This window comes from Tenrec ecaudatus, chromosome 3, assembly GCF_050624435.1.
Source record: "Tenrec ecaudatus isolate mTenEca1 chromosome 3, mTenEca1.hap1, whole genome shotgun sequence".
Lineage (NCBI taxonomy): Eukaryota > Metazoa > Chordata > Mammalia > Afrosoricida > Tenrecidae > Tenrec > Tenrec ecaudatus.
Window position 1 is genome coordinate 110,563,244 of NC_134532.1, and position 288,358 is coordinate 110,851,601.

Below are 288,358 nucleotides of genomic sequence, written 5' to 3' on the forward strand. Positions count from 1 at the left end.
ACTGGGATCCTTTCACTGACGAGCTGGACTGTGAAACTGGGTTTTGTCTCTTTTGCCTTGTGTGAGTTAAACTCTACAAATGAAAAGAGACGGCGAGGAAGCTCACAGTCTTGAAAACCCTCTAGCTTCCTTCCCCGTGAGATCTAAACACTGATCTGAGTGGTAACCACAGGAGGAAAAGTAACATTGAAACAGACTTCAATACTTTGTAGCACATGGGCTAGTTTCAAACCAATAATAAAATGGGAGTTGTTACATTAAAAAATAAAGCAAAAAGAATCTCAGGAGGCTAAGTCTAAATGTTTTGCTACTAAGGGTGCAATTCATACAGGCTCAGGTTGACTTGACAAATGTTAATGAAGGACCTTGTCTAGAATTAAACCTAGCTATCCTGCATGGAGTGCAAGAATCCTACCATTACACCACTATTGCCCCTACTAATTAATTATAATTCATCATTAATAAGGATAGCATCATTGTGAGGGCAGCCTCATTGTATAGCCAGTACAGTGTATGGTTTGTAGGATGCAAGTAGAGTCTCAATATTTTTTAAATAAATGAAGGAATTATATAAGGAAATGAAGTGAAAAAAGTACGGATCTTAGCCAGAAAATTCTTGCTAATGATTCCAGGTTGGCTTGATTGAGATCTACCTACCCACCATTCCCCAAACCCACAACTTCCCGTTTCTCTTTGTTTTCCTCCGTATTTGGCATTCCGCCATGCAGGTCAGAGGGAGCGGCAGTAGTGCACGCACACCACAGAAAAGTTCCTTCCACTTCCCTTCGCCGCACACAGGAGCAGGCAGTTGAAGTCCTTAGTGATTAACCCCTTTGACACTTTTTAAGCATCTTCCTTTCATCATTCAATAATATGCAAAACCCTTTGTACCTAAACCTTCTCATTATCTGTAATTACTCTGTGAGGCACATGAGCTGCTAACAAGAAGTGCAATTATCCCGCTTTGTAATAAGAAGCCATATTTATTGATACTGTGATTAGGAAGTCACTAAATATAGATGTGGTAATCTTAGGCTTAGTTCAAGTGCAACCGGATGACTGAAAGGCGCTTTTTCCAGGTGGCCATACCACTGGAAACAAGATGATTACATCAGGGTCACAGGAGTCTTGGTCGATAGATACAGGGCAGGGTAACTACTAGTTTGCTTTAAAAAGCAAATAAAACAAGCTTTATTTGATGGAAGACAGAAGATATTGACAGTAGTTTTTTGCTTAAATAATTCAAAGGGAGAACTACCTTCTCCTCCATGCCTGTCTCACAACCAAATACAACGGTCCTCCCCACTCACAGTCATCCTATTTCACACCAAGCGGAAAACCAATCAGAATGCAGCAGCATGGTCTCCTCCACTCTTTGAACAGTCACAGGTTTGGATGATCATTAGGGGGTCTTTCAAAGAGTGTTGTGAGCAACATGGAGGCCGAGGTTCTGAAACTCTCAGTAGCAATGACTGCGAGGGGTAGATTGAGAGAAAGAGGAGGAAAGTACGGCAGCGTGTCTCTTATCTTCCCCACCCACTGTCCCAGAGCAAGACCTCTAAGGATATAGATTTGCTCCAAATCCCACCCCATTCCTTACCATAGAGAAAACAGAATCCAGATGACTCGGAAGGTTAATGATGATCTGCGTTGTCCCCAGGCCTGCTCCCCAGTAAACTGGTTGACCTCTTGCTCTCTGCACCTGCCTCTAGGTTTTCTAGGGGAGTTCATGAACCTGGCTTGGTCAGTGTTTCCACACAAGCTATGCAAACACCTGCACTAATTACAATGGAGAAAAGCCATTTGCATTAACACAACAAAGGACCCTGAATCCAAGGGTGTGATTTTGCAAAAATGTGCGTGCCCTTGAGTATACAAACTATATACATCCATTTTCTGTTATAAATTATAAAAACCATACTCTAGCAGTCAAGGCAAAAGCGAGAATATCTCCGTGGGGCAGTCTCAGCCAGTGTGTTAGTCTGGGTTGACAAGATAAACTAATCCAAAGACACTCATGTGTGTGAGAGAGCTTTATATCAAAGAGTAATTGTATATCGAGAAAACATCGCAGTGTAGTCCCAAGCAAGTCCATAAGTCCAGTATTAGCCCCATATGTATGGTACTCCATAAATTCCTCTTCAGACTCACGCAGTACATACAATGATGCCGAATGCAGGAAGATCACAGACTGGTGGGTGAAAAAGTCTTGTGGATCCAGTGGCAGTGGCAGCATCTCAGCACTGGCGCAAGTCTCCGTGTGGTTCCTCCAGTTCTCCAGGTATCTCAGCAGCAGGAAACTGAAGCAGAGAGAGTGTGGCCTGTCTCCATGGAGAAAAAAGGACGTTCCCAGAATTCTCATGATGGAAGGAAGCACCATCAGGCTGATGATTCCTGATTGACAGGCTGGACTCCACCCCTTTGCTCTTAATATCTTCAAGTTGACATGCACTTATGACACTACCAAACTAGGCTTTCCCCAAGAGGTGGCAAAATGGCCCTCACTATACCTTAGCACTTAGCAACTGGAGTAGGAGCAGTTACTCTTTCTCAATTCGAAGAGAAGTCCAGAATTGAGTATCATCGTTTTAGTTTGAAGCAAGGATCCATTTCTGGACCCGTCCATGTGAACAGAGTCATGGGAAATGTTGATTAGCCATCGCTGGATCACAAGCCCAGGAAATGGAATCAGCGAACTACACTGTCAATTTGGGAAGGTGTTGCTTAAAGGACAGCCTGGGTGGTATAGTGGGTTATCGCTTGGGCTGTTAACCTCAAGGTCAGAGGTTAGTATCCACCAGGTCTTCCTGGGGGAAAGATGAGGTTATCTGATCCTGTAAATATACAATACAAAAGACACCACAGTACTACAAATGGCTCTCTTGCTTGGTTCCATTGTGTATAGGGTCCTATGAGTCAGAGTCAACTCGCTAACACTCCCCCCACACACACACACACCGCCACCACTAACAGAAGCAAACCCAGCAGCCTGGCTCCAGAGTGTGTACTATCTTCATCTTCTCTGTGTGCATTCTGCAGTTTCCTTTTGCCTCGGTTATACACGATGAGAATGTTTGAAGCATCATCTCAACATTGCAAAAGCAGGAGTGGTTGATATCTTTTCTCCCCAGGCATATTCAGAAATCCATTCTCAGGGTCCAACAACAGTACACTGGACCCACTGCCATCAAGCCAATTCTGATTCATAGAAACCCTATTCTTCAAGCTCTTTGTGTATTAATTAAAAATTTTTTAGGTATACTTAGAAAAAATAGTTTTATTGACCCATATGTCATACAATAATATCATTCAGTCATAGTAGGAAGAATTGTACAATCATCACCACCATCAATTTCAAAATATTTTCTTCTCAAACATAACAGCAGCTGTGCACAGCTCTGGGAAGTGTTTATCGGTCAGACACGGGATTGCAATGAGTCGGAATCAACTTGGTGGCACTTAACAACAACTTTCTCAAGATTGAGAAGGCTAATTGTTATTAGCTCTCCATTTCCCTTCAACCTCCCTGCCATGCCCCTAAGTAATTATTAATCCAGTTAGTGTTTCTCTAGATTTACCTATCCTGGCTTTAAGATAGAGAACATCATACAAACATAGTCGATGCTCAAGGAAGCAGCAGTCAAGAAATCAAATGATATTGGGCAAACCTACTGCTAAAGAGTTCTTTAAAGTCTTTAAGAGGAAAAAGGGGCACTTTACTCAAGCCATGGTATTTCCATTCCCCTCATATGCACGTGGCAGTTCAATAATGCGTAAGGAAATCTGCAGAAGCATTGATGCACCTGAATATGCTGTGGGTGAAGAATATTAGAAGTACCGTGAGCTGCCAAAGAACAAACAAATGCTCCTTAGAAGTAAGAGTGCTGAGACTTCCTCTCAGACTTGGCACATGTGACCAGAAACGACCAATCCCTGGGAAAAGACATTATGCTTAGCAAAGTAGAAGCACAGCAAAAAAGAACCTCTCAACGTGATGGCCTGACTCAGCAGATGTAACCACGGCCTCAAACATAACCACTGGGAGGAGGGCACAGCACCGGGCAGTGTTCCATTCGATCATACACCAGATCACTATGAGTTGGAATCAACTTGCTGGCACTTAACAACAACAACTTTCTCAAGCATTAAGGCCATTAAAAGAAAAAAAAAAAAGGGCAACCCAAACACTCTCATTTGGGTCAATTCTCACTCAAAGTAACCCTACAGGACAGGGTAGAACTGCTCCTTTGGGTTTCCAAGTATATAAAATGTTATAGAACTAGACAGCCTTATTTTTCTCCCTGAGAAGTAGTAGGTGGTTTTGAACTGCTGACCTTTCAGTTAGCAGCCTAAGGTATAACCCACTATCCACGAGAGCTTGAATCGAATAAGTCTCAATCATCCAAGGGACATCTTTGCTCTTTTTTTTTTTAGGGATGGAAACCATTTTTTTGTTTGTTTGTTTGTTTTAATCATTATTAGTTAAGTACATCAGCTAAGTTAATAATTCACCTATTTGGCCCCAACATACAATGGATGAGGTATTTTACAAGAGCGATTTAGCTTCGGTACATTGTGTTTATAGCTGGGAAGTGACCTTAAACTTGTTCAAGAGCAGAAATATATGAAAGGGCTACAAGTGATAACACAGGGTAATGTCCTGACACCAGAGCCAAAGGACAGATATTTGGGAAGAATATTTTCTCTATGAAGAATATTTTTGAGAATAGATGCTTTTCCTTTGGCTGAAATATTCAATAATTTGAAGTCACTAAGGTTACCATTAAAGAGGAACCACTCCTAAGTCAGCCGGTGTCCTGAGCAAGGAGAATTCGGCGCAGAAGGAAACTTAGTGATCTTGGCTACAGTGGTGTAGGCATTTCTGGCACAAAACTCAGCAAAGAAGTCACCACTTAAGCTCGGCTTGAGCCATTTGTACTTCAGAGGGGTAAGAAAATGTTGGTATTGGTGGAATTTTTCACTTTTGTTTCATCAGCTGGGATGAATGGTAATTTGTGGAGTGGTACTAATTCACAGCATCAGCACCTTCTGAATCTCAACCCAGGAAGCAGCAAGCAAAATTGGGGCAGAGGGAGTTGACTTCACCAGTCCAGGTTGCACAGGGTGACGCCTGCACCTGCCAGTCTGTGCACCCTGCAGGCAGGACCATGGAGGGCGTGGACTGAAACCCAGTGGGATAATCTTTCAATTATTAACTGCAATCTTGGAAGTGTCCTTTGTGCAGCTGTTCTGGCTACATTGGAGACTTCCCATTAACACTTTTTCCCCCCCCTCTGGACACACATGAGGCACAACATAATGTCTTCCAGAAGTGGAGGTGAGAAATGGCAGGCTAGAAGAACCTAGAAGAGCCCCAGGCTCATGCAACTGGAACTGCCATGGAACCTAACCACGTGTGTTTGCAGGGAGACTTCTCCCGTGTACCGCACACCATCTGACTCCGTTAGTCACCTGTGGCGATGCTTGCACCTCCACCGACACCTTCCCAGCTCGGCCTGAAATCCTTGACCAGGAGGCCAGCACAGCCTCATGGGCGCAGCTTGTCCCCATACGTCCTGCTGGAGAGCAGAATCAGACAAGTGCCGCTTCTGCAGGGAAAGGAGCCACTTCAGGAGGGTCTGTCCCCTCAGCACACATCGTCGGTTTCTGAGAACCGTCTAGAGATGTTTTCCCCTTACCCACCTTTGATTTTTTTTTAAAGCCATGTCTGGATCTTGGTTTCCTTTGCTGTGGCAGGAAAATTCTTTGGCTTTTCTGTGGAGTTCTGCATTAAGGGGGTTCATTAGGGAAGTTAACAAGTTACCACTAGTCGGATCAGCAAATGGTAACAATATGGCCATTGGTCTCCTCAGTCAGCAGTCAAGTCTCTCTCTGGTCTCAGCCTTTCAATCGTGTGTTCCCTTGAATTTTAGTTCCAACGACCAGAAAGCTAGACCCGCCTCCCCCGCCTCCCCCAGTCACTGTGTCTTCTCACACTTCCATAGTCTCAGGTCAGTGGAGAAGGTAACCCCTAGCCTCAGGGCCGCTCCTCCAAGTCTTGATTCCAGTCCCTGATGTCTTATTGGCCTCCACACTTCAGACAAGATCTTGAACATGCTCCACCAAGGTCTTTGGCCTTTCTCCACCCTCCGTCTTTGCTTCTTATGGCTTTTTCTTGTCATTGCTTAATTTCTTAACTCTTTCTTCTTTTTGATGTTAATTGCTGATTCAAGTAGAATGAAGTAATTTTAAAACTTCAATTTCTTCTCTGTTTACCATGATATTCTTTATCATATGATTCATTTGTGAATAATATTTTCCTCCTATTGGGGTGTAAGTTAAAGTGGCAACTTGAGTCTTTGACCTTCGTCAGAAAGTACTTCAACTCGGCTTCATCCTCGGCAAACAAAGTTGAGGCATCTGTACATTGCAGGCTGTTAAGGGGACTCTTTCCGATCCTGATGCCAAGCTTTCTTTATATGCCCTGGTGGTTTGTTCAGCCTACAGACGGGATATATATATATATATATATATACCATCAAAGGGTACTGTTTACACCACCCCTTTCCCATTTTAGAATCATATTTTTTTAATATATAGGAATACCACGTGGTTTAAAATCAGGAACATGTGCGCCGGGGCTGTACCGCTCCCAACACTTGTTCAATGTGTGTGCTGAGCACATCATCCGAGAAGCTGGGCTGTATGACAGTGAGGGCAGCATCGGGAGGGAAAGAGAGTTTCTTAACAATCTTCAATATGCAGATGACCCACCTTTGCTTGCTGAAAGCGAGGAGACACTGAAGCACTCGCTGATGAAGATCAAGGATTGGAGTCTTCAGTGTGGGGTACAAGTCGATGTAAGGAAGACCCAAGCCCTCACAACGGGGCCAGTAGGTGACATCATGATCAATGGAGAAAAGGCTGAAGTTGTCCAGGATTGTGCCCTACTTGGGTCCATCGCCAATGCTCAAAAAGCAAGGCTTGTGAGGATGGCACAGGAGCACACAGTGTCTTGTTCTGTTGCCCATAGAGTCGCTATGAGTGGGAGCTAACTGGCTGGCCCCTAACAACAACAACAAATGTGGTGGTCTGCGTGTTGTTGTGGCTTTGGAAGCGATGGCGCTGGTGTGCTAAATATCAGTCCGTTGCTCATTACAGCAGAACTTGTAGTCTCGGGAAGACTAGAATGAGAAGCCTAGGAATCTGTGCTTTTGAAAATCAGCAATGAAAACTTTTGGGGGACTAGGCCTCACTTGCTTTGGGAACATCATAAAGAGAATTCAGCCCCTGCAGGAGGACTTCATGTTCTGAGAAGCAGAGGGCCAGGGATGAGCCCAAGCTTATCTTCAACAATAAGAATGCAGCATCACCAGGAAACAATTTCGTTCTGCGGTGACATAAGATCACCATGGGGCAAAGTCAAGTTGATGGCAGCTGTCAATCAGGTTTTATTTTATCCTAAATTGACCCCCTCTTGGCCTTGGATTAAATGATAATATATCTAAAATCATGGACGACCTGATCTCATTGTGTTTTTCTAAACATATTAAAAATAAATGTCTAGTAAATCCAAATTAAAGCCATAAAATACCACTCACACAACCAGAATGGTACTTGTGACTATGGGACAACTGAATCTCTCATGCATTATAGATAGAAATGCAAAATGATGCAACCACCGTTAGGGCAGTGATTCCACTTACGTGTAGATTTTTTAAAGCTGTTTGATGCTAATCATACCCATGTGAGCAGTTCATATCTTCCATAAATTATGCATCACATCAGAAAGTGATCTCCCTCGGGTTCCCATGCATTTTCATTGTGTTTAAACCTGAGTCACACAATGAGATCCGTACAAATTTCCTTTAGAGAAGATAGGCTCCCAAGAAGCAGAGAGATGCCATGACATTAAAAGAAAAAGTCCAAGTGTGGAACTCTGGTTGTGTTCTACTTAAGTAATGCTGAAAAATGCAGTCCCATAGCTGGTAAATAATAAACAAGTCAGTGATCAACATTGGGCCTTACCTAGGTCATGGTGGTCTTTTAAACAATTCTTTTTTCTTGTAATCCAGGTGAGTTTTTATGAAGGGCAGGACAAGTCCAGATGTTACAGCCTCAAGAGGGTACAGGGTATTTCTGGAGAGCATGCCAAGCCACGTGGAAGCCGCTCTGGGTGGGGTTCACAACTGAGCACAAGCAACCACGTGGAAAAGAGCACCCACACCTGTGGGACTGGGGGCACCCTGGGAGGCCAGGAGCCCAAGAACCCTAGAGACTAAGGGCATGTGTGCCCAGAAATTGGCATGTGCTAATTTGGCATGTGGACCATGAGGCTGGGGGCCCCGAGTGGGTCCAGAGTGGGTCCGAGTGGGTCCCCTTGGGGGGGGAGAGACCCTCACCCTCCACCTGCCACTGACCAGGAGCTTGGTAAGAGAGAGAACTGGCCTTCCAGCAGCCAGCCTCTTTTCAAAGACTTTAAAACTACATGGTCAGGGGAATGGACCCTTCCTCTATCACTGAGCTGACTAACTGGTTAATAAATAAGGAGATTAAATGCTTAAAAAGAGAAAGAAAGAAAAAGTTGAGTTACTTGAAGGTAGATTGAGGTTTGCACCTGGAAAAGACCCCACAAAAAACAACTTACTGCCATCAAGTTGATTCTGAATCATAACAACCGTGGAGGACTAGATCGAACTGGCCCTGTGGGGTTTGTACTCTGTAAATCCTTATGTAAGAGGAAAGTCTCATCTTTCTCTCATGGAGCGGCTGGTGGTTTCAAACTGCTGACCTTGCAGTTGGCAGTGCAGCACTATCCTGCTATGCCATAGCTGCCTGCAGATGACTCTAGTGTACAGACCATTGTGAAAAAGGAAATAAAATTCATGAAGTCGTAGGAGCAACATAACATAATTATGTTCCTGGAAAGAAAACTTTGCATTTTTTGTGAAAAAGTTTTTAATCTTGAATCAAAATTGCAGTCTTAATGGGGTGTAGCATATTATACATGCAACATACAAAATGAGTGTTAATCAACTGTTTATGTAATCAGCAATGCTTTCAGTCAATGATAGGCTATTGGTAGCTAGCTATTTTCAGGGGAGTCAAATTTATATGTGGATTTTCAAGTGCATTTCCTAGCCCCTGTATTGTTGAAAGATCAGACAGCTGTACACCTATCAGATGGCCCTTTAGTTTCAACCTTAAATATTCTCCCTCTAGAAATGGATACATTCACACAAAAAGACCCAGGGACTCAACTTTCACTTAAGTAATAGACAGGCCTGTAAGGTGAACAAGGAGTCCTGGTGGCATAGTGGGTTACATCATCAGCCCGCTAACCACACGTTCAGCAGTGTGAAATCACCAGCTCTGCAGGAGAAAGATGAGGCTTTCTACTCCCATAAAGATTTACAGTCTCCAAACCCCCCAGGGCCAGTTCTACCCTGTCCTCAAGAGCTGCTGTGAGTTGGCATCAACTTGATGGCAGTGATTTTGGATCTGCTTACCAGGTAACAGTAGCATTCGGGAGCTCTGGGCTCCCCGCACAGTCACCCACACCCGACCAGAAGAGCCACATTCTCCAGCTCTTTAGCGCAGAAAGCAGGAACCCAGGGGAGAGGCGAAATATGAAGCTGGTGATGTCACGAAAACAAAATATGTATGAATTGTTGAATGGAAACACAATTCATTCTGTAAACTTTCACTCAAATCACCCAAAAAAGTTTAAAAATTAAAGATGTGAAAGAACAAAAGTTTCCCAAATTCACTGCCATCGAATCGATCCTGACTCATATGGACACTATTCATAACAACTAAAAAAAAATTGAGAACATGCCAGACAGAGATCTGGTCGATAAATTATGATATATTCACATTTTGGAATATTACTCAGTGTGGTAGTTACATAATTTCATGTCAACTTGAAGATATATAGAGGTGTAGAGCTGGAGGCTAGCTTGTCAATCAGACCACAGATTGAGGAAGAACAGGCGGAGAGAAAGATATTACACACCAGGAGCATATATGCGTGCTCTATGGCTTCAATTATTGTAAGTTATAGAAGAAGGAAACCATCTTTGTCAGAATAAAATCAGAACAGTGGTTGCCTAGGGATAGGAGGAGTAGCTGTGGGAATTACGGAGGAGCAGGCATGAGCTGTCTGGGATGATAATAACGTTCTGTATTTTTGTGGAAGTTTGAGTCATACCAACGTATGTGTGCATTTGTCAAACTCAGTAAATGTTACTCCCAATGAAAAATAAACTAAACAATACTGAACACTCAAATATTTGCATGCTGAAGGTCTTGGAGCTGGAGTAGGTGCAGGGTGGGTGTGGCAGAGCAGAGGTAGGAGAATTTACTAATATGTTCAACTTCTTGTGAAAAGTCTTTAAAAACTAGGGTGGATGGATGGATGGATGGCTCAAGTAAGGATGGATAGGAGATTATACATGTGATAAAGTGCCTCAAGGATCCCTGGTGGGATAGTGGTTACCGGGTGGGCTGTATCTGCAAGGTCCACTGTTAGAAATCCCCAGCCGCTCTAGGGGTGAAAGATGGGGTTTCCACTCCTGCAGGGGGTGACCATCTCAGAAACTCACAGGGACAGTTCTGCCCTGCCCTATTGTGTCATTGTATGGTGGCAGCAACTCGATGGCAGTGAGTTTTCAAAGTGTCTCAGGCTAGGTTCTCTAGAAAGACAAAATCAATGAACTTGTTTATATATTTATGTGGAGAGGTTTGTCTCAGGAAGTGACTTACATAGTTGTAAAGATGGACAATTCCCCAGGCTATGAATCTGTTGTCAAGCTGGGGGCTTCTCCTGACTCACATAGCTGCAGGGGCTGACAACCCCACGATATGCAGATCAGACCTCAGACTGACTGCTGGCTCACAGGCTACCAAAGCTGAGGAATCCCAAGATCAGCAGCAATGTGGGGCACTGACTCAAGTCCAAAAACATGGAGGTCAAATGATGAGCCAGGATGCAGGCACCAGACTGAGCAAAAACTTATAGACTATTGTCATGATGTCTATCCAGGTTGCACACCCCAAGAAAACTCCTTGTCAACTGATTGGCTGCTCATAGCAGATCTGATCATACAAATGATCACATTATATCAACTCTGCTCCAAGAAAGATGATTGTGTCATAATCACCAATCTGATGGCCCAGTCAATACCCAACCTTAACCATTAGGTAGAGAAAGAACAATAGAACATTAATCACCAAATCTACATGGTGGACTTAGGAATGTTCACTGTAAAATAGTTTTCATTTGGTTGTATTTAGAAAATTTTCACCATAAAATGTTGGATAAAAATCACATCTAAGCATTAAAATTCAAATTTCTTTAGATACGTACCACTTAAAACATTCTGCCTGTATCCAGTAAGGCAAGCTCACCCTCTGAAAACACTGTTAAAACGTAAACTTCTCTAGGCATCTAGAGTTGTGAGAGAACACTGGTCCAGCTCTGTGTAAGTCTTTACAGCTAAATGAAAAATTACGGTTTAGGATTGTATCCATATCTCCATTTTTCATGTCAAAACTTTCACATTTCTTCCAATTTGTCTCAATTCCAAAGTTTTCTGAATCAATGGAACAACTGACTAAAATTTTTTTAAAATGAGCTCTCTTCTCCTTAAGTAAAGTCATTCTTCAAGATGAAGGGCTTGGCGTCTGCAAGAGTTGGCCACTGCCCAAATACATCTCCAGCTTAAGAGCATGATGAAAAACTTCAAAGCTGACAATTGTGGAGCTTTATGAGTTAAATTTACAAATTATGAAAACTTTGAGAGCCACTCAAAGCATTGCCCAAGATACTTGTGAAAGTTCTGGAGAGGAGGGCCCCTGCCTCTGATACACTGATGTCCCTGCCTATGCACCGATCAACTATTTAACCCAGTGACAACTCACTCATGGAATCTGGAGAGAATTTTCTCCCGACCAGCTAACGACTGCCTTACACAAGAAGAAGTCACTAGTTCTTAACAGGAGAAATCGAGAAATCTAGGAACAGTAGTGCAGGCGATGCAAACACATTAGAATAGGGGGTTTGGAGCCTAGGCAAAAGAAACCATCTTTTTATGGCAAATTACTGCCTTGGCCAAGAAAAAAACACTAAAGACAAATATTCAGCAGTCAGATGAGTTTGAATAGCTATTATCATAGAAAAAATCTGTAGAAGGCAAGAAAATGGCAAATGGATTTCTATTTTTGGTAGCCCCAAATCCAATGCCTATAAAGCACAGAGATTGTTTTCATTGGATAAATATAATGTTTATTGGAGCTGTAGCTCAAATACAAATTTCTACATCAGTAAAATGAATAGATTAATTGCTTTTAGGGAAAAAAATCCTCCTACAATATTGTTTGTTTTATCTTTGTGTTTGTGTATAGAAGATTCTTGGGTGTCACAAATGACTTGCTCTCAACTACTTACCTTATGTTTGATCATTTAAATTCACCTTTTTGCCTGCATGCTTTTTATAGACTATGCAAAGGCATTCAACTGTATGGATCATAACCCACTCTGGATAACATTGAGAAGAACAGGAATTCCAGAACACTTCATTACACTCATTCTGTACCAGTTCATGGATCAAGAGGCAGTCGTAGGAACAGAAGAGGATGCTACTGCGTGGTTTAAAATCAGGAAAAGAGTGTGTCAGGGTTGTATCCTTTCATCATCATACTATTCAATCTGTATGCTGAGTAAATAATATGAGATGCTAGACCCTATGAAGAATATGGTATAAGGGTCAGAGGAAAGCTTATTACAAACTCGTGATATATAGATGGCACAACCCTGCTTGCTGAAATAGAGGAGAACTTGAAGCACTTGCTGATGAAGATCAAAGACTGCACCCTTCAGTTTGGATTATAAATCAATGAAATGAAAAGAAAAATCCTTATAGCTGGTTACCTTATAGAAGGTAACATCACGATAAATGGAAAAGATGACTGAAGTTGTCAAGGATTGAATTTTGTTTGGATCCAGTCAGTGCTCTTGTAAAGAGCAGTTAAGAAATCAAAGAACATATTGCATTGGGCCAATCTGCTGCACAAAACCTCTTTAAAGTGTTGAAGAGCAAGGATATACTTTGAAGACTGAAGTGTACCTGACCCAAGTTGGTATTTTCAGCTACCTCATATGCATGCGGAAGTTGGCCATTGAATAAGAAAGACGGAAGTTGATGCATTTGGACTATGGTGCTGAAAAAGAATATTGAAAATACCGTGAACTACCAGAAGAACAAACAAATCTGTCTTGGAAAAATTCTGCCAGAATGCTCTTGGAAGCAAAGATGGTGAGACTTCATCTCATGTATTTTAGACATGTTATCAGGAGCAACCAGTCCCTGGAAAAGGACATCATGCTTGGTGTGGTAGTTACACACAATTTCATGTCAACTTGATAAATAGAGCAATGGGGTGGAATTTAGCCTGTCAATCAGGTCACAGCCTGATTGTGCCTCCTGGTGGGCGGGACTTCTCAGTGGATTATGGAAACTTCATTCTTCCTCCCTGGAGGTGAGACACACTCTTTCTCTGCTTCACATTCCTATTGACAAGCCACATGGAGCCACATGAAAGGCAGTCAGAACCCTGGATATGCCTCCACCACTATTGAATCCACAAGACTTTGCACCTATCGGCCTGTGATCTTCCTTCTTTTGGCATCGCTGTGAGTGGCAATGAGAGTCTGAAGAGGAATTTATGAAGTAGTATCGAACATATGGGCCAATACTGGGCTTGACCTGTTCTGGACTGGGCTGGGATGTTTTATTGATGCATAATTACTTCCTGATATAAAGTTGTCTCTGACACATATATGAGTGTCAATGAACTCGTTTCTCTAGTTAATCCGGCCTAACACACTTGGTAAAGTGGAAAGTTGGGGGGAAAGAAGAAGACCATCAAGGAGATGGAGTGATGCAGTGATTACAACAATAGGCTCAAATATATATATCGTGTGGATGGTACAGGATAATGCAGTGTTTTGTTCTGTTGTAAAGAGGATCTATAATGAGTTGGAATTGACTTGATAGCACCCAATAACAAGAATAACAGCAGTGGCTGCAATCTGCTCCTATCAAAACTATAGCCAAGAAAACCCTATGAGCCATTTCTACTCTGTAACATATGGGGTTCCCATGAGCTGGATGGAGCCAGCTCCATAGCAACCGGTTTGGTTTTTCAGTTGTATTCATGTGCAAGTACTTGGGTCCTGTGAATGACTAATATACTTCCCCTGCTAAACCAAAGGTTGGAAGTTCAAGTTCGCCCAGAGGCACCTCTGAAGGAAGGCCTACAATCATCAGCCATTGAAAATCCTATGGAATTCTACACCCGGGGCTGTCCGGAGCCGCAGAGCTTGGTTTTAGTTTCATTTCGATTTTGCTTTGTTTTGCTTTTTTGTGTCAGCGATTAGAGCACAGCAACCTGACCTGTGCTTTTTGTTGTTGTTGTTCTAAGCCACCTGCCTGGGAGTCATATGCATTAACCACCCAAAGAGGAGCTTCTTCTAGACAGACTACCAATAGCAAGTATATTTGAACATTTTTGAAATGGTGATACACAGGTAGAAAATTATCAAGCCAATATTGAGATGAGGGAGATGTTGATAAACCTTGAAAACTGTCCCCTAAGGAGAGAGGCCAGACCACCAGGACTAAACCAAAGATAAATTACAGATCACTGAAGGAAAAGCACAGGAGAGGTTCCTGCCAAGAAAAGCAAAGTGAGGAAACTCTGCATTTGTCTTGATATCTACCATTTGGCAAACACGGAGAAGGCTTGTTGACGCGGTGTGATGAATAGTCGCTCCAGGAGCATGGGCAGCATCGTCATAATGCAGCGATACCGATGCTAACAGATGCACACAAGGACACGGCCATTTATTTTTCATGGACTTTGAAAATTGATCTCTAAAGTGGTCCCAGGTGAGTGTCTCCTTGGCCCAACAAATCTCGGCAAGTACTTTGATTTCCTCTGTATGCAGGATGAATCTATCCATTGTGGCTCTGCCTCTTAATTGACAAAATAAAGAGGTGGAAAAGATGCCAAGTTTCTGATGAAATTAATGTGCCAGTTCTCTGAATGATGGAAGACCTCTTGCAAACTCCAAATGGAGCATATGATTTTTCGAGGACTAGTTTTTTGTTTTTTTTTTAAAGGGGGTGCTGGTGGAACAATAGGACCGATTCTGACATTCCAGGACTGAAAGGAATTGCTATCAGATTTCTTTCTAAACTCTCTCAAGATAGCACTATCGTGCCCTCCCCACTCTCACCTCAGAGGTGTTTCTCATTATCCTGTCTCATCCATCCCTGTCATCCTTTCTCCTTGAAGTTCCTCAGTCCCTAGAAACTAGCTTTATATGACATTCAGAAAACAGTGAGCCGACTGGACCTGAGTGTGCGAACGCCGAAGCACCACCACACAAGAGCTAGCATGTAGATGAAATACAAAAGAGAAAAACAAAAAATTCACTGCCACCACATTGATGCCGACTCGTGGCGACCCTATGGGACAGGGTAGAACTGCCCTTGTGAGTTTCTGAGACACCGTTTGCAGGAATAGAAAGCCCTGTCTTCTTCCAAGGAGCAGCTGGTGATTTCAAACTGCTGACCTTGCAGTTCACAGGTCAAGATAGTCAAGGTACAATCCACTGTCGTCAGTGAAGTGGGGAATTCAGTATGTTGTATGGTGTGTGGGCTGTGAGCAAGAGGGTCGAGGTCTTTGTTCTGAATGTGTCCCTGTTTCCCCCAAGAAGTCACTGTCACAGTGCGTATGGAGGGGCCATAGGTATAGGCCCAACTGGAGAAGCTGTGGAAAAAGAACACTGATCATTAAAATGAAAAGTCGCACCTATGTGGAGGCAGGCTTGCCCTGAGTTCAGGGCTCTGTCAAGGACAGAGAATGCAGTAGGAAGGGCTGCTTCTAGGTGACAAACAGAGAGCGTGCATCGCTCCTTCCCCTCAGACGCTACTGGATGTCTCACAAGAATAGAAGCCGAAGTATAAAAATTATTTTAAGAGAATAATTCCTATTCTTTTCTGGAATATTTTCATTTGAGGGACGAAGACTCACATGTACACTGGAATCAAGTGCAGTTTAATTTGCGGGCAGTGTTTAAAGGAAATTGGAGCCAGCCCAGTTATCTTGGGAAATGGTAGTCTTCTCCAGGCGAGGAGCTGGACAAGTACAAAATAGATACACCTAGTTTATGAGTATATTACGGGGAATCCTCCAGAGTCTCCATAAACCTCCGTTGTAGACGCAGTGTAGCCTTTGGGCTGCTAGCCACAGTTGGTTGGTGGTTCAAAACAGGAGGCTCCTGTGAAGATTGACAAAGTCGTGGCAGCCTCAGCTAGGGCTGATCTGAGTAAGAATTGACTGGATGGCAGTGGACTTTGGGTATGGCTTCAGGATATATCAGAGTATGTCGTTGTTGCTGCCAGGTGCTACTGAGACCCTTACAACCCTCAGGGACCCCATGCACAGCAGGGCGATACACTCCTCGGTCCTTCGCCATCCTCACAATGGTTCCCATACCCAAGGTCATTGTTGCGGCCACTGTGTCAAGCCATCTTGTCTAGGGCATTTCTCTTTTTGACTGCCCCTCCACTTTACCAAGTATGATGTCCTTCTCCAGGGACTAGTCTCTCCTGACAATATGCCCAAAGTATGTAAGACAAAGTCTTTCCCTCCTTGCCTCTAAGGAACACTCTGGCCATAATTCTTCCAAGACAGATTAGTTTGTCCTGTCAGCAGTCCAAAGTACTTGCAACATTCTTCTCCAGCACCACAATTCAACGAAATCAATTCTTCTTTGGGTTTCCTTATTAATGTCCAATTTTCATAAGCATATAAGGCAGTGGTTCTCAACCTTCCTAATGCTGTGACCCTTTAATACAGTTCCTCATGTTATGGTGATCCCCCAACAATACAATTATTTTCGTTGCTACTTCATAACTGTCATTTTGCTACTATCATGAATCAGGCAACCCCTGTGAAAGGGTCATTCAATCCCCAAATGGGTCATGACCCACAAGTTGAGAACCGCTCATAGAAGGCATTAGCAAATATCATGGCTTGGGTCAGGCACACCTTAGATCTCAATACCTTAAAGAGGTCTTGTGCAGCAGATTTACCTAATGCAACATGTCTTTTGATCTCTTGATTGCTGCTTCCAATGAGCATTTATTATGGATCCAAGCAAGAAAAAGTCCACGATAACTTCAACCTTTCCCCCATTTATCATGTTGTTACCTGTTGGTCCAATTGTGAGGATTCTGGTCTTCTGTAGACTGAATCACAATCCATAATGAAGGCTGTAATCCTTGATCTTCATGAGCAAATGCCTCAAGTCCTCCTCATTTTCAGAAAGCAATGCTGTATCATCTGCATATCATATGTTATTAATAAGCCTTTCTCCGATCTTAATGCCACTTTCTTCTTCATGTAGGCCAACTTCTGTGGGGATTTGCTCAGCACACAGACTGCACAGCATGCTGAAAGGATCATCCCTGATGCACGCCTTTCCTGATTGTGAACCATGAAGACTCACTTGTTGTGTCTGCATAACTCCTCTTACTTTGTGGACAAGTTCTTCATGAACCTATCAACTGCTCTGGAATTCCCATTCCGCTGCAGGCTATCCAGAGTTTATTATCACTCACATAGTCAAATGCTTTGGCTATGTTTATAAGCAATAAAACACAAGTAAACATCTTTCTGGCATTCTTTGCTTGTAGCCAAGCTCCCTTTGGCATGAGCAATGCGATTCCTTGTTCCAAATCAGAGCAAAGGCATGCCAAAGTTACAAGGAGAAGAGGCTCGAGAGGGCCACTTTGCCAAGAGAAGGACAGCAGAGCAGACAGACCTACAGAGAGAAGCAGAGACATGGCGCCCCAGAGAAGGAGGAGCCTGGTTGCTCTTGTTGCTGCCCACTTGCCCTGTGCCAGGGGATATTTCACTTCTAGGTCGTGGATGGCTGCCCTAGAGACCCATGACAGCCTCACACTGAACTCTTCATTGCTGCAGCCAGCTCTAGTCTGTTCCTGGGCTAATCCCTGCCTATTTCTAGCTGAACTTCTCGTGGGATGTAGTTCCTAACAAAACTAACAAAGCCTTAGACGGATTTGTGAAGGTTAGCACCCACGTGGGGGGAAATTGCTTTATTCTCCATAGGATTTTGGTTGCATCTGGTGTGGCATGCTCAATTGCACACCTTACTTTGACTAAGACACTCCTGTGCCAAAGGCAGGCCTCCACAGAAGAGGGACCAGCATAGAGTGGGCCGTCACTCGAGGAATGGACAAGGAAAGGAGGGATGTTTGGCTTCAGGTGGAGAAGACATGCACGAGAAATGTCCTGATACAAGGAGATACTATTTTCCAATATGTCAAAGGTTGAAAGAAGAATTGGTCTTTTTGAATCTTACCATAGTGAATGAAGGGGGAAGTGCAGAGTGGAGAGCCAAAGCCCATTTGTAGGCCACAGGAGATCCCCTTGCAGAGGGGTCTAGGGGAGGAGACGAGTCAGTCAGTGTGCGATGTAGCACCGATGAAGAATACAGCTTTCCTCCAGTTCCTAAATGCTTCCTCCCCCTCCCACTACCACGATCCGAATTCTACCTTGCAAGTCTGGATAGAGCAGAGGATGTACACTGGTGCAGATAGGAGCTGGAGGCACAGGGAATCCAGGGTGGATGATACCTTCAGGACCAGGGGTGTGAGGGGCAATATTGGGAGAGTAGAAGGGGAGTGGGTTGGAAAGGGGGAACCGATTACAAAGATCTACATGTGACCTCCTCCCTGGGGGATGTACAACAGAGAAGGGGGTGAAGGGAGACACCGGATAGGGCAATATATGACAAAATAATAATTTATAAATTATCAAGGGCTCATGAGGGAGGGGGTAGCGGGGAGGGAGGGGGAAAAAGAGGACCTGATACAAAGGGCTTAAGTGGAGAGCAAATGCTTCGAAAATGATTTGGGCAAAGAATGTACAGATGTGCTTTATACAATTGATGTATATATATGGATTGTGATAAGAGTTGTATGCGCCCCTAATGAAATGTTTTTTAAAAAAATTGACAGCCTCAGAAATCCACAAGCAGCAGTTGTACTTCTAAGGTTGCTATGAGTTGCAATTGACCCAGGGGCAGTGGGTTGGGTTTGGGTTTTATCACATACCATGAAATGCTCCCTGGCCTATTGGTTATTCAATGGATTGTGATCCAAAAGGTCAGCTGATTGAAACTGCCAGCAGTTCCTCCAGAGAAAGACAGGGCTTTCTACTTTCATAAGGAGTGACAGTCTTGGGAGGCAGCAGATGGTGTAAAACATGAAAATTAAAATAATGTATAAATTATCAATGGTTCATGAGGGTGGGAGGGTGGGGAAAAAAGAGGAACTGCTACCAAGGGCTCAAGTAGAAAGAAAATGTTTTGGAAATGATGATGTCAATATACGTACAAATGTGCTTAATACAATTGACGTATGGATTGTTATAAGAACTGTAAGAACCCTCAATAAAATGATTTATAAGAATTAAAAAAAAGAATTGGTCTTTTTGAAGGCATAGTCCAGGGCCTAGTCCCCTGAGTGGATGACCGTTCTAGCCCAATGTAGGGAAAAGTTTGTTTACAATCCCAACTACAGAAAAGGTGTCTTTTGATGTGCCAAGCTCCCTGTGGTTGCTGGTGTTAAGACAACTGAGGATCCTGTTCAGTGACACTGGGAAGAAATTCTACATTGAACCTTGCAGTGGTGACATTTAGGATAAAAAACCCAAAACTCCAAACGCAGCATCATGCAGTCCATGCAGACTCCCAGCCAGCCTATCAGGCAGAGCAGAACTGCCCCTGTGGGTTGGAGAGACTATAACTCTTTATGGGAGTAGACAGCCTTGTCTTCCTCCCACAGAGTGGCTGGTGATTTCGAATCGTTGATCTCGTGGTTAGCAACCCAATATGTAACCACTATACCACCAGGACTAGGATAGACTACGTGTGTTAGATTTCGGAAATGTTCTTTCCTTCCTTGTAATCATAAAGGGAAAGGGCCTTAGTGTTGCCATGGGGTTAGCTTCAAACCACCGGCCACTCAGCAAGATAGATCGACAGTCATGGAGACCCTACAGAGCATCCTTACCAGTGGGAACCCACTCAATGGCAGTGGGTTTGGTTTAGACTTTTAATCTTAAACAAATAGAATGACCTGAGCAATCATTGAAACGCAAACTTTCTGTTTGCCTCATACCCTGCGCACTTTGCTGAGTCTAATGACGGTTTTGAATAAGTTGTCCCTGATAGGTACCATGGAGTCGCTCCAATATATAGGGACCCTATAGTGTCCCTACAGTAACAACAGAACAAAGCACGGTCCGATCCTGCAACATCCTCCCAGTTATTGTTCTGTTTGAGCCCCTTGTTGCAGCTACCATGTCAATCCATCTCGTGGAAGGTCTTCCTCTTTTTCACTGTCCTTCTACTTTACCAACCGTGAAGGGATACAAAATCGCTAGGAATCTTAAGAGACAGAGAGGAGGAAAGCTGTGGTTTGGGAATGAGACGTGACAAAGATGAGCCATTTAATGTGGAGAAGAGTTAAACACAACAAGGCGTTAAGTTGCTTGTGAAAGGCTTTCTTCCCTTTGTGATCTTGGTCTCTTCCATTGAATTATTTAAAAAGTGATCCCTACTTATTATCTTACGAATGCACGAAATGCAGACACTTTCATTGCAGCTTACGGCTCAGGAGAGACACAGACATTGCTGTAAGAATCTGCTTAATAATTTAGCACAGGCAGAGAAGCTTATACGAAGCAGCAGTTAAAATGGAAAGTTGGGGGGACAACTCAGCAATGGATTGCTGAAGTTCAGGCTAAGAACTAGATTAAGATCACAGCAAGAGAAAGCCTGAGGATTTAGATAACTTTTTGTAAGCATGAACCATTCCATTCTACCATTTCCAACCAAATAATTTCATATGAGATTCCACATGCTTCCTCCGCTTCCTCTCTTCCACTCTCCTACAACTGGAGGGGCATGGGTTTAGTTTGGTGTCCAGAGAAACACTGGTGGGGCTGGAAGAATTGGGCTGCTAACCTAAAGGTAGGCAGTCACACACATACACACACACCCCCCCCCCCGCCTACCACCCACCAGTCACTCCCAGGGCTTCTGTAAATCCTTATGCCTTGGAATCCCTAGGGCATCGTTCTGTGCTGTTCTATGATGGCGCTATTAATTGAAATGGACTCAATGGCTTTGGATAAATTGCATTTTTGTATCATCTCCTAAATTCGACGGTTATTTTTTCTCAGAACCTCCATTATGATCTCATTTCTCTTTTTAATCCCTCAGTCCAGAGGGAACAGTTCAGAGTGTACAAGGTGTGTGGTAAACAATCTATTCTGCCAAGCTTTGGGCAAAGGAAAAGCCCCAGCTCAGAAACGTGTTCATCCCGCATTCCAGGTCTTCCGGAATCCAAAGGTCAGCGTAACCCAGTCCGGATAAATGCATGGAATGTGACTAATTCTGCTTTGGAGTCTATAAAGTTCTCATTAGAATTTAGGGCCAATTTCTTTTGTAATCTTATCTTCCCTTTCTTTTTCAATTGTAAAGCACAACCTCAAAAAAAGGTGAAAAAAATGTATGGGCAGTGTGGTAGGTCCATAATTTCATGTCAACTTGATCAACAGGTGGAGTCTAGTTGTCAATCAGGGAACAGCTTGATGGTGCCTCCTTGTGGGTGTGACTTTCTCACAAGGAGAGTACTGGGAATCCCGCCCCCCTCCACCCCCCACTCTCTCTGCCTTCACTTTCCTGCTGATGGGCCCTGGTTGCTGCTCGTCCTGTGATGCAGCCACCACCACTGGATCCACATGACTTTGCACCCACTGGCCTGTGATCTTCCTGTATTCTGCATCACTGCATGTGCTGCTTGACTCTGAAGGATTTATGGACTAGTATCGGACTTATGGACTTGATCTGCACTGTACTGGCTTTTTTCCCTGATATACAATTACTTCTTGATAGAAAACTTTTACACATGAATGAATGTCACTGGATTTGTTTCTCTAGTCAACCTGACCTAACACAGGCAGTTTCAACTACACAAAACACTAATATATCAGCCACTGAGACATACAGAACACACATTGGCAGGACCCGAGTCCTTATGCCTGTTACTGAAGAGACCCCCTCCTAGTACCCAAGACAAATGGTCTTTAAAGTTTTCTGGTGTCCTTCATGTTTTTTATACTCCTACCACTTTATTCTAAATCCATAAACAATATATTGCTTAGTGATACTTACTTATGTCCTTTATGTCAGTGGATTAATGCATTTTTGACTAGCTGTAATTCACTTATTTTAATATCTATACAATATTCAATTACATAGATGAAAGACACAACTTTCCTCTAGTTATTTAATACTTCCTCCCCACCCCATCCCACCCCACCACTATCATGACCTCAGTTCTACCTTACAAATCTGACTAGGCCAGAGTACATTCACTGCTACAGATAAGAGCTCACAACACATGGAATTCAGGACAGATAAACCCCTCAGGACCAATAATGAGAAAAGAGATACCAGGAGGGTAACAGGAAAGTGGGAGGAGAAAAGGGAAATGGATGACTATGATCTATATATAACCCCTTCCTAGGGGGATAGACAACAGAAAAATGGGTGACGGGAGATAGTAGTCAGTGTAAGACATGGGGGTGGGTGGGAATTCTACACTTATAAATTACCAAGTGTTCATGAGGGAAGGAGGGTGGGGGAGGGGAAACGAGTAGCTGATATTAAGGGCTCACGTAGAAAGAAAATGCTTTGGAAATGACGATGGGAACATATGTACAAATGTGCTTGACATAATGGATGTATGTATGGACTGTGACAAGAGCTGTAAACTCCCCCAATAAAGTGATTTTTAAAAATTCAATTATATAACTATACCATATTTTTAAATCATGCTACTGTTGATGATAATTTATGTGGGGTATTTTTAGCATAATGAACTCTCATATATACCTTCAGATACATAAATATAAGAGCTTCTCTAGGATACATGCCTCAGATTAAATGCTAGATTATTGTGTTGGACCAGGTTGACTAGAGAAACATATTCATTGACGCTAATATATGTGTAAGAGAGAAGTTTATATCCAGAAGTAATTATTCACCATTTCGATAAGTTCAATATTATTCCATAAGTATGATACTAGCCAATGAATTCCTCTTCAGGCTCACACAGCACATGCAATGATGCGGAATGCAGGACGATCACAGGCCGGTGGGTGGAAAGTCCTGTGGATCTAATGGTAGGTGGTGGATGCATCTCCAGGACTTTGGCTGCCATCAGTGTGGCTCCATGTGGCTTGTCAACAAGAAGTTGTAGCAGAGAAAGAGTGTGTGTGATCCAGCTCTTCTGATAGCAGAATCAAGAGAGCGAGTTCCCAGCAGCCTCATGAGAAGACGTCACCCACAAGGAAGGATCATCAGGCTGTGACCTGATTGACAGGCTAGACTCCACCCCTTCACACTTTTATCAAGTTGACATGAAATTGCGTAACTACCACAGTTATAGAATCTGAAGTTCTTTAATTTTATTAGGTAACTTTAAAGGATTTTTACGAATGAACAAACCCACAGATAATGCACGAGTTTTTAAAAAATAATTTTATTGATACAGAATTCACATATCATGTCCTTCCATTGTTAAGCTGCTTTTCAACTGCATTGTATACACATCGTCACAATCAGTTCTAGTGCCCCATCCCACATTCATTATTTGCTCCCCAATTTAAGGTACTGTTGAGTTTGTGCGAGATTAGCCCAGTGGTGAACAGTACTATCTCTGAGTTGTTGTTTCCCACAGATTGAATTCCTATATGACTGAACTCTGTTTCCATGGAGTATGGGGGATGGTCTAGGGGGAAATTCTTATAACATTCCTTATGTGGGCAGATCCTTGCTTATCAGATTAATACACATACATATTAATGCAAGGGGAACATTGAAATGGTAAACATATGGTGGCCTGAGTCCTCGTTCATGGATGCCCACTAAACCAGGGGTCCTACGCAAGGTCCAATGGCTGTCACTCCCATAGTCTTCAGTGTCCACCATTGAATTCCCTCCCACCAGGGAATTTCAATCCTGAAATTAAGTCCAAGGGCTACAGGTAGTTTTGAGGTAGGACCCTGTTCACTCAGTCGGGCTTCCTTCTGGCATGGCCCACGGAGCCGGGGGGGCGGGAAGGGGGTGTCATGTTCCCTGTAAAGCCAGCGTTTAATGTCATCGTAATGTTTAGTCCGCAGTATGGTTCACAGAGGGTTGGGTGGTAGCTTATTCAAAGCGTCCACCCAGGAACATAGAAGGGGTTTGTTTTCCCCCTTGGGTTCCCTACAATTATTGTTAAGCATTCCTTCCTGATGTGAGATTGCTCCTCCCCATTTACCCACCAGACCCACCCTCCTCTGTGATCTAGTTAGGACTGTCCCCTGGTCTGAACTTGATTTCCCAGTGAGGTTCTCCTCTCTGTTCTGTGGAGGGCCTGTGGAATTGTCGCAGTCTTGTCTAATGTTGTATAGCAACAAGTAGATGGTCATCTCCCTGTCCCCTTTCTTAAGGGGTCTCCGCTTTCTAGGAATTTCTTATGAAGCGCATATAAAGGAGGTGATGCATGATTCAAGGCTGGTAGGCAGACTTTCTATGCCTTTGTTTGGGAATTAGCCTTTAAGACTCCTTTAATCGGTGTTTCTCCTTATAGTAGTGGGCTCACACAATGTTTGTCTTTTATGATTGACTAACTTCACTCAGTATAAAGGTTTCCAGGTCCTTCCAAGTCATACTTCCAAGTCACTGTTTTTTAGGGATGCTCAGTATTCCACTGTGTGTTTGTACCCTAGTGCGTTGATCCATTCTTTCACTGTTGAGCATTTGGAGTGCTTCCAGTTTCTTGTTATTGTGGATTGTGCTGCTAGGAACATGGGAGAGGACACATCCACTCGTATTTTGTCTCATTTCTTTTGGACATATGCCTAATAGTGGTATTGCTGATTTGTATGGGATTTCCATTCCTATCATCATATCATTTAAAAAAATAATTTTATTGGGGGCTCATACAACTCTTATCACAATCCATACATCCATCCATTGTATGTCAAGCACATTTTATTTGTACATGTGTTACCCTCATCATTCTCAAAACATTTGCTTTATACTTGAGCCCTTGGGGTCAGCTCCTCATTTTCCCCCTCCTTCCCCACTCCCTCATAAATCCATGACATTTTATAAATTATTATTATTTTGTCATGTCTTACACTTGCTGACGTCTCCCTCCCTACACCCATATTTCTGTTGTCCATCCTCTACGGAGGAGGTTATATGTAGATTCTTATAATCGGTTCTCCCTTTCTACCTCACCTTCGATCCACACTCCCGGTATTGCCACTCTCACCACTGATTCCCTGAGTTTCTTGTTCCTATCTGTACCAGTGTACATCCTCTGGTCTAGCCGGATTTGTAAGGTAGAATTGGGATCATGATAGTTGGGGGGAGGAAACATTTAAGAATCAGAAGAAAGTTTTGTTTCATTGTTGCTAAGCTGCACCCTGACTGGCTCGTCATCTCCCCGCGGCCCTTTAGTAAGGGTATGTCCAGTTGCCTACAGATGGGCTTTGGGTCCCCAATCTGCATTCCCCCTCGTTCACAATGATATGGTTTTTTGTTCTTGCCTGATGCCTGATTCCTTCAACACCTCATGATCACACAGGCTGGTGTGCTTCTTCCATGTGGGCTTTGTTGCTTCTGAGCTAGATGGCTGCTTGTTTACCTTCAGGCCTTTAAGACCCCAGGCGCTATATCTTTTGATAGCTGGGCACCACATTTGGTTATGCACACTTTTGTCTTCAGTGATTGTATTGGGAAGGTGAGCACACAGTGATATGATTTTTTTGTCCTTTGATGCCTGACACCTGGTCTCTTTGACACCTCGTGGTCACACAGGCTGGTGTGTTTCTTCCATGTGGGCTTTGTTGCTTCTCATATCATTTTCTATAGTTTTTGTGTATGCATGAGAGTTTTGATTGTTCCATATTCTCCCCCATACGTAGAATTACCTGTCTTTAATTTTTTTGCCAATGGTGAGTACAAACTTGAATCACAAAGTTGCAAATGTCATATTTCCCTTCATGTGGCTCGTGGGTTACCTTTGTGTTCTTTCTTCTGCCTATTTTTCTGTCATGGTGTTCCTTTCTTTTTCATTTCTTTTTATTGTCAGGTGGGTTTATTTCAACTCATAGCAACCCTATGTGCGACAGAAAAAAAAAAAAAACTCCACCCCTTGTTGGAGCCACCGCCACCACTTAGCTCAGCCATGGTCTTCCTCTTTCACGGACCCTCTGCTTTAGCAAGATGTCCTTCTACAGAGTCTGCTCCTTCCTGATATTTTGTCCAAAGTATGTGAGACACAGTCTCCCCCTCATCACTTCCAAGGAGCATGCTAGCTGTGCTTCTTTCAGGATGTAGTCGTTTGTTCTTTGCAAAGCCCATGGTACGTTCAATTTTCTTCACTAGCACCATGATTCCGATGCATGAGTTTTCCTCCTCATTCACTGTCCGACTTTCACATGGCATGTGCGGTGTTTGAAAATGGCGTGGCTTGGGTTAGTCTCTCTTTAGTACTGAAAGGAGCATCCCTCTTCTTCAATCCCTGTTCTTCAAATTTTGTGCAGCAGAGTTGTCCAATATAATATACATATTTGATTTCTTTCTTTAAAAATCATTTTTGAGGGCTCTTATACCTCTTATAATAATCCAGACATCAATTGTATCAAGCATATTTGTTATATGTTGCCATCATTATTTTATAGACACTTACTTTCTATTGAGTCCTTGGTGTCAACTACTTTTGCCCCCACCCTCGTGGCCCTTTGATAAATTATAAATTATTATTTTCATATCTGACACAAACCGCTGTCTCCCTTCCCCCATGGTTTTGTCCCGGGGAGGGATGGACTGTTATGTGTCAATCATCATGATGGATTCCCCCTTCCTTCCCTCCTTTACCTATCTTCCCCCTACCCTCTTGGTGTCACTACTCCCATTCCTGTTCCTGGATTCTGTGTGTTGTGAGTTCTTATGTCTTATCTGTACCTGTGTACATGCTTCAGTCTAGCCCACAGTGAAAGGGGTACTGAGGTCATTATGAGGGGTGAGGAAGTCTCAAGGAACCAGAGGAGTATTATATGTTTCATCAGTGCTTTACTGCACCTTGATTGACTAATCCCTTCCCTGCGACCCCCCTGTGAGTGATGTCCTATTGTCTACAGATGGGCTTTGGGTCTCTGCTCTGAGCCCCCCTCATCCTGAATATGGTTCTTTGTTTGTGGTCTGATTCTTTTGATTTTTGACTGTTGCTTCCATGAACATTAGTTGTGGATGTAAAGGAAATTCTTGACAACTTGGATCATTTCTCCATTTATCTTGAAGTTACTTATTACCTATTGGTCTAGTTGTGGGGGTTTGGGTTTGCTTGAGATTCGGTTGTAATATATTCTGAAAGCTGCAGTTCTTGTTCTTGTACATTTGTACAAGTTCTGCATGAGCACAATGAAGTGTTCTGGGATTTCCATTCTTCCCAAGTAGGAATCAACTTAGTAGCAAAGGATTTGGTTTGGTTTTATCTACTTAAGGACATCTGTTAGAGATCATTTTATTCATGATTATGAGTATACTGATACTCATTTTATACTCAATCATGATTATGAGTATACTGATACTCAATTATGATTGAACTTGATACTTGGTCAGTTGACCTCCCTCTTGACCCAACCTGACATTGTCCTAGGTACAAGTATTTCTTGCTTGTTCCATGAGAAAAATTTCCCTCCTGGCCTTTTAAATATTCATGGTGGCCTTTTCTTTCTTACTCATTATTTATATTTTCATATCTATAATGTTATTTAATCCTTATCACTGCATTTTGTTTTTGTTTTTTATTGTTTCTGTTGGATGTTCCAGTTTGGGAAGCACAGGAGTAGATACATAGAAATAAGAACTGTCTCAAAGGTTTATAGGGGTGGTAGGTGGGGGTAGGAGATAAAGAGGGTGATGGGGTATGGGGAGCAAACAATGTATGTGGGGGGAGAAGGGAGCACTAGACCTGAAGGTGATTACACAATCCATTTTTAAAATGATTTAACCTTTGGGGATGGGGGAGAGAAAATGTTCTAAAATTGATTGTGGTGATGATTGTACAGCTCTTCTTGATATGACTGAACTATTGAATTGTGTGATACGAGGATTAAGTGCCAATAAAAGAAAGACAACCGTTTCAATTCCTTTCTCCTTGTAGTGTAACCAACATTCAAGAAGTACAAGAGAAAAAGATAAGCACACACAAGTTATTGCATAAACTGCAACTCCCCCCACAGTCAGCTATTGCATCAAGTGATATTATTGGTAATATCAATTCTTTGGTTGTAAGATAAATATATTCTGAGAACACTATGTGAAATGTTACCTTATCACATCTGATAAATTTCAAATAATACTAAGCTTGATAATTAATGTTATTTCAACTGTAACACCCTCTTAAATTATAATGAACTTTTATACCAGATGTATAATAAAATGTTTATTTGTGGTGATTTTGTTTAAGAATTAGAAGAAAATTATTACTGTCTATAATGAAAATGATTCAGGGAAATTACTTACACTCCAAAATTTAAAAATAAGATACTTCACAGTGCCAACACACAAAGGGGTGAGTTACAATTTCCACTGGAAAAAAAATCTGTGGGAGAAGGAATAATAACCATTGATAAACATTGCAATTTCAGGGATAGGGTTTTAAAATGAAATATTTTAATTCTACAAATTATAAATTAAAAATATGCCATATAATTATCAAGAAGCAAGGTTATAAATTAATGGTGAATTACAATTTCCATTGGAAAAAAATCTGTGGGGGAAGGAAGAATAACCATTGATAAACAATGCAATTTCAGGGACAGGGGTTTAAAATGAAATCTTTTAATTCTACAAATTATAAATTAAAAATATGCCATATAATTATCAAAAAACAATGTTATAAATTATTATATTTTACACCCATTGATCACAATGTATTCTGCAAAAATACTGACAGGGAAAACATTGATGATGATAATCAAAATACCAGCAACTCATAACAACAGTTTAATTTATCATTTCTGTTTAATCTCTCTGTTGATTAAAAACATCCTACTTTTTATGATAAACTGGGTGAAGATTTACAGAAAAGGTCATCCATTTTCCATGAAAAAATTCATACACCTTCTATTTCATCTCCTGCATTGCTTCAATTTACTATCCCCCCTCCCACCTCTTCCCTGGGTCTACTCTATTCTTTCCTAACCTTCCTGAAGGTTGTCCTTGGGTAAATGGTGGCCCTGGCGCCCCAAATGCTGGATTGTTCCAAGGAGTGCCCCATCAATGGTGTGATGATTCTCATCACTCAGCTACTGTTTAACTGAAAATTGAGCTGCGAGGGCAAGTTCTGTTCCAGACATAAAGAGTAACCAGGGGGCATAGCGTTGGGGGACGTGACCACTCTCTCTCAAACCAGTCAGCCGGTCTTTTTTATAATTTTGAATTTTTTCCCATATCTTTCTCCCTATCTAGGACCTTCTGATGTGATCCCCTTCCAGGGAAGTTTGTACGGATAGCCGGGCATCATCAAGTTCTTTTGGTCTCAGGGTGGAGGAGATTGATGTTTGTACAATCTGTTGGACGAATTGTTCCCATGTGTCTTCCACTTTCAACATTCTGCTTTTCGGCAGCCAGGGAGAGATCACTCACAACTCTGTTTGGTTTTCACTCACAAGCTTTAAAGACCCTAGTCACTGCTCACTTACCAACGTAGATGTAGACTGTGTGGACTAGTTATGTCCAGTTTCTTGGGCCACTGAGACTGACTATGAACTTGATCCCCCAAGCCTAGAGACGCATTTCCCAAAGATGTCTGGTTATGTCCCAGAAGTTCTCATAATTTTTCCCTGTATGCTTCACCAGATCAATGAGTATAGTTGCAGCAAGGTGTATACCCATGCACACACACACACACACACTCTCCTTCTTATGCCCATTGAACCCCCAAGTCTCTCCACGAGTCTACTCAGAAATAAATCCACGTCTCTGTCCTTTCCTTTGAAACTCAGGGTTCCAGGACTATCCTCTGGATAAGTTTCATTGGTCTCTGTGTCTTTGTTGTAGAGTGTCTCTTACAGTAATTTTATATTCTAATCATTCCATAAGATTAAGCTGAATGTTCTGCTGAGGTGAAGGAAAATATTACCTTGTCACTGACCAAACCTGTGTGGCTGCCTGTTTTTACCGGATTTCTTCTGTGACTGCAGACTGTTGGGCAGAGGGGGGAATCTATTTATAGATTTGTTGATTGAAGACAGCACAATTTACAAACCACTACTGTCTCCATTTTGGTTACTAATGAGTTACCTAGTGAGTCTCCTGATTATTCTCCTTTGAAAATATGCACTAGACCCTCCTGAAGGAAGAAACAAAAGGCACAGTAATATATTTATGTACTGGGTTGATTGTACAGACATCTAAGGAACCACAATCTGTATTTTTCCCCTCTACTTTTGAAAAGAAAATACACTCTTCATCGATACAATTTGTTCACCTTGACCTTCCCTTAAATTCCGATTTTTCAGTGTTGGCTCCATTGATCTTATTGGATGCAGCACAGCGGATCAGGACACACAGCTGAGCTGTGGACATACAGCTTAGCTGATGGAAGATGACTGAGCCTTCTCGATAGCAACGGCAAAGGGCTGTGTGACAGAGGAGGGTAGATGAAGGTTTTGTGCGATTCCCTGGGGACTGGAGCTGTTATTGCTCAATAGTGGGCTCCAGTAGCTTTACTCTGTGCCCATTCCGTGTGGTTGGGGCTCCTTTCCATATGAACTTGGTTGCGCTGATCCTAAATGAAAGAAAGAAAAAAGAAGATTCAGTATTCAGATGATTCACAGTGCTCAGCTAGAAAAGACAGGGAACCCAGGCAGTGGTTGGAGAACAGACCGGAACTGTGAGACACAAAATTAGTGCCTCCTTAAAATTTAGAATGTCTTTGTCACACTTGAGATGAATATGCTTCCTGATGTTGTTCTCTCGCTTTTGCTGTGTGTTGTGTTTCCTTACACCTGGATAATAAATTATTTCAGCATTGACCTTCCATTTTAAACACACTGCTACTCACATGGAATGCTGCGCCTAACCTACAGATCACTAGTACAGCCTGCGCTTCTAATGGCTTTTCAAGGGCACAGAAGGACGTAGCTAGGGGACAGACACACTTGCATCTCTTTAACATGATCTTTTACTGTAAATCATGGATCTTATTCTCATATCTCATTCAAATCTCCTTCTAACACCCCCATATCCACCTCAAGCTCTACTTTCACTGTCGGCATTTATGAAACAGCAAGACATAATTGACCATATGTTCTCTCATAGTAGGAGGCAGTATATGAGGAAACCTGATGATGTCGGATATTCATGGGGCTGCTAACTGCAAGGTCAGTAGTTCAAACCCACAAGCCACTTTTCAGAATCATCTTGATGGCAGTGAACTTATATGAGTCAAATGGGTCAAACTCTTTACAACAGAAAGCCCAAAAGAAACATTCTAGCCTATTCTTGAGTAGTCAACAAACTTTCGTGAGTTTCTTAGTTATTTTCTGAGCCTAACTATAGGCTTACTATTGAGTAACTTGAAATGTTACATCAAAAATACAAATATACTATACGAACATATATATTTATAAATATAAATACATGAATATGTATATAAAGCAAATTACCTTGACAAGAATTAATTATAGTTATTCCCTCAAGGAAAAGTAGTATATAACTACAAGAAACTCTAACATTTTTACATTGCTTTCTAATAATATTACCAGGAAAAGCAAATATCCATGCAATATTTTGGAAATGCAGAGTTTTAATTATCCAGATAACAGAGGGACCACTGTATTTATATTTTCAAAAGCCACCATCATTTACTATAGCTTTAATATTCTAAGGTATAACTTACATGGAATTTAATATTTTGGGTTATTTGGGAACATGTGTGTGAGGTGGGAATTTAGAGTGATCCTTTTAAACAAGAAGCCTATGTTTTCTCTACCAAGAAATCTGAGGAGGGCAAGGTCATAAGCTTGCATCCTGAAGGACAAATATCAGAAAATATCAGTGGAGCTGGAGCTCGCTCCATTAGCAGAGGAACTGTTTTTAATTGGCTCAGTGTTTCTCTGAACCCCGCCAAAGGCTTAGGATACAAAACCATGTTCAACACTATCCTCTGGGACCTAAGTAGAAATATGATATCTGAGACCCAAGTCTAGGAGGTTTATCACAATCAAACTCCTGGCAAAGGTAGTATGTCAGAGAGTATCGAATTCCATCAGAAACAGATGGAGTTTCAGAACTGCCTGAGAACCTGAGCTGACTTTATGGGCCTGCTGCCCATTGGCTTGGCTTGACTTCACAGATAGCCAGGCATTTCATTGAAGTGTAGCCTCGGGTAAGACTCAACAATTCCCAAATCCTCAGGACAGCCTTCAGGTCAACTTGACCTCACAGCAGCCCTCCTCGCCAGAACATGCAACATGTTCGTTTGTTTGTTTGCTTGTTTCCTCCAGTCATTTCCAGCTTCTCTGGTGTGATATGTACAACTACCAGTGTGGCACTTAAATCCCAGGAATGATTTTTAGGAACCACCCTAATTCACAACAAGGAATCATGTGCCGGCTCTAGCAGATTGCCATGCGGACTGCTCAGTGACCCATGTTTGAAGGAGCTGTGGTGACCTCACATCAAATAAGCAGCTGGTCCCAATTCAGTTCTGTGAATGCTCCATGTCTTTCCAATACAGCTTAGCTGCTCACAGGGATCATACAATTCAACTACTTGTTTCTGTGGTTAGAAATTCCTGGTCAGTGCCCACAGTTATCAGGGTAGGTTGGCCGCTAACCAGACGGTTGGAGGTTTGAGTCTACCAGGAGGTGCCACAAAAGCAAGCCCTGGTCATCTGCTTCCAAAACTCGCGTATCAACTGACACACATGGGGCCACGGTATATCTGATTGGCTAAATGGCAACTGGTTTGTTTTCAACGTGGTTAGCTAAGTGTGTTAACTGAAAACATTCAGGATACACGAAACCGTAATCATTCACCAGGTTCCAGAGAAGGAAGCTGACCAACATCTGTTGCCTGAATGTCCGTCGGGCCCGCAGGTTGACTGTCACACTTGAGCTCTTGGTGTTCCTTTAAAACCACAAACTGCAAAGGACAAGAGAGAGGAAAGAGATGTCATCATACTTCACAAATCATCTCAAAATCAAAGTGCACGGCTTTAGTATGTTCGCTCTAGAGAAGATAAAAGTGGGAGATAACGTTCCACCACATCTATCACCCTGCCAAATGGAGGGTTCGGGTTCCAGGTAGAGTCCTTAGGTTCCTCTCCATCAAAGCAGCTGTGGTTAGGTGTCACTGGGTCAGTCCTGACTCAGAGTGACCCTATGCCAGAGCGACACTCATTTCCATGTGCATCATGATGCTGTCAATATAAAGAAAACAAAAATTCTTATAACTGCTTTATGAGGACAATAGACAACATCATGATAAACAGAGAAAATCGAGAAAGATCGAAGTTCTCAAAAATTTCATCTAGCAAAAAAAAAATTTCATCTAGCTTGGAATCATAATCAGTGCTCATGGAAGCAGCAGTCAAGACATCAAATGATGTTTTGGGTTTTTACAAAGGGGCTTTAGTAGACCTTTTCATGGGTTGAAGAGCAAGGATGCCACTTTGAGGCTCAAGGTGCTCCTGACCCAAGCCATCGCATTCTCAATGACCTAATCTGCTTGTGAAAGTTGGCCAATGAATAAGGAAAAATGCAGAAGACCCAATACCTTTGAATTATGGTGCTAACAAAGAATATTGAAAGTACTGTGGACTGCCAAAGAGCAAACAAAATCTCTCTTGCAAGTGTAGCCGGAGTGCTATTTAGAAGTGAGGATGAAAAGACTTCATCTCATGCACTATGGCCACATTGTCAGGAGAGGCCTGTCCTGGGGAAGAGACACCATGCTTTGTGAAGGAGAAGGCCCATGGGACAGAGGGAGACCATCAAGGATGCACGCAAAGTGGCTGCAGCAACAGACTCAGGTGTAACAAACATTGTGCAGGTGTGGCATAGGGTCACTCTGAGTCAGAACCGACCCGTCGACACCAAGCTACAGCTGTTTTAATGGACAGGAGCATAAGGATCCTAACTGAAACCGATTCTTCCGTTTGTCAGAGCGATAAATATGACAGGACTTTCACTTCTGGCTCTTGACCTTCCCACAGACGCAATCAATTTGGACCCACAGGAAAAGATGGCGCCGTCTCCTCCTGGAACTATTGAAAGTCTCCAAAATGAAAGGGCTAGCTCTACTCTATGCTGTTGGGTTGCTGAGTGGGAATCAATCCAGTGGCAGTAAGCTTGGTTTGTTTGTGTTTATGTTCTGTCTATACAGTTGCCACTTATGTTGTTGAAAAAAGGTATGTGCAGTGATGAAGTCCTGCATTGTACAAAATTCTATCATGCAATCTCTAGCTTCAGTTCTATCACCAAGGACATATTTCCCAACTACTGTTTCTTCCTATTTGTTTATGACTTTTGCATTCAAATTGCCAACAATTAGCATTTTGATTGCTTGCCTGACCAATTTCAGACTGAAGAAGTGATAGAACAATTTCTTTGATCACTAGTTTTAGTGATCGGTGCATAAATTTGAATAGTAGTCGCATTAACTGAATTTCCCCATAGGTGTGTAGTAATTATCCCATCACAGACAATGTTGTGCTTTGAGATAGATCATGAAATGCTCTTTCTGAAGAGGAATACTATACCATTCCTATTGAGTGTGTTATTCCCAGAATAATAAACCATATGATTTTCTAAATCAAAATGGTGGATAACAATCCATTTCAGCTCACTAATGCCTAGTGGACCAATCTTCATGTGTTCTTTATGACCTTAGATGACTCCCAGTTTTCCAAGATTCATACATCGTACGTTCCACATTGCGATTACTAATAAATGTTTGCAGCTGTTTTCCTTCGCATTTTACATCGCACCACATCAGCAAATGCAGGTCTTAGAAGTTTTGCTCTATCCGTGACTCCACTTTGAGGAGGCAGCTCTTCCTCTGTTGTATCTTCAGTGATTTTGAATCTATAGGGCTCATCTATGGCACTATTACTGGACCACGTTCCTCTACTCTATTCATGAGGTTGTCAGCGGCTAATCCCTCAGAAGTGGACAGCCTCCTCCTTTCATAGTCTCTTCTTAGTCTTGGAATTCCACCGGAACCAGCTTGCCTTCGGTGAGCTGGTATTTGAAATTCCAGTGGAATTTGAAATTCCTGCAGGTATTTGAAATTTCAGTGGAAGTTTCAGCATCACAGCCACACACAAACCACCACAGTGCAACAGAATGATGGAAGACAAGTATGGATTAAAACAGCTAGGTACTACCTATAACTTTACTGAAGAATCTATTCTAATTCTGAAACCCAAGATTTGAGGTCATAGGTGCCTGGGGATATTATTTTACTAGGGAAAAATTATAAAGGTCCCATAGTTATTTTAGATCAGTAGGCCTGACAAGCAACATAACTCACATACATATGCACTGCAACTTTTCATATGAGGGTGATAGTTCATATAAACATGGATCTATTACAAAGTGTGTTTGACATGTCTCTGTGATTGGTGAATGGCTGAAGACAAATTCTCTGAATAACATACTTATCTAAGTCTCATTAGGTTACCTTAAAAAAAGGTCCAATAAAACAGTAGCTTCTGAATTCAAAACCACCAGATATTCTATTGGAGAAATATAAGGTTTTCAACTCCCACGAAGGTTTATAGCTTTGAAAACCCAAAAGGGTAGGTCTACTCTGTCCTATAGGAATTCCATGGGTTGGAGTCAACGCGGTGACAGAGGTTGAATCAATCTTCACTCCCTCCCGATGAATGTTCTCCCTATAATGACATCTTGAAAAGGGAATTCTTTAAGGGAACGTTCCCATAATTTCTGGCTCAAGTCAGGAACCAGCCCTCTGCAGTGCAGAATGTCCAGCTCTGTACCTCTCCACCAGAACAATGGAGGTGCCAGAATTTTAGGCTGAGTTGGGGTAGTGATGTCACCATCCTAGTTAGTTTCCTGTGTGGTAACTCACATGGACCTCCCAGACCAGACCACATAAAACAGCAACCAAAAATACCCTCACTGCTGGGGCCCGCCCCATTACCATCTAAGTGGAAAGCACCACCCTCCCCCCCAAGAAGAATTCACTTCAGAGGACAGCACTGACACTACAGCATAAGAGAGGGACTTGTCTGATCAGAGCACACAGGAGCCAACAACGGCTGGGGGGGGGAGGGGGGAGGGGGGAAAAAGTGAAGCCCATGCTGGCCCACTAAGCCCTGAGGACAATGTTTCTGCTCAGAGCAGCAATGCACAGAGACAACCACAGGGCCGCCCCCACCATGGCACACAGCATTCCTCACTGACCCATAGCACCATGGAGGAACAACACTAGAGACACACTGAGGGAATTGTGTCTGCCCTAAGCCCACTACTCTTAAACCAGCCACTGGGGATGTGCAGCAGAGTAGTGGGGGGAGCAGAGCAATGAAGTTCCCAGGGAATTCCAGGGATAAATGTGGAGCCAGGACATGACACCCCATCAGACTCAACTGGAAAGCACTCATAAAGGACAATAATACACCTTGAACTATTTATAGGGTTTTGTTGTTGTTGCTGCCTTTATTGTTATTGTTGTTGTAGCTATTGTTTTATTTTCTATTGTTGCTTCAATGTACTCCGTCTTTTGTTGGTGCATATTGTTGCCGCTGCATGTCTACCTGGAAGAGATAGGCAGGATAAAAAAGCCGGAAGAGAGAACAATGGGATGACAGTTCTGAGGGGACATGGGATATGGGGAGGTGGGGAAAAGAAGTGGATGTTTATAAACCCAGGACAAGAGAATAAGAAATGATCCAAAATCAGTGGCAAGGAGGGTGTAGGAGGTCTGGCAGGGCTGGTTCAAGGACAATATAACTGAGAGGAATTCCTGAAAGTCAAATCAAGACTGAACATGATACTAAGACAAGAGGAAAGTACAAAGATATAGAGGAAAGAACTAGGAGACAAAGAGCATTTATAGAGATCTAAATGCAGGCATATACAGATGTAAATATATTTATATATGACAAGAGGGAAATAGATCTATGTACATATGTTTATAGGTTAAGTGTTAAGGGAAAAGATGAACAGTGGGCCCCTAATCAAGAACTCCCTCAACACAAGAACACTTTGTTCTAACAATTCGTCAGTCTGAGATGCTCACCTTCCTGGAATGATCACTGAAGACAATGGATGCACAAGCAAATGTGGTGAAGAAAGATGATGGTGTCCAGCTATCAAAAGTTATAGAGTTTGGAGTCCTATAGGCTTGAAGATTAAAAAGGGGCCATCTAACCGAGAAACAACAAAGGCCACATGGAAGAAGCACATCAGCCTCTGAGATCACTAGGTATCGAAGGGATCAGGTATCAGGCATCAAAGACCAAAAAAATCATAGCATTGTGAATGAGGGAGAGTGTAGAGTGGGGACCCAGAGCCCATCTGTGGGAAATTGGACATCCCCTTGCAGAAGGGTCGCTGGGAGGAGAGGAGCCAGTCTGGGTGCAGTATAGCAATAATGAAACATACAATTTTCCTCTAGTTCTTTAATTCTTCCTCCCCCCCAATATCATGATCCCAATTCTACCTTACAAATTTGGCTGGACCAGAGGATGTACACTGGTACAAATAAAAAATGGAAACACAGGGACTCCAGGACAAAGGAAACCCTCAGGACCAGTGGTGAGAGTGGCGATACTGGGAGGGTGGAAGGAGGGTGAGGGAGAAAGGGGGAATAGATTATAAGGATCTACATATAACCTCCTCCCTGGGGAGGGGGGGACAGTAGAGAAGTGGGTGAAGGGAGATATCAGATGGTGTGAGATATGACAAAATAATTATAATTTATAAATTATCAAGGGTTCATGAGGGAAGGGGCAGGGAGGGAGGGAAAAATGAGGAGCTGACTCCAAGGGCTCAAGTAGAAAGCAAATGTTTTGAGAATGATGATGGCAATAAATGTACAAATGTGCTTGACACAATGGATGTTTGTGTGGATTGTGATAAGAGTTGTACAAGCGCCCAATGAAATGATTTAATTATTTAAAAAAGAAAAAACCCTCACTGCCAGAGTCAGTTCAAAATCATACCAGACCACATACTAATGTCTACTATCTATTAAAATCATAGAACATGTGATAAACACAATTGCTTATTGCTTCAGTATAATATTTCTTAGATATGAATAATTTTGGTATATGAATATATTTATAGATATTGCACATTCTTTCTACATTGAATTATATCAGTGGTTCTCAACTTTCCTAATGCTGTGACCCTTTAATAGTTTCTCATGTTGTGGTAACCCCCCAACCATAAAATTATTTTTTTGCTATTTCATAACTGTAATTTTGCTACTGTTGTGAATGAGGTGGCCCCTGTAAAAGGGTAGTACAACCCCCAAAGGGATTGCTACCCGCAGGTTGAGAACTGCTGATTTACGTGATTGGCTTAAGCATTGTTATTAGTAACCCTCAGACGACTATTTTTGATTTTTCTCTTCCTTTTCCTTTAAATTTTGCTTCAGTTTTGAATGGTTATCAATATTAGTTGACAAGTCCAATGTATCACAGTATTGTAGCTAAAACACAAGAAGATTTGATAATCACTATAATCACCAACTCTAAACACACTGGAAGCAAAATGACACTGCAAAACACAGTGACAAGCAAACCCCTCTGGAACAAAAATGACAGTGGTACTTACAGAGCGAGCAGCAGATGAAACCATGCAATTTCAAGCATCCTTGTAATTCAGTAATCATGGCAGCTCTGACCAGAATACAAGGTTCAACAACTGTATGAGCCTCAGTTTTAGCCTTGTAGGTACAGTGATGCATGTGAGTGGACTTACAAAAATGCTAGTGTTATTTTAACTAGCTACAGGGATCTTTTTATAAAACTCAATACATTTCTGCTAAAAATGGAACAGAAATTTTACAGACATTTTGGGGTCACCTCCCCTGACATTGCCACATGGTATAGTCTCTGCCCCCCATCCCATGCTACAGGCATCCCAGAGATGGGAAAGGCAGCTGATGGAATCAGATTTGTTTCTGCTGCCTCTCTGCCCAGTTTGGGTTCTGACTTTCGCCTGCTCTCAGGAGGATCTGCAGCAGCAGTTGCTGTGGACAACAGCTCTGATGACTGGAAAGGGCCGTGCTCAGCAGCCTCAGGCCTCCAAACATAGCTCTGCACCAACAAGCTGCTCATGACAGCGGCCAATGTCTTTGGTTTTTCAAAACACTAAAACACACAGATTGTGTTTCTCCTGCTCTCTTTGGATTTACATAAGATGAATTAAATGTGCTGCCCCAAACGTGAAGGGAGTGCTGTAGACACTGGTGTTATTCATTGCCTGCAAGTCAATTCCAACTCCTGGCTATTCCAACTGTGGGAAGTTGAGTGTTGACAGTGTTCAAGGCCATGGCCTTTCAGAAGCACATTCCCTGTCTACCTTCCTGAGTACTTCTAAGTGGGTTCAAACAGGCAGTCTTTCGGTTGGTAGTTGATAGCCTTTGACCTCTGGCACCGCCAAGGTGAGGAAGACAATTTGGGTAATTTGAAACCCACAAGGCCTCAAAGAACTGAGGTCATTTTACAGCTAAATCCATCCAGCAACACAGACTGAAGGAATCTGTAGTCACACAGAGATCCTGGAGACCATTTAATTCAAACTCACTGCACTGAAGAAAAAACAGGGTTCTGCAGAAGTTAAGAAAATTGGTGAAAATCAGACAATTAGTGGGAAGCTAACTGAGGTAGTGAGTTTATTCTGCCAACCTGGCCAATAAACGCATGTGGGGTTAATTGAAGGGTGGAGGGACAAAAGGCTCGGTGAGCCTCGCCTTTCTAGTTCTCAGGTCTCTTGCTTTCTGATGGTCAGACCAGAGTGCAGATGCCTTAGCCAGTTCCCTGCTTCAGCTGGCAAGGCTCACTTCCTGCAAGACATCCCTGAGGAAAAGCCACATGGACTTACCCCGATGTAGCCCTGGGTGCTGGAGCAGCCATGTGGAGACCCCTGCCAGCATTGAGATGCTTACACATTCACTGACTGGGCTTTCCTCCTGCAGTCGGTGTCAGAGTGTGTGTTTTGTGAGATGGAGGAGGACTTTGTGGATTGGTGTTGGACATATGGGTTAATGGGTTAATGTTGGACTTGTGGGCTTGGGCAACACTCGGTTGGGATGTTTTCTTGACATGCATTTACTCTTTATATAAAACTCTCTCATACATGTGAGTTTCTGTGGATTTGTTTCTCTAAAGTACCCAGGCTAATACACTAACACTACCATTTTTCTGTCTTATTTTAGTTTAGCATTCAGTTTCAACACACACACACACACACACACACTAAAAGCATACTTGAAATGTCTGTCACAGGCAAGGCGAGATGATTACTTGTTAGTGAGAACTCAGACACAGGATAGCGAGGGGGTGGATGGGAGAAATGATGCTGAAAGATGCCACACAGTGCCGTTCCTTCTCTCCTAGCTCATTCCTATTTACCAACAGGTTTGAACCTTCCATGGGCCTCGAGTCACAAAGAACACTAATCGCAAACACTAAACCAGACAAGAAGTTCTTTCTGACACCCTTCTAGAAATGGAAAGTCCCTCAATCATTCCAAGAGCGCTCATTGTAAGTTGTTGTCAAGTCCTCCTCTGTGTGTCAGAATGCAAGGCGTTGAGTTCGTCGCCAAACTCACAATCTTGGGTACGTCAGTTTCTCCTCATTTTCACAGACTCGCAACTTCACCAATACGGTGTCATTTTTCTAGCCATCGGTCATTTCTGAAGATGTGCCTAAAGTGAGCAACATCTTTGCTTCTGAAAAAGCATGCCTCAACACAGATCCTTCTGGCGGTCCGTGGGATAGTCAATATTTCTCATCAGCATCATAATTCAAATGCGGTAAATCTTCTCTCTTCCTTATTCGTAGTCCAGCTTTCCTGCGTCTCTGCCCAGACTGCCTTTGAGTGTTTCAAATCACCTAGGTGATTTAGAGAAGTCTCTTGAATTGCCCATTCCATTATGCCCTTCCGCATGCTTTTAAAAAAATGTTTCCTAGGCACTTAATCCACATATCACACAATTCAATAGTTCAATCATATCAAGAAGAATTGTACAATCATTAACACAATCAATTTCAGAGCATTTTCTTTCCCCCCGTGATTAAATACCCTTTAAAATGAGATGTGTAATCACCTTCAGTTCTAGTGCTTTTTCCCCCTCCCACCTTCACTGTTTACTCCAGAAATACAATCAACCTCCTTATTCCCCCCCCCCACACACACCCTCCCCTACATCTCCTACTAACTCTTGTATCAGTTAGTATCTCTATACATACACTCCTATGCTTCACAAACTGGTAAATCCAACAGAAACAATAAAGAACAAAAACAAAATGAAGCGATAAGGATAAAACAATAGTAATATAAATGTACAAACAATGAGTAAGAAAAAAAAAGAACCACCATCAATATTTGAAAAACCAGGGAAGACATTTTTGTCATGGAACAAGCAACAGATCCTTGCACCTAGATGGAACAAATCCTACTATGCTTTTCGAGGAAAAATAGAATAGGGTTACTCATAGCTCAGGCCAAGAAGATGTGGTTTGGGCTGATGTTAATGGCAGCCAGGAGTTCTGATAGATTCTGGATTCTCTGAACTCAACGAAGAATAAAGAAACCCAAACTAGGATTAATAGTAATCCAGGTCTGTGCTCCATCTGCTTTGGTTGCATTACCCAAGGCTGGGGCCAAGAAGACACCCCGTCCTCGCCATGTGGGGGCATGCTGCCGCTCCCATCTCCGCCAGACTCTGCATAGGGATTCTTCGGGGCTGTTGACAGTAGCTTCTGCTTCCTGCAATGAAGACAAAACTGTGAGACGGTTTCAAAAGCCAAACTAAAATCCTTCAGTTCTCACAATGATGGTCAGGAGCAAGGGTTTTTTGCTATTGAAATTTAGGGAAGTGTATGAAAGGGGGCGGGAGTTAGTAAAATAGTATATCACTGGTATTTGAAGGTATTATTTTCTGCAGTCTCGAACACTAGTTTCCAGACAACCTTTCACTCTTTCTGAGGTTCTGAGCGGTTGGGAGGCACCTTTGCATTCACCCATTCCAGCTGTCTATTGAGCTATCTAGGTACAGAGGATACAGCAATAGAAAAACAGTAACAAGGAAAACTATAGATTAATAGATGCATTTGGATTGTGGTCCTGGAGAAGAATATTGAAAGTATCATGGACTGCTAAAAGGACAAACTGCTCTGTCTTGGAAGAAGTAAGGTCAGAGTGCTCCTTAGAGGCAAGAGTGGGAAAGACATCACTTTACATACTTTGGACATGTTGTTAGGAGAGACCAGTCCCTGGAGAAGGATGTCGTGCTTGGTAAAGTGGAGTGGCAGTGGACAAGAGGAAAGCCCTCAATGAGATGGACGGACACAATGGTTTCCTCAATGGGCTCAGGCATGGTTTCCTCAATGGGCTCAGGCATAGGAACAGTTGTGTGGATGATGCAGGACCATCCAGTGTTTCGTTCTCTTGTGCATAGGGTTGCTATGGGTTGGAGCCGACTCAGCACCTAACAACAGTGACATGGGGGTATGGGGGCCAGCATTGTTAATTGGATCTCACCAGAGTCCATAATATCTTTGGTATAAAAATGTTGTTGTGAAGTTTATAGACTGTAGGCAGCTTTCAGCTGAACTGGTCTATAGATTCCATGTCATGAAAGAACAATAATTTGTCGTCTAGCTTTAAATGACACTAAATCTAGAGCACTAAAAATATCCATAGAAATCATATCGATGTGAATGAGGGGGAGAGCAGAGTAGAGACCCAGAGCCCATGTGTAGACAAGTGGACATCACCTCATAGAAGGGTCACAAGGAAGAGACGAGCTAGTAAGGGTACAGTATAGCAACAATGAAACATACAACTTTCCTCTAGTTCTTTAATGCACCTTCCCCCACACTATCATGACTCCAATTCTACCTTACACATCCGGCTAGACCAGAGCATGTACACTGCTGCAGATAAGAGCTCACAACACAGGGACTCCAGGACAGAGAAACCATTCAGCATCAATAATGCACGTAGTAATGCCAGGAGCGTAAGGGTAAGGTGGGGGGAGAAAGGGGGAGCCGGTCAAAATGATTGACATATAACCACCCCAGGGAGATGAACAACAGAAAAGTAGGTGAAGGGAGACAGTAGTTAGTGTAAGACACCAAATTTTTTTATAAATTATCAAGGGTTTATGAGGGAGGGTGGGAAATAAGGGGGGGGGATGAGGATCTGATACCAAGGGCTCAAGTAGAAAGAAAATATTTTTAAAATGATGATGGAAACATATGTACAAGTGTGCTTGATACAATAGACGGGTGTATGAATTGTGATAAGAACTGTAAGAGCTCCCAATAAAATGATTTTTTAAATGTCTACGGAAGAACCAACATACTTACTGTAACATTCATCACCCATCAAATAAGAAAAATACTTAATACTTATGGCACTCAGAGCACAAGTGTCTGGCTTCATTTTTGTATACACTTTTACCATGCATCTATTTTCTCTGGGCATGCTGGATCTGGAACAGGAGCCCTGGTGGCATCATGGGTTAGGCATCGGGCTGCTAATGACAAGCTCAGCAGTTTAAAACAGCCAGCCCCCTCACAGAAGAATGATGACGCTTTCTGCCCCTAGACGGGCAGTTCTGCTCTGTCCTATTGATTCACTATGAATTGGAATAGACTGTATGGCGGTGAGTCATGAATGGGGTATATGTATTGGTGGACCATTCAATATTCTTTCTAAAATGCCAATGGCATACCCAGCTAAAAATATAAGCATCACTGATGAACCACAGAGTGCACATTTCAAGTTTTGTGGCTTAAAGTGGGTACAATGTCTCTTAGTCTGAAGTAGAAAAAGGTTTGAAAACAAAATGTCTCTTGTGTAGGAGGCCTGGTAGGGCTTGACCAAGGCTAATGCAACCGAGGGGAATTATTGAGACACAAATGGAGGGTGAGCATGATAGTGGGACAAAACAAAGTCAAAGGAAATAGAGGAAAGAACTAGGAGGCAAAGGGCATTTATAGCGGTCTAAATACAGGCAGATGTATAAATATATTGAAAAGAGGATAGGGAAATAGATCTATGAGCATATATTTATAGGTTTAGTATAGGGCCTCCACTCAAGTTCTCCATCAATGCAAGAGCACTTTGTTCTATTAAACTGCCATTCCTGACATGCTCACCTTCCTGACATGATCACTGAAGGCAAATGGGTGCATAAGCAAATGCGAAGAAAGTTAATGGAGCCCAGCTGTCAAAAGATATAGCATTTGGGGTTTTAAAGGCTTGAAGGTAGCCAAGCAGCCATCTAGCTCAGAAGCAATAAAGCCCACATGGAAGAAGCACACCAGCCTGTGTAATCACGAGGTGTTGAAGGGATCAGGTATCAGGCATCAAAGAACATAAAATTAAATAATTGTGAATGATGAAGAGTGCAGATTGTGGACCCAAGACCCATCTGTAGGCAACAGGATATCCCCTTTCAGAAGGGTCGCGGGGAGAAGACGAGTCAGTCAGGGTGCAGGGTAGCAACGATGAAACGTACAACTTTCCTGTAGTTCCAAAATGCTTTCCCTATCTAGTCCACTATCATGGTCCTTTCTACCTTAAAAATCTGGCTAGACCAGAGGATGTACACTGGTACAGATAGGAACTGGAAACATAGGGAATCCAGGACCAGTGGTGACAGTAACAATACCGGGAGGGTGGAAGTAGGGTGGGGTGGAAAGGGGGAACCTTTAGGATCTACATATAACCTCCTCTCTGGGGGATGGACAACAGAAAAGTGGACCTCCTCCCTGGGGGATGGACAATAGAAAAGGGGTAAAGGGAGACATCAGTCAGTGTAAGGCATGAAAAAATACTAATTTATAAATCATCAAGGGTTCATGAGGGAAGGGGGAACAGGGAGGGTGGGAAAAAATGAGGAACTGATACCAAAGGCTCAAGTGGAAAGCAAATCTTTTGAGAATGATGATGGCAACAAATGTACAAATGTGCTTGACACAATGGATTTATGTATGGATTGTGATGAGAGTTATATGAGCCCCAATAAAATGATTTTTTAAACGTCTCTTTGGGGGAAGATTATAGCTCATGGAAACTCCCAACAGCAAAAGCGAGCACTTGTTCCATCGTAGGATTTTCATAGGTCAGAATTCACTTGACAGCAATGAGTTTGCTTGGTGGTTTTACACACCAGGTTTATGCTCAACTCTTTACTTTTTGTTGTTAGTTGTCATGTAGTCCAATACGACTCATGGCAACTCCACATAAACCAGAATGAAGTATCGCCTGGTCCTACAGCATCTTTACAAGGCTCTGCTGCGCGGGCCATTGCTGCAGCCACTCCATACGCTGAAGCCGTACAGCCTAGGAAGCTCATCGCCTAGCACCAGAGCGGACACCAGTCTGCTGTGATCCATAGGATTTAGCTGACTGACTTTCAGAAACAGATCACTACCAGGCCTGCCTTCCTATTCTATCTTTCTCTGGAAGGGCCTCTGAAACCTGCTATCACGAGTCAATCTGGCAATATCTGAAATATTCATGGTACACCTTCCAACATCAGAGCAGTGGTTCTCAACCTTCCTAATGCCGCGACCCTTTAACACAGTTCTTCATGTTGTGGTGACCCCCAACCACAAAATGATTTTTGTTGCTACTTCATAACTGTAATTTTTCTATTGTTATGACTCGGGTGATCTCTGTGAAAGAGTTGTTCAACCCTGAAAGGGGTCGTGACCCACAGGTTGAGAACTGCTACATCAGACCAACATGAACGTCACCATAGCAGGCAAATTGACAGACAGTGATGGCTCTTAAAAACAACAACAACAAAAAAAAAAACCAAACCTTGAGATAAGTACTACTCTTGTCCTATTTTATAGCAACCCCCGCCCCACAAAGGTTAAATAACAAACCAAAAGTTACTTAGCAATGAACCAGGATCTAAACCTGTGCACTCTTGGTCTAGAGTCCTATTGGTGCTGTGTGATAAGCAATGGGTTGCTTACTGTGAGGTCGGCAGTTCAAAGCCCCCGACTGCTCTGTGAGAGAAAGATGAGGCTGGCTGCTCTCATAAAGATTTACAGTTCTAGAAACCCCCAAAACAGTCTTATTCTATTCTTATCAGTTTTCTATGAGTCAGAATTTACAGAATGGCAGTGAGTTTGGGGTTGTTTTGGGGGGGGGGCTTTCAGTCACTCGTGTCATATAGACACAATGGTGACATGAATACAAGAGTGAGTAGTCTAGGGTCCATGCTCTTAACCATTTGTGGTAGTTACACAATTTCATGTCAACTTGAGAAAAGAATGAAGGGGGTGGAGTCTGGCTTGTCAATCAGGTCACAGCCTGATAATCCTTCCTGTTCGCGTGGCCCTCTAATGAGGATTATGGGAACTTCCTCTCTCTTGATTCTATCATCAGAAGAAGCGGGTCTCTCTCTCTCTCTCTCTCTCTCTCTCTCTCTCTCTCTCTCTCTCTCTCTCTCTCTCTCTCTCCTTCATATTCCTGTTGACAAGCCACATGGAGCTATGCTAATGGCAGCCAGAGCCCTGGAGGTGCATCCACTGCCATCAGATCCACAAGAATTTTCACCCACCGGCCTGTAATCTGCTGTATTCTGCATCACTGTTTGAGTCTGAAAATGAATTCATGGGCTAATATCAGACATATGGGGTAATATTGAATTTATGGGCTTGATCTGGGCTGTGCTGAGCTGGCCTGGGATATTTTATTGATGCATACTTACTTCTTGATATAAAATTCTCTCTTACACATATATGAGTGTCAGTGAATTTGTTTCTCTAGTCAATCCGGTCTAACACACCACTACACTAGAATACAGCAAGTCTTAAACAAGTGCCTCCTCACTGATAAATAGAATTCTCCTGACTGCAGCCCAGTTGCTCCCTGAGCAGTTGCATAGTGCTAGGAAACGTGGTTGGATTTTTATCTGCGAATGTCTATCCAATTCTGTACATTTCCAGAGAATTTGGGCTGGTTCTCCACCTGTAAGATGATGAAGCTGAACCAGATCATTCAAGTCCCCTTTAAGTCCAAATGTTTCATGACTCAGTGATTTTGGTGGCACAAACTGCACACTCTAGCACGGCGCTCCGCTGGTGCTGAGAGTAGAGAAAGCTGTGCTGCTTTTCAACCAAATGAAAAGCAAATGAGAAAACACGGTGAAGCTTTTTCCTTCACCCTCATGTAGCTGTTAGCTGTATCTGAAAAAAAAATCACCAAACTGTCTTCCAAGTTAGGGAAGTCCTAATTTTTGTTAATAATGTCTAGGACATCACAAGGAGGCCAGGTGGTGAGGCGCTGGGCTGCTAACAGTAAGGTCAGTGGTTCAAACCCACTAGGCCACTCCACAGGAGAGAGGTGTGGCAGCCTGGGAAACCCCACGGGGCACTATGAAAACAAAATAGCGACCACACAAAGCAACGCTCCTGTCTTCATCCAGGTGACGGCAGCTCCGTGTTTCAGAGTATATCTGCACACCATAGGTTTCCAGAGTCTGTCATCTCAAAAGAGTTACACTCTCAACTGTGGTTGGTTCAATTCCACCCAGAGATACTTCTGAAGAATGGCCTCTCGAAACGCAACCTCACTGTCTTCGAGTCCATGCTGACTCCCAGCCACCTTCGGTGGGTTTCCAAGACTCACCGTTTACAGGAGTAGAAAGCCCAGCCTTTCTCTCTCGGAGCCGATGGTGGTTTTGTACTGCCAACCATGAGATTCTCAGTCCAACAAGTAAACACTATCCCACCAGGGCTCCTACTAAACAGAATTATTCCTGCTCGGAAAGCCATATAAAATACTTGTGTAGTTCTATTCTGCACACATGGAGTCGCCTTGAATCAGAACCAGCTTGACAGCAATTAGGGCATCTGTTTTGGCTTTCTAATCTTATGAAATTAGATCACCAGGCTTGTCTTCTGTGGCATCGCCATGCGGATTCTAGCCACCAACCTTGCAGTGACTAACAGCACCAGCTGTCAGCACCGTGCAGCCCTCAAACTGTCATAGAAAGTGTAATTGTGCAGGTTATGAGTGAAGGTTATGAGTACCACTGAAAGGGGAAAAAATAAAAACATGATACGCCAAACTGTATCTATCTCAAATTACAAATAACCACATAAACTACGTGGCTCGTGGACAAGGGCCAGAAACAAACACACTGCCCTGGAGTTGATGCCAACTCTACAGAACAGGGTAGAACGGCCCCTGTGGGTTTCTGAGACTCTGACTGTGTGCAGGAGTAGAACGCTTTGTCTTTCTCTGGAGGGGTGGCTGGTGGTTTTGAACTGCTGACCTTGAGGTTAGCACACAATGCTTAACTATTACATTACCGGGTCACCAAAAGAGAATGTAGGAAAGGGAAACCACTTGTATTTTGGTGCAATGGACTTCTTCCTTCCTTCCTTTCTTTTTTCCTTTTTTGAATTTTAAGCAATTTTGTTTCTTTAATGCAGTAAATGTGTAAAGGAAGTCCATGTCCCAGAGGCAGGCAAGTCATCGGTTGGGGTAAAGAGAAGACATTTAGGTACCAGTGGAAAGCAAGGATCACCTGCAATAGCGAAACCCCCACAGTGCCAAGGGGAGCAGTAGGACCAGCCCAACCACACCGACAGTCAGCATGGTGATGTTCTGCGGCTGCCAGTGGCCGGTGTGCCGCAGCTCCCATCGTAGTTCTTGGTGCTGACATCGCTCCCCAGTGAAGCCAACGACACACCTGTGACAACACACAAGCACAGGTTGTCAGCATCCCTCAGCCCCGAACACTGACGCATTCCAGACTCCTTTCCTGGCCATCCCGCCATCTTTACTTTGCCAGACTCAGCTCTTGGGAGGCAGGTGGACAATCCATCCCGGGGTCATATGGGAACACTGGGGATCACTGGTTCAAGCAGCCTGGACCTTCCTTCCCCTTTTGGCCTGCCGGCCCTGGGATTGATGCAGGATTCTTTGCATATCACTGCTTTGAGGTAATCTAGAACATTGCTTCTAGTTTAAGTTAGTCTCAAGTTCTGAGAAGTCAGCCACCTTTTAAGACGAACACTAAGCAACGCTGCCCTAGACGCTGTGAGGGGGGCTTGAAATCAATGCCCAGATTTCAGTGAGCATCGGCTAAAAGGGAGGACCAGCCCCAGAGGAGGAAGAAGTCTATAAAAGCATATGCCTAGTCTCTGGCCAGGAGGCGCACTCTTTCCCCCCTTGAAGAAAATCATTGCTAGTTCAAAAGGAAAGGTCTTTGGTGCTGAAGTACAAGCTTTTACTATTTTCTTCAAGAAGAAGAAAATGACCTCAACTATCTGGAGGAGTGGGGGACACTGTATTTATTTATAAACGTTGTCACCTGGTTGATTTCAACTCTCAGAGACCTCTAGGACAGGAGAGTACCCTTCCCGTGGGTGTCCGAGACCGTAGACCTTTCCTGGAGTTGAGAGCCCCATCCTTCTCCCAGTTGCTTCAACAGGGAAATTATTCCTACAATCACCATCAGCCTTTAAAGTATATGAAACAATGCTGCCATCTACTGGGAACGAATTCTCTCAGAACTTACTGGGGAATCTCAGGGAGCAATAAATGCCAGCGATTGAACATTGAACTCTATTAGTCTTTGCGAGAGGCCAAACGAAACAACACAACCACCAAGCCTGCCAAGATCACATCAAGTCTAACCCCTAGCGCTCCAAGGACAGAGTAGAACTGCCTCCCAGGGTTCCCAAGGCCATCACCTTTACTACAGAAAGGAGCCCAGGTGGCCCTGCCTGGTAAGCTTCAGACCACTCACTGGCAGCCCATCAATTCCTCCTCCTGAGCAAGACATCATCTACTTCCATAAAGAGTTACAGCTTCAGGACGCCTACAGAAGGTTCCGATGAGTTGGAAGAGACTTGAGGATGGTGGGGGGTTGTTGGTGTCTTTGTTTCATGTAGACAGATGCAGATGGCTACATTTTTTTTCTCATGGGCAGCGGGGGTGTCCCAATGACGAACATTGTAGTTCCCAGTGGAGCGTTGAATGATCGCTCCTGTTGGATGCTCCCTCATGGTGAGTTCCTTCGCCGCCGCCAGGGCACGTGGAACTCTCTGTCCACGCCCCCACCCATCCCTAGAAAGACGTGACAGCATGCCCAGAGAACTGAGAGTGGCCCCATGTTGGGAAGCAGTCCCATGATAAAGAGCTGGGAGCAAGCTCAGAGGGATGGAGCCTCTCCATCTGGTTCTACCTTGGCTGGTCACAGGGGCTTGCAAGCCACTGTCAGAGGGGGAAGAGGAGACGAGCTAGCATTTAAAGCACATTATAGCAAAGTCTCGTTTTTACAGGGGCTGCACGTTTGCTATAAGATCACACAGCTAGTGGGTCTTCTCAAACCTAAGCCAAACCCATGGCCTATGAGTCCCTTAAGACTCACCGGTGACCTATGCGTTAGAGTGGAGCCGTTCCAAAGGGGGTTCCTTGGGTTTTGAATCCATCCACCCCTGGAAGGAGACCTGGCCATCTGCTCTCGCAACCATCCCAACCTCCCGAAGCTCATTTCTACTCTGGAAGGCATCGAGCCGCCACGAGGTGGAATCGCCATGATGGCAGCAGGTGTTACTGCGTTCTCTTTTCTTCCCTGGTTCAGGGAGCCTGGTCTGCATCAACCAGGAGACACAAGAAACCCCTCTGAGAGCACCAGGTTTGGAGCTTCAGAAACCGTGCAGATTCCTCCAGACCAGGAACATTTTGAGGAGCATCTTGGACACAGAGACTTCTTGTTCTCATTTCTTCTGCATCTTCCTTGGAAAACTTAGGGTTCCAGGTGTCTGTGGGGGACTCCCATTGCCTCTCGAAGCAAGACAGGAAGATCCGGCCCTCCTGAAATCTGCTCACAGCAATAGGCATGCTTGGCCTAGAATGACGTCACGAAGCATTGCTAATAACAGCTGGACTAGTGAACACTCTCTCCAACTCCACCTTACGGCCATGGAGTTGATGCCAACTCATCGTGACCCTATAGTACAGGGTAGAACTGCCCCTGTGGGTTTCAGAGAGAACAATTATTTAAGGGAATAGAAAGCTTCGCCTTTCTCCCAAGAGCTGGCTAGTGGTTTTGAACTGCTGACCTTGTGGTTAGCAACTCAGCGCATAATCCACTCCGCCACCAGGACTCCGTTTAACACTGCCTAGATATATGCTATTATGGAATGAATGATCCCAAAGGGATGTTCATCAGGGCAGGAGGAGGGAAGGGTTCAAGTCTTGATTTTAACTATATTTTTATCAAGTATGGGCTTCAAAAACAAAGTTATGATCCTGATACTCTACGGATATTTTAAAGACTGCTTTTGATGATTAAAGGCCCTTCATTTGAATTTTATCTCTATTCTAACTGTCATTCTGCAGCAGCTCATGTCTAAAACATTATCAAGGAAATCAGATATTTTCCTCAGGATTTAATGACAAAGAGAAAAGCAGTGCTCTAAAGGGTTCATCTATCATTTAATGAGTGGATGATATCAGGTCCCAATGGAAACACTATCCTAACACAGGGCATAGCTCTTCAACCCTCTTTATATTATTTAATGTCTTTTATCATCCAACCAGTAAACAAATATTTTTAATAATTAATTATAATTAATTTAATAATCATTTGATTATTTGGGATATTAAGAAACAATGAACAGGTTAAAATGATTTGTTCTTGAATACTGAAATCCTTGACAACTATTTTTTAAGGGCTTGCTTCACTTTAAACAATTAAAACCTATTCACGGGAACTCAATAGTAGGATTTGGGGACATGTTGGCTGATTTGCATGAGCTTTGCTCATCATTTCTGCCGGGCCAGCATGACGCATCATGTAAGGCCACACACCTTGCCACAGAATATAACTTTTTCCTTCAGTAATTTAGACGATGCCTCAGTTTTCTGAATTGGTAAACTATTAAGAGTCTTTAAGTGTACAGCATCTACTTGTGAAGATCAGAATCTTTGATCACATCTTCCGCAGGCACAGAGAACATCATCAATGAATTAGGAGGCTGGCATGGGAAGCTCACATAATCGTGGGTGTAGGGTCTTGAAAACAGGAAAGTCATGCAAAGTAAATCGTGATATGGAACCAGGCATAAGCTGAGAGCAGTTCTTATTAAAGGCTCCACGAAAAGATTGCCAGTACGCTCTGAAGAATTAGCTCCATCGCTTCAGGCTTCTCTCCAATCCAAGTGTCAGGTTGACCTTGGGCCTACTGTGTTGCCATCAAGCAGTGGTTACTAAACAAAGAAGACATCAAAATCTAATATTTGGAAATGAGGGCAAAAGTTCTTATTTAGTTTTGAATGTCAAAGGCACGAAGTCCAGGTGTGCCCATGGATGAGTAACCACTGACCAATTTCCCTCAAGTTGACATGAGCTCATAGAGACCCCATAGGTCAGAGTAGAATTGTGCTCCACAGGGTGTCTATGGCTGTGACCTCTTGGAACTGGATCACCTGGCCTTTCTTTTGAGGTGCCACTGGGTAGATTCAAACCACCAGCCTTTGGATGGTATCCCAGCACTATGTGTGCCACCTCGGCCCTCTGTGAAGACACCCAATGCTTTTGTAAACCCCAAATCACCTCATGGATCTCTTCATAGACAAGGAGTCCCAAAGGCTATGGCAAAGGGGATTTCGAGACCATGGCATTTGGTCATGAACTTTTCGAAGACTTCTTGGATTTGGCAGAAAATAAATCAAGGTTTAATAAGAAGTAACATCCATGGGCTACACTTATAACAGAGGAGGAGTGGTGTTCAGTGGTAGAATTCTTGCCATTACCATTTCCCCACAAACTTTTGGGAGTTCCCTTGTTCCCATTTGTTTTCAGAAGTGAAATCTAATTGTAGCGATCTCCTTAATAGAAACTTTACATATTAGCTAAAAGTGATGAACTTCAATATCATATCCAAAAGATCATGTTAACTTACCTGCATGCATACTGGTCTACTTGTTCAATATAGAAGCACAGACCACCATTTAGGCAATACCCGTCGTGTGATGGGGGGCATGTATGGTACATCTGTCTGACAGGATACAGGTCATCTTCCTCCCCATCAGAGTGTGGAATGGCTTCTAGAAGAATCAGACATTACTTTCATTTTCTGAAGTGACCGGGGCTTTCCAAGTATGGCTATGGGGAACTAGTTTGTGAAGTAGCATCTCTTGGTGACAGGGCAACCACCAGGGGCAACAATAGTTCGATTGTCCTCTCACGACCTTTGCCATCTTCTCGGAAGCCAGCCCTTCTGCCTTTAGCTTTCATTCTAGCTGATGTGAAGCAGTTGGAGGCGAGTAAGAGCATGCTCAGTCCTCCCTCACTACATAACGAGGAGACCCCACGGTAAAACCAAGCCTGTCCTCCTTGCACAAGCACCCACTGCAAACTGACAGCAGGCTTTTAGAGTGCACAATGAGTGTCTGGTTTGCGGCTCAAAAACTATCCACCAGCACAGCGTCTATTATCTCCAGTGTCCCCAGAAGGTCGCACACATAAAGCTTCCTGCTGAACACTGTTCCACTCCAAGGAAACCTCCCCTGCGGCCAGGGCAGGCTCAGACAGAGTGGGCAGGTTAATGTAATACAAAGGGCCACCCATGGAATAACGCCCATTCATCACGGAGTTCTCTACACCCTAAAAGGAAACCATTAGGATATGTAGCTATTGAAATAGCAGCAGAATTGAAGCAAAGCAAGTCGTTTGAGCTAAATAGCAACTAAAAAAACATAGAGGAGCCTGGGGAGCATAAGCTAAAGGTTGGAGGTTTGAACTCATTCCATGGGTCCTCAGAAGATAGGCCTGGTGATCTAACTTTTATAAAGATGACCCCATGAGCAGTCTACTCTGTAACCCATGGGATTGCCATGAGTCACCAGCCAATTAGACAGCAGACCACAGCAATGACACAGCAGAGACCCAAGTCACCACAGGACTTTCCTTCCGTGGGGTGCTTTCTGCTCACAGCACTAAGCAAGGCAAATAGCTGACAGTCAAGAGATGTGGAAAGGACCAGCAGTCCTGTTCAGAAAATGCTGCATTATGGATAGGAGGCTTGGGATGTAGGAAATCCTTTTGGACTTTCTAAAGAAAGACAAGACAGACAAGGGTTCTCTCTTCCTCTCCGCTCTCTTCTCTCTCTCTCTCTCTCTCTCTCTCTCTCTCTCTCTCTCTCTCTCTCTCTCTCTCTCTCTCTCTCTCTCTCTCTCGTGCTGTCCCTCCCCCCACCCCCCACCAAAGCAGCCCCAGAAATCAACGTTACAAATCAGATTAGTTGTGGAGTTAAAGAGAACCACCTGTGTTTCCATTTTTATTAAATTGTAAGTAATAAAAAAAGATTTATTCCAGATGCTATTAAATTGAGACAACTTGGATCATTTCAAATCCTCAAGCCCTGCACCAACCATTTGTGAAAGTAAACTCCCCAGCCTGCTTAAAGGGAATAATTTCTAGACTCCCTAATGCAAATACACTGGAAAACAGAAGTTTTCTGAGCCAAGTGCCTCCCTTTTATCTAGACCACTCACCATCTGCTTGCCAAGCAAGCCAATTCAGGTTCTAAGGCGCAGGCAGGTGTAGTGTCCCTTGGTTTTTGTATAGGTAGCACTTGCGACAGGTTAGGGTGCCCAGTTGATACTCATCAATAGTTGACAGAAAAATGGGGGTAGGGGAGAAAATGTCAAATGAAGGGCAGAGAAGAGTGTTATACTTTTGGAAAGCCCAACATTCTGGAAAGGAAACTCCATTCAACCTCTGTCATACTACATGCTCTCAGAACGCTTTGCAATTTGAGTCTTAAAATATGATTGTGAGAGGGGAAAAGAAGAAGCGCTGCTTAGAGGATATTCAGCTTCTGTAAAAGTGATAGAAAAGTTCAGGAGTGGCTAATGGTGACGGCTGAACATCATGAACATATTTAACATCACTGAACTGTACTTGTAAAGATTTTTGCTATTTACTTACCCTGATCAAAATCAAAAAGTAGAAACATGTGATTGTGAATGTTGGAAAGACAAATGCTTTGGGTACCTTGACACTAGGTCCACTCAGGTGTTCTAAGTTACCTACTTAAGGCTGGATGGGTCCCTGCTGCTTGAAAGGAATGAAGAAGGCTTCCCCACATGAGTGGCTAAGTAAGCAATATTGGATATTGGTGAACTATCTCTAGACAGACATTGAGAAGTTCAGCTCCTAAAAATTCATAGTTAACTTTTGTAAATAGATGCTCAGTCATTGACATATTTGATGTCAAATAAATGATATTTGCTTTTGCATACAGTATAAATGAAGCCATCTCATTCATCCCCAACTATTACCTTTTTCTTTCTCAATTATCACCATCTTAATACTCCTCCTCCTTACTTCTCGATTAAGTACATTACTACCAAAAAGCAGCCTGTTAGATAGGTCACAGCCCACTTTTCTCATACTCAAAACCTGAACACCAGTATCTGATTATTTTCAAAATCACATTGCCCATCATGTCACCAACTCACTCAAATACACGGGGGACTGCCCATTGCCTACAGCTGTGGTATCCACAATGATAGCCACCAGATGGGAGTACTGAACACCTGAAAGGTATCTTGATCTGAATTGGGGTGTGCTGTAAGTGTAAAACACACATCAGATTTTAACGACTTGGTGTCTGTCCTGGGTTGAATTGTATGCCTCCAAAGGAGAGAGTCAGATCCTTATCAGCGCTCATGGCAGCCACAGTCAAGAGACTAAATGACGCACTGCAGGGGGTAAATTTGCTGCACAACACCTCTGTAAATTGTTGAAAAGCAAGGAGGCTCATTGGAGACTAATGCGTGCCTGATCCAAGCTAGGGTATTTTCAACTGCCTCATATGTATGTGAAAGTTGGACATTAAATAAGGGAGACAAGGAACTGATCGCAATGATCAATGTATTAAACCTACATGCTCCCCCAACAACAGAAATAGGGGTGAAGGGAGACAGCGGATGATGTAAGATATGAAAATAATAATAATTTATAATTTATCAAGGGTTCATGAGGGAAGGGAAAAAATGAAGACTTGATAACATGGGCTCACGTAGAAAGAAAATGTTTTGAAAAGGATGATGGCAACATATGTACAAATGTGCTTGACACAATGGATGTATGGATGTTGTTAGAAGAGCTGTAAGAACCCCCAATAAAATGATTTAAAAATAATAATAATAAGAGAGACCGAAGGAAAATTGATACATTGAATTATGGTTCTGGCAATGAATATTGAAAGTACCATCAACTGCCAAAGAAAAACAAAACCAAATATATCTTAGAAGAAGTACAGTCAGAATGCCCCTTTCAAGGCAAGAATGGCAAGACTCCATCTCGAGTACTTTAGAGATGTTTTCGGGGAGACCAGTCCTTGGAAAAGAGTGTCGTGCTTTGTAAAGTAGTGAAGAAGAGGAAGACCCTGGACAAGAAGGACTGACACGGTAGCCGCCACACGGGGCTCAGACATGACGGCGACGGTGAGGGTGCTGCTGCAGAGCGCAGCTGGGCTTCCTTCTGTTGTATATCGGGACTCGATGCGTTGGAACCGATTTGATGGCACCTAACAAGTCCCGGAAGTTGTGGGTGTTATTTTACTTGAAAACAGGGTCTTTGCAGATACAATCAATTTTAAGTGAGGTCATACTGGTTCGAAGGGCCCTTAAGTCACTGTCCTTATAAGAAGAAAGGTCACAAAGACACAAGGGGAAAGGTCATGTGACTCAAGAGGCAGCGATCATTGTGACACAGCCATAAGCTAAGAAAACCAAAGCCCAAACCACCAGAAGCAGCCAAAGGAAAGGAGACCTATAGACTTTACAGTAAGCATTCCCTAAGACAGCTTGATGTGGGACTTCTTAAGCACAGAGTTAGGAGAGAATAAATTTACTTTTTTAAGTGAGGTAATTGGTTACAGCAGTCCTAGGGAATTCATATAGTACCCAAATAAAAAGAATATAACATATCTCATTAATAATTTATATGGATTATTTATTAAAATGTTAGTACGTATACATGGCATTTTAGAACTTTTAGAACAAATAAAACTATTAGATAAATAAGTGGCCATCTAGCTGGGAATAACAAAGCCCACATGGAAGAAGCATACCAGCCTGTGTGGATCACGAGGTGTCGATGGAATCAGGTATCAGAAAACACCAAATAAATAATCTTATCAATGCAAATGAGGTGGGCCAGAGGGGAGACCAAAGCCCATCTGTAGCTAATTGGCCCTCACAGAAGGATAACAAGGAACAGACAAGCCAACCAGGGTGCAGTATAGCACTGATGAAATGTACAACATTCCTCTGGTTCTTTAATGCTCCCCCCAGCCCCCCTCTCCCCCACACTATCATGATCCCAGTTCAACCTTACAAATCCAGATAGACCAGAGCATGTACACTGGTACAGATAAAAGTTCTCAACACACAGAATCCAGGACAGATAAACCCCTCAGGTAATGAGAGTAGTGATACCATGAAGGTAGGGGAAAGGGGGTGGGAGAAAGGGGAACCAATCATAACGATCGACATATAATACCACCCCCCAGGGTGATGAACAACAGAAACATAGGTGAAGGGAGACAGTGAATGATGTAATACATGAAAATAATAATAATTAAGAATTCATTAAGGGTTCATGAATGGGGAAGGGTTGGGGTGGGGGAAGAGGAGCTTATACCAAGGGCACAAGTAGAAATAAAATGTTTTGAAAATGATGGTGGCGACATATGTACAAATGTGCATGATACAATGGATGCATGGATTGTTGTTATAAGAGCTGTAAGGGCCCCAAATAAAATGATTTATTAAAATTAACAATATATTATTAAATTAATTTTACCTAATTTTATTTGCCTTTGTAATGTGGCTAATAGAACATTTTAAATGGCGTATGTGACCCCCCCACATTACTCCCATCTCTTTTAGATAGCATTGACTTACAGGTTTAAAACCCCTGAAACTCACTCTCAATCTTCCACAAACTAACCCAACTCACCTTAGCCAGTCTCAATGTTTGCTATCCCTTCATTCAAAATAGACACAGTGTTCGCTGGGCTACTCTCCATCCTCCAAATAAGACCTGTGATTTGTTTGTGCCTGGAATTCTCCACCCCCTCTTCACAGCTTTACCTACCCCCAATTCACCCATCCCCCAAGTCCACTCCGCGGGCACTCCTTCTAGGACGAGATAGGGCTCCTCCACAGTATACATGTCCACTGTGCTTTACACTTCCATTACGAAGGGTACCTTTCCACCCTGCTGAATGCCTGCATTTCTTTTGGCTCATATGCTCTTTACAAGCAGCGTCCATCATCATCTTGGCATTCCTCGTGGCTTCTAGTACCTAATAATATCCTTGCTTCGCGCCTGATAGGAGCCAATTAAATATTTGCCACACCAAATTGTGATCGTGAGTGACCCCAAAGGGCTTTTAAAGGCATGTTAAAGCCTTTCTTCCTATTACTACCTCACTGAATGATCAAGGACTGAACGTGTGTGAGTGAGCATGGACGGGTGCTTCCATGGGACCCAAAGGGACACCAACCAGGACGTCAGGGCCGTGGCGCTGTGTTCTCTGTTTATGCAGCAGGAGATGCATCAGTGCAGTGAAAATCCAGAGTCTACAGGGTTTCGATATTGCAGAAAGAATACCTTCCTCTCTCTTCAATGAAAATGAAACCTAGAGCCTGTCTCTCTAGTGCTCTCTGAGCCTGCTCCATGAGAGCGTGACACTTCCCTGACCGCCAGCACGAGCCTATGCTTATAAGAGCATTTATGGAATAAAGTCCAAGAAAACACATCTGGTTTAGGCTGATTTAAACCAACAAAATTCAGAACACTGGTAGTTATGACCGACATTTCGGCCTTAACCTTAACAGGTAAGAGAAAGCAGAGCATTTTTGTTTCTTATTGGGGCATCTGGCCATACCCGTGAAAAGATTTTTATGCTTCAAACAAACACTAAAAGAGAAATGTAAAAGCCTTGTAAAACATAAGGTAACCACTTCACCGAACCCTGGTGATGATAGGCAAGTCTTCACTTGCATGGCAATGCTAAATGAGGTACAACATATCCACGGAATGAACTCTCATGCTCATATCTTGGCCGGGGACGATGATCATGAAAGAGGCTTAATCATTCTTCATTTGCATCCAAATGTCAGTGGCTTGTACCTCCCATCTAGTCCATTTATCAAGAGCTACCTGATGAGCCCTGGCACAGAAACACACCCACTTTCCTTGCTGCGCATAGCAATGATATCCAGCACAGCCACGCCACCTGGATCATTCACTCCAGTTCAGCTGCCAAGTTCAGTGACAACGAGAATGTCCGGCAGTTCCTCCCCCTTCCCCGGCCCTAATGATAGATCAAGATAGGGAGTGTTGATGAGGCACTGTTGCCACTCAACCCCCAGGGAAATAAGCAGCAAGGCCAAGGTGCCTCTTAGTAGTTTAGAAACTGATTCTAAACACTTGCTGCCGTGGAGTTAATGCTGACTCATAGTGACACCCTGAGACTGTAACAGTTTACAGGAGGAGAAGAAGAAAGTCCGGTCTTTCTCCCATGGTGCTGCTGCTGGTGGTTTCGAACTGCCCACCATGGGGATCGCAGCCCAACTCAAAACTACGACACCAGCAGGGCCCCTTGAAGCCGACTAGTGCAGTCATAGTACAAACCCCAACCAAATACCTCACCAGTTGCCATTGAGTCAGTTCAATCATTAAGACAGGACACAGACTTGACTATTTACCACGAATCAGAATGTGTCCATTTGAGCGAGTTGCACAGGTCCTCGCTTAGTCCTGGACTTGTGTTCCACCCCAATTATATCCCATCTTCACAGGGCACACAGCACCAGTGGGGGAATTCAGTCACAAAACCGGTATCAATTTTTTGTTGTTGAGTCTGGCGAACCGGTTGTTAAATGGTATTTATTATCAGTGTTCTCTCTAAGGTGGGCTGCCGCCCAATGTGGAAATCACAGATTTACACTCCCTACTCCTTCTTACCGTTCATCTGTGCCACGGGGTACTGTAAGTGCCCCTATTGATGCCATCCACAGGTATAAACAATTAGATGGAATTCCGCGTGTAATACATATTCATGTCATAGAACTCATTATGCTTTTGATGAAACACAACATTCCTATTCCCTTACCTTGGTGACTTCAGTAAACAAACATATAAATAGAAAAAGCGGCAAATATCCAGAGGGTAACGTGCTGCCATCTGTTTCAGCTGACTGTTATCCCCCAAAGTCCCACAAGCTAGCATGAGTAAGTTATGCAATTCCTGGAAGTGTTCAACGAGCTAAAAATATTGTCAGGATAATTTCTGTGAGTTCAGCAGAAGCAAAAAGGGTTTTTTCAGAAATGGACACAATACATTCAGAGAAGAAAAGTCGACTTGCCTAACTGCTTCGAATCTATCACGCACACGACTACTGACTAACTGGCTTACCGCTAAAGGAATGGGACAACACTGCTTCAGTGAAAAGGTGGCTAAGGATAAATCACATAGCCGAGAATGCTCACATAAAAGCGAAGAATGTGGCAAGTGAGGACGCCAAAGAAGAAGCAATATGGGAGACGAGCAGTGAAGCAAGGATGAAACGTACAACTTTCCTCCAGTTCTTAAATACCCACAACCCCCCACCTCGCCCACCCCCGCCGCCTCGCTATCATGATCCCAACCCTACCTTACAAATCGGGCTAGACCAGAGGATGTACACTGGTGCAGATAGGAACTGGAAACACAGGGAGTCCAGGAAAGATGATCCCTTCAGGACCAGTGGTGAGAGTGGCAATAATGGGAGGGTGGAAGGAAGGTGAGGTAGAAAGGGGGAGCAGATTACAGGGATCTACATATAACTTCCTCCCTGCAGGATGGACAACAGAAAAGTGGATGAAGGGAGATGTCTGATAGTGTAAGATACGACAAAATAAAAATTATCAGGAGTTCATGAGAGAGGGAAGGGGTGGTGGGGAGGGAGGGGAAAAATGAGGAGCTGATACCAAGGGCTCAAGTAGAAAGCAAATATTTTGAGAATGATGAGGGCAACAATGTACAAATATGCTTGACACAATGGATGGATACATGGATTGTGATAAGAGTTGTATGAACCCCCAATAAAATGATTTTTTTAAAAGAAGCAATATGGAAATACCTTAAGAGTTTTATTGCTTTTTTGTCAGTTGTATTTTAAAACTCTTCTATCATAATTTAGCTTGTGTACCTCTTTTATTGTTCTTATTTAAGTATTAACCCTATGAGATATTATTTTAACTTAAAACCATCATTAGGACAGCGAACCAGTTGTTAAATTCTTTGAATCCCACCTGCACAGCATTCACAGATTCCCTGAGACACGACACTGCCCTCCCCCGTCTGCCACTTTCTTACCTAGACAATGCATCCCATCTTCCTGGTAGCCTTTTAAACACCTGCAGACATAGCCACCTTCGGTATTAATGCACTGGGATGAGGCTGCAGGGCAAACTGTGGGATTCTTCTCACATTCGTCTATATCTATAGGGGAAGGTAGATGCTAATGAAGTACAGAGGCAATCCTGGAAGAATGGAAATGCCCACCTAGCCGAACCAAGCCCACTATTGTTGGTCCATTCTGACTTCGTGCGACCCTGCAGGGCCGAGCAGAACTGCTCTGTGGGTGTCCAGGGCTGTCAGTCTTCCCAGGAACAGACGGCCTTTTCCTCCTTTGAGCAGCTGGTGGGTTCACACTGCCCACCTTTTGGTTAGCAGCGCAATGCTTAACCCACGGTGCCACCGGGGCTCATCCATGGCAGCCGTAGGAGAGAACCAGCACTTGTTTACATTCTCTGACTCAGCCGTTTATAGTTACTTTTGGAAAATGTAGTGTGAAACCTGAGTCTCAGACTTACTTCTTCATTGTCATTTTTGACGAAGTTTCCACCATCTGATTAGCTCAAATATGTAAACAAATTCATCTCTGCCAGAGTTTCAGGCCATAATGACTGTGATTCCTTCCCCATAACTTTGGGGTTATCAATGCAAATTTAAAATCTATCCATCACATCCTATTTATCTGGCTAGAACTTTAGTGTCTGGGGTGGGGTGGGATGGGGTAAGGAGGTTATGCTTTTATTAGAATCAGACAATTTATAAATTTGACTTGAAGCCCACTTCATGCTTCTGTAACAGACTATCAAAGTTTCTCTGACTATCAATTGCCTACAGTACAGAATTCTAAATGAAACTCAATGTAATATGATATATGAAATGTTTCATATTTTGTATGTATGTCATCCTTGAGCTTCTTAGCTAATATAAAAAAAAGACTGATTACATCAAGCTTTCTGGCTATTTGATATTCCAGAATGTCTCTGGCTCACTATTGTTTTTCAGAGATTATATATATTTGGACTTAGCTGTTACCAGAACATAGTTTTCCATCGCCAGCAAATCCCGCCAAACACTGACAAGAGGAGTTGTCTCCTTTTGAAGCACACCAAGCGTTGGTGGCACACCTCATGGGGGCACACTCATCTTCATCTGCAAACAGAGAGAATTCTATGAGTTCATTCAGCCAGAGACCTCCCAGAAAAAGAGGGCTTTCAGGTTTGGGGCTATGCAGAACATTCTAGCACTTCCAACTTCCAGATTAGCCTCCAAACAGAAGCAATATACCAGTCTGTAATCTATATCTATTGGTTAACATATCAAAAATAAAACCCAAACCAAACTCACTGTCATTGAGTCGATGCCAACTCATATTGGACCCCCTCTGGGTTTCCAAGACTGGGACTGGTTAAGGTCGTAGAAAGTCCAGTCTTTCTCCCGAGGAGTGGCTGGGGGTTTCAAACTACCGACCTTGCTGATCGCAGCCCAATGCGTAACCACTGCACCACCAGGGCCCCTCTAACTTATCAATTAACATGGAATTGGCAAGGGACAGGCAACATTTCATTCTGCTAAACATCGGGTCAAGTGAGGGGAGCCGACTCCATGGAAATGAACAGCACCAAGACAAGTATTTTCACGGCATTTACATGCTCTCAGCTAACAGGCTCTCAAGAGACTCTTTAAGAACTCTTTGTTGTTCACAAACACTGTGTGATCTTAGACGTTGCTACCTTTTGGTTTCTGAGTGATTAGGAATTAGAACTAGGAGTAAAGATGATGCAAATTTCAGAAGGTTTATTACTGGAAACATCTCAACTAGTACAAATGAGAAGGCATGATGGGTTATGCATGCATTTGGGCTGCTTACCACAAAGTCAGCAGTTCAAATCCACCAGCTGCTCCGCAAGAGAGAGATGAGACTTTCTACTCCCATAACAAGTCAGAATCGTGGAAACCCACAAGGGCAGTTCCAGATTCACTCTATAGTTCCGACTGCTGGCTATGAGTGGGACGCGACTCAAAGGCAGGGAGTTTGGTCTTAAACTTTGGGAACTATTACGATATACAAAGGGTCACTCAGTAGCAGGTCAATTTGGGGGGCAGCTGGGACAAAGATTCAATCATACAAAAAAAGAAAAGGAAAAAAAAAGAAAGTGATGAGGGCAAAGAATGTACAGATGTGCTTTATACAATTGATGTATGTATATGTATGGACTGTGATAAGAGTTGTATGAGCCCCTAATAAAATGCTTTTTAAAAAAAGACAGAAGACAATAAAGCAGTCATATGAGTAAACTAAAAAAAAGATTCTATCATACAACTTTAATTGTCAATTTATAAAATTGTGTTTCAATGTTAATTCAGACTCAATGTCACAATGAATGATTATTATCAGGCTTTATGCTGTGACTTGCAAAACTCTAGCACTTTTACAAAATCATGAACCATACAAATGAAATGCAGTACACGGATCATTCATTTCAGACTTCAGTGACATGCAAATGCCCCCCGGGACAGGGTCACGTGTTGTAGGCAAGGTTTTGTTTATTTGTTTCATTCTCTTTCTTTCTTTTTTTGCTTTAACGACTTATTTCCTTAGAAATATTCATTAGAAATAAGTAGTTAGAGGGAAAAAAAGTTGCCTGTAGGTATGACTCAACCTGTTACTCAGTCCCCAGAGACACGTGCATTTCAAAGGCGTCTGAGGCGAAGTGATCATTTACTGCATTTAGTTTATATGGTTCATGACTTTGTAAAAGTGCCTTGAGGTTTGCAAGTCCCTGCATACATAGATAATACACATGGATTGTGACATACATAGTTTATTATCTATGAAATATGATTTTAGTAAATTGTCAGTAAAAGTTCTTAATGATTGACTCTTTTAGCCATGCTCTTCCAAAATATATTGCATTGCAAAGTGTGGACAACAATGAGAAGAATGAGAATTTCAGAACACTTAATTGTGCTCATTAGGAACATATATATGTATATATATTCGACCAATCTTGCTTGTTGAAGGTGAAAAAGACTTTAAGGACTTACGGATAAAGATCAAAGACTCATATATACATGAAGAGACAGCGGTTTGGACAGAACAAAGGGACACTGCATGGTTTAAAGTTATGAAAGATGTGCATCGGGGACTGCTGCTGTTAGGTGCCATAGCGACCCATGCACAGGAGAATGAAATGCCTCCTGATCTCATGCCATCCTCAGAATTGTTAACATGCTTGAGCCCATTGTTGCAGCCAGGCTGTCAGTCCATCTCCTCGAGGGCCTTCCTCTGTCACTGTCCCTCCACTTCACCAAGCATGATGTCCTTCTCCAGGGACTGGTCTCTCCTGACATGCCCAGAGTTTATAAGATAAAGTTTTGCCATCCTTGCCTCTAAGGAGCCCTCTGGCCTTGCTTCTTTAAGACAGATTGGTTTGGCCTTTTAGCACTTCGTGGGACTTTCAACGTTCTTCTCCAGCCCCACCATCCAAATGCATCAATTTCTCCAGTCTTCCTTCCTTAATGTCCAGCTTTCACATGCATGTGAGGCAACGGAAAATACCATGACCTTGTTCAGGCACACCTTAGTCCTCAAAGTAAATTCCTTGCTTTTCAACACTCTGAAGAAGTCTTGTGCAGGATCAAGTGTATACTTTATTTATCTGTCTATCTATCCATTTATTTACTATTTTTTTGTATACTTTATTTATTCAATTTGTATGCTGAGCAAATAATCGGAGATTGAAGACTCACTAACAGCCTGCAATATGCAGATGATATTATCTCGCTTGTTGAAGGTGAAAAAGACTGTAAGCACTTACTGATAAAGATCAAAGTCTACACCTGTTATTATAGATCACACCTTAACATAAAGAAAGCAAACATCCTTACAACCAGACAAATGCATAACAATATGGTAAGTGGTTAAGGTATTGAAGTGGTCAAGGATTTCATTTTACTTGGATCAATAATCAATGCCCTTGGAAGCCTCAGTCTGGCCGTTCATGGTATATAACAAACAACATGTTTCACTGGGGAAATCTGCTGCACGGACCTCAGCGAAGTATCAGAAAGCAAGGAAGTCCCCTTGAGGACTCCAGGGGATCCACGCCATGGTGTTTTCTGTTCCTCAGCTCTATGTGAGAGCTGGACAATGAGTAAGGAAGCCCCAAGAATGGATGCCTTTAAATTATGGTGTGGGAAAAGAATATGGAATGTACCATGGACTTCCAGAAAAATGAACCACTCCGTCTTGGAAGAAAGATAGCTAGAATGCTGCTTAGAAACTAAGATGGTTAGACATTGTCTCCCATGCCATGTGACCAGGAGAGACCGGTACCTGGAAAAGGACATTATGCTTGGTAAAGCTGAATGTTCATGAAAAAGACACTCTTAATGGATTTGCCCGGTTGCTGCCATACTATGTTCACATATAGGAACTTTTGTGAGGATGGCACAGGACGGGGCAGTGGTTTCTTCCTTTGCACATAGGGTCACTGTCAGAAGCACCTAACACTTGTCCCCTAAGAAAAACAACTTAGTTCTGTAATCACACCCTTTCATTTTTGTGGCTAACGTCTCTGATAAGATAGGAAACACAGGGAATCCAGGGCAGATGATACCTTCAGGAACAGGAGTGTTAGTGGCGATACTGGGAGGACAGAGAGAGAGTGGGTTGGTAAGAGGGAACCGATCTACATGTGACCTCCTCCCTGGGGGACGGACAACAGAAAAGGGGTGAAGGGAGATGTCGGAGAGGGCAAGATATGACAAAATAATAATTTATAAATTACCAAGGACTCATGAGGGAGGGGGGAGCGGGGAAGGAGGGGGGAAAAAGGAGGATCTGATGCCAAGGGCTTAAGAAGAGAGCAAATGTTTTGAGAATGATGAGGGCAAAGAATGTACAGATGTGCTTTACACAATTGATATATGTATGGATTGTGATAAGAGTTGTATGAGCCCCTAATAAAACATTTTTAAAAAGATAGAAAACTATCATCTGCCTGCTTTTACTGACTTGTCAGTAAGATTGCTCATCTGAGTGCAGAAAAGGTCAAAGAAGTCCTCCAAACTCACTCATAAATTAAACAAAGCTAAATGATCTCGCAGGATCCCATTGCCATGTGAATGCAGACAGCGAGGGATTGCACTGGATTTGCTTCACTGCTTGAACAAGATTTCTTTTGCTGGAACATGCTTTCATGCTTGCTGGATCATCTCCCGTCTCTCGTGACTCTCAGAGAGGGAGTTGTTTCAACTAAATCCATTACTCAGTTTATTTGGCATTTATTTGGGAAACTAGTTGACAAATCACAAGAATTCTCAGAGGTATGGTGGACAGCATCCAGGATCCAAGGCATTTTATATCATTTGTAAAATTATCTTAAGTTAGAATATGATTGAGGATTTATCCTGTAATGTGCCAACCCCAAGGCAGTTTTGCATAATGTAAAGTAAAGGATCTAACAGGAATATAATTGCAGAGGGATCATTTATAGTCAATTGTTGTTCTACCACAAACTTGCTTTTGCTCTAAAACACAGATGACATCTTTGTCCAGACTGCTTACATGATTATCATTAGAAAGGGATGCAGAAGAAGAAGAAGAAATAGTTTTAAAATCATTTGAGAGATATAAAGTACTATACATATCTAAATAAGAATGATAAGTAAGTATTGTGACAACCTGAATCAAAATAAGCCTGATCACACAAACCCATTGGTAAAATAAGTAAATATTTACTTTAAAGTGACTACCGCATGCTAGGCCTAAAGACAACCAAGGTTACAATGGTGATTAATATAGACAAAGACTCTGCTGTCTTCACAGGTACTTATTGAAGTATAATACTGGACTGTCAAGAAAATGTATTATGGACAGAGAATAAGGCACGCATTAGGGTAACTTTACTTAGGGGACTATAAAGGTTTTGACGAAGAGTGTATTGAACTGAGATCTGAAAGACACAGAATAGGAAGGGTGAGAAAGGGCATTATTGTTGTTGTTAGGTGCCAATGGGTCAGTTCTGACTGCTAGTGAAACACTGCCCGGTCCTGTACCATCCTCACAACTGCTCCTGTGTTTGAGCCCATTGTTGCAGCCACTGTGTCAATCCATCCCGTTGAAAGACTTCCTCTTTTCCACTGCCCTTCTACTTTACCAAAGGAGCGCTGGTGGTATAGTGGTTACGCAATGGGTTATTATCCGTATGATTGACAGTTTGAAACCAGCAGCAGCTCTGGGTTTTCTACTCCCATAAACAGTTATACTCTTGGAAAACCACTATGAATCAGCATTGACTCTATGGCAGTGGGTTTGCTTCTTTTGATTTTCTACTTTACCAAGCATGATATCTTTTTTTAGGGACCAATCTTTTCTGATAGCTTGTCCAAAGTACATGAGATGAAGTCTCACCGTCTTGTGTTCTAAGTGACACTCTTGGCTATACTTGTGCCAAGATAGATTTACTGGATCTTTGGGCATTCCATAGCACTTTCAATATGCTTCACCTGAACCATAACACAAACACATCAATTCTTTTCAGTCTTCCTTATTTAATGTCCAACTTCCACTTGTACAGGAGGTGATTGAAAATATCATGGCTTGTGTCAGGGGCACCAAGACCTCGAAGTGATACCCTTGCTTTTTGATACTTTAAAGAGATTTTGTGAAGCACACTCACCCAATGCAATATATATTATTTGATTTCCTGACTGCTGCTTCCATAAGCATGTGTTACAATACAACTATCATTCAACTACATGAAATAACCACTAAATCTACTAATGGAAAAAACTGAAAAGTCCACCAACTTCTTTGATCTAAAATTGATCAAACATGCAATCAAGATGCATTAATAATTAATGGTGGTTAAAATGTAAAAGTTGTCAGCAAAAAGGAAGGAACTGTAGTTGAAATATATAGTATTGGTGATAGAAACGAAGCAAGAGACTCTTTGATAGAATTTTACAAGACCAAGGATTCTTTTCATCAAAAATATGTTTTTCTCAACAACAAAACAGTGACTATACATGTGGACTTCTCCAGATGGAATACACAGAAATCAAATTGACTACATCTGTGGAAAGTAACCACAATATCAGCAGCCAAAACAAGGACAGGGTTTAATTGTGCTACAGAATCATCCGCGGCTAATATTGTAAGTTCAACTTGAAGTTGAAGAAAACTATAACAAGTCCCACTTGCATTTAGAGAGCGTCTCGAGAACAGAGTTGATTCACTGACACTAATGACAGAAGATGTGAAGAGCTATGGGATGACAAAGAGAGCGTCATATATGAAGAAAGCAAAGGTCATTAAAAAGACAGGACAGAAAGACCAAAGTGAATGTCAAAAGAGACTTTGAAATTTGGTCTTGACCATAGAGTAGCTAAAGCGAATGGAAGGAATGATGAGGTCAAAGAGATGAACAGAAAATTTCAAAGAGCAGCTCAAGAAGACAAAGTCCTATAATGAAATGTGCAGTCTGAGAATGACTCTCCAGGAGAGAGTGGAATTGCTCCATAGGATTTCCAAGGCTATGATAGTTCTAGAAGCAGACCACCAAATCTTTCTCCCAAGCAGCAGCTAGTGGATGTGAACTGGTAACCTTTTGGCTAATAGCCAATGATTTAACCACTGCACCTAAATATGTTATATTCCTAATGTGATCATGTCATCCAGTGCTTCTTACCTGGGCATAAATTATTTACTTACTATGTAAAAAAAAAAAGGTCAAGTATCTTAGCTTCAGCTTTCACATCTGTGAAATAATGGTTATAACAAGGGTCAAATCAGGGGACATACCGCATATATTCATGTATAAGCTGAGTTTTTCAGCACAAAAAATGTGCTGGAAAACTGGGGTTCGGCTTACACATGGGTCAGTGGTACCCCAGCGAGGTATAACATCTCACGGGTGATTTCCCTTCCTCCACTGTTCATTCAAAGCCCCGCTGACACTGCAGGGCTTTGAATGTGTGTTTACTCACATCTAACCAATCAGAGCCGTCCTATGACATAGATGGCTCCTTCTAATTCGCAGAAGCACCCATAGTGATTCACTTACACCGGCAGCTGAACTGGTAAGGATATGTCTGTGGCTGCACTCTGTCTCTCCCCTCTGGTCTCTGTGTTAATTCACATCCTGCATTTCCCACCCTAGGCTTATACGCGAGTCAATCAGTTTTTCTGGTTTCCCAGGTAATAATTAGGTACCTCGGCTTATACTCGGGTCGGCTTATATTCGAGTATATACGTTACTTCAGGGACCTTGTAAACTCTGAAGTGCCATATAATTGTGGTTACAAGTTGTGAACATTTACACTTCTTCCTTTACATCTTATAAGTTCTTGTACATTGGAGTCTGAAATTGAAATGTGCCATCAAGATACATTGGTAACTATTGGTGATTGAATGCAAAAGTTGGAAACAAAGAAGGATTGGTAGTGGAAAATATGTCCTTGGTGACAGAAACTAAGTTGGAGATTGCATGATATAATTTGGCAAGACCACTAACTTTCAATCCAAAAGCCTTTTTCAATACAACTGGCAATTGTATACATGGACCTTGCTGGCAGATAAAACTCACTGGAATCAAATTGACTCCATCTGTGTAAAGGGATGATGGAGAACCTAATCTCATGAACCCAAACACTCCAGGACCAACTCAAGTTGAAGTTGGAGAAAATGAAAGTAAATCCATGAGCCAAAATATGACCTTGAAAATATTCTACCTGAATTTAAAGAATATCTCAAAGCCAGAATTTATGCATTGCATATTAATTGACCAAAGACAAGATGAGTTGTGGGATGATGTCAAGAATGAAGAACATGCTTGGCATTTCTTTGTTTTCTTTTTTCTTCCAACAGTTTTATTGACACATAATTTACGTACCATACTATTGGCATTTCTTAAGATGAAAGAACTGAAGAAAAAAACTGAAATCTCAAGCTGCAATACTGAAGGATTGTATTGGCAAAATGTTGAATGATGCAGGAAACTTCAAAAGAAATGGGGAAGAATACACAGAATCACTATGCCAAGAAAAATTGGTCAATATTTAACTATTTCAAGGAATATTTAACTATTTCAAGAAGTCCAAACTGCACTCAGGGCACTGGCATAAAACAAGTCATCAGGAATTGACAAAATACCCGTTAAAATGTTTCTACAAATGGATGCACTACAAGATGCACTCACCACTCAATGCCAAGATGTCTGGGAGACTGCTCCCTGACAACCTTGACTAGAGGAGATTGATATTTGTGCTCATCCCAAAGAAAGGTGACCCAACAGAATGCAGAAATTAATGAACAATATCATTAACATCACATGTAAGAGTAAACATTTTGCTGAAAGATAATTTAGAAATGGCTGCAGCAGTACATGGACCAGACGCTGCCCCAAATCCAAGCTAGCGTCAGAAAAACGCTTGGAATGAAGGAAATCTTTGCTGACATCAGATGGATCTTGACTAAAAGCAGAGGTGGACAGAAAGATGCTCATTTTGTGTGTGACAGATTAGTCAAAGTTATTTGATTGTATCGATTAGAGCAAACTATGAATAACCACGGTGAAGAATGAGAGTTCCAGAGCATTTAGCTGCCCTCGAGCTACGCGTTAGAACCAACTCAGTGACATCTAGTACCAACAACCTGAGGAGTCTGTGGGACCATAGACAGCACAGACCTAAGCTCAACTTAGTCTGAAAATCCTGAGCCTCATGACTGAATATAGAACACAAAAAATTAAGTTTCCTTAAATTGGTTATTCACTAAACAAATTATATATGGTATTTTTGTGCTTAAACATACAATATTGAAGAAAATAATTCAAACATTTCATTTCTGTGGGCAATTTATATGTGTTTACTGACTAGCTTTTATGCTAATGGAAGAACAAATAGATTACCAAATAATGGAAATACTATGTATGGAGATAAAAATCAAATCTATCCTGCCCTATTTTTCAATTTTGTTTCTGAGTTACAGTTCTTCAAAGAATGTTTAGTCTAAAGATTCTCACTCAGAACGATTCCTACGTGGGGTCACCTTCTTCAAGGATACCATTCGGAACAGGAAAAAGACTTCTCCGAAGTTCGTTTTGATCCGTTTTGTATCACTTTAGCCAACATGAAGTTAGACAATTCAGAATTTCTAATTGGTAGGTGTGTTAGTCCGGGTTGACTAGAGAAACAAATTCATTGACACTCATATATGTGTGAGAGAATTTTATATCAAGAAGTAATTATGCATCAATAAAACACCCCAGCCCCCTCCAGATCAAGTCCCTAAGTTTGATATTAGCTCAGAGTCCAATATTAGCCCATGAAGTCCTCTTCAGACTCACACAGCACATGCAATGATGCCGAATGCAGGAAGATCACAGGCTGGTGGGTGGAAAATCACATGGGTCCAGTGGCGGTGGAAGCATTTCCAGGTTTCTGGCTGCCATCATAATGGCTCCATGTGGCTTGTCAACAGGAATGTGTAGCTGAGAGAGAGTGTGGTCCTCCCAAGAGAAAAGGAAGAAGTTCCCAGAATCCTCCTGGTGGGTGTTACCTTATCACCTAATTGACAGACTAGATCACACCTCTTCATTGTATTTATGAAGTTGACATGAAATTATGTAACTACCACAGTAGGATAAAAAGTGTTGGGACCAAAGCTGTCTTGGATAACATTATTCATACCTGTCACCATGATTTCAGCCACTAGCAAGTGATGAGGTTTCAGTCCCTCTGAGCTGTTTTCTTCAATGGTTGGGGTCACAGATAAGGTGTCCAAGGTTGTTACTTGATTACTTAGACTTGCTTCACTCCCTGTTGACAGTCAGATACAATTCACTTTAGTTTTTTGATTCAAGGTTAATATCATCTAATCTACATTTATGTTTGTGTTACAAGTTCAGACTCATTGAAGTAGGAGGGTTCAGGAAAACGGAAAGAATCTTAGTCAATTAGATAATCTCACCACCATATCACTCCCTCCCAGCTTTACCAATTGTACTCGGCAGGTAGGAGGCCACTAGTTGGCAGAAAGACAAGACTCTCGAGGACTGGCAAAAACAACAACAACTAAACCATCAAATGTAAAATAACATAGATCAAGAGCACGGCCCACTAATATGAAGGACAAGTTCATGAGGGATTGCTGCAGCCCACCTTCCAAATACACTCCTTACAGGTGGCTGCTGACACTTAGCTTCTTTTTAACCTGTATTTTCTAAAATGTAGGCAGGCATAAGCAAACTATGATCTAGCATTAGCATGGAAGATATGCCACCCTCCAGGGAGAAATAAATTCCCGAAAGCTGCAATTCTCTAGGTGCGCTCAGTCCCATTGCACTAGGTCCATATGGTCAAACTGTTTCATAATCACACAAGGATAATGTCTGCGTTCTTCACTATGGTGACATCCATATCAACAGGTAAAATTGCTGGTGCTCAAGTAGAGTTTGGTATGTCTCAAGGCAGTGATACTAAACTCTACTCATTGTTGTTATTCACCAACCTACACATTTAATGAAAACAAAAACATTTCCACTTCAGAAGATCTATAATAAAGCACAAAGAATGATTAAATTTTAAAAATCCTTACCATTCTATGTGAGAATTTTTAATATTCTGTGTAACAAAATATTTCTAGTCCACATTAGGCTACAACAGGAAAGTATTTGTGCAATTTTTACTTGCAAACTGAAACTGGCTTCTTTTTTCACTGAACATCATTTTATTCTTAAATGAATGGCAAACAGGTTGTTTCTTAGGACCTCGTAAAGAAAAGCAGCTGACAGTGTGTGTTGCCAATGATAAAATTTCAATCTTCAAGTGAAAAGTAGAGCTTTGGAAAAATTGTCTCCAGAGCTATGAACTTGAAGCTTCCAATATTTAAAGACTGTTATGATCTGATGAGTTTGATGGTGAAAATTATTGAACATGATTTTTTAATATTTTTTATTTATTAATGTGACCTTTGAAAGATCTTTGTAACTTTGTCGACCAATATTTTTGAATGCTCAACATAAGTTCTACCAAATTTGCATTCATGAAAAACTTTCTCTCACACTATAAGGCCAATTAATTTTGATGTGGCAGAAACAAAACAAAACCAAAAAAAACCTTACTGACACAATTACAGATTCCACTTTGCAACTAACTAACCTCTAAGAAACTACCACCTGTGGAATTCTGGCATAGTAGAAGAGTGTTTACAAAAAGGCATCTTGAATTACCAAAGGCCTTATGGAGGTTAGTGATCTCTCAGAAGAGAATGTTGCCACTAAACTGGAACAGTGTTTTATATATATATATATATATGGATTTTGAGCTCACATTTAACTGTAAGCCCTAACCTAAAAATAACCAGGTGTTAGACTATGGTTCCGCTCCATACTTAGCCTCATGAAGGGATAACTGAAGTTACAGGTGCTGTAGTAAAGTGTGATGAAGAAATCTGATGGTACCTGGCTATAAGAAAGAATAGCATTTGGGGGTGGGGCTTAAAAACTTTTCTTAAAACAAGCAACCAACTAAGTGAGGGATCATGGAAACCCACACAGAAGAAGCATACCAGTCTGTATCAACTAGTATTGTACATAATAAAATCCAAAATCAGATGAGAGAATTAGATCACAGCTTAAGTTCTGAGCACCTGATTTGCAGAAGGTTGTGGATGACAGTGAAAACCCCAAATACATTTCCAGAGTTCCTAAAGGGATTAAGTCTCTACTGAATTGCCTCAAACCATTGACCATCCATTTCAAAAACTTGCCTTCAGATAGAGTACATCAGTAAGTGAATTAATAAAGATATAATTAGGTTAAAATTTAATATCTTATTTATTTTCCTTCAGAATCTACTTTTAATATGCTCTCATTTTTATAAGTGTTTTGTATTCTTTTAGATCAAGGTTTTTCTGTGTTTTATTCGGTTACTGTTGTTAGGGTTTTGGGGGTATTATTTTCTTTATATGAAATCCAAGACAGGTAAATCTATAGAGGCAGTAACTGGATTACTAGTTCCTAAGGGATATTGAAGGAGCATTAGGGAGGAAAGGGCAGTTAATGGCAATGAGTACAAACAGGAAGAACCTGTTCTACAACTGACTGTGGGGATGATTGCACAACTTTTTAATCAAACTATTGCATTATGTAGTACATGACTTATATGACAATAAACTTGGTTTTTAAAGGCTACAAGAATAATAATTTAATTCATTGAATAAAATTAACATTTTTCAAACTCCTTTTAAAAAGGCATCTGAAAAGGCTAATAATCCACTTTTCCAACTATCTATCTGTGGAAAGATACATTTTAAAAATACACTTTAACCAAAACAATACATACCTACAGGGTTAATAGGGAATTGGATATAAGAATCCAATTGTCTTCTATTAAGCTAGATATATACCACTTGTCTTTCAGTTTGTCAGGCTTTGGTAGTTTGACTGTTGCTGTGTGCTACACACTATGTCACTGGTATTTCAAGTGCCAGCAGGTCATCTTAGGATAACTGGTTTCAGCAGAGCTTCCATACAAAGGACAGACTATAAAGAGAGAATAAGCTTTCAGGGGAAAATTAATGCCTTTCCTTGCATGGGTCTGGTAAGAAGGTAGGTGAAGATATAGATAGGATTCACCTATGAGTAACTGTGAATAGAATTACCCAGAGTACCATCCTGCTTTGTATAAATACAAGCTCTCTGAGAATCAGGAAGGTGGAATCCCATTACCAGAAAGAGCCAGGAATGGAGAGTATTGTCTGACCCCAAGATACCATGCACAGTGAACCCCCTGCATCCAAAGGACAACTGTAGCAGCAGAGGAGCAGCAACTAAACCAGGGGCAAGAGCACGGAAAAGAGTGTGAGCATCCCAACCCACAAAGTAATAAAGCTGAGTGTGTTTGCACAGGAGGCTGCTTGGCAGAAGGGGATTCACAGAACGGGAGCGGAATGCCTTAGGGCTGAGGTTTATCAGAGTGGACTGCCTCTAGGCATTCCATTCAGGGAGCTGGGCTTGCTGACCAATGGATTTTGAGCTGAATGTCTTTGGGTTGAGGCTTATAGCAGAGTGATATGCCCCTTTTGAGATTTATTAGCAGGCCTGAAAGAACTTTATAGCATGCCCTGATAACCAATTCAACCCTGAGCATTTTTTACTGGTGTTACAATTTAATATCCTTTCATGCTGAGTTTTGTCTATGACTTCTACATAGCCATTACAATGGCTATTAGAACCCAGAGAATTAAAATAGAGGACATTAAGACATCATGACGCTGTCCACGTCTGATGAATCAGACACTGGAAAACTTTTGCATAGCAGCAGAACATTGTCTGATACTGAAAGTCTTGTGACCAGCAGTGGAGCACTGTCAGATACAGTGCTGGAAAATGAGCCCCTCAGGTTGGGCACTCACAATATGACGGAGAAAGCACTGCCTTCTCAAAGGAAAGTCGACCGTAATGACGTGGATGGAGTAAAGTTTTCCAGGACCTTAAATTGAGAAAAACAAGTGTAACCTCTATTAGTAATTGGAACTTAGAATATATAAAGTATGAGTCTCAGAAAATTTCAAGTCATCAAAAAGAGAAATTAAGCACATAACAATCAATATTTTAGGGATTCGTGAGCTGAAAGGGACAGATATTAGCCATGTAAAATCAGACAAAAATATTGTTTACTATGCTAAGAATGACAAAGTCAGGAGGAATGATGTCACATTCTTCACCAAAAAGGGAATTTCGAGATGTGTCTTGAAGTACATTGGGGTCTGGGATAGGATAATATCTCTACACATACAAGGAAATTCAGTCGATACATCTATGATTCAAATGTATGCACCAGCCACTCAATCTAGTGATGCAGATATCAAAGAAGTCTACAAACTTCTTCAGTCTGAAATTGACCAAACATGCAATCAAGATACATTGGTAATTGGAAAATATGACCTTAGTAATAAAAATGAAGCTGGATTTCCCATTATAATATTTTGAAAGACCAATGACTTTTTCATCCAAATACCATTTTTCAACAATGTAAATGATGACTATACCCATGGACTTCTCCAGATGGAATACGCAAAAATCAAATTGACTCCATCTGTGGGAAGAGATCATGGAGGAGCTAAATATCAGCAGTTCACATGAGCTGACTGTGAAACAATCAATTGCTCATATATAAGTTCAAGTTGAATCTGAAGAAAACTTAAACAAGTCCACTAGGGCCAACATATGAATTTGATTCTATCCTCCTGAATGTAGAGAACATGCTAACTCATTGAATACTTATGACAGAAGATCTGATGAGCTGTGGGATGTCATCAAAAATACATATTAAGACATCAAAACATCCTTTAAAGGATAGGAAAGAGATAAAAGATCAAGGCACGTGTCTGAAAAACTCTGAAACTTGCTCTTAATCAAGGATTAGCTAACAAAAATAGTTAAAATGATGAAGTAAAATAGTTGAACAGAAAATTTCATTGGGCAGCCTGAAAAGACAACAGAAAATACTACAGTGAAATATGGAAACACCTGGAGTTAGAAAACCAAAAAAGAAGAACATGCCTAGCATATATTAAACTGAAAGATCTCAAGAAAAAAATTCAAGACTGAGTTGAAATATTGAAAGATTCTGTGGGCAAAATATAGAATGAGGCATCAAAAGAGGATGGAAGAAATGCACAATGCCACTGGAACAGAAAGAGCCAGCTGACATTCAGCCACTTCAAGAGGTATCATATGATCCAAAACCAATGATGTTGAAGGGAGAAGTCTAGAATGCACTGAAGGCATCAAAGGCACTGAAGGGTCCAGGAATTGTCAGAATACCAATTGAAATGTTTCAGTAAGCTGGGGAAGTACCGGAAGCACTCACTCACCTATGCCAAGAAAATTGGAAGACAGCTACCTGGCCAACTGACTGGAAGAGATCCACATTTGTACCTATTCAAAAGAAAAGTGATTTAATAGAATGTGGAAATTAGTGAACATCATTACTGATATCACATGCAAGTAAAGCCATGCTGAAGATGGTTGCAGCAATACATTGACAGGGAGTGCCAGCGGTGCACACTGAATTCAGAAGAGGACATGGAACAAGAGATATAATTGCTGACATCAGAGGGATATTGGCTGAATGTAGAGAACATAGGAAAGATGTTTGCTTGTGTTTCATTGACTACACAAAGGCACTCGATTTTATGGATCATAACAAACTATGGACAGCCTTGAGAAGAATGGGAATGCATATAGAACCTTTACATGGAAAAAGAGACAGTTGTGTGAATAGAACTAGGGAGTAGTGCATGGTTTAAATCAGTAAAGGTGCATTAAAATTATTTCCTCACATCATACTAATTCAATTACTATGCTGAGCAAATTATCTTAGAACTTGGATTATATGAAGAATATTGGGCATCGGAATTGTAGGAAGAGTTATTAACAACTTCAGATATGCAAACAAAACAATTTTTCTTGCAGAAATTAAAGAAGACTTGAAGTACTTATTGATGAAGAGAGAGGATTACAACCTTCAGTACTACAACTTAATGTTAATAAAATAAAAAGTGTCACAACTGGAGTCTAATGGTTAGGGATTATGACAACTAGAAACTCTTGGGTCAGGGTAGGGATGAGGCCCAACCTATCAATTTGGGTCACATTCAGATGACACCTTCTTGATATTATAAGTCTTTTTGCATAAGAGAAAGGCACTGGGAACTCTCTGTCCCTCCATTTTCCTGCTTGGTGGGACTCTGCCAGCCTCCAGCAGTGGCTCCATGTGGGTCGCCTAACCCTGAGAGCTGTGGGCAGCTTACCAAGTTTCCACTGACTTTGGATCCAAGCAAGTCTTCACCCACCAGCCTTTGATCTTCCTATATCCTGCTTGATCTTTCTGCCTTGTCTGCCTGCAGCGACATGAACCTGAAGAGAGCCCTGGCTTCCTTTGGACTTGTGAACTTGAGTTGGACTGGTCTGGAACATTTGCTTGATATACATTTACTTGTAGATATAGAATAATTTCTTATACATATGTGAGTTTCACTGAATTTGTTTCTCCAGATAACCCAGTATAACACAAGGTCCAATATTATAATAAACAGTGAAAAGACTGAAGTTTTCAAGGATTTCATCTTGCTTAGATCCACAATCAATGTTCGTGGAGGCAATTGTCTCTACAATGCATTGTATTGGGTAAATTGGCTACCCAAGACCTCTTTAAAGTGTTGAAAAGCATGGATGTCACTTTGAAGACTAAAGTACACCTGACCCAATCCATGGTATTTAATTTTTTGTTTGTTTAATACCGATTTTCCATTTAATATTTTATATTAAAAAAGATTGAGAGTCAGCCCTACTGAGATAGATGTGTAGCTGGAACCCACAGCACAACTGGCTCCAGGTAATCCTTAGACTCATCCCTATTAGCCTTTGAGAAAGAAATAACAGGGCTCCTGGACTCCCAGGAAAATGGTGCCATGCTCCACCAAAACACCCCACAGACAACAACAGCCACTATAAGAAAGCAAGAGAAATAAAACGCAATGCCTGAGAAAGACCTGGACCTGGAAATGTGTATAGAAGCAGACTGAACTGCAACAGAAAGAAAACTTCAGTATGTGCTGAGAGTCATCATAGAGGATATGAGGGAATCAAAACAGGAAAAGGATGAAAAAATAGAGGAGAGAGACTGATTATCAAAGGGAAATACAAGAGTTAAGGAAAAATGCAGTAGAAGCAAAGCAAATGGTAAAAGACCTTACCACCAGGCTGGAAGAGGTTGAGAATCATATCAATGACCTCTAAGAAAGCCAAGTAGAATTCAAAAAACATGAAAGACAATCAAACAAGATAATCGATGAGGTTGACGAAAACCTGCAAACAATGATTGATGCTATGAAGGGAAACAATATACAAATAATTGAATAACCAGAGAAAGACAATGCGATAACTCAAAAGTCAGGGCAACAAGAGAATTCCTGGAAGAAAACTTCCCCAATTTAATGGAGAAAAATCAGACAATCATCCCTGAAGGAAAGAGGACACCAATTAGACTGAACTCCAAAAATAACACAACATATAGTTGTCAAATTATCCAACTTTGAGAAAAAGGAGAAAATCATAAGAGCAGCTAGAGAAAAAAAAAAGCCATGACCTATAAATGTAATCAGATAAGAATATGCTCAAACTTATCAGCAGAAATCATGAAAAAGAGGAGCTAATGGAATAACACCTTCCAAAAGTTAAAGGAAAATAATGGTAGCCCAAGAATACTCTATCCCACTAACTCTCCATCAAAACAGACAGAAAGGAAGGGTTTTACAGATCAGGAAAAAATTAGAGAATACATCAAAAACAACAACAACAAAACCCAGCTTGACAACGTTACTATATATACTTGAGTATAAGCTAACCAAGGCACCTAATTTTACCATAAACACTGCATTAAAAATGTGCTGTAAAACTCGGCTTATACATGAGTATATATGGTACTTTCCAACTCACCTTGGTCAGAAGACCAACATCCACAGAACACAAACATGAGACCACCACATAGTGTAACACTAGACATTCTTGGCCCAACGATAAAAAAGAAGGCAAGAATGAATCCCCCACACATATATAACACACTGCTAGGAGGGAGGAAAATATGTATCATGAAAGGTACAAGATGACAGCAAAGAATCCAGAGATGGATGTAATAACTCTGAACATGAATGGTCTAAATACACCCATCAAAAGTCAAAGGGTAACACAGAGGATTAGGAAACAAAACCCAGCAATCTGTTGTCTTCAAGACACATCTCAAGCTCACAGACAAAAACAGGTCAAGGATGAAAGGTTTGCAGAAGGTATGTCAAACTAATGTCAATCTAAATAAAACAGGACTTGCTTCTCACACCTATCTTATGTACGCACATAAAACAATAACAAAAAAGACAAAACACAAAGAAAATAAAACAAAATATTTCAAAAGCAGGAGTTGCAATTCTAATCTCTGACAAAATAGAATTTAAGGTGCAGGACATAGCAAGAATTCAGTCAGAGCATTAGTCAATGCTTAAGGGATTTGGAGGCCAAGAGCCACCACGCATAATAGAAATGCAACCAATGAGAGAATCACAGAATACAACAATCAAATTATTCAAAAGATGCAAAAAGAAATCATGAGATTGACAATCATAGTAGGAGTCTATAATACACTACTCTCCAAGAAGGACAGATCAGAGGGAAAGAAGCTCAAAAAGAAGCTGTAGAATGAAACTCTACAAAAAGACAACTAAACCTGATAAGTATATCCAGTTTTCCATCCAGCTGCAAAAAATTCACATTCTTTACAATTTCACATGGCACATATTAAAAAATATACAATATGTTGGGGGACAAGTTAAATTTGAGAAAATTCAAACATATAGAGTTCACTCAGACTTCCTTCTCTGACCACTATGCCATAAAGCTAGAAATCAACAAAGATTAAAAAACAAAGGCAAATACTTGGAGGATTAATAACTTAGTTCTTCAAAAGGAGTGTGTATTGACCTAAATTAGAGACAAAATTAGGAAATTTCTAGAAACTAATGAGAATACAACATACCAATATCTATGGGATACAGCAAAGACAGTGATCAGAGGATGCTTGATAGTGATAAATGATCATATGAAGAAGGAAAATAACGGAATGTCAATGGTCTCAATTCATACATTAAAAGAAAAAAGCTAACAGACTGGCTCAGAAAACATAACTCATCAATCTGTAGCCTGCAAAAGACATATCTTAAGCTTGCAGACAAAAATATCCCAGGTAAATGGGAACTTGAAAAATCAATGGTTGCAATCCTAATCTCTGACAAAATTGACCTTGAGGTGCAAACCATAACAAGAGACAAGATGAGGCATTATATAATGCTGAAAGGATAAGCAAACCAGGAACCAGTGAGCAAAATAATTATTTACACGCTTACTGAGAAACCACAAAATTTGTCAAACTATTCAAAAGATGAAAAAACAAATCACAGATTTAACAATCATAGTAAGTGACTTTAATACACCACTATCAGAAAAAGAAAGATCACTGGGAAAGAAGCTCAGCAAGGAGGCTACAGAGCTAAACACTACAATTAAGAAATAGGACCTGATAAACATATATTGAGCTTTCCACCCAAATGCAAAAAAACTTAATTTCCTTCAGTGTTTATGGCTCATTTTTGAAAATAGACCACGTGCTGGGACACAAGTTGAGTCTGAGTAAATCAAACACATAGAGATTACGCAGATGTACTTCTTGGATCACCACACCATAAAGTTAAAAATCAATAAAAGGTGACCAGAAAAACAAGGGCAAACAATTGGAGGATGAGTAATGAATTCTGCAACAAGAATGGGCACTGGCCCAGATTAGAGAGGAGTTTAGGAAATTTCTAGAAACTAATGTGAATACGAAATATCAAAACCTATGTGATACTGCAAAAACAGTTATCAGAGGTAGACTACTAGCAATAAGTACATATATGAAAAAGGAAGAGAGACTTATGACTGATATTTTATCACAATACCTTCAGTAACTAGAACCGAGTCAACATAACAATCCCTCCAATAGCAAAAGAAAAGAAATAATAAAAATCAGGGCAGAGTCAAACCAGTGGAAAACAAAAGAGCTATGCCAAAAGTCTATACTGCAAGTAGCTGGTTCTTTGAAAGCATCAATAGGATCGACAGACCACTGACAAGCTTAACCAAGGAAAGTAAGGAGCAAACATCAATAGCCAGGATGAGCAATGAAACAGGGGAAATCACAGCGGACCCCAGTGAGGTGAAAAGGATAATCACAAAGTACTGTGAATGTCTGTATTCTAATGAATTCAGCAATGTGGAAGACATGGATAAATACTTAGAAAAACAATCCCTCCTTAGATTATCCCAGATAGAGGTCAACAACCTCAACAGATACATAGCAAATGAATAAATAGATTTGGCTATCAAGAAGCTATTAACAAAAATAGCTCCCAGACTAGATGGTTTCACAGGAGAATTCTACCAAGTATGCATGGAAAAGCTGACACCGATCCTCCACAAATTATTCCAGAGCAGAGCATAGAAATGGGTGGCAAATTCCAAAACTCATTTTTAAGGGCAAGGATCCCAATGGAATAGAGAACTACAGAACAATATCTCTAATGGTCATAGATGCAAAAATTCTTACCAAAATATTCACCAATAGAATACAAAAGTATATGAAACATATCCATCCACCATGTTTAAATGGGATTCATCCCAGGGGTGCAGCGATGGTTAAACTTCCAAAAATCCACCAATATTATACATAACATTGATAAGAAAAAGGATAATATTAATAGATGCAGAAAAAGTTGGACACCATCCAACTCCCATTCCTAATTAAGACACTCAAAAAGATAGGAATGGAAGGAAAATTCCTCAAGTTAATACAAGCTATTTATGAAAAGCCAACAGCCAACATCATAGTCAATGGAGAAAAGAAGAAAATAATTCCACTGAAAAAGGGAACCAGACAAGGATGACTCTTGTCCTCACTTCTATTCATCATCATACTCAAGGTCCTAGCTAACAACATAGGGCAGCAGAAGGACATTAAATGTATCTTACTGGGAGAAGAGGTGAAACTATCACTATTTGCATATATTTTCTATCTGACTGAGAGAGGAGGTGAAACTATCACTATTTTCAATATATGATTCTATATGATTCTATATATTGAAAATCCCAAATGCTCCGCAATAGGAGTACTGACAGTGATAGAGCAATATGGAAGAGTGGCAGGATACAAGATCAACAAACAGAAGCCTATAGGTTTGCTATACGCATTGGACAAGACCATGGAAGAGGAGATCAATAGCCCAAAGGAATTGAAATATCTAGGGATATATTTAACGAATAAAACAAAAGACATAAGAGGAAAACTACAAAACCTACTACAGGAAACCAAAAGCAACCTCCACAAGTGGAAGAATATCCCTTGCTCATGAATTGGAAGACCCAATATAATGAAGATGTCAATCTTACCCAAGGCACTATATGTTTAATGCTATCCCAATTCAAATACCAACAACCTTCTTCAAAGAATTTGAAAAATTGTCAAAATATGTACAAGTGTACTTGACACAATGGATATATGTATGAATTGTGATAAGAGCTATAAGAGGCCCCAATAAAATGATTTTTTTAAATAATTGGAAAAACTGACCACCAATTTCATATAGAGAGGGAAGAAGACCAGAATTAGCCAAGAACTCTTCAATAAGATGGACAAAGTCAGAGGGCTCACTTTGTCTGACTTTAACACCAACTATACAGCCACAGTGATCAAAACAGTGTGATACTCAAATAATGACAGATACTCAGACCAATGCAAAAGAACAGAAAACCCAGAAATATGTTCGACAAAGGCCAAAATAAGCATCAAGCGGGAGGAGGATGTTCTCGTCAACAAGTGGTGCTGGAAACAACAGATATCCACCTGTAGACAAATGAAACAAGATGTTTACTTCACCCCATGCACAAGAACAAACTCAAGGTAGATCACACACTTAGAAGGAAAACTGCAATCAATCAGGACCATCAACGAAGAAATTGGGATTAAACCTAAGAACCTTGGTTCAGGAAATACATAGGATAACTGAAATAGAAAATGGCGCGCACACACACAGGTGAATCTGAAATTGACACGTGGAATTTACTAAGGGTAAGACCCCTGTGTGCGTCCAAACTCTTCACCAAGAGGGTAACACCAGAACCCACAGACTGGGAAAGGATTTTTAGCAATGACACAAGAGACAAGGGCTTATTACTAAAATCTACAATACCCTCCTAGCTTGCAAAAAGAGGAAAACAGTTAACCTCCTGAGGAAGTGGGCAAAAGACCTGAAAATTAGTTCCACTAGGGAAGAGACCCAAATGGACAAAAAGGAGAAAATGCTCTTGAACTTTAGCCATCAGATAAATGCAAATTAAAGCAACCACGAGATACCATCTAACTCTGTTGATGTTAGCTCAAATCAGAAAATCAGAGAGCAACAAATATGGGAGGGGATATGGTGACTTAGGAACTCTCCTCCATTGCTGGTGGTTGTGTAGATACAGACAGCCTTGGTCGAAAGCGATCTGGCAATATTTAAAGCAAATGGGAATTGATCTACCTTATAACCCAGTTGTCCCTCTACTGGGCATATACCCAGAAGAGGTAAGAAGTAAACCATGACAAGTCGTTTGTGCGCCAATGTTTATTGTGGCACAGTTCACAATCACAAAGAATTGAAAACAATTTCAATTTCCATTGATAAACAAGTGGATTAGTTAACTCTGGCACATACACACAATGGAGTACTATGCATCACTAAAAAGCACTGGTGCTCACATGAAGCACATTGTTTCATGGGAAAAGTTGGAGGAAATTATGCTAAGCAAAGTCAGCCAATCACAAAAGAATAAGTACAATACATGAATCCCCTGAGGTAAGTATAATCAGCACAGTAAGTATAGAAGAAAAGCCACCTTACAATAAAGAGGTTGAGGTACAGGTAGGTGGTCAGGTGGAGGTCAGACCAGGCCCTAGGAGATATGTGAAGGGGAAAGGCGGGGGAGAAAAGGTGGGAGGAAGGGGAGATGATGGTACGGTGGCATGAGAGCAGGACACTAACACACCCAGGGGAAAGTATTGGCATGTCTCCACAGAATTGGGAGTGTGCATACAGATCCCACCATGGTGCGCCAAACCATGAGGAGAACGCGACTACGTGGAGAAATGCATGAACAGACTGGGCTACAGTGCCAGCCCCAATCTGAGCCAAGCTGATACCCTCCCTAGAAGTATGTGTGACAGAGAACAACACTAAATCTAAAGGTTGGGGAAAGGGGCAGGCATACCATGCTGAGATAGTTAAAGTTTATTGTGCCAACCTGGCCAATAAACACGTGGGGTTAATTGAAGGGTAGACAGATAAATGGCTTGGTGAGCCTCCCCTTTCTAGTTCTTAGGTCTCTTGCTTTGTGATGGTCGGACCAGGGTGCAGCTGCCTTAGCAGTTCCCTGCTTCAGCTGGCAAGGCTCACTTCCTGCAAGACATCCCTGAGGAGAATTCACATGGACCTACCCTGGTGCAGCCCTGGATGCTGGAGCAGTCATGTGGAGATGCCTGCCAGCACTGAGTTGCTTACACGTTCACTGACTTGGCTTTCCTCCTGAAGTCAGATTCATTGTGTATGTTTTGTGAGATGGAGGAAGACTTTGTGGATATGGGTTAATGTTGGACTTGTGGGCTTGGGCAGCACTGGTTTGGGATGTTTTCTTGACATGCATTTACCCTTTATATAAAACTCTCTCATACATATGAGTTCCTGTGTATTTGTTTCTCTAATGTACCCAGACTAACACACATTCCCACACGGAAGCAAACCAGGAAGGAAAAAGAGAAAAGACAGTTAGTTTGGCCCCTAATCTAAACACCAAGGCCAGAGGATGATGCCCCTTAATGGAACTGTTAAAGCATAGAGAGGACTGTATGGCTGAAATCAGCTCAAGACATATTGTCCCCTTACTAGAGCATACCGCTACAAAGGACAATACTGAGGACACATGGTGAGCAGTTATTCTGGTCTGAATCTCCCGCAGCAGGGCAAACCAAGAAGGGAACATAACAGATCAGCAATGGGAGCAAAGCCAAGCCACAAAGCCCCTAGAGATCCCCCCAAATAGACTTCAGGCTAGGAGGGACAGCTCCTGGAATTCCCCAACAACCAGTGGGGACATAGTCATAAAGGTAAATGGACAGACCTGAAATTATGCATGTTTTTCGTTTCTTTCCTCAATTTTTTCTTTTCCTTTTGTATGGTCTATGTTATTGTTGGTTTGCCTACTCATATAAGACAGGCATGGGAAGCAAGCTTGAGGAGAAAGCAACATGACCAACGGTCCTGGAGGGACTTGGGGGCAGGGGGAGCGAGAGGTGACCAAACAACACCATAGATAGGGGAACAACTAGAGAATTGAAATCAATAACATGGAGGATGTAGAGATTCTAGGGGTGATGGAGCAACAACAATTTAGTTGAGAGGAAGTACCAAGAGATGGAGTAGGGCGAGGATGATGGTGGGGCAGGAGGAAAGTAAAAGGAAACAGGAAAGATCTAGGAAGCACAGCTATGGATAAAGGTATAAGCATTGCTGTGTATATATGCAAATACATTAATTCAGAAAAATAGAGGTATTGGCCTATGTACACATATTTATATGGAAATACACTGAGGTAGTGGACTGACTTTGGGCTTCTGCTCCTATGCTCCCTCAATAAAAGAATACTTTGTTCTAACAAACTGGCAATCTGTGATGCTCACCTTCCCGACATGATCACTGAAGACCAAATGGCCATAAGCAAATGTGAAGAAAGCTGATGGTGTCCGGCTATTAAAAGACATAGTGTCTGGGGTCTTAAAGGTTTGAAGTTAAACAAGTGGCCATGTATCAGAGAAGTAACAAGCCCACATGGAAGAAGCACACCAGCCGCTGCCATCATGAGGTGTCATTGGGACAAGGTAGCCAGCATTAGAAGACCCAGAACAAACAAACAAACATTGTTGAGAATGAGAGTGGTAAGAGCAGAGACTCAAAGTCCATCTGTAGACAATGGGACATCCCCTCACTGAGGGGTCACAGGGAAGGGATGAGTCAACCAGGGTGCAGTAAAGCACCGATGAAACACAACTATTTATCTGGTTCCTTGAGGCTTCCTTACCCTCCACTATTATGACCCCACTGATGTTTCTCACTTCAGACTAGACCAAGGCATGTGCACCGGTACAGATGAGAGATAAGAGTTCAGGACACACAGAATCCAAGAGCAGGAATGGGAATAACAATACCAGAAGGGTAGGAGGAAGGTGAGAAGAGGAGGGGAGGAGGGGGAACCGATCGCAATGATCAATACATAACCACACTACCCCCTTCAAGGAGACAAACAAGGGAAACCATGGCGAAGGGAGACAGTAGTAGGTGTAAGATATGAAAATAATAATAATTCATAATTTACCAAGGGGTCATGGCGGGGTGACAAAGAGGAGCTAGTATTAAAAGCTCTATAGAAAATAAATATTTAGAAAAGAATGATGGCAACATATGTACAAATATGCTTGATACAATTGATGTATGGGTTGTCATAGGAGTTGTGAGAACCCCAATAAAGTAATCTTTAAATAATAACAAAAAGAACAAAAGAAAAGAAATTATCAAAATCAGAACTGAGATAAATGAGTGGAAAAACAAACTGAGAAAATTAACTCAGTAAAAAGTTGGCTCTTTGAAAGGATTACAGAATTGACAAGCTGTTGGCAAATCTAACAAAAGATAGGAAGGAGCAGACATCATTATCCAGGTTGAGGGATGAAACAGGGGAAATTGCAATGGAACCCCAACAAAATTAAAAGACTACACAGTACTATGAAGGACTGTACTCCAAGGAATCCAACAACTTGGGAGATATGGAAAAATACCTGGAAAATCAAACCCTCCCCAGAGCCTCTCATATAGACGTCACAAAATTGAACAGACCCATAGCAAAAGAAGAAATAGATAAGGTTATCCAGGAACCACCAACTAAAAAGAGCCCAGACCCAGATGGCTTCACAGGAGAATTCGCCAAACATTCAGGGAACATCTGACAGCAATTCTACACAAGCTCTTACAGAACGTAGGTAAGGATGGTAAACTCCCAAACACATTCTATGAAGCTAGTAATAACACTGATCCCCAAACCAGACAAGGATCTGACAAGAATAGAGACATACAGGCTAATATCTCTAATGAACATAGGTGAAAAAATTGTTAACAAAATCTCGGTTACTAGAATACAGAAGTATACAAAAAGAATAATTCATCATGATCAAGTGAGGTTCATACCAGGGATGCAGGGATGGTTCACCATTCGAAAGTCCATCAACATTATCTACCACCTTGAGAAGAAAAAGGACAAGAACCACAGGATAATATCAATGGACACAGAAAAAGCATTTGTTTGCATTCAACATCCATTCCTAATTAAGACACTCAAGAATATTGGACTGGAAGGAAATGCCCTCAGTATAATTAAAGCTATATATGAAAATCCAACAGCCAGTGTGACAATCTATGGACAATAGATAAAAACATTCCCACTGAAAAAGGCAACCAGACAAGGATGCCCCTTGTCCCCACTTTCATTCAGCATCATCCTGGAGGTCCAAGTTGATAATATAAGACAGCGGAAGGATATCAAAAGTATATGTCTGGGGAAAGAAGAAGTGAAATTATCATTATTTGCAGATGATGTGATTTTATGTATTGAGAACCCCAAAGGCTCCATAATAAGAATGCTTGACCAATAGAAGCATATGGTAGAGTGGCAGAATACACGATCGTCAAGCAGAAGTCGAGAGGATTGCTATATACAACTGATGGGATTACAGAAAAATAGATAAAGGTAATGCCCTTCACAATAGCTAAGCGTAAATGGAAATATCTAGGGATAAACCTAATCAACAGGGACCTTCACAAATGGAAAGCACCCCGTGCTCAATACTGACTCCATAGTATAAAGAAGCCAGTGCTACCTATGGCACAATATAGGGTCGATGCAACCCCGATACCAGCATCATTGCCCAAGGAAATGGGAAAACTGACTATCAAGTTCAGACAGAAAGGGAAGAAACCCAGAATTGGCCAAGAGCTCCCCAAGAAAAAGAATAAAGTAGGTGGGCTTGCATTACCTGATTTTAGAACTTATTATACAACCATGGTTGTCAGAACAGCATGGAACTAGTATCATGACAGATATTCAAATCCATGGATAAGAACAGAAAGTCCAGAAATAAAAACAGCAGAATACAGACATCCTATCTTTGATAAGATTCCCCCCTGCCCCAATCAAATGGGAATCTGATGCCCTTTTCAAGATGTATCACAGACCTGGAGAAAAAAACCTAAAATTATCAGGATCATCACTGAAAAAATGTGGACAAAGCTAAGAACCTTAGAGCAGGAATCCCTGGGCTATCAGTAATAATGAAGTTATACACACCCAGAGGAAGAGAAAATAGATGTGTGGGACATACTAAAGATAAAACACATGTATGCATTGAAAGACTTCATTAGGAGAGTAATGAGAGAGCCCACAGACTGGGAGAAGATATTTAGTAATGACTTCTCAGACTTATGACTAAAATTTACAGAACCCTGAAACCTCACAATAATAATAAGAAAAAAACACACCCAAATAGTCCACTGAGGAGGGGCAAAAGACTTGATCAGAAGAGCCACAAAGGAGGAGACCTGAATGGCCAATAACCATATGAGAAAATGCTCCCAATCATCAGCCCTCTGGGAAATGCAAATCAAAGCAACTATGAGATACCAAGGATAACCCAAGTTAAAAAAAAAGGAAAAAAAGTAATAGATGTTGGCAGGGGTCTGGTGAGATAGGAACTCTCATTCACTGCTGGTGGTCTTGTAGATATGTACGGCCACTGTGGAAAGCAATTTGGCGATACTTAGAACAGAGAAATTAAGTAACTTTACAACCCAGCAATTCCACTACTGGTCATACACCCAGAAGAAACAAGAAACAGGACACAGCCAGACATCTGTGCTCCAATGTTCATTGTGGTGCAGTTCACAATAGCAAAGAATTGGAAACACACACAATCGAGCACTACGCATCCCTAAAATATAGTGGTAAAACAATGAAGCACCTCATCTCATGGAAAGAGTTGGAGGATATTATGCTGAGCGAAGTTAGCCAAGCACAAAAGGACAAGTACATGGGTCCAAGGAGGTCAGTTAAAACAACAGAATGGGCCTAGGGGAAATGTACATATCGCACAGAGCCCAAGATGAGGACCAGGATGAGGACACTGTGGCAAGAGCCAGACCACATGCCATGATGCATACATCATCAAAAAGAAAAAGATGAAGATGGTACTTGTGCAGAAAGACATCATCCACCCCCACCCCCTATCCCTTTACTGGCCTGCAGAGGGGTGGGGGAAGGAGAAGGGAGGCAATGGGAGAGCAAGGCACTAATGCACCCCGGGGAGGGCATTGTTTATCTCTCCACAGGAAAGGGAGAGAGAGAGCAGACCTCATTCCAGTGCGCCAAGCCTTAGGGCGACTTTCCTGCTTGAGTAACTCATTCACAAAGAGGACTGCAGGACAGGCCTCAGCTCCAGACCTGACGCCCCCACCTGAGGTGACAGTGTTACAGAGGACAGCACTGGAGATACAGTTCCGGAGTGTGGCTGGTCTGACCTGCGCACCTGGGGCAAACCAGAGGGAGTGGGACTCACCAGCAATGGGAGCGAAGCCACGATGTCCCTGAGGAAGCTCGATTGTAGACTACTGACTGTGGGGGAAGCGCTTGGCATCTTATCTGAACTGGCTGGGGGATATTCACAAGAGGACCACACTGAAAGTCTAAAGGTATAATGGGGTGGGGGTGGGCACTAGACCGTTCTATCCTTGACGGCAGGAAAAGCAATGGAGTCCTGTGGAAGGCACAGCCCTGGGACACAAACGCCGAGGGCTAAAACGTTATACGTGCTGTTAGGTAAGCAGGTCCTAGATACAGATTATGAAAGAAAAGGGGATTGGACTAATGGATTATAACAGGGCCTGCTCTCTGTTTACTAGAGGCATACTAGGCTAGGAATTATTTGTATGGCCTCTATTTTTCTCCCTCTTAGTGTTTGTCTATATAAGATAGGCAGGAAAATCAACCCCAAAGAGAGCAACGGATCGATGGTTCCAGGGTAGGGGTGGGGGACGTGGGAGAGAAGGAGACTGAGGGAGGGGCGCAAGGAGAAAATAATGACAGGGACATGGGAATAGGAAGGGATCCAAAATTGATGGTGAGGCGAGTATAGCATTTGTGGTCATGTTTGATCAATTGAAAGGTATCTGAGAGTAATTACTGAGAAGTGAATGATGGGTAAACATGACAGGGGGGCAGGAGGAAAGAAAAGAGAACAAGAGGAAAGAGTAAGAAAGTAAAAATTATATATATATAGGTATTAATATGGATATGTATATATAGAAATATATGATAGATATATTTGTGTGTGTTTTGTCATTTTGTTTCATTTTTTTAATTCAATGACCCCCATATCATATTATGATGCCTCACATCTTAATACTTGGCAAGTTGGTACTGGAAAATAGCCCAGGATTCAAAACTAGCGGTGAGATTATTGTTTTGAGAACCATTAGATTAGCAGTGTGTTCCGTATCACGCTTACATGCCTCCTCAACAGATTCAATCCTCAGATTTTCAGGATTGCTTACTTGACTGATTTGATGAAGTTGTCACAGAACAATGACACATCTAAGAACATTATGTAACATGCAAGAAAAACGTACTGCAAAATTATGAGCTGGAGATGTTTTTAAAAAGATAAGAAGCTGAGAATCGCTCTTAAATTCCGACAGACACAACCTGGGCAACTTTTTCAACTAGTAGAGGCCCCTCGGTTAACGTCTCTTCTCTGCTTCGAGCTCCGGTCGGTGTCCTCTCCTCCTTTCTTTTCACTCTTCATATGGCAAGCTCCACTCTTCCTGTCACCCAAGAATTCCGCATGACTACCCCGAGAGACAAATGTCTCCAAGCATTTCTGTGAGGTCGTGCGATGTTGGCTTTTATTTCTAAGTGTGGAGCACTCCCCTTTTAACAGGTTTTTTGCAAATCATTTTATTGGGCTCGTACAACTCTTATCACAATCCATACATACATTCATTGTGTCAAGCACATTTATATGTTTGTTGCCATCATCCTTCTCAAAACATTTTTTTTCTACTTGAGCCCTTGGTTTCAGCTGCCCATTTCCCCCCTCCCTCCCTCATGAAGCCTTGATAATTTATTAAAAAATTTTCATGTCTTACACTGACCAATGTCACCCTTCGTCCACTTTTCTGTTGTTCGTCCTCCAGCGAGGGGGTTATATGTAGATCATTGTGATCGGTTCCCCCTTTCTCTCCTTGCTTCCCCTTCCCCTCCTGGAATCACTACTCTCATTATTGGTCCTGAGGGGTTTAACTATCCTGGCTTCTCTGTGTTTCCAGCTCTTATTTTAAGGGTGGGGAAACTGCAGTTTAAGACTTTGAATAGTAACTGTTGTTCCTTAATTTTATAACTAGAGCAGTGGTTCTCAATCTGTGGGGCGGGACCTCTTTGGGGGTTAAATAACCCTTTCACAGGGGTCCCCCAATTCATAACAGTAACAAAATTACAGTTATGAAGTAACAATGAGAATAATTTTATGGTTGGGGGATTACCACAACATGAGGAACCCTATTAAAAGGTTGCGGCATTAGGAAGGTTGAGAACTACGGAACTAGAGGTTTCCAATTGACTTAAATCTACAACCAAACTCTATAAAAATCCCAAACTGCTATCCAGTTGATGCTGACTCCTAGCTGCCCTATAGGACAGGATAGTGCTGTACCCGTGAGTTTCTGAGACTGTAACTCTTTATAGGAGGAGAAAGCCTTATCTTATCTTTATGGGAATAGAAAGCCTTATCTTTCTCCCATAGAGTAGCTGGTGGTTTCAAACTGCTGACTTTGCAATTAGTAATCACTGCACCACCAGAGCTCCTTAAATTTTCAAGGAACCCAAAAATACATCAGAAAGAGGGCAGTGGGGGAGCATCTAGCAGCCCTCAAAACAGGGGGAGTTTTCAATAACATAAAGTATTAAACATCAGCAAAAGCTTAGGGATGGCTGTCGTACTACATTCCTGAGCTAAGGTAAGAACATCTCATCATATAAATGTTTCATACTACCTGCTGATAAGTGAAGATCATTCGGAGCCAGGCACATTTTCCCATCTGAGGCTTTCCTAAAACCTTCACGACATGAACAACGAGCAATTCCGTGCCTCTCTTGGCAAAAATGTTCACAGCCACCATTTTGGTGTGAGCAGGGATCTGCTCCTGGTGGGAAAATGAAAGCATATTTGCAGTTGTGTCTGGGGATGAAACAGATACCATTCATGCAGATCACAGTCACACTACTCCTGGGGAGAGCTATTTCAGAAGAGGTTCCGTAAGGACTCACCGATCTCTCAGAAGTTATTACCTGACGAGTATTTATTGAGTATAGCATTTCTGTGCAAGAAGCTCTGTAAGTGATGATTCCTAGTCCCTGGCTCATCACTTAGTCAAACAGACAAAAACATTTCAGCCAGAAGAACAGGAGGACTCAGAGGCCGTTTCTATTGGCTTACTCCTAGCTGACTCATTGGCATGCCCCATGGATAAGGAAAAAAACCCCAGTGTAGAGAGAAGCCATCTAAAGTCTGCCCCAAGTGTCTGAAGATATAACAGATAAGTACCAGTAAACTGTTTAAGAACTGCACTGAAGAAACGATACAATCAGAGCAAAAACACCAAGAAATGATACTATCTAACTCTACCAGATTGTCTTAGTTTAAACAAAGTCCAAATTTTAGGAAATCTTCACAACTCCTCAGGTTAGCAAAACTGTCTAACTCTCCCTCCTGTTCTAGCATCAGACAGTTACGACACTTCATCAGCCCAGAGAAAGACCGTAACACTTGTAAGCGTACCTGGCTTTGCCAAGGGATGGACCACAACCAGGGATGAGGGCTTCAGCATTTGGCCTTGGAGACGCGCCCTGCCTTTGCCGGTCCTCTTGTTCACTCTTATCACCGATGGCGTAGCCCAATCAGAGAACCACACATGATCCTCAAACACGGCTACTGAAAATGGGCGACCTGGAAACAATTCAAACGCATTAAGTAAGCCTTGTTTATCCAATGACTTGAAATCTACCGTAAGTGCACAATTCCTGCGCTGCACCAGTGATCTAACACAGAGACCTCAAGAAGGACCCATATAGTGAAAGACTCTCACTCATCTTAGAATGGGAGAGGCTGAGGTCCTAGAAAGCTCATTAGTATCCTGCACTTGGAGAGGGGGAGAGTGTGGCTGGATGGGACCACCAGGAAGGAGGTGGGCAGGGCTGAAGTGTTGGTGTTCAGTGTTTCTGTCACTATCTAGAGAGTACACTTACAGTGGAGTTCTTTTTTGTCTAAGTTCCCTTGTGTTTAGAAAGGCAGTGACCACTAGGAGATCAACTCACAAGTTGCTGTGGTAATTTTCTAAAATTTGAGAAAACTGAATGAGTCCCCTCAAATTCCCTTCTCTACTGACATCTCTCTCTGCCCCTGACCCCGTCTTCCCCTCCTCTCTCCTCTTAGGTAAATCTACTGGCCTGTACTCTTGATGTCTCTTTTTTGCCTTATAATTGAAAGTCTTAGCTCATCGGTTTCAGCTTTCTTTTATATCTTCTTCCTCCTAAATTCTTTTTTTCAGTTTATTAGTAACTTCAAGGTTCTTGCATCTTAATTTCTTCATTCCACTGACCCCCTTTGTTGTCACTAGTAGGCGGTGTTGAGTCAGTTCTGACCCGCAGTGGGCCTGTGTACTACAGGACAAGAGTGCCTTGACTGCACCATCCTTGCAATCATTGCAATGTCCAAGCCCTTTTTGGAGGGTCTTCCTCTTTTTGCCTGACCCACTGTGATAGGTAGGTTTATTGTGCCAATCTGGCCAATAGCTGTTTGATTGGAGGGCAGAGATAAATGGCTCAGCAAGTCCTGCCCCTCTCTCTTGCTTTCTTTCTCTCTGGTGATTGGACCAGCGTGTGGCTGCATTAGCTAGTTATTTGCCTCAACTTGTGAGCTACACTACCTGTGGGACAGCCAACATGTGGAATAGTGTTGCTAGAGCTTGAGGTTCCTTCCAGACCAGCTTCACCATGCTGCTGCTGTGTACATCGCCTGAGCTTGTGGCTGGTGGATCCTGTTGTATTGCATTGCTTGAATTTGATAACCCATCCAGGCCTGCTTCACTAAGCTCCTAAGCTGCTGACTGTTGGTGACCCGCCCAGCTGTTTGCTTCCTGTAGGTGGGCTGCCTGCATTGCCTGAGGGAAGACTCAGCAGTCTGCTTCCTTGAACTTGGACCCAGCAGCCCTCGAGTTGAAGGACTTTCGGTATATTAACTGTTCCACGGCAGTGAGTTGAACTGAGCCCTCGGTACTGCTGTGTGGACTACCTAGCTGTTATATTCCTTCATGCTGTATCAGTCAATCAATCTATTATCTATCTATCTAATCATAAGTGTTCTGGTTTTGTTTCTCTAGAGAACCCTGTGTAACACACCCTCTGCTTAACCAAGCATGATGTCCTTCTCCAAGATGACTGTTAACATGGCCACAGAAAGTGAGATGATGCTTTGCCACCCTCACTTGTAAGGAGCACTCTGGCTATACAAATCTTCAGAAACAGATTTTTGGTTCTTCTGACAATCCATGAGAATTTCAATATCTTTGCTCATACCCTAATTCACACGCATCAATCCTTCTCCAGTCCTTTTCGTTGTCCAGTTTTCACATGCAGATGAGGCTATTGAAAATACCATGGCTTAGATTAGGTGCACCTAATCCTCAAAGTGGTAGCTTTGTTCTTCAAAATTTTAAAGAGGTCCTCTGCACATTTGCACAAAGCACTATGTCGTTGATTTCTTTGGCTGCTGCTTCCATGGTCATTGCTTGTGGATCCAAGGAAAATGAAACCCTTGACTATTTCCATGTTTTCTCTGTTTATCATGATGCGATTTCTTGTATCTTGGTGAAGATCATTGTTTCTTTATGTTGAGGCCTAACCCATATTGAAGGCTGCCATCTTTGATCTTCACCGGCAAGTGTTTCAAATCCTCTTTGTTTGCTGTGAACAAGACTGTGTCGTCTGTATAGTCCAGGTTATTAATGCATCTTCCTCCAATCTTAATGTCACATTCTATAGTCCTCTACTCTACCTTTTCATATTTTTTAGCATATATGAGGGGGTAGCCCCCAAAATGATGCTCATTTGTCTTTGTTTTTTGGATGTGAGGGGGATAGTATATTTAGAGTGTGCTCCACCAAGTCAGACTGTTAGTCAAGCTTTCTATTTAGAGGTTTTGAAAAGATAGTGTAACAGTTAATGTGCAATGAAAAAGGCCTGGTTTGTGGCAGGTGATGGGGACTGGTTTTCCCACCACAACAATGCACCTGTTAGCGCAGCCATCTCAGTGCACCAGCTTTTGGCAAAAAAAACCAAAAAAACAAAAAAAAAACAGCATGTCTCTCTTGTCCCACATACCTAACTCACCTGATCACACTCCGTGAGACTTTTTTGTTTCTGTGAATGAAGAGGGACATGAAAGGACTGAAATTTGACGATGGAGAAGTGAAAGAAAAAATGAGGGAGGTGCTGTCGGTCATCCAAACAGAGGAGTCTGAAAAATGTTTCCAAGAATGGAATCACAGTAGTATAGCACTGATGAAACACACTCCTCTCATTCTTTAATTCTTCCTCCCCACCCACCCTGCACTATCATGACTTCAGTTCTACCTCACAAATCTGGCCAGACTGGAGCAAGTACACTGGTACAGATAAGAGCTCTTGATACGTGGAATCCAGGACAGATAAACCTCTCAGGAACAGTAATGAGAGTAGCAATACCATGAGGGTTGGGGAAGGTCAGGGGAGAAGGGGCAGAAAAAGGGAACCGATCTCAATGATCGAAGTATAACACACACACTCAGGGGGACAAACAACAGAAATGTGGGAGAAGGGAAACAGCGGATGGTGTAAAATATGAAATAACAATAAGTTATAATTTGTCAAGGGCTCATAAGCATTGGAGGGTGGGGGAAGGAGGTAAAAAAGAGGAGCTGATACCAAGGGCTCAAGTAGGAAAAAAAGGCTTTAAAAATGATGATGGCAACATATGTACAAATGTGCTTGATACAATTGGTATATGGATTGTTATAAAAGCTGTAAGAGCCCCCAATAGAGTTATTTTTTTTAAAGGATGAAATCGAAAGATTGAATAAGCATGATGAAAGGATACAGGCCTGACAGGCACCTTGCCTGATTTTAAGCCATGTATTATTTCCCTGTTTTGCTCAAATGACTGCTTCTATGTCTATGCACAGGCTCCACTTGAGTACAATGAAGTTCTAGAGTCCTCAGTCTTTGAAAAGTTATCCATAATGTGTTATGATACACATAGCCGAGTGCCTTTGCATAATCAACAAAATACAAGTCAGCATCTTTCTGGCACTCTTGGCTGTCAGCAAAGATCCTTCTGCCGTCAGCAATGGTCTCTCTTAACTCTACACCCCCTTCTGAATCACACTTGAATTCCCTTGTCAGTACACTGCTGTGATGATTTTTTAATTATCTTCAGCCAAAATTTTACTTGCATGTGATATTAATGACATTGTTCACCAATTTCTGCAATTAAAAAAAATAATGGGCACAAATGTGGCCCTCTTCCAGTTCAGTAGCCAGGCAGCTCTTTCCCAAGTCTTTGACATGAATGAGTGTGTGATTCTAGCGCTGCAGTGGTGTGTTGCACCATCTCAATTGCTCTTCCATCAAGTCATCGGGTTTACTAAGGCCTTGGACTTCTTCCTTTAAACCATTTGTTCTTGATCATATGCTACTTCCTGCAATGACTGAGCATCAATCAACTATTTTTGTACTGTGACTCCTTTTTTATTTCTTTTTTATCCTGGGGCTTCTTGCTTTGTTCCTTTATTTTTTGGTCCATGAAACGCTTCAATTGGAGATTGGAATTTTTCCTTCACTTCTTCCAGTGTGAGAAATGCTGAGTATATTCTTCCCTCTGGGCTTTCTAAATCCAGATCCTTGCACCTTTCATTATAAAACTTTAGTGTCTCTTCTCAAGTCATCCTTTGATGGCTTCTCTTCTTTTCCTTCATCATTTCTCCTTCTGCTTTAGCTGCTGTTCAAAGCCAGTATCAGAGTCTCTTCTGAGATGCATTTTGGGTTTTTCCTCTGTGCTTTGTGTTCTTCATGGATTACGCCTTTGAAGTCATCCCACAGCTCATCCAAAGGCTCTTTGGCCTTGGTTTTGGATACATGAGGTAGCCTCTAAATTCAGGTGGTGTATTCAAGGTTGTACTTTCTCGCTTATGAGTCCCTTTTAATTTTCTTCAGCTTCAACTTAACTTGCACATGAACAGTCAATAACTGGTTCTGTAGTTAGCCTCGGGCCTTGTTCAGATGGATGTTAAGCCTCTCCACCTTCTCTTTCCACAGATGGAATTAGTTGATTTGATTCCATCTATCTTTACTAATTAAGATCACGAAGATTCACTTTGTTATTGTTGGTAAGTGCCATTGAGTCCGTTCTGACCCATAGCAACCTTATGCACAACAAGACGTAACACTGCCCGGTCCTGTGCCACCTCACAATTGTTCCTCTGTTTGAGCCCATTGTTGCAGTCCTGAGTTCATTCATCTGCTTGAGAGCCTTCCTCTTTTTTGCTGCCTCTCCATTCTACCAAACATGATGTCCTTCTCCTGACATGTCCAAAGAATATAAGACGTTAGTAGGCTCTAAACTTTGTCCCAAGTTAAAGCCATAAATGAAACAAGGACATTTGTAATATGGCAAGATGTTTTCAGCAAATGATTCCAAACCAGATGCAACCTTCCTTATATAAGAAGAGCCATAATTAATCATATTTTTAATTTAAGAATGAGTCATTTCTATCTTTACATTAAAAACCCTGAACAGACTGTCGAGAGGCCACCACTGATGTACCAGTAGATGGCACTGGAGTGATGGCAATGGTAATAGAGATGGTGTTAATACCAAGTAACGGTAATCGCCTTCAATAGGAAGTTACAGTAACCAGAGGGTACGTTACTTGTAGATTATGGTACCAATATGAATTATAAACTTAATATCTGCTATGCTCTAATTTTGGACTAGAGTGTAGTGGCTTAATGTTGTGGCTGTTGTTAGATATTGCTGAAACAGATTTCAAGGAGTCAGGGACCCCGTGTCCTAGAATGGCATACAACCCAACCTGACACCATCCTCACTAGCTTTCCTGTGTTTGAGCCCACACTTGCAGCCACTGTGTCAATCCATCTTGGTGAGATTCTTCTTCCTTCAAACCTGATGTCCTTCTTCAGGGAACAGTTCCTCTTGCTAAGATGTCCAATGTTCTCTCCCGGCACAGTTAGAATATTGCCCTTATTTGGGTGTGTTATGCTTTGAGTAACATACTCCACAGGACCCACGTCTGTTCATACTCTCCACTATATCTCCAGTTTCTATAATGACTCAATAAACTGTTAAATTGTTAGGTTGCATGAATGGGTAAATACTGGGATTACACACATGCTTATTAAAGACGTGAAGCACATCTTTAATTTTTATAGCATTTTCTAAATGCATAAAATTTTCAATATACCTCTATTTGATCTATTTAATGTCATGCAAATCTAGAAAATTATTCCCTCTGAAACCAAGAGAGTAAGTCAAACACATATCTTTTTATGTAAATGATTTTTGGATTATGAATTAGGGGGAAGGTCATACTTCAGACCATCAACTCTGCATTCAACAGTTCAAACCACTCTTCCTGAGGAGTTTTGTTTTTCATGTTCTCAGCCAGTTTCTAAATCTCCAAAGCATCTTCAATATATCCATGACTCTCATTCTCTGTATCTAATCTGCTATTGTTATCATCATTATTGTGTGCACTATAATATAGAGTTCCAGGTCATCGCGACCATATGTGGCTGCATAGAACTCCCCCTGCAGAGCTTCTTACGCTGTAATCTTTATGGTAGCAGGCTGCCTAGTGTTTTTCCCTCACATAACCAATAAATGGGCTCAGACACTGACTTTTTAGCAAGCAGCCAAGTGGTTCATCATTTCTCCACCCAGCCTCCTTAATCTGTTATTAAACCCTTTCCAGCTTTCATCCACAATGATTTTAATACCCTGATCCTCTAGGCTCCTTCAAAGTCAGTGTTCCAGCTCAGGTCTCCATTTTGATTGGATAACCTCTGCACCCTCCAAACTGATCTCTTCCCCAGCAAATTCAGTCCAGCCTCTTAAGTGGTTACCTAAGTGGGTAGTCAGAGATACCATTCTTATTACTACACTTGCTCAAGAACATACAATGGCTCCCCAGCACTTTCAGAGTTAAATTCTGCCATCTTACCCTGGACGTACTAACAAAGCCCAATTTGGGAACAGCCTTATTTCAAGGTATAACCTTGGACGCCCATCTAGTCACCACATAGGATCCTTAGGGCCTCCGTGATTGAATCATTCAGTTGCTAACCAAGAAGTTGACAGTTCAAACCAGCCCGCTTCCATAAAGATTATAGCCTTAGACACCACATAGGTAGTTCTACTCTGTTCCAGGAGTCACTGTGCACTGGACTTGACTAGAGGGCAGTGAGTTCAGGGTATTGTTTTTGATCAGGTTCAATCATTGTCTTCTTTGCAGATTCCCTGAGTCAAAATGAATCTCAAATTGGTGTAATCTCAGAGTCATTTGTACTATTTCTGTGACACAAAAAATGGATGCCACCCTAAGCCGAACTGAAACATATCACTCATTCACTGCTATTGAGTCAACTCTGACTCATAGTGACCTTATACGACAGAGAAGAAGCGCCCTGTGAGTTTCCAAGACCATAACTCTTTATGGGAGTAGAAAGCCTCATCTTTTTCACGAATAGCCTCTGGTGGTTTTGAGCTGCCAATCTTGTGGTTAATAGCCCAATGCATAACGCACTCCACCACCAGGGCTCAATAAACAGAAAATATACTCACTCAAACTCACTGTCATCAAGTCGATGTTGACTCATAGTAACCCTATGGGACAGGGTAAAATGATCCCTATGAGTTTCCATGACTGTAACTGTTTATGGGAGTAGAAAGCCTTGTCTTTCTCCTGCATTCTGGCTGGTGGTGTTGAACTGCTCACAGTGTGGACTGCAGCCCAATCAGTAACCACTATAATACCAGGGCTCCAAAAACATATTAGGGGAAAGATTTTGATTTGTTTGTATGTGGTAAGTGACAAATATGTATTTGTTCCTAACTTTTAAAAATGTGGAAATGGCATTTTATAAAATATAAGAAACAATCAGCTTTAAATAAGTGCCTAGCTCCTAAAAGAGCTCAGCCAAGTTTAATATATTTATTTTATTTTGGGGGAAGAAGATAGTGTGTATCACTATTTTTATATAACATTCCAGCGTTAAAGCAATACTTACAGCTCATAGGTCCCTGAAGAAGCCTATCTGCCTCTGGTTCTTTGCTTTATATAGTTAAATGTGTGCTTACGGGTGGGTGTAAACACATTTAGTACACAACACTCATCAGCACTCAGTCCAGATGAAGAAAGTACCCATCCAAACATCTCACCTATATCACTCTGGGTAAGCCTTCGACGCTTTGAACCATCCAAGTAGGCCATTTCAATCACTGATAGCTTGGCATCACACCAATACAACTTATCAGTTAAGTAGTCAATCGCTATTCCACTGGGCCAGACCAGATCAGAATGCGCTATAACCCGTCGGTCAGAGCCATGAAGAGAAGAGCTTTCAATTCGTGGATCAATCCCCACATCAGTCCAAAATAATCTCCTTGAATCAAGAAAGCATACAACAAATAAAATCTGCACATCAAGAAAAAAGAAAGAAAAATCCCATTCTTTCATCATGGAAAACATGAATGTAAATTATTTCAGGATAAAAGGAGTAGAGGTGAAAAAAGAATAACATTACATGTTAGACAAATGATTTTTAAAAATAAAATTAGAATCTTTATACAGATTTTTAAAAAATAAATTGGAATCTTTTCTATAGAAAGAATATTGAGTAAAAATACTGAATTAAATCATACAATGTTAAAAATGATTATTCACTTGAGAAATCATACTATATTATTAATCAAATATGTGCTCAATGGCATCTTCCTAAATTACCATTTCAAGCAGCAAGGTGCAATGTGCTCCTGCTAGCTTGTCACCCTCTTAGACACAAATAAGCTCACTGTATCTGCAAACCCACATTTTATAAGGAAGAGCATATTTATCTCTCACCCAACTTTATACGCGGTACTCCATTAACCTGACGATTCCAAGCACCCATCAATCACATATTGAGGTGTTTGCTTTGCTTTGTTTTTAACATTGGCATGGCTTAGTAGCTGTTTTACTAGCCTGATAAATCACTTGATTAGGTCCAAATCAGTTATCAATAACTCCTAAAATTAGTTCCCATAGACATTGTAAAATTTCCATCACAAATAAAATCGCATCAGTTTTATTTCTCCTTGCTTTGACAACCAGGTGGGACTCCGTGATTCTCAATCATTTTCTAACCACCACATTAAAAAATATATTTATAATTGGTTTCTTCTTGCTTTAAATCTAGGAATGGCCTACCATTTAAACGTTTGTAAATAGAATCCAAAAGTTATTGCCATCTGCTCAGTAGAGAAATGATGCAGATTTTTAAAGTAGATCACTTTGTTCCAGATCATGGGCATATACAGAATGTGCTACCGAATCACAATTCACTCTATTAAGAGAGCAATTTACTTTAAAATAAGAAGGTACATAAACAAGAGTCTTAGGAAAGAGCAGATGTTAAAGGGATGCATAGGTCAAGTTAGCCACATCATTCCTAAGGATTTATACAAATATGATGGATTTCCTCGGCTTCCAGGTTTCCTTCCCACCGGAGTTCTCTGACAGAGTTTGAATGCTAGCTTATCAACGGCATGTGTTGGATGATTCGGCAGTGCATTTCCTTATTTGCAGAAACACCTACTTGGCCATTGGATGGACAGCAATCCCTCGTGGCTGAGAAATGTCCACCTTAATGATCGCCTCATGGTATGTTCCGTTTAAATCGCTTCTTTCAATGAGGGCTCTCCTAAAAGGAAGGTAATGGAGGGAGCTTTTTACGTCAACTTTACGTTCCAAGGAAACACTCCTTTTCCCCAACAGTTTTATTGGCACATAATTTACATATCATATAATTAAATGGTTCAATAATATCAAGGGGAATTGTACAATCACTACTAAATCTGTCTTAGAGCACCCCCACCCCTACAGTTGAACTGCCTTTAAAATGAGTGTGCAATCACAATCCATTCTGGTGCTCCCTCCCTCCTCCCGCCTTCCTTATTTACTCCCCAAATCCCCTTTCTCTCCCTATCACCAGCCACCTGGTCCTGCATTCCCCATAATTCTTTGCATCAGTTATTTGCATTATACATCCACTCCTGTGCTTCACAGTTGGGAAATTCCACAGAAAGCAATGAAAAAACACATCGCCCTAAGTTGGTAAGAATAAGATCCTATTAGTATAAAGACAAAAACACAAATAATGTGTCAGTGGGAGAAGACCCCCCATCAACATCCAAAAAGTCAGGGAAGACATTTCTGTCATGGAACAACCAAGAGAGGTTTGCACCCAGTACAAACTCGTGTCTTGCCTATAGGGAGAACGCCTGTCTTTTGTTATTTATTTATCTGTAAAGACAGGAAATTTAAGCTGTCTCTTCACCCTCTCCCCTGCCCCTCCTAGAGTTGGCACCAACCAGCATATAAATTCTATTTAAGCTTAGTATTTAAATGAGCATTCCAATGTTTCTACCACGTGTCTGTCAGTTTGTCGCGCAGAGTTTATCCCAGGAAATCAAAGGCTAAGTGATAGAATATGGTAAAAGAGGACTTATGCCAATGACCACGCTGGGGCCAAGCCGGGAGCATCAATACCATCACCCATCTCTCGTCCTTTCCCTCTCTCCACATCCTCCCACCTCTTGCATACACCAGAGTAAGCTCCAGACAAGGCATGCGTGCAGCTGTGGTCAGAGCAGAGGGGAAGCATGGAGAGTAGACTGAAGGGTGCCACAGGGACCACCAAGCACAAAGACAGCCAAAAAGATGTGAGTTGACCAATTTTCCTCTCTGTGATTCTAAGTGGGATCAGAGCACTGACCTATTATTCCCTGAGCCTCACATGTAAAATAAATAAATAATCCCTGTGAGTCTGGCAGGGGTTCTTATTGGTGTGGAATATTTCCATTTTCATGTCAAACAACTCTTTATTCCCAAACATATTTATGGAGCACTTCCTGTGTGCCAAGAATGTGCCGCATCCTGCCAATAATGTTGCTCTCCCACACACTAGTCATAGTCTTCCCTCTCGAAAGTTTCAGGAGCCTGATGCAGGGATTTCGATCCTTGGCAGGACACCAAGAGTACCATCCACTCAGAGCACGGTGTTGCACAGCAGAGCTGCGTGTTTCTGCATCAGTCGGATGACTTTGATGTCCCAGAGACCTGAAACATCCACAGGACATTCATCATTGACTAATTTTCCTGTATGTGATTCTAAGTGGGATGGGACCTCTGACATATTATTCCCTAATCTTTAGTAAGTGCCCTCTGGCAAGCCTGTTGGCATTCTTGCTCTGAGGGCTGGACGCCCACTGCACTATTTCCTACTGCTCTCCCTGCCATCTCTGTTGTCACAGGTCTTTGTCTCCCAGGTTGAGCAAGTCCAAAGACTTGCTCCAGGTTCCTCTTATTATTATTTTGAATTGGGTGAAAGTTTACAGAACAGATCTCCAGTTTTACATCTGACAATTCATCCACTTTTTGTTTCATCTCATTTATTGCAATTCCCTCAATGTGACCACTTATCCTACTTCCTCCCTGTACTTCCTGTCTATCAATCCTTCTGAATTTTGTCCTTGGGTAAATGTTGCCCCTTTGGTCCCAAATGGCTGAATATTGCGGTATTGATACCACTCTAGTGTCATTGTTCCCCTTATCGGCCTGTTGATTGTTTGGCTAAATATTGAGCCACTGGGGGTGGGTTCAGTTTCAGAGCTGATGTTTGACTAAAGGTCAAGTTCTATAGGACCAGTAAGCCTGGTCTTTTTTTTTTTGTATAATTTTGAAATTTGTTCCATCCTTTTCTCCCACTCTCTTCAGGACCTTGTAACGTGATCCCTTTCAGAGCAGATGGTAGGAGCTGCTGCGTGCCCTCTAGTTCTGCTGGCCTCAGGGTCCATAGGGCTCATTTTTCTTGTGTCTTCAGTTTGCCTCATTTTTCTTTTCTCTGGTCGGGGAGAGATAAATAATTGCACCTTAGATGACCACTCATGAGCTTTGAAGACCCCAGTCCCTACTCATCAAAGTAGTTGCTTATGTGGCCTGTGTTATTCCAGTTGACTGTGGTATCCCCCAGGACCATGGTCCTGAGCTCCGAGGCCCAGGGATTCATCTCTTTAAGGTGTTTGGCTATGGTGAAGAAGTTCTGTATAACTTTGCCCCGTGTATGAGGATATGTTTACAACAAAGGTAAAAACTCATGTGTAAATATCTTCTATGTAATTAATATTTATTTGTGAGTCTACTCCCACTCTCCTTCCTACCCCCATGCACACATCTGTGCGAGAGTAGGTATATCGTGTCTGCCTCGATTGCCTTCAAATAGGGCACTTCTCCTAGGGCCTTGCCCTGCCGCCACCACTTTGTGGCAATCTTCCTCTTAATATATTCTGCTTTCTTTCCCCTTTCCCTTAGTTATGTCTACTAATCTTTTTCACCATTTGGAAGATCTGTAGCTACATGATTTCCTAATTGTGCTTTGTCATTGCTCTCATTACGAACCGGTATCTACAGTTTCCAGCTTTCCGTGTTGTAGGCTTTTCCTCTTTTATTTACTATAGACACTCCCGTGTTTGGGTTACCTTGTGGGTGGTGATGTCATGTATTTGCTTCTCAGGTTGCTCTCTGGTATTGTTGGTTTTCTGCCCCCCAAAATTTATTTCCTTCCTTATTTCTCGTAAGTTTGGTCTGTTTTTTCATAAAATCCTTTCATTTGTGGTTTTATGAAATGTTCCAATCCCACTATCATATTTAAGGGGCAATCTGCCCATATGATTATTGGTTAGACATTTTTTTTCAAAGTTTTATTTATGGCAACTCATTGTATTATTACCTCCTTCCCATGTTCTTTGCTGAGAACGCCAAGCTTAGTTTTCTTGGTTCTCCTTTGTAGGTGACGTCTTGTTTTCCTGAGCTGCTTTCAGTATTCTCTCTAGTCTTTTGTTTTCAGAAGTTTGATTTTGCTTTGTATCTTTTAGGGGTTCATTCAGCTTCTTGACTGCATGTCTTCCTGTCTTTTGTGATTTTTGGGAAGTTTTCTTCCAACAATACTTTGACAGTGTTCTTTGTTCTTTCCCTGTTCTGGAATTCTGATCACATGCAAATTATTCCTCTTGATAGTGACCCACATAAGTCTTAGGCTTTCTTCAATTCTTTGATTCTGTTTTCTAATTGTCCCCAACAGATTTGTAAGGGGAGATTTGTCTTCAAGCTCCTTAATCTGGTCTTCCATCAACTCAATTCTACTCTTTTACCATTTATATATATGTTATCGATTTCTGAAATCTTAGGGTTATTTTTCTTTATTTCTATTTGCTGTTTTTGTATGGCTTCTAATCCTTTACTTATCTTATGAGTTCGCTCTTTCAATTCATTGAAAGTACCCACATATGCTTTTGAATTCCTCATCAGGTAGTTACAATGCCATTTCTTTCCTCAAAGGGGTTGTTAGCTCTATATTTTTGTCACTGGTTTGAGCCACTTGATCTCATTGCTTCATGTGAACTGAAGTTGTCTTTTATCTCTGAGGCACTGTGGTGGGATTGCATTTGTATTTCAATGATGGTTGTACGTTGATGTGTTCTTAGGCACTCATCACCTGGTAGGCATGAGATAGAGTGTAACTGGTTGTCAGGCCTCCTTCCACTGTAGCACTGAATAGAATTGAACCACTAACCTTTATGCCAGTAGTTGGTTGGGGAATAGGCTCTATAGATTCCTCCTCTCAGACTGCTTGCAGGAAGGAAACCATGTGAAAATCAGAGTAGAAACTGGGCTGGGTCCTTCATGCTTTGCAACCTACCCACTGGGAGCAGTGGCTACTTTGAGATTTAGTATCACTTTCAAAGACAAGTTTATTTCAATCCTGCTGGGTACAGATATTCTTGGAATCAATGTGTCAAATTCAGTCCTCCCTCGGCTGCAATGGTCACAGTGGCCTTCCCTTGATGAAAGGACCCGGAGAGCTGAAACTGTCCCTTGGGATATCTCACCGTTTTAGCATCTTTAGATTCTTACTGCTTGGAGCAGAAATTCTGTAATGACCATTGAGAATGGTGGTGGAGTTTTCTCAAGGCAGGGTAGCTGGGATTTACATAACCACTAGCTTGAGCATACGCTTAATCTTCTAGAGCAGCACTCTTGCCTTTGTATCTGTTGCCTAATTGGTCCCAAGGCTGTTAGGTTCCTCTAAGGGAAAATGTTGTTAGGGGCCATTGGGTCCGTTTTGACTCATAGGGACAAGGTCTACAACAGAATGAAATACACCTGGTCCCGCACCATCCTCACAGTTGTTAGGTTTGAGCCCATGGTCACAGCCACTGTGTAAAATCATCTTCCCCTTTTTTGCTGACCCTTTACAAAGCATGCTGTTCCTTTCCAGTGACTAGTCTCTGCTGATAACATGTCCAAAGTACATGAGACCCAGTCTTTTAACCCTTGCTTCTAAGTAGCATTGTGGCCACTTCTTTCAAGACACATTCATTAGCTCTTTTGGCAGTCCATGGTATTTTCCATATTCTTCACCAGCGCCATAATTCAAATACACCAATTCTTTTCCAGTCTTCCTTTATGTTTTGTCTAGTTTTCACATGGATTGAAAATGCCCTGGCTTGAGTCAAATGCACCTTAGTCTTCAACGTGGCAGCTTGCCTTTTAATTCTTAAGAGATGACTTGTGCAGTTTGCCCCAATGCAACACAGTTTGATTTCACGACTGTTTCTAATAGCATTGATTATAGATACAAGCACAATGAAATGCATGTTAACTCCAATCCTGTCTCCGTCTACCATGATGCCCTCTACTGGCCAATTTGTGAGGATTGTGTTTCTTTGAGTTGTGATCTGTCTGGAACACTGTAGCCTTTGATTTTCATCAGCAAATGCGTTAAGTCTTCCTACATTTCAGCAAGCCAGGTGGTGGCATCTGCATATCCTCCTGTCTTGATGCCACCTTCTTCACCCTTTAGCCAAGCTGCTCGAATGTATATGCTCAGCATTCAGAATGAAGGTGGCAAGAATATCACCCTGACATACACCTTCCCTGATATTAAGATAAACTATCCTACCTAATTCTTTCATGGCTGAAGACTCGACTACCACATGGAAGGTTGACAGTTGGCCTCTACCCAAAGGTACCTTGGAAGACATGTCTGGCAATGTGTTTCAAAGGTCGTCCCCTTGCGAATCCATTGGAGCACAGTTCTGTTCTACACACCCAGGAAGCTGACTTGGCAGCAACTAACAACTTCCGGGGTGGGGGGTGCTATCCAAATCCCAGGAAAATAGATTTTACCCCAAAAGAATGAGTAAACAGATATCTTTTTACCTTTTTCATTTTTTTAGAAAAACAATTGAACATATGGTTTTAGAAATCAGAATTCTTTACTCCTGAATAATAATATCACCATTGGAATTACTAATTAGCTCCCTTCCCATTATTACATGTTAATTTGAATCTGTCTTTTCCTAAGCCAGTATAGACTGGAACTATCCACTCTGATTCTTTTCATTGGTTAAGAGTTCCCAATTAAATAATTGTGATCTAATATAACAAGATTGGAATTTCAGTTATTTAAATTCAGTTGCTGGTAAACATCAAGCTTTTCTGGTTACAAACCACTCATTTCCAGGCACATGAAAGGTTTTCTTCAATGAGCTGCCTTAGAGGGAAGTGGATCTAGGAAAGCCTTGTTATTAATGAAGTCTGTGAGCTAGGGAATTTGGGGTCTGGTTCTCCAGACCTGTCTGTACCTGAAGGCACCACCTCCAGGCAGGTACCATGGTGCCAGTCATCGGCCACTGTTAAAATGAGAGGGGCGTGTGAGAACGGGGAACATGAGGAGCGACAGCGCCCTCGGAGACCCAGTCGAGAAGCTGGACATCTGCTCTCACCGTGAATGCCTCCGCTTCTGAGCCATGTTCACACTCTCTCATTGCACAGACCGACATTCTAACATCCTTCAACGTAGCTTCAACACCGAGGAAACCATTGTTAGGATCCTTTATCATTATGACAACTGAAGTTCATTTCAATAAAGTATATCATTCTGAATCGAACCTATTTTAATCATATCTAGTTGGGAGGGTCAGTTCATATCTCTGCTTACACAGTGTCTAAGCGTCAAAAATAGTCATCTTTGAGTTCAAATTCCAGACTCAGCCTTTATTGGTTGCTTGTCCACGAGAAAGCTATTATACCTCTTTGAGCGTCTATTTTTATTTTTAAATTGAGCTTCAAGTATTTAATCTGTAAACTGGTTACAGGAAAGCTTAACCTTCACAGAATCTCTTTTGGGTCCTAAGGTATCATGGAATACAAGTTTTGCTCTAGTGTCTATCATAATTTATTCATGCAATAGATGATTACCCAAAGAACAACACATCAAAGAGATGTTTGAGTGAATGAGTAGACTTCACCTCACCCTGAATAGAGCAGTCGAATATGACTGACACCTGTAAATCATGACATACATCTGGTTCATATTCAAAAACCCAGTTTGTTTTTGGGGGGACCTAAACAAAAAGAGATTTGGGGGGGCATGTGGGGTACAGAAAGCCTGCCCTCATGTATGTACGTTGAGCCCCCTTGGGTTTCTCCCACTGTGTTAAGACTTTTGATTTTACAGAGGTGAACCCTCACAAATGCTCTTCTTTTATTTCAATCTGGTTACATAGGTACCAGATGTTCACTATTCAGCTTTCAGTTGCCTTGAGATCATTGCCCAGCGTGCCCAGTGTCTCTAATCCTATCATTTGAGGCTCTAGGTGGGGAGCTTGCTTTCTTCAGAAGGAAGAGCAGGCGATCATTAGCACACCGAAGGAGACCAGTCACTTCCACCACTATCCTCAGACGTACTCAACCCCACTCCCAAGGGCCGGGGAAAGTCTTACACAGGCCACGCACCCCCACACCAGTGCACCTACCCAAAGTTCTACAGGGAGCTTCATGAATGGCTTCCTGAGCAGACAGAAACCGGCAATGTTGGTAGCCCCCTGACCCCGGCTCGCTCCTCATAAAGACTCTTCTCTGAACTGGAGCATGAAGTCCTGCTCGCTCGCTCTCTTCCAGGCTCACAGAGCAGCCAGGACAGTCAGAGATGCATCAATCACTTCCTTACTGCGTAACCCTTGCACAAATCACTTGGTCTCTCTGACCTGCAGTTTCCTCCTCTATGAAACCAAAGATTGTGCTAGTTGGTACCTGACGTTCCCCGGGAGTGTGCGCCTTTCATCTGGTGACTTGCATCGGGCCCCACAGCATTTCTTGGATTGGCATTCAAGCCATTGCCTTTTTACCCACTTTTCCCGGTGTAGAGATGCCCCCTCTGGCCAGCCAAAAGGATGGAAAGCCGACCACAGGGCAGGCCGCTTTGCAGTGTACCTGCGTACTCCCGGGTGACTAGGAAAGCGCCTTATCCATAGCAGATGCTGAGTAAGTCCAGCCATGTTTTGCCCAAACTGCAAACAAACATGTCCCTTTCTTGGTCCTTTCCAATCCCAGTGGATTTAGATCCGATGTTGATGAAGGAAGCCATGTCCTGTGTGCACCCAGGGCAAAGGTGTGCAGTCCTGGGGACACCTTTCCCCCAAAGCCAGCCAAAGGCCCAGAAACACTTTCCTGAGTTCCAACTAGGGAGTCAAGCCAATGGAGTGACCTATCTCGCCACTGCCAGGCCATATGACTTCAAATAGAAAGAGAAAACCTACCCTCTGTCTGTCCAGTAGAATTGACGGTTAATCCAGTCAATTGCAAGACCTTCGATCTTATCTACTGCATCCTCAATAAGCCTTTCTCTCTTTGAGCCGTCCGTGTTGGCTCTCTCGATGCACTTCAGAGCTGTGTTGGCGAAGTATATCTGCAAAGGAGAACATAAGTATTTCGGTCTTGTTACAAAAGCGGTGTGTGTGTGGCGGGGGGCAATATATTTCAGGGAACTTCAAAAAGCTCATGGAAAAAAAATCATTATCCTCTCTTGTATAAGTGAGGTCAATAAATCTTCAAGTAGCTACATTGTAATTATGGAGTATGGTTTGGTAACAGCATCTCGGATACTGAATTCTGGGTATGCTGCTTCCTAGATACAGGTAACCTTAGACAAGTTACTTGTTGTCTCAAAGGCTTCGTTTCCTCATTGGCAAAAGAGGACTAATAATGACAAATTCTCAAGCTAGATGAAATTATATATTAAAAACTCAAGCATGTGCCTGGCTCACATTTCTATCGCCTCTGGTAAATTATGAATCTTTGATTGCTGATCATTAACATAGGTCTTGGGCTTGAGCCCCATTGACTTCTATAGCCAAGACTAGAGCAACTGTGCAGGAGAGCTTTGGCTGCAGGCCGGCTCTATGTCCTACTGCTCAGTCCACAGACGTCCACTGCCCTGCAGTCAGAAGGCAGGATTCCATGTCCCCATTCTGCCACAGTTGCTGGGCTATGTCATTTAGTGTCACTGAAACCTCAATTCTCTGAACTGCAAAAGTGAGAGATTTTGATATTATTTAAGTTCCTTTGAAATAATTTCACTTTAGTGAATCCATTCTCCCCTCCCACGCTCCCCAATGATGCATACCTTGGAGGTGAGGTGTAAAGTTCTTTTTCAGCCAAGTACACAAGTTATTAATCACATATGAAAATTTCATGAAACATTAAAAAATGCTACTGGCCTTCTGACAATTTAATAATAGCATTTGTGAAATTTTCTTTTGTTTTGTTTTTAGTATTTTATTTTCTTAACTTAAAAAATTATTTTATTGGGGGCTTGTACAACTCTTATCACAATCCATCCATCCATCCATCCATCCATCCATCCATTGTGTCAAGCACATTTGTACATTTGTTGCCATCTTCATTTTCAAAGCATTTTATTTCTGCTTGAGTCCTTGATACCAACTTCTCATTTTTCCTCTCCCTCCTTCACCCTCCCTGCCTCAAGAACCCTTGATAATTTATAATTTTTTTTTCATGTCTTACACTGACTGATGTCTCCCTTCACCCACCTTTCTGTTGTCCATCCCCCTGGTAGGGGTTTATATGTAGATCTGTGACCTGTTTCCCATTCTCGCCCACCTTCCCCTTCCCCTCCTGGTATGGTTACTCCCAATATTGGTCAAGAGGGGTTTATCTGTCCTGGATTCTCTGTGTTTCCAGTTCTTATCTCTACCCAGGTACATGCTCTGGTCTAGCCAGATTTGTAAGGTAGAATTGGGATCATGATAGTGCGGCACAGGGTGGGGGGAGGGAGGAAGCATTAAAGAACTAGAGGAAAGTTGTATGTTTCATTGGTGCTATACTGCACCCTGACTGGTTTACCTCTTCCTTATCACCCTTCCATAAGGGGATGTCCAGTTGCCTAGGTGGGCTTTGGTTCTCCACTCTGCACTCCTCCAAATTCACAATGATATGATTTCTTTTCTTCTGGGTCTTTGATGCCTGATACCTGATCCTATTGACATCTCATGATCACACAGGCTGGTGTGCTTCTTCCATGTGGACTTTGTTGCTTCTCAGCTAGATAGCCCCTTGTTTATCTTCAAGTCTTTAAAACTTCAGATGCTACATTTGATAGCAGGGCATTATCAACCTTCTTAACCACATTTTCTTATGCACCCACTTTGTCTTTGGTGATCATGAGGGGAAGGTGAACATCATGGAATGCCAGCTTAATAGAACAAAGTGTTCTTGTGTTGAGGGAGTACTTGAGTAGAGACCCAATGTCCATCTGCTACCTTAATAGTAAACATATAAATATATGTACATAGATCTATTTTCCTATCATATAAAAATATGTTTACATATGTACATGCCTGTATTTAGATCTCTATAAATACCCTTCACCTCCTAGTTCTTTCCTCTCTTTCCTTTTATTTTCCTCTTGTCTCACTATCATGTTCGGTCTTCTTTCGGGCTTCAGTAATTCCTCTTGGTTACACTGCCCTGGATCAAGCTCTACTAGGCCTCCTACCCCCTCCGTGCCATCAATTCTCGATCACTTATTGTTCCCTTATCCGTGGCTTTGTTAACACTCACCCCGATTCCTCCTCTCCCATGTCCCCACACAGAACAGTTAGTCCCATTGTTTTCTCTTCCAGATTGTTTATCCCGCCTATCTTATCTAAGTAGACATGCAGAGATAATAATATGCACAAAAACAAGACAGAGCAAAACAACAATAATGACAAAAAAAGGGAAAGCCTATAAATAGTTCAAGGTCTGTTTGTTGAACTTTAGGAGTGTTTTCCGCATTTGTGGCATTTTAGCATGTGAGGGTGGTTTCAAAAAGTCAGTAGAAAAAGAGAATGGAAAGATAACGAATTTTTTCCATCAACTCCTCTATGTACCTATTACGTAGGATTAGCAGAGTCACAAACAACTAGCTAAACAATGGGTTATCTACCCCTCTCTATAAAATATGAACAGGGTCTGCTCTTTAGATAGATCCCAGGTGCAGTTCAAACTATCAGCTGCTAACTAAAAGGTTGACAGTTCAAAGCTCCTATCCAGAGGAGACTCAGAATAAATGTCTGGTGACCCACTCTTGAAAATTCTGTTATTGAGTACCCTATAGAGATATACCCTGACATTCATAAAGCTACCATGGTCTAAATCATTTTGACAGCAACTGATTGTATTCCCTGAATATGAAAAGGACTAATTCTCAATACTCTGAAAGACCTACACTTTTAAAACTCTGACATTTGCATTAATCACCTGAGGCCCTTGTGAGAAGGCAGAGCCTGAATCAGTGGTCAAGGGGAGGTTGGGGATGAGTGTGCAGCTCTCTCTCACAAGTCCCCTGTGTGTTGCTAATTCTAGCAGTCTGGGGACCACTATTTGCATTGCAAGAAAATTAGAAAACTCTGTAGCACAGTCGGAAACAACCACATGACTTAAGGACTTAGGGTTCAGGCCAGGCCTCCTTATTCACCTAATTGTAAATGCACTGCCTGTGCAGGAAACAAATTGATGTGACCGCAATGGCTTTCTTTTCTGTTCTTGTTAAAATCATTGTTCTATGGAGTCACACAGATTGAGTTCAGGGAAAAGAGAGAGGAAATATATTTTTGGTAGTGCTTAATCAAAAGACTTTTATTTGCAAAAGTGGCGGCGCAGTTGGCTAAGGTCAGCAGTTTGAAACCAGCAGTCACTCTGCAGGAGAAAAGGGAGGCTTTCCACTCCCAGAAAGAGGTGCAGTCTCAGGAACCCACAGGACAGCTCTGGCCTGTCTTGTAGGGTCACTGTGAGTTGGAATCAGCTTGAAGGCTGTAAGTTGAGTTTTATCGATTCACACACAGTAGACCCAGAATCCATTTGTTTTTCCCGGTCTCTTCCAGACATTCCCAAACTCCTTCAAACTAAGAAGAAACAAAATCAGCTTAAAGTAATCCTAGACATTAATTCACTAATAAGGTATAACTAAATAAGGATTGGACACACTGCCATCCAGCCGATTTCAACTCACAGTGACTCTACAGGACAGGGCAGAACTGCCCCATAGACTCGTCAAGGCTGCCATCTTTATAGACTGTCACCTCTTTCTCTTGCTGAGTGGCTGGTGGCTCCAGCTAGCAACTGAGCGCTTTAATCTCTGCACAACCACAATTTCTAATACTTAATGGGGAGAACAATAAGTATACAAAGTTAAAACTACTGAGAAATTAATGCAAAAGACACTGTACCATATTTTAAGTGCATGCTAACCTGGTACAAATACAACTATAAATTAATGATCAAATGGCCAATGAATTAAGCTGATAATGTAGAAAGTTAATGTTATACTAAAATAATCTCATGTAAAATTTACTATTTATGAGCTAGATGGCCATTTCCACCACCATCCTTCCTATATATGTTTTCTGGGTTTTGTGGTTAAAAGGTCACTGCATGCCTCTTTTCAGTGGCATGTATTAAAAACAAGTGAAGAACGCATATTTGCTATACTCTAGACACCCCATTTCCTACCTCCAGCAAATAACCCAACACGCATTTGGGGAGTTTCTGCTTGTCAATTGTGCCAGCCTCATCCCCAAATAAAATACTGTGCCAGATTCATCCCCAACAAAATGGTTGGACACCAGCAGGGACCAGGGTAGTGGGAAGATAACTTGGAAACCCAGCCCAATCCAACCCAGGGCCATCAAGTCAAGTCCTCCTCCTGGCAACACTACAGGACAGGGTGAACCTAATCCGTGGGTTGTCTGAGACAGCAAGTCTTTACGGGAGCAGCCAGCCGCACCTTTACTTTCATCTGGTGGGGTTCAACACCAACTACACAGCCAGCAGCCCAATCCCTAACCTATCAGGACCCTAGAGAACTTAGAAAACCCTTATTGGAAAATCATTCGAAAAACTTAATGGCTTTTGATAACTTAGAAAATCCTTAAACTTTGTCAAATGATTCTAGGATGTCAAAATTTTACTTTTTTCCTGGCAATGGAGTTTAGCAGCAGATGTTTAAGTAGATCGTGACATCTGGTAGGATGAACTTGTCGGCACAGCCGTACCTTATTTTCCACAGGATCGTGATCTACGGCGAAAACCATTCCCATCTGCCGGCTGAACAGGGTTTCATAATCCGTCCCATCGAAATGCATGTGTCGAATATCTTGAGAATTGGCAAACAGCAAAAACGGCTGTGGCCCTGTTAACAGATTATAAATATGGCTTCATTAAAATATGCCTTGGGATGCCTTCCTTTCAGAACATTATTTTCCTTAACTTTTGTCATTAAAAAAAACACACACACATGGCATAGGTTAAGTAAAGTAAGACTTCCTCTCCCAGGAGGTTACAAAGTACCAGAATTTCATTAGATTCCTCCACCTTTGGGTTTCTGCTTTTGAAATGCATGATATTCCTTAGGGTTTTTGCTTGCTTTGTGTGCTGCTGTATGATTGTGTTTTGCTTTGTGTGTTTTTCCATAAATGAAATCCAGAATGGGGACATCTATAGAAGAGCCCTGGTGATGTAGTGGTTATGAGTTAGGCTTCAATCTGCAGGTCGGCAGTTCAAAACCACCAGTGGCTCGGCAGGCAAAAGACTGGGTTTTCTACTCCCATAAACAGTTACAGCCTCAGGAACCCACAGAGAGTCACTGGAAGTCAGCAACGACATGATGGGAGTGAGTGTTTGAGTTTATAGAAACAGTAACTGCCTAGGGACATGGCAGGTGAGGTTGCGGGAAATGGGGAGTGAAAAACAATGAGTATGAGAAGAAAATGTTCTGACATTGATGGTGGCGATGATTGCACAAATCTTCCTAATGTGATTGGACAATTAAATTGTATGATACGTAAAGCATATACCAATATAATTATTTAAACAATAAAATAAAAATAGAACTCGTAGTGATAAAAATGTTTTAAAATAACATGCACATTGTTCTATATTAAATAACTAATACATTGTAGTTGTTAATTGCTGCCAGCTTGATTCTAAAGCCCAGTGACCCCACATGTGCAGAATAGAAGTGTCTGCTGTAGGGTTTCTGAGGCCCATTTCCAAGGGCATTTTGAGGCAATGGTGTTTCAGAAGTAGATAGCCAAGTCAGTCTCCCAAGGCATCTATCTCTGAGTGGGGTTGAACCACCCACCATTTGGCTAGTAGTCAAGTACTTAATCATCTACACCACCCAAGGACTCTAATGACCACAGGCACGTGGTACAAATGTGTATGCTGTACTCTCCTTGACTAACATACGGAAACATGTCAGCACATTGTGTACAATCATAGTCATGTAAATATTCTTGCTGGCAGGACATTTCTTCAAGAGGGCCATGTTTGTCTCCACTCATAGCAATACACCTGTTGGTTTTCAGGATTTGGATTATGCAGTATGAACTGAGGTGCTGAGAAGTTACAGAGTATTGGAGTCTGTGACAAAAGCAAGCTGTTGGGGGTCATCATCGTATGATCCCAGACTACAACGTAATGAACCTTCTGGAGAAATGAAAGCTATTTAGTATAATAAGTCTAGGATTTCCAAAGCTGCTGAAGGATGTGAGACATGTGATATTGGAATATGAAAAAAAATCTGAATCATCTGCCTTCATATTAAATTTTGACATGAAAAGCCCAGAATTTGTCAAAGTATTATGATTATTATCACCACTAGAAGATGAAAATCAAATCAGTCAATCAACAAACATTTATTAAATTCTGCTTAACTTGAAATTGCTTTAAGACTACCCTAGCTATGACTTTTCCACACACTGAATACCTTGCTTGGTGCCATGGCAAATCTTTGCTGGATGCTAATTAACGTGCAAATATTCTTGAAGACAAAAAATTATTTTTATATGGATAGCATGCAGTTCTCTATTTTCAAAAAATATATAGAATCAAACTTTCTAGCCAGAATCCAAAAGCAACCCAACATTCTCTCTTACTAAATGAAATGCTGTTTCACGGGCTCTTTTCAAGCAGTCACAGCACTAACCTGAGGCGGCACAGTGCTTTCCGTCCTTCTGCAAGGCATACCCAGGAAAGCAACTGCATTCCCACGACACTGGGCTGAGGCTGATGCACAGCTGGCTACAGCCACCATTGTCAGATGATGAACAACCTACAAAGCAGACAGACAGTTGCTTGGTAAGAGTTCCAGTGCACCTCCATGATAGGATCGCTGAAGACAAATGGGTGCATAAGCAAATGTGCTGAAGAAAGCTGATGGTGCCTGGCTATCAAAAGAGATAGTGTCTGGGGTCTTAAAGGCTTGAAGGTGAACAAGCGGCCATCTAGCTCAGAAGCAAAAACGCCCACATGGAAGAAGCACACCGGCCAGTGCGATCACGAGGTGCCAAAGGGACCAGGTATAAGGCATCATGTAAAAAAAAAAAGATATATGTGTGTATGTGTATGTATGTGCAGAGTGGAGACCCAAGGCCCAAGTGTCGACCAATGGAGATCCCCTCATAGAGGGGTTTAGGAGAGGAGATGGGTTAATTAGGGTATGAGGTAGTACCGATGAAGAACACAGCTTTCCCCCAGATCCTGGATGCTTCCTCCCGCCAACTACCATGATACGAATTCTACCTTGCAAGTCTGGATAGAGCAGAGGTTGTACACTGGTGCAGATAGGAGCTGGAGGCACAGGGAATCCAGGGTGGATGATACCTTCAGGACCAAGGGTGTGAGGGGCGATGCTGGGAGAGTGGAGGGTGAGTGGGTTGGAAAGGGGGAACTGATTACAAGGATCCACATGTGACCTCCTCCCTGGGAGAGGGATGGCAGAGAAGGGGTGGAAGGGAGACTCCGGATAGGGCAAGGTATGACAAAATAACGATGTATAAATTACCAAGGGCATATGAGGGAGGGGGGAGCAGGGAGGGAGGGGAAAAAAAGAGGATCTGATGCAAAGGGCTTAAGTGGAGAGCAAATGCTTTGAGAATGATTGGGGCAGGGAATGTATGGATGTGCTTTATACAATTGATGTATGTATATGTATGGATTGTGATAAGAGTTGTATGAGTCCCTAATAAAATGTAAAAAGAGAAAAGAGGAGAAAAAAAAGAAAATGATTAGGGCAAAGAATGTACAGATGTGATAAGAGTTGTATGAGCCCCTAATAAACTGTTTTTTTTTAAAAAAGGCCAAAAAAAGAGTTCCAGTGCGTCCCGTCCCAAAGCATAACAAATTTTCATCAATCTGTTGAAGTGAGCCAAGTATGTCTTGATTTCTAAAAGCCACTTCCATGGGCATCCAGAGTGCATGATTCAGCTGATTTTTCCAGAGAGCAGGAGCAAAATGCCACTGGACCCCATTTCCCTAGAACCATAACTCTTGGGTGTTAACTCTTCACAAATAGCTCTCCTTCCATCACTACATTCAAGAGCATGGCACTGGCAGCTGGAGGGAATGATGAAGATATTTAGGTGCATTTGGTAGTTGTCTAACTTTTCATAGGGAGTCAGATTTTTTCCTTTACATTTAGGGCTCATTTAGTTCTTTTACCTTTTTATTTTAAAAAAGGTAACTCTTCTGTTATATATTCAGCCTCCCAAATGCCTACATCTCTCTGAATATAAACATAGAGAAGGGCGTTTTTTGAGTTCTTATTAGGTGGGAGGAACATCTAATCACTTCGCATGTGCCATCTTGTTTCATGCTGGCCACACATCTAGGAGGCAGGAAAAATTTATCTGTACACCGGAGGAAAATGAGACCAATGGACGAGCTCGCATTCGAAGTCCAAAGTAACGCCACTAGTTGTACGAATGACCTTGACCTTAGCTTTCAGAGTGTTATCAATCCGTTGCATAAATATCTTACAGGATTTTCAAGCAAAAATAAGTAAGCTTACCGCTACACGTTTTCCCATCTGCTGCGAGTGCTGAACCCTCCGGACAGAAACACAGGGGACCATCTGAAGTCAGAACACAGCCATGGCTGCAGCCAGCTGCATTGTTTGGGCAGGAAATGAATTCTAATTCATGAAGAATAATGTCAGGATTAGGGCTGAATCAGGTTTGTGGAAATTCATTAAAAGGATTATCTAATGCAAATGCTCTTCTAAAAGAGTAAGTTAACACACATTGAAGCAATATTCTGGTCATGGAGATGTAAATAAAAAAGAAAATTTTTAATCTAGATAAAATACAGATTTCTGAGTTTGAACATTAATTCTAGTTTTCTCAAAGTTGCTTTTATGCTAAAAAGAAATCTTAAAAGTTACCAGTTACCAAAATTTTGAAAGACTTTAAGTGGGACATGGCCAAACAATTCTCACCATTACCTGAGAAACAAATTACATGTGCCCCAACCCCCTAAATACATTATGTCAGTGTGATTAGGTATAAAAAAGTAAATGAGGGAGTCTAAACAAATATCAAAATGTATCATAAACACACCAGAATTTAAACAGTGAGGAATAAGTGCAAGAACAGACAGAAAGAACCATAGAACGGTGCAGAGCTTGATTAAAAAGACTCAAATGCACCTCGACTATCATTGTCTTTAGGTACCGTCAGGTCGGTGCTGACTCCTGGTGACCTGTGGACAGCAGAATAAAATACTGATGGGTCCGTCCATATCCACACAATGGCTCTTATGGTTAAATCCACTTTTCTGTTTGTTTTTTAAAATCATTTTATTTGGAGCTCTTATCGCAATCCACCCATCCATTGTGTCAAGCACATTTGTACACAGGTTGGCATCATCAATTTCAAAACATTTTCTTTCTATATGAGCCCTTATTATCAGCTCCTCGTAAGTTATAAATTTTATTTTTCATGTCTTACACTGAACGTCTCCCTTCACCTAATTTTCTGTTGTCCATCTCCCTGGGAGGGTGTTATATGTAGAGCATTGTGATTGGTTCCCCCTTTCTCCCCATACCTTCCCTTTATCCTCCTGGTATCACTACTCTCATTATTGGTCCTGAGGGGTTCATATATCCTGGATTCCCTGTGTTGCGATCTCTTACATGTACCGGTATCATGCTCTAGTCTAGCCAGATTTGTAAGGCGGATTGGGGTCATGATTGTGGGGGTAGGAAGCATTAAAGAAATAGAGGAAAGTTGTGTGTTTCATCGGTGCTATACTGCACCCTGACTGGCTCCTCTCTTCCTTGTGACCCTTCTGTAAGAGGATGTCCAATTGTCTACAGATGGGCTTTGGGTCTCCACTCCAGGCTCCCCCTCATTCACATTGATGTTTGAGGCCATTGTTGCAGTCACTGTGTTAATCTAGCTTATTAAGGACTCTTCTCTCTTTTTGCTGCCCCTCTACTTTACCAAGCATGCTGTCCTTCTCTAGGGACCGGTCTCTGCTGACAACATGTCCAAAGTACTCGAGACAGAGTCTCACCATCCTTGCCTTAAAGAGCATTCTGGTCATACTTTATCCAAGACAAGTGTGTTTGTTCTTTTGGCAGTCCATAAAACAGACAGAACAAAGTCACTGTCATCAAGTTAATTGTGATTCAAAGTGACTGTATAGGGCAGAGTAGAACTCCTCCGTGGGTTTCTTAGACTACCTTTTTACAGGAATAGAAAGCTTCACTTTTGTCTATCAGAGTAGCTAGTGGTTTTGAACTGCTACCTCGAAGTTATCAGCTCAACATGTAACCACTATACCACCAGGACCCACCCCTCCATGGGATTTTAAATATTCTCCACCAGAACCATAATTCAAATATATCCATGCATTCATTCTTATTCGGTCTTCCTTATTCAACATCCAACTTTCCCATGCATATGAGGCAATTGAAAATACCATGGCTTGGGTCAGGAGCATCTTAGTCCTCAAAGTAACATCCTTGCTTTTCAATACTCTAAAGAGGTCTTCTGCAGAAGATTTATCCAATGCAACACATCCTTTAATCTCTTGACGGCTGCTTCCATGAACATTTATTGTGAATCCAAGCAAGACAAAATCCTTAACAACCTCAACCTTCTCTCCATTTATCACGATGTTACCTACTGATTCAGTTGTGAGAATCTGGGCCTTCTTTACATTGAGTTTTAATTCATACCAAGGGCTGAATTATTTGGTTTTCGACAGCAAGTGCTTCAAGACCTATTCACTTTCAGTGAGCCAACTTGTATCCTCTACATACTTCCGGTTGTTAATAAGGCTTCCTCCAATCCTGATGCTGAATTCTTTTTTCATATAATCTAGCTTCTCTGATGATTTTCTCAGCACACAGATAGCAAAGTACGATGAGAGTATCCTAACCTGACCCACACCTGTCTGGATTTTAAACCATGCAGCGTTCCTTTGTCCGGTTTGCACACAACTGCCTCCTGATCCATGCACAATTTCTATATGACCACAAGAAGGTGTCCTGCGATTCCCATTCTTCTCAGGATTATAAAGAGTTTGTTATGATCCATGCAGTCAAATGCCTTTGTATAGTCAATAAAACACAAGGAACTATCTTTCTAGTACTCTATGCTTTCAGTCAAGATGCATCTGACATCAACAATGATATCTCTTCATGAACATCCTCTTCTAAATTTGGCCTAGCCCTCTGAAAGCTCCCTGTCAGCGTAGTGCAGAAACCATTGTTAGATGATCTTCAGCAAAACTTTACTTGCATGTAATATCAATGATATTCTTCTATAATTTGAGCATTCTGTTGAAGGAGTAAAATATGAATCTCTTCCAGTCAGTTCACCACGTAGATCTCTCTCAAATGTTTTGGCAGGTGAGTGAGTGCTTCTGGTGCTTCATCAGCTTGTTGAAATATCTCAATTGATATTCCCTCAATTCCTGGAGCCTTGTTTTTTGCTAATGCTTTCAGTACATCTTGAACTTCTTCCTTCAGCACCATTGGTTCTTGCTCATATGCTCTTGAAATGGTTGATGTCACCAATAAATGGTATAAAATAAACTGAAAATAGTGATTTGGGGGAAATGTTAAATCCATACTTACACCATACCAAAAAATTAATCCCCAGGAATAAAATATTAAAATGTGAAATATACAGCATAAAAATTACAGAATTTCTTGTAAAAGCATTTGAGATAAGCTTGCACACATATGGCATATAGTCACTGACACGGAGTCAATGCTGACTCAGAACCCCCCCTGTGGATTTTCTAGACCACACTTGTTTACAGGATTAGAAATCCCAGTCTTTCTCACTGGGATTTGCTGGTGGTTTTGAACTCTAGACCATGAGGATTGCAGCCCAACGCTTAACCACTACACTACCAGGGCTCCATATTTGGCATACCTAGGTACTATAACACATTAACATCATGGACCTAGTATGCTTGCTAGCAGGCAAACCGTGGGGTATTAGAAGAGGGATAAGTTTCATGAATAGTAAAGTGGGTAAGTAAATTCCTGGGAAATTTGAAGAAAAATACAGGAATCACAAGAACAAATAATATGAAATAGAATTTTAGAAAATAGTGCAATCATTATATAATTATATATTCAGAGTAGACAATTACATATAAAATGAAAATACCAGGAATTTTATAAATTTTAGAAACATGCCAATGTTTCATCTTTCCTAAGTGGGAAATTTGGGAAGTTTCCATGCTATCCGTGGAAAGCAGTGCCTGGACGAGGACATCATGCTGGGTTAAGCAGAGGATCAGTGAAAAAGAAGGGGGTCCTCAATGTGATGGTCTGACAGCAGCTACAACACTACGCTCAACCATATTACTGTTGTGAGGATGGTGCTGCACTAGGCAGTGGTTTGTTCTTTTGAACATCGGGTCACTGTGAGTCAGACTTGATTCCACAGCACACAACAACAAGAACAAGCAGGAAGCCATAGACTGAACGTTTTACATATTTGGTCATCCTGTTGAAATATTTCCATTATCTTTATAATTTTTATTTAGACAAGGGAACCTATATATCAAGTACTTACAGCTTCTTCAGGAGAGATATTAACCATACTTCCCTCACGTTTTCCATTAATAATAGTTCATATTTTCTAGGATTATGGACAACTTTGAAAGCTATGACCTCATATGACGAAATGAAGAGAGTTGAACAGAGAATTACAACAGGTGACGAGAAGACAAAACAAAGTATTATAATTAATGGGTAAAAATCTAGAGTTTGAAATCAAAAGGGATGTACATATATACTTAACATTTCTTAAGGTGAATAAATTAAAAAAGATTTAAGCCTTAAGTTGCAATATTGAAGGAATCTAGCTTCAAAAGAACATGGAGAGACTACATAGGCATCACACCAAAAGGAGTTGGTATATAGTCAACCATATCAAGAGGCAGCATATGACTGAAGGCCTTGGTGAAAAGTAAGGCTCCAGAAATTGAGAGATTCCTGATTGAACTACTTCACCAAAGACATGTAGTGCTGAACGTGCTCACTGCTTTTAAAGGAGAAATTTGGGAGATAGCTGACCAGGCATTCTAAAAAAAATAAAAAGGTCAATCCAACAAGATGCAGTATTTATGGAATAATATCCTTAATAACACATGAAAGTAAAATTTGGCTAGTGATATTTTTAAAACAACAGTACAGAGAAAAGAAACTGCCAGAATTCGAGCCAGATTCAGAAGAGGATACGGAACAAGGGATATCATTACTGATGTCAGAGTGATCATGACTGAAAGTAGAAAATATTAGAAAGATCTTTACCTATGTTTTACTGACTATGCAAATGCATTTGACTGGGTGGATCATAATAAACTATGGATGTCATTGTGAAGAACAGAGAATCCAGCCCACTTCATTACGCTTATGCAGAGCCTGTACCTGGATGAAGAGGCAGTCACGTGGACAGAACAATTGAGTACTGCATGGTTTAAAAATCAAGAAAGGAATGCATCAGGGTCATATTTTTTCACTATACTTATTCAATCTGTATGTTGAGCAAATAAATCTGAGAAACCGGAATGTCTGACGAACACAGCACCCGGATTGGAAGAAGGGTTACTAACAACTTGTGCATATAGATGATTCACCTGGCTTGCTGAAAGCAAAGAGGACTTGAAGCACTTCCTGGTGAAGATGAAAGACTCTACAGCCTTCTATATGGATTACACCTCAATACAAAGAAAACAAAAAACTCCCTATTGGATCAATAGAAAACATGATTCAAAAAATAAAGAATGGATTGAAATTGTCAGGAACTTCATTTTACTTGAATCCACAATCAATACTCATGGAAGCGCCTGTCAAGAAATCAAATGATGCATTGAATGAGGCAAATCTGCTTCTTAAGACCTCTTCAAAGTAGTAAAAAGTAAACGTCATTTTGAAGACCAAGGTGAGTTGACCCAAGTCATGGTAATTTTAATCACCTCAACTATCTTGAAAATGAATTAACTGGACAGTGAATAAGGAAGACTGAAAAACTGATGCCTTTGAATTAAGATGTTAGCTAAGAATAATGACTGAATCAAGGCAGGAGAACAAATACATCTGTCTTGAGGAAGCACACCCAGAGTGCTCCCTAAGAATCTTCTCATGTAGTTTAGATGTCACTAGGAAGCACAGATTGGAGAAGGACATCAGACTCGACAAAGTCGAAGGTCAGCAAAACGAGGCTTGGCTGCAACCATGGCCTCCAACACAGCAACTGTGAGGAGGGCAGTACAGGGCGGGGCGGTGTTTGTTCTACTGTAAATGTGGTTCCTGTAAGTGAGAACCAACTTGATGGTACCTAACAAGAATCAGTACCAGTGAACTCTAACAGAACTTAGCAGGATGGCCTGAACGGACCTTTAGCAGTGCTCACATGGGTCAGTCTATTCAAGAAATTCATTAGCCTCCATCCTACTTTTATAAGCACAGATGCTGTTCAGATGAACCTATGTGTGAAGGAAGACTGTTTAAATGTTTTAAACCAGATTGTAAACATTCATGGACTTATCATGTAAATAGTCAGTCAGAAATGTCTAAGAAGATATTTGAATATGTTTTCAGACATATGAAAAGTGTCTTATGGTAACAAGTTGGGTATCGTCAAATGCAATTGAGAGTATGTTTCAGAAATTATCATACATGCAGAAGTTTTTATGAAGTTAGAACAGATCCATAAATATGCTCACAGACTTTGCTAAGGAACTTCCAGGATTTTCAGTCTATGCAGTCAATGTGATTTGGAGAATACCTGACACCTGACTGACGGTTTGGCTCTGCCCAGCTTAAAAAATCATACATATGCATATGATTTTGCACCTGGCCAGCTTCATATCACCTGGCCAATACTTTTGACTCCCCAACAGGCAAAGAAGGGGTTTACCATATTGACTGATGTGTTTGATGCTGATTGCTAAGGATAAATCAAATGGGTATCGTACCATGCAGGTAAAGAGCAGTATTTCTGTGGCACAGGAAATTCCTTAGCGTCTCTCTTCACACTAGCATGCTAGGAGGTTCAATTCAATAGAAACGTGTCCTTGTTGTTGTCAGCTGCCGTAAAGTCCGTTCTGACTCAGAGGGACTCTGTGCAACAGCACCACCCAGTCCTGCGCCATCCTCAACACTGGTTCTTACGTCTGAACCCATGGTTGCAGCCCAATCCATCTCACAATAGAAAATTACAGCAACGCAACAATTAATGGTCCTGACCTTTGAAGATGCAGGTGTAGGTCACCACACTAAGCAAAGAACCCTGACAATGCCTCGCTTGTAAATATGGTTATGGTCCAAAGATAAGGCTATTATGTGAAAGTTGGCATATGCAAAAATATAAGATGACCACATCAGATCACAAAATGATGGGTAACTATAATTCATCACATCATTACGTAATACACAAACCACTAGGCAAGGGGACACCCAACATTAGCCCTCATAGTCAGCGTTACTCTCACCTCTCACCCCTACGTTTCTCATTGCCACGCATTCATCATTAATGCACAACAGCCAGAGAGTGGTTTCACTATTGTCACAAATGAGAAATGTCAGATATGAGATAGCTGATAACTGAAGAGTAGGTGTATATATGGTTGAAGAAATAGGATGAAATATAGACATCCCTCCTTCCCAACCTTGGAGGTTTTGATTTCATAGAATCAGCAAGACAAAATAAAACTCCAAAGTGGTTCTGATGCACATCCACGATCAAGAACACTCACCCAGATCGCCTCGCCTTAGAACCATCACTGAAAATGACGGGAAAGGATGCTACAAAGACTGGTTGCTGTGACTTACGGTGGCATCGTTTCCCATCAGGAAGCAGAATAAACCCGGCCGGGCATGTGCAGTAATAGGATCCAGGGGTGTTCTCACAACCAAGAGTACAGCCGTGATTCCACAGGGCGCATTCATTGACATCTACACAATGACAAGAACAAGAGAGAGTGTTAAACAGAAATTGTGGTATCATTAATAAAATCCTCCAAACTCCAAGCCATTGCTATCAAATTGCAACTCATGGCTACTGGATAGGGCAGATTAGACTTCCCCAGAGGTCTTGTAATCCTGAGACTCGTAGCTTGCTAGGTCTGTCTCCTACAGAGCCACTGGTGGGTTCAAACTGTTGACCTTTAAGTTAACAGTGTAGTGTTTGTAATCACTGCACCACTGTGATTGCTGTTAGGTGCCACCCAGGAGATTCCAACCCATAGCCATTCTGTGCACAACAGAACAAAGCAATACCAGGTCCTGCCATCCTCATAATTGCTGACATGCTTCATTTCATGGTTTCAGCCATGGCGTCAATCCATCGGATTGGGGGGCTTCCTCTTTTCCACTGCCCCCTACTATACGATAACAAGCATGATGTCCTTCTCCAGAGACAGGTCTCACCTGTACCACTCAAATGTCAACTCACTGCCACGAGTCAATACTGACTCATAATGACCCTATAGGACCCTATGAGTTTCCAAGGCTAACTGTTTTCGGGAGTAGAAAGCCCCACCGAGGAGCTGCTAGTGGTTTTGAACTGCTGACCTCGCAGATTGCAGCTCCACAAGTAACCACTATGACACCTGCACCACTAGGATTCCTAATCTCACTAGTAGTCAGCACAAAATCGGGCATCTGAGACTTGGCTCTACTGTAACTTTGATTCTGTTATTGCTATTGTAGCAGAGTTAAAATTAGCTCATTTCTCATGAGTGATTTCTAATGATATACTGTCAGATTAAAATTATACATTCAACTATAGCCTTACATAATAGCATGGCCCTGAAAGAAGTGCTACTAGCTCTGTGAAAAGACAGAGTATGCCATTCAAAGTGGGGTTCTCGAAAGTTCGCTACAAGGACAAGACATTCCCTGCGCATCTTTTCATCCTGTCTACACTGACCGGAGCTTCTACCTGAATGTGTCCACTTTCCTCAATGCCTCTACTGTGCCTTAAGCTCGGTGATTCTAATGCTATATTTTTGCCACTAGTTCTCATAAGCTGGGGTTGGCCGTTGATTCCACCATATGGTCACCCTGTGTGTGTCAGAGGAGCACTGATCCATCGTTTTCCCAAGACTGTGACCTTTGGGAAGCAGATCTCCAGATCTCTCTACTGAGTTATTATCGGGTACATCCACATCACCAGTTTCACAGTCAGTCATCAGACACTTAATAGTTTGTTCCACGCAGGGACACCCCATAAAAGCAGGGGCCGACACCTAATTAACAGAAGTTCAGTAGTAGTGCATTTGGTGTGTGAGTCGACCACTAACCAACGGTTTAGCGGTTCCAGTCACCCAGAGGTGTCTCAAAGAAAGGCGTGGTGACCGACTTCTGAAACATTGGTCACTGAAAAGCCTGGGAAACACAGTGATACCTTGAAACACATGGTGTTGACCATGAGTCAGACAGTCAGTCACAACGAGTATAACAAGGCAGATATTAGATTCACCAGATGGCTCATCCCAGCATATTCTACTATTTCTATTACTTTGTGTGATGCGACCCCTGGATTATTTTCTTCTCTATCCACCCCGCGCCCCTATTTTCTCCTCTAAAAGCTGAGCTATACAGGGAAGAGGACATAGTGCTGCTCATAAGTTCAGTAAATTAGTCCTGAACGCATATACAAGAGAAACCCTACAAAGCCTGCCCTGGTTCACAGTTTCTCCAGATGTCTCATAGTCTTTGAGGGGGTGAGAAGTGGGGTCACATATGCTCAGAAAATTTGATGATCGCTGTGGGCAAATGTGGAGCTCTGGTGATGTAGAGGGTTACACGTTGAGCTGCTAACCACAAGGCCAGTTGATTGAACAAACTCACTACACGGGGTAAAGAGAAAGCTGTCTGCTCCCAGAAATGCATAGTCTGCAAAATATCTATACCCAAAGAACTGTTCCACTCTGTCACAGTTGGGATCGACTAGATACCACTGAGCTTGGGAGTTTAAAGATGATGTTAAAAGCGAAGTTGGTATTTTGAGAAGTCAGGCACAGCTGACCCCAGTCAGGGTATTTTAATCGCATCTGGAGCGTGTGAAAGCGAGAAAATGGATTAGGAGGGCTGCAGGAAAATCGATCCGTTTGACTGATGGTACTGGGGGAGAACATTGAAAGCAAAAGAGGATGAGACTTCCTATCCTGGGCTTTGAGCATGTTATCAGGGAGGACCGGTCTCTGGAAAAGGACAGTATGCTTGGTAGAGAGTCCGTGAAGGAGAGGACGATCTTCCAGGAGGTGGACAGCGGTGGCCTTCAAAAAGTGACCTCAAACGTAACAGCTGAGAGCCTCGTACAGGACCAGCAGTGCTTCGTATTCTTGCTCATGGGGTCACAATGGGTTAGAGATGACATACATAACTGTAACAACAGGAAGTCACTTCCCTAAAATATGTATGTGACAGGTAGGTTTATTGTGCCAAATGGCCAATGAATACATGTGGGATTAATTGAAGGGCAGAGAGATAAATGGCTCAGTGAGCCTCGCCTTTCTTGTCTCTTGCTCTTTGACTGTCAGACCAGTGTGTGGCTGCCTTAGCTTGTTCTCTGCCTCAGTTTGCAAGCTACACTACCTGTGGGACACCTAACCCATGGACTGTGTCACTGTAGTTTGAGGTTCCTTCAAGACGTGCTTCACCACACTACTGGAGTGTACATCGCTTGAGCTGTGGACCGTCGGACCATGTCATCTGGCTGATTGTTGGTGACCTGCCTTGCTCTTTGCTGCCTGTGCCCGGATAGCCTGAAGTGCTCCACAGAGGAATATCCAGCGGCCCTCAAGACGTGAAGGACTGCCAGTGTCTCACAACTGTCTCATGGGAGAGAGTTGCACTGAGCCATTTGTACTGCTTTATAATTTAATTAACTGTCTATTTCTCATGTTCTATATAGATATAAACTCATGGGTGCCTGGTTTTGTCTCTCTCGAGAACCCTAACAGAGAGTATAAACTACATTTTGCCCAATGTGAAAGCACATGGTCCATGGTGTCCATTCAGGAAAGGCCTACTTTGTATGAACCCTGAGCTGCCTCCGAGAGTGTTGGATCCGGAAGCAGACGATACAGAGAAGACCTGAAAGGCTGATGACAGCTTTAAAAACAGAAGAGACAGATGAAAGCTGCTTTTCTGGGGGGCAAGGTTGGAGGGGAGTATCACTTGAGGCTCTGATGGCCCCCAAGACAACAGGCCACTATTCAGGTAGGCTTCCCTTGCCCCAACCATTACCTTCACAGTACTTCTTGTTTGGGCTCAAAGTGTATCCCTCAGCACATGTGCACACATGGGACTTGGAGTTTTGCCCACACATGTTGCCTTTGCAGGTTTCTTTCCTCAATTTGCAAAGTTTCTGATCTAAAAGAGAAGATGGTTTATTTGGTGGGGAGATGTATTTAGACAGGGAACAATGCTTGATCCTTCCTGGTTCTTAAGAAAGCGAATCTCTCCATGACATCAGTAGGGTGTTGTCTATGGCGGTGGCAGCCATAGAACAGAGGTTCCCAAATTGATTTGGCCTATTGCCCTCTTTTCAGATTAAAAAAAAGTACTCAGCCCCCTTTTGATATGAAATGAAAAGCTTTTGTGCCCCAGCATATGCTCCTGGATCCAGTGTGGGTTTCTGCTTGTGCAGTTCCCTTGGGTTGTTCCTGGGCCCCCAAGTGGGAAATACTGATAGAGTCAGACAGTCTTAGCCCACATTCCCAAGTATCCCAAAGAACAAGGGGCCGCTAATTAGCAAGTGATGTCATTTTCCAAACCCTAAGCTACTCCAGTAGCTTTTTCATTCTGATTTACTCTTTTTTAAAATTTCAGTAAAATATATAAAACACAACATTTTCCATTTTGAATGTTCAATTGAGTGACATTAATTTCATCCACTATGGTACACAACCATTGCTGTTTCCAAATAATTTTCACCTCCCCAACATACAGTTCCTGTTCAACTATAACTTCCCATCGTTCCTTCTCTCTCTCTCTTTCTCCATACATCTCAGGCTGCTAACTACAAGATCAGCACTTCAAAACCACCAGCCCACTCGGTTGGAGAAAGACAGGTTTTTTACTCATGTAGAGTCCCAGTCTAGGAAACCCAGGGGCGGTTCTACCCTGTCCTACAGGGTCACTGAATCAGAATCAACTCCATGGCAGTGAATTTGGAATGTTGGGTGTATCCAAAGAGTAAAATTGGGGAGAAAGTGATAAAGCAAAAAATCTGAAAATAAAATATTGGCTTAAGAAATCAAAAAGCTTCCAACTGAAGAACATCTTTTCTTGAGTAGAATATTTCTATGACATAGCTATGTAATTCTGACTCATAGCAAGCCTAGGACCGAGCAGACCTGCCCCTGTGGTTTTCAAAGCCTGCAGCTCTTTTTAAAAAAAAAAAACATTTTATTAGGGGCTCATACAACTCTTATCACAATCCATACATACATCAGTTGTGTAAAGTACATCTGTACATCCTTTGCCCTAATAATTTTCAAACATTTGCTCTCCCTTTGCATCAGGTCCTCTTTTTCCCCCTCCCTCCCCGCTCCCCCTCCCTCATGAGCCCTTGATAATTTATAAATTATTATTTTGTCATATCTTGTCCTGTCCAATGTCTTCCTTCACCCCCTTTTCTGTTGTCCGTCCCCCAGGGAGAAGGTCACATGTAGATCCTTGTAATCGGTTCCCTCTTTCCAACCCACTCTCCCTCTACCCTCCCAGTATCACCCTTCACACCCCTGGTCCTGAAGGTATCATCTGCTCTGGATTCCCTGTGCCTCCAGCTCCTATCTGCACCAGTGTACATCCTCACCTGCAGCTCTTTATGGAAGGAGATAGCCACGTCTTTCTCCCGAGGAGTGGATGGTGGTTCTATAAGTTTGATCAACTTGGTGCCGATGAGGTTGGTTTTGAATTTTGGATCGATGTCATATTTAGCGACTTTCAAGATCATTATTCACAGTAAAGCTTTCTCAGTCTTAACATGCTAAATTTATGTTTTAGCTCCAAATATCTGTCTTTATGGCTGCCAGCATTCCATGCTTTATAAAATATCCCAGGTTAAATACTAAAATCTGATCAGTGAATATTGAAGCATCTATATATTGAATAAGCAAATCTATGGAACCAACTCAATGTCTTTGAACAGCTAATATGCTAACACACATATCTTATTCTAGAAAGTTTACAAGATTGGTGTCTCTTTTTCTCCTTTAATATCTTTCTTATCTATTTCCAGTCTGAATAACCACAAGCCCTTTGTAAAATGCGATGGGGAATACAAGGAGTCCCTGGTAGCTCAAATACCTCAGCACTTGACAACCAGTTGAATGATGAACGGTCACCTTCTGAAAGATCACAGCCTTGGGAACTGAAAGGAGCAGTTGCACGTTGCACTCACTGGGTCTCCGTGCATCAGAGTCAAAGGCAAGGCAACTAACAAGAGCATGGGGAGCAGCACAGAGGCAGGTGTGAATCTGAGAGCTGATGCCCATAGAGCTCTGGCCAAGATGCGGGACAGGGAAGAAGACCGGGATGAGGAGCTCTGGAGGTAAGGGCCTGTATGCAATTAGAAGAAACAAGAACCTGAGATAAGACTGCTGCGACCACCAGCACCACTGTAATGGGCCAAGACAGCAAACAGAGCCTGAGAAGAAAAGGCAGAGACACTGAAAGGGTTTCCCTAAGTTAGTAGAAGGTGTCTCTGATGCCTGTTTATCGAATTATAAAATGGCTCCTTCCAAGTCCTTCAATTTCAAGTTATTAAACTTGCCATGACCAATAATAAGCAGATATGTGTAGAAAAAATGTCTTGCTTCCCTTGAAAATGTCCATACAGAAATAGAGGGATGAACTAGGAAGTAAAAACTCTATATAGAGGTATCAATATAGACATGTAGATATGTAAATATATTTATATATAAAAATAGAGGTACTGACATGTATATATTTTATATATTAAAATTATTAAGGTAGCAGATGGATTCTGGGCCTCTACATAAGTCTTCCCTCAATACAAGAACACTTTGTTTTAATAACCTGGCATTCTGTGATACTCAACTCCCCCACACAATCGCTGAAGACAAAATAGGTGCATAAGCAAATGTGAAGAAAACTGATGGTGCCTGGCTATTAAAAGACACCGTGTCTGGAGTGTTAAAGGCTTGAAGTTAAACCAGCAGACATCTAACAGGAAGGAAACAAAGCCCACGTGGAAGAAGGACAGCAACCTGTCTGATCACAAGATATCGACAGGGTCAGGTACCAGAAGATAAAAAATAATTACATTGGCATGAAGGAAAGGGGTCAGAGTGGAGACCGAGAGCCCATCTGTAGACAATTGGACATTCCCTCTCAGAAGGATCACAGGGACGGACAATTCATCCAGGGTGCAGTATAGCACGGACAAAATACACACCATTCCTCTACTTCTTGAATGCTTCCTTCTCACCCCACCCCCACTATCATGACCCCTGTTCTACCTCATAAATCCCCATAGACTGGAATATGTACAGATAAGTGCATCTGACACATAGAATCCAGGACAGATAAGCCCCTCAGAAACAATAACAGGAGTAGTGTTACCATGAGGGTATGGGGAGTGGGGGTGAGGGGAGAAAGGGAAAACTGATAGCAATGATGGATGTCTAACCACCACCACCACCTGCCCTGAGGGGGGATGAATAACATAAATGTGGGTGAAGGGATAGAGTGGAAGGTGTAAGATATGAGAAATATATATATATAATTTATTAAGGGTTCACAAGGGTAGGAGGGTGGGAGAGAGAGGGAAAAAGAGGAGCTGATATCAAAGGGCTCAAGTAGAAAGACAATGTTTTGAAAATGATGATGGCAACATATGTAAAAGTTCACTTGATATGATTGATTTATGGATTGTTATAATATCTGTAAGAGACCCCTGATAAAATGGTTATAAAACAAACAAAAAAAGAAATTCCATTCAACCTTGGAAATTGAGCTTAATGTCTGTTATGAAGCTTCCTTCTGCACTCTGTGAGACCTATGCCTTTCTCCATTTAATCTACCTGTGTTAAGATTAGGGCCTGTGCTGCTAACTATCTGGCCCTATAAAGAATCTCAGTCTCGGGTGCTCTATGAAGCAATTCTACTTGGTTCTACAGGTTCACCATAAGTTAGGATGGACTTGATCACAATGGATTTAGGATGATTTTTTTTTCTTTTCTTCTTTTGACTGTCTTAAAATGTCTCTCTCTCTTACTTGGCTGAAACAATTGTGTTACCTCTCCCTTCCCTTCTTAGTATAATGTCTGACACACAGTGGGTTTTCGATGACAACTACTTATCATCAAAAGGAGGAATCTGCTGTTCTTTATAGGTGCCATCCAGTCAGTTCCACCTCACAGTGACCCTGTGGATGACAGATTGAAACACCACTAGGTCCTGTACCATCCTCACCGGTGTTCTTTAGGGCCCATTGTTACAGCCACTGTGTCAGTCCATCTTGTCCAGGGCCTTCCTCCCTTGTTGCTGCCCCTCCACTTTACCAAGCATGATGTCCTTCTCCAGGGACTGGTCTTTCCTAACATGTCCAAAGTAAGTGAGATGAAGCCTCATCCTTGCCTTAATAGAGCATCATGGCTGTACTTCTTAAAAGACAGATCTATTTTGTGGAAGTCCTGTCAATATTCTTTATCTGGTACTGTCAATATTCTTCATCTACACCATAGCTCAAATGCACAGAAAAATCTTTCCTCAATCTTCCTTATTCAATATCCAATTTTCACATTCATGTGAGCTGACTGAAAATATCATGGCTTGGGTATTGACTAGGAGCAGCTTAATTCTCAAAGAAACATCCTTGCTTTTAAACACTTTAAAGAGATCATGTGTAGCAGATTCACCCAATGCAATGCATCTTTTGATCTCTTGACTGCTTCTTCCAGGACATTGATTGTTAATGCACGCAAGATAGAATCCTTGACAACTTCATCCTTTTCTTCATTTATCGTGATGTTATATATTGGTCCAGTTGTGAGGACTTTGGTTTTCTTTACATTGAATAATAATCCATACAGAAGCCTGAAATTCTTTATCTTCATCAGCAAACGCTTCAAGTCTTCCTCATTTTCAGCAAGCAAGGTTGTGTCATCTGCGTATCACAGGTTGTTAATAAACCTTCGTCCAGTCCTGATACTACACTGTTCTTCATATACTCCAGTTTCTCAATTATGGTGAGAGGAAACATTGATGCACGGATACACACCTTTCCAGATTTTAAAGCATGCATGCAGCGTTCCATTGTTTTGGTACCACAATTGCTTCAGTCCATGTGCAACTTCTATAGGAGCACAAGGAGGTATTCCGGGATTCCCTTTCTTTTCAAGATTATCCATAGTTTGTTATGATCCACACAGTTGAATGCCTTTGCATCATCAATATAAGGAAATAGCTATGCTTTCAGCCAAGATCCATCTGACATCCATCAACAATGGTATCTCTTGATCCACATCCTCTTCTAAATCTGACCTAAACCTCTGGCAGCTCCTTGTCAACGCACTGCAGAAACCATTGTGAGATGATCTTCAGCAAAATTTGAGCATTCTGTTGGGTTATCTTTCTTTAGAAGGGGTACAAATATGAATCTCTTTCAGTCAGTTCACCAAGTAGTTCTCTTCCAAAATTTTTGGCAGATGAGTGTTTCCAGTGCTTCATTAACTTCTTGAAACATTTCAATTGGTATTCTATCAATTCCGGAGCCTTGTTTTTGTCTAACGCTTTCAGTGCTGCTTGGATTTCTTTCTTCAGCACCAAGAGTTCTGTTTATATGCTACCTCCTGAAATGGTGAAATGTCCACTAGTTTTTTGTACAACATCTCCATTCAGTATTTTGCCCATAGAACCTTTCAATATTGCAACTTAAAGCTTGTATGTTAGGGTTCTTAGAGAAACAAACCAAGGCCATTTAAGAGTTTATATAGAGATAGATACATACAACATAAAAAATAAACAACTGATTAGTCTACAGAACAGTACAAATGGCTCAGTGCAACTCACTTCCATGAGACAGGTAATATACACTGGCAGTCCTTCAAGTCTTGAGGGCCACCAAGTGCAAGTCAAAGAAGCAGACAGCTGAGTCCTCTGCAGAGCAATTCAGGCTATCCAGTCACAGGCAGCAAATAGCAAGGTAGGTCACCAACTGTCAGTCAAATGACAGGGTCTGACAGTCTCCAGCTCAAACAGTATATACACCAGTAGTGTGGCAAAGCAGGTCTTGAAGGAACCTCAAACTACAGTGACACAATCCATGAGCTGGGTGTCCCACAGTAGTGTAGCTCACAAGTTGAGGCAGAGAACAAGCTTAGGCAGCTGCACACTGATGCGACCATCAAAGAGCAAAACACAAGAAAGGCGAGGCTTGCCCCACCAGTTATCTCTCTGCCCTTCAATTAATCCCACATGTGTTCATTGGCCATGTTGGCATAATAAGCCTACCTATCACAGCTTGAATTTCTTTTTCTTTAGTTCTTTCAGTTTAAGATATGCTGGGTGTGATTTTTTGGTGTCTAATTGTAGATCTTTGTATATTTTGTTATATTTTACTTTGTCTTCTCAAGCTGCCATTTGAAATGTTCTTTGCAGCTCTTTGACTTCATCATTTCTTCCATTTGCCTTAGCTACTCTACGATGAAGAACAAGTTTCAGAGTCTCTTCTGACCTCCACTCTGATTTTTGATTTGAAAAGGGCATATGCATCTACATTTCTAACAGTGTCTAGCATGATTCTGATAGAAGGAGTCTTTACAACATATTTTGAGAAGCATTGGCCTTCGACTTAATTTTGAATATCTCTTTTAGTGAATCTCAATTAATCATTTAGTTAACCCAGAAAGGTTTTCATAACTTTTGATAAAATTCAATGCTAAATTTTTCTTATCATTTATTCAATATTGTTGCAAAACTACTGACTAAATCAGTTAAGAAAAAATTTTAAAATATTTAAATTTTTTCTTTGGTTATCTGTCCATGGTTTTGCAACCCAAGTTATTTTACTTAAGGTACTTAGAAAAATTGGATGTAGATGTCACCTAAAAGGGTTGGTAATACTGAAATTCTTCTCTTATTTAACTGTTGTTAATGATTAAAAACTCAGCCCTACTATCTAGTGAGTCAAATAAGACATCCTAAGACTAGCCTAAGACTAAAAGTATTTTATTGTTCTGTTTGCTTGTTCTAGTCAAGAGTTGTTTCCCATCGTTTTCTTGAAATCCGAATTAATGAAAGCAACTATACTTGACTCCCCAAAGTGTAACTTCCAAAGCTGAAGGTAGATTTTCTCTGTCTTATGAGTTCAACTAAGGCACCACAACAACAGTGTTTTGCACTGCTGTGGTTTTCTTGCTGGTATACCTTCTTTTAAAACAAAAACCAACATTTTTCTCTCTTCTTTTGATTTGGAGTAAATTGGCTGTGAAGATCCAGCGTAAGATATCTTCACTTTAAGTGACAGTTTTGTATGCCAATTATACATCTATAGACTAAGTGCTTAACTCAAATATGCAGTGGTTAAAATCTACCCATATTTTTCCATAGAGAAAATAATAATAATAACCCACTACCATAAAGATTCTAGTCTTAAGGGGCAGTTCTATCTTATCTTACAGGACTGCTGTGAGTGAAAATCTACTAGCAGCACTTAAGAATGGCCACAAACTTTACCTAAATTATTAACATCTTAGTTGAGTACTATTAAAAACAAAATAAAATTAGAAGCTTATAAATGTATTGAAGACAAAGTGCATCTAATTCTAGCAATATACATTTACATAAACTTTTTAACTTCAATTTTATAAACTTAACAAGTCAACAACAACAGTAAAACCCCTCATCATCTGTCACTAGCACTAATAAGCTACCACTTTCTTGAGGTAGCAAAAAATGGTGGGGCATGCTTTCTACAAACATTCCTTATGAAGACCTTTCCAAATGATGATGATAGAAAAGCATGGGCCTAAGAATTGGAAGGAGGGGAAATGCTATCTTCTCTGTACCTTTTAATCTGTGAAATTAGAGAGGGTAGAACCTCTCTGAGAACATTGCTTTTAAAAAATTATTATTTATTCAGCATCCAAACAGAATGGGCTAATGATAAATACCTCAACCCTTAACAGCTTCTACGGGGTTAGTGGAGACCCGAGTCACCTAATGAAGAAAACAGTTCATATCTGGAGTACAGGGCACAGATCTGCCCTGCTCCCAGCTGTGCTGTCCCCCCTCCCCTCCCCTCCACCGGCCACACACACACACACACACACACACACACACACATTTCTAACATTGTGCCTGTTTGGGTCCTCATAGCCTCTCACCTGAACTTAGATGTCTTACCATCTGTGTTAGACAGGGTTCTCTAGAGAGAGAAAACCAGATTGCTAGCTTATTTATTTATAAATATAGATATATAACACAAGAAATGAGCTTAAATTATATACAGAAATAGATATATATAACACAAGAAATGAACAGTTAAATTATAAAGCAGTACAAATGGCTCGGTGCAACTCACTCCCGTGAGAGAGTTGTGAGACACTGGCAGTCCTTCAAGTCTTAAGGGCCACCATTAGTCCTCTGTAGAGAGAGAGAGCTAGGCTATCCCAGCACAGGCAGCAAACAGCAAGGCAGGTCACCAACTGTCAGCCAGGTCACCAACCGTCGGTCCCCAGCTCCAGAGATGTACATTCCAATCATGCAGACTTAAAGGGACCTCAACTTACAGCGACACAGTCCACTGGCTAGGCATCCCACAGGTAGTGTAGCCTCTAAATTTAGGCACAGAACAAGCAAGGCAGCTGCACACTGATGCGATGATCGAAGAGCAAGAGACAAGAAAGGCGAGGCTCACTGAGCCATTTATCTCTCCACTCTCCAATTAATCCCACTTGTGTTTATTGTCCAGGCTGGCACAATAAACTAACTATCTTAATCCACCCCTTGCCAACCTGGCACCTGTACACAATTCTTTGACCATATATACTTATATAATTTCCAGACATTGATGAAATCACATTTATATTTATCATCAATCATCTATCATACATATAAATGAAAACACATCGAGTCCAATTGTATCTGATATATCATACCTGAACAAAGGAAAGATATGCGATAAGCACATAAAAAGGAAATACATTGACAATTACAATCCACGCTTTTGCAATTGATCACATGGTCGTAATTGATAGGTAGAACTACCTTCCTCTACTACCCATTCTGCATTACCTTTGCACTTGGCAAGCACCTCAGCTGGCTGTGGTTTTTAGCCTCATGGGGTGACCCAGTCCTTCATTCCTGAGGGGTCTAGGTCATAAGTCCTGTCAGGATTGGGTTGCTGTAACTTACCATTTACTTTAATCACAGGGCATGGTAGCACTAAGAGTCGGCCTATGGGATCTCCTGGATTCCAGACATATTCCTCTTTACCTCCATTATGTAACACCAGTCCAATTTCTCCTTGGTAATCAGGATCAATCACACCACTCGGTACAGTGACACTCTTTCTCTTCCTAACCTGTTGACCCAAAGGCATGAGAAGCCCAAAGTGACCAGGGGGCATTCTCAGCTGCCAGTTCAGTGGAATCCGTGCCATGTTTACAGGTGGGAGAGTTCCTTCCTTTGGGACACAAGGTTACTGGGACAGGAAGCAAAAATGCTGCAAGGGGATCACGAGGAGTAATAGTTGTGGTGCCACTCCAGCTTCCACCCCTTGGTTCCTGGACCCATGAATTCTGGCTATTGGAGACACAGCACCATATATTGGCCGCTGGTTTAGAGCATATACAGCTTCCTGGAGAACATTGCCCCAGCCCTGCAAGTTGTTGCCACCTAGTTGGCGCCATAATTGTGTCTTTAGGAGCCCATTCCATTGTTCTATCAAGCCGGCAGCTTCAGGACGATGAGGAACATGATACGACCAGTGGACTCCATGGGCATGGGCCCATAGCCGCACTGCATTTGCTGTGAAGTGAGTTCCTTGATCTGAAGCAATGCTATGTGCGATGCCATGCCGGTGGATGAGGCATTCTGTAAGTCCACGAATAGTAGTTTTGGCAGAAGCAGCACGTGCAGGGAAGGCAAATCCATATCCAGAGTAGGTGTCTATTCCAGTAAGAATAAAACGCTGTCCCCTCCATGATGGAAGTGGTCCTGTGTAATCAGCCTGCCACCAAGTTGCTATCTCACCATCTTTCACGTCATCATCACCACCAGCCATCCTTGTTATGTGATAATACATTTGTGGGGACTTCAAAAATTCATAGAAAATGCAATTAAATGTAACGCAACTTTTCACAAACTTCTAGAAGCCCTCTCAGATGCATCTTTTGCCCGTGGATGGGTAAGCTTCTAAGGACGAGGCACGGACTTGAAGCACATGTAGAATCCTGCTAGCACCTGGCATAGAGTACAACCAACACCTTGGAAACCTAACAACCACCGGGCATTTGCCTGTGCATGCACACACAACACACATGAACTGTAACCCTCACACCCGCAACCTAACCCTCCTGCTAGGGTTTTGTTTGCGATTCCAGTCAACCTTAGAATTGGAGCTCACACTGTCAGATGAAGCTCGCCCTGCGCGATGCCTCTGGGGCTGGAGGTTTTCATAGTGATGGCTCACCCTCTAAGACACTTCTCAGTGCCCATTCTGAGTGCTATTCTCCTCTGAACGGCTGTGTGCATGGTGTGACCTAATTTCAAACACTAAACACTTTAAAAGGTTATTTTAGGAAATGGCAAAACACAGAGAACAGAGGGTTATGTTTTGTTTAATCTCCCTAATCCTGTTTCAAACTAGGCTGAAGTAGCGCTCAGAATGCTGCCGTGACCTCAGATAACACCCTTCTCAGAAAACACCGGAGGGGTGTAATCACCTTTGTGATCAAATGAAAGCTCTTAATCATGGAGCTAACAGTCCACCCCCAACTGCACCCTCAATAACAGCCTGACTGCAACACCCAGGCGCGCATGGATGCTATCCAGGCCAGGTACATCTCAGGCCTCCTGTTGAGCCAAGGTGCCCTGGTTGTGTAGAGTCAGCAGCTCCAGGTCAGCAGCTTAGCCCACCAGCGGCTCTGTTGGCGAATGATGATGCGTCTTTCTGCTACCCTCCCTGCTTTGAGTCGGAATTGACTCCATGGTATTCCCGGTTAGAATTTTGAAACCGTGTACACGGTATCCCCTATGCTTCTTTTCACCAGTGACCACATCCTTTTTCTACCTGAAATTCAGTGTAAGTCTCAGCTCATCACCAAAGTCTTTTTGGTCTTTCCCATTTGAACCCATTCACCGCAATCACTCTTGTAACAAAGTGGTTATACTGCTATTTGGCACAGAACAGGAAAAGAAATTGAACGGCACCCAAAGCAATGGTTCTCAACCTTCCTAAGGCTGCGACCCTTGAATACAGTTCTTCATGTTGTGGTGACCACAACCATAAAATTATTTCCGTTGCTACTTCATAACTTTATTTTGCTAAGGTTATGAATTGGCCAACCCAAGTGAAAGGGTCGTTTGGCACCCAAAAGGGTCGCGACCCACAGGTTGAGGACAGATTCACAGGATCACATTTGATTTTTCCAACAAGTCACTGGTGTGTGCCCCATAAGCACATATTATCTTCCCAAGTTGCAGATTATGGAAGAAGGCCTGTGAAAGGATCAGGCAGGTAGTAAGAGGTAGGATTGGGACTACAGCCCAAGTTTTCTGATTCATGTAAAGACCTCTCCTCTTTATGTAAATATGATGGGGTCTCAAAATATTCATGGACAAATTCCATTATCTTTTAATTCCATTTTCCATGACATTTTGAAGCCCCTTGAGTGTGTATATGTGTGTATGTATATATATTGAGAATATGTGCATATGCACAAATATATGTAAATCCAAAGCTATAGCTCCACTTCATTTGTTTATTATCTTTCTCATTAGTGAGTCTTCTGAATAATTGCCTGCTTCAGCTTCCTTAAAAAGTTCTCAAATTGCTTAATATAGAATGCTTTCTTCTCTTAATAAAAGTGAAAGGAAGAAAACATGAGTCTTCCTTGTGTTGGAAACCCACATTACAGTTTTCTAAAATCACTTAGAATTCAGTTTCTTGGTGTTCTCATTCATCTCAAGTCCTCTAAGAATCAGGGAGTATACAAGCCAACAGCCTCTGAGTGGTTAAATGATTTTGAAATCTTAGAAGAGTGCTTTAGGTCCAGTCTCAATATCTTCATAGTTTTGTGTCTGATTCTCACAAGATTAGGCAATTCCTTGGCATGAGGACGGAAAAATATAAGGTAGGTATACGTTTATTCCCACTCTTGCCACCTACCTGTACCTACTACTATCCTAGTGACTTTACCCCCCCCCCGGCCATCTAATTATGTCAGTTATTTTGTACCCAAAGAAGTACATTGTTTTGCATAAAATTTGTTGTTTTATATTGTAGGCTTATAATTCTTAAGAAATTACTCATTTTAATATCTCTAGTAGACATTCCAGGTATGATAAATTTTAACACATAAAATCATACATTATAATTTATATACATTATAATGAATATAATATTATAATATATTAAATATTATAATATATTACTATTTAATATATTATAATAATTTCTAGATAATAAACATAAAAATAATATAATTTTTCAATAATATAATCAAATAAAAATCACTGCAATTTTTCAAAGAGTGCACCATCAAGGGTGCATTCAATAAAAATCCTGGGTGTGAAAAATTTTGAATCATGTGGCTGCACAAAGCCCGACGTCACCATCAGGACAGTGGAACCTGGTTTCCTCCCATATTCTCTTTCCATCGCCATCTCGCTTTGAGCAACGAACCACACCCATCCTTGTAGGTGCTGACTCCTTTTCGGATGGTGGGATATAGTCCATAAAGTGACAACCAGTCAGGCGTTCTGGGTTGACAACGTCAACAGCGCGACGTCCAGGTCTATTCACAGCCATTGACGGTGTTTGGTCATTCACAAAGATCCATTCAGCAACTTTCCAAATGAAGTCAGAATGAACCAAAGGCTTGCCACTCTGCTCTGTGCAAAAAGTAGGCGTTCCCCGAGCACTGCTGGAGAAGACACCTGCAGATCTTCCTGTGGTATTTCTTTTGCTGTTTCTGCATTGCTGGGTGGAATGTACGTGCTTGGTCGGCTCTGCCGACACCTCCCGTGGTTTTATTGTAGTCTGTGACTCCTTGTGGCTTCATGATGTCTTTCCCACCTTTCGTGTGCACCGTAACAGTTGAGGGATTATGAGCTGCACTCATTAGGCACACACCTTTCTTGTCACGCCACCGCAGTGCCATCATCTTGCCTTTCTACCAGCAACCATTTCTCCAGTTTTTAGCTTCTTCTTGCCAAACATCACTGGCATGTCATGCCGGTTAGCCCTGACGGTTCCATAGGCATCGGTTTTGTTTTTTATAAGAAACTCATAAAGTTCAGCGGATGTATAAAAGTTGTCAGTTGTAACACAATAGGCCTGATTTAGCAATGGCTCAATGAGTGTTAGAACAGAAGACGTTGCCATTCCATAGTCGCTGAACTTTGGACTGAATTTTGTGCCTTTTCCAGTGCACGTGACCAAATTCCACATGTAGCCAGTTGACGATTCACGGAGCACATAGGATTTTATGCCACATCGCGCTCTCTTTGATGCAATGTGTTGTACCCAGCTGAGCCGTCCCTTACAGGCCATGAGACTTTCATCCATGCTGATGCCTCTTTCTAGCACATAGGTCTGCTGGAAGTTCTTTATAGTCATTTGAGACACTTCCCAACTTTGCTTTAGTTTTGGTGCAAGATGAGTAGCTTCATCAAATTCTTCATTGTTTGTGAAGTGAAAACATTTCATACTCAGGGAAAATCTGTATTCTGACATGACGGTGCCAAAAAATGGAGTTGCAAGTAATTTATTGGTGTTCCAATACCATTTCTGCAGGGGTTTCCCCACCACTCCCTGAAGTATTATTAGGCCCAGAAATTTCCAAATGTAATCTCTGGTCACTGTTCCCACTTTCTGCTTCTTGAGAACTTATGAATCAGAGTAGCGGAGTATTGCTCTTTGTACCAGTTTGTCTCCATACAATTTTTTCAATGATCTCATCGGTCAGAAATAATTGTAGGTACGCCAAAGGATTGTTGTGGTCAATGTCTACTCATACCAGGTGCTCCAGTAAACGGGAATCTTGGGGGAGCTGCCTGATCTGTAGAACACCAAGTTCACACATTGCTGAGATCAGGTGCAGAATCGTCACTGTCATCACTTATCTGATCAGTGTCAGTGTCGGATGATGAATTTCCCCAGGAACTGCTATTGCTCAATTCTGAGAGCAATTCTAAGTCACTGTCATTTATCTGGTCTAAAACTCCTTTTGTGCTAAAGTGACACTTTTTTGATGCCATGGACAAAAATTTTCCAGGCAAATTATTTTCCAAATGACAGTGAAAGGGAAGGCAGGGAACTGGAGACTGATCTAGGGACAAATCTGAGGTGATTTGCTTTGATACAATGCAATCCTCACAGGTTACACTGTATCAGTGTGTGTGTGTGTGTGTGTGTGTGTGTGTGTGTCTTTTCGAATTGCAGTTTTGAATTTCTCTCCCAGTTCCACCCCCATTGAATTTCTCTTCCAGTTCCACCCCCATTGAATTTCTCTCCCAGTTCCACCCCCATGCAGCGACACTGCACGCAGAGAATGGAAGGGAAAGAAGAAGTCAGATTGCTCTGGAGGACACCGCTGGACTGGGGAGCAGAGAAGGGACTTCTCTGCAGTGTAATCCCGAGTATGGTTCAGGGTTACCGCTTCTCACAGTTAACATTTATCCGAGCCACACTCGGGATTACCACCAGGAAGGTTAATGGCTACATAATTCTCTACCCTAACATAATAAAAGAAACCCCCTATTTCTGAACCAGTTCATATTTACATGTTCAGGAGGTAGTATTTTAACACATTTGGTGAGGGGCCCACCATTCAATCCATAACACCATTTTTCCCACAAACTAGCGCTGTTTGGTCACAATGGCATGCCTCCTTGTAAATATGATCCAAATCACTAGGACAATGTAAACAATTGTCTATAAGTGGTCTCATGAAAATACAGTAATCTTAGACAAAATATATGCAAAGATTTTAAAAATTCATGGAAAAATTAAATTATCTTTTTACTCCATTTTCTACAACTTTGAAGTCTTCTCGTATAACAATATACAAGATATTTTATATCATTTTAACAGTTTTATTGGCATATACTCCATATATCATACAATGTAATTATTCAATCATATTAATATTTGTGTAAGCATCATCACAATTTCAGAACACTTTCTTCTCCTACTCTCTGTTATTAGCTCCCCATTGTCTTCCCCCTCCCTGCCCCACCCCTAGGCAATTATCAATCCAGCTACTGGCCCTATAGATTACCTACCCTGAGTTTCATATACAGCAAATAATACAAAACACTATCAGGAAGCAAACAAACAACAATAAAAAAATCAAACCCAACAATAACTCAATAACTAGACAAAACAGAAAATCTTCAATGAAAAAGGGAACAGAAAATATTCAAAACTAAAACAACTTTCAAATGGGTCACAAGCTAGTTGATCCGTCACAATCAACTTCACTGTGTTCTCCATCTAACAGTAAGGCTATTCACAACCTTCAGCAATGGTCAGAGGGAATCACCAGAGGTTTCATCCCTGTGAGGACCCTGCAGATGGATTTTGGGCTTCCACTGTCATCCATAGCCTTCTGTAAACCAGATGTTTTAGAAAGATTTCTATGAAAAATATTGGAGTGTTTTAACTGCCAATTTGAAGTAGCATAAAAATATCCATCTATCTAGGATAATTCTTTTCCAGTGGCTTCCAAATAACCTAGATTCCATAGCAATCTATTTTAGACAGACACACTAACAAGGGCATCATCAAAATGAATCATAATCCCACCTGGGCAGTTTTAACTACAGCAATCAATTCACTAAGCAGGTGGAGGCAATTATCTTTCAAGAACTCACAGAATTAAAGAGCCCCAGCAATGTATTTGTGTGTGAAATCAATGCTCATTATTTTACAGTGTTGAATAATAGATATCCTCTATTCTATAAAGAAAAAGCTTTTGAAAATCTCCTTGAAACCTAAAACTAGACTCTATGTTCAACAAATACAGAGAAAAGTAAAGATGTTTTGACCTTTTATAATATTGATGAGCAGTTGTGGTAGTTATATAATCTTTTGTCAATTTGAGGATTAAGAGAGAAGGGGTGGAGTCTAGCCTGTCAATCAGGTGATAGTCAATGAGACCTCTGTCTGGGCATAGCTTTCTCCTGAGGATTTTGGGAACATCTGTATTCTTCCCTGGAGGTGGGAGACAATCTATCCCTCTGCTCACTCCCTTGGATACTCTCTACTGACAAGGCTCACTCCCTGCAAGGCATCCCTGAGGAGAAGCCACATGAACCTACGCTGATGCAACCAAAGCACTGAGAGCTGAAGAAGCCACATGAGACCCCCCGCCAGTGTGAGATGCTTACAATGCCACTGGATCCACAAGACTTCCCACCCACTAGCCTGTGATCTTCCTGCATTCGACATGATAGCATGTGTTTTGTGAGTCTGAAGAGAACTTTATAGATTGGTATCAGACATAGGGACTAATCTCAGACTTATGGACTTGATCTGGACTGGGCTGGGATGTTTTCTCAATATACAATTGCTCTTGTATATAAAGCTCATTCTTATATACATATTCGTGTCTATGAATTTGTTTCTCTAGTCAACCCAGACTAACACGGCAGTTTACTGCCACATTTTAGTGCAAACCATTAACCAACAGTTTTTTATAAAACGTTTCTGACTTCAGTTTCAAATTAATGTTACCAGGACAGCATGCAATTTAATGTTACTGATCTCATGGAAACTGCATCCAAAGGGGCACTTTCCTAAATTAAGTGCAACCAATGGCAAACTGAATGGGATCGTACTGGAAATGGATGTCATCAGACAGTCAGAATGCACAAGGTGCTAGAAAAAGTTACAAGAACCAAATGCTATTTAAAATTTATTGCCAAAAAACCAAATGCTATTTATAATTTATTGCTTTCATAAACCTTAAAGTGAAACATAATTTCTGATCATTGATGTCTTTGAAATCAACAAATAGAAGTCACCAGATAAAAATGTGTTTTCATCTTAAAATATGGTATTGTAGCTTAGTACTTTGTTACCACCACCACCATCATCATCCAACTTCTAGAGCCCTTCTGAGTCTGATTCCTGGTCAGTTTCATCACTGAAACCGCTCTGAGCTGCCTCTAGAATGCTCTCCCGTGACTTCTGGGCTGATGTCACCATCACTGCCTTTGGCAACTTCATCCCTGGTGTTCTGCAGGCCATAAACCTTGCCTGTCTGAAGCCATTAGAGGTGGTTTCTTGGGTTCGTTTCCACCGAGCAGAAGTCATCCACCTGCAGACTCCTGTCAATGACACCCTCTTCAGTTTCCTGATGGGGTCGTTATCCATTCATTGCCTCCCAGTCATGTAGAAGTGGCCGGCCCACGGTGCCTCTCATTCTCATGAAAAGGCCATCCTTTGTCAGGAATTTTTAAATCCAGATGACAGCAAGGATTCTTCTGTCCTGTGTCAGAAGTATCCCCTGGGCATGACTGGCAACAATATAGCCCACTTGAATTTCTTCCTTTGAAGAAATAATCTACTTTCCATTTTGCTCTCCAACTCAGGACATTTCCTTTGGAGGCCACACTTCTTCTCCGGCTCCCTCTTCTCTTTTCTCCAGGCATGTGCTCTCCACCATGGAGCTCGCGCGCTCCTGTGGCTTGTTTCTTTTGCCCTCATAAGAACTTCCAGTTTGAAGTTGGCAGGGTAGGATTACTTGTGTTTAATCCCAGACTCTATCCCCCAAAGTTCGCAGATGTATGAATTGAAAATGTGCATAATGTAATTAATAATCGACTGATTCTAGCAAAGAGATTTTGAAATGTAAAAGGGAGTGCACAAGAGGCGTCTGTTTATATGTTAACCAGCGTTTGACTAAGATGACGCATGATCAATGATCAAAGACAGTGGCACTAAGACATAACGAGGCGGTGAAATAAGCAGGCCTAACATCGATTCGTAGTCTCACTTAAGAGGATCTGATAACTCAGGTTTTGAGCCCAGATCCCTTTAGCTTTGTCTGCTCCTCCAATGACAGCCTGCTTCAGAAGGTGGCTCAGAGAGCTGTGCCAGTGCAAATGCCACTGAGAGTCCTACTGAAAGCGACCGGAGACCATTTTTGCTATTGCAAACTTCTCTTTTTTTATGCTTCCAATGAAAAGTACCTGATTTATGGACAGCATCCAATGTTCCCTTGATGAACCAAAAGTAACAGGTCAATTTAAATGAACAGAAACCTATTAGTATGTGATTTACATACAGGGCCCAGCCAATATTCCCTTGGTGGATTAAAAATAACAGGTATTGTAACTTACAGTTTCAGGTGCTTGTTTTCCACTACTAGGATACTACCAAACTCAATTAATGACATCTCCCAGGGCTTTACATTTACTATACAAGAATGATCCAAAGTAACACTTTCAGACTATTGAATGAGGGTGAATGAGGTCTAACTTCACCGAGCATGCTCAGTAGATGCACAGGTGCACTATGCCAAAACTTTTAAACATGTTTTTTCATTTGCATAAGTTCTATGTATGTGCATGCTATTTATATGGTCATGCTATTTTTAAAAAATAATTTTATTGGGGGCTCGTACAACTCATATCACAATCCAAACATGCATCCATCGTGTCAAGCACACTTGTATATTTGTTGGTGGGAATTCTCTTTGCTAAACTATAGTACCTGTAAAAATCTCTAGAAGTTGAGATCGAAATGTTATCTTTAGCATGGCATAAAAAGAAGTCCCTGTGCCAAAGGGATCAGATATAAGGTATCATCAAAATAAAAAAATCTTACCATAGTGAATAAAGGGGGAAGTGCAGAATGGAGACCCAAAGCCCATTTGTCAGCCACTGGAGACCCCCTCACAGAGGGGTCTAGGGGAGGAGATGAGTTAGTCAGGGTGCGATTTAGCACCGATGAAGAACACAGCTTTCCCCCAGATCCTGGATGCTTCCTCCCCGCCAACTACCATGATCTGAATTCTACCTTGCAAGTCTGGATAGAGCAGAGGTTGTACACTGGTGCATATAGGAGCTGGAGGCACAGGGAATCCAGGGTGGATGATACCTTCAGAACCAGGGGGTGAGGGACGATACTGGGAGAGTAGAGGGTGAGTGGTTTGGAAAGGGGGAACTGATTACAAGAATCTACATGTGACCTCCTCCCTGGGGGACAGACAACAGAGAAGGGGGTGAAGGGAGACGCCGGATAGGGTAAGATATGACAAAATAATAATATATAAATTATCAAGGGCTCATGAGGGAGAGGGGAGCGGAGAGGGAGGGGGAAAAAGGAGGACCTGATGCAAAGGCCTTAAGTGGAGAGCAAATGCTTTGAAAATGATTAGGGCAAAGAATGTACAGATGTGCTTTATACAATTGATGTATGTATAAGTATGGATTGTGATAAGAGTTGTATGAGCCCCTAATAAAATGTTTAAAAGAAAGAAAATAAAAGTTGAACTATTGAAAAAAAAAAGAAGCCCCCATAGCAACAGCAATCTAGCTGAGAGGAATTACTAAGAGGCAGAGAAGAAGGGCAAGCATGATGGTGGGGCAGGAGGAAGGTAAAAGGAAACAGAGGAAAGCTCTAGGAAGCAAAGCTATGGACACAGTTATAAACATAGGTGTGTACTTTTGTAAATATATTAACTCATAAAAATAGAGGTATTGGCATAGATGCAATTATCTATATGGCTATACATTAAGTAAGTGGACTGGCATTGGGTCTCTGCTCAAGCCCTCCCTCAATGCAAGAACACTTTGTTCTAATAGCCTGGTGTTCCGTGATGCTCACCCTCCTGAGACAATCATCAAGAACATAATGTGTGTATAAACAAATGTGGTAAAGAAAGCTGATGGTGCCTGGCTATCAAAAGTTATAGTAGCTAGGGTCTAGGGTCTTAAAGGCTTGAAGTTAAACAAGCAGCCATCTATCAGAGAAGCAACAAGCCCACGTGGAAGAAGCACACCAGCCTGTGCGATCATGGGGTGTCAATGGTATCAGGTATCAGGCACCAGAAGACCCCCCAAAAATAAGAAAATATTGTTGAGAATGAGGGGGATTGGAGTAGAGGCCCCAAACCCATCTGTAGATAATAGAGCATTCCCTCACAGAAGAGTCACAAATAAGAAATGAGTCAACCAGGGCACAATGTAGCACCAATGAAACACACAATACTTCCTCTGGTTCCTTGAGGCTTCCTCACTCCCCACTATCATGACCCCAGTCCTGCCTTTCAGTTCTGGGTAGACTGCAGCATGTACACAGGTACAGATAGTACCTCAGGACACACGGAATCCAGGTCAGATAAACCCCTCAGGAACAGAATTTGGCTTAGCGGATACCAGGAGGGTGGGGAGAAGGTGGAGGAAGGAGGAAAGGAAGGGGGAACTGATCACAATGATTGACGTAAATCCCCCATCCCCAGGGGGATGAACAACAGAAACATGGGTGAAAGGAGACAGTGGTTGGTGTAAGACAGGAAAACAGATAATTTATAGGTTATTAAAGGGAGAGGGGGGGAGGGGATGGAAGGAAAAAAGTAGATCTGATACCAAGGGCTCAAATAGAGAGTAAATGTTTTGAAAATGATGATGGCTACATATGTACAAATGCACTTGAAACAATTGATGTATGTATGATATACTCCTGTAGGAGCCCCCAATAAAATAAATAAATAAATAAATAAATCTGTATCCCCAAAAAGCTCCCATGCTGGCTTGGAGATTCATATAATGATACACATGTCAGGGAGTCAGAAAGCACTGTTGCCTAATAATTACATGCAAATAAATATGTAAGATTTGTGTTTTCAGCAAGGCAGAAGAAAAGTGTGAGTGGGGGAGTGGAGTAGGGAAGCGGGGCAGACAGAGAGACAGACATTCTGGGTTTCTGAAATAGGAAACACTTCAAGACAGAGAAATACTGTTTTGGCCCTATGATCTGTGCATACTGGAGACTTTACCCAACAGGAGGCCCTGTTGGGTGATGACACCTGTTACTGAGGAAAGGGCCCCTGAGAGATGAGGTTGGACAAGATGAAAGATCACTTATTTGCCTGGTGACACAGTGGGTCGGGTGTTGGCTGCTAACTCCAAGGTTGGTAGTTCGAACCCACCAGCTATTCTTTGGGAGGAAGATGAAACTGTTAACTCACAGAAAGATGGACTATCTCTGAACCCCTAGGGAGCACTGAGCTCTGTCCTGTAGGGTCACTATAAGTCAGAATCGAGTCGAAGGCAGGGATTTTTGTTTTGCTTTTTACTTTGCACTTTTGTTTTGTTGTGTAGCACTTTAAGGACAGCCAAGTGGGGTTGGCCAGAAGACACTGAATATGGGGATCTTGAGAAGGAATTTTTCACTGAGCCTGAGTATATCTGCATTCAGCTATTCTCGCTGCAGGACCCTCAGCCTGGAGGATGCAAAGCAGCTAGCAGCCAAGGTGACAGAGAAGAACCAGAGTGACTGCGCTGCAGGAAACAGGTCCAAATCAGGAGAGAAAGAGGCCAGCAGTGAATGTGATCATGTTGCTTTTGATTTGGGGCTCTTCTATAGCCAGCGCATCTGAACAGACGAGGCAAGGATTTACTGAAGCCAAAGAATCGCTCTTCCTTGGAAAACACTTTGTGGCTTTGCCTCTATAAACCCCTGGCTTGTCCGGAGCCAGAGGGTCTTCATCAGTCTATTCCCATTTGTATGTCATGGATCAAGCTCCGATGCTTTAAACCCATTTTCTCGGCAGTCTGTGTCTCTGCAGCAGATGTTACCATTAGCGTTCACTCAGCCACAGTGCTTATTCTCCTCTTTTTGGAAGGAAAATCAATCTAGGACTACGGAGAGTGATCTAGGCTAGAAATAATACAAGGGGATTCATATTTTCTGATCTAAATACAAAGGAAATGACTTTAGGCAGGTGGGTGACCAGATGAGAGTTATCATTGAAAGGTCTGAAGGGGACCCAGAGCAGTTGAATGCTGTGTGGTTCATTTTATGTGTCAACTTGGCTGTTGGTGACCCGTTGTCTGATCAAACACTACTCTGCCATACAATAGTTACATGGGATTAAGCCAACGGGGCTTAAGGAAAGCCGAATACCCTCCACAATGTGAAAGGAGCTTTCTTTCCCTAGAGGGTATTCTAAACCCAGACTGTAATTGGGTTATCTAGTTCTCTCTTCTATTCCTATCACCAGAGCTACAGATTTTTGGAGACCAGCTGTAGGAATCTCCAGGCTGTCACCTGCCCCACAGATTTTGAACTTGTCTTCACCCCCACAATCATATGACCTTATTCTTTACAATGGGTCTCTCTCTAGATAGATATACATACATACATATATAGTATACATAAAATCTTACACATTTATCTGCCTATCTGTCTTATTACCTAGCTATCTTACTGGTTCTGTTTCTCTAGAGAACTAACTCTAAGAGACATAGCTGTTAGAGTAGCCAGGCAGGAAATGCTGGTGTTTGGCATATGAAGGTAGCAAGACGGGAGAGAAGTGAACATTTAGATATGCTTAGGAGATTAAAAGGGAAGACTTTTCCAATAGATGGAAAGTTGGGAGGGGGCAGTGGGAGATATTAATGGTGATCCCCTCAGTGTCTGACTTTAGCAGGCAGCCAGGTGGGGACACCTCCCATATCCTGAGTGAGGTCAGAGATTACGCACCAGATTCTCCAGCATCGTCCTTTGCCATGGGCTGTACAAGGGGATGCACCACCTTAATTTCACCAGGTGGTGCCGTGAGATGTATTTTAACCATGTCCTTCCCCGTGTGTTTGTTGGCAATCCAAATGGTCTTCTTTTTGGAGGTTGAATAGAAGATACGGTCACCAAAAAGAGAGATTGCAAATAAATTGTGCCTAAAAATAACCAGAGGGTGGGGACAGAGATTATCAAAGCAATCATTCCATGGTTTATGAAAATTTTAGCTCGTTTCAATTTATTATCTGAATTGTAATTACCTACACTTTCCATTTATTTTTTCATTTAGAAATACGTATCCAATTTAAAGTTTTATTTACAGAGTTATAATCTGAACTAACGGGATGTAAATGTCTACCCCAAGTCCATTGTGTCTCAAATGCTCTGCCAGTCATCACATTGGTGGGGGGTAGGGGCGGGGGAGTAGAACAGGAAAAGACACAGGATTTCTGGTTTTGTCAGTTTCTCAGTTAACTAACACCTTCCCATGGTCACAAGCTAGAAGGCCCGTTAATAGCGGGATATAAAATCTAATCAAAGCCTGATGTCTTCTATCTAAGGCATAGACATTCTCAAAATCACCACTCCTGCCAACCTGTGAAAACCTATTACATGCCAATATTCTGCTAACTACTTTTATTTTCTTTCATTTGCTCACAGGAACGCTAAGACATAGGTACTGGGATTACTCCCACGTTAAACAACAGTAGTGAGTTATGCACAATCATCTGCTCAAACTTAGACGAAGCTCCAGGGGCGGAAGATGAGGCTTCTGCTCCCTTCAAGATTCACAGCCTTGGAAACCCTCAAAGGCCGCTCTACGCTGCCCTACCGGATCTCTGCGAATCCGAATGGACTCGTGGCACAGAGTCTGCGTTTGAGGATAGGAGATGTAACATGCTCTGCCAAGGCCACTCATCTAATAGAGGGTGAATAGGGGACATAACCACTGTGCTACCCTTAGCTGACAAATCTATGTGACTAATTTATCACACAAGTTGAAGTGGCCATTGCGTTTATTTCACGGCAAAAGGCAAACTTACCGTGGGAGCGGTGTACTCAAGTGAACCGCACCCCCATCATAGTCACAGGACCCAAGATGAGAATCGTCTCCCTCCTTATTGTACTGAATCCAAAAGAGCCGTTTAGTAGGCACATCCAGTGACAGAGCTAGGACTTTCTCCGGCGTCTCTAGTAACAACTGTGCATTTGAACCATTGAGGTCGGCTCTGTGAAGGCTCGCGGTCACCTCCGATGACCAAAATACAAACCTGAGGGCAAACACATCACGGGGAGGGTAACTCAATGTAGTCGCTCCAACAGCGGCCTCTCTGCGCGTTTCAGCTCCCCCTCGCTGTCTACTGGGGACCAGACTGATTGGTTTTCATTCAAATTCAATTCGGGAAGTATGTATGCCCTTACCGGAAGCCCACATTCAGGGGGTAGGGACTGAAGCTAAATGAGACAAATCCCTGCCTGCTCCAGATGACGGAGTAGAGGAAATGATGAAATGGAATGCAAAGTTAAGGCTCCAAAAAAGACACAATCATCAAAACCCGGTGGGGGATGGATAGATACCAAGTTCCCAGCCTTTTGGAAATCGAGACTGTCTGGGAGTTGGGGGGCGGCGAATCGGAGCTGCGCTTTGAAGGGAAGGGGGTGTCGGTTTTTCAGAGGTAGAGATGGAGGAAATGGGCTTTCCGGGGAGAACAGGGCTTTCAAAGGGAGCGCTAAGCATGCGGGAGAGAGGGCGCTACAGCAGCTCCTGAGGGCTGGGCCAGCAGGCCCTGAGAGTTAGGGTGCGCTTCCGTGGGTCAGCCTGCAGAGCCCCGGGTGCCTGGATGTGAAGTCCGCCATGGTTAGAGAAAAGGAACTGTGCTTTTTGATCGTGAATGTGTCCACCGAGTGTAAGAATGGACACGCGGGGATGACACAAAGGTTAAGCACTCAACTGCTAGTCCAAAGATTGACCATTCGAACCCCACCTGGAGGCGACCTGGAAGACTGATTTAGAGAGGTCCCAGCCTTGCAAACCACATATATGAAGTAGTCCTACTGTGCACACACGGGGGTGCCAGGTCTAGGAAACAACTCAACAAGCAATGGATTTGATTTGTTTCTTCGTTGTTGTTTTTTTTGTTTGGGGGGTTGGTTTTTGGGGGGACAGGGGGGTTATGGAGGACTAAAATGGAGAGAGAAGACAGGGAGAGTAAGTGGTATTGAAAAGGGAAATGCGCTGTGGACACAGTGGTTGAAGAGGGCAAGGAGAGGTGGTGGCAACAGAAGCAGTGGGACCTAGTCATTCTTGTGTTTTTGAGCTGCTGCTTGTTGCAGCAGCAAAGGTGCATTTGTAGTTTCTGACTCACAGGAGCCTGTGGAACAGGGCAGAACTCCCTGGGCTTCCAGGCTGTGATCTTTATGGGAAGAGACCACCAGGCGCTTTTCTCCCATTGAATGGCTGCCGAGTTCAAACCTAACTTCAGCAGTTAGCAGCTGAGCACTTCACCATTGTGCCATCCCTGATCTCAAGTTTGAGAATTGGTGCCCCATAGCAAGAAACATTGGTTCACATCCAGGCAGCTGATTGATTGAAAACAACGATGTGTCTTCTGTCTGAGAGGGACTTGGTCAGTGAGCAGGAAGATCCCTTTGAGTTCTAAATGTAATGAATCTTCATCAGAGTTCGCCACAATCTCTTTCAGTGTCTGAAAACAGCAGAATTTACCTTTCTACTGGATCAACTGCTACATTTGCAGGATAATTTAAGCTACTTAAGAGAACCCGGGGATTGTTTCCTTTCATATCTGTTACTGTAATGACTCCTTCTTGTTGCTTTGACCAAATAATTTCTTCATTTATCCAATTTATTGCCATTCCTGAAATACTTTTCTCTATATTGCCCACTTTCTGTAAAATCAAATTTCAAAATTAAATTATTAATATTTCCCATTCACATCAAAATTGTTTTGCTATGTACAAAAAATCCTGTTTTAAACTATTTATCATTTTTAATTTATTTCCCAAATAATCTATTACAAAACAATCACTGTTATAGTGTCAATTGTTTTAAAGCAAGAATATGTTAACACTCCCAAATGAATATTTCCAGACATTGTATTTATATCGCAGCTTTGATATCAAAGATTATCTTATACATTACTAAAATTAAATGATCAACCATGACATATTAATAATTCCAACTATGGTAAGTGTGATATGAACTTAGATGCAAAAGACAGTTTATTCAATCCCATTAGCTACTGGAAATTATTTCCAAATTTTTAGTGAACCCAATGCTCCAACCACCATAGTGCTGATTCCAACTCAAGAGGGGAACCACCCCAAGGAGTTTCTGAGGCTGTAAATCTTTATAGAAGTAGACTGCATTTTCTTTCCATGGAGTTACTACTGGGTTTGAACCACCAACCTTTCAGTTAGTAATCCACCATGGAACCTGCATCAGTAAGTCTCCTTGAATTCAATGGTAAACTTGGCCACTTTCCAGGAAGAACTCAATACAGCTATGAAGTCATTGAATTTTTGTTGTTGTTCTAGCCCCTCCTCTTCCATCATGCTCCTTCCTTTCTACCCATCCTCATTCACTTGAACTACGGAGGTCACACTCACAAGGCTTCTCTGTCTTTGAGGTCTGCTGTCATCTTTGAGCTGGGTAGGACTGTTTTCAATTCTGTTGGTCACAAGGGTTGGTTGCTATGTAATGTCCATGCGGACCTGTTTTCTAAGAGGGAAAAGTGGTTCTAGCAGGGTGTACACCCCGAAATTTTCCTGTTCTAGTTATCATTCCAGTATACCCACATTTTACAAAACTGGGTTGTTGGGGTGGTTGTTTTGTTTTTTCAATTTTTCTTTGTCATCCAAAACTGTACTGAGAAGAACAGGTTCGCCCTGTCTTTCCTAGAAGTGTAGGGAATGGAAAAGCACTGATTGCCAATTTTTATAGTATAAATAGTCCCATGGTGACTGATTTCAGGTGACCTATATTGGAACCCTGGTGGCAGAGGGGTTATGCGTTGGACTACAATCTACAAGATGAGCAGTTCAAACAGTTAGTCTCAGAAACTCACCTGTCCTATAGGATCACTATGAGTTGGCATTGACTCAAGGGCAGTGAGTTTTATTTGATGCCATTAAGGAGCCCTGGTGGTATACTGCTTCACTATGTGGCTGCTAACTGAATAATCAGTGGTTTGAAACCAAGGCTTGGAGATCCAATTCCATATAGAGTTGCAAGGAGTCTTATTTAAGACTCCAAGTCAGTGAATTTGGCTTTTTCATATGTGACAACATTTAGGAGTTCTGGTCATGCAGTGGTGAAAGCACTCAGCTGCTAACTGAAAGGTCAGCTGTTCAAACCCACCAACTGGTCCAGTCTACATCTACCAGCTTACATCTAACACTATGCTGTTCCATTGGGTTGCTAGGAAATGGAACTACCAAATGCATATGGTAGGCAATGCTGGAGTTGGGTAGATGTCAAGCAGTCAACTCACAGAGCCTGTGTAAACTTGTTGGGGGTTATCCTAGAGTTTCTTCCATAGTTATTCTTTATAAACTATGTTTTCACCCAAAGGAGAGAATTTCTTAGTGGACTTTTAGGCATCAGGACAATTTATCTTCTTCTAATAACATAAGTTCACTATTTAGCTTTTTCTTTCTTTTTTCTAAAAACTCTACAGAATCTTAGAATCAAGGTTTGGAAACTATTCTACAGATGGCTGGAGAATAATGAGTTAACTGTCCTGGTTAAAAGTGAGATTAGCAAGGATTAGAGATGTGATCAAACAGATTAGCACATAATTGAGGCCTTTAAGAATAATTGGAGGGAGATGCTTTGGTTTAAGGAAGAAAAAAGAGAGAGAGAAACTGTGGGCACTTGTGTTGGGAGGAAATGCTTAAAGGTTCCCTAATCATGTGATCTCTAATCAATCCTCCCAAGAATTGAGAGAACATTCCTCTGGGGACTCATTGAAGGGTTCTGCCAGTGAGAAACAAAGATTACAAGCATTTTGTGTGACACCTTCCGGGTGTCATCTGCTTTACTGCTCCTACCCGCAAGGCAAATGCCCAGAGAATAGAAAAACCATGTGGGGGGAGGGGGTTCTTTCTGAATGTCAAGTGGCAAAACCTCTGAGAACGATCTTGTATGGTTAATATAGAGTTTTTTCTACCTCGACGTTATTGGCATTTGGGACAAGGTAATTCTTTGCAGGGAGGAGGGGCCTGTCCTATGGATTCCAGGGTAGTTGGCAGCATATCTGGCTGGCTGTGACACAACCAAAAATGTTTCTAGACATTGTCACTCGCCCTCAGCCTTTAGGGGGTAAAATCACCCTCAATGTAAAACCCTGGGATAACAATAATTATTATGTAAGAACTCTGTTTAAGCCACAAACTGGTTGCCTGACTTCATACATTTTTAACATTTTCATAATCGCATCCACATTCTCGCTTCTTCCTTTCCATAGTCACTGAATATCAGCCCCCCCACCTCTAGGCTGGTTCAATCACACAGTCATAGAGATGTGGATTAAACATTGACCCACATCTGCCTGACACACATTTGAATTGTCATGTAATTGTCATTGATCTCTTCGTTAAGATTGTACAATACCAAATTTGTTAACCTTGAAAAAAAGAAACCCTCAAGTACTATGGGCAAGATACTTTACCTCCTGCATGGTCCCATTCAGAAAAGTTCTTTGCAGAAATTGACTTTCCAAATCCACCCAGTAGATTCTTTGCTGATTATAATGAAAATCCATGAACACAGATTCTCCAGCATCTGTCACCAGTCGCTCATGATTGGTTCCTTCTGGATCAATCCTAAAGATACTGTTTCCACCAGAGAAAATTAAGAAGGGTGCAGGACCTGAGTAGAAAGAAATCATACTGTATATTTTCCATTGTACTTGATATGAGTTTTTAAAAATTTATTTCTGCATGATAATGAACAGAGGCTGAATTCACTTTGATTTCTGGTGTATATTTTAAGTGGATTTTAAAAATTGGGGGCTCTTACAGCTCTTGTAACAACCCATACATCAGTTGTATCAAGTACATTTGTACATGTTGCCATCATCATTTTCAAAACATTTTCTTTCTACTTGAGCCTTTGGTATCACCTCTTCGTTTTTCCCTCTCTCCCTCCCTCCCTCCCTTCCATCCTTGTTAACCCTTTATAAGTTATGAATTACTATTTGTTCATATCTTACACCCTTGATAAATTATAAATTATTGTTTTCATGTCTTACACTGTTCATTGTCTCCCTTCACCAATGTTTCTGTTGTTCATCCCCCTTGGTGGTGGTGGGGAGGCAGCTATATATCGATCATTATGATCAGCTCCCCTTTTCTCCCCCTTCTCCCTCCACCTTCCCAATACCTCGTGGCATTGCTATTCCCATTATTGTTGCTGAGGGTTTTATCTGTCCTGCATTCCAAGTGTCAAGAGCTCCTATAGGTAACAGTGTGCATGCCTGGTCTAGCTGGGTTTGTAAGGTGGAACTGGGGTCATGATAGTGGGACAGGGGGTGGGGTAAGAAGCATTAAAGAACTAGAGGAATGTTGTGTGTTTCATAGGTGCTATACTGCACCCTGGCTGGCTCATCCCTTCCTTATGACCCTTGTGTGAGGAGAGAGATATTTTATGGAGAATAAGGCACCAGAAGATGGTGCCTGGAGTCCTGGGTAGCGCTGCTAGCAAACATGTTGCAGAGTTAGTTGAGATGTAGTCCGTTGATATAGTCCTTCTAGCCATAATTCTCTATGTGATGGATCATCATTCTGGCCTCTATACCTGCGGTGACCATCCATTGTGGAGGGAGTTCTCAGCTATGCTGAAGGATAGGGCTGTTTCTAAAAGCCCTGGTGGCAGAGTGCGGAAGTATTGGGCTGCTCACCACGAGGTCAGCAGTTTGAAAGCACCAGCAGCTCCTCAGGAGGAAGACAGGTCGGCTTTCTACTCCCAGAAAGAGTTACCATCTCAGATACAAAATAATAACAATATATAATAAATCAAGGATTCATGAGGGGGGAGAAGGGAAAAAAGAGGAGCTGATACCAAGGGCTCAAGTAGAAAAAATGTTTTGAAAATAATGATGGCAACATATGTGCAAGTGTGCTTAATACAATTGATGTATGGATCTGTAAGAGCCTGCCCCTCCCCCCAATAAAATGATTAATTAAAAAAGAGATGGAGAAAGAGAGTCGCAGTCTGGGAAACTCAGAGGGGCAGTTCTACCCTGTCCCATTGGTTCACTATGAGCTGGCATTCACTCGATGGCAGTGAGCTTGGTTTTGGGTTTGGTAAACCAAGTCACACCCTTTGTTTCCTTAGGGGTAGGGTCTGCAAAAGACACATTCCTCGGTGTCTAAGAGCCATTCCAGAAACAGAGAGAAATCCCAGGACCACGGGCAGTGCAGCACATTCAAGATCCTCTGGCTGACGTGGCAGAGGTCAAGACTGTTGGCATCATAGTGCTTGCATGGCGACCATGGGCGGTGGGTACACCAAAGCCACCAGGCCGATATCAGAAGGCAAGGCAAGGAGACCCTGAGACGGAATAGAGGAGCAGTGTTGAGACATGGAGACTGTAGAGCATCCTCTGGCTTCCTGGCAGCCGAGGCAGAAGCCAAAGGACCACGTGGCTGAGAGAGAGGCTGACCGAGGCAGAAGCCAAAGGACCACGTGGCTGAGAGAGAGGCTGAGGACTGGAGAGAAATTGGCTGCAGGCTGAGGAGAGGGGTTGCTGTGGACCGATGGCTGGTCCCTTAGGTTTAAGAATCTGGCTTGTGGTAGCCTGTTCACTCCCTGAATAAGCCCCTGTAACTTTGAGTGCGACGGATGTATTTCAGGACTCGGCCGAGAAGGAGAGGGCCGGGGGAGGGACAGTTGCAGGGACAGGTACAGCAGGATGAAAGTCAGTGCTATGTCTGGCCCCTGTCTCGTGGCGATAGGGAAGCCAGATAGGGGCCTTCCATGCTAGTTTTACCTACCAGTCAACCCGAAGTGCTTTGGAGGAAGACCCTGTTGATCTACTCCCAAAATTTAGCCATTAAAAGACTCTAGAGGGCACCACCAAACCAAACTCATGCCATGGAGTCCATGCTGACTCATAAAGACCCTATCAGACAGGGTGAAACCAGCCCTGGGAGTTTCTGAGCCTGAAACTCTTTACAGGAGTGGAAAGCCCCCTCTGAAGTTCCGTCTTTCGACTGAACTCCGGACCTTGCGGATCGAAGCCCTGGGCATTACCAGCACTCCACCAGGTTCCTTCGGGGGGCACAGTCCCACTAGAACACACACAGAGTAATCATGAATCAGAAGCCACTGATGGCAACTAGATTTTTCCTGGGAGATGACTCATAATTAATTTTGTCAATCAAGTTCTCTACAAATTGATTGTTTAGAAATGAACATTGTCAAATTATGGGGGAAAGATCGATTTGAAGAGGAAGACACGCTCTCCTCTTTACCTGTAAAATTCCAACTTCTATGTCAATGTTCAGGAGAAACCACCTTCTGTACTCTAAGGTGGAGCATGTTTGTGTGAAAGCAAACTGGAATGATATGAGTGGGAAATAAAATCATAGGTATTATTGTTTGGGAAAGGGAGCGCCTCGCCTCTGGTTTTACCATGAGGACAGTGACACAGAAGATGGAAGGAAAATAAAACTCTTAAATTAGAATTTTTAAAAAATGAAACACTGACCTGTGAAGACTCTGAAATATTTTGACTCTCTTAGCATTGCCATGTAAAATATAGGACACCCGGCTAAATTTGAATGTTGGAGAACAGTGAGTAGTTTATAGTATAAATATGCCCCAATGGGAAGGCTAGCAAGACTCTATGGTACGTCCGTTGGACATGTTGTCAAGAGAGACCAGTCCCTGGAGGTGGACCTGATGTTCGGTAAAGTGGAGAAACAGCCAAAAAGAGGAAAGCTCTCAACGGACTGGATTGATGCAGTGGAGGTATCAACAGGCTCTGACTCAGGAACATTTGTGAGGCTGGCGCAGGTCTGTGCAGTGTTTCATTCTGTTGTGCACAGCGCCACTAGGGGGTAGAACCGAGTAGATGGCCCCTAACCACTAAAGACAAGGAGAGATGGAATTCATAAAGATGCTGATGATGAAAGGCAACAATGATGAAAACAAATATGAGGTATTTGACTTATTCAGTACCAAGTCCTGAGGGAGCGTTGGATTAGAACCTACCATGTGCTGGGTATCGGTAGCATTTTCGAAGATGTCATCGGTTAGATGACCAGTGACAGTAGCATGAACTCTAATCTTACATGAGAGGTTAAACTCTGAACATCCATTTTGCGGAAGGCTGTGGATGACAGTAGAAGCCCAAAATCCATCTGCAGGGTCCCCTCGTGGAGTACGCCTCCAGTGAATGACGTCAGGCCATATCCAGGGACGTGATGGCCTTACTGTCAGACAGAGAGCACTATAAAGTCCATCAAGGCAGCTGTCATCAGGTTAAAATGTAACATCTTATCATTTGATCTCCCTTTTGACAAACTGTAAAGTTGTTTCCATTTGTAATACTTTCTGCTTTCTTTTCCAATGAGGTTTTTCTCTGCTTTGATTTTTCAGTGGTGTCTTGGTTGTTGTTTCTTGGTTTTGTCTGCTATGATTTTCTGATATGAAATCAAGGTTAAGTAAATCCATGGAGACAATAACAATAACTAGATTAAGAATTACCTAGGGGCCTGGCAAAGAAGGTTAGAGGGCCATGAGCTAACACCACTGAGTGCTGTGAAGAAGAAAATGGTCTGTAACCGATGTAGGGATGGATTATGCAGCTCTTATTAGTACGCTTAAAGGGTCACATTGTATGATAGCTGAATTATATGTCAATAAAAATATTTTTTATAAAAAACAAGGAAGGAAGAATGACGGGAAATGGGAAACACGGAGCACTGGATGCATGCTGCTACGTGGTGGGGGTGCCATCAATGTGACAAAACAGAGTGTGCGTGCATTGTTGAACGGACAAAGGGAACCCACTTTGCTTCATCAACTTTCACCCAAATCATAATAAAAAAGGTGTGATTTAAGAGAGGGAGCGAGTCCACAAGGACACGGAGACCAAAGGAGGGCGGGCTCCAGGTGACCTTGCAGCTGTAAACCAAACACTGCCTGGGACTGGTAGACACGGATTCCTCAGAGCCCTCTGGAGGAAATGACCTGCTTCCGATTGTTTGCCTAGGGAAACAATAAGCTTCTGTTCCTCTAAGCCACCCGGATCGTGAGTGGCTATGGCAGCCCAAGCAAAGAAGACTTGCCAGCACAAACTACTGTCCGATTCCAACCTGGCTTTTTGATGCCTTGAGATGAAGCCAGCGGGTGGTTTTAATTGCCTACGTGCAAGTGATTTCCTTGGTTTTTCTTGATCAAGGGTGAGGAAGCGCTCCCCAGAGGGACCACCAGAATGAGTCTGGGATCAGAGCAGAATGCTAACATTCTTGCTTCCCGACTAGGCTTCCCGCATCTTATATTAACAGCGAACCCCAGCACCTCAATATGACTGAACAACAAATGTCATTTATTGTGATAAGGATTAAACAAGATGACGGCTCACGTCCTCTTATGCGGAGATTATGTTCTAGATGCAGGAAGCATGAATTCCACCTCAGAGGGTGCCCCTTGGCACAGGGCAAGGAGACCTGAGCACCAAAGTAAAATAGCACAGTGTCTGGGTGAATTGGTTCAAATACTTCCTGCCATAACTTTACGGTAACACAAAGCTCCCTGGAGAGGTGTGTAGAGGAACCCAAGCCCTACCGCCAGACTCAGTTGTGGACTCACAGAGGGTTTTGGGGGGAGTAGAAGGCATTGGGTGGAGAGCCAGGAGGCCTGGTTTCTACTCCTGGCTTCTCTGAGCATCTCACAAGTCCTCTTTGATGCACCAGAGGGTTGTTGAGAAGAGCAAATGAAAGTATAGATGTGTTATGTTTCTCCTCACTAATACTGTTAGGTCTACGGTATATTCATGTGTATAATTAAAATTGTTTAATGCGGGGATGCCAGGATAGATGATCCTTCAGAAACAAAAATGGGAGTAATGATTCCCTGAGGATATGGGAAGACAGGAGGGGGCAGGGAAGGGGGAAGCGGAAGCTGATAGCAATGATGACATATAACTCAGTAACCCAGCGGTTCTCAACCTAGGGGTCAAATAACCCTTTCCCATGGGTCGCCTGATTCATTAGAGTTGCAAAATTACAGTTAAGAAGTAGCAATGAGAATAATGGTATGGTTGGGCATGAGGAACTGTATTAAAGTGCCACAGCGTTAGGAAGGTGGAGACCACTGGTATAACCCCACTCAGGGGGGTGAATAACAGAATTGTAGGTGAATGGGTGTATCAGATGGGGAAGATACAGATAAATATGTGTGTGCGTGTTTGTATAGATATACATATATCACAACAAGGATTCCTGGGAAGAAGGGTGGGGGAGGGAGGGGATAAAGGCGAACTGATATCAAAGAGTTCAAGAACAAAGACAATGTTTTGAAACTTATTTTAGTAGCAATTGTATAATCATACTTGATCCATTTGAATTAAGGAATGTTATGACATCTGTAAAAGCTCCCAATAAAAAGATGAATTTTTAAGAAAAGAAAGTATCGATGTGAAAGAATTTTATTAACTGCAGTGTACTGTACATACATAATCGGCCTCTGCTACTTCTGTAACCAAGGGTTTGCTTCCCAGGCTTGCGCCACTGTCCAGCTCTGAACGAATGGGCTGGAATGTTGTGTGACTCATCTTCCATACAACAATGTACCAGGAAGAAAAGGAAAACATTAGGAAAGAAACCCTAAGCTTAAAGTCAGGTTTCCCTGGAGAGAAACAACCAAGAGCTCCTAATTCGTGGGTCACACGTGACGGTGAACCTGCTGTCTTATTACAAGATTCCTCTATCTGATATGTGCAGCTTTCTTTTTCTATTAACTAAATAAACATATCCTACAGATATTATTGAGGAGTCCTGGTGGTATTGTCCTCCACGGAAGAAAGGTAGGGCTTTCTGCTCCTGCTAATAGTTACATTCTCAGATACCCACGGGTCAGGTCTACCCTGTCCTATAGAGTGGTCATGAGTCAGAATTGACTCAATGGCAGTGAGTTGAGTTTTACATATATTGTTCATTTTTTAAAGTATTTTGGCACATCGGTGAGACTACTGAGACATACTATTTACAAGTATTACTAAATGAGAGGTTTCCAAAAGTGGGAAAAGGAAAGCAATTCCAAACACTTTAGTATTCTCTACCCCAGAACAATCTTTTGTATATTAACACCAAACCAATCCCATGGCCACTGAGTTCATTCCAAGTCAGAGTGACCGTGAAGGAGAGAGGACCTGTTCATTATTGGTTTTGAGCTATGAGTTCTTACAGAGCTGACTGCTGCCTCCTTCTTCCACAGAGCAGCTGGTGGGTTTGAACTGCTGACCTTTTAGTTAGCAGCTCAGTGCACCACCAGGGCTGATCTACCAAAGTCCTAAAAGCCGAGCACATTCAGTAGTAGTTCTTTTCCTAACATCAGAGGTAATAAAAATAAATGTTTACATCTTGATCTTATCTATCCTTAATAGACCTCATTTCTCTCATGAACAAGGTAGTCAGATATTAAAATCCATGAGTCATAGAGAAAAGAGAAATCTGAAGAGTACTTAAACCGTTAAAACATACATCATAACATCAACTTTTGTAACTTAAAAAAGTACAGACCATTTATAAAAATCCTAAGCCTGAATAGGAAGTTTACATTTTATCTTCTGATGTTGTACATCCAAAGGTCATGAATAGCAACCAGAGTTTATGATAGGTGCCAAGACTGTGGAGATAGATTTCTCTGTGAAGTGCTCCTAGGAATAAAAAACCCACACATGATGCAGGCATGCGTGCACGCTTCCAGAGATCGTTTCCCTTGAAATTCCACTTCAGTAAGTCTGGAGTCCCCGGTGAGTACAAACAGTTAACATGCTCACTGGTAACCAAAGAGTTGGAGGATTGAGCCCCCCCAGAAGAACCTTGAAGAAAGTCCTAGTGACCGGCTTACAGCAAGCTGCTGCTGAGAACTCTAAGAAGCGCAGTTGCATCTCCATGCATATGATGGCGGACTCAACTCATAGCAACTGATTTTGGGTTTGGGTTTCGACTGAGGGCTAGACATTTGTTTTGTTTTGTTTTGGTACATGTACCCTAGATAAACTTTAAAAGGTGGCTCTAGATCACATCTTTCAATTGAGTGATTCCCCCCACCCCCTTCCTCACAGATCCACCGCTAGTTGGCAGTAGAACCCAGAGACTGCCCTCTCAAAGCCAGCCTACCTTGGCCTTGGTCTGGGTTGTCATCTGTCAAGACATTCTAACTCTGCTTTACACATGCAAATGAGCTAATAATGCTTCCCTCAAAACGCTGTTCATTTTCCCTACACCGATAGCATCGTTTTAGATAAACCACAACCTGGACTGAGTATTGGTAGAAATGAAATGTTGTATGTTTATGAAAAACAAACAAACAAAAGATTTTCGGGGGTTTGCCTTGGTTAAATGGTCATTATTCTGTAGTGCCACTGCAAGTGATAAATAAGGTCATGTTTTTCCAGACTTGTCAAGGACTCAGCACACATGTGGTGTGTGGTACACAATGTGGATTTGGACGTCAGCAGCATGTGCATGTTTGAACAGCTAGAGCTTTCCCATGTCAACATGCATGGCGCAGATTTGGGGGACAGGTCCGGAAAGAGAAAAGTGCATTGAAAATCAAACAGCATTTCCAAAGATAACTTACAGCTCACAGCAAGCCGGCTAGAATGGCTGACTTTTCAACCTGGGGCTTCCCAGCGGCTGTTCAAGAATTACAGCAAAGGCCATGATGTTTGGAGTATGTTGAAGATTTTGCTTGAATTAAATACTCTTATGTAGGGCTCTAACATCTCTTATCACAATCCATACATTCATCCAGTGTCTCGAGCACACATACTGAAGATTTTTATAGTGACTATCCAGATCTGAGATCTGCATGACTATCTAGGAGGTCAATTGCAAAAAGCAGGGTTTGTTTGGAATGGGTAGCGAGAACAGAATGGCTTATAGCACACCACTCTCCAGCTGCTGTGAATGGGAGTGGTCCCACCTAGGCACGTGAGGAGAGAAATTGGCTATCTTCTGCAGGCCTTGGGGGTGCGGGGGCAGGGGGATGTTTCATGGAATCTAGTGGATGCATAAAAACAAGAAATCCGGTCCTTACTGGGCCACCCTTGCCCCTGCCCTCTCTACCACAGATTGCTTGCTCAGGATCGGGGACAGAAGTGAGGGCTCGCAGGACAAAGAGAGTGAAAAGGCACCTTTCGGCTTCAATGATACCTTCAAAGGGGGTGGGGAGTAGCTTTAAATAGAAATGTGTAATGTCAGAAAGCCTCCTATTGGCTCACATGGCTCCCGGCCTCAGTCCTGGTGGGAGTCACTTATTGTCACTCCCAGGGCAATGCCTTGAGTGGGCTTTAGGAAGTGCAGAAAGTTTGATTGCACTCTGGATCACTCTTCCCAGATGGTGCTTTGAATTATAGCTCCACCCCTTCCCTTTTAATAGTCTCAAATCGACACCAGATTATCTAGCTACCACACCAGCTAAAACGCAGAGTTCTTTAACTCTGGAGCAGTGGGAGAGAGAGCAATAAAAGTAAGAAGTGTTTTGAGACAGCGCAATCAACATAGCTTATGTTAAAGAGGGGTGCGCACCCAGTGTGCTTCTAGCTAGCCTTCTGTCCTGAAAGACAGTCCACGCTGACCATCACTCGTTGACTCCCATGGGAGATGTTGGTGCTTTTCAAATTCATTGACATTCTAAATAGAAACTTTTCGCATATTTTTCACCTTACATGAAATTCTTGCCATGACTCCATAATAAAACCTGGAGAAATAGCAGTTCAATAGTAATCAAATATGTTCTCCAAAAGATAGTGCCTGGATCCCTTTGTTGTTGTTGTTGTTGTGTGTCACCGAGTCAGCCCTGACTCACAGTGGCCTCATGTGACGGGACAGAGCTGCCTCACAGTTGTCATCATATGGAGGCAGAAAACTAGGTCTTTCTCCTGTGGATGCTCTGGGTAGATTTGGACAGCCAACTTTCTGAGTGGAAGCTAAGTTCTTAACCATTGCGACAGGTTTCTTTGAACTCTGAGAGTTCTAAACTATATAAGTTGAACCTGAAAATACGCATTTCCCCATACTGGGTAAATTAATATTAATGATAGCAACCTTTCCAATTTGCTGCATGCTAAGGAGAGATACAATTCATTTAAATTGAAAATCCAATAGTAAACAGAATTATATGTGCTTCAGAGGGAGGGAGAAAAACACTACCAAGTCTCTGGCACCTACTACCTCTGGGTATATTTTCAAACCTATTAAGGCCAGAATTTAAAATATACAGCATTGATGACAGCAGGTATAAACTCTGATTGCCAAGTTTGACTGAGTCTTCTGTCTTGTACCTACTTAATCTTAGCAAAGAGTCCATGGAAGAAGGATCCTTCTCCAGGCTTTTAAAGTTTTGACCAGAAAAGTGCAGGGTGAGTTAAATGACACATTTGTTTATCCACTGGCACACCATGTGATCAAGGACCAGCAGCTGCCATGATGCCTTGTGATTGTGTATCCTAGCAACAGCCTACCCATGAAAAAGAGCTACCTCGTGAATGAAATCCACTTACCTACACATAAAGCTGGCCTGTAGCCCCTGACACACTGTCCTGAATGAAAGAGAAAGAGGTAGCTCTTTTCTCTGAAAGGCATTTTCTCCAGAAAAGAACTTGACAAATCAATGAGTACATACCACAAATAACTAACAGGGGGTTCTGCTGGGTCTCAAATGCCCTCACACTTGCACAAATTCCAGCATACCAAGTATCCTGGGAAATACTTGGGAAACCCAGACACCGAGAGATATTAGCATGTTTGGCTAGGCTTGGGAGAATCAGAAAGCCAAGGTCATAAGTGAACACCCACACCAATTCAAACTCCCAGTTTAAGAAGGTCAAGGGGTGAGGAGTGTAGAAGTTCCCACCTTGGATATGTATATAAAAATGAGGGTTCTGGGCATCACTTTCCTTGGTATTAAGAGAAAAGCTCTGAGCTACACTGTTAAGGAAAATAAAGAATGACGGGGGACATATTGCCAGGCCAGATTCCACAAGCGATTATTGGACCCCACAAAGAAGCAGAGTGCGGGGGAGGGGTGCAGGTGTCAGAATGGGGAAAGAACATTGGCGGGTGGAGCCAGGTCTAATCTCTGCCTCATAGGAGCCATTCTTGGGCAGAAGTGGAGTTGGCTTCCCCTCCTTCCTGCTGTCAATGGAGCAACTCAAATACGGCTTCGACACCATTTCCTCATGCCCTATTGGAATGTCTCTGTACCTTTGCCATCTTAAAGTGCTAGCTTTCACTCTCTAGAATGCTCTCTGACTTTATGCAAATCTCTAATTGTGACATATATCGCTATTGTGTTGTCACTCTACACCATAAGATATTCTTCTTATTGTCGTTAGATACCAGGGACTGACTCATAGCAACCCTATGTACAATGGGGGGTGGGGGCAGGGGATGTCTTTTTCTGTACGATCCTCACAATTGTTCTTATGAACAAATTTAAGGATGACACAGGACCAGGCATCATTAAGATTCATAAGAACAATTGTGAGGCTCTTCTTAGCCTCCTCATTCTGAGTGTAAGCTAAAAGGAACAGTCATGGTTGCCAGTGTCCTCTGCTTTCCTCTTCGCCCCAAAACAGGGTCATCTTAGTGGTGCTCGGTATGCATTAACTCCTGCAGCATCAAGAGCACCTGGGAACCCTTTGTGGGATCCCAGCACTCTCACATAAAAGACACATGTTATCTGGGTCATTGTCTGCGCCTACTGACGCAGAAGATAGCACATACCCCCCTTTAGGAATGCAAAGAAATTTGAAAGAACAATTTGGCACTCTAACTATGGTTGCCTCCATGGGTCATTCAGAATTTCCTAGAAAATTATCTTGGAATTCTAGTGCTAGAATTATGATATACTAATACTGGTATAAATACTAGTAATTATAATAAACTAAATTGATCACTTGATATTTCCTATGGAATGACCTCAAGGGTGCAAACTTCTATATTTTATAAACCTTCTTATGACTGATATGCTACAAAATTATTCAAAAGTTCAAGAATGCAGGATATGGCCCAGATAGATACTTTTCCATACTCTCACTATTAGTATGATGAGTCAGTAAAATTTTACTCAATTATAATTAATTATAAAAACAAATAGATAACAGAGCCCAAGGAGAATTTTGAGCTTGCAATTCATCTTATGACCTGATCCTACCCAATACCACATGAAGAGCTCACCAATAAGAGGAGGGCTGTACAGAGTGTCGTGAAGAAACCAGATGGTTCCTGGCTATCAGAACGGGTCGTATCTGCAGTCTCACAGGCGTGTCTTAAAAATCACTAACAATCTAAATGAGGTGTCAGCTAAGTCCACACAGAAGCACCAGCCGGTGTGATCCACAGCTTGTAAGTAAAATCTAAGACTAGAGGAGGGAACTGTATTAGAGCTTAAATTCTGAACACCTGGTTTGCAGAAGGTGCTGGATGCCAGTGAAAGCTGAAAATCCAATTGCAGAGGCCCACCTAGGCTCAGCCCTTGTTGAGTCTCTGACCATTGGCAGGGATGTGAATTGCTTTGCTGTCAGAGCACATTGGAGAGCGGAGTGATGCAGATGCACTTAGGTTAACATTTAACTCCTTATCATTGATACTCCCTTTCACCTGTTTTAAATTGGTGCTAGTTTTTTTTTTTTTGCTTTCTTTTGGATTGAGTCTGTTATGTTTTATTTTGTTATTGTTGTTGGGTTATGTATTGTTTTGGGGTTTTTTGAGTTTTTGTTGTTGTTTTTAGTATGTTTTCTTTATATGAAATACAGAATAGATAAATCTATAGAGACTGTAACTGGCTTAATGGTTTATTAGAGTTACAGCAGGGAAGATTGGAGGAGATGGGGAGCTAATGAAAATGAGTACAAGACAGAAGAAAATGTTCTAAAGATAGCTCTCTTTAATATGTTTCAATCATGGAATCATATGGTATGTGATTTATATGTTAAAAAACCTTAACATTAATGAAAGAAAATTAAAACAAAAATAACATATTGTTGAAAAATAAAAAAGGAAGGTCAACCTAAGAGGTCTTTCTTTAGTCATAAGACTGGCTAAAAAGGAACGATCTCAGGAAAAATAATGGGAGTAGTAATACCATTAGAGTAGAGGGAAGGTAGGGGGTGGCGGGAGGGATAACCAATTACAATGATTGACGTATAACTCCTCCCGCCCCCAAGGGGAGCATGGGTGAAGCATGGGTGAAGGGAGACTGTGGTTGGTGTATGATATGAAAATAATAATAACGTATAAATTATCAAGGGTTCATGAGGGCGGGAGGGAAAAATGAGCTGATACAAAGGCTCAAGTAGAAAGAAAATATTTTGAAAAGGATGATGGCAACATATGGACAAATTATAAGAGCTATAAGAGCCCCCAACAAAATCATTTTTATTAAAAAGGAACATTAAACCATAACAGAAATACTAACAATATGAGCCTTTACCTACATCTTCATTATTATGCATATATAGTATTACCTATTAAGCAAAATAAGTATAACACATTAATAAGGCAAGCATATTTAGCACATAATAATATAGGATGCCCAATTTTACTTAAATTTGAGATTAATTATCTGAAAAAGATTTTAGCATAAGTATGCCCTATGCGATATATGAGACATACATTACTTTCACCAAGGGAATGATGGCTAAACAAACGTTAGTGCTTACACATACAGGAGTACTAGGTGCCATTAAAGAATAATGGTGGTTTGTCAAACAAGTCCTAAATGGATGGTCTTGGAGGTCATTGTGCTGAATGAAATTAGTCATTCACAAAAGAACAAATATTGCATCAGACCAGCCTTGAATCCTGGCCACATACAATATCTGTACGAGCAATGAAAAAGATCTCATCCTAATAGAAACATTCTTTAATGAATAGCAGTAGTGGAAAGGAAGAGAAGGTAAATTACTGCTACAGATTAGACATGTGATCATGTGGGGGAGGGGAGAGACTGTAGACAGCAAGAGGAAGGTCAGTCAAGGGTTATGGAGTCAAGGGAGGACACTGGGAAGTGTGCTAGAGTTAAAAGCAACAGAGATAAATGGTATATACTCAATCCCACAACAACAGTGGTCTTCAACTATATGGATAGACAGGTAGACATTCTGCCTGGACAACTGCGAGAGGAAGAATGGGAGCATACCCAGGCACACACACACAGGACATTTGCACATGTATATTACCTTAGCTGCAAATATATGAGGTGGAGCCTACAGGAGACAAAGCTATAAAAACTTAAGACATAGCCAAACCCCTTCAGAGAATGAATAACGGGCCTGGAGTTCAGGACTACAGTCTCAGAGAACACCAGTCAATTGCCATAACATTGGTGCACAAGGAGAATGCACTCCATTCCATTTGGTGAGGAATGGCTGGAGTCTTTAAAGCTCCTAAGCAGCCATTGAAGGTGAAATTATTGGTATTTCTCTGTCTGGGGGAAAGAAGATTGATAGAAATCATGAATGCCTGGAAACAATTAGGCTAATGGACTAATGGACTAGGTGAACATCATCCTCTATGACTTTGAGATCCGAAGAACTAGATGTGTCTAACTACCCCCACCCACAGCTGTGAAAGGGATCGCATTAGAAGATCCTACTTAGAGTAAAGAAAGAATGTGGAAAAAAACTCAAAATCGTAATTTTTTTTAAAGATCAGGCTTACTGTTCAGAAAGAGACTGGTGAAATCCATCTTCAAGTCTGGAAATGAACTCATGTCCATGGCTCAATCTTCCGCCAAACAAGAGAGAGATGTGTAAGGGTACGATAACACAACAGAAGGACGTCTTTAGAATAAGCACCTGTGTGAGATCTAAAGGGCAGCATTTCCCCCAAGGACAAAGGTTAGAAGGGTTAGGAGAGACGCAGAAAGGAAAACCGGAAACAGACAAGAAGTGGGATAAGTGAGGTTACGTTGTGGAGATTGCGATCAATGACATGAAACAAGATGTGTACGAATTGTCCGATAGCAAAGTAAGCTGCTTTGTAAATCTCCACACAATTCGCAATACAAAAAAATGTAAGCATGTGATCATTGAACCTGGAAACCCATGTTTTACTTCAAACATGGCACACTCAGAAAAATTGCTCACTACACACACAAAAAGGAAAGGCGCGCTTCTTGCTAAGCTATTAGTGAAGAAAAGCCAAGCATTTCCCACCTGTCATTGTCCTAGTTCTTTAAAAACAATATCTTCCAAGCAAAATGTGTACCCTTGGGAATTATATACAGTGAGTCCTTGTTATGTAGGAATATTAGATCTTGTAAGACTCAGAGAATAAAGGCATATTAACCAGTTCTCATTGGCTTTATTCCAACTCATCGTGACCACATGGTCTGTCAGAGTAAAACCATGCGCTCCAGGTTTTTCAATGGCTGGTGTTTTGTTGGTTTGTTTTTGAGCTATCAGGAACAATTTTCTTGGAAATATTATCCCATTAAAAAAGTACTTTCACTGTATTTCTCAAAAAGCAACTTTCTAAAAAGATAAACTTTGCTCGAGCAACATACAGTGTAACTCTAGTAGGAAATCATAACACTTTGGTTAGGTGACAATAATAGACAAATTCCCCAGGGAGCTAAGAGGAATACATGTGAGTCCATGGAGTTTACTGTAATATATCTGAGTTCAAAATATTCAGAGAAAACCCAAATTCTTCAAGCAGTTGTGTGGCTTCTTGCTTGATAATTTTAATTTAAAAATTCCTGATCTGGTGTGGAAAAACTGAAGCTTTACTGTGATGCTTGGGGAAATGTGTCTCACTACTAAAAGAATCCTCATATTTGGTCACAGGTTTTCATTCTTTTATCCATAACTGGGCAATTAAGCAGGAATGCTTTTTGGAATCTTTTGTCCCAAGGTAGGGAGAGGAATGCAGAAAATGCACCATCTATATCTGAAGCACAGTAAGATTAAGTGACACTAAGTTAAACTCCCTTGGACTTATTTGAATTTCTTTCAGCTTCAACCTGAACTGACAGATGAGCAATTGATGGCCTGTACCATAGTCGGTCCCTGACCTAGCTTTAGCTACTGATATTGAATTTTTCCATTATCTCTTCCCACACATGTAATCAATTTGATTTCTACACAGAAATCAGTAGATTTTTCCACTCTGCTATTCCATCAGTAGAGTCCAAATGTATACTTTTGTGTTGTTGAAAAAAGATACTTGTGATAAAGAAGTCATTGGTTTTGCAAAATTCCATCATGCAATTCCAGCTTCATTTCCATTGCCAAGAACATCTTTTCCAACTACTACTCCTCTTTGCTTCCATTATTTGCATTTCCATTGCCAATAATTATCAATACATCTTGATTGAATGTTTGATCGATTTTAGACTGAAGACATTAGTAGAATTCTATTTCTGCATCACTAGCTTTAATTTGAAAAATAGTTATATTGTTTGCATAGTTATAGTGATTAAATTTCCTTGTATGTGGATATATATTTACAAAATCTGATCACACAGTATTGTGTTCAAGATAGACCTTGAAATATCCTTTGTTGACAATGACCGTGATACCATTCTTCTTGAGTCTGTCATTCCTGGTATAGTAAACCATATGATTGTCTGACTCAAATTGTTTAACACCAGACCACTTCAGCTCCTAACACCTGAAATATTGGTCTTATACAGTGCATTTCATTTTTGACAACTTCCTTTTTTTTTTTTTTTAGAATCTACTTGGTACATCTAAAGTTCCGATTATTGATTGGTGTTTAAACTTCTTTGTTCTCATTTGAGTCATACCCCATCAGCAAATAAGGATCCTGAGGGATTAACTCTCAAAGGTTTTTATTTTATAGCCCAGAACATCTTAATAATAGATATGACACATTAAACAATAATGACAGAAGACCTGATGAGCTGTGCGAAGACATCAAGAATATCATACAGGAAGAAAGGAAAAGGTCATTAAAAATAGAGAAAAGAAATAAAGGAACAAATGGGTGTCAGAAGATGCTCTGAAACTTGTTCTTAGTTGAAGAGTAGCCATGGCAAATGGAAAAAAATGATGCGAAGGAGATGAACAGAAAATTTTGAAAGGCAGTTCAGGAAGACAAAATAAAATATTAGACTGAAATGTGACAATGCCTAGAGCCGGAAAACCAAAAAGGACGGACATGCCCAGCATGCCTCAACCTCAAATAACCCAAGAACATGGTCAAGCCTCAAGCTGCAACATTGAAAGATTCTATCGTCAAAATACTTACTGATGCAGGACGTATCAATAGAAGATGGAAAGACTACACAGAGGCACTGTACCAAAATGAACTAATCCACATTCATCCATTTCAAGAATGAGCAAGCACCAATGGTAGTGAATGAAGATCAAGTTGTACTGAAAGCATTGGCCAAAAACAAGGCTCCAGGAATTGATGGAATACCAACTGAAATGTTTCACCATGCTGAGGAAACACTGGAAACACTGACTCATCTGAGCCAGGGAACTTGGATGACAGCTACTTGGCTAAGTGACTGTAAGATCCAGAGTTGTGCCCATTCTAAAGAAAGGTTAGCTAACAGAATGCACAAATTATAGAACGATATCATTAATATCACATGCAAGAAAAACTTGTGCTAAAGACCATCCATCAATTACCTGTTGCATGTGGATTTTGATAAGAGTTGTACGAGCCCAAATAAAATGATTTTTTTTAATAGTTGCTGCAGTACCTTGACAGGGAATCAGAAGTTCAGGCAGAATTCAGAAGAGAACATGGAAGAAGGCATATCATTGCTGATATCAGATGGCCCTTTGCTAAAAATAGAGAATACTTGAAAGGCACATTGCATTGGGTAAATCTTCTGCACTAGACCACTTTAAAGTATATTGGTAAACAAGGACGTTACTTTGAGGATGAGGGTGTCCCTGCCCCAAACCAGGGTATTTTCAATCACCTAATATGTGAAGTTGGACATTGAATAAGGATGACTGAAGAAGAATTGATGCATTTGAATTGTGGTGCTGGTGAAGAATACTGAAAGTGCCATGGACTGCCAAAATAACAAACAAATCAGTCTTGGAAGAAGTATATCCAGAAGGTACCTTCCAGGCAAGGGAAGGGAAATTTTGTCTCATGTATTTTAGACATGTTGTCAGGAGAGACAAGTCCCTGAAGAAGGACATCATACTTCTTAATGTAGAGATGTGGAATTAAAGAGGAAGGCCCTAGGAAAGATGGACCGATACCGAGGCTACAACAATCTAATGGGCTCAGACTTAAGAACAGTGGTGAAGGTGGTGTTTTGTGGAACATAGGGTCACTATGATTTGGAAGAGATTCAATGGCACTTTACAACAATGAGTTAAACTTGGTTTTTAATTTTCTAGCAAGACCTACTTTGGATGGGGCTATACAACATTTTGCTATTTATTTGGCAAGACTCTTTCCTTGGTAAAGTGCTTAGTCAACTTTGCCAGCTTACTTGTGCTCTGTGGCACACAGTTTGGGAAATGAGCATCTTTGTTACTGTTATTAGTTACCTCAAGGCAACTCCATCTCACGGTGACCTTAGGAGTAACAGAAGGAACCCCTGCCAATCTTGTGCCATCTTTAGGATCGTTGGTAGATTTGCATCTTCCAGCACTCCATCCATCCAGTCTTCTCTTAGGATCCCTAAGGATTTCAGTGATTGATTTTTGAAAGTAGATCACCAAGTCTTCCTTTCTAGTCCATGTTAGTCTGGAGGCTCTGCTGAAACCTGTCTGTCCTGGCTGACCCTGCTGGCATTTGAAATATCAGTGGCATAGTCAATGGCCATTTTTTTTTTTTGCAAGTAGTTTTCTAGGTTGCTCTTCAGAGTGTTTCTGGGCAAACTTGAGCTTCTTCCCTTTTGGTTACCGGCAAAGTGCATTAACAACTTCTATCATTTGGAGGAGTCTTTACTACCCATTATATGTATTATGATGGACAAGCTTGCTACCCTTCTATCAGTTTGTCACACTTTGGTGGCTTCTGTGGTGGTTCTGAAAGCAACACTACTGGTTTTACAAGTAATCTCAAAGTCACCCATGGTAAAAATTTTCAGTGGAGCTTCTAGAATAAAATGACAGACTTAGAGATCTACTTTCAAAATTTAGTCAACGAAATCCCATAGAACACAGTTCTCTGATCACTAAAGAATACTGTCTAAGGATATTGCTAGCTAGGCTGCTGGACGACCCCATGGTGACTTCAACAATGAACTCAGCCATGACAATGAGGTGGTGTGAGTAGCTGCTGTCCGGTCAGTCCCGACTGCTAGGGACCTGGTGTATGACAGAAAGAGCGCCGCTGGGACCCATGCTAGCCTCAGAATCATTGCTCGATTTGAGCCCATTGGTTCAGTCACTCCATATCCTTGGTGGTCTTTTTCTCAGACCTTCGCTTGAGTGGGCAGTGGCCCTTCTGCAGGGCCGGAGCACGTGTGGGAGTGGGCGGGGCTTCACAGGGTTGCATGAGGTGGAGCCAACTCGGCCAGCAACAATTGGCAAATTGAAAAACAAACAAATTGTATAGCGGAAGCATTTGCTCATATTTTTCTTTCTCTTTTCTCTCTCTTTTATTTTTTTAAACAGATGGAACAGTATTTGGAGGCTACTGATCAAAAACATCTCCAACCAGTCATACTAAAGAGTGAATTGTTTCTATTGAATTTTCATAAGGGTAAATTTGTCCAGTATAAACTAGGATTTTGAGTTGATTTGAGCCAAATCACTAGTCCATTAACCTTTTTTGGTGGGACATAGATAATTACTTGCTCTACTCTATGCACAAGCAAATTCCTCTCATCTTCCAGTGTCTAAAATAAATGTCAGAAGTGTGGGCAGCCCTAAACGTGCCTAAAAATTTTAAGGCATTTGAAGATCTAATTTTAAAACCCCTGCGCCACCCAAGAACTTTAAAGTCTAAGATAAATGGGTCCCAAACATGACGGAGAAATAGGCAACATTTTCAAATAAGAGCTACCACTTTCAAGTACTATGCTTTGGCTGATGCTGTTAAAAGCAACATGTTACCTTTCTGCTGAACAGCACATTTACTGGGCACTGAAAGGGACTTCCTACCAGTTGATGTAACAGAATTAACCAGTGGGGCTAACAGATCCTCAAGGGTGCCAGCCCAGTTAGCATCCTGATAAAAGGAGAGAAGGTTGAGGTGCCAAGGATTTCACCTTACTTGGATCTACAAACAACGTTCACAGAAGCAATAGTCAAGAGATGAAACGGTGCGTTGCTTTGTGTAAATCTGCTTCACGAGACCTCTTTAAAGTGTTCAAAAGCAAGGATGTGGCTTTGAGGACTGAGCTGTAGCTGAACAAACAGCGGTATTTCCAATTGCCTCGAAAGCATGTGAAAGCTGGACACTGAAAATGGGAAAGTGGAAAAGAATGTGTGCACTTGCATCGTGGTGCTGGGGATGCGTATTGAAAGCCCCATGGGCTGTGCTGAAAGAACAAGTAAATCTCTCTCGGAAGAAGTAGGGCTGGACCGCTCCTTAGAAGCAAGGATGCGAGACTTGGTCTCAGGACTCGTGTGAGGTGTTATCGGGAGCAATCAGTCCCTGAGGAAGGAGCTCATACTTGGTCCAACAGAAGAGCAGTGAGAAAGAGGAAGGCCCTTAAGGTGGACTGACCCAGTGGCTGCAACAATGGCTCAAACAGAAGAACCGCTGTGAGCCTGGCATGGGAGCTGGCAGGGTTCCATTCTGCTCTACATAGATAGGGTCAATAGGCATCTGAACTGACAGCAGAGCCTGACAACAAGTCCCAGATCAGTCTGGTAAGTTTTTGAGTCATTAATGAACATTGTTTATTACAAAAATACAAATTGTGTATATTGAAAATACTTTTACCTTAATTGTTAATGTGGTAAAATGATTCATCCAGGAAACCCACCCCATCCTCCTGCTGACAAGTTGATTTCTGACTCACAGTGACCCCATTGGACAGAGTGGAACTACCCCATTGGGCTTCCTAAGCTGTAGTCTTTGCACGAGGTTCCCTGGTGGTGCAGTGGTGAAAGCCATGGCTGCAAATGGAAAGGTGGATAGTTCAACCCACCAGCCCCGCTGCAAGAGACAAGAGTCCGTCTGCGGCTGCAAAGATGCACCGCCTTGGAAACCACGCAGGTCCGCTCTGCCCTGTGCCATGGGGTTGCTATGAGTCAGGAGCACCTTGGAGGTGCTGGGGTTTGGAATCTTTCCAAGAGCCCCTCACCTGGTCTTTCTCCCACACAGCCACCAGGTGGGTTTGCACCGCCAACTTTTAGTTTAGCGGCCAGGTGCTTAACCACTGCTCCACAGGCTATTGTCAGCTTTTTCAATACAGGCAGTTTCCAGGCTAAAAATCGATATCTTTTCCTAACTGTCTGCAGAAAAACCAAGCTTTCTAATGCCCTACAGAGCTACAGTCTTGAAAACCAGCACTGGCAGTTCTACCTTGTCTTAGGGGCCACAAGGAATCAGTGACTATGAATTTAGTTCAGTTTGCTTTTCCTAACTGTGTCTTTAAGAATGTGGAAGTTGGAACAGGTGCGCATGGTTCTTATTTAACCTGATGTTACCCCAAGAAGCTGGACGGCTTTTCCGTGATTTGAAAACAGCAGGTGAGACGAGCAGAGGGTGTTGTAATGAAGAATGGGCTCTGAGTAGGGCCTGTTTGCTTCAAAGTGAGGGCAAGTTTATCTAGTATTAAAGGCTAATCGTGTATTGTCATCCATATGTATAAGTTGTTCTTAGAACAGGAACTGCCTGTCTACTGTTTTCCCATGTGTAAAAAACTAAAATAAACCATCATTACAGATAAAACTAATCTACCTATAGAAACCACTACTATTATTAATATTCATAGCTTTTTACCCCATAAAAATAATAGCAGATAACACTTATGGAGTACGTGTTACATGTTAGACTATTTTGTGCAGTTTACATGCATTAACTTAATGGCTTTCCAGCCAGACTGCCAATTAGAATTATCAAGGGAACTTAAAAAAAAACTTTCCACCTGCAAACACTCCCAGACTGCCCAGAGGGAACATCACTGATTCCCATGTGCAGCCAGAACTGGAAATGCGTTCATCAGGACACTCTGGACTACAACTTTAGAAAGAGGGGCATCGTGGTCTTGATTTTTCAGTGGGGAAAGGGAGAGGCATATTTCACAAGCAGCCAGTGTTGGCATGTGAATCCAGCCAAGTAGTCTGGCTCCAGCATTTGAAGTCTTTACCCCTAAGCTCGAGGCAAGGGTTGGTCCCGTGTTAGAATTCCTTACACCTCCCTGCAGGAGGCCTGGTGGCTCCGTAGTTAAGTGCATTCTCAAAAAGTCGACCAGTAGACCCAAGAACGAAGAACCCTGGTAATCAGCTCAGGTAAAGATCACCTGGGAAATTCTGTCAGGCAGTTCTACCCAGTCATAGAAGGTCACAGTGAATTGGAACGGACTCAACGACACACAATGATAGCGGGTGGAAGGTCTGAGGGCAATTCCTGACCAGTGTTCCTTCAGCACAGCCCCCACCCCTCACAGGTCTCCATGGTGCTCAGCAGTTTTCGGTGGAACATCCAGGCTAAGGCAAACTAGGAAGAAACGCCTGACAACTGGCTTCCAAAAGTCAGCGAATAAAAGCTCTATGAATCATCATAGTTCAATCTCATGGTGTGCTCAGGGAAACAGACCCCACGGGGAAAGCCTGAGTTGTCAATCCCCAGTAACAAACCCTCGACCCCTAAGTTATACAGCTCCTCATGCCATGGTACATTTGAAGCACACTTCCATTCACCTGAGAGGCATAAAAGTGGCAGCTCTGTAATTTCTTTGCAGATAGATATTTTTCTATTTTCTTTTCTCGCTTGATCCTGGCTGAGACAAACAGGATCCTAATCACAGAATGACTGTGGTGTGCACGTGACTGGGAAGCTGACCAAGCTTTGCTGGTGCTCAAATCAGTCACTGCTGTTTACTGTTCAAAGTTATCTTCCCCCATTTGGCTAACTCGGTGCCCCAGAGTTCCTCCTGCAGCCAGTTCTCTGACGCGTGGCCTTCACGTCGTTCTCACATAAATACTGCCAGGACAGACAGCAAACAGGGACATTTCCTTTTCTCGGCTGATATGCCTCCTCTGAGGCGAGTAGGTTTGAACTAAAGCAGGTGCTCAAACAGGAGATAAGTGAACATACTCTGCGCATTTCGCAAAGGAGAAACGGAAAGAAAGCCCGATTCTGCGTTCTATCCCCCGGCTTCTCCTCTGGGCAGTCACAGCAGTAACAATGCATCAATTTACCTGGATCTTGTCAGACCACAAAGCATTCCTCCTGCTGGGCCAGGATCTCTCTCAATGCCAAGGACAAGAAATACAGCACAAACAACTTAAGTTGGGGGAGGGAGGAACAGACCATGGAGGTAATTTTTTTAAGAGGAGAAAAAATATATATTCTCAATGCCAGGAATGACAGAGATTTATCAGCTAACTTGAGACATGAAGTGTCAAGTGCGGGGATTTAAATGAGTGACTTACCAAAAAAAAAAAGAGACAGAGTCTCGAAGTGGCCCCCAGGCAGCCCACCCTCCATGGGGTCTGTGCCATGTCACTCCACTGTTCAAAGAAGATACCTCCTGCTAGGGCTTGATCAGATGCTTAGGGAAGACGTGGAGCCCAAGAGGCGATTTACTGAGCTCAGCTGCTAACCAAAAGGCTAGCAGTGTGACCCCACCCTGTGAAAGAAAGTGCAGGTGATCCACGTCCGCGAAGATCACAATCTACACACCATCCGCAGCACTTGCCTCGCACCCGGAATTGCTGCTAGCCACACTTCTGCTTGACAGGTCCTAACCGCCACCACACACCCTGCTACGCTGGGCAGGCTGTTTCACTCATATGGGAGCCTGGCACCACTCTTGAAAGGCCCATGTTAGTATTGTCATTGGCTATTTTGTATTATGTATGATAGCATGTCACGTCACTTCCAGCGGTATTCCCACGTAACTCGACTCTTTCATGGGTGGTGTGGATGTGAACTAGATCCGTCAGCTCCTAAAACGTGTGTTTCTTCCATTCTGTGTCACGCTGTGACAAGAACCACACCAAGGAATGTCAGAGCAGCTTATGTCCCTGAGTGAATGGCCAAGCCCGCCTTGCCTGAGATCGGCGACACATGCATGGGGGTAATAAAGTGCACTGGCAGAGAGGGAGCAAAGCGAACAGGATTAAGGCAGAAATGCTCTTTGCCATCAGGAAAGTTCTTGTTTCCCCTCGACTTAAGACTGCCTTTAACAGAGAGGGGCCGTGTTGCCTGTGTGCCCATTGCCGGTCCTTAAACAGCGCTCAAAGTCAGAGTGCACCTGTTACTGACACAGAAGCGCTGAGTCAGAGGCGGAGAAACAGCAGGGGACACCGAGAGGCGTTAACGTTGAACTAGGTTAATCTTCACAGCAATGGACTCATGTTTGTTCACGATTCCCTTCATAGTTTCTACCGACATTCACACCTTAAGCGTCCCCAGAAAGAAGACCTCTCCCACCCCACCCCCACATTTATGGTTTAAATGGAGACAATCATGAAATCAATCAGTCGAACACATTTCAACACTTTCCAATCATGGACTAAGGGGAAACCGGCTAAGGGTTTAGTGACCACTCCCATCAGCATAAAGGCTGCTGCTTGGGTCTGAGGACAAGCAGGCCAAAGTGAGCCATACGAGACAGAGAAGACGCATTTCTTGAGAGAGAGCCGTACATTTTTATAGGTATAGTACATTTTATAGAGACGCGTTCTCACAGCTGCTAAAATAAACAACCAATAGAAATACAACTGAAGCAAATGTGCACATTCAAAAACAAGTCGGGGAAGACAACCACAACAAAAGGCAAAGGTTCTAAGACAGGAGCAGGTAGGTGAGAGCAGCGCCCAGGAGGCTGTGCACTGAGCTACATTTCCGTACTTACCCACACAGGGAGCGTCCCCATTTCCTGCAGGAGTGCTGTGAGGACAGTTCTCCGGGTGCCGAGCTGAGAGGCTGACACACGCAAATGGAACAATCACTGACAGGAGGAAACTAAACAAGAGCAGCGGCATCTTGCGGGGAGTGAGCTCTCAATAGCAAGTGAGCTGATGCTGCCAGAGAAGGGCCTGGGCAAAGTGCGCGTGCCTGACCCCCAGCTCGACTCCCAAGGCTGCTCTTGGGCTCTGGGGCATCTTTTGACTCGCCTGTGCTTAGCCCTGAAATTTCCTCCCCCTGCAACTGAAGCAGCCCAGAAGGCAAGCACCTGGAAAGATTTCTTTATCTAAGGTTTCCGGAGGCAGCAAGAAACACCTGGCACCCTTCAACCAGAGGAGCAGATTTTCCCAGGCGAGCTCTGGAAGCCTGCGGCAGACGGGCCTGGGGCAGGCAGAGAAGCGAGGCAAAGGCCAGGGCAGGAAGGGAAAGGAAAGAATCAATGGAAAGTTCCCCTCCAGACCCTGGAAAGAAATACAGACAGGATTCCTCCTCAGACAGTGTCTCCTTTTGAAAAGTAAAAGGGCTCTCCTTTCTCTTTTAAAGCTCTCTTGGCTCCACCTCCTCGTTCAGTGACACTCCAGTGAGCCTCTGTTTGCAAGTGCCAATGTGGGCAACTCCACGCCACAGGAAAGCAGAGCCAGCTGCCAAAGAGGAGATAACTCAGGCTCCCCATAAATATGCCAAGCAGGACCAGGGAAAGAGCAATGGGGGCTGGGGGATGGAGGAAGGAGCTTATGGTGTCTTGAAAGTCCCTGTGGATAGCTCCATGTTTTGAAGGACGCCGACTAAATTAAACCATGCCGTCTATAAATCACCGCCCCCGGTCACTCAGATGGACACTAGCTCAGCTTTCACGTGAGCAATACTAATAGCTCTCGTCCAGTTCATTGTGTGACCGAGATGTCAACACCCCCCAACCCCCTGCATTCCTGGAGACCTAATCTCTCTACTCTCTCCTGGATATTTTATAGCGGAATTTTAAAAATTATTCTTTCCAAATCAAAGGGAAATCCCTGACGCCAAATAAAGAGCTAGAGCATGATGGACAGACACCTTTTCTTTCAGCATGTTCATCATAAAAGCTTCATGAGGGGTCAGGCGTGCGGAGCAACCAGTGGATTGTTATGATAGAGCAGAGTTGGAAAAAATTAAGCTAACCCGGCAAACGCCCTGAAGCACTGAAACCGAGCACAGTCCAATGCTGGGTCTGTAGGGACTGAAGCCAGAGGCGTCCAGTGTGGACCGAGCTTCCTCATCGCACGGTCTAGCTCGGGCAACAGCAGTTCTTTCTTCGGGAATAGACTCAGGACCCAGACCCAGGGCCCAGAAAGGTCTAGCTCAGGCAAACCATTTCAACCAGCATTGGCTGAACGATGGAAAGTGTCTGCTCATTTCCTCCATGCTGCGAAGCAGCCTTCCATTCACACTGCCCAGAGGTAGAGTTCCAAGTGCAAGTCTACCTGTAGATAGAGCAACAGTCACACAAAAGTAACCACCCACATGCGACTGCCCCTTATGGAGGATCACGGGAACCTCCTCGAAACCTCTTTCCCACATTTTATTATGCACTGATGCTTCCGCAAAGACTATGTCACTTTGTTGAAGCAGCAACATTGGATCGTTCCAATGTTGACGTGCGGCTACCAGGCAGCTCTGTCTTCCCTCTTGCAGGAGGGAGGAACCCAGGGCAGGGCAGCAGAGTTGGCGTGGGTGAAGGTTAAATGGAATATTCCCTTGCTTTACCGACTCATTCAGACTTAAGAATGAGGGTCCTACACACCCCCTTCCCTGATTGTTCAACATACTAGCCTTGTCAACTAGCTTCCTCTCAGCAAAACGCATGGCCGGTACAATGGCGGAGAGCAGAAGGGTCTTCCAAGACAGGCAAGCATCCAGCTATGTAAATGGGAAGGAGTAAACACAAACATGAAATGATCCACCACTGTATTCTCTGAGGAGCTCTGGTGACACTGTAGGACATTCGCTAGGCTGTTAATCACGTGGTTGATGGTTCAAACCCATCGGCTACTCCATGTGAGAAATAAGACACTGTCTGCTCCCATAACGATTTACAGTTTGGGAAATTCAAAGGAGGATCACTGGGTCTACTTGGCAGAAGAGGATATATTCTATTAGAGGGTTTCAGAAAGTTCAGGGAAAAGTATATTATCTTTCGATTCCATTTTTTTCCACTAACTTTTTAAAGCCTCTTTGTATTTGAGTTTTGGATCTCTCCTGTTATTTTTGATTTTATAAAGATTTACTTTCTGAATTACTTTTGACCTGGGCCACTGTGCTGTGGGCAAGTGTTGAACTCAGTGGTTCAAATCCACCAGCCTCCACAGGAGAGAAAGAGGAGGCTCCCGTAAAGATATCAGTGTCTGGAACCCTAAGATCTTTGCAATTCTGCTCTTTCCTGTAGGATCACTATGAGTTGGGATTGAATTGATGGCAGTAGATTTGGTTTCATTGACTTAATGTTATATTTGGCATCCCTTAGAAGTATGTACAATGGTTAACACCTGTTAACCACAAAGTTGGAGGTTCAATTCCACCTAGAGTGCCTAAGAAGAAAGAACTGGCGATGTATTTCCAAACCAATCAGGCATTGAAAACCCTACATAGCACAGTTCTACTCTGACACACATGGGGCCTCCAGGGGTCAGAAACAAGTAGACGGCAACTGTTTTGATTTTTTTTAAGATTGTCATTCCCCTTGAGCATAAGCCCCTGAAGATTTGGATGGCAGGTGTAGCAATTAATGGATGATGAGTCCCGGGTAAGCCATAGGCAATAGAGAGTTGCCCAGATACAACATCAAAGGACAGAGCTGTCCAAGGAAAAAGGACTTCCAGAGATAATGTAGTAAATTCACAGTATTACTTCTAAATAAAATGCAATCTTTTCCATTGTTATGAATTAACTTGTATAGCACCACCACCAAATATGTTTTTAGGTGTTTCTTGTTGATGTGTTAATGAGGCCAATGTGTGATGTATTAACCCACACCACTTTTGAGATCTAACAAGAGTGTATTAGACCCAGAAGCAAGCAAGCACAGATGGGGGAAGGCAGTTTTCCAGCCATGTGGAAATGGCCAAGGTAGAGAAACTGAAGAGAGAGACAAGGGGCTTCCTTCAGAGCTGACAGACAGAGAATGCTTTCCCCTGGAGCCAGTGACCTGAATCTGGTCCTTTGGCCTTATAAATGGAAAGAAAATCATTTTTATTCATTACAGCCTCATGTCTGTGATATCTCTGTTACAGTAGCACTAGAAACAAAGACATCTGGTCAGATGAATGCCTTTCTTATTTTAGATTTGACCAAAAGTTCATTGTAGTTTTATGAGTTTGAACTGACAGCTGTGTTTCGGTCTCTGAGATGAAGTCAAAATTAACCAATTCATCAGTTAATTAAGCAGCTATATGTGATCACCATAGCTGGGTAGTGCAAAATGTGGGGCTATCATGGCAGCTGGTTTTATGTGCTAGGACACTGTATGGGATACAAAGAAAGAGAAATCATGTAACTTCAAGAGCTTATGTAACTTCAAGAGCTTATTGCTCATAACCCAAAAAAGAGTGTATGTGCTAATGAATGGCCACTCACATTCTGAGGCATTCTGAGGCATCTGGAGATAAGAAATAATGGCAAGGACTTTGTGAGCTCATTAGGAAGCCTCAGGTGGACACGGTAAAGAAAAGGCCATGCTGACAGTAGTAGGATGTAGAACATGAATGGACCAAGAAAATAACTGCTATGTTATTAGAATCCTGCAGGGGGCAGGGGGACCAACACCATTTGGTGTGGAGGAAACCTGCTGTCAGATCAGGAAAATCTTAATGTGGCATAGTATCTGTCTTCCCCTGTCTGTGCTTCCTTGATTCTGGGGATAATCTGTCCTAGTTATGTCTTAAAACACATTGCGGACGGATCCCGAGTTTACTCGTGCTTCGTGCGCCTTCTGTTACGGATGGAATCGTCCCCCTTTTGGCAGCACAGTCCCGATTTTTAACAATTTGTCCCGCGTCACACGGCATTTTAAAAAAGTCCCGATTTTTGAAAGAATGCACGACAAGCTAGGGTATACGGTTTTAGGCTGTCATGTGGTTCTTTCGCCAGGACATGAGTTTTATCAATAGTGTCCCACTTTACCAATGTTAAATCTGGTCACTGTTTACATCAGTAGTGACTGTATCAAACGCGATTGTCTTCATGGTCTTTTTGTTTATTCAGCATTTTAGTGCATTTTGTTAAATGCAGTAGTTACCATTTGTTTGAATTGTTTTGCAAGGAGTCGTGCATTTATCATGATCAAACCTCAGTGAAACGTAAAACGTCACCTATCGCTCAGTGGTCTCCGTTACACAAAAACACATGAAGAAATTCTTACCCCCAATTCTTCTAATTTTTCAAAGTAATATGGGTTGTGTTGATTATTTTTACAAGAAGTTTATAAGTTCTTGAAGATTATAGTTCGTAAAAGTAATAATATTCCACATACATTGCAAATGTTTCATAATGTGAGCTGTTTTATATTTAAAAACTGAAAGTTGTAAATAAATATGATAAAAAGTTGATGAGATGTAAACCCATTTATGGCTTAATGAAAAAAAAAAAAACGAACAGCTGAAAAAATACCCAGCCACATTGGTAAGTTGGTTAAAAAAAAAAAATCTGGTCTTTAATGTGTTAAGATTGGTAAGATTTAAGACATAACTACACTGACATGGTTTCATTGATTGACACACACACACACACACACAACCCTCTTATACCCAAATGAGATTGCATTAACAGGTGTAGGAATTAGTATCCCAACACAATGATGCAGAGTCTGAAGTCAGGGCTCTCTCCCCTGTTGGTACCTCCGATTGGAATAAGCAAGTTGGGGCATCATGGCAGTTTTTGAGGTCTCCCACACAAATGGATATGATTATGGGAACCAGGAATGGCAGGATAGTAAGTTTGGGTAGGAATTACTATTAGCATTTAACATTTATTTGCTGAAGTAAGCAAACAGTTATTTCGTAGGCTACCTCTTCCAACAAATATCAAGTATAGCAGAAAAGCTCCTCGAAGAATTGAACATAGGAATGTCTCCTATAAGAGCCACTCATCTGTGTAAGAGAACTTATATCAAGAAGTAAGCATGCATCAATAAAACATCCCAGTCCAGATCAAGTCCATAAGTTTGATATAAGCCCACAAGTCTGCTACTAGCCCATGTATTCCTCTTCAGGCTCACACAGCACATGCAATGATACCAAATGCAGACAGATCGCCAACTGGGGGGTGGAAAGTCCTGTAGATACAATGGCAGTGGACACATCTTGAGGCCTCTGGCTGCCATCAGAGTGCCTCCATGTGGCTTGTCAACAGGAAGGTGAAAGACACAGAGAGTGTCTCTCCTCCAGGGAGGAAGAGAGGAAAACTCCCAGAATTCTCATGAGAAAGCCATGCCCACAAGGAGGCACCAATCAGGCTGTGACCTGACTGACAAGCTAGACTCCACCCTATGACCTGTTTATCAAGTTGACATGAAATTATGTAGCTATCACACCAAACATGCTATCCATCTTCAAAGACGGGTCCTCCTGATAATATGTCCAAACACATGAGACAGTCTTCTCATCCTTCGTCCTAAGAACGAATGAATTCTGGCATTTGTTCCAAGACAGATCTGCTTGTTCTTTTGATAGTCTATCTTATTTTAAATATTCTTGGCCAATACCATAATCCAAACCCATCAATTCTTCTCCCCTTTTCCTTATTCATTGCCCAGTTTTCACATGCCTGTTAGATGACTGAAAATACCATGGCTGGGGCCGGGTGCACCTTAGTCCTCAAAATGGCATAGTTACTCTTCAACGCTGTAAAAAAGGGTCTTTTGTATCAGATTTTCACAATACAATATGTCATTTGATTTACTGACACCTGCTTCCATGAGAATTGATTGTAGATCCAACTAAGATGAAATCCTTGACAATTTCAATCTTGTGCCTATTTAGCATGATATTATCTATGGGGACAATTGTGAGGATTTTGTCCTCTTTAAATTAAGTTGCAATTAAGTTTAAATTAAGTTGCAAACTGAAGGCTGTAGTCTCTGATCTTCATCAGCAAGTGTTTCAATCCCTCCTCAATTTCACTATGTAGGATTGTGTCATCTGTATATCACAGGTTATTAATAAGCTTTCCTCAATCCTGGAGCCATCTTCTTTTCAAAGTATTTGCTCCTCATACAAATAATGAGTGTAAATAAGTCTGGTGAAAGGATACACCCTGACACACCTTCCCAGATTTTAAACCACTCAACACCCCTTTATTCCATTCAGACAACTCCCTCTTGGTCTATATCCAGGTTCCACAAGAGTACAAGTAAGTGTTGTAGAATTTCCAGTCTTTACAATGTTATCCACAATTTGTTATCATCCACACAGTTGAATGCTTTTGCATGGTCAAGAAAATACAAGTAAACATCTTTCTGGTATTCTGTGCTTTCACCCAAGATTTGTCTGATGTCAGCAGTGATATCTTATGCATTGCATGCTCTTCTGAGTCTGAATTGAATTTCTAGCAGCTCCCTGAAAATGTATTGATATGAAAGGAAAATAAGTCAGGATGGGCATAGCAGGTAGGAATGAAGAAAAAAACTACAGTTTAACAAGATATAACTCTTGTTGCTAGTAGACATCTGCTCAATTTTGACTCATGCCCATCTCATATAGGCGGAACAAAACTGCTCATAGGTTTTCAAGGCTTACACACTTATTTCAGTGTTTCATTATGTCTGGAGGTTTATGTTAGTGAATCCAAATATGTCCACACAATATCAAAGGCCAAGTGGTGTGGTAAAATGTCTCTTTGTTTTGTTTCTTCCTAACAACAGTCTCCTTTATTTACTATCAGTCAGGACCTACCACCAGCCCAGTGAAAAGAAGACATTCACTCAACTTGACAGAGAGTACTTTGAGGTTGGACAGTGTACAGACCTTCCCAAAGTCTCACAGCTATTAAATGATGGGAATGAAATGCAAGGCCCAGTCTGTCTGACTCCAGAGAATGTGGTTAAATCACTATGTTCATTAATAATGATCAAATGACAGCTGCTGATTTTACTTATGTACAACCAAACACCTCATGGGATCTGTGGTCTTGGTTTAATGATGTAGGATCATGACTTCATGGGCATCTCAGTCAACAGAGTTAATGTTATTTCTCAATCACGCACTGCCATCAAGTTGGTGCTGACTCATAAGGTAGGGTAGAACTTTCCCTGTGAGTTCCTTTACAGGAATAGAAAGCCCCCCTTTTCTCCCATGGATTGGCTGGTGGTTCTGAACTGCTGACCTTATGGTTAGCAGCCCAACACAAAACCACAGTGCCACCGGGGTTCCTTATTGTTTCTCAATGGATTTCTTTCATTCCTAGTTTGTTGCAAGTGCCTGGTTTTGTTTTGTTTTTAAGCTAGCAAGCACTCATTCAATGTAAAAACTGCCTCTATTCACCTAGAGCAGCAGAGGAGAGAGACAGTCAGGAAAGGAGAGGAGAGATGGAATGAGTATTGGGTTGCCTCCCTGAACAACTGCCTCCTCTGCCATGATCCCAGAAGAATTAGATGATCACTGGATACCATTACTGAGCATTTTGATCAAAGCAGCTATAGAAGAGCCCTGTTCAAATGCATAACAGAACGTCAAATTCTAAAACGAATTCAGATTTTCTGGAGTCATGAAGGCTGGAGAGCAAATGTTTTGAGAATGAATGTACAATGTGTTTTACACAATTGATGTATATATGGATTGTGACAAGAGTTGTATGAGCCCCCAATAAAATTATTTTTTTAATCCTAAAAATATTGCCCTGAGATGATCTTTCCATTTTAAACCTTAACCCCAAACTATCCTTGTAACAGGCTTAGTGTCAAGTTGGTAGTGCAGGATTTTTAGTGGTTTGGTAGTTAAGACATAGTAATTCCCCATGATGTGATCTAATGCCATATAATAAGCTCCACAATAGGAGCGGCTATAAGCAGCCCAGTGGTTATAGGAAGGTTAGGGTAGAATTCAGCACCTCACATAAGTCACAGCTCTGATGCAATTGAGGAGAAGCTCCCTGAGTGGTGTGACCTGCTTCCAATAGAAGTTGGTGCTGTAGAACTTTTTTTGCTTTATGCTGGGTCAGAATCTTGCATCTGGCTCATCAACCTCCTGTTCCTTGAACGTGAGTCAATGGCTTACCATATTGCCTGCCTATCCTGGGAGTCATCAGTGACCTGCCATCTAACCAGCCAACATAGGATTCATTCACCTCTGCAGCTTTTATCCTGATCTGCTGAGCTCGGGTTCCAGCCTGTGCTCTTCCTGCTAATTTGGCCTCATCAGTCCCTACAGCTCTGACTGTCCAGAGACATCTCCAGTTGAACAACTGACCTCCAGACTTGGAAGCTGCATGGGCATGGAGTTGCTTCCTTCTCCAACTGCATGAGCCATTTTTTATATAAAATTATCTACACATATATACATATAACCATCGCTGGTTTTGCCTCCCTATCGAACTCAGATCAAGACAACCCCCTAAAGTCTTCTTTTAATCAAACAATAATTTAGCTTAATTAGTAAAACATGTCTGCTTTAAATATTATGTTCTTTTATAGAAGTATCTATGTGAGATGAAATTATCACAAGCAACTCAAAATGTTAGATGAGACTCTTAGGGACAGTAAGTCTATGTTCGTGGTCATACAGTAATTTTGAAAAAGATAGAGAGGTTGGTTGCACAATATGAATATCAGCAATGACACTGAAGTGCGCATGTAAAATTGTTGAAATGGTATATCTTTTGCTTTGTGTGTTATCACCCCAAAATTAAATTTTAAAAATGTTTTAATCTTCCTTCTTAGAGTGAAATCAATAAATAGTGATCATGACTGCTGTAGAGACCAGAACACCAACCAGAAAATGTGGGTTATCCCATTCATCCAGCTGCTCATCCGTTCTCTGCCAACTTCTTCGGCATCTCCTCTCCAGTTGAAATTGCAGCCAATGAGATATCTCCAGCTGCTGGTGAATGGCATCGTTTGTGTCATTTGAGAATGCAGTAGTCTTCTTCAGTCATCCGTAAAGATGTGCCTACTATAAAAAGAAAGAGAGCGAGCCACTAAATTAAATACATGGATATCCTGATAGTCAAGGAAGTTTGAACTGGTATGTGAAACAGAAATCAAATGTGAGTACAAGAAAATAACCCCAAGAATAAATATGAGAGGCATGTGTTGGTTATGGAGTAACCAATAAATGATGTTATTCCAAAATCTACACTAAGGCATTAAGTATTTTGGAGAAAGAAAGGAGGAAGGGATTTAGTCACTTTGGGTGTGACTAAGTACTTCCTGGTGCAACTGAAAAGGTCTTAGATCTCATATCCTGTGATAGCTTACCTGACTTAAGTCTATGTCAGGAGGAGCTATTTGCTTATTGAGTTTCTCTAGGTTCATTCACATGTTCCCCCTGGCCCTTTCATAAAATGTTATCTGCAAAACCAAAATAATAATCATGCAACTCTAGTATTATACAGATGATTTCTCCTATATCTAGAATTTTAAAAGCTATATATCATAACCTGACCGCCTTATTTATTAAAAGAAAAGGTCTATTGTTTCCAGGGAATTTGGGAATTATTCTCAAAAGCAGTAGGTGAGTGGAGAAAAAGAGGGTCTGAATGTCTCTAAGTAGTCTCTTGGGTGTAATGACGATCCTTTCTTGTGTCTTTAAGAATTTGTAGGTCAGTCAGAACAGGTGCATCTGGAATTTATTTAGCTTTGTTTTAGGACAAGAAAGACTCAAAAAGTTTTCAATTATTTAAAGTCTGCATGCTCAGCAAATAAATGTGCTTGTGATGAAGAATTTGTTGGTTCAATTGTTTCAAAGTGGGGGCAAATTTACATAACTTTAAAGGACCAGTAGAGTGGTCAGTAAGTAAGACCTTTGTAATTTAGGGACTGCCTGTACCTGTTGGGCTGCCATCTGCAAAGGTCAGCAGTTTGAAACCACTGGTAGCACTGACGCAAAAAGATGGGACTTTCTACTCCTGTGAAGAGTTATAGTCTCAGAAACTCAGAAGGACAGTTCTGCCAGGTCCTATAGAGTTGCTGAGTCGACATTGCCTCAATGGCATTGCGTTTGGATATTTACAAAAGTAAATGACTCCCACATCCCCTTGCTGCACCTTGCTGTGGCAGGTAGAAAAAATGGAATTGTCACACTTAAAACTTAGCTACCGGCTATCCCTAGTGTAAGTTCCAGAAGAGGATATCAAGTTTACAGTTATGTAAGGTAAATGATGGCCTGACCCACTCACAACATGTCAGGATTCCTACATGATATTCTTATTCTAAATGTTGAGAAAAGATATGTTTGGATATGAACAGTAGTTAAGTAGTTAGCTTAATATAGCATGCACATTGCTCTTGTATTAAAATAAATCTGACCTTTAAAAACTAAATGAGCACACATTTCCCCACGTCTATTCCTGATACCCAGACACCAAGAGGAACCCTTTTAGCAAGCAATTTAGCAACACATTTCAGAACTATAAAAATATTCTCAGGCATCTCACACATGGCAATTCCTCTATCAAGAAATAATCATTCTATTAAAAAAAGAAATTGTTATCATACAAAAATATGATGCAGTGTTATTCATGGCCACAAAAATTAGAAAGTCTTTATTTACAATAACTATTAGTTAAGAAAGATTATATAATCATTTTAAAAGGAATATTATTCACCACAAAAGTGAATTAAAAATATAACATCATAGCTACTCTATAACTAATCATTATTTTTTACACATTGATAAGAAATGCAGAATATTTAAATTAGGCAATGAGACTGGGTTTTCTCTAATTTTGTGATTTAAGATTTTATTGTTGTTAGACAGGGTTCTCTAGAGAAACAAGACCAGGACACTTATAAATTTAGATAGATAGATAGATAGATAGATAGATAGATAGATAGATAGATAGATAGATAGATAGATACAACATAAGAAATAAACAGCTGATTAGTCTATAGAACAGTACAAATGGCTCAGTGCAACTCACTTCTGTGAGACAGCTAATACACTGGCAGTCCTTCACATCTCCAAGACCTCCGGGTGCAAGTCAAAGAAGCAGACAGCTGAGTCCTCTGCAGAGCAATCAAGGCAATCCAGCCGTGGGCAGCAAACATCAAGGCAGGTTACCAAGAGTCAGCCAGTTCTAGATTAAGAGATAAGGTGCGCTTAAGAGCATCTCCAGCATACTACAAATCAATGAACTAAATGTCATAATAAAAATTTATTTTAGAAAGTTGTAGCAGGAAAGAGAAACTTGAGTAAAAGCATGTTCATGATTAGCAACAATTGGTAACAAAATTAATGTGACTATATCTTTCTCAAAAAGAAAAAAGGAAATGTTTTAAGTGGGTTAAATAAAACTCCTGAAAACGTTTAAAAGCTTATTTAATTAGCAAAATTTTTCTTAACATAAAAACTTTGGGTTTTAGGAGGTACATGTTGGTCCAACACAATAATGGGAAAAGGAGGGAGGGGGAGAGAGAAAAGTGGGGGTTGAAAGCGAAATGATGACGGAGGAAGCAGGGCACTAATCCACCCAGGGAGAGAGTCCTGGTTTTGTCTCCGCAGAATCGGGAGCAGGCCTGCAGACCTTACCACGATGCACCAAACCATGAGGACAGCGCAGCCACATGGAAGGAGGCGTGAAAAGAAAGCGCTACAAGGCTGGCCCCAACCTGAGCCAAACTGACCCCCTCCCTGACGTGGGGGTGGCAGAGCGGCACTGAACCTACAGGTTGCGGAGGGGCCAGCACCACACCCACACGGAAGCAGGCCTGGAGGGAGGAAAAGAAAGAGAGCCAGACTGGACCCCGCGCTGGCACACCCAGCTCAGAGGATGATGTCCCTGCAGGGAGCTAATGGGACACAGAGGGTACTGGGCAACCCACAACAGCACTGTCATGCTGTCCCCTTACTGGAGCAGACTGCTACAGAGGACATGGGGTCACGTGGTGGTGAGGCAGCGCGGTCTGTCTCCCCACAGCGGAGCGAACCAAGAAGGGAACATACAGACCAGCAGCTGGAGCAAGGCAGGGCTACGAAGCCCCTGAGGAGCCCCAGGGGTGTTCCCGGCCTGGAGCGGCAGCTCCTGCACACTCTTGAAGGCCAGCAAAAACACCAGGGATTTCCCCCCCCCCCCACGTTTTATAAGTAGTTTATTGCCCTTTTTCATAGTATCACTTTGAACCTTAAATGTGCACTGTTTTTAGTATATTACACTGGCATTATTTTTTTTCAGTCGTTTTACTAGGGCCTCATACAACTCTTATCACAATCCATACATACATCAATTGTGTGAAGCACATTTATACATTCATTGCCCTCATCATTCTCAAAAACTTTGCTCTCCAGTTAAGCCCCTGGTATCAGGTCCTCATTTTTCCCCCTCCCTCCCCACTCCCCCCACCCTGATGAAAACTTGATAATTTATAAATTATTATTTTGTCATATCTTGCCCTTTCCAACGTCTCTCTTCACCCACTTTTCTGTTGTCCGTCCCCAGGGAGGAGGTCACATGTAGATCCTTATAATAGGTTCCCCCTTTCCAACTCACCCTCCCTCTACCCTCCCAGTATCGCCACTCAGACCACTGATCCTGAAGGGATCATCTGCCCTGGATTCCCTGTGTTTCTGGTTCCTATCTGTACCAGTGTCCATCCTCTGTTCTAGCCAGACTTGCAAGGTAGAATTGGGATCATAATAATGGGGGGGGGGGGGGTATTTTTCATCGTTGCTACATCGCACCCTGTCTGGCTCTTCTCCCAGAGACCCCTCTGCAAGGGGATCTCTAGTGGCCTACAAATGGGTTTTGGGTCTCCACTCCACACTCCCTGCCTCATTCATTATGGTAAGATTTTTTGTTCTGATGATGCCTGATACCTGATCCCTTGACACCTTGTGATCACACAGGCTGATGTGCTTCGTCCATGTGGGATTTGTTGCTTCTGAGCTAGATGGCCGCTTGTTTACCTTCAAGCCTTTAAGACCCCAAACACTATCTCTTTTGATAGCCGGGCTCCATCAGCTTTCTTCACCACATTTATTTATTCACCCGCTTTGTCTTTCGCTGTTGTGTCAGGAAGGTGAGCATCATAGAATGCCAATTTAATAGAAGAAAATATTCTTGCATTGAGGGAGTACTTGAGTGGAGACCCAATGTCCTTCTGCTACCTTAATACTAAATCTATAAATATATGCACATAGATCTATTTCCCCACCCTCATATATAAATATATTTGTATATATACATGTCTTTATCTAGACCTCTATAAATGACCTTTGCCTTCCAGCTCTTTCCTCTATTTCCCTTGACTTTCCTCCTGTCCTACTATCATGCTCAGGGTTTCAGCAATTCCTCTTTGTTACATTGTCCTTGATCATGCCCTACCAAGCCTCCCACACCCTCCTCACCACCAATTTGGATCACTTGTTGTTCCCTTGTCCTGGGTTTGTTAACACCACTACCTTTCCCCCCCACCTTGAGAATGAGGGGGACTGGAACAGAGATCCAAAGCCCATCTGTAGACAGTGGAGTAATCTCCCAACAGAGGGGCCACAGGGAGGGGATGAGTCACCAGGGTGCTGGAAAGCACCAATGAAACACACTATATTCCTCTGGTTCCTTGAGGCTTCCTTACCCCCCACTACCATGACCCCAGTGCTGCTTCTCAATTCAGACTAGACCAGAGCATGTACACAGGTACAGAAAGGGATGGGAGCAAACGACACACAGAATCCAGGAACAGGAGTGGGAATAGTGATAGTAGAAGGGTAGGGGAAGTGGAGGAGAGGACGGGAGAAAGGGGGAACCTATAGCAATGATTGACACATAACCTTACACCCCTCTACGGGAAGGATGACAACAGAAAGAACAACAGAAAACATGGGGGGAAGAGAGACAGCAGTCGGTGTGAGAGATGAAAATAATAATGTACAATCTATCAGGGGGTTATGAGGGTGGGAGGGCGGGGAGCCGATATGAAAGGCTCAATAGAAAGTAAATGTCTAGAAAAGAATGAGGGCAATATAAACGTGCCTGATTCAATTGATGTATGGATTGTGATAAGAATTGTAGGAGCCCCCAATAAAATGATTAAATTAAAAAAAACTTTGGGCTGTAAATTGAAGGTGTTTGCATTCGTGGCAAAAATACAGATTTGGACATCAGGCTATCTCATGGATTTGGGAACTATGTGAGATAAAGTTAACACTTATCTGAAGGAATTGAATTCATGTACATTATTCTTGCAGCACTACAAAAATCAATTTGTGATTGCTGAGCTCTAAAACGATATTACTCCAAGGTGGGGAAAAATCACAAACTTCCTGAACGAACTCAAGATCACATAAGAAAGAAAGCTTGTGCTGGAAACAGAACCTACGGATGATAAATCGCCACCACCATTCCATTCTTTTAAGCCCCTAAAATATATTTCTGCCTGATGCCTGGATTATTTTTATGTAAAGTTAGATTATTTCAAAGGAAGCTACTCTTAAGGGTTTACACCAGATTCCTACGTCATGTGACCTGCCGTGCATCTGGTCAATATGATGGCAGGGCCTGGCATGGAGCAAGCCCTCATGAAATCTCAGTCAAATGGCTCGCGGGTTACAAGGCAGAAAGAGTGGAGGAAAACATTTCAACGTGGCACCTTGCAGCATCAGCTACATCAAACTGAAGAGCCATGAATGCCAACGATGACTTTGCCCTTGGACCAATCACTTACCCTGATCAATGTGGGTCTCTCTATCTGAATTAAGAGGGTTGGGCTAGATCTTTCCAGCTCTTATGGCTCTCGGGTATCATGTGTGCAATTGGCCACAGAAGGAGCTACCGAATGCAGTTAGTTGTTGGTCCAAGGAAAGGGAGAGATCATGGCACTTTGTAATTAAAAAGAGCAAGAAAGAGACAACTCCCACACTCTCCAAGCGATTCTTGAAAAATCTACCCACAGCCAAATACTCCCCAATGATAACAAAGCTCTCAAGGAGGCTGAGAGTGATGTGAAGTGCCTTTGCTTTGGGGTAGTCACTCTCCTCCCCCGCAGGTACATCAAGTCAAGATAAAATGTACCTGTTGGTTTCGACACTGGGCATGAGTTCTCAAGGGAATGAGTCCACGAGGAAAGGGAAGCAGGCCTCAGCTTTCTGGAAGCCACATATCCCAAAGAAAAGTCCTGTGAACCCACACAACCTCCCAGCTGCCCAGGAGTAAAGCCAATTCATGTCTCTCAAATGTCACACTGGGACAGAGGACACAGCGCATGCCATCTGAGTCCTGTGGCCAGAGACACGCCATTTTTACCACAGCTGTTAAGGACCGCTGGTGACCCAGTGATTAAGCACTTGGCTGCTAACCAAAGTATCCACGGTTTGAAGCCACCAGCTGCTCTGCAGGAGATAGACTGTCGGTCTGTTTCCATAAGGATTCACACCATTGGAAACCAAAGCAGTTCTCCTCTGCTTTGCATGCTGTTGTGAGGTACCAGAGAGTTGGCTCTGACCCCTAGTGACCCTGTGCACTACAGAACAAAACACGGCGTGGTCCTGCACCAGCCTCACAAATGGTCCTATGTCGGATGGCCACAGATGCGGTTGCGGTCACTGTGTCAGTCCCTCTCAGTGAGGGCCTTCCTCTTTTTTCACTGTCCTTCCACGGTCCCGGACATGGTGTCCTTCTCCAGTGACTGGGGTCTCCTGGCAACATGTCCAAGGTATGCATCAACTCTACGGCAGTGAGAGCTTGACATTCTTGCATGTGATAAGAAAGAGGAAAGATTCTCACTAAGTAGAAGAGAGTTTGGTGGCCAGACTCACTAGATATTTTAACAAATGAATGTTTACTAGAATTAATCCATTTTAAGTAGTAACTCTACTTGATGGCTCCTTGTTTATATATATATTTTTCCAAAGTGCCACAGGACTTGGAGCAATTCACATTAACTAACCCTGTACTTGACATTCACCTGCACTTTACCGATATAATCAAGAACTGAATCAAGAGAGAACACTAAGCTCCCCCAAACCCAATAATAGGTCTACTATCAGTTGGCCATAAACATGCTATGTGTTCTTAAATTAATAAAGGACCTTTTCTAGCACCAAGCCACATGTTTTCTCTGCTCTTGAGCACCCAGTTAAATGCATTCCTAAGAAAGGTGACATTTGTGGGGCAAAGAAAAAATGGTATTCACAGCCATTTCCCCAATCAGATCTCTTGCCTAGTGCCAAGAATGTCCAGTTGATTGCTCAAGGGAATGTGTCCCACCAGAAATCCCCTTGGGTTGCATGCAATTGCTTTATGCTAATTATGTTGTGTCCAATATTACTGGGCATTTAATCCAGCAACTCTTGGCCAGATTCTAGTCTAGTCTAGTCTAACACCTCACTGCTAAAATCTGACCTGCACAAAACTGAGAAACCCTGGAGCCAACAGTGGCTCTGACCTTGGATAAATTATTTACCCTCCTCAGTGCTTAAACAAAGAGGGTTGGACTAGATGACTTCTAAAGGTGTCTTTTGGCTTCAGGAACAATGTGTGTTATTGGTCACACAAGATGCTATCCAATTGCATCTTCAGCCTGCAGTGATGTGAATCTGAAGAGGGGCCAGGTTTGCATCAGACTTATGGATTTGAGTTGGGCTAGTCTGAGATGCCTTCTTAGTATATAATTACTTCTTGATATAAAGTTATTTCATATATACATCACTGTGTTTGTTTCTCTAGGCTAATAGCTTAACACAATGTTCTTCTCATTTTTCTGTAGGTGTATAATTTATTGACAGCAATTACATCAATGGACTGTGCCTCCCTATCCTACATCAGTGTGATTTTTCTATCACTGTACACAGAAACTCAGTGTTCCATAAACACTAACCCTCCTGGCCCCCTCCCTCCCACCCCTAGTAACCATGAACAGACTGATCTTTACACAGTCACCTCTGCTTATCTTTTTATACCAGTGAGGTCATAAGATATTTGCCCTTTGTGATGGACTTATTTCTAATATCTTGTCGAGTACATAGGACATTGTATTACAATTGCCAGGGGGCAGATTTGAGCACTACCACATGGGCACAGGGGCATGTACATTTGCCCACACATAGAGCCACGTTCCTCATACTCCCAGGTGCATCCATACATTTACACTAGAGGTCGTAAACGATTTGAAGACTTTGTACTCTAGAACATGTTTCTTTATATGCTAGACATTCCATAAGTGTTTGAATGTCCTTGAATGAAATGCTTCCAAGAAGATGAATTAGAGACTGAGGATAAGCCAACAGTTTACTCCTTCTCTGCTTACATGCATATATGTACAAAAACTAACCACATAATCCTTCTTTATGAAAATATCCAGAGAGTAAAATAGACTGAAACAATTATGTAAAGAAAATTAATGTAAATCAAATAAATATATAGCTTAAAACATTTTCTATAACAGAATACTACTTATATGGTCTTAATAGTTTTATAAAGTTAAAGTTACTGAGAGTGTTGAGATAATATAGATGATACATTATGACTTTTTAACTGGCTTAAGAAATATTTGATCTCTTTCTTTATAAAGGTTATGCCTGATTATGTCAGAAAACTTGGAAATCATTTTTGAAAACTTGGAAAATATTCATTGTTCACTGTTTCAATAACTTAGAGGCAACAAACTAATAACAGTAAGATGCATTTTCTTCTGAGCACTCTTAGTAGCATAGTGGTTATATGGTATAAATGTAATTATTAATTTAAAAAACAGTAACATTTAAAAAAATAAAATCTTGACAAATTCAGAAAATAAATATCTCTGTAAAATCCACAAGTGATATGTTGGTATCTTGTGTTATTTTTAAAAGATGTGAAAAATGACCACACCTATGCAAAAGTTTTACCTTACAACATTTCTATACAAGCTCTTCATTTTGATCTGCAGAGAAATTATAGTAGAAAGTTATGTGTCTAAAATAAACTAACAGATTATTTCTCTCTTGGGAATATTTCTGAAAACATTATTCGCTACATCAATTCTTCAACTCTCTTAAATACACTGTGTGGATTCCCAACACCAAGAGACTGTGAAGAGCACATTGAATTCAATGTCAATGTTCTAGTGGCTCCTATAAGCACTACGTTGTGGCCCGAACATGATAGGGCTCTAGAATTAAAGTTTAGAGACATATCTTTGTTTGAGTCATGACTAAGCAGTTAGCCAATAATATCAGTGTGAGTGCTAGGTTTTGTGTCAACTTGGTTTCATTTATTAGAAGGTATGGGGAGAGTCCAAGTTTTCAATCAGTACACAGCCTCATGATGTCTCCTTGGGGTACAGCCTACTTATAAGACACTGAGAAAATGGGCTCTCTCTTGCCCTTTTTCTACTACCTGCTTACTTGATTCTTGCGTCTGGCTTCTGAGAACAGTGGTCCATGTGGCCTGCCAACCCTGGGTACCAACCTTGCCATGTTCCAGCTGACCTCCTCCCTGACCGGCATCTGGTCTCCCAGCTTCCCACTTTGCCTTCCTGCTGAATCCATTGGCAACTGAGTGAGTCAGGAGGGGTCTCCAGCTAGTATCTTGGACTAGTATCATGGACTTGAGTTAAGTTCGGGCAGCTTCCTTGTCATAAATTTCTTTCTCAACATCAGATATTCCTTTTATAATGAGTTCAGGTGCTTTTAATATTCCAGATACCAAGGTTGAGACTAATTAAGTCAGGGACTGAAGTATTAGCATTTTAAAAGTAGATGATTCCAATGTACACTCATAGTTGAAAACACTGTATGCAGGCAAAACATTGAAGCCTCTGTCATCAATAATTCTTTAAAAATACAGAATGTCTTTCTCCCAAATGGGAGAAATACCTGCCATCCACTTGTTAAATTGTCACAATGCAAATTAGACTGGATAAATTTTCTATCCTTCTTGGGATTCAGAGTTCCATACCACATAAAATGAAATCCTTACTATCCACTCACCTAAGAGATAATTGTGATAACAGAAATAAAGTGTGTTCTTTAGTGCTCAATTATAGTATTTTTCCTAATTATTATTAATTCATTGTCTTTCAAGAATGTGCAGTATGATTCTTCTATTGTAAAGTTGCAATAAATATTTTTAAATGTACAAAGCTAAGGTGATATCAGTTCACCAAAGTATTGCATTTGCTTTATGTATAAAACTGCATGTCATACATAAATGAGTTTCAGATCATGTAAAAATGAAAAACTCAACTCCACTTCACTTCCATCAAGTCGATTCCAATACCGAGAAACCATCTAAAACTGCCCCTGTGTGTTACTGAGACTCTTAACTCTTAGTGGGACTGGAAAGCCTCCTCTTTCTCCCATGGACCTGTTAGTGGCTTGAAACTGTTGACCTTGTGGTCCACAGCCCAACATATGATCACTTGCCACCCAAACTATTAAAAACAGAGGAGAGCATTTGGAGAGCAATTTTGAAATGGAAAGATTTTCAAGTACAGCAATGAAGCCAGAAAGCATGAATGAAGGCAAGTGACTTGGCCTGTTCAACAATCTAAAGCTTTCCTATGCAAAACTCCTTAAATCAAAAGACAACAAACAACAAGGGAGGAATGTCTGTGATACATCTGAAAGACATTTAATGTCCTTGACATTTAAATATGCTTACAAATGAAAAAGATCATCAGCCCAATAGAAAACTTCAAGTCCAATTATACACTGTTCAGTAAGAAGCATAAACAATCAGAAAATAAGGACAGATGTTTGATTTCAGCAAAATGAAAACATTAATTAATTAAAATAACAAAGGAATGTTTGATCATCTATCAGATTAGCAAAGATGGATAACACTCAGTGATTTCAATAGCAGGAGAAAACAAACACTTTCACGGACTATTTTCAGTGGGGAATTCGGCAATATTTACCACAGATGTACTTTGGCACAAGAATTCTGTTTCTAGGAATTTGTCCTGAGCAAACATTCTGACATATGGACAAAGATAGATAAGCTAGGACAGTCACTGGAGCATCCTTTAAAGTGTTAAAAACATGGAAGCAACCTTGTTAACCATAAGTACGAGTTCGGGTCAATATATTATAGCTCACCCATATTAATGAAAAATGTGCATCTATTATAAAGAATGAAGATGGCCTGTAACAGAAAAATGACTTCAATATACTGCTAGTTGAGTTTTCTGAAGTTTGTATCTAAATCTTCAAGCCTGGAAAGCTATAAACCAACTAAACGGCTTTTATCTTCAGGGGGAAATTAAGGACTTTTTTTCACTTTACACACTTCAGAATTGGTTCAAATCTATTGCTTTTGCAATCGTCAAGCACAAGCTATTTCCATTAAGAAAAACCAAGACGCACATGCCCTTCAGTCGTGTCCTAACCTTGACACCAGAGAATACTGGGCTTGCTTGAAAGGCAGTGGACACTGTCACCGTCCCTCACTGTGGGACTTATGAATTCCATGGCTGAAATGATAAAGGTTGATACATTGTATTTGATAAATCAAACCAATGTGATTTGTCTTTCTTCTTTATACTTTTTCTCCCGGCTCAACCACAAGTTGATCCTATGCAATTTATAATTTTTGGGATTCCAAAGCAAACAAGTTGTATGTGATTGACTTTTTTAAAGCCCAATACGATGTTTACATTTTTCAGCTTCTAGTAATTCTTAGTACACGAAGTGTCTTCCTAGTGAATGAATGAAAAAGTGAATGAACAGATCATGTAGTCTACACTGAGTATAATAACACCTGATTCTCTTGGTGGGTAAATAGCTGACTAATAGTCTACACTGAGTATAATAACACCTGATTCTCTTGGTGGGTAAATAGCTGACTAATTTTATTCTTTTAGTATCTTTTTAAGTGTTGTTTTTTTTGTTGTTTGTTTATTGCTCCCACTAAGTAATAAGCTAAGAATTTGGCTCAGATGAATAAATTTAGAATTCTTGGGTTGGTACAAGTGGCTAACATGCTTGGCTGTTAACCATAAGGTTGGAGGTTCAAGTTCACATATCGTGCCTCAGAAGAAAGGCCTGCTGATCTATTTCTGAAAAAGCAGTCATTGAACACTACGAAGCGCAGAAGCACAGTTCTACTCTGTCACTCATAGTCACCGTGAGGCAGAACCAACTTGGTAACAACTGTGTGCATGTGTGTGTGTGCTTGTCATTAAATACATTTGTTTATGGTGTCAGGGCCATAAAGCTGTGTGCCCCAAAGGTTCCCCTGCTCTTCATGATGGTGCTTATCTGGAAAATGCATGCATGTAGTTACTTTCTCCTGAGATGTTGACCACTAAAACATGATCACAGTTAATAAACTTAGAACCAGATATTAAAAAAACCTCTGAATTCTAAAAGACGCGTTAAGGCCAGTTTCTTAAGGAACTGACTGGTGCCTGTGTGCTCACCCATGTGTGCATGCACGCGTCTGAACACACACACATTTGAAGAAGCCATGATGCTAAAACACACTCTTTGCGCAATGTTTTGGAAATTAAAAACCTTAGGTGTCTATTTTTTAATGTGCAAATTGCTTAAGTGACCTACTATTCTGCCAAGAGTAAAAGGATGCCAAGTTGGTGGGGTATAGGGAGGGGTGGTAAAAGAACCCACGGGAAAGAGATTTCTGTGTGTGGTGAGCTCACCAATACTTCCCAGGTCTGCAGAAATTATTCCATCTGTCCAGAAGAAGGAGAACCAGCCGCTCCATTTGGACACTGGCTATTAAATGACATAGATCATGTTTAAACAAATGCCTAAAACGCTTTCCTAAAATAGTCCTATTCTAATAATACATGGGATGTGCACCCTTGAATTCTATGTGAATTTGTACCTTAGTTGCAAGAATAACCAATGACTTTTCTTATTTCTCAATTTTCTTTTTTTCCCCTTATCTCTCAATTTTCACTGCTTCTCCTTAAATTGTTTCTTTAACAAGCTAAGGAACTTGATCTAAATGTTTATAATCCTGGAATTGTTGCTATGTCTTCAGCATGTGTTAAGCATGAACTCTGTCAATGTGAACGGAAATAGTTTCATAAGAGATTTCTATCATAATTTAGAGATGAGGCCTTCACATGATGTCCATTTCCTGTCTTTCTCCTAGTTTTTGTTAAACCTATATTCAATTTTTAATTTTGTATATGGACATGTTGTATTTATGAGCCCCCACAAGATCTAACTCTCTTTCTTTTTAAAAAAATAATTTTATTGGGGGCTCATACAACTCTTATCACAATCCATCCATCCATCCATCCATCCATCCATCCATCCATCAATTCATTGTGTAAAGCACATTGGTACATTCGTTACCCTCATCATTCTCAAAACATTTGCTCTCCACTTAAGCACCTGGCATCAGCTCCTCATTTTCCCCCTCCCTCTCCGACCCGCCTCCCTCATGATCCCTTGATAATTTATAAATTATTATTTTGTCATATCTTATACTGTTTGACATCTCCTTTCACCCACTTTTCTTTTGTCTGTCCCCCAGGGAGGAGGTTATGTAGATCCTTGTAATCAGTTCCCCTTTTCCACCCCACCTCCCACCCCCCCACCCACCCCCACACCCACCCCACTCCCATATCACCACTCTAAGCACTGGTTCTGAAGGGATTATCCGTCCTGGATTCCCTGTGTTTCCAGTTCCTATCTGCACCAGTGTACACCCTCTGGTCTAGCCAGATTTGTAAGGTAGAATTGGGATCATGATAGTGGGTGGGGAGAAAGCACTTAGGAACTAGAGGAAAGTTGTATGTTTCATCGTTGCTCCACTGCACCCTGAGTGGCTCGTCTCCTCCCTGTGACCCTTCCCTAATTCTCTTTCTTAGGCAGTTTCCTTACCAGGAAAACCCCCAAATTCCTCTTCCAATAAGAAAAACAAGAGGCTGGGTCGAAAAACCAACTACAACCAGAAAGGGTCCATACACTATGTGCCAGAGCAACAAATGTGTCTTCAGGTGCCTTTTACTCTTGGGTGCCAAACTAGACCTTTTGGTGCAATAAGGCAGAAAACACCCATCAGTGCCCTGGACGTGGATAATATGCCATCTTTGTCACACGCTAATTAACTGAGAATGTACAGAGAACTAGTTCTTGTGCTGACGTGTCCTGTGACAAACACCAATAATGTTCCAGAAGATCCTATTAAAATACCACTAGTCCAGGAAACGGGCAGCTACCTCGGTAAACTGTTCCCAGCGGGCTCCTTAGCTTGGGCAACCATGTAAAGCTCTTGCTCTCACATGGAACCAAGTCATGTCGCTGTGGCCATGCTGAGTGAGGTCTGGGAGGCCACAGTAGCATTTGCTTTACCAGTATCTCAGTGTCTCCAACCAAAAGGGTATGTCAAAAAGTATTCCTATACAATCATAGAAACCTTTATCAAACAAAAATATCAAAATGGGAAACTATTTTTGTCAATAAATCCCTGTCAACTTCTATATATTTCTGAACATGATGTTTCCATCTCTCTAACCCTTCCCCCAAAGAATTCTTGCTCTTCGATGAACACCATAGCAAAATGGCACTTTGGGTGTCCGTCACAGACTCAAGTTATGTTCCATTGACATGTTCTTTGGTTGTAGAGAACACAAAGAAGCCTGAGGGGGCAAGAGCAGAACTGTTGGGTGGATAGGTATGGCCCCCATGAAAGTCTACGACAACCCTCACTATTCTTGAACGATAAGCAAGTGCAGTCTTATGATGGAAAAAAATTACGTGGCACAGCTTCTTTCCTTACCAACACAGTTTTTAACATTTTTAAAAGTTTTCCATAATTAGCTCTCATGATTATTCTGTGTCCTCTGGTAAAATCTATCAATATTATCCCTTTGGAATAAACAATTTTAAAAAACACATACACACTGTTGCCATAATTTCTGAGCTAATCTTTCTGCCTTGAATTTAACTGAGCCAATGCCTCTTCCAAGAACACAAATATTAACTGTATTCTTTATATAACCTCATTTTTCTAACATTGTCACAATAATTTTACAAGCCACTCATCCATAGTCAAATTTATCAACTGTCCCCCAAACAACCTTTATACTTCTTGCTCTAGTCCATTGTGTCTAACTCTTTTTTCTATTAAAACTCAACTCAAAGTCACTGCCATTGAGTCTATTCCAACTCATGGTGACCCTAAAGGGCAGAGTAGACCTTCCTCTGTGGCTTCCAAGACTGTAGCTCTTTGCAGGAGTAGAAGAGCCCATCCTTCCTCCACAGGAGCAGCTGGGAGTTTTGAGCTGTGTGCCTCGAGCTTAGCAGCCCAACACAAAGCCCTCTCTGCCCCCAGGACTTCTGAATTTCTATTTATTTTCCTGGAATCTAGAAAATACTTGGTCATTTTTTTGTCTTTAATGACATAAATATTTTTAAAGACTACAATTCCAAACACTCATTCCTGATGAAAACATTCTGCAAATTAGAAGGGAGTTTCCTCAACATAATTCAGACATCGTATACAAAATATTGAATGTACACTGATGGCTCTGATTCCAAATTCCACTGTAACCACAGGCTTTCCCCTTAACTTCTTCCATTCTATATTTGCATCATCTTTCATCTATAGTAAAAATTCTGATTTCCAGCTATTTCAACACATTATAACATTTATTTAATATTATAATGCACATAAAACAACTTCACAAATCCCCAGGCAATTTCAAAAATGGACTGGGGACCGAGCATGGCACTCCATCAGACTCGACTGGAAAACACTCCTAAAGGTTTAAAAAACGGACTCGGAACTATTTTTAGGCTTTTCTTTGTTGTCATTAGGTTTCCTTTTGTTGTTGTCATTTTGTCTTTGGTTTTTCCTGTTTTGGTTTTATTGTTGTTTTTGTTGTTCTGTTGGTTTTGTCTTCCATTGTTGTTTTGCTTGGCTTTGCCTGATTTTTGCACTTATTAATGTCTCTACATAGCTATCTAGATAAAATAGGTGGCATAAACAATTCAGAGAAGAAAACAATGGGGCCAACAGTTCCAAGGAGACGTGGGAAAAAGGGACGTGGGAGAAAGGAAGGGGGGCGGGGGTGGGTAAACCGACCCAGGACGAGGGAACAACAAGTGAACTAAAATCAATGGAGAGGAGTGCATAGGATGCCTAGTGGGGCTTAAACAAGGGCAATGTCACAGTGAGGAATTATTAAACCTGAATGAAGGCTGGACATGATGGTGGGACAAGAGAAAAGTCAAATGAAATAGAGGAAAGGACCAGGAGGCAAAGGACATTTATAGAGGTCTAAATACAGGCATGTACATATGTAAATATATTTATATATAATGACAGGGAAATATATCTATGTACCTATATTTTTAGTTAACTATTAAGGTAGCAGATAGACATTGGGCCTCAAATTGAGTACTCCCTCAACACAAGAACACTTTGTTCTAATAATCTAATAATTCTGTAATGTTCACCTTCCTGACACAATTGCTGAAGACAAAATGGGTGCATAAGCAAATGTGGTGAAGAAAACTGATGATGTCTGGCTATCAAAAGATATAGCATCTGGGGTTTTAAGGCTTGAAGATAAGAAGAAGCATACCAGCCTGTGTCATCATGAAATGTCGATGGGATCAGTTATCAGGCATCTAAGACCCAGAACAAAATCATACCAATGTGAATGGGGGTGGAGGGCACAGAGTGGAGACCCAAAGCCCATCTGTAAACAATTGGATATCCCCTTACAGAAAGGTCACAAGGAAGAGACAAGCCAGTCAGGGTGCAATATAGCACTGATGAAACACCAACTTTCCTCTAGTTCTTTAATGCTTCTTCCCCCACTACCCCCACTATCATGACCTCAATTCTACCTTACACATCTGACTAGACCAGAGAATGTACACGGGTACAGATAAGTGCTGGAGACACAGGGAATCCAAGTCAGATAAAACCCTCAGAAGCAATAATGAGAATAGAGATTCCAGGAGGATAAGGAGAGGGGAGAAAGGGGAAATCAGTCACAAGGATAGACATATAACCCCGTCCCAGGAAGACAAACAAAAGAAAAGTGGGGGAAGAGAGACAGAGGACAATGAAAGATATGAAAATAATAATTTATAATTTATCAAAGATTCATGAGGGAGAGAGGGCAAGGGAGGGAGGAGAAAATGAAGAGCTAAAACCAAGAGCTCAAGTAGAAAGAAAATATTTTTTAAATGATGATGGCAACAAATGTACAAATGTGCTTGACACAATGGATGAATGTATGCATTGTGATAAGAGCTTTAAGAGCCCCCCAATAAAAGTATTAAATTTTTTAAAATAAAAATATATCAAAGAACAAAAAAATCATATTATTTTAAATGAGGGTGAGTGCAGAATGGAGACCCAAAGCCCATATGTAGGCAACTGGATACACCCTTACTGAAGGGTCACAGGGAGGAGACCAACTAATCAGGGTCTAGGGTAGCAATGATCAAACATATAGCCTTCCTCTAGTTCTTAAATGCTTCCTCTCCCCACTATCATGATCCCAATTCTACCTTACAAATCTGGCTAGATCACAGGATGTACACTGGTACAGATAGGAACTGGAAACACGGGGAGTCCAGGACAGATGACCCCTTCAGGACCAGTGGTGAGAGTGGTGATTCCTGGATGGTGGAGGGAAGGTGGGGTAGAACGGGGCAACCGATTACAAGGATCTACATATAAACTCCCTGGGGGGATGGGCAACTGAAAAGTGGGTGAAGGGAGATGTCAGACAGTGTAAGATATGACAAAATAATAATTTTTTTAACTCTTCTTTTTTTTCCCTCTCTCCCCGCTCCCCCCTCCCTCATGAGCCCTTGATAATTTATAGGTTGTTATTTTGTCATATCTTGCCCTATCCGGAGTCTCCCTTCTCCCCCTTCTCTGCCATCCATCTCCCAGGGAGGAGGTCACATGTGGATCCTTGTAATCAGTTCCCCAAAATAATAATAATTTATAAATTATCAAGGATTCATGAGGGAAGTGAGAGTTGGGAGGGGGGAATGAGGAGCTGATATTAAAGGCTCAAGTAGAAAGCAAATGTTTTGAGGATGATGATGGCAAGAAATGTACAAATGCGCTTTGCACAATGGATGTATGTATGGATTGTGAAAAGAATTGTATGAGCCCCCAATAAAATGATTAAAAATAAATAAAGTAAAAATAAATCTAAAAAACAACTTCACAAATACTACATCTATAGCACACTGAAAAAATAAACTTAGAAAAATAGTTCAAGAACTGCTTCTTGTTTTCTAAATTGAGAGTATATAATTTAAAAATTCAAAATTATTTATGAGGATGTTTCATCCAGGAAAATCAAATGGGCTTTTTACCTACTTCTTCTACTACAATCTCAAATTGTACACATGTAAAAATTATAAGAGGATTCTGGAAGGAGTAAGTGATTGACCAGCAAACGACCTCAGATTCCACGCACATTAGCATCGTGGTGAGTTCTCTGGGTTTTCTCGTTGCCTGGTGTATGCTAGTCTTGGATCTGAAGAAGCCATTGTTACAGGTTGCTCTGTGCACCCCCAAAGGGTATGTTAAAGTCCTGGCCCCTACTATCTGTGAATGTGAACTTTCTTGGAAATGGAATCTTTGCCGCTTCCATGAGTTGACATGAGGTCATACTGAGTCCAGGTGGACCTTAACACAGTGTATGAGTGATGTCCTTATGAAAAGACAAGAGACATAGTCACTGTGAAGAGAGTCGTGAGAAGACGGAGGCAACAAGCTAATGAGTGCCTGTGGCAACCTAAACTAAAGAGAGAAGACGGAATCTTCTCCTAGATCCTACAGAAATAGCATGGCCCTGCTGACACGCTGCACTTGCTAGGGGACTACTAGAAACTAAGATAGTCAGAAACTCCAGAATACCAATGGATTCAGTCAAACGAGCTGCAACATGAGCCTGCTCTCTCTTAGCCAAAGGACCAAGAAATGATAAGCTTAGCAAGACATAATAATAATCACTCTACTCACTCATGCCAAATACCACACACACAAAAATGAACCCTCACACACCATATTGACCAAGGCTGAGCAACAAGCCCAGACTGCCATGCTCTCTCTGTTTAAAGGCTATATTGAGGACCACAACTCCACTACCAAAATGGTGTCAGAGACTTTCTGAGAAGGGATCCAGAACTTTAATTCTTCCCCGTGGTAGCAACCTCCTCCCTCTTATATAGTGTATGGGCAAACTACGTTGGGAGCTGAAACATCCACCCCTAACTGGCGGTCTGCCCACCTGGGTAGTATCAGAGGAGACCTAAGAGATTCAGGGGTCAAGGAAGAAGATCTTCTAAACTCGATTGTGGCAATGACCGTACAACTCTTCATGCTATGATTGAACTATTGAATTGTATGATATGTGGATGGATTGCCAATAAAAGTGTTAAAAAGAAAAAGAGAGACTCAAAACTTGGACCATTGCCCAATGGTAATAAAGCCACCCCTAACTGTCAGGCAGAAGCAGGACTTAGCAGGGCAGGTGGGCTAGGAGATAAGAGGCCAGACCCCATTCCCCCATCCTCCTCCTCCCCTTCAGTGGCCTTCAGGCCTAGGTGCAGAAGACTACCCATTACAGATAACTTTGAACACTGTTGCTTAGCTCTGACCTGCAGACAACAAGTGACAGTGGAAAATTCCCCAGCTACCCCCTCCCTCCACACCCAGGCTATAAAACTCTCCACCTCTCACCTGGACAGTGTGACTTTGCAGGGCCAACTGGGGTCCCATGGACCTCACCCAGGAGCTCAGGATGCTCCTGTCCCTTTCTCTGCTCTCTCTTCCCTACCCAAAAGCTCTGAAATAAACTTCTGAAACTGTTTTCTACCTTTGCCTTCTTTCTTTCTTTCCATGGCCAAATCAACCTCACACTTACTCTTTGTGATCTGTGGGGACCATATAAGGAGCTGCAACTTTCACCCAAGACCAGCAGTAACAGGAAACCTCTCCAATCAGGGGTCAACAGAAGTGAACCTGAACTTTTTAATGTGGTGTAGTTTGCTCAGGATATCTTACTTAGGATATTTACATCAATATTCATAAGTGACTATGCCCAGTACTCACTACATTTCCGAGACTCTTTTCCATGGTTTTGATGCCTAAGTTTTTCCCATTCCCGTTACCATGACGAGTCACCCAAACTAAAAATTGGGATCTGTTTTACTTCACTGACCACAAAAGAACTGGTTTGAAACCTTCCATTAAAGGCAAGTAGAAACTGTTCATAAGCCAGATGTTCATAACTTGGAAAGTACCTGGACAGTTTATTAAGAAGCAGCACCTAGTCCAGTATTTGGCCAAACCATTGGGAGCCATGACCTAGCCAAGTTGACACAAAATCAATCATCCCAGAGACCATGTGGCCCAGAGAGGGAATGGGAGGTGAAGGAGGGTCCAAGCACACCTGCCCTTTCACTGTCTCCACCATAGCAGCAGATTTGTATGGAGAGATGCCAGCTTAATGGTGTGTCCTTTATCCCCAGCCATCCTAGTTGACACCGTTTGGACTAAAAAATGAACATACCAAGTTGAGCTCTTTCCAAATTCCTCACACCTCCAAAACCATGAACAAGATAAAGTGGTTATCTTAAGTTGCTAAGTTTATGCCTCTTTGAAAGGAGAAATGAGCTTGTTACCTTTTATAGACCTAAGTACCTTGACTGGATTAAAGGGAAGTTAAACGTATTGCTGTAAAGCCATAGAAACCTTTATGAAACAAAAATATCAAAATGTGAAGCCATGATTTCTCAACACATCTGAGGCCGACTGACTTCTAGGTGCATTACTTCCCTCTCCCTAACACTTTCCTGAGGGATTCTGTGTTCTTCCATTTACACCATGTCTAAACAACAGCTCGGGCATCCTTGAGGGACTCGGATGGCCTTCCTGTGAAATGTTTTAGAGTTTGGGGACAAAACAAAGTCTGAAGGGGTAAGTAAGTTCAGGGCTGAGTGGATCAAGCTGTCTTTTTTGGTCTTCTTATCCATCTAGTTTTCAATTATCTTAAAAATTCTTCCTAATAAGCCCAGTAAGGTTCCTATGACGTTCAAGAAAAACCTATCAAGATAATCCCTTAGGAATCAAAAAGCAGTCACCATAACACTTTTTTTCTTTTTTTTTCATAACACTTTTTAAAAATCATTTTATTGGGGGCTCATACAGCTCTTATCACAATCCGTTGTGTCAAGCACACTTGTACATTTGTTGCCATCATGACTTTTAAAACATTTCCTTTCTACTTGAGCCCTTGGTACCAGCTCCTCATTTTTTCCCCTGCCTCCCACACCCTCCTGCCCTCATGAACCCTTGATAATTTATAAATTATTATCATTTTTGTCATGTCTTATACTGACCGATGTCTCCCTTCACTCACTTGTTTGTTGTCCATCCCCATGGGATGGGGTTATATGTAGATCCTTGTAATCAGTTCCCCCTTTCTTCTCCCCACCCCACCCCACCCCACCCACCGGCCTTCCCCTTTCCCTCCTGGTATTGCTACTCTCATTATTGGCCCTAAGGGGTTTATCTGTCCTGGATTCCCTGTGTTTCCAGCTCTTATCTGTACCCGTGTACATGCTCTGGTCTAGCCAGATTTGTAAAGTAGAATTGGGGTCACAATAGTGAGGGTGGGTAGCATTAAAGAACTAGAGGAAAGTTGTATGTTTCATTGATGCTATACTGCACCCTGATTGGCTTGTCTCTTCCTTGTGACCCTACTGTAAGGGGATGTCCAATTGTCCACAGAATGGGCTTTGTGTCTCCACTCTGCACTTACCCTTATTCACATTGATATGATTTTTTTTTTTGTTCTGGGTCTTTGATGCCTGATACCTGATCCTATCAACACCTCATGATCACACAGACTGGTATGCTTCTTCCATGTAGGCTTTGTTGCTTCTCAGCCAGATGGCCAATTGTTTATATTCAAGCCTTTAAGACTCCAGATGTTATGTCTTTTGATAGCTGGACAGCATCAGCTTTCTTCATTACATTTGCTTATGCATCTATTTTGTCATCAGTGATCATGTTGGGAAGCTAAGCATCAAGGAATGCCAGGTTATAACAACACAGTGTTTTTGAGTTGAGCGAATGCTTGAGTAGAGGTTCAATGACTGGTTGCTACCTTAATACTTAACATATAAATAGATGTATATAGTTCTATTTCCCCATCATCATATATAAATATATTTACATTTGTACATACCTGTATTTAGAGCTCCATAAATGCCCTTTGCCACCTACTTCTTTCCTCTACTTCCTTTTACTTTCCTCTTGTCCCACTATCAGGTTTGACCTTTATTTGGCTTTCAGTAATTCCTCTTGGCTACATTGTACTTGATCAAACCCCACCAGGCATCCTACACTCTCCTCGCCATTGATTTTTAGATCACTTGTCCCTGGATTTGTTAATACCCACTTCCTTTGCCCCACCTCTCCCTGTCCCTCTCCCATGTCCCCCAGGAACTGTCAGTCCTGTTGTTTTCTTCTCCAGATTATTTATCCCACCCATCTTATCTAGATAGACATGTAGAGACAATAATAAGCACAAAAACAAGGCAGAGCAAAACAACATCACTTCAGATCACATAAATCTTTCACCATAACACGTTAAACTGTTTCCTTGCCCTGGGTTATACCTGATGTGGGAGATCTCCTCAGAAGCTACTGTTGTAACTAAACTCTGTTCTCTGATCACATCGGTAAATCTAAGACTGTTCCCCGGCGATGATTCACTCCATTAAATCACCTTCATTAGTGCTGATCCTGATTCAAAGACTATTGGAAAGATTAGTGCTTTGAGCTTATCTTCACCCAATGTTTTTGGTTTTGGTTTTTCTTTTGTTTACATTCAACCAAAAAGCTTCCTGAAGCCGTTGTTCCCTTAAAACTGAAAATACCAAACTACTTGTGATCCCAACTCTGTGTGGTCCCAACATCAGCAGCTATCTCACTCAGGGTACTTCTGAGGTTTTCTTCCACAAGTTTCTGGACTCAGCTGCAGTTTCTTCACTCGCTGAGATTAACAGTCTTGTTCTTGGTTCACCTTTGAGGTCTACCTTAAGCCACTTGACCCATCACACACTTATTGCGTCATTCCCATAACCTTGCTGCCAAGCTCCAGTCATTTACGAGATGCCCACTTGAGTTTTGTTAAAACTTACTTGGGTGAGATGGAAGATAGTATAGTCCACAAGAGAGAAAAGAGAAACTAAGGAATGATGAGGGCTAAACTGTTGAGCAGAGGAAGGGGGACACTGATGAGTAGTGTAAACAGTTAAGTACACAACTGGTAATCTAAAATATGAGTTTCAACATAATTTATAATATTTAAAAAATAATTTTTATCCCTAGCCTAAAAAGTATTTTTTGGGTGGGAAGGCAAACAAATGAGATTAAGGAAAATGTATCACTGAGCAAATATCTCTGCAGCTATTTACTGATCACAGAAATATGTTTAGGCGTGTTTTATTCAGGGAGGGGAGACCATGTATGGACTAGAATGTTAGTAGCAATACTTTTTCTCTGACCTCCATATAAAATTCTTGGCTTTCATTTCTTTTCATTAAATTGTGGTTCTGCTATTGCCTTGTTTCATTTGTGTTTCTTTTTAGTCTAATAGCAGCCTAATTTTCTTCTCTTCTTCTTTTAAAACTTTTTTACTATGAATTGGCTGAAAGTTCAACCTAATTTTCTTAACTTTATAAATATTTGGAGGTGCTGGCAGTTTCTTTGTAAAAATGGATCCTTTTTACTTTCTCTAGTTGATGCCTGGCTTGCTTTTTCCCCTCTTCATTTTACTTTTAGTTTTTGAAAAATCATGTGTTTTATTTGTTTTTGTTAAGTGTACTCATGGTATCTTATATAGTACTTTAATTCTCTCTCTCTCTCTCATTTAACAACTTGCTATCTGGTCTATAATTTTTAAGTGGCATCCTTTGACTATCATAAATGATATCCACACTGGCGTTGATCCTTTCTACACTCCCATTTGCCTTTCCTTTCTCCTGTTCTTAATTTTGCTTTTACTGTCTACCACGTACACACCGCCTACACACTATTCTCCCACCCACATGTCTGTCCACGTTTTAGTGTTCGTTCTGCAATTTTGTGTAAAAGGAAAAAATGTTTTATTTAAAAGTTCACTGTTACTACCTTGGAGTTAATGTCATCATCTTGCTTCTTTCTTTTCTTGTATTTTCATACTATTCCACAGCCATCTGCCCTGGAAGCCATGCTCAGCTCCCACTTACTGACAAGGCCCTCCCTGTGCTCTCTGCTATGCACCGTGAAACCCCAGACCGGTGAGCACCATTGTGGCACTTCTTGCTGGGCTGTTGCCTTCTAGGTGGGGTTTTGTCTGGGCTCCGTGTATGCTCTCAGCTTTCCTCCCCTCCTCACTCTTCAGCTCTCCGTTCCAACCAGCTTTTCCCAAAGGAGGACATTTGTTGGAATTAAAAGTTTCTGTTTCTTATAAGAAATTTAAAAGTTACAAAAGTGCTAACAGCAAAAGACAAAATAAAAATTTTATATATATAATCATTTTATTGGGGGCTCGTACAATTCTTATCACAATCCATACACACATCCATTGTGTCAAGAACATACGTGCACTTGTTGCCATCATCATTCTCAAAACATTTGCCTTCTACTTGAACCCTTAATATCTGCTGCTCATTTCCTCCCTCCCCCCCACTTCCCCCTACCTCATGAACCCTTCATCATTCATAAATTATTATTATTTTGTCATATATTACACTGTCCAACATCTCTCCCCCTGCCCCCGCCTTCTTCTCTGCTGTCCCTCCCCCAGGGAGGAGGCTATACGTAGATTCTTGTAATCAGTTCCCCTTTTCTACCCTACATTCTCTCCACCCTCCAGGCATTGCCACTCTCACCACTGGTCCTGAAGGAGTCATCTGTCCTGGATTCCCTGTGTGTCCACTTGCTAGCTGTACATCCTCTGGTCTAGCCAGATTTGTAAAGTAGAATTGGGATCATGATAGTGGGTGGGAGAAGCATTTAAGACCTAGAGGAAAGTTATATGTTTCATCATTGCTACCCTGCACCCTGACTGGCTCGTCTCCTCTCCACAACCCTTCAGTAAGGTGTGTCCGGTTGGCTACCAATGACTTTGAGTCTCCACTCTGCACTCACCCACAAAGATCAAGATGGAAACCAAGAGCAGCTATGACATTATGAGCAAGCAAACGCCCCATGGGTTTTGACTTTTAGGTTAGGAAGCTTGTTGTTGTCAGTGCCATAAAGTCAGTTCTGACTCACAAGGACCTTTAAGCACAAGAGAACAGAGCACTGCCTGGTCCTGAATGCTCCTCACTGTTGGTCCCATTCTCGGGCTCACTGTTGCAGCCACTCTATGAATCCATCTCATCCAGGGTGTTCTTCTGTGTCACTGCCCCTCCACTCTACCAAACAGATGGTCTTCCCCGGCACTAGTCTCTCCTGACAACATGCTCAATGTATGGAAAATGAAGTTTCGCCATCCTTGCCTCCAAGGGGAGCACTCTGGCCGTACTTCTTCCCACACAAATTTGTCCTGTCAGCAGTCCATGGTACTTTCAGTACTCTTCTGCAGCACCATGATTCAGATGCATCAATTCTTCTTCCGCCTTCTTTATTCAACGTCCGACTTTCACATACGTGTAAGACAATTGAAAATAACCATGGCTTGGGTCAGACGCACCTTAGTCCCCAAAATAACACCCTTGCTTTTCAAAACTCTAAAGAGGTCTTGTGCAGCAGATTTACCTAATGCAACTCAGTTGTTGATCTCTTGGAGGTTTAGGGTCACGGTGTCATGGGACATCTACGTACGTGGTGCAACAGAGGATGAAGCAGAGCCAGAAATAGGAGGAGGAAATGGTTCATTGCCTCCACGAACAACTGCCATCTTTGCCAGGACAACAGAACTGAATGGTGTCCGGTTACCATTACTGAACATTTTGCTCAAAAAGCCCATAAAAGAATCCTGATCAATAGAGAGGAAAAGCAGAACAGAATGTCAAATTCCCATGGAATTCAGTATTTCTGGAGCCATGCATGCTGGATGAACCCCGGAACTATTGTACTCTTTAAACCTTAAACCCAAAACAACCCCTGAAATCTTCTTAAAATCAAATTATAGTAGAGCGTAATTAGTAAAGAGCATATGTTTTGAGCATTGTATATAACATATGTACATATGTAGGACCGACTTGACAAGAGCAACTTAAAAACTAGACAGGAGCCCTAGGGGACAGTGAGTTTATTAAGTAATGAAAGAAAAACAATTCAGAATAGAAGGATGAAAATGGTTTGTAATTGTAATCAATGTCACTAATTGATACATGTAGAAATTGTTGAATTGGTGTCATTTCTGCTGTGTATGTTCTTAATTACAAGAAACAAAATAAATGTAATATAAAGAAATTTCAAGTTCATGGTGTTCTCTCCTAGTATTTTGCTTTCATTTTAATTTTTTCAAACGAATAGCTTGTGATTTTTTTAAGGATACATGGAGATATTAAGGTTCATGTGGATGCCATTATCGTCAGACTTGTTAGCATGCTTTTTCAAAAAGATATTTTCTCTCAAAATGTCTCTATTCTCTTACTGCCTTCCTTTGTTTCCCAGTGATCACAGAGCATGTAAAGAACTCAGTGTCAGCAGCAATCTATTCTGTTCCTCCCAAGGATCCAATGCCTCTCTGCTGGTATAATATCAGTGCTTGGAAAATCCACCAATACAAAGCAACTAAGACACTAATAACTGGTGCATTAAAATGAAGGCAAGGATAGGAATGTTGCTGCTTTCCTGTATGAATGTAAACGAGCTTGCAAATCACCAAAGTAATACATCAAATATTCTTGATTTGTTGGTGTTGTTGCAAATTTGGCAAATAATGAAGGAATAGGTCCATGCTATATGCTACACCAAGAAACGGAAAGGGGACAATGACTCTTTTGTTCAGCCACTTAGTTGAGATTAGTTACATAAAAAGAGGACAATACTGAAGGGTCGTGGGGAAGAGTGCAGCGTAGCAAAGATGAAACATGCAACTTTCCTCTAGTTCTTTAATGCTTCCTCCCACCCCACTCCCCACTATCATGATTCTAATTCTACTTTATAAATCCGACTAGACCAGAGCATGTACATGGGTATGGATAAGAGCTGGAAATACAGGGAATCCAGGACAGATGAACCCCTCAGGACCAATAATGAGAGTGGCGATACTAGGAGGGTAAGGAGAAGGTGGGATAGAAAGGGGGGACAGATCACAAGGAGCTACATATAACCTCCCTCCCTGGAGGATGGGCAACCAAAAAGTAGATGAAGGGAGACATTGGACAGTGTAAGACATGACAAAATAAAAATAATTTACAAATGATCAAGGGTTCGTAAGGGAGGGATGGCGGAGAGAGAGGGGGAAAATGAGCTGATACCAAGGGCTCAAGTAGAAAGCAAATGTTTTGAGAACGATGATGACAACAAATGTACAAATGGATGGATGGATGGATTGTGATAAGAGCTGTATGAGCCCCCAATAAAATTACTTTTAAAAGAAAAATAATAATTAAAAAAAAATTCTTTGGGGGCTAAAAGTCCCCCCACCCCACCCCCACACACACTCATCCAGTACATCAAATAGTCAGCTCTTTGTGTAAAAATCAATTTTATTATACATGAAACAAGAGATTATTTATCGATACACATATTAGCTTCTCTTTCCACTGAAACCAATAAATACACTTTTATTGATTTTCTATTCTTTCTGATACAGCCCAAATGATCAATGAAATGACTTTTAATCTACAAGATTCGTCAGGATCCTTCTCCATCATCCCTGACAACTGGAGTAGCCTCAGTCACACTATTATAACATTCCATTGTTTTCTCATTCTCATTGTTTACCTGGTCCCAACCCCCAATGGTTTTTTTCTTGTTTGAATGTGGAACCAAATCCTATTTCCTTGACATTCTAATATTATTTCTATACCCATTTCATAAAGTGGTTTCTCAAAGGCCTCAGTTCTCTGGATTGATGGCAAAATGCAGTGTCCAAGCCCCTTGCTACTGAATCAGAATTTCTAAGTGTGCTGCCCTTTAGTCTCCATTTTAATAAGCTAAGCAGATCGCCCTGTATACATTCTTTTAAGCAAGCATTGGGGTCTTTTGCTTTATAAATTCCTCAAATATTCCAAGCAAGTCAGGGCTCCTCTTTTTCTAGTCCCTGGGCCCTTTTTCCCTGTATGACAAAGTGTCTGGACTCTTGACACTCTCCGTAGTCCTCCTCCAGATATACCGTATATACTCATGTATAAGCCAAGTTTTTCAGCACAAAAATATGTGCTGAAAAACTGGAGTTCAGCTTATACATGGATCAGTGGTAACCCAGCGAGGTGTAACATCTCGCTGGGACGCCTCCAAGGTAACAGAACGAGTGCCCATTATCTCGCAGGTCTTTGCCCTTTCTCTGCTGTTCATTCAAAGCCCCACTGACACTGCAAGGCTTTGAATGTTTGTTTACTCACATCTAACCAATCGGAGCCGTCCTATGACATGGACGGCTCCAATTCGCAGAAGCACCTGTAGTGATTCACTTACACCCACAACTGAACTGGTGAGGATGTGTCTCTGGCTGCACTCCATCTCTCCCCTCTGTCTCTGTGTTAATTCACATCCTACATCCCCCGCCTGCACAGACTCCCCCAACTCCTCCCAGCTAACTCATCACGGCAGCGGGGGTGGGGAGAAGGGGGGGAAGATGCATTACCATGAAAACATGAAAGTTCTTTTTCAAAGTCTTGTTTTTTTATCCTATTAGAATGGATACTCTTGAACCAAAACAAAAACGCTAGTCATATGAGACTGGTTTCAAAATGAAGGTTGTGTCAAGAGCAGAAGAGAGCAATAACAATATTGCAAGTAGAGAATTCTGTGTTGACGAAAAGCAAGTGAGGAAGTGGTGGAAAATGAAGGCTGACTTGGAACAGATTCCAAAAGCTAAAAAAGCTCGTCGTGGTTTAACATATTTTTATGGGGCTCTAGAGAGTGAATTGCATAAATGGGTTATGGAGTGTCATCAAAATGTTTACTGCATAACATGCCTGGGAATCTGCATATGTGCTCTACAAATGGCAAAGAATGACAAATATAAAGCACCAGGCATTGAAAAATTTGCTGCATCAGCAGGATGGTGTACCTACTTCACAAATAGGTTTGGCCTACGTTTGAGACAAAGAACAAAGATGTCCCAGAAATTGCCACAAGACCTTGAGGGAAAAATGACCATATTATAAAACAAAGAAGGATTTATTATAAAACAAAGAAGGATTTATAATTATGACCTGGCATATATTGGGAATATGGATGAAACTGCCATGACTTTTGATCTTCCAAGCAACAGAACTGTGGCAAGTTTAGGAGAAAAAAACATTTTTCTCAAAACCACAGGAAATGAAAAAAAACACACTTTACAGTTGTTCTATCATGTTTGGCTAATGAAACTAAGCTGCATCCTGTCATTATTTTTAAAAGAAAGAACTTGCCTAAAAATATCAATTTCCCACCAAAAATTACTGTGCGTGAACATGTTAAAGGCTGGGGGGATGAAGATGGAACAAAAAAATGGCTGGAAAAAATTTGGACCCGATGACCAGGAGCAGCCTTAAAGAAAAAGCCATCGTTAATTGTTTGGGATATGTTCAGAGCCCACCTATCTGATGACATTTAAAAAATTGGCAAAATCTTGTAAAGTTACTTTAGCCGTTATTCCAGGTGGGCTTACATTTGTACTGCAGCCTCTGGATGTATCTTTGAATAAGCCTGTTAAAGACCGTGTGCGAAGGATGTGGCATGAGTGGATGTCATCTGGTCAAGCCCGACTAACAAAAGGAAGAAATATCATGAATCCTGACATAGAGTTAATAGCAAAGTGGGTTCGAGGAGCCCAGGTGGTATAGTGGCTTATAGGTTGGACTGCTAACCTCAAGGTCAGCAGTTCAAACCCATCAACTGCCCCACTGGAGAAAGATGAGGCTTTCTGCTCCTGTACAGATTTATAGCCTCAGAAACTCAAAGAGGCAATTTTACTTTGCATGGTAGGGTCACAATTGATTCGATGGTAGTGAGTTTGATTTTTGGTTCAGTTTGGTTTGGTTTCAGTTGTGCCAGCTAATAAAGATAAAGTTCAAGCTTTGATTTCTTTAACTATCATATAAACATAGCCATTGGTGGCTTTATCTAACAGGAAAAGATCTATTAGAGAGACACAGGTCTTTGCCCTTTCCCTCATTATATTCACAAGTTTTATACATGATTTAGATGATGATGCCTAGAGCATCTCTGGGGAATGTGTACCTAGAGACAATCAAAGGCATAGCAATGCCAATTTTACCCAAAGAAAATAGATATTTCATGTTTTAAAAACTGATGGCAAAGAATATAAAATTCACATGATTTTAATTAAGTAATTCCAAGTAATGGTCCTTTTCTGGCCATCAATGAGGACAAGAGCCATGTTTTCTCCAGACATATATGTTTAATTTCCCTTCACATTAGATAAAACAACTGAAAAACTTTGAGAAGCACCTATATAAATTACACTGTCATGGGCTGCTAACCATAAGGTCAGCAGTTCAAAGCCCCCAACCCCTCCACAGAAGAAAGATGAGGCTGTCTGCTCCTGTAAAATATGTACAGTCTTGAAAACCCACAGAGGCAGCTCTGCTCTGTGCTGTAGGGTCTCTATGAATCAGAATTGACTCCATGGAAATGAATGAACTATTTTCATGGCCTCTATAGTGTTGGGAAGCCTAATGTTTATTGAGTTAATGTTTAATGTTATTAAGTCATTAAAATTGCAAAGCAGTGTAAAGGAACTCGATATATTTTCATGTCACATAAAGCTTTGACAAGATATTCTTGCAGAGTAGGCAACCCATATGACTCCATCACGTCAAGAAAAAGTCAACAGCTAGTTAATTCTGCTTGCTCTTCAAGCAGCCCTCTGATCTATATATCCAGTAAGTCGATTAAAGATATGCCAGATCAGTTTATTAAAGCTGGTTCTTAGTTGATGTTTGTTGGTTGTTAGTGAACACCATGTTCATTTCTTCATGGTCAAAAACAATCCTCTAGTAACCTGTTGTAAAATCTATAACCACAAGTCAGGTTACTGTTGTTGATAGTTTTCAGAAGACACCCGCTTAGAAAATAAGCATAAAATTTAACCATCTCTGGCCTTGTAGCACCCTTCCTATTTGCCATGTCTTTTCAGCCACTGCCACACAGTCGTTCTAACTGTACAGCACAACTTCTGGCCTCGTTTTGAACACCTTAGATGTAGTATGCTCATCCTCACCTATCATGGCTGCAGTTCCCTCTTTTCACGGTTTGCTCCTCATGTTCAATTGAAAACCTCTCTGGAGAGAGAGAGGGGGGGGGAAGGACTTGGAAGACGCTGCCATTTCTCTGGTACAGTTCCTCTTATCTTCTCCCAACAGTAGGCTGATTATTTCCTTGTTCTTTGGGGCTAAACATAGCCTGACAGTCCCTTCTGGTAAATTTCTTTTTACCATTTTTAAAACTGGCCACCTTACTTTTAGACATTTTTTCATAGATTTGCTACATTCCTAGGTTCATCTTTGGTTATTTCCCCTTACTTATATCTTTTATACATACCCTTTGAAATGTGAGATTATTAGAAAATCATTTAGCCATTTCTCATTTTCTATGAATTATTTTATGATGATTCCGATAAAAGTTTTGGAAGGGTTTTGTTTGTTTGGTTGGTTGGTTGGCTTTTGGTTTGTTTTGTTTTTTGGAGTTTTTAAATATCCTTTTGTTAGCCACTGTTTGTTTTAGAGAATCAAATGGAAGAGCCAAAATCTTTTTTTTTTCCCCTTTGTAATAGTGTCCAAAAGTCTGGTGTACTTGTCTGACTCTATTCAGGGTTCTTTTTTCTGACCATCGCTAACTATTAGCTCAGAGAGCACAATCAATTTTACGTCATAATAGACATCATGACTAGTAGCCCTCCCTATGATATGTTCTCAGTAATGTACTCCAATGTTTACCAACCTCAAACACATTTAGCCTGGAAGGACACTATTGCGGCCATCCTTACTTGCCCCATACAGTGATGCTTGCTCTCCACAAAGCTCACTGTATCATTCATAAAGCAGGCTGCTGAATCCACAGCCAAAGGGGGAAGCAGTCAGTATGTCCATGGACAGAAGCGTGGACAGGAAGCCGCTGTGAGGAGAAATGATGTTCTGCTGCATGTCAGAGCATGATGAACCTCGAAAGCACGGTGCTGAGCAAAATAAATCAGCCATCAAAGGGCAAACACCATTCAATCTCTCCTACCTGCAATAACCAAATAAACAGATATCCAAGATTACTTATCATGACCAGGGTGGGAGGAAGGAAGAAAGAGGAGGCTTTTGATTGGGGCCATTCAGGGGTGGGATGTATGGGGCGAGGATCATAAGACTGGTGGCACAACATAAAAAAACCAAACAAAAATAGGAGCTGTGGAATAGATTTGAACTTATAGTGAGCCCCATGAACTTTCCTATTAGTAACAAATACTTGCAACCCATCTCATATGGCCAAGTTGATTGTTGGCTTCCTCTTATCCTTTTATGCCACCAACTAGCTTTTCTTCAGGCATCACTTGATTTTTATTATGAGGGGTGGTCAGTAACTAATCTGACCGGAATGGTACCTGGTTTTTGCTTTTGTTTTATCTTGGCAAATAACCTGTGCCTGTACAAGGAGCCCTAACAATGTAGTGGCTAGACTTTCGGCTTCAATCCTCAAGGTCCGCAGTTCAAAACCACTACTGTGCTCCTCCGGGGATAAACGGGGCTTTACACTTTGGAAAAGAGTTACATTCTTGGAACCTCACAAAGGCTGCTCTATAGGTTTGCTGTCAGGCAACATCGACTCATTGACAGTGAGTTTGGTTTAGGTTTGGTGCACTTTGGGGACCCCTTCCCCTCCACCATTTGGCTTGGTGGTCTGTAACATTCCCCTGCAGTCATATTATTTCTAATATGGTAGTTATTTGACAATCTTCCTATGATCCTGTGTCTAAGCACATAGAAATAGTGTAGCAGGATTTCTGTTACACAGTTAAGGAATGTAAGTTTTGTCATCTTTTCATTTAAAATAAGTTCACCCAATATAAGTTGAAGCTAAACACAAAACTATTTGCAAAAGAGGGTTTTTTAAAACCCACTAATGAATACTGAATTTAAAACTGTTAGATCACTTGACAATGCACTCAATGATGAAAGTATCAAGAACACATTGACTTGCAAGGAAAAGTGAGGGATTGTGAGCGAGCCAGCCAGCCCTGTTGGTTTGCTAATGCTCAGAGAATGACTGATATCGCATTTCATTTATCTTCTTCACTAAAAGCTGCTCAGAATGAACAATTTGTAATCCCCTAGCTATTTCCAAGTATATTCTAATCTTAAAATGCGTTACTTTAATATTGATCTGCTCCACACAAAGTGTGTTTTCTAAGAGTGTGTTTCTCAGACTATTCCTGGACTTTTGACAGTTTTAGAAATCTGTTCCACATTCTATAATCTTCCATGTAAACAGAACATAGTCTTTACTAAAAATTTACTTATGAAAAAAAATTTGCTTATGAGGATCCTTGCCTACCTATTCACGTGATCCACTCTTCTTCAAAGTCCCTGGTGTTTTTCACCTAGAAAAAGACTTATATCAAATGAATTCAGAGAGGCTGCTTTTTCACATTCTTAAAATGCATTTTGGGGATCTTAAAAGATTTTTACAGGCCTTCTCTTAAACCAAAGGATCAAAATACAGTATGGCAAAGACAAGCTGCTTAGCCTGTGGTGTCTTGATTTTCTGAGCATATTCTGACCAAGCAGAAGAGAAAGAAAGGAAAGGGGGGAGGGGAAAAGGGAGGGATGGGGGCAAATAAAAATATTAAGGAGATTTTTAAAATCATTTTATTGGGGGCTCATACAACTCTTATCACAACACATACATACACCAGTTGTGCAAAGCACATTTGTGCATTCTTTACCCTCATTATTCTCAAAACGTTTGCTCTCCACTTAAGATGCTGGCATCAGCTCCTCATTTCTCCCCCTCCCCACTTCCCCCTCCTTCATGAACCCTTGATAATTTATAAATTATTATTATTTTGTCATATCTTACACTGTCCGATGTCTCCCTTCACACACTTTTCTGTTGTCCGTCCCCCAGGGAGGGAGTTATATGTAGATCCTTGTCATCAGTTCCCCCTTTCTACCCCACCCTCCCTTGACCCTCTAAGTATCGCCACTCTCACCACAGGTCCTGAAGAGATCATCCACCCTGGATTCCCTGTGTTTCCAGTTCCTATCTGTACCAGTGTACATCCTCTGGTCTAGCCAGGTTTGTAAGGTAGAATTGGGATCATGATATTGGGGGAGAGGAAGCATTAAAGAACTAGAGAAAAGTTGTATGTTTCATCATTGCTACACTGCACCCTGACTGACTCATCTCCCTCCGCCCCCCAACCCCCATCCCCACAATCCTTCTGTAAGAGGATGTCCAGTTGCCTACAGTTGGGCTTTGGGTCCACACTCTGTACTTCCCCTCATTCACAATAATATGATTTTTTTGTTCTTTTATGCCTGATACCTCATCCCTTCAACACCTCGTGATCACACAGACTGGTGTGCTTCTTCCATGGTTCCATGCTTCTAAGCTAGATGGTCACTTGTTTACCTTCAAGTCTTTAAGACCCTAGATGCTATATCTTTTGATAGCCAGGGACCATCAGCTTTCCTCACCACATTTGCTTATGCACCCATTTTGTCTTCAATGATCGTGTTGGGAAGGTGAGCATCATGGAATGCCAGTTTTATAGAACAAAGTGTTCTTGCATTGAGGGAGTACTTGAGTGGAGGCCCAATATCCATCTGCTACCTTAATACTAAACCTACACATATATGCACATAGATCTATTTCCCCATCCTCATATAGAAATATACTTACATATGTACATGCCTCAGTTAGTTTATTGCGTCAACCTGACCAATAAACACTTGTGTGGTTAATTGAAGGCTTGGGGAGCCTTGCCTTTCTAGTGCTCGGGTCTCTTGCTTTGTGGTGGTCACGCCAAGGTGCAGCTGCCTTAGCAGTTCCCTGCTTCAGCTTGCAAGGCAGACTTCCTACAAGACATCCCCAAGGAGAAGACACATGGACCTACCCCGATGCAGCCCTGGGTGCTGGAGCAGCCGTATGGAGACCCCTGCCAGAGCTGAGATGCTTATACATTCACTGACTTGGCTTTCCTCCTGCAGTCGGCATCATTGTGTCTGTTTTGTGAGATAGAGGAGGACTTTGTGGATTGGTGTTGGACATGTGGGTTAATGGGTTAATGTTGGACTTGCGGGCTTGGGCAGCACTGAGTTGGGATGTTTTCTTGATGCGCACTTAACCTTTATATAAAACTCTCTCTTATACATGAGTTTCTGTAGATTTGTTTCTCTAAAGTACCCAGACTAACATAATGCCTTATTTAGACCTCTATAAATGCTCTTTGCCTCCTATCTCTTTCCTCTATTTCCTTTTACTTTCCTCTTGTCCCGCTATCATGCTCAGTCTTCATTTGGGTTTCAGTAATTCCTCTCCGTTACATTGCCTTTGATCATTCCCTACCTGGTCTCCTACACCATCCTCACCATTAATTTGGATCACTTGTTCTCTTGTCACTGGGTTTGTTAACACCACTTCCTTTCCCCCCACGGCCCCCTGTCCCATGTCCTCCGGAACTGTGGGTCCCATTGTTTTCTCCCCCAGAATGTTCATACAGCCTATCTTATTTAGACAGACCTGCGGAGAAAATACCATGCACAAAAACAAGACAGAGCAAAACCAAGTAACAAAACAACAATAAAAAGCCAATGACAAAACAAAACAAAAAAACACATATCACAACAATAACAAAAAGAAAAACTTGTAGTTAGTTCGAGGACTTTTTTTTTGGCCTTTAGGAATATCTTCCAGCGAGTCTGATGGGGTGCCAAGCCTTGGACCCAAAGTCTATTTTTGATGTTCCTTGAGGACTTCCTTGCTGCTCTGTTGCATGCCCTTAGTGTTTTGCCTCGGTGTGGTGGGATCAAATTGGGCAGAATTCCCACACGGTGTCTCCAGTGTTGTCCCTTGTTGGGCTTTGGGTCAGTAAGGGATATCGTGTCTCATAGTGGGGCCAGCCATGTGGTCTCTGTGGACTGACTGCTCTGAGTATGAATATCAGCCTTGTGGTCTCTGTGGATTGGCTGCTCTGAGTGGGAATATCGTCCTCAAGGTTTGGTTGGCCAGGATGTGCTCCACTCTCTCTTCCTCCCCCTTCATTTGCTCCTGTGTGTTTGGATCAGACGTGTCCCTCTCCCTGAGCTGCAACTTCAGTGCTGTCCTCTGAAATAAATTCTCCTGGGGTATTAAGGAGATATTTAAAATGTACATATTATTTTAAAAGGAATGACAGAATATGCCTAAAAGACTAACAGAGATGTGTTAGATTACAGCTTTTACAATTTTTACAAATGGCCTGAAGTCTTCTCTTTACATTATTTTTTCCTAAAATCTATCATTCTGATAAGGACAAGGGTGAATTTTTTTTGCATACAATATGAACACAACACTATAATACTGCAATTCATGAGAGTACCACGAGACAGAGTTCTCTATTAGGCTCGATTTAACCTTAGTAAGGGCAAATTTTTTAATTATTTAATTCTTGTTCCTTAGACAGTGCCAGCAAATGGTTATAAAGCACTTAGGACATGAATGAGCATAAAAACTTAACTAGTTGTACTAGCATTTCTTGACCAGTTAAATAAATAAATACACACACACACACATTTTCTACTCCCTTTTTGGAAACTCAAAGGCGGTTCTATCCTGCCTTATAGGGTCATGCTATGAGTCCACCTCGACCCTATAGCAATGAATTTTACCAAACAGATATACATATGCATATACATGTATATACTACAATTATGTATGTGGTATATATATTTATACACATATATTTTAACACATATCTTTTTAAGGCAGGCTTAACTTTTTCACATAAATATATTTTGGGGAAGTAAAGCATTGCCTTTAAAATGTTATTAATTTATTAAGCACTACCCTGAAAATTCTTCTATTGTCATTTTCCACATAACAAAATCCAGGATTATTTGTCTTTTTTCAGTTCAGAAGCATCATGTTAGTTTAGTGGGGTTTTTTAAATCCACTTAATACCATTCCATTTGTGATTTTCACAGAGGATGTAAAGATCTCTACTTTCACCCAGTCTTCATCCAAACAGAAGGTCTACCAAAACCTTCAACCTGTAACTTGAACACTACACAGCCACGAGCTATAAAACCATCGCAAGAATACTCAGCTCTCCAACCCTCACTTCAGATGGCCATCTGAGATTCTGCACTGGACCCAGGACAAAGCAGCAATTTTTCTGAGTCATCTTTGTGTCTTCGGGTCCAGAGTTCCCCTACACTTTGAGACCTAGGAGATAGAGTTTCAAACTGGATATATGTCTCTTTGGCCAGGTCATCTTCCCAGAAAAATTCTGACCTACGTTGAAGTGTGAAGACTTTATACAACAGGAAACAAACCAAGGGCACGCCAAGAACACAGGCGGTAATGCCAACCACCATAAGGATCGACCCTTGAAAGTGCCCCTGAGCTGCGTGTGTAGAAAAGGTGAGGCATTGCTCTTTCTGGGGAGACATCCCTTTTGGACACACACATGCTGTGTACTGCCTGCCCGGCTCCAAACCCTCTAGGGTGACTCGGGTCGTGCTGGTCTCCACATGCCGCCAGTGCACGTCCTCCTCATCATCCTCGGCATACAGAACGGTCATGGCAGAGTCATGCGTGGTATTGATAGTGTGCCACGTTAAAGTCACACTCTCTCCAGTCTCGCTCACTATCCTCAGGTTTTCGATTGTGGCATTGGTCTCCATTGGCATTGTTCGGTCCGATAATGCCAACTCTTTTTTCTTGTTTGCACTTCCTGGAGGAGGTTTGTTTCCATCCATCTCCACCTTTAAATTCATTGTCCCTTCTGCTTGCAGTTGGAATGGCTGCCTGGTGGCCACGGCGCCATTTGCTGAAATTCTAGTGCTGAGAGTGGTGGTCCAAGAACCAGTGGAGGAGGTGAGAGGAGATAAAGAGAAGGAAGCAGAGGAATGGGGAGACAAAGTAGAAACAGAAGTAGAAGAATCAAGGGAGGAAGAGGACCGGGGAGATGGTGATGAACTAGGCACGGATGTAGTTCTTGCAGATCCTGACTTGAACTCTTGCTCAGGATGGTCTCCAGTTCTGTCGAGTGTTTCTGTTGATATGGTGCTGGTGACCACACCAACCACTGTCACAGTAACCACAGCTTCTGATATTCCAGCCGAATTTTTGGCCTTACACTTGTAATTCCCAGCATCCTTGTAAGAAATGCCTGTCAAGCTTATTATGGACCATCTGACTCCTTCCCCTGGAGATTCCTGAATTACTGGAAGAAAACAAGTGAAGATTATGTGAGAAAAAAAAAATAAGGAACAACTCGAGCAAACCTACCAGCTAAAAAAGCAACCAAAGATCTACTTCTGCTAACACCCTTCCCATATGAAGCCAGGAGGGAAACAGCACACTGCAGGTCTCTGAGGATGTTGATGGGGCTGTAAGTTCTTTACATGAAAGTCTAGAACACAGCAGGTACTATAAGCTCTTTATGAAGAATGGAATTTAAGGAGAATGTGGAGAAAATCAAGAAACTTAAGATTTAGTAAACTTATGGTCACTAAGTGGCTTGTGCTTTTGAACAAGTCTTGCACTGTGAGTCATTTTTAAAGGAATATTAGTTCTTTTTAACCCATCAGATTTCATTATTTAAACATATATTTTAATTTTGTTCAAGAACTTAAAAAATATGTTCCTACAGTCTTCAGAATCCCATTCTTAAGAACATCCAATTCCAAATAGAACTCATGACCACATCATTGACTTCATGACCTTCTCATGAGGTTAATTCCAATTCATAGTGAGTTGATAGAAGGATTGAAAAAGTCCATGTAATCAATATTTCTAAAATCATACTTTTTATTTAGCCAAAAGATATCATCTGTGTAGGAACTGGAAACACAGGGAATCCAGGACAGATGATCCCTTCAGGACCAGTGGTGTGAGTGGCGATACAGGGAGGGTAGAGGGAAGGTAGGTTGGAAAGGGGGAACCGATTACAAGGATCTACATGTGACTTCCTCCCTGGGGGACGGACAACAGAAAAATGAGTGAAGGGAGATGTCAGACAGGGCAAGATGTGACAAGATAATAATTTATAAATTATCAAGGGTTCATGAAGGAGGGGGGAGCAGGGAGGGAGGGGAAAAAATGAGGAACTGGTGCCAGGGGCTTAAGTGGAGAGCAAGTACTTTGAGAATGATGAGGGCAATGAATGTACAAATGTGCTTTACAAAATTGATATATGTATGAATTGTGATGAGAGTTGTATGTCCCCTAATAAAATGATTTTAAAATAAGAATGATTCAGGAAAAAAAGATATCATCTGTGTAATTAATTATTTGAACTGTCATTCCAAAATAAGAAATTTGCATGAAAATGTTCACTTAAGAAAAATGTAACGGTTATACATTTTTAAAATAAGACATACCCAAGATGGTAGAGCCAGACAAAATGTTTGCCAGCAATTATTCATTCCCTGAAGTGTACTTTCCTCTATCTAAGAAAATAATCCTATTGCCTAAATTATGTCTCTGTAGTTAGAGGATAGACTGATGGGCTATTACCAAGCAGGTAATAGGTTTTCTGGCTCCCATAGGAATGTGTGGACAGAGTTTAAACTGTCAATCAGGTCACAGCTTGATTGGAGGGTGACCAAGATAAATGGCTTTCTGAGGCCGGCCTCTCTCTCTTTCTACCTGGTGATGGAACCTGCACAACTAGTTGAGCTATTCCTTTGCTTCAACCCTGTTATGTGGGCCGACCCGACCCATGGTTCTTGTCACCTTGCAGTGCATCACGAGAGCTTGAAGCTCCATCAGGACCAGCTTCGTTAGGCTCCTGTGCTACTGGCCTCTGCTGTGCCTTGACTGCTCATTTTCCTGCTATTGCCACCCCACCTTGCCAGGTCTGCTGTCTGCAGTAGAGGCTGCTCGGCTTGCCTGAGGGCAGATTCTACTGTCTGCTTCCTTAACCTTGGACCACCAGTACATTAACTCTTCCACCGGAGTGAGCTGAATTGAGCCCCTGTACTGCTGTGTGAACTAATTAGCTATTGTATTCCTTCTTGTTATACACATATATTTTTTTCAGAAGTGTCCTAGTTCTGTTTCTCTACAGCTCTAGAGAACCCTGCCTAACACAGATAACTCTGAAAAATTCATTGTGTCCAACAATACTAGTATATGTTATTAGAAATTAAATCACAAACTTCAAATCCTACAAAAGCATGAGGTGGAGTAGAGATCTTTGTGAATTCCTCGCGCCATAGGAGCAAATGGAATGAAGGAAATACCTGCGTAATTAACTGGCCAGCGGCCAGACCTGGTCCACGTGAGCTGTGGGGTGGGGTAGCCGGTAGCGTCACACCTCAGCAGGACATTGCTGCCCGGAGCAGATGTGATTTTGGTGGCCGAGATCATCACAGATGGCTTCAGACACTGCTCCAACTCAACCCGTTGGAACACAATCCCTGTGAGGCTCTCGGGCGCACTACAAACCATCAGCGGGTCAAGAAGCACTACAGCAGGGTCGGCAACCTTTGACAACTCAATCATTTTGGAAACATGGCAGTCACAGAGCCAAGGGTTATCTTGCAAACCTGAAATAGAGAGGGGAAAATTTTGATGAATATTATTCTAAAGGTGTCATTTTATAACATCACAGACTCTCGGGGAAATAGGTGTATATACCGTCTCCCTTTTTTGATGTGCTTTGAGAGATGAGATAGAGTCACCTCTATCTCTATATCAGGTGACGTAGCTACCTCTATGAGGGTAAGTCAAAAACATTGCTACTAGGATTTCATGTCATACGTGCATGAATTAAAAAAAAACATGTCTAAGCAAGTCTCTGACATCCATGTATGGCTTCAGACAAGGTCTCTCGGTAATTGTCTTTCAGTAAGTGTCTTAGTCTTATTAGAGTGCCTTTTATAAAAAGGAGACTTTTGTGCTATGGGGGGAACTATTTTGAGGAGAAATACAAAATTTTCAATAAAAGTCAGGAAAATATTTTCCTAATTCATTGAATAAGTTTACAACAATGCGTTCTCACCCAGAACCCAAAAATATTAAACTAAGCAAGCATTTTCAGGAAGCCCTTCAAGATGAGCCACCAGAGAGAAGTTGACAAACTGTCCAACTTTGATGAGTGAAGAAACTATGGCTGAAGCCCAGTGACTGTTCTAAGAAGGCTGTAGAATTACCATTGATTCAATTGCTTCTGAAGTTTTGAGACCTCACACGACTCTGCATTTTCTATGTTAAGCAAACATTTTTACTTCAGCAGACTTTCAACTTCATAGGTGCCAAAAGTGTTGTGTGAGAAGATCAGCTAGCCCAAACACTCATCTTTCCATCTACTTTTAAGCAGGAACTAAGCGAATGAAGAAGGAAATGTACCTGGAGACCGGTCTTGGATTTGCCAAAACAATCAGAAAGCAAGGCCCAATGAAAATGGTGGCTTCCAAGGGGATCTACTGGGTGAGGTAAACTAGAAGCACGGAAGTCAGCTGAGAAGGCTATGCTGTCTGTTTCCTGGATTCTAAAGGCTTAAGTTTGACAGATTTTCTCAAAAGACACCGGACAGTAATGAAGAAGTTTAAAGCAAACTACACTGGGGAGAAAAAGATTAGGAAATTCGCCCCCCTACCCCCTTTTTTTTTTATCTTAACAATGGACTTGCTCATTCTTCAAGCGTAGCAAGAGTTGTCCTACAAGAATTTCAATGGGGAACCTTAATCCACACATCTTCCGACCCTAATATTATCCCATTCAAACTTCTGTTTGCCCCCAGAACTCAAAGAATATTTCAAAGGAACATGATTTGAGTATGCTAAAACTGCTCTTATTGTACATTTTACAAGCTTACCTTTACAGTCTTACACATTACTTGCTTAGCGGCACCCAACTCAGCCTTGATCATATCATATCAAAAGCATATCAAGGTGGTTCCAGTTTTGGGTAGCAGAAGCATAAAATGAAACACAGGTGGTCCGTTGGAAAGAACCGGAGAAGATGAGCATGGCTTGACTGAGCCGTGGTCATGAGGTGTTACTCAGATCTCCCTCAAGAGACCATCAGCTGCATGGGTGGATGGGAAGTGGGGCTCCTCTGATCAAGGGGTCTTGAAGCAAGGAATGACAGAGTTTGAAAAACTATGGCTTGGAGGTTCAGCTACCGCAGTGACAACTGTAAGCTTGAGGGGTGGGGCACCACATTGGGGTAGGGAGCTGGGAGTGTGGGGGTGTGGGCCAGGGGTAGCCTAGTCTTTGGCATCTCAACTCAGTCTTGTCTGGACAGCATACAAGACTTGCCTATCAGCAATAAGGAGGTTGTCTATGATTCACAGTTATGGGAATCTGATGATGCTGATGACGATGGCTAAGAATATGCAATCATCTCCCCCCTCCCCACACCTCCCCCCCACCCCACCCCCACAGCTGAAAATAAGAGGCGATATGGAAAGAATCCACTGGAAGACAGTGAGGGCTCAGAAGATAAAAATGTGAAGACCAAGAAGGCTGACTTGCTCTCAGCCAAGGACAGCCAAGGTGAAAGCTAACTGAATCACTGCCATTGCATTGACGGTGACTCACAGCGGCCCTGTAGGGCAGGGTAGAACTGCCCTGGGTGTTTCTGAGACTGTAACTCTTTCTGGGAGTAGGAAGTCTCGTCTTTCTTCTTCGGAGCAGCTGATGGTTTCAAACTGTTGACCTTTTGGTTAGTTAGCTTCCCAACACAAAACCAAACCACCCCCAGGTCTCCTGGAAGATGGAAAAGAAGATCATAAAAAGGTACGCCAGTGGTGACAGCCAGCATCCAATGTGGCTTCTAAGCAGAAAGATGCTCTTGGAAATGGAAAATGTGGGCAGAGAGAAAGAATAAGATGATCTTTTCCATAATCTTCAACAGCACCATTTCAAGAAACAGATCCTGGCAGTGATGAAGATGCTCCAATGGAAGACAATGACAGCGACTAAAGCAATTCATAAATGAAAAACAAACAGATGGTTAAAAAGCTCAAACCTGAAAGAAAGGAAAAGCAAATGCCTAAGCCCAGGCTCAAGGCAGCAGTGGTCCAAGTCAAGTGAAAGACCAAGGAAAGTGGCTTTAATGACATCCAAGGAAAAGGCGCCTTCCCCATAAGAAGACCAGGAGGAACCAGAAAAGCCCTTCAGAGAAAAGAAAAAAGATCTGCCTGGGGAATGTGGAGATGAAGGGTCTGAAGATGAAACTTCCTCTGGATGGTTGAAAGTGATGAGTTTGGTGAGAGATTTCATGAAAGAAAAAGAGAGAGAGAGAATCTACTTAAGATAGAACCTGGTTTGGGCTAGGCTGAATTCATGAGTTTTGAATACTTTTTTCCATTTGTTGATAACTCTTTATCTTCCTTGTTTTCGGATGATGCTTTCAATGCTGCTGAGACATCCTTCAGTACCATTAGCGCTTGTGCATATGCTACCTCTTAAAATAGCTGAATGTCAACTAGTTCTTTTTAGTACAATGACTCTGTGTTTTCTTTGCATCTTCATTTGATGGTTACTGCGTCATTAAATATTTTACCCATGGAACCTTTCAGTGTTGCAATTCAAAGCTTGAGTTTCTCCTGAGTTCTTTCAGTTTGTGTATGATGTGCTCTGTCCTTCCTTTTTGGTTTGCTAACTCTAGGTCTTTCACATTTCATTAGACTATATTACTTTGCCTTCTAGAGCTACCCTTTGAAATTTTATGATCAGCAATTTTCCTTCAGTGTTTCTTACATTTGCCTTAGTTGTTCCATGATTTCAGAGTCTTTTCGACATCCATTTTGACCTTTGCTTTCTTTTCTATATTTTAATGACTTTGCTTTCTTCATCTATGGTATTCTTGATGTCATCTCGCAACTCGAGTCTTCTGTCATCAGTGTTTGATGCATTGAGTCTGTTCTTGAGATGTTCTCAAAATTCAAGTGGGATACACTCAAGGTTGTATTTTGGCTCTCATGAACTTGTTTTAATTCTCTTCTGCTTCAAACTGAACTTATATCTGAGCATTTGATTGTCTATTCCCCAGTCAGCCCCTGGCCGGGTTTTAGCAGCTGATATTGAGTTTCTCCATCCTCTCTTCCCACACATGAAGCTAATTTGATTTCTGTGCATTCCGTCTGGAGAAGTCCATGTGTATAGTGGTTTTTGTGTTGTTAAAGAAAGTTATTTGCTATGAGCAAGTCATTGGTCTTGCAAAAGTCTATCACGTGATCTCCAGATTTGTTTCTATCACTGAGGCCACATTGTTCAACTACTGTTTCTCTCCTCTTTGTTTCCAACTTTTGTATTCCAATTGCCAATAATCACCAATTCATCTTGATTGCTTGATTGTGTTTGAACAACTTCAGCCTGAAGTCCTTGGTAGAATTCTTCAATTTCTTTGTCACTAGCTTTAGTGGCTGATGCAAAATTTGGAATAATGGCTGTATTTGGTTGGTGAAGTAGTTAGTTTATTGTGCCAACCTAGTCAATAAACACATGTGGGGTTAATTGAAGGGAGGAGAGAGAAATGGCTCAGTAAGCTTCACCTTTGTAGTTCTCGGGTCTCTTGCTTCCTGATGGTCGGACCAGGGTGCAGCTGCCTTAACAGTTCCCTGCTTCAGCTGGCAAGGCACACTTCCTGCAAGACATCCCTGAGGAGAAGCCACATGAACCTACCCCGATGCAGCCCTGGGTGCTGGAGCACCCATGTGGAGACCCCTGCCAGCGCGGAAATGCTTACATATTCACTGGTTTGGTTTTCCTCCTGCAGTCGGCGTCATTGCATGTGTCTTGTGAGATGGAGAAGGACTTTGTGGATTGGTGTTGGACATATGGGTTAATGTTGGACTGTGGGCAGCACTGGGCAGCTTGGGGAGCACTGGATTGGGATGTTTTCTTGATGTGCACTTACCCTTTATATAAAGCTCTCTCTTATAAATATGAGTTTCTGTGGATTTGTTTCTCTAATGTACCCAGACTCACACAGTTGGATTTCTTTGGATGGGGATAGCTATAATCCTATCACAGACAGCTCTCCAAGATAGATCTTGAAATGTCCATTTTGACAATGAATGTGGCACCATTCTTGAATCTGTAATTCCTGGCATAGAAAACCATGATTTTCTGATTCAAAATAGTCAATACCAGTCCATTTCAGCTCACTTAAACCTAGAATATTGGTCTTTATTTGTTCCACTTCATTTTTGACGACTTCCAATTCTCCTAGATTCACACTTTGTACATTCTAAGTTCCAGTCATGAATTGATGTTTGCAGCTGTTTCTTCTCATTAGCAAATGAAGGTCCCACATGCTTTATTGCCACGGGTGTTGTTCCATCCATGTCATTATGGTCAGTTCTACCTTGAGAATGCAACTACTCTTCAGCCATACTTTGAGGGCCTATGACCTGAGGGACCCAGCTTCCGGCACTATCTCTGACAATGTTCTTCTTCTATTCATGAGGTTTTTAAAAACTGACAATGTGTCAATGCCCTCCATAGGGTTTTTAGTGCCTAATCCCTCTGAAGAGGACAGCCTATTCCTTCTCTATAGCTTGTTCTTAGTCTGGAAGCTCTGCTGAGACCTGTTCACTTGATGTGACTCTGCTGGTAGTTGGAAGACCAGTGACATAGCACCACAGCCATGGCACCACAGCTGCACACCGGCACCATAGCGCAACAAACTGACAGACACGTGGTGATTGTTATGTTAGTTGTTGTCAAGTCAGTCAGAGTCCCGTGAACAAAAGAACAAAATGCTGCCTTTTTCTCTACCATGTGCTTGATGGGTTGCAGATTAGGCCATGGTGATCATAGAACTTACATTGACTGGTTTTTGAGAAGTACATCGCAGGCCTTTCTTTATGCTCTGATCTAGAAGCTCTACCGATGCCGCTTCGGCCTCAGAGCACACGCAAGCCTGCAGCGGCAGGCAGGCAGAATTGTGTGTGAGATGCATTGGTCAAAAATCCAACTTGAATTTCTTACATACCAAAAAAGACATCTGCTGTCAAGTTTATTCTGTTTCGCAGGGACCCTGCAGGACAAACTGGAACTGCTAGCTCTGGGTTTTTGAGACGTGAATCTTTACAAGAACAATAGACTCATCTTTCTCCCACAGAGAGGCTGAAACGTTTGATCCCTGCCTCTCCCTGCCCCCAGCTGCTTACAGCAAAAAAGAACAGCTAAAGCAAGACTGTTAAACTCTAAAAGAGCCAGAAGTTACTGTGTTTAATAAAAAATTGTTTTCATTTTCAACCTCTACATAATTCTCAAATTAAGAAAGGGCTTAAAAACAAGGGTCAAATCCATAGTGTGACTACCAAGTTCTTTGCCAAGATCTCAGAAAGCGCTAAGGTGGTGCTTGGGAACCAATTAGTCAGACAAAGGTCTTTCTAAAGCTTTTAGAGGGGCACCTCCCAACCTCTCAGGAAACATGACTCTCTTAGAATCTCAAACTTGATGTCCCCCAGCAGCCTCACATGAAACCCAAGAAAGGAAAGAATTTATCTCAAAGAGATTTGCAGGTGTGGGTTTTATTTCATAGTTAATTATAAACTGATTCATGAGAAACCCTTTTCATAATTGAAAATAAGACAGCGCTGTATTTTTTGTTCAGAAATAAGCTTGCTTTATGATCAATATCATCTTTGTGCTTTAGAATCTGACAGGAACCCTGGGTCCCTCTAATTCCCTGTGGTCTTGGAGGGGGGCATTTAAAGCTGGGGGGGGGGGGCAGGAGAGACCCAAGGCCAGCAGCAGCACTGTAATTTTAAAACCTTTAAACCATGGTGAAAGATTCAGCTGTTCACTCAAATCTAGGTTTTTATTTATGCCTATTTTTATTATAATAAAATATTATAACTGTATTGCCTTAATTAATATTCTCTATGTGCTCGCTAGCAATCTGTAGTAATAGCTACACAGAACTCACAAAAAAAATTCAGGATTAAAGGGTTTATTAAGGAAGTGAGCAAGTTATAATGCCACTGAGAAATGCTCAGGCTTGAGTTGTTTATCAGGACGTGTTACAGAATTCTCTCAGGTTTGCTAATAAATTCCCAAAGGGGCATACCACTCCACTAGAAGCCTCAGCCCAACAGCCTTCACTTCAAGCTCCATGGGTCAGCAACCCTGCTCCTTGAAGTAAGTATACAAGGCACCTTGCTCCAGCAAACCTCAGCCCCCAAACAGGCAGTTCCATTTCTGTGGGTCAGCAAGCCCAAGTCCCCCAATTAATGCCACAAGGAACCCCACTTCAGAAGCCAGCCTCCTGCACAAAACACTCAGCTTTACTTTCTCCATGGGTTAGGAAGTCCATCATTCTGTTCCATACTTTGCATCCTGGTTCTGCTGCTGCTCTTCTGATGGTACAGCTGTCTTCTGAATTCAGGTGGTTCACTGTGCAGGAAGCTCGGGGCCAGAGGATGCATTCCACTCCTGGCTCTTGCTGGTCTGAGATCCCTCCTCCTGCTTCTCAGAGGGCTCATGTTATACACAGCAGGGTTGCACTTCAGGAAATATGTTCATAATTACTCTCAGGTGAATCCTATCAGTATCTTCACCCACCCTCTTACCAGATCGATACAGGGAAAGGTCATTTGGTCGGAGTTAGAGATTTTGGCCACATTAAATAATTCACTGGCTCTGAATTATCTTGTCTGGTTCATATATTTTACCAGTATTGATTAAAGTGTACTGATTGTTAGGAATGTGCTTTTCTTACTTGGGTGAAGGGGCTTGAGCTTTTCCATTTGATTAGTTCTGGGCCTCTAAGACCAGCTCTGTCATTAATATTCATTTGAATTCTCCTCTCCTAACTTATTCTGTGCCCAGACAGATGTCCTAGTTTACTTTTGTGTTACAAGTGACCAACTTTGGGCTCCAGAACCTAGTGTCGGAACCCAGATCCTTGTTCCGCCACCTCTCACCACAATGGGCGTGAAGGTAACACGTCTTCACAATCTTCTCGATAGAGTTAATAGAGTAAATAATTATTTTACAGGATTTTACAGAGGCTTCATTCATGATTTCCTGTGTATGACCAAGTTAATGCCCTCTTTGTTCATGATAAAATAGCTATACACTCTAACCATTTCTTATTAAACACAGTGCTTAACACTTGTTCATATGTATTCAGTCAGAGTTTTTATTTCTGAAATTTCACATGGAGAACAATCACCTCCTCTACATTCAGCACAGACCTGCCTGTCACAGTGTCATGCTGAATGTTGCTTGAATGCTTGAGTGTTGCTTTCATGCTGTGGCCCCAGTATTTCAAATCCCAGGATTACCCATGATCGACAGGTTTTATCAGGACTTCCAGATCAAGATGGAGTAGGAAGAAAAGTCTGGTGACCTACTTCCTAAAACAACCCAGGAGAACTCAATAACTTCTGAAATAACCTTGTAGCTACATACGAATTGTCTTAAAATATAACAGATACCACTGGTAAATACTGTGGGGCTTCTAAAGATTATCTATATGAAGTCTGGTGCCAAAGAGTGGGCGATTATTTTAAAACTAAGATGAGAATGGATTTCCTGGGAATGGAACTATCAGGAAGGACATAATTAGAATGTCCACACCTTGGGAAGCATGCATTCAATATGACTGGACAATTTGTATAGAAATTGAGTAGGACCGCGTCAATCTTTACAAAAAAAGCGATACAAATTATTAAAGAAAGGAAACCTCCTGGAGCAAACAGGGTCTTGTCGAAGAGACTGTTGAAAGATGAGCCGCTCACTCCACAGTGGCCCAGCAATGGACCGAACCCGTAACAATCATGAAAGTGGCACAAGACTGGACAATGTTTCGATATGTTATCTATGGGGTCCCCCGGCGTGGAAGCCGATTAGACAGCAACCAACAACCATAAGATAACTACTCTCAAGTCTGTGTTGTCCTGCTGTCGCCAAAGAGATCCGGCACAAGGCAATCGCTACCCTGCTATGAAAAAAAACCCAAACAGACAGAAAAGTGGATGAAGGGAGACGTCGGACAGTGTAAGATATGACAAAATAATAATTTATAAATTATCAAGGGCTCATGAGGGAGGGGAGAGCAAGGAGGGAGGGGTAAAAATGGGAGCTGATGCCAAGGGCTTAAGCGGAAAGCAATGTTTTGAGAATGATGAGGGCAATGAATAAACAAATGTGGTTTACACAATTGATGTATGGATTGTGAGAAGAGTTGTATGCGCCCCCAATAAAATGATTTGAAAGAAAAAAAACTTTTGAAAGAGAATTCATAAGTGATAATAGTCGTGTCACCTGATGATGACCAGCTCTCAAAATGAATGAAGTCACTTCACAGATGTTGAAGCACCCATTTCACCGCTGGCTATCAAGTTGGATGTGTGTTCGTGTACATACTAATGTAATTGATAGGAAAGGTCAGATTAGAATGGGGTACAGAAGAGAAATTTAAAAGTAAGAGCAGATGGCTTCCTCTTCCAGGTTCCGGGTTCCAGAGGGGCTCTGCCAGGGACTAGCTCTGGGCGCAGGGTGCTGCGACCTTGCTGAGCCTCCACTCTCCCTCTAACACGAGAGGCTTTCACCACGTAAACTCTGTGCTCCCCCTCTCTCTGGCACTAACTCTGCTTTGTTAGTCAATACATCAACCACAGGGGCCATGTACTTGAACAAAACAGAGGTGGAACAGCAAAATCACCCTAAAAAAATAAATCACAATCTAATAGTAATAGGTGGAAGAACGTGGTGCAGTACCAAACTGTAACATTTTTCATTATCTGTTCATCAATGTCGGAAAGATTAATTTAAAGGTAGAAACCATTGTAATAATAGCGATATTAAAATTAAATATTTAAACTCCGTGACTTTTCTAAGCCTTGTCTGCATCAATATGCAGGTGAAATATGGATGGCATGAAAGATAAAACCAGTTTTTCAACTCCAGCTACAATCCAGGTTAAAAGTAGCCAACTTTTCATTTATAAGCTATAAAGCTAACTTTATTAAAATGTGAAATCACTCCTACATTGACTGAAATCCCTTCAGAAGCTTTCCTTTCAGGCTAATAAATTAGGTCCGTTGTAGCATAAAGTTCCAATAATACCTACAAAAGAATTGGGAAAATGAAAAATAGTTTGTCATTCATTCGTGCTGTCATAGTGGCGAGCTGTAGTGAGTAAGAAAAATCCATGCAGTGAATATATAACCCTGTCTTAGCGGATTCACATCGACCCTCCCACCCCCCCACCCCCAGGCAGGGTAGAACTGCCCCCTCTGAATTTAGGAGACTGCAACTCCTTCCCCCCACCCACAGTTTAAGGAATTTGTATTAAAGCAAGAATTTCATAGTCCAAATGATGTTTTCTTGCTCAGTTATCAGTTCTGTCATCTAAAACAGAAGGGACACGCTGAGCTAGTCCACAGTAAAGAATTACAAAATTAAAGAAAGGAATGCTTGAAATTGTACTTTACTAAAAATTCTTTTTCCGGGGTCTATAAAACATTCATTGGTTTTTATATTTTACTATTTATGTGCGTGTTTTTGTTTTAAATGAATAAGGAATCTAGCGTTGTTCGCTAGTTCTGGCATTTTCTTCGTACAGAAAAAAAAGAAAGGAAACTTTGAACCTTATGTAACTCTTTCTGGAAGTAGAAAACCCAGTGTGTCTCCTGCAGTGCCCCTGGTAGTTTGAACTGTTGACCTTGCAGATTGCAACCCAACGTGTAACCACCGATAACACTGGAAATTCAAGTAGGAAGTCTTAGCAAACAAATTTATTTTCGTTCAGTTCAGGAGACACCCGCTCTAGAGGAGGACTCTGCCCACTGTGGGGGAAGGTTCTTATGAGTTTCTTTCCTCCCCTTTGCTTGCTTGCTTAATCTCTTTTCTATCTCAAAAGCGACTGATTGAATGAATATCCTACAGTAATGTAGGCTCATTAACATAACAAAGAAATCTTCGCAAATGGAATTATAACCAGAGAAGTGAGTACGTGTGTGTAAAACAAACCCATTGTCCTCAAGAAGATTCCAACTTATGAAGACGGTGTAAGACTGGGTAGAACTGTCCCATAGGCTTGCCAGGCTGCAGTCTTTTTTTTTTTTATAAATATTTTTATTGGTGCTCATACAACTCTTATCACAATCCCTACATACATCAATTGAGTAAAGCACCCTTATACATTCATTGCCCTCGTCATTCTCAAAATTCGCCTTCCACTTGGGGTCCTGGAATCCGCTCGTTTTCCTTTTTATCCCTCCCCTTCCTTCCCCCTGCTCCCTTAATAGTTTATAAATAATTATTTTATCTTATCTTACACTGCCCAGCGTGCCAGGCAGCAGTCTTTATAGAGGCAGACAGTTGCATCTTTCTCCAGCAGAACCGCCATGTGTTCAAACCAGAGGGAAGGAAAACTCGAAGAGCTTGCCTTCATAAGTGACTTAAAGGCCTAAGTGCCACATACTTTAGCTTCCTTCCACCATGGCTCATTGTGGTTGTTACATAATCTGGTGCCAATTTAAGACTATTAAGAGTGAAGGAGTAGAGTTTAGCCTGTCAGTCAGGTCGCTTCTTGATGACCTTATTTGAAGGCTATGGAGAGAAATAGATGGGTGGAGGCAGGACAGACACTCTCTGCTTGGTATTCCTCATGACAAGACACATGGAGCTACACTAGAGCCCTGGAGCTGAAAGAGTCATGTGGAGACCTCTGCCAGCACTGCTTATACCCCCACTGGATCCGCAAGACTTTCCACCCCCTGGCCTGTGATCTCCCTGCATTCGGCATCATTGCATGTGCTGCGTGAGTGGGAATAGGAATTTATAGATTAGTATCAGACATATGGGTTAACATCAGACTTATGAACTTGCTCTGGACTGGGCTGGGATGTTTTCTCAATATACAATTGCTCTAGAGTTCTAAATACAGGCATGTACATATGTAAATATATTTATATATGATGATAGGGAAATTGATCTATGTGCATATGTTTATAGTTTTAGTATTAAGGTAGCAGATGGATATTGGGCCTCCACTCAAGTACTCCCTCAATGCAAGAACACTTGGTTCTATTACATTGGCATTCCATGATGCTAACCTTCCAGATACGATCACTGAAGACAAAGCGGGTGCATAAGCAAATGTGGTGAAGAAAGCTGATGGTGCCCAGCTATCAAAAGATATAACATCTGGGGTCTTAAAGGCTTGAACTTTCCTCTAGTTCTTTAATGCTTCTTCTCCTCCAATATCATGATCCCAATTCTACCTTACAAAGCCAACTAGACCAGAGGGTGTACACTGGTACAGATAGGAACTGGAAATGCAGGGAATCCAGGGCAGATGATCCCTTCAGGACCAGTGGTGAGAGTGACGATACCGGGAGGGTGGAGGGAAGTGGGGTAGAAAGGGGAAACCAATCACAAGGATCTACATATAATCCCCTCCCTGTGGGATGGACAACAGAAAAGTGGGTGTAGGGAGAAGTCGGACAGTGTAAGACATAACAAAATAATAATAATTTATAAATTATCAAGGATGAGGCAGGGGACGGGGGGATGAGGAGTTGATACCAAGGGCTCAAGTAGAAAGAAAATGTTTTGAGAATGATGATGGCAACAAATGTACAAATGTGATTGGCACAATAGATGGATGTATGGATTGTGATAAGAGTTGTACAAGCCCCCAATACAATGATTTTTTAAAATAAATAAATAAAAAGGTCTTTCTTATACACATATGTCTATGAATTTTGTTTCTCTAGTTCACCCTGACCAGCACATTCATCTTTTCCTCACCTACAGACCTTTAGAGCAATGGGTTGCAACTACAAATGCACAATGTCAAGAAGAAAGAGCGAAATGACACTCCTTAATGTTCTGAAAACATGTTGAAGGTGAAACAAATTCCTTCACAGGGATTTACCCAACTGGTTAGAACTAAAACTTAAGTAAACCAGGAGGAAATATTTTTAAATCTCTAAAATAAAATGTTTGTTTATTCTGGCTTTGAAACAGCTAAGACCAAAGGAGTCATTTTTAAAGCCTGAATAAATCCTGGTGATCTGAGGGAGAAATACATTCATGCACTGTTCCCCAGCAGAGGACAAAGGTACAAGGACCCTCTGAAGTTAAACTGTTACCTGCACTGCATTCCTTCGGGGCAGCAAATCGCCCTAATTTGCATTAAGTAGTTTCTATTATGTAACTATTTTGGATGGGATAGATGAACTATGACTTATTCTTTTCTGCAAAGGGTAATGTCATCCGTGCATCACAGTAGTTGGATAAAATGGGCTCTGTTTTGGCCATTTATTTAGAAAGAAAGAAATTCTGATATGAAAGTGATTTTGCCAGGCTATAAATCCTTCCAGGCAAAAACCCTGCCTTCCTCAGCTTCATGGAGGTAGAGGGGTGTACAGTGTGTAATGATGTGTCACCACGCAATTCAATCATGCTGTGAGTCTTTGCAGCACACGATGCTGAAACTGCAGGCTGGCTGGCTGGTGTGGGGATGGAGGGCGGAGGGCTTTGATCCTTATTTCCCCCTATCCTACAAAATTGCAATGTGTCGGTATAGAAGCTAAGAATATAAAGTTAGTATAAAATAACATAAAGTTAAAATTAATAATAAGTACTGAAACCATTAAGAATGTAGAAATCTCTGTGACCTTAAGACAGGTAGTTATTTATAGATGGAACACAGAAACACTTATAAAATGTAGATAGATAGATTAGGTGAAAAGCATTCTTACCAAAGACACCATTAAGATGACTAGACAAGCCACAGATTTGGAGAAAATATTTTAAATATATGCATACGTGACAAAAGACATGTAATAATTAAAAGACACCCTAAAATTTTCGCAAAAGAAATACTGCATAAAGGACCATATCGGAATGACCAATGAGCACATGAAAACACGGTCAATATCATCAGTCACTAGGGAAATGAAAATGAAAATCACAATGACTTAGGTCTCCCTGACTCACACATTCCCCGACTGGCAATAATGAAAGACCGACAGCATTAAGTGTTGGTGAAAATGCGGAGGAAGAGTTAAGTGGCACAGCTCCTTTAGAAAACTGGGTCGATATGCAGTCAACTGCATCCAGCAACATGTATTTCAAGCTCGGGGATTTATGTGAGATCAATGAAAGCATACGCCCTCCAAAGCTTAATTCATAATAGCTCAACACTAGAAGCAGCCCATGAATCCAGCAACAAGGAAACAATAAATACTGATATAGTCCTGTAAGTGAATGATACTCAGAAATTAAGGAACTACCTAAACCTGCAACAACTTGGATGAGTGTCTAAAAATCATGATGCTGAGAGAAAAAGGGGGAAAAAACGGGCTCAAGACTTCATCGGGTGTGATTTCATTTATATGAACAGGCAAACCAATCTGCAGTGAAAGAAACCAAAAGAGTCGAGGAGCCCGGTGGCGTAGTAATGAGAAATTGGGCTGCTAGCTGCAAGGTCAGCTGTTCAAAACCACCAGCCGCTCCTTGGAAGAAAGACAGACGGGGTTCTCTACTCTAGGAAAGAGTTAAAAGTCTGGGAAACTCACAGGGGCAGGTCTTCCCTGTCCTAGAGGGTCACTAGGAGTTGGCATGAACTCGATGGCAGTGCGTTTGGTTTGGGTTTCAGAGAAAAGGTCACAGAACTGTCTGGGATAATGGGAAGTCTCTGCATCTTCATGAGGGTTTGGCTTCCATGGTGGTATATATTTAGCAGCATTTACCAAACTGTACTCCTAAGATCTTATATTTCACTGTATGCAAATTATACTCCTTACTTTAAAAAAAATGGTTCAAAGCGAGTGATGAACCATAGCTGAGGCTTGACTGTCTCGGTCCAGCTGTGTGAACATGGCCAGGTACTGAAACTCTGTGCATCTCAGTTTCTTTATTTGTGAAAAGAGAGTGCTGATCATTCCAGACTCACCTTGGAAAAGCACCTGGCAAGTAACAAAGCCTTAAATACTGAAATATGTAGATTTGTTCTTTTGTACACAACATACCAACAGAGATTGGAGCTGTTAAATTCAATTAATATCGTTTTAGAAAATTCCATGGGGATATTTGGGCCTCCATTGCCTTCAGGTAAACTGCATTCCAAGCTCAGTTTTACCATTGAGCAAATTGCCCAGTGAACACCTTTAAAAAAGCATTTTATGCCTCTCCTGCGACACACGTTTTTCCTCCAAGACAAACAGTGCAGAGAAGCCTGGGTAAATATTTGCTTACTCTTGAGAAAGAGGACGTGGAGAGGCCCCAGTGCTGCAAATCACAAATCAAGCTTCGTAGTGAATGTGAACGCTTCTTTGTAAGAAGCTAGTCTTTTTCTTTCTTTTTTCCTATTTGTCCAAGCTCTTATTAAAATATCAGCAAAATCAATTCACTGTGCGTAATGAAATAATAGATTCTTAGTCAGTTGTGTCACATCAGACAAGTTCAATAATATTTCTTTTCTGAAGTAATCTACAAATTAACGTCACTATATTAACAAATTAAAAGAGAAATAATGATAACATTATGAAAAGATGAGAAAGATTCTCAAGAAACTGAACATCTGTTTATACTTCACCTTTTTCAGACTGAAACTAGTCTTTTTCTTATGGTCCATGAGAAGACCACTTTATTGAATTTTTATTTTTACTCCTGTAGAAAGAGTGATTGAAAAGTCTCACCCTAAAGGTTTTTTAAATGAATGAATACCCAATTTAAAGAGATGCGTGAAGGAATGCACAGACTGAAGGGACTAGCCTTGCATCACAGGGGAGGTAAAGTATGAGACCGGGGGCCACACTGCCTGAGTTCAAACCCTCCTCTCACCACTTAAGAACCATGCGGCCTGAAGCAACCGTCTGGAAGGTTGACAGGGATGGACTTGGGTGAAAGCTCTGTGTGTGTGTGTGTGTGTGTGTGTGTGTGTGTGTGTAGGGGGGCGTTGTGAGGGAAAGGGGTAAAGTACAGGGGTGGGATTCATGGGTGACTTGAACTGCTGAATGCAAAGTAGACCGTTTGAAATGGTCATTTCCTACCTGATTCACAATTTTTAAAAAGGCATTTAAAAAATATTTTCTCGGATATACTGCTTACCTCTCTGTGCCGTGGTTCCTCTTCCGTGAGGAAGGTGGAACCTTCAGGGGGTGGGAGGGCGTCGGAGGGAGGGGAGAAAGGGGAGCTGATATCAAGGAGTTGAAGAAGGAAGGAAAATGTATTGAAAGGGATGATGGCAGCAACGGTGCGACAGTGCTTGATCTAATGGAACGATGGTTTGTAGTAATAGCTGTAAGAGCTTCTAAAAATGTTACCAAATGAAAAGAGGCCTGTGGTTTCACAGGAGAAGGGAAGACGTTGTGGGTTAAAAATAGGCTGCACCGCGTGGTTCCGGAGAGAATGCGGGAAACTGCAGCAGAACTCAGATGCTGATTTCAACAGAAACAAAAACCAGACAGATGGAGGCAGTAGATGCAGACGACTGGAACCCAAACTGAGCCCCTCTGCCGGGATGGCTTTCCAGGGAGAGCAGGGCGGTCGCACATAAAATAAGGATGTAGTACCGGTAGTCCCTGTGCTCTGTCTAAAAGGTCCATCAGAGACTGAAGGCCAACAATTACTCAGAAGCAAACACAGGCGATAAGCCCTGGAAAGGGGACAAACGGAACACAAACAGAGAGGTGACGCCCGTGATATATTTGACGACAGTCACCCAAGAATTTGTGCGGCCATTGTCACATGAGAGCCTAACTCCCGTGTAAACTTCTACCAACACGCAATAAAAGATCGTTAAATTAAAGCACTCACGGCAACTAGCTGTTGCTTCTGCTTTACACGTGGGCCCTCTACGTGCTAATGCAAGAAACGCCTGGAAACGCCCTGCCATCCAGTCCTCTTCCACTACAGGGACGGTCAAGGGCAGGGTAGAATGAGACTGTAACTCTTCACCGGAGTCGGGGCCCCAGCTTTGTCCTGATGAAAACCATATTCCTCACTGCCATGCCATGCCAGCTCATAGCGACCCTGCAGGACAGGCCAGAGCTGCCCCCTGGGAGGTTCTGGGACTGGACACCGTTACGGGACTAGAAAGCCGCCGCCTTCTGCCCTGGAGCAGTGAGTGCTTTCAAGGTGCGGACATTAGGGTTAGCGGCCCAAAGCACACCCACGATGGCACCCTGGCTCCCCTGATAATAACCATAGGATCATCGAAATTAAGTCAGAGCACCCTGTACGCCTCGGAAATAAGTGCAGGCCCTCAGGCCATATGACACGCACTGCGTTCTAGAAAATCTGGACCGTTTCTCAGCAACCTCTCTTAATGATGGAATATTAGGTCTCAAAGATAGTTGGAAACACACACACACACACACACACACACACACACACACACACACACACAAACCACATACGCCCAAAAGCAGCTAAGTCTTTCTTTACAAAAGACTCCCTTCCTGGGCCGCCCCAAGCATGGCTGATTGCTGATCTGAAATAGCCTTCTCAGAGGCGGGAAAGAGCAGGTGCTGAAGATCCGTGGGGGAAAGCGGCTCCTTTCATCGCCCCAGGCTCCCGCCTGCCTGCTCCATTTGCCCCAGGAGAAGGTCTCTTTCCCCAGGTGATTTGCACAAACCCCTCAAGCGTCCTTCTCCTTTTGTAGCTCAGCCAAACATGGCTTTGCTTGTCAGTCATTACTCATGGCTGGACATGGCTCTAAAGATATGTTGCTGTTTATCATCATCATCACAAAAGCACTGCATGATTGCAGGACGATTTGAAAAATACAGAAAAGGTGAAAAGCTGTCTCACTACTCAAAGAAACAGTGCCATAGCCAGGGGTGGTTTTGAGTCCTTTCTTTGCACAGGAGTCCCGACGGTGGTGGTATGAGTTCCAGCCACAGGGTCAGCAGCACGAAACCACCAGACGCTGCGCGGAGAAAGCTGACTTTCTACTCCTGCAAACAGTGGCAGTCTCAGAAACCCAGAAGGGCGATTCTACCCTGTTCTGCTGGGTCACTGCGAATCGGACTCCAGCCACGGGCAGTGAGCTCAAAGGGTTTGGGGTTTGGTTTGGTTTTTTGCTTTCCTTGTACATTTGTGAGTAGTTATGCTCATGCTTCATGTATAATTATACATGAATTATGTGGAATTGTATTATGTACATATAATAGATGTAACGCATATAGAATACATAATTGCATATGTAATACATAATACATGTATTGTGTATAATGTGCTGCTCTTAAAATTTAATCTCACAGCCAAAAGCATGGTCCTGCCCTGGTGGCAGAGTGGGTTATTCATTGGGCTGCTAACAACAAGGTCAGCAGTTCGAAACCACCAGCAACTCCATGGGAGAAAGATGAAGCTTTCTACTCTAGTGAAGCGTTACAGTTCGGAAACCCACAGAGGCCATTCTACTTGGTCCTAAAGGGTTGCTGTGTGTTGGAATTGACTCCACTGGCCCTGAGTTTGGGTCTGGACATTAAAACAGCAGAAATCTTTTGGTTTCTTTCTCTATCAGCACTAAAACTTCATAACTCCTCAACCCTTACAGGAAGGGGCCTTGGAAGAAAGGCCTGGTGATCAGTTTTTAGATCCCTGTGGAGCACAGATTGTTGGGAACACAGGGGGTTGCCATAAGTCGGGATGGACTTAGCAGTAACTGATTTTTTTTGGTGACGGTGCTTGTTTTATGGTTTAGGGCAGTGGTTCTCAACCTTCCTAATGTTGTGACCCTTTTGTGACCCCACAACCATAAATTTATTTTCATTGCTACTTCATAACTGTTATTTTGCTACTTTTATGAATCGGGCGACCCCTGTGAAAGGGTCAATTGATCCCCAAAGGGGTCACGACCCACAGGTTGAGAACCACTTGTTTAGGGGGTTTGTTTTGCTTACTTTCCTACATTTAGTTACTAAGCTTTCATTCAGATTTAGCCCAAAAGTGAGCCTTTTTAATGTATAAATTACAGCTGCGTGTACTAACTAGCTAGGAGCCCTGGAGGTACAGGAGTGATGCGTTGGGCTGTGATTCGCATGGTCGGCAGTTCGAAACCACCAGCAGCTCTAACTAAAGAGAAAGACTAGGCTTTCTAATCCCATAAACAGTTGCCATCTCAGAGCCCCACAGAGGGTCGCTATGAGTCAGCATTGACTCAATAGCAGTGAGTGTGGTTGTGGATGGAGTAACAATAGCTAATCATTAGAGAGCTATTAATTTTATTTATTTACTATGTCTATCCATTAGGTAATTCAAAGAGAATCAAGAATTGCTTTTCAAGAGAGAATAAAATACATAAAGAAACAGAACCTTAATTCATGAATTAAGAGAATTTTTAGCTCCCACTCTTATTCATAAGAATCAAGCTGGTAAGAGGACCTGATGCAAGGGGCTTAAGTGGAGAGCAAATGCCTTGAGAATGATTGGGGCAGGGAATGTATGGATGTGCTTTATACAATTGATGTATGTATATGTATGGATTGTGGTAAGAGTTGTATGAGTCCCTAATAAAATGTAAAAGAAGAAAAGAGAAAAAAATGATTAGGGCAAAGACTGTACAGATGTGCTTTATACAATTGATGTATGTATATGTATGAACTGTGAAAAGAATTGTATCAGCCCCAATAAATTGTTAAAATAAAAAAAAAAGAATCAAGCTGGTACCTAAAATAAATAGGTTCTTACATTATAGTTGCTTTTCCTAGTATACGTGGCTCTCTCTCCTCCTGCCATTGAATCAAGTCCAACTCCCGGCGGCCCGGTAGGAGAAAGTCGAATTGCCCCTGTGGGTTGTCCAGACTGTAAATCTTTATATTAGCAGGAAGCCTCATGATTCTCCCACCGAGGGGCTGTGGAGTTTGAAAAGTTAATCTCACATTACTAGCCCAACAAGCAATCCACTCTGCCACCAGGACTCCTGTATTTGCTACATCAAATTCATGCTTCACCACCACCCCCGCCAAACCATCCTGCTGTACTTCTTTTATTCTCAAAGTTTAAATGTTTGAATGACAGCTCAGCAGTGGACAAAATACAAAACAGCTACAGAAGAAAAGCTTATGTGATTTTCTCTCTATCTGATTCTTCTTTGTTCTCATAAACACCAAATAAAAGGCTACCTGGTGGCACAGTTGGTAAGCAAAACAGTGACTCAAATCCACGAGTCACTCTCTGGAGGGAAACTGTGGTGTCTGCTTTCACAACAATTACAGCCATAGAAACTCTAGGGGCAGGTTTACTTTGTCTTGCAGGGTCGCTGCGAACGAGTGTAGAGGAGCCTGTTCCAGCACCAAATGTATTTACATTTCAACCAAAGGACAACTAAACGCAAGTATTTCACATTATTCAAACCCAAGACCTTCAGAGACTTGTGAACTTACCAAGAATAATTCTTCTGGGTGTAAGGTCCAGGCTTCTAGAAGCTGTTTGAACTGAGAAATGGGACCAGCTGTCCAGGAAATCTGGTGGCAATGTGGCTAGTCTGTTGCTTGATAAATCCAGGTAGGTGAGGTTCTTCAGGTATCTGGTTGCCTCTGTTGGCACACTAGTTATTCTGTTATTGTGCAAATCCAGGGTCCTCAGCAGGGGCATCTCCAGCAGAGATGCCCAAGGGAAAGCAGCCAGAGAATTGCTAGCCAACCGCAGCTCATGCAGCCGCTTTAGGTTGTAAAAGCTGCTGGGCTCAATGCTGGTCACAGGATTGCACGTCACCCAGAGGTAGCGGAGCTCCACCAGGTAATAGAAGGCCTCGGCGGGGATGGCACGGATGGCAGTCTTCTCTATGCGGAGCTTCCCCGCGTCCACCGGGAGGTTCTTGGGGACCTCGTTCATATCCAGGTCGCTGCACAGCACCAACCTATTGCAATGACAAGAGCAAGAGAAAGCAACCTGCTTTCTGAGACCCACCTGAAAAATAAGCCTTATTTGGTACCTATGTCGGTTCCCCATTTCTCACTGATTATTTTATAAGTAGCTATGCCGTCTGGCTAACCTGCACATTAACAATTCACCATCGTCATCTTCTCTCAGCCTACGCATCATCACCCAGACCAAAGACATCAAGCACAGAGCCCTCAAGTCCATTGCAACTCATAGACGCCCTCTCAGGTTTCCATGACGGCAAACCCTTACAACAGCCATAGCAGCGCGGGCATTAGATTAAAGCATGCGCAAAGGTCGTTTCGGTAGGCCAAAAGCAGTGAGATATCAGCAATGGCATTTAGCTTAACTGAATGTTTATGGTGCTCTCTTTACGTGCCAGGTTATGCAACACTTCCGACGGGCGAGTGTTGTTGTCACTAGGACGGGTCACTGGACCACCCCAGCTCAAAGCGCCACCATGTACAACAGAAAGGAACACTGCCCGGCCCCGCGCCATCCCCGCCATGATTAGGATGTTGGAGCTCCTTGTTGCAGCCACTGCCTCCGTCCATCGTGTCAAAGGTCTTCTGTTTCATGGACCCGCTAGTTGCCATGCATGATGTCCCCCACCGGGTCTCCTCCCTCCTGTTACAAGCCCAAGGCCCTTGAGATGAAATCTCACCATCCTTGCTTCTTAGGAACGTTCTGGCTGTCTGTCACCCGAGAGAGATCTGGAGACACACTTTACCTTGTTTTATCATCAAAACGGCCCGATGAGGTAGATGTTGGGTCATAGGGAACAGCACCAAATCGAGTCCGGTTAATCTGGGTTTCATTCTAAGACCCGCCACTTCTCTGTGGAAAGGCTGGTCGCCAGTATCTCCACCGCCCTTCTCCGTATGGCGCTGTTGTGACGACTGACTGAAGAGGCGATGGAACTGTACAGCTCCCAGGCACAAACTATGCCATTGCTGTCACCGACCCCAGATTTTACAGACAGAATAACAGACATTCACCAGCATTAGGTAACTTCCAAAAGTCACACAGCTGCTGGGCTACAGGACCACATTTCAAGCCCACAACCTTCCACACAAACTCCACAAGGCTCTTAAGCTCTTTCAGAAATGGCTCCTTTTTTAAAATCCCCAATGAACATTATAAATTCAGCCGTTTTAAAAGCAGGACCACTTATTATTATTTTCATTTACAAAAAACTTCTCTCAGCACTAGCTGCTTCCATTTGAGGACAATACTTGTCACTGCTTTCCTTTTAAGAAAGAAACCAGAAACAGAGAGTTACTCCTTTCTCCTACTCGCTAACTTGGGCGACCTTCAGCAAGTCACGCTACGGTCTTATTCATGGGCATAGAAAAACAAGCCTGCCCTGCAAGCGGGTTCAAGTTTGAGGGACCAGAGACTTTAGATTAATTTTAACCTGGAAGAAAGTGGTCTCTCGTTTATGCACTCACCTCCACAGAAATACTAACACACTTTTACAAAGCATCCTGTACATTGTAAAATACACTCTACAGGTAGCGAGTTAGAACAGTAAAGTGGCCATTCAGTAAAATACTGCATTTTAACAGGACACAGCATAAAGCACAATTGATGTCAGGAGCTTCTCTTTTCTATAACTTTAGGAGGAGAAGACCCTATTAGGATCACTGTATTCTCTAGGAACTACCTTTTGCTTTTACAAACTCCAGCACCACTTTACCCACAACAATAGCAGTTTCCATTCAAGTCAGTTTCCAGGGTGCTGTCATGGAAAAAGTGCCAGGGTTGGAAGTTAAACATCTCAGGTCTTTATGAACCCAATCACCACAACAACCCAACAATGTGACCTTGGGGGAGTAATCTCGAAATTGAAAGGGGCAGGAATAGATTATTTCTAAATTCATGTCAGGCGTAATATTCTATGGTGGTTTCATTTTTGTTTTTGTGTTCATAAAGCACGCCAAATAAGGGGCTCCCTGTAGAAAATAAAATAGTTCTGTAATTGTTTTCTCAAAAGCACCTGTTCAGCCATTAACTGCTGAACAGAGTGGCAATCCAAAACCCAAACCAAACTCACTGCTATTGAGTGGAGTTGAATTCATAGAGACCCTATAGGACAGGATAGAGTTACCGTGTGAGTCTGTAATTGTTCATGGGAGTGGAAAGCCCTATCTTCCTCCCAAGGAGTAGCTGGTGGTTTTGAACTGCTGATCTCATGGTTACTACTATGCATAATCCACTACACCACCAGAGCTCCCTTTATTTGGTAATAGGACTTTGTTTTATTCTTCTTATTGTCTTTAGTCACGCAAGGAGTATATCAAGAAGGTACAAAGAATGGGTTGATGTAAAGTTATCGAAAAACCAGAAAAGTACTCAAGAATATGTTTTCATTCACTCTATTCATTTATTTGAAAGTTTGAGTCATAAATGTTGTGATTTCTCAAACAAATTACTTTAGTTAAGAGACTTCAACCAAGTGAGAAAATACCTGATTTTGTTGTTCAGGTATTTTGTTTTGAGAGACTTTGAAAGACTTCTGTCTCAAAAAAAAAAAAAAAAAGAAAGAAAGAAAGCAATCAAGTTCTACCGTGTTTGACTAATGCCAGTTATGTTTACCAGTTAATTTCTATTTAGGACTCTGATGCACATTATAAGTAAAGAGCTATTCTCACTTCATAGGCAGATGCCAAGCCACCCAGACATTGTCTCTGAGGGTGAAGTTCCATATCTTTTAAACGTCTTTACTTTCTAAGTTCTATTAGCCTAGAAACCAAGGTGAGCAATTCTAATTAAGACTCTCTAACTCCACTCTGATGATCTTCCTTCATACTTCATAAAATCCACCCAGATGGCATTGATATTCCTCAAAATGGAATGGAAAACCTTTGAAGAAATGGTCAGGGCCCGCCCAGCAGCTCTGGTCAGCACAGCCTCCTTAAGAGGTCTTAGAGCCGAGAGCAGAGCTGGTCACACACACTGAAATGGTGTGACCTCTTGCGAGGGGTAGTTTACGAATATGAGCACATGAATATTTTCATACCATACATGTACTTAAAACCCTCCAATCAGTTGAGGCCATTCAAAGAGCTGAAGTGGTCACGATGAAAACAATAAAGACGTTCTGAGCAACTAAATAGGACATGCCAGAACTAACGTCATTAAGTCAAAGCTTACAGGTAAACCTCGCCTTCTAGTATTCGTCCCAATTTGCTTTCAAGATAAGTCATCCTGTCTGAGCCCTTTGTCTAGGAATAATTGGAAGACTTGCTAGCCAAAAGAGGAGCATACCTTGATCCCAAGCCATCCTGTGTGTCCGGATCGTCGCAGGTGCACTGTGAGGGACAGGAGCAGCCCACCTCTTCCGTGAGGCTAAGTAAGACGCACAGACACACCAATGCATGCATTACTCCTCAGAGAGGTTGTGTGAACAAAAGGTAAAAGCCAAATCCTAAGCACTCAGACACTGGGGGCCAGGAACGCAAACATCCATTTCTGTAATAGCAGATTACACAGGATTAACTGAGAGCTGTAGTTACTTGACCTTCAAGTGTATTTTGCAGGGGATCAGCTGACCTGGCCTTTGAATATAGTTTCAACAAAGTCCCATTTTAAGGTAAAGGAAAACTAAACACATGTCAGGAAAACTTCAATAGATTCCTAGGGAAATTGCCTAGTAAATCCCTTTTCCAGGAGTGTAATGGCCACTACCCCTGGAGATTATACTTAATGTTAAAAACACACGAATGAAGAAAATGTTTTAAAATCAGCTGTGGTGATGATTTCCCAACTCTTTTTAATATGTCTACACCACTAATTTGAATGATATATGTGAATATATGTCAATAACATTGTTTAAATTTTGTTAATGCCTTGACAAATGCTAGAAAATACTGTAAGCTATTTATATGCAGTAACATTATCTATTTTGTTTTCTGCATTTGTTTTTTAAGCAGCAATTCAGTTTTCTAATATTTAGTCTTGAAGACTGAAGTACCTACATGCTGTCAGTGTTAACATGCACTGGCTGTTTACATTCCAAAAATAAAGTCAACAAAGTTGTGTCCATAGTTGTTTTGTTTTTAAGAAAAGTCCTTCACTGAAAAACAAGACTAAAGATTCCAGTCAGAGCATGTCCTACGACTCTTCCAGAGCCTCCAAGTACAGAGTGAAGTGTATCACAGTGAGATTAATTTTAATAAAGGCAATTACCTTTGCTCAAGGAAATAAGTATTCTCCTCAAGCGCTCCCTGCTAACAAGGAGCAAAACCCATACTGATCATCAATTGCCAATTTGTTTAGCAACACAAGACGCCATCAGAAAATGAAAATTTAGATTTAAGAACAAAATGATTCCCACACATCATGGAGTGAGTTCCAAGGATTAAGCTAGTAAACGTATACGCCATTCATCTTCTCCTTGTTAGGTGCTATCGAATCGGCTCAGACTTATAACAATACTGCACAACAGAAGACAGCACTGCCTGGTCCTGCACCATCTTCACCATTGTTTGCATGTTCGCGCCCATTGCTGCAGCCACTGTGCCAGTCCTTCCTCTTTTTCATGGCCCCTCTAATTTACCAAGCCGGATGTCCTTCTCCAAGGACTGGTCTTTACTGACAACATCTTTTAAACCCAAAACTCTTTAAACAGATCGATTCTATAAAAATAAGAATATGTAGAGAGGCATGATTTAGGAATGATAGAATTTATATAGAAGCAATAGTCAGACATGCCTGCTCAATTTAAATAAAACCCTTCATATTTTCAGATTCTTCCCATTTTACGTGTTCATTAAATATTTACAGCACACTTACTTTTTGCCTGGTGGCATAGTGGTTATGCATTGGACTGCAATCCACAAGGTCGGCAGTTCAAAACCACCAGCCACTCCATGGGAGAAAGGGGAGGCTTTCTACTCTCATAAGGCATTATAGTCTTGGAATCCCACAGGGGCAGTTCTACCCTGTCCTGTAGGGTCGCTATGAATCACTGTTGACACGATGGCAATGAGTTTGGTTTTCAGTTTTGCTTTGTGTCAAGCACTGGACCAAGTACCTGAGGTTCAAAGATGAATAACACACAGCCAGCAAACATAGGAACTCATGTCAAAGGGACAGAGTACTGAAGAAACACCAGAGAAGAATATCCAACCCAGTCTATGTTGATCAAGAGAGGCTTCCTAGGGCAGTCAGTACCTGAGCTGCCTCCTAAAGGGTCCTCGCTGGTTTCTTAGGAGAGAAAACCAGACTGTACCGAAGCAAGAAGTGGTCTTCAGAGAACTACAAACAGCCCTGGTTGCTTAAGCATAAGATTAGAAGCAGAAAATGTGTTGTTTGTTTAAGGTTAAAAAAAAAAAAACCATGAGGGGATAGAAGATAAAACTTGAGACCAGGCAAGAACAAGGTCTCGAAGGAAGGATCTCACATATGCTAGTGAAGAGCTTGCTCTGAACCTGTAGGCCACCCGATCATTGTTCATGGACTTCTCTAGCAGCTGTGTGGAGGGAGAGTCTAGATCAGAGGTCAGCAACAGCAGCTTTGGAGTCCTATCCGGCTCTTTCAGTACGTACATGTGGCTGCGAAGTAAAATGGGAAATGAAAATCAACTATCATAAAGGGTATTTATTATTCAGAGAATGGTGATTTAGTTTGTTTGTCAAGATATATTTACGGATCTCATAGTTTCTAGATTGTTGTGAGGGACAGGACTGGCTCTTCCATCTCAATCGTTTGCCTCCACCGGGCCTAGATAAAGCAAGTAAGAACCGGAAGGAGACTTCCGTTAGCCTCGGTCGTTACCGTCTAGGTGAGTCCAATGAGGTCTCAACCAGGACAAGCAGAAACAGCTAGGATAAGGAAGGAGTTGGGGATAAAAATGCTCCAAGAAACAACTTGGAAATAAAAATGCTTTGATTACATGTAGGGATAAAGATGGAGTCTACAACGCCACTCAATGTCTAGATAATATTTATTGAGTCCCTACCATGTGCAGGTAAAACGGGTCTAGGTGCTGATGATAAATCAAAAGAACAAAACAGACCACAATCCCCATTCCCATGAGGAGCAAAGCTAGTGTCGAATGCGCGGACCTGCGTGGGCAAAAAATGGTCACTGGGAAGTGCAGAACACGTGGCAATCCGCACCACGATGACAGTGCTCTACACCAGACGTAAGAGCATTGATTGACGTACGTGATTTCAAAGCAATGCGTGTTTAATGACCATTTAATCATTTGTGCCAAATTACATGTAAGCTGATAGTGACAAAATGTTTAAGATTTTAAAATCCAAACAAAGTTGTATTCTACTTTGGAATATCCAAGAACTCATTACAGTAATGATTTATTACTATATGTTTCTAATTATTACTGTGATTAATCTATCATATTAAAATAGCAGCTCTTTCTCTTGTCGAATCTTGGCAAGTAGAAAGGCCATCGGAGTGATGAAATGCGTACTGACAGGGAGCAGAGAGCAGAAGCCTCGGTCTCTGGCATCCGCGTCTGTCAGAAGTTGAGTAACAAGTTTACATACGGTGAGAGAGAGCAACGTACACATCACATGCACTGCACAGACAGAACTGTATGTTCTGCGTGAGGAGCTTCCAATCCTAAAGGACACTCCTCTATGACAACATGAGATCTAAATGGACCACATGTAATATAACATCAAGACATCACAGAACAATAACAAGGAAATAAAGTGTTTTAATCATGCACACTTCTCTCTTCTTTCAGAGTCTTCCAGAAGCCAATGGGTGTTGAGGTACATTCATGGGTAAAATACTGGTCACCTGCGTTGCTTGCTGAGGCTGGCACTGGAGCAGGGCACACATTGCCCTCCGGAACCTGTGAAAAAGGGGGGAAATGACAGTGATTTGGGACTCTTTTTACACCTTCCCAAGAGGCATATCACGAACGAGGTGACAGGCTTTAAGAGAAGACTGAGTTGGACATTGAATAAGGAAGACAAAGAAGAATCCAAGCATTTTAATGATGAAGACTATTGGAAATACCATGGACTACCAAACGAACAGACAAATCCATCTTGGAAGAAGTATAACCGGAATGCTCCTTAGAAGCAGGGATGGTGAGACGTCATCTCATGTGCTTTAGACATGTTGTCGGGAGCACGATGGGAAAGGACATGGTGCTCCGTAAAGTAGAGGAGCAACCAAAGCAGAGGAAGGCCCTGGACAAGAATTGGCACAGCGGCCTGAGCCTAAGAACAATTGTGAGGGTGCTGCAGGAGAGGGCGGGGTTCCTTCATTCGTACTTGGGTTTCCTATGGATGCATCTAACGAGGCAATAAGTAAGCAGCCCTCACGGCACAGTGGTTAAGCTCCCAGATGCAAACCAGCAGTTTGCCCACCAACCACTCCATGGGGGCAGTTCTACTCTGTCGTGCAGGATTGTGATGAGTCAGAATTCATCTCAGTGGCCATGGGTTTGGGTTTTGTTAAGGCAATAGCAAACCAAACTCACTGCTAGTGAGTCAAGGCCAACTCATAGCAACCCTGTAGTTCAGGATAGAACTTCCCTTGGGAGTTTCTGAGACTGTCACTATTCCATCGTTCTCCTAAGGAGTGACAGATGGTCTCCAACTGCCGACTTTGTGCCTGTACAAATTGCATCTGCAAATTCAACACTTCTAATAAAATTAAAAGAAAAAAATGCATTCAAGTCTGAATAAAAGTACCACTACTACCAATTGACTGTACTGACAAAAACAATTTCCACCTCCAGTTTTGACATCTTCATTAGATTACGAGCCCTTCCTCCCGAGGCAGCTCTGGGTAGATTCAGGTCATCAACCTTTTCCTTAGTAGTGGAGCGCTTTAACCATATGCACCACTCTGGACGCCATTAACACCCTCTACAAAACCTTAAGGTAAATGCTATAGCCAAAGACCAATGCCACTGCTTATGAACATTGAAGGTTTTTAAACAATAATTGAATGATGATGTGCATTTAAATGCCACTTCTAATGTCAGCAGCAATTGGTTGTTGTTTTTTAAATCATTTTATTGGAAGCTCATACAATTCTTATCATAATCCATACATCCATTGTGTCAAGCATATTTGTGCATTTGTTGCCATCATCATTCTCAAAACATTGGCTTTCTACTTGAGCCCATGGTATCAGCTCCTCATTTTTCCCCTCCTTCCCTGCCCACCTCCCATACAAGCCCTGGATCATTTATAAATTATTATTTTTTTTGTGTCTTACACTGTCTGACTTCTCCCTCACCTACTTTTCTGTTGTCCATTCCACTGGGACAGGGTTATATGTAGATCCTTGTGATCAGTTCCCCCTTTCAACCCCACCTTCCCTCCACCCTCCCAGTATTGCCACTCTCACCACTGGTCCTGAAGGGTTTATCTGTCCTGGATTCCCTGTGTTTCCAGTTCCTATTTGTACCAGTATACATCCTCTGGTCTAGCTGGCTTTATAAGGTAGAATTGGGATCATGATAGTGGAGTGTGGGGGGGGAGGAAGCATTAAAGAACTAGAGGAAAGTTGTATGTTTCATTGTTGCTACACTGCACCCTGACTGGTTCATCTCCTCCCTGAGACCCTTCTGTAAGGGAATGTCTAGTTGTCTACAGATGGGCTTTGGGTCCCCACTCCACACTTCCCCTCATTCACAATGATATATTTTTTTGTTCTTTGATGCCTGATACCTGATCCCTTTGACATCTCGTGATCACACAGACTGGTGTTCTTCTTCCATGTGTGCTTTGTTGCTTTTGAGCTAGATGGCCGCTTGTTTACCTTCAAGCCTTTATGATTCCAGACGCTATATCTTGTGATAGCCAGGCACCATCAGCTTTCTTCACCACGTTTACTTATGCACCCATTTTGTTTTCAGCAATCGTGTTGGGAAGGCGAAAGTGGGCTCATACAATTCTTATCACAATCCATACATCCATCCATTGTGTCAAGCACATTTGTATATTTGCCATCATTATTCTCAAAATATTTTCTTTCTATTTGAGCCCTTGGTATGAGCTCCTCATTTTTCCCCCTTCTTCCTCCACCTTCCCTCCCTCCCTCATGAACCCTTGATAACTTATCATTATTTTTTTCATGTCTTACACTGACCAATGTCTCCCTTCACCTACTTTTCTGTTGTCCATCCCCCTGGGAGGGGGCTATATGTAGATCATTGTCATCAGTTTCCCCTTTCTCCCACCACCTCTCCCTTACCCTCCTGGTATCACTACTCTCACCACTGGTCCTTAGTGATTCATCTGTCCTGGATTCCCTGTGTTTCCAGTTCTTATCTGTACCAGTGCACATGCTCTGGTCTAGCTGGATTGGTAAGGTAGAATTGGAGTCAGTTTTGTTTTTTTACCTCATAATGCATATTTTAAGCTTGTATTGGAATCTACTCAACAACAACTATGGGTTCCTCTGAGCGAAGGCCCGTTGAAATTCGGAGGGTGTGAGAATAATTGATCTTTGTAAAAGAATTATTAAGAGACTCTGGATTTAAAATGTGTTCTTCATTCTTCCTCTTTGGTCACTTTGATCTTAAAGTTGTTAAGTTTCTTCACATCTCCAAGCATGTGCACAAAGACATAGTTTAATAAAAAGCAGCATTCGTATTCCAGGTTCAAATTACCTGACCTCTCCTGAGATCTTCTGGCCAACTGTTTTTGCACGGGTGAATAGGTTCGTTCCATTTTTCCAAAAATAAAAGGAAATGAAATCATCTGAATTTCACTAAGGAAGCAGGAAAGGAAATCCTTCCTGAGTCCAGAAATCGGAGTGGGGGAGGGGCAGGAGGGGTCCCAACGCCCTGTATGTTAGCACTGCCTTTCTCTCTGATACCGAGTGATGTGGTTTCTTCTGGCAAAATATGGAAACGTGCTACCGGCTTAGGGAGCCCAACACAGCCTTGTCTATTTTCCAGTCATGAAACTGCTCTCACTTTTGAAAATGAAGAAGATACTAGTCCCTGGATGGAGAAGGACATCATGCTTGGAAAGTAGCGGGGCAGCAAAACGGGGACGACTTTCAACAAGATGGATTGACACTGTGGCTGCATTGGTGGGCTCAGACATGCAAACAATTGTGATCGCAGCACACGGCCCAGAGACATTTCCTTCTATTGCACACAGTGTTACTGCGAGTCAGAACTGATTCGACGGCATCCAACAACCTCTGAGAAAGGTCACTAGGTGACACCGCAGTTTGCAAGTTGCCAGTTCAAACTTACCCAGTGGTACAACAAAGGAAAGGGCCTATTATTCTAATTACAGCAAAACCCCCTATAGAGCTGTTCAACCCTGTAACACATGGAGTCAGTCACCATGATTATAAGCAACTGAACAGCAACAACGTCTTTTGGAAGACCCATTCAAATATACGTTAGTGGAGAAAAGGTGATTCAGAGGAGCGTTGGTGATGTACTTGGGCTACACATTGGACTAGTACCCACAAGGTCAGACTCCTCAGCCTCTCCATGGTATAAAGATGAGGCTTTCTACTCCTGTGAAGATTCACAGCCTCAGAAACACATAGGGGCAGTTCTACCCTGCCCTGTAGGATCACTATGAGCTGCCATTGATTTGATGGCAGTGAGTTTGGGTTTTGTTACTGCTAAATAAAGGGAACCCTAGTGGCAGAGTAGATTATACAGTGAACTGATAACAACCAAGTCAGCAGTTCAAAACTACCAGCTGCTCTGAGGGAGAAAGATGAGCTTTCTACTTCTGTAAGCAGTTAGTTCTACCCTGTCCTATGGATTTCTGTGAGTCAGGCTCGACATGATGGTAGTAAGTTTGGTTTGAGTTTGGAAGGTTGACGCAAATGGCTAATGTGCATGACTGCTAGCCAAAAGGTTACCAAGAGGTTTCAATCCCCCCAGAAACACCTTGGAAGAAAAGACTATCTACTTCCCTCAAATCAGCCATTGACAATTTACATCTACTCTGGCACACATGGAATTTCCATGAGTGGGACTCGAACTGATGTCTTGTGAGCCAAGCTGAACTGACTGGGGGACTTCTTTGCCAGAGAGCCATCTGATATGGAGCTAACTTTGGGATTGCTTAACTGATAGGACTTAGCTCTTGGATTATCCATCGTCATCTCTGTCACCCTGTCACAGAACTAGAGGTGGTGGCATTTCAGCTCCTAGAAGGTACCACAGTTCTTCATTGCATGACACAAACATCCTTCTTGCTGACATTCATTTGATGTCAATTCCTGTCACTTCTATAAGGTCTGAGAACATATCTCATTGTCTTTGAACATTCTTGTATCATTATTTAATTCGGGAGTATTTTAGGCATTACTTACTTTTTATTAGCAATCACATAAATACAAGGATTGTAGAATGTAGAAGATTTTGCAAACAGTGGTGCTATGATGGCCACAGAGGGTGGAATCTTCTGTGGGTCACCAAAAGATGCCCACAAGCACACAATGGAATAAGGGGACCAAGCCACTAGGAACATGAGTATCATTATCACAGACATCTGAAAGAGAAGTAAATATTTGCCAAAATCAATATCTAAATTGATATGGGAAACTGCACAGAGTGGAATTTGAATTCATAAGGGTGTGAAGGAATTAGTTAAGTGTTTTCCTCACTGTATTTTGCTCTGACGCACAGTCACCTATGACAAGAAGCACTTGTGCAGGGGAGCAGAGTGATGAAGCCCCCAGGGAATACCAAAAATTGACTTTGGAGACAGAGTGTGGCACCCCATCAGACCCAACAGGAAAACACTCAGAAAGGCCAACAAACAGACCTGAACTATTTATAGGCTTTTCCATTTTTTGTCAGTGGCTTTCTTTTTGTTATTGTTATATTGTTTTTATCTTTGTTTTGTTGTTGATATTGTTTTGTTGGTTTTGACTCTCTTTGTTGTTTTATTTGGCTTTGCCTGGTTTTTGAACTTATTAATGTATCTGCATGTCTGTTTAGATAAGATAGGTGAGATAAATAATTCAGAGATGAAAAGAATGGGACCAATGATTCCAGGGGGATACGGAAGAAGGGAAGGTGGAAGAAAGGAAGGGGGTGGGGCTGCGGGGAGGGGAAGAAACCAACCCAGGGACAAAGGAACAACAAGTGAACTAAAATCAATGGAAGGAAAGTCGTAGGATGCCTAGTAAGCCTTAATCAAGGGCAATGTAGCAGCGAGGAATTACTAAACCCAAATGAACATGATGGTGGGACTAGAGGAAAGTAAAAGGAAATAGAGGAAAGAATCAGAAGGCAAAGGACATTTATAGAGGCCTAAATATAGGCATATATATATAATGAAAGGGGAATAAAACTATGTGATCATATCTATATGTTAAGAATTAAGGTTGAAGACAGAAATTAACTCCCTTAACACAAGAATCCTTTGTTCTAACAATCCAACATTCTGTGATGCTCACCTTCCTGACATGTTCGCTGAAGACAAAGCGGGTACATAAGCAAATGTGGTGAAGAAAGCTGATGGTGCCCGGCTATCAAAAGATAAAGCATCTGGGGTCTTAAAGGCTTGAAGGTAAACCAGCGGCCATCTAGCTGAGAAGAAACAAAGCCCACCAGCCTGTGTGATCATGTGGAGCGGATGGGATTAGGTGTCAGGCATATAAGACTCAGAACAAAACAACACCCAAGGTGAATGGAGGGGGCTGAGGGTGGGGGCAGAACATGAAGTGGAGACCCAAAGCCCATCTGTAGACAATTGGACATCCCCTCACAGAAGGGTCCTGGGGAAGAGATGAGCCAATCAGGGTGCAGTATAGCACCGATGAAACACACAGTTTTCCTCTATTTCTTTGGTACTTCCTTCATCCCACTATCATGACCTCAATTCTACCTTAGAAATTGGATTAGACCAGTGCATTCACACTGCTACAGATAAAAGCCTGCAACACAGGAAATCCAGGATAGATAAACCCCCCAGGGCCAACAATAAGAATAGAGATGCCAGGAGGATTAGGGGAGGGTGGGGGGAGAAAGGGGGAATCTATCATAAGAATAAATCTAGAACCCCCTCCCAGGGGGACAAATAAAGGAAAAGTGGGTGAGGGGCAATGGAGGATGATGCAAGATATGGAAATAATAATCTATAACTTATCAAGGGTTCGTGAGGGAGGGCAGGTAGGAAAGGGAGGGGGAAGAAATGGGGAGCTGATACCAGGGGCTCAACTGGGAAGAGAATGATTTGAAAATGATGAGGACGGCATATGTGCACATGTGCTTGACACACTGGATGAATGTATGGATTGTGATAAAAGATGTAAGAGCCCCCAATAAATGTTTATTGAAAAAGCACTTGTGTAATGGAAACATCGATTCACATATTACAATGCTCTTCTGAGGACGTTGCACAAATGTACAGAATACCTCCTTTGTTTCGGTGGGTCAGAGGAGGATACAAAAGCTGGATTTGATGAGAGGCAGATGAAAATCCATTTCATGCTGTGGATTACCAGCATGACTTGTTCATTTCCTCAAGTCTAAATAAATAACCTTCTAATTTTCAAAACTCATCTGTACATAAAATTTCAGCCCGACATTGAGCTCAGTGAGACTGACACAGACCAGCTCCCGCCGGATGCACTGTCTGTGGAGTACAGGTATTTGGGGGAAGGCACGCCCATGTAGCTTTTGTAAATGGACAATTAGATGCTGTGCACTGCTCCCTCCAGATCACACACTAGAAGGATGAAAAGAGATTTTTTAAAAGACAAAAAAAAACCCATAAGGGCCCAGAATGGGCAATCAGACAATATGTGCATGTGTGTGTTTCATGGAAACTAACAATTTAACACATGACAAATTACTTATCAGGCTTTATCAGTGAGGTTGATTTAAGAAGAAAAAGAAAAACAACGATGAGAGGAAACCAGATACAGACTTAATTCAGTCCACTGAACCCAGGAAGACTCAGAAATTAGAGGTAGGAAAAATGTGAATGCAGACAACTCCAGGGAATTAAAAGCAGGACAGCTGGCTGACAGTCTGCCAAGGAAATGGCGAGATTTTGGATCCCCTCTGCACTCAGTCCAGCCACAGCCCCTTCTCCCTAGGAAAGCCCCAGAGGGAAAGCCTAGCCGATATGTAAAAAGGCAGACTCAGGGCGAGAGGACATTCAACTCTGCTGGATGCTGAATTGCTGTTATGAAAATAAGGATCCTGCATGATGCACCCCACTGATCCCCACGAAGACTGGTAGACAGACACATACCTCCGAAGAGGGGTAGGAAAGAATCTTCACTTTGGCAAGTGACAGACCAGAGGAAAGCAACTCTAGATGCTAAGAGCGTGAGTACAGTGCAAGAGCCTTCCAAAACCTTTGAAAACCATTTCTACCCAGAACGCATGGTAAATAAACTGACGGTCAAACATGAGAGCAGAATGAAGACAGTTTCAGCCATGCCGTCTTCATTTACCTGCCTAGTAACTCTCTCAGAGAAGAATCCATCGGAGAAGAGCTCTAGTGGAGAACCCCGCCCACTGCCTTTGAGTTGGTTGCAACTCAGAGCGATGCTGTAGGGTTTTCTGAGACTGCGAGTTGTTACAGGAGCAAGCAGCCTCATCTTGAAGGTCACGGACTTTGTGCTTACAATGTGCTCCACCAAATGAGAGGCAGAGTGTCGATAAAAAGGGGGTGGGACAGATACACAATCCAGAAAACAGAGCCCACGAACCTTTTCAGGTGGGGATGGCTTGTGTTCAACTACTTTATACTTAAACCCATTCCGTGGTGCTGTGGAAGACTGGCCTGGTGATCTGCCTCCATAAGGATTCCAACCCAGAGAGTCTGGGAGCAGTTTACTCTGGAATACAGGGAGTTCTGGGTGTCAGAACCCATTAAATAGCAATGGGTTTGGGTTTTGTGGTGTGTTTGTATGTTTGTTTTCTGCCTGGTTGTTTTGCTTATCAATGAGGGACTGGCTATGGATGAGGACTATCTGGGCAGCAATTCTAGGGCGCAGCCCATCAAGGGGTCCCAGGAGGGAAGCGCCAAGAAACGGACACTATCAGTCCATTCTCTGTCATGTTTGGACATGCGGGGAGAAGAATTCAGAGATTAACTAGGAACGGGCACGTAAAACAGTAGGCAGACCAAAAAGCAGGCACAGGAGGCAGAATTCAAAATTAACTCCACAGGGAGGGGATAAGATGTATTTGAAAAAAAAGAGGTGTGAAATTGGAACAAGGATATGTAAACCTTAGGTATATGAATGGATTTTGAACTATACCATAAATCCTAACCTAAGAATAAGCAGTTCTTGTGATATAGCCCTGTTCAATATTCATCCACATGAATGGACCACTAAAGGTATGAGGGCTATAGCAAAGTAGAATGAAGAGATAAGATGCTGCTGGCTAGATGAAAAAATAGTGCCTGAGGGCTTAAAAGAAGCAGTCATCTAATCGAGGTGTTAGCTAAATCCACCCAAGAGAAGCACACCAGCTTGTGTCAGGGATTGTAAATAATAAAATACGAGACCAGAGGACGGAATTGTACTAGAGTTTAAATTCTGAGTATGTTGCTTGCTGAGGGTTACTAGTGACAGTGAAAGTCCAAAATCCTCTTGCCGAGTCCCTGTGTGGATTAAACCACCTGTGAGCCCCTCTGGCCCCTTGACCCCTGGCCGGGGTATGAACAGCACTGTCTTCGAAAAAGTTCAGAGGCCTGTAGCATCTGGCAAGGTTTTAAGGCTATGCACAAGGTTTTCAATGTCTGCTTTCTGCAAAGGGGGCAGCTGATTCCTTCTTCAGAATCTGTTCTTTGTCTGGAAACTCTGATGAAACCTGTTCACTTTGAGTGACTCTGCTGGCATTTGAAATACCAGTGACAGAGCCCCAGGATCACATCAACACACATCACAAAAACCAGGCCAAGAGCTGACTGTGGAACGGATCCCCACTCACTCCCTTGTAAATTCAGACTGAAGCTGAAGAAAATTAAAACAAGTCCACAAGAATTGAAATATGACCTTGAGTCTATACCACAGGAATTTCAAGAACAGATCTGGTGCATGGGGAGGACAGCATTCAAAAAGAAGGTAAAAGATCGTTAAAAAGACAGGAAAGAGTGAAAAGATCAAGGTGAATGTCAGAAGAGACTCCGAAACTTGCTCTTAATCTTCGAGTAGCTGAGGCACATGGAAGAAATTATGAGGTCAAGAGCTGAACAGCGAATTTTCAAAGGGCACCTTGAGAAGACAAAGTAGAATATTAGAGTGAAATGTGTGAAAACCCACTGTGAGAAAACCATAAGGGAAGCACACTCTCCACGTATCTTGAACTGGGAGAACTCAAGACAAAATTCAAGTCTCGGGTTGCAAAGCTGAAAGAGTCTATGAATGATGCAGGAGCGTGCAAAGAAAATGGAACGAATGGAGTCACTACACCACAAAAGAGCTGGTGAACATTTAACCATCTCAAGAGGTGGCATATGAACAAGAGCCAATGGTGCTGAAGGAAGATGTTCAAGCTTCACAGAAAGCATTAGCCCCAACCAAGGCTTGACGAATTGACTGACTGCCAACTGAAATGTTTCGACAAGCTGATGGAGCACTGGAAGCACTTATTCGTCTATGCCAGAAAGTTTGGAAGACAGCTCCTTGGCCGACTGACTGGAAAAGATCGTATTTGTACCCATGCCAAAGAAAAATGACCCAACAGGATGCTCAAATTACAGAAAACTCATTGAATCATATTGTGCTGACGATCATTCAACAATGGTTGCAGCAGTACATTGACAGGGTTTCAGGGCAGATTCAGAAGAGGATGTAGAACAAGGGATATCATGGCTGATGTCAGTTTTATCTTGACTCACAGCAGAGAATACCAGAAAGTTGTTTACTTGTATTGTGTTGACTATGTCAAGACATTTTACTCCATAGATCACAACAAGGTACGGGTAGCCTTGAGAAGAATGAGAATTCCAGAACACTTCACTGTGCTCCCCGGGAACTTATACATGATTCAAGAGGCAGTTGTGCAAACAGGGCATGGGACTATTGCATGGTCTAAAATCAGGAAAGGTGGGCATCAGGGTTGTATCCTCTCACCATACTTATTCAAACTGTATGCTGAGAAAATCCGAGAAGCTGGCTTACATGAAGAAAAGTGTGCGTTGGGATTGGAGGAAGGCTTCTTAACAACCTGCAATACACAGATGACCCAACCTTGCTTTCTGAAAGTGAGAGAGAGAGCTTGTGGCACCTGCTGACGAAGATCAAGAACTGCAGCCTGCAGTGTGGACTCCAACTCACTGTAAGGAAGACCGCAATCCTCCCAACTGGACCAATATCATCATGAAAGATGTAGAAAAGATTGACGCTGGCAAAGATTTTGTCTTGTTTGGTTCCACGATCGATGCTCATGGAAGCAGCAGGCAAAAGATCAAAGGACTTGCTGTATTAGGCAAATCTGTGGCACAAGGTCTCTTTAGAGTGTTGAAAAGCAAGGCTGTTACTTTAAGGACTAAGGTGCACCTGACCCAAGCGATGATATGTTCAATTGCCTCATATGCTTGTGAAAGTTGGACATTGAATAAGGAAGACCAAAGAAGAATTGATGGAGTTGAATTGTGGTGCTGGAGAAAAAATATTGAGTATTATTTCTGATAAAGTGTCCTGGACTGCTAACAGGACAAACAAGTCTGAGTTGGAAGACCAGCCAGAGGGTGCTTTATAGGCAAGGACAGTGAGAGTTTTGTCTCACATACTTTTGGCATGTTGTCAGGAGAGACCAGTCCCTGGAGAAAGATATTATGCTTGATAAAGCAGAGGGACAGCAAAAGAGAAGGCGGCCCTCGGAAGGTGGATTGAGAGGGTGATCACAAGTGGGCTTGACCATAAGAACAAGTGTGAGGATGGCTCAGGACCAGGCAGTCTTTCATTCCCTTGTGCGTAGGTCCCTAAGGGTTTGAAGCGACTCAATGGCATCTAACCACCACAACAGAACGCATTCAGAAAGTGTATTGATGCGGATGTGTTGCTATTGCTAAGTGTCATAAAGTTGGTTCTGACAACAATAATAAACACTGCCCAGACCTGCATCAGCCTCACACTAGTTTTGTTTGAGTCCATTGTTGGAGCCACTATATCAATCCACCTTGTCGACAACGATGCTCTTTTTAGTTGCCCCTCTATTTTAGCACAATGTCCAAAGTATGTGAGAGAAATCTCACCTTCTTTCCCTCTAAGGAGCATTCTGACTGGATATAAAATTATTTAAAATGATCACCTTATCATTTATTTTCCCTTTTGACTCATTTTAAATTTTTCCTAGTTTTTATTATTTTCAGCTCTCATTTGGATTGAGGTTTTCTAGGGTTTTTGTTGTTGTTGTTAATGTTTGTTTTGTTGTTGTTTGATATGAATTTCTTTAAATGAAATCCAGGATGGGTAAATCTATAGGGACAGAGACTAGTTTAATAATTTCTTAAGGTTTTAGCAGGGGAATTAGAGGGTAAATGGGGAGCGAATAATAATAGCAATGAGTACAAGACTGAGAAAATGTTATAAAATGGATTGTGGTGGCAATGATTGCACAACTCTTTTTAACACATATGAACTAGTAAACGATGTGTGTATTAAATGTTAATAAAACTTTTTAAAAATTTAAATTCAATAGTGATGAGATCAAAGTGTGAGCTTTTCGATGTGGGAAGATGTTTTAATCACTACTGTAAACTTCTTCCAGGTCTATTTAAACTTTATATTTCTTCTAAAATCGATTGAGTCATTTGTAACATTTGGGGGGGGAAATTTCATTTCATGTAAATTGCCAAACTTTTTCATATAAGGTTTTCCATGATATTTCTTTATAAGTATTTTCATTCTTAAGAAAAATATGAAGAAGTACAAAACATTGTATCCTAAAGAAATCTGCAGAAAATAAAATTTCAATAGTCAAAATAATATAAATATTGACTCTCAATTCAATCATGTAATGTTATCCTGAGAGTGACAGAATGAGGAGAAAGAAGGATCGAAGGGAAGCTCTCTGATAAGGGAAAGAAAATTTTTTAATCTAAAATAGAAAATAAAGCTTTGCGCAGTGGAAATATCATAGCCAATGAGGTTTACCCGAGGCACAATTATTGCTACTTGAAAACTTTTCCCAATACCCCGCCGTGACGACTTGAAATATAGTCGGCACTGGCAATTTTTGATGGTCTCCACGGAGACTGAAAATAAATAAATAAAATAGAAAATAAGCATATCACTTAGAAATGTGGCAAATACCAAAATGGGGAAGGCGGCCTCGTTCACTACGTGTATGCGAGAGCCTGAGCACAAACACTGCTACTACAGACGTAGACGTCCTACCTTGGTCACGTCTAACTGATCCGACCAGTCTCTGTGGAGGTCCTCAGCACCGCTACTCGCCGTGTGACGTTTAATGGTTTGAGTGACGTGGTAGTAGCAATAAAACATCACTGCTAAGGGCACGACAAAATTTATCCCGACAACTGTCATCGTGTAAGAAACGAAAGATCTGAAAATAAGAGACCGCAATTATAGCTACTCGTTTTACATCCTAAATGCAGGCTGGGAAACAGAACAATCACAAACTGGAGCTTCTGGGAAAATTAAAAGCTCGTTGAAGGAACTAAATAATCCAGGGTGGAACCGTCCTTGATAAGAAGTCACCAAAGTCCTGCACTAACGGGAAATTTCCCCAGAGTTTAAATACAAAGGATCAAGGAACTTAGGAGAAAATTCTGATTGATTGACAATTTGAAAATCATGCTTTAGCAGACACAAGACAATGGTTTGGTTTTTTTAAAAATTAATGTTGCCATCGAGTCAATGCAGACTCATAACAACCAGATAGGTCAGGATAGAACTTCCCCTGTGAGGTTCTGAGACTAAGGGTTCCCGGTACCGAAAGCCCTATCTTTCTCCTGAGCAGCGGCTGGTGGTTTTGAACCACTGGCCTTGTGCTTAGCAGCCTAATGCTCAATAATGGTGAGATCCTCTAAATGCTATTCTATAGCTATTTCAAGGGTCCGCCTATATGAATATTCTTACTGGAACAGGGCGTGATAGAAAGCAGCAGGAAGAGAGGAGGGTCCCTATAGATTTCCAACATTTGCTGGCTGGCTGACTTTTAAAAGTCCGTTTAGATGGTTAAAAAAAAGAGGTCCAACCTGCATCCTGGACAGAAGCCTACCCTTATGTCACATCTGTTGAGTTTTGCCACAGGGTTCAGGCTGCATGCATGACTTTCATTCATTTAGACGAGGCACTGGCAAACCAAGCCCCAAACTAAACCCAGCCTGCCTGCCACTTGTCCTGGTAAGTAAAGGTTTATTGGAACACAGCCGAACACATACTGTGTATAGCTGCTGTCATGGTATGGTTGGCAGGTATGTTAAAGACTGTATGACCTCGACAGCCTAAAACATTTGGCCTTTAGCATTCTTTCCAGAAAGAGTTCTGGAATTTAGATCTAGAATTTTCTGGTTGCTTTCAGAGCAAGCTCGTTTTTTCTTTAGCACGTCGCATGAGCCTCCTCTTCACAAGAAGCACAGGGGAGCATCGGAAGGCAAATGCTTGCAGGGACCGCTTTGGCTGTGTGATTCCCAGGAGACGCGCTAGCACCAGAGCTTTTTGAGAAGACGTACGAGTCGGCCTGGACTGTAACCAGACTTGCTTGCACCTCACTTCGCTCACAGTCCCTTTGCCCACACAGGCGTCACCTCTGAGACGTGCAAGTGGGTTAGGCGTGCTTTGTATCCACGGTGGATGCCTTAGGGGAGAGGGACAAAGGGGCAGGACAGGGGGGCAGAGAGAGGGGCTTGGAGGGCCCCCCCTTGCACACCTTCACAAGCACAATTCATTAGAAAATGACAACAATTGTGCCTATTCATTGGCTCATATCATCACCACCAGGAAGCCCTTTGCCACATCCTGTAGTAGAGATAGGTGATCTGAGCTTCAATGTGATAAGGCGGTGGGTGGGGTGGGGGGGAAGATGGGAGCATCTTTTGATTTAGCATCCTTTGACTTAAAGTAGAAACGTGTCTCTTACGCATCGTTTTTCCTCCAGTTTATGGTACAGGTAGCACCAGTGGGATCTGGAGCATAACTCGCCCACCCTATGACAGGCAGCAAAGCCCACAGGAAGCCATTGATCCAGGCACCCAGGATCATGCCGACATACGTGTTAGAGGTCATTCTTCTCCCTGTTGACAATCACATGAAACATTAGCACCACTGGCCAACCGCGGGATCCATACCTTCACCCTGTTTTAACCAATTGCTTACAACAATTCAAAGTTGTTATCAAGTAGATTCTTTACAAAACACAGGCTCAAATCGGATCTAGTTGAGCTTGCATTCTTTTAAAAATGGCATTTAAACAGAAGCTGGGATCAGGTAGATGAGGCTCCCAAACTCAGCAAACAGCATGTACAAAGGCCCCAAGGGGGGCGAGCTTGCCCAGTCCCCCAAAACATGAGCAGCCCCAGGCAAAGCTGGAAAGGTAGACCATGGAGCAGACCTATGAAGCTTGGATTTTATTCCGAGTTCAATAGGGAATCATGAATACATTTGAACCGAGAGTGTCAGAAGGAAGAGTGTCTGCGATTGAAGACGGTCAGGTTTATGCTTTAGCGCGAACGTATGTGCACTGTTCCTTAAACAAGGACGGGATGCCTTTGCGAGTCTGAGGGAGTGTTGTACCTCTGTCCGCATGGCAGATGGTCAGGTACCGATCCACAGCCACAGCAGTGAGTAATCCGATACTTGCCATACCAAAAAAGATATTCAATCCAGCGTAAACCTGAAAAGCCAGAAGTAGAAAGAATCTACCTTCTGAACAATGCTCCAAAAACATCTAAGTTGTCATTCTATTGATAGAATATAGCTTAAACTTTATTCCACTGATTTCTTAACGGAAGGTTTTTGTTTGGATTTTAAACTTTCCTTCTTAACTGGGTTGAGAGAGCAGATCATCAGCTTTGCAGTCAACATTTCAGACACGTTTTGTTTCATGTCACTGAGTGAAATGCCCTCAGTGCACCGTCACTTATCCCACTTTCTCCCTGTGCTCCCTGTTTGCACTCCTTCTTCTCCCCTGACCCTCTGTACTTTGACTTGGGGAACGGCTGCCTTTCTAATCTTAAAGGTTTGATTTTTCTAACTGGGGGCCGGGGGAAGTGCAGTTCCAGACCTGAAGGGTAATTAGGGTCATAGTTTTGGGCATTCCACCACTCTATCTCACCAGTAAACCTCGTCTCCTATGATTCCCATGATGAATTGGGGTCTACATTTTCTCCCATTCCATCCAAGACCTTGTTATGTGATCCCGTGCAGAGCAGGTGATCGTGGCAACTGGACACCATCTAGTTCTTCTGGTCTTAGGTGGTACAGACAGATGTTCTTGTGGCCTGGTAGTCTATTGGATTAACTGCCCATCACTCTTTCCATTTTTATTGCTCTTGTCTCTTCCAGATTGGGAGAGACCAATAGTTTCACCTTAGATGGCTGCTCACCAAATTTTAATCTGCTCACCAAAGTAGGGAAACACTGTCTTTGGGAACTACTTTTGGGCAATTGATTTCAGTGTCCCCAAAGATTGTGGTCCTGAAATCTCAGGCCCAGACACTCATTCCCTCAATGCATTTGCTTATATCTAAGAAGTTTTCAAACTTTGCTTGTGTATGCACCACGACATTCACAGATACAGTCATCTACCATTCCTTCTCCCTAATTTCAAAATCAAATTTTATTGCCAATTTTAATAGGCGTAATAGAGGCACTTAGGGGAAGTATTTGAGGTGTCATTAATTAAAATAGACACTTTAAAAATGCTTTCAGATTTAAAGTGAAACTTATATGGCACAAGACATCATCAACGGAGCATCAACTATTGAGCATAAAGTCGGTGCAACGCATACAAACAATGAAAGCTTAGCATTGAGAAGGTGCACAATCAAGGAGAAGAAAGAGTAGAAAAAGAGGCCAAAGACAAATGAGTTGTTCGCACAAGAGAAAAACTGGATGTTTCTACTATGAGAAAAGATTTATAGCCACATCAAGTATTCATCACCACACATTATAACTACAAGATACAAGCCAAGTTCTTAGAATTGGCATATCTATTTTGGAAAGCAATTTGCCACATTTAAGAAATCTGAGGACAAGCATATTCTACAAGGCAATAATCCATCTCAGCAATGTGTGTAGAGAAAGTCTCACACATAGAACGAAGAGACATGGTCAAGAACAGTTATGGAAGCCTTGGTTGTATTAGAAAAAATTGAAAACAAATGTGCAGTAATGAATAGGTTGTGCTAAATTCATACAACAGCATACTATGCACACTGTAAATTATGCCGACATCCATCAACATGTACCAACTTCAAGGACATAATAGGGGGCCGTAAAAAGGAAGCTTCATAATACAAACAATATGATATGTAGGCAAAATTTGAAGTATTCATCTGGCTTATGGACGCATAGATATGTAGTGAAATAGACAATTACTCATGAGAAGGAAGGGAACCGGTTTGGGGGTAATACGGGGTGACCTTAAGCGGTATCTATGAAGTTCTAGAGCTTTCTGACTTCTCTCCCCTCCATTTACATTTTCTCTGACCCAATGTGTAAAAATATTTACAAAATTAATTGAAGCATACATAGGTGTTCATTATTCAATATTATATACCCACTGCCATCGAGTCAATTCTGCCTCATAGCAACCATACAGGTCAGACTAGAACTGAGCCCCAGGGTTTCTGAAGCTGTGAATCTTGGTAAGAGCAGAAGGCCTAGCTTCTCCCAGCAGCAGAAAGTGGGTTCAAACTGGCGACCTTGTGGCTAGCAGCCCAACGCATAATTCACCATGCTAGCAGGGCTCCGTTATTCACTATTATTCTCTAGAACCCTATGGTCTGAAAGAGACCTGTCAAAAAAATTTAACCCAACAGCCTCTTTGTTGGCTTACTATGCTAACTTAAATTAAGATTAATTTATTTCATCAGGAAATATAATGTAAATACACTTAATCACAATTCTCATGGAGAACATTTCATAAGTAAAATCTAACAATATGGTAGTTTAACTACATTCCTCAGATATTATGATTAGCTCATTAATTTTTTAAATTAAGGTAGTCATTTGAATATGCAAAACTGCTTTTCTTCTCAAGGTGAATCTCAATGACTGTACAAGGTCAGCAGTTGGTAGCCACCAGCCTCTCCTAGAGAGAGACAGGGCTTTCTACTCCCATAGAGAGTCACTGTCTTGGAAATACACAGGGGCAGTTCTATAGGGTCCTGTCCTATAGGGTCACCATGAGTTGGCATGGACTCGATGAGAGGGACTTTGGGGGGGTCTTTTTTGGGGGCATGGCTTGGTATTTCCTTTTTCCTTTGGTGTGGAGGATTTTTTAAAAGATGTGTAATAATGTCTACTGATTTCACTTCTCCTTTTAAAAACTGTTTCCCAGTCACTTTCAAACTTGTTTTCAATAAAATGCACTACAACTATTATCCTGCAATATCTTATTTGAGTTAAGCCCTCAGGAATTGAGACATTTAAATTTATAGCTCTTTGATCCAATTTATTTTACTTTAATTCCAAATGTCTCCAATACCTGACAGCCTGCGTATCCAAACTTCCAACTTCCATGCAGATCTGACGCAGCAGACATGGGGTAGCCAATGCTACTGACTCCTATATCAGTAACTGCCAGGTTTATGATCATTGCGTTTGTGGGTGTCCGAAGTTCCTTGTACTTAATGAAGATGCCCAGAACTATAAAGTTGCTCAGAATACTTATCACTCCTGCAAACATAGAGAAATAACACACATTTTGTTTAAGAGTAGGATCAAAATGAAATATTATGCCCCTTCCCTTGAAAAATACAGCAAGTTCTTGGACTCAGTGCCCGTGGGATTGGTTTGGGTTAGTTCATTCATTTGAAGAACAGCTTCATGCTCCTTCACTAATTACTCTGCTTTTAAAAAGCTTTCAGGTTGATCATCCCTGATGAATTTTAGAATACATATTGGACCACCCATTATCTCTTGGCAACCCAACTTCTTCCTGCTTTCTAAGACCTGAAGCTCCTTGTCTATTTACCTATGCACTGCTATTGAGTTGATTCTGACCCATGACAACCCTATACAGGGTTTTAATGACAGTGTAAATCCTTATGGAAGTAGACAGTCTCATCTTTCTCCCATGGTGAGACTGGGGGGATTTGAACTGCCAACCTTGCAGTTAATAGCCCTTCTATATTAACAGCTCTTCTGTCATTATTTTCTGTCCTAACCTGTATGCTCAAGATATAGATCTTCTTTTTCATTCAATCCATTGCATTTTTTAAGCATTTGTCATTTGTAAGATCATAGGATACTCTTTTAGTGTTATTTTGGAATTCAATATGTCCCAATCTCATGCTTCACCCAACAGAGACAGAGAGAGAGAGAGAGAGAGAGAGAGAGAGAGAGAGAGAGAGAGAGAGAGAGAGAGAGAGAGAGAGAGAGAGAGAGAGAGAGAGAGAGAAAGTGTACTACAAAGTTTGGATACTCAGCAAGGATATGAGTTTTCGGTACTATCAAAAAGCCTCACCTGGATACCAGTTTTTGGTACTACCAAATTCAAAAAGCCTCCCCTAGTTGAGTTCCCAAAGTCCAGGATCTGACCCTCAGTCTTGCAGGTTTAGAAAGTCTGTTGTCAGTGCCCCAGAGCTGGATGAACTCAGATAGATGGGTGCCTAAGCGTTCTAGACTATCAATGTGTTCTTTAACAGTGAGAAATACTGTTGATTGGACTGGGCCTGGAGGATAGCCTAATCAACTTCCCTTCCTTGCTGCAAAGGATGCATAAGATGCCCAGACACCAGCCGTGGGTCACATTAGCTCCTAAGGGTGGGTGTGGGACCATTTCAGCTGGGAACAGATTGGTAGGGGCTAACCAAAAAGCAGTAGGGATGTGTTCGTTATCAAGAGAATTACTGGTGAACCAGAATTAACTCAATGGTGGTGAGTTTGGTTTGGTTTGGTTTGGTTTGGTTTGGTTTGGTTTGGAATCCCCGCTATTGTGGGAAATGGAGGAATGTTTCCAAGCACCAATACACAAAGGTACAGTAAGAACTACTATATCTTGGCACGTGGGTCAACATGTCCCTTTAACGGTGTTATTCTAATTTTCCAGATTTCTGTTCTTTTCCCCTCCATGTTTCAGGAAGAATAAACTTGCTATGACATAGAATTTGTCGTGGCTTTACTCTTCAAAACTTCCAGTAACTCTCCACTGTATGAGGGATATAAATCCCATTGGCCCATCCTGATATCACCCTCCCTAAACAAAGTTCTCAGGAACTTTGGGACTGGATTATGTGTTGGGCTGCTAACCACAAGGTCAGCAGTTTGAAACAGCTGTGGGAGAACGATGAGGTTTTCCACTCCCATAAAGAGTTAGTCTCAGAAAGTCACAAGGGTAGTTCTACCCTGTCCTCTAGGGTGACTAAGAGTCGGGTGGCAGTGGTTCTTTATTTTATATAACAGCCATTCAAATGTTGCTTGAATTAATGCCATCACTATCTATAAAATTAACTTAGAAACTCACAATGTCTAATGATAGAAGCAATACTCTAATTGTGAATTCATGGAGAAAAACTAAGCGATTGTCAAGTAATAAGTTGGGTACATGAGAATGTATTGCCTTTCCCTCTACTTTTGAATGTGCTTGAAATTTTTCATAAAATTTAATCCAAAAAATAACCCAACATAACAAAAATTGTTTCTTCTGAAGTTTATTGCAGGAACATACATTTGGAAATAAAGAGGTTGTTCAGTAGAAAGTTATATCACACTTCAACCTAGTCACCAAAAATTATACTAAAAGGGTTTTATCATTCCTCCAATCCTTCTCATCTTCTAAGATGTCTGGGTTTTTAAAAACATTTTATTAGGGGCTCATACAACTCTTATCGCAATCCATACATACATCAATTGTGTAAAGCACATCTGTACATTCTTTGCCCTCATCATTTTCAAAGCATTTGCTCTCCACTTAAGCCCTTTGCATCAAGTCATCTTTTTCCCCCTCCCCGCTCCCCCCTCCCTCATGAGCCCTTGATAATTTATAAATTATTATTTTGTCATATCTTTCCCTGTCCAGCGCCTCCCTTCACCCCCTTTTCTGTTGCTAAGACGTCTTTATCTAAGTGATTAATCCAATATTTGGATCAATGCACCATTATGGCAAAGGGTGATATTTTCCCAACATCTTATACACAAAGTACTTGATGTGTTATTTCATGTACTCTTCAAGATACGCATTCTTATCCTCATTTAGCAGATTTTAAAAACTGAAAGAACCAAAGGGTAAGGAATCTATCCACAGTTGTAAAAATATAAAAGATGGGGTCCAAGTTCAAGAGGCACATTACATTTCAACATTGTGGAATGAAGTGAGGTTTCAAACTCTGGCCTCAAAAGCAATATACCCTGTTCTCTCTCTCTGTTTTTAAGACTTTAATTTTCTTTCCTGGACTTTCAATCTTGGCTAGATTCCACTAAAAAAAAAGCTATTTTTAAATATGCATAACAAAACAAAACCCCCAATCAAACACTGCTGTCAAGCTGATGTCAACTCATCGCAACCCTGTCGGACAGAGTAGGACTGCCCTTGAGTTCCTGAGACTCTTTCCAGGAGTAGAACGACCATCTGTCTCCCTCTCAAAGGCTGGTGGTTTTAAGCTGCCGGTCTTGCAGTTACCAGCCCAGTGCATAACCGCTCCACTACCAGCCCCCCGATGAGCAACATGTAACCCCTACTTCCATATACAGAAAAATGTCTGTTACTGGAGTAACCAAACCGCCATACCTGCCGTAATCAAGTAAGATGCAACTAGCGTGTGCTCTGCCTGGGAGAAGACGGAGCCCTCGTCACTTTGAGGGCCCGAGCTGTTCCCCACACGATTCTTCAGCATCTTGGAAGGGAGGTTTTGAGACAGCCTTCAAAATATACCTTCAATGGCTAGGAAATATTTTAGCAGCCAGTGAGGGAAGAATGTTCAGGACCAATCAATTCCACTGAGAGACCTCAAAGAAGGGCCTTTTCATAGCGGCCTTCTGAGTTAACTGGGTTAAAAAGGAAAGCATTTTAATTCCCAGAACAAGGGAAAGCTTATTAGCAAAACACACAAAAAAATACCAAGCTCCACTATATTGAGCATCAGCTATATCTAAGGTGGTTATTAAGCAAAAACGCTCCCTTTAAACCTTAAACAAACCCCAACATCAGTACGGAAGCTGACTTGACCCAACTGATCTCTGCCAGAAATCAGCTGTGAAATTCACAGCCAACCGGTCCCTCAAGCTGCTCAGATTGGGCTCCTCTTTCTGTTCATTCTTTCAAATTCTGCCTTTACATGCCCCCCTCCTTTTTTCCTTAATAAATTAAATAATTAGAGTTAAATAAAGAAGTCATTTCCCCCTTGCCCTTCCAATCTTCACTCCTCTGAACTCACCAATATTGTCAGTAATATCTTTTCTTGCGCTTTCATAGGTTGTATGCAAACATATGCAAGTAAGTCAAAAAGTATTGCTACTGGGGGCTCCAGTCCAAACACGCATGGTTTGTTCCAAACAAAAGCTGTTGAAACCTCCTCTGCCATCCGTTTGGGGGTCCAGACACGTTCTGTCACTAATAATACACTTGTTTCTGCCCCCTTAAGGTGCCTGAGAAGCGCTCTGGCGGCCTAATGGGTTACTACATATTGGGCTGCTAACAGCAAGGTCAGCAGTTCAAAACCACCAGCTGCTCTGAGGGAAAAACGTGAGCCTTTTTACTCTCATAAAGAGTTACAGTCCTGAAAACGCACAGGAGCAGTTCTGGTCTGCCTATGAGTCAGAATCAACTCAAATGGCGGTGAGTTTGAGTTTTTTTAACAATACTCAAAACAAAAAATATATACTTATATTATTACATATTTTATATATTATGTATTATATATTGTATTTGTATTGTATATATTTATATATATTCCCCTTCCCCATGGGGAAGTGGAAAAGGATTTTGAGGCCAGGGTTAATATCAAATATAAACAAACTCAAGAGGCTTTCTTCCCAAATCATTGAAGTTTTACAAGTTGACTGTCTACCAGCAAACAGCAATTTTTATATGGACCGTGCATTTTAAAGATGGCCAGGCAGCGCTCAGAGGTGACTCAAGAGAAGGAAGGCCACTGTCAGCCCCAGTGAATGCAGACACTGAGGGAAGACGACCAGCGTTAGCAGTAACGACACAGCTTCTGACCTTGGTGCCTCTCAGGGACTGCATTGCCGTTTTAAGCAAACCCGTTGGCCTCCACAAACTTTGGGGGCGGGGGCGGTGCCAAAGCATTTTCAAATAGTCATAAACTCTAAGTGTGGTATCTCCATCATTTTTTAAAAATAAAATCAAAGCTGATAAAGGTGATTGATGGAACGAATCAGACCTGGGAACTAGTGTTGGGTTTTTATCAATGTGATCCAGAGAGCAAGGTCCAATTGAAGCAATGACCTCAGGCAGGACCTCTGAACCAGTGAAATTCGAGGCAGGGAGGTTAGCTCAGGTCATGGAATTCCAAAGGGGGTAATCTTCATAGATTTTCTCACAGGACACATGATGAGCACAGGGCCTAATAAAAGCAGTTTTGAGAAAATTGAGAGTTGCATTGGTGAGAAAAAAGGCCAGGAATGTTGTGCTGAGGAATTTTTTCCCTCATCACAAAGCACCTTTTCATTTCTCAAGGGCAGGGCGAAATCAGTGCGGAGGGGCGGACCAGCCACCACCTTCGCTTGCTTCTCTATTGCCACGAGACAGGGTCATACAAGCCTCACCTTCCATCTTTCTTTACTTATTCTGACACCACCCATTGCTCCTTCACTATTCTACATCTATTGGGGTTCGTTAAGTCCCTGAAATGGCCACACAGAAAATACCCATGAGGAAGGGGGTTTACCAGGAGCCCTGGTGGGTTATGTGTTGGTTTGCTGACCACAAGGTCGGTCATTGGAAAGAGCCAGCTGCTCAGTGGGCGACGGATGGGACTTTCTACTCTGGTAAAGACGTATAGGCTCGGAACCCCACAGAGGCACTTCTGCTTGGTCCAATACGGTTCCTGTAATCAGAATCAACTCAATGGCCAGATGGCTAGATCACAATCATTCTGCAACTTGTTTTCCCCTGATGCCATTTCAATAAACATAGGTCTGACTTATTAAGAGTATTTCATAGCACGGGTATATCCTGATTCCACCAACCATCTCAGTTAATTTACCCATAATTCAGTATGCACATGAGTAATTAATATCATCTGATGCATCTAGACTCAATAATTTATCTGTGACATGTAGGATTAATTGTAATGCTCTGAACTATTGTGCTATAACCTGGAAAACAGTTATAACCTGACATGGACATATAGTTGCCACAAGTCATCCCTGTCACTCGTATTCCCGTGTTTCTTTATGCCAGGTAACATAAGAAATTCACATAATGAATTTCTTAAGATCGTTAAATGTTGAAAGAAATGCTAGCTGCACCCACGTTAATGTTGTAGGCATAGAACAGAACCACTAGAGGGCTATGTGTACCTGCTTACTTGATTCTAGAACTCTGCCGGACAGAGCAGACCTGTCTTCACTATCTAGTACTGCTGTAACAGAAATACCACAAACGCAAGGCTTGAAGCCAAATTTGTTGTCTTGCAGCCCAGGAGGCAAACAGTCCGAATTCAGAAGACAAGCTCTAGGCAGGGAAAGGTTTCTCGATTGTCGCCTTTCAGTGTCTCGGGGCCCAGTAGCAGTGCTCCGTGGCTATCTGCATATACCTCAGCATCCATATGCCCTGGGTCTAGGGAGTTCTCGGCACAGGGACCCCAGGGCCACATGATACATCCTAGTCCTGGCTTCTCTTTCTTGGCTCGCTCCTTTCTCCTTTTCTCTCTTATGAGATGAAAGGTGAGTCAGGCTATACTCTAGGGACGCTCTTCTCGCGGAAGAGCCAGGATTCTTCAGTAGAGGTAGTGATGCATCCCCTCCCGCGCCTCATGAACGTAACGCAGCCTTATCTTGTTTAGCATAGACTAATCCTGCCTCACTGACCACATTAGCAACACACGATAAAATATTAGGGACGGACACGCTTCGATGTCTGACGTGATCTAAAATAGCCCTGTGGCCTCAGTTTTCTCATGTGTTGGAATGAACTTCATGGTAGTGAGTTTTTTGCTTTGTGCTATAAACTGAAGACGCTAAACCAAATGTAGTCCTCTGTCCCAGATCTTAGTTACCAGTACTCACATTTTTATGTGTGTTGTAAAAGCATATCCTGAATAGTATGTGAAGAAAGCATGGTATAAAAAAAAAAAAAGAAAGCACGGTATACGGATGAACTGCTCACTCGGAGATAATGAGCATCACACATTTTAAGAGGAGACTCACACTTGAGCTCCTCACAAGAGCAACAGGGGAAACCCACGCGTTACATGAGTCGGTGCAGGTCAAATCTGTGTTGCGCAAGGGCTGACTGCAAACTACTCACAGATTTTCAACTGTGCAGGAAAGTGGTGCCTCTAACCCCGAGGTGTTCAAGAGTCCACTGCATTCCAAAGACGATCCATTGTGTACTACCGATCGTTTTACAGGCGAGTAGGCTGGAAACATACATGCCTGCTTTGTGGTATGTAAAAGCTATATAGATATGTGGTTTAGAAATAATAAGAAATGTAACTGTCGGCATATTATAATGTTATAATATCAATTACTTAATTTCACATCCTTTTCAAATTGGCCCAAGGTCAAGCTACCTTTTATATTCTTTCCAAATTTTCAGGAGTCAGAAAAGCAACATCCTTATTACTCTCTCATTGCAATGACAGTAAGTGCTTTTTCACATAATGCAGGGAATCAGTTATCAACTCAAAAGGTTCAAAATGTGAATACTCATGACAGTCATCGTTTATAATGGAACTCAATGACAGTTGAGACAGTAACCAAATTCATTAATGCAGGGTTCCTAAAAATAGGAACTTGGAAGGCAACTAAAAAGAACAAAGGAAGAAAAATAAGATGTGAGGGAAATTTTTTAAGATGCCAGCCTGAGATATAGCTAAGGTCAAAAGTAGGCATTCCACGGGATTTATCAATACATCCTTGTGATTTGTCATTCCTTTTCTTTTCTTTTGGTTAATATTAAAAGGGGGAGTAATACACTGTTATTTGTCCTTGGGACAGTGCCCTCACCCCTCCAGTATATAAAACACCCAAATAATGATTTTACAAATCAAGAATGAAAACCCTGGCCCAACTCTCTAGGAAAGTTTCATCCTATGTAATATGAAATAAATATGACCATCTCTCCCCTTTAAAAGAGTAAGTCCAGTATGTGTATTTATAAGGGGACCTGATGGTTCAGTGAGCTAAATGTGGGGATGCTAACAAGGTTGGTGGTTCAAGCCCCAACAACAGCTCTGTGGGGAAAAAATGAGTCTGTAAAAAATATTTACATTCAAGAAAACAGTAGAGCAGGTCTACACAGCCCTGTACAGTTGCTGAGATGGAATCAATTCAATGGCTGTGGGTTGGTGGTGACGTTACGTATGACCTGCATTTATCATTCCATTGGCAACTCTATAAATCAAAATATAAGTCAAATCCAAAATAGTGATATATATACAATGCTTGAATCTTCTCCCACCACTTCTCTACCAGTATGTCTATCATGCCACTGTGGCTTGTGTGTTATTGTGATGCTAGAAACTGCCTCATTGATATTTCAAATACTGGTAGAGCCCGTGGTGACATTTTCAGAGGAGCTTCTACACTGGGAAGAAGGGACAGACTATCCATGTCTTAGTGATTCACACTGAAAACCTTGCAAACAGCAGTAGAACGTTGGCATCGTGCCGGAAGATGACCCCACGGCCTGGAAAGCACTCAAAATACCACCATGGAGGAACTGCCTCCTCGAGACGGAGCAGACCTTAACGGAGGACTTGTATGTGCTTTGAGGACTTGTATGTGCTAAGGAGCATGACTCAAAAGGAGAGGAAACAACTGCCAGTTGTCAAAAATGAAACGGAATGCCTCGGAGGCATTCTTGAACTAACATGTCCGAGCCATTTTGAGTCAGACAATCATGGTTGACTATGGCAGGAACGACACATTCAAGAGGAACGGGCGTCATGCGACTCGTCATCAGAAAGAGTAGTTGAAGCTCTTTCTTGAAGTACAACACTGTCTACACAATCTATGTGCCGACAAGGAAGCCCAACTGCTACAAGTGTTATTCAAGTTTACACACGAACCATAAACCCGCTAATGATGACAGTGATGAAGTCATCAATTACACATGGATTATTATTGGTGATTGGAATGTAAAAGCTGGAAACCAGTTGAAACATTTCCCAAAAGCTGATGACACATTGGAAGCACTCAGTCTATGCCAAGAAATTTGGAGATTGAGTACCTGGCCAAACAACTGGAAGTGAGCCATTCTAAACAAAAATGACCCAACATAATGTGGAAATTATTTTTTTAAATCATCAATATCACATAAAACTAAAATTTTGTGGAAGGTAACTCAAAAACAGCTACACATGGAACTGGTATAAAGACAGACACACAGACCAAGAGATAGGAACAGAAAATCCAGAAATAAAATCAGCAGCATACAACTGATCTTCGATAAGGGTCCCAAAAGCATCAACTGGGGAGTTGGTGCCTCTTTAACAAATGGTGCTGGAAATGCTGGACATCTACCTGCAAAAAAATGAAGCAAGACCCTTATCTCACTCTACATGCAAAAACAAATTCAAGGTGGATCACAAACTTCGAGGTAAAACCCCAAACTATTAGGATCATCAAGGCGAGAATTTGAACAAACCTAAGACCTTGGTGCAGGGAACACATAGACTACTAGAAATAGGGAATGATACACACACAGAGGAAGCTAAAATTGATAGCACGGCATACTAAAGCTAAAACACCTGTGTACATCAAAATAATTCTTCAAGAGAGTAATCAGAGAGCCCACAGACTGGGAAAAGATATTTAGCAATGACATATCAGACAAAGGGCTTATTACAAGAATTCTTTGTACAAAGAGCTACAAAACTCGGCGAGCCTACAATAAGAAAACAATGAGTTACCCTCTGAAAAGGTGAGCAAAAGAACTGAACAGGAGA

At 41.9% G+C, this 288,358-nt stretch overlaps 3 protein-coding genes, 2 non-coding genes and 2 pseudogenes across 5 annotated transcripts; 3 read left to right on the forward strand and 4 right to left on the reverse strand.

Annotated features, from left to right (window-relative positions):
* Positions 1 to 116: 116 nt before the first annotated feature.
* On the forward strand, positions 117 to 236 carry LOC142444182 (small nucleolar RNA SNORA61). Its single transcript, XR_012783839.1, has one exon. It is a non-coding gene; the product is annotated as a small nucleolar RNA SNORA61 (small nucleolar RNA).
* A 4,969-nt stretch (positions 237 to 5,205) lies between these two features.
* Positions 5,206 to 5,791, reverse strand: LOC142442327 (developmental pluripotency-associated protein 4-like; annotated as a pseudogene).
* Positions 5,792 to 29,426: 23,635 nt separating this feature from the next.
* Positions 29,427 to 184,010, reverse strand: EGF (epidermal growth factor). The gene is given in 22 exon segments (XM_075543534.1): positions 29,427 to 31,022; positions 33,277 to 33,382; positions 42,093 to 42,210; positions 49,007 to 49,171; positions 53,396 to 53,540; positions 61,876 to 62,001; positions 62,890 to 63,006; positions 72,553 to 72,681; positions 94,483 to 94,650; positions 102,196 to 102,419; positions 103,611 to 103,715; positions 111,676 to 111,824; positions 116,473 to 116,609; positions 118,407 to 118,532; positions 120,270 to 120,392; positions 127,563 to 127,685; positions 130,986 to 131,111; positions 153,655 to 153,848; positions 154,734 to 154,961; positions 156,416 to 156,597; positions 159,381 to 159,580; positions 183,881 to 184,010. Coding segments are annotated over 22 exon segments (3,318 nt in total). The 3' UTR covers positions 29,427 to 30,825.
* A 46,479-nt stretch (positions 184,011 to 230,489) lies between these two features.
* On the reverse strand, positions 230,490 to 257,578 carry LRIT3 (leucine rich repeat, Ig-like and transmembrane domains 3). Its single transcript, XM_075543535.1, has 4 exons — positions 257,463 to 257,578; positions 253,694 to 254,169; positions 233,619 to 233,924; positions 230,490 to 231,595 (listed from the first exon to the last, which is right to left on the reverse strand). Exons 1-4 carry the CDS (start codon positions 257,576 to 257,578, stop codon positions 230,490 to 230,492), a joined length of 2,004 nt encoding a protein of 667 aa, XP_075399650.1.
* LOC142443069 (nuclear ubiquitous casein and cyclin-dependent kinase substrate 1-like) lies at positions 234,709 to 250,075 on the forward strand (annotated as a pseudogene).
* A 3,328-nt stretch (positions 257,579 to 260,906) lies between the features above and the next one.
* RRH (retinal pigment epithelium-derived rhodopsin homolog) lies at positions 260,907 to 282,115 on the reverse strand. Its single transcript, XM_075544847.1, has 7 exons — positions 282,010 to 282,115; positions 278,767 to 278,957; positions 275,850 to 275,949; positions 275,197 to 275,350; positions 273,489 to 273,657; positions 265,485 to 265,663; positions 260,907 to 261,021 (listed from the first exon to the last, which is right to left on the reverse strand). Exons 1-7 carry the CDS (start codon positions 282,113 to 282,115, stop codon positions 260,907 to 260,909), a joined length of 1,014 nt encoding a protein of 337 aa, XP_075400962.1.
* Positions 273,206 to 273,346, forward strand: LOC142443945 (U4 spliceosomal RNA). The gene has a single exon (XR_012783648.1). It is a non-coding gene; the product is annotated as a U4 spliceosomal RNA (small nuclear RNA).
* Positions 282,116 to 288,358: the final 6,243 nt, after the last annotated feature.

Coding starts and splice junctions, on each gene's coding strand:
- LRIT3 (XM_075543535.1), bottom strand. CDS start 257,578: ATGCATGCATTGGTGTGTCTGTGCGTCTTACTTAGCCTCACGGAAGAG. Junction 254,170..257,462: donor CAGGATGGCTTGGGATCAAG/GTATGCTCCTCT, acceptor TCATTGCAATAG/GTTGGTGCTGTGCAGCGACC. Junction 233,925..253,693: donor ACCCAGAAGAATTATTCTTG/GTAAGTTCACAA, acceptor TCTCTATTTCAG/GTTTGCAAGATAACCCTTGG.
- RRH (XM_075544847.1), bottom strand. CDS start 282,115: ATGCTGAAGAATCGTGTGGGGAACAGCTCGGGCCCTCAAAGTGACGAG. Junction 278,958..282,009: donor ATCTTACTTGATTACGGCAG/GTATGGCGGTTT, acceptor CTATGTTTGCAG/GAGTGATAAGTATTCTGAGC. Junction 265,664..273,488: donor ATCAGTTAGACGTGACCAAG/GTAGGACGTCTA, acceptor CTTCTCTTTCAG/ATGTCTGTGATAATGATACT.